The sequence below is a fragment of the Miniopterus schreibersii genome (assembly GCF_964146895.1).
Source record: "Miniopterus schreibersii genome assembly, chromosome: 9".
NCBI lineage: Eukaryota > Metazoa > Chordata > Mammalia > Chiroptera > Miniopteridae > Miniopterus > Miniopterus schreibersii.
In genome coordinates, this window is record NC_138118.1 from 74,682,145 (window position 1) to 74,935,054 (window position 252,910).

General features: G+C 40.5%; 1 protein-coding gene across 1 annotated transcript; it reads right to left on the reverse strand.

Annotated features, from left to right (window-relative positions):
* Nucleotides 1-7,950: 7,950 nt before the first annotated feature.
* Nucleotides 7,951-150,772, reverse strand: SKAP2 (src kinase associated phosphoprotein 2). Its single transcript, XM_081146660.1, has 13 exons — nt 150,491-150,772; nt 141,347-141,452; nt 140,716-140,741; nt 132,818-132,925; nt 73,779-73,856; nt 72,698-72,781; nt 62,445-62,569; nt 61,512-61,575; nt 60,971-61,108; nt 31,319-31,396; nt 25,770-25,882; nt 10,708-10,809; nt 7,951-10,276 (listed from the first exon to the last, which is right to left on the reverse strand). Exons 1-12 carry the CDS (start codon nt 150,555-150,557, stop codon nt 10,717-10,719), a joined length of 1,080 nt encoding a protein of 359 aa, XP_081002786.1. The 5' UTR covers nt 150,558-150,772; the 3' UTR covers nt 7,951-10,276; nt 10,708-10,716.
* Between the last annotated feature and the right edge of the window lie 102,138 nt (nt 150,773-252,910).

Consider the following 252,910-nt stretch of genomic DNA (forward strand, 5'->3'; position numbering starts at 1 on the left):
GATGCCGTTCGGAGCCGCGACCCCCCTTCCTGACCCCCCTCCCCCAGGAGGAACAGATGATCAGCCCGCGCCGGAGCCGCGGGGATGCGCGTGGATTTCTGAGCGCTTTGCAGAATACAAATGAATGATCCTTTCTCCTGGAGGAGCTGATAGGCCAGACCTCATTAGAATTCAATATCACTCTGCTTTTCTAATGTTAATGTACCAGTTATATAAGAAATACGGGGTGTGGGGGGCTAGTCCACAATTATGTTCAACATGATATCATAATTCTGAAAACTGGATGGAATCTTTGGTAAAGGAAACGGTTGCCTTTTGCCATTTTCTCTTTTGCTTGGAATATAACTTAAATTCCCATTCTAATGGTGGATTCCAAGAGGCCTCAATTCTTTGTGTCTGTCTTAAAGCCACAGTGACTACAATCCCTGCTTTAAGGCCTTTTTTTTTTTTTTTAATGCCGTGACTAAAGATCAGATTGTGAAGGCTCCAAGGCCATCTCCCTGTGAAAGGAAACACAGCACATGACACTCATAAACAACTGTAGGAGTTTTCTTCGTCCGGGAATAACTCAGGGCATTTGGGCTTGAGCTCTTTTGTCTAGAGTGCAGCAAGAAGCGTAATGAAAACGAAAACATCAACACATAAAAATACAATTTATGCTCTTTTATCAAGCCAGGAAAAAGTTGGTTAACGTTTGAAAAGGGAGCAGTAATGTAAATTTATTGACAATTTTATTGTAATAATTAGATGTTTACACAGTCTGGACATTGTGGCTAAATCACTTCTAGCATGTTTATTTGCAGGGAGCTGTTTTCTGGGCACTGCGGCAGGTTCATTAAGAAGACATAGTGTATTAGGACTCCAAGAAGCAACCAGCTCCCTTCCCTCCTCCTCCTCTGTTTTATATTTTAAAAACACACACAAAAAAACCCAAAACAAAAACCTACAAATAATGAAGTCAAATATAGAATTCCCTTCATAAGGAAAACACCTTCCCTCGTGGCCCCCGAATAGCTTGAAAATAAATCTTACATTGAGCACCTTGATACACAGCCTTAGAGAGACCACCTTTGATGACTATAACTAGCTTCTAATACCCAGTGTGTAAATGGCAATCTGTTTTTGACTAAGAATAAATTATAGCACAGTATTAGGAAAGCTCTTGCTTCACCCTTTTCTTAAAAACAAACAGTATTTATTTTAGATGCGAGGTTTCTCATTTCAGTATTTCTTGAAAGAGAAAAACCTCGTTTAGAGAGAAGTATTTCTCTTAAGCAGCCTCAAACCAGATTAATGGATCTAAATTGCACACTTGAATAATTTGACCAAATTTAAACACTCTATGTGGCTCTCTCCCATTAATTTTTTGTGCTTCTAAACTAATCTTTAATGTGTTGCTCCGACATGGTTTGCACATCTCCAAACTGAGCTCAAATGGAAATGACAGACTTTCAGTTATGCAAAAATAGCAATGAAGTGCCAGGGAAAATATGTGAACAAAATAATCTTCAGAAAAGATATGAAATGAGAATAATTTTATAGCATGATATGGATCCAATCGCAGGAGCATATTTGGGGCAATTACATCAATTTTTAAAATTTAAAAACTGTTTAAAAATTAAGGCACTGAATGCTGAGCTATAATGAGTTCTCAGCCTTAGTATACTTCCATTAGAATTAAGTAGTAATCAATATAGAGTATATATTGCTATAAGCCACAGCAGCAGAGGAAGTCTAAATTCTCTACTGGAATCGTTAGGAAGAGGGGAAAAGTTTAAGGAATGGGCTGATTTTACTTTAATCACAGATACTGTTGTTTATTGTATTCCCAACTACGTTCCTTTACCAAAAGAGTATAATAATGAAAATACATTCCGTAATAATTTCCCCATAGAGTTTAGGATGGTAAGAGAAGCTTTTATATTAGTTTAGAAAGCAAATAACAGGTACACAATATGACTAATTTTAAAAGTTAATAGAATTGATTAATGTCTCAAAATAGTCCAGGAATCACATTACAGAGCACTAGTTTAAAGAGAAGTGCTAAAAGTTAATTCTATATTGTAATAATATTATCAAATATGTTACCAGAATTATATGCTGCATCACATTATAGATTATACTTGGTAGGCTCAAAAAATGGAATCTTCAATGATGCTATATGATACAAATATATTTAATAATCTTAAATAAACTCAAACTTACTTTGATACCTACACTTCTAAGTTATTCAAGATATGAGAAATGAATTCTAAAAAATCAGATCATGAAAGCCATTATTATTTGAAGGAATATGCTCAATTTTTTAGATAATTTCAATTATTTAAGAGTCCTTTGCATTTTTTATTAGCTTTGCCTAAAGTTATAACATTAAAGCGTTAAGGTTACATGTAATGATGTTCTGGTTTGCCCTTATTTCTGGTCCCACATTTTTACAAACTACACGCCGAGCTTAGTGCTATATTACAAGGCTAATTCGATCAAATAAAATTGTCTTAGTGCTAGACGTGATTCTGAAGAAAATGTTTAACTACAAAGTCTCTACTCACATGCAAACAATCACAGAAACCCATTCGGAAGAAATAGGTCGTAAAGGGAGTAGATACTGGCCAAGGGGAATCTGTACAACATTTGTCCTTAGGATGTTCGTTCCAAAAAGAAATTCTCTGCCGAGTCCAACCAACTACAGACAGCATATACCTAAAGCCTATTATTCAGACGGATGCATTTCAATATCAAAGGAAAAGTTTATTTTGAAATTTTACAGATCGAAGTAACATCTGTTACTGAACTTTCCGTTGACAGAAATGACCATAGCTTGGAAACCAATGGCTTGATTTAAAAATGTAATCAAGATCATAGGAGAATTTAAACCCAGCTCCTCCAGGATAACTCGCATCCATTCTCGTTATAAAATAACCAGAGCAACAGCTCGCTAACATTATTCTAAGCAGTATTATAGCTGGGCCTGAGTGTTAATTTTTTTTCCCTTGCTTGCTTCTGGTGGGAAGGAGAACTGTTCGTTTTGACGCACTGTTTCACTTCAGTCCTGTCCTTCCCATGCGGGAAAGCCACATTCAACATTGTCACTGCTTTTACAAGTCACCTCCACATGTGCTCTCACCTGAGCCTCACGACACCCTGTGAGGGAGAGAGCACGTCTGGTATTTTGCAGGCAAGGGAACCTTCTCCCGGGCAGGCACGATGCCATGGAGAGCCAACACTAGAATTTTGAGCCGACACTAGAATTTTGAGCCAAAACTAGAATTTTGAGCTGAGACTAGAGTTTTGATTGACTGCAGGTCCAGTGATCTTTCTCCTGCCCACTCTGGGCTGAGTATCCCCGGTACGACTCTGTCCCCAACTAAAGGACAAGAGCTCCAAAGGGGGAGGGCTCCGTCTCCGCTTCCAGAATTGTGCTTTACCATGACTGGCAGCAACTTTGAAAAAGATGTTCCCGTTGCTCACACACGCAGCAATCTGGTCCCCCTCGAACTCGATTCAGGAGCTACAGGCGTTGCACAAATTTTCCCCAGATCAATCCTTTCATCTGAACCGACACTGAAACCCTCTCTCTCTACATTGGAACATATATAGGAAAGGATCCTCCGTTTGTTCCAAGCTGGCCTGCTGGGCTCAGATGGAACGAAGTTCGAGAACCTTCCTGTTGTGCCTCAGGACGTTGCCGGTGCCGACACCTGCTGAGACCTGCTCTGAGGGGGCTCCCTGGGGCGTTCTCCTGGCCCCGACCGTCCTGTCTGTTTTATTTAGGCTATGAGTCGGCTTAGGAAAGACTGTGTCCAATTCCGTGTTTGAAATGCCCCTAGCACACGGTTGGCACTCAAATGTAATTATTCAAAATGCAATCATTTCATTAGAGAGGAAGAAAAATAGCAAGCCCGAGACCACAATAAAAACTAAAGCGGATACGCCGACCGCCGGGGCCAAGCAGCAGCCGGAGGCCGGCTCTCGATCGGGGTGCGCAGAACGGGGTGAACCGTGACCGCTCGCTTTCGCGGGCCCGCAGAGCGCGGACGGCAGGCCTGGTGCTGGGAACCCTGTAGAGCGACGCGTTTTCTGTCTCCTGCCTCCTTCGGCTGAGGTCCTAGGGAAACAGGGAAAGCGGGAGGAGGGGGGGGAGTGGAGGGAGGAGATGAAAGCAGGGAGCGGGACTCCAGGGCCCACAAGGGCTTGACCAGGAATTAGGGGTGGGTCGTCTCCCCCTCTGGATGCGACAGGTCGCTGTGCACCACCGAGGTCTACTTGGTGGGCAGCTGGAGGTCAGGACAAGGCAAGCCGCCCGCTCCCTGTCCTCTGGAAGCAGGAGGCTCTGAGAGCCAGGCCTGAGGCGCTTCAGAGGACGGCAGGGCCCAGAACACGCCCTGCAGACTCACCTTCAGTGCACCCTCTTCTTGGGGCTGTCAGACAGGGGTGCACTTTAACCCCCGGAGGGTTCAATCTCCCCCTCGTCTGGCTAATTCCAGAGCCTCAGAGTGAACGCTGATCCTCGATCATCTCCTACCCGCCCACCCCACCAGCCTCCAGTCGCTGAGGGGAAAAAAGTTTTTTTAAAAAGATCTGTTCAAAAAACGCAAGGGAAGACTTTTGCTGTGGAGCCCTGTAGGCAGCACGCAGGCGCCCAAGGAATGAGACCTGGTGTTTAAATGCTGGATATTCCCACAAAAGGCTCCTTAAGTGACTTCCGATCTCAGCAAGTAAAAGCCCAACGCCTGGCTTGCCATCACTCGGTTACAAAATTACACAAATTTTCTAATGAAGTTTGCTCACTGATTGTAAGGCGTGAACAGTTCAATAATAATCTTTTAAACTGGTAAAAAAACACAACACCACCCAACCGCCCTCGAGCCCTGATCAATTTAAACCCTACTCCCCCCACCCCACCCCGAAACAACTGCGTGATCAAAAACTGAGACAGAGGCCGCCGGCTTTAACATCCGCTCCGAGCCTTCCCTGGCTGGTCCTCGGACTTGACTCGGGAGGCGGCGGGGAGCATGGAAAGGCCACTGGGAAAGGGCCCTTTGGCCCGGTGTCCCCCCCCCCCCCCCCCCGCCCGCTGCCTTGCCCGGCTTCCTGGAAGCCCGCGGGCAGATGCCGTCCAGCGGCGAGTTTCTTTTCCGTGTGGACTGTTCGCCGCTTTGGATTTGACAGTCACCAGGGTGAGTTTAACGACCAGGTGGCAGATGCGGCTGCCCGGCGGTTCATGCTTTTCACGAGCCCCGGGGCGTTGTTGGACGGCAGTAAGCTTTCATTGAGCGCCTACTGTATGGACGGGATGGGGGGTGCAGCATCTGGGGTGAATTCATCACAGTACTGGGAGCAGAGTGGTGCTGCCGTCGAGGGAGGCCGGCTGGGTACCTCATCGCTCCTGGACCTTGGGACAAAGTCCCCCCCAACCTCCTAATCAGGACAATGGGAAGAAACAAGAGGACTTGCCTCATAGGGTAGTCAGGAGGCCGAAAGCGCCCAGCATGGCAAGTGTCAGCCGTCGGCGCTGGCCACGCCCTGCCCAGTCCCAGTTACACGGTTACGGTTCTGACACGACGGGTGAAGAGCGCAGGTCTTAGGAACGGGCCCCCACGGCCCGGGAGGGGAGGCTGGGTCTGGGAACCTGCTCATTTGCTCCCCCCCAAGCAGTCGCTTTGAACTGGCGCGCGTGGGTGTCCTTACTTGCCTCTGAGAGCACCTGCGCGACCCTGTCCTCAAACAGGAGGCAAACTGCTGCTCAGGCTGCCGGTGGGCACCTGCTTTTACTCCAGCAGGAGAGAGATTTTTCTCTTACAAAGCTGAGGCCAAGAAATCGAGATCAGACGCGTGCTGCTCTGCATCCCCTCTCCGAGTCACGGTGGGTAACAAAGGACACCACGGCAACGGCGGGAGAGAAACTGAGGCAGGCTTTCCGCGGCTCCAGCAACAAGGAGAGCACTTGAGATGGGCCTGTGGGTGATTTCGTAGTTGCACGTTTTTGGTGTCCCCAGCCTCCAGCCCCTTTTCCCACACGACAGGCCCAAGCTGAGGCCGGTGTGACTAAGGTTACTTCTCGCACTTACGGTTCCTGCCACCTTGGGGACTCAAAGCTCTCAAGGTCACATAATCATACAACTTTAAAGCAATAGGGAGTACAAGTTAAAAAAAAAAAGAAAAAAAGACAAAAGTTGGATTACGGTTGCATTTGGCCACAACTGTGAAATTTCCCACTTTCAGAAATTCCTTTTTGATCCGTCCGAGGTGACAGCTAGAGTGCTTCCAAGGTGGCCCGCACCTGCTGGCCCAGGTGACATGTGGGACAGCAGCGACTGGGGATGTGCCGGGAGGTGGAACTAGATCGCTCGCCGGGAGCTGCCCGCTTCTTTGAAAGGGACAACCCTGAACACAGGAAAGGGAGGGAGGAGACATCCAAAGACAAGCTGCCACTTTGTTATTCAGTCTCACTCAGTTCAGTTGCCCCCATCCAGTCCAGCCCACTTGTTGATGGCATTATGGGGACAATGAAACTGCTTTTAAAGTCTCAGTAAAAGAATGATTTTTTGGCAAAGAGAACGTTGTCAGTCCGAAAGCCAATGTGACAACGGAGAGAGGCGTCTTCCCTACCAGGCACAGAGGCCAAGCTCTTCTTAAATCTCAGGTCTTGGGATAGTGGCGGGGAGGGGGGCAAACCAGTTGATTAGAACATGGTCACTGGCTAGGCAGATACTCCGAAGGACCATGGTGACAATAAGTCATGTATTTGTGACCAAGTAATGACGGAGCAGATTCTACCAGGGAAAATCAGAAATGCCCCTTCAACATGGTATTTATTAGTGAAATGTCCTTCCATGTTCCTGTGATCATATGTTTATAGGTATTTACCTCATCACAGAAAAACGTGACACTCCCAGGGGCTCTAACAGCTACTCTAGGACTCAGCCGCAGGGCTGGGGGTGGTAATACTGGCTGAAGCTGAGGTCAAGTTTGTAGAAAGACACTTTAATAATACGCTACTTATTTATTTCTCTGCATTTGGAATACTCAGGGTTTTACTAACAAGCTCGGCCACTCTAGCAATGGTTTTGTGTCTGTGTATGAATTCTGCCCCTTCCCTCTGAGTGAAGCTGGATTTCTATGGTTGAACCCTGTTTCAATCCCCATCACACCTCCTCCTTTGCCACACGGATTGCTGTTCAACATCCCTGAGTCATGGGGCTGAAGAGAAGTAAAAGTGATGTCTGTACAGTTGGTGTCTATATTTCCATTCAGCCACTGAGAAATAACTGACTTCCCTGAAGTTGTAAGTACTTTACTTGATTTTAAAACTCACACAGTGCTCACTCAGTCTCACTGACGAAGTTCAAGCTTTTAAACAACACATACATTAAGGTCCGTGTTCCCATAGTAGCTGAACTGCGAATCTGGATCCCTAATAAATAACTAGGTTCTCGGCTCTGTTTCTAACCATGACTGGAAGGTGCCAGACTCTATGAAGTGAGCAGGAATAGATTAGATTGGAGGAAGTATAGAAAAATACAGAAAAAGGTTGAATCATCAAAACTACGAGTTTTGAATAGAAACATTAAATTAGTGCAAGGTAAAAATAATCGACTTAAAATAATATAAAGCAATGAAAACAATCGATGGGCTAAACAGCATTCTTTTTCATAAAAGAAAGTGTCATGTGCAACAAAGTGGCGCAAACAGAATGGCACGAGCCGTGGTTAAGTGTAAGCCCTCGCGGTGATGCAAGGCGTTCCTGTTACCCTTACTTCTTTGAATAAATTCAGATGACAGCCCTATTTCATTTCTTCATTCACTTTGGAGGCCAGATGGCATTAGAATCATTTCCTTCACCTTGTTGTGCTTAATTACTACAATCAACACACTATTTTCCAAATTAATCATAACAAAGTAATTTCATTAGTAACACAGCAGGCTGTTGAATTATTAGCATCATAACAGTTTGCAAACAATTAAACTTTATTTGAACCTTAAAAATTTGCAGAGTGGAACATTATTGTAAGATCTAATGGCAATAGAGTACAAATCCAGTACAGAGCAAATAATCAAGCAAAATGCTATATAAAATATGACTTACAATCACCTTTGAAAAAAATTAGCTCTCTAACTGTTCATAGAAAAACAAATAAAAGCTAAGCAAACATAATGAGAACATAGCAATTAGCATGTTTCCTAACAAGCCATGTTGTTTAAATTCACATTAATTATATTATTATGATTTGAAGAGTGTGTGATATATTGTCAAGGGTGTAAAGAAAACTTTCTCCCTGGTAGTATACAGATGAGTCACCAAATGCATGCAAAGTTGTCATGAGTTGAAAGTAATGATTATTTTTCCTGTCACTCCAATTCTAAATCTTTTTTTTTCTTTCCTGTCTCCCACCTAGATTCAAGTTAACGAAGAACAAAGGCCAGAGGAGCTCTGGACAGAAGTAGCACTTGGTTTCTGTATGGCCACCGTTCAGGGAGACTGTCTGGCTTGGGATTGCTGGTCATCAGTTGGCAAAGGACTCCCTCTCCTGGATTAACTGTAAAAGGAGGCGCCACTGTTCCTCCGCTTGACATTCTGGGGGGCGGGCCGAGCGGGGGAGGGGCCTCCAGGCGCCTTGGTGCCATGACAAGCTGCTGCCACCTACTGGCCCAGGGCTCAAATCTTCACTTAAGCCGGGAGCGCGAAACCTGTGTCCACGCCACAAGCAAGTCCGAATTTTCGGTGGAAACCCACCGCTGCTTTCGCTTTTCAACCTCTCAGGTTTTGAAAAACAGTCCCTTGGTTTCATCTCTGCTCGTCTTACTTTTCCCGAGATGATTTCACTCTATTCCAGTGACTCTCGATTAGACAAGATTAACGAGAGCTCAGTTAATTTCTGGAAGCTTTAGCTCAACAGTGTCTAATTTAACCCACAATCCCGAAAGTTAGTATTTTTTAACATCTGAAATAACATGATCATGGTGTTGGGTAAGTATACACTCCTGACACAGAGCTTGTAAAGAGTTTTATGTAAATATGGAGTTTTAAACAGTATCAGCTTGTTTGCATGGCCAAAATCTCTATCTCCATAAAGCAGAAACCTTAGAAGTTCAACAGAGGTAGTAGGTGTTAATCAGTGACTCAACGGGGGAGGTTATATCTGCTCCAAACAATGATGTGTTCAGCAGGGCCTCTGACACAGACCAAGACCACACTGTACCTGGCAGGCATTTAGAATACCTCTGATTTCAAACATCCGCGGAAGGCTAATGATACATGTCTGCACATCCTGCTCGGGAGCAGAGCCTGCGACCCGAGTCGGGCTGGCGCTTCCTTCCACGCTCCTGTTGGCCCTGTGCCGCTGGGTCTTACCCTCTCCTCGATGACCCTCCTGTCCTGCCCAGGCTCTGCGGTGTGCGGAGGACACCCGCACCTGCGGCTGCACTGTGCTGTGTTTTGTGTTTTATGGTGGGACTTCAGTGTCACAGCCACGATCAGGCAGGATCGGAGGTGCCGGCTTACACCTTCTTCCTAGGGCACATTGAGGCTCTTCGCCCCCTTATATTAGTGGAGAGGGGGGTTTCCTATGAATCTTCTATTTTATTAAATGTAAACAAAACTATGGTAGAAAGTGTCGCAGGCCCGCCGTCTAACCGGGGGTCTGTTGCTGATACAGGGCTTGGCACAGAACACGGGTCCAGTCTGCCTGTTGTTGCAGAAGGTGACAGCGCACTGCCCGCTGCAATCCTTTTGCTTCCTTGGGGCTATATTTAACATAAAGTCAATTTGCCAATCAGTGAAAATTCTTCATGAAAACGTGTTACTATTGTGTGGAATATAAATAGTAACATAAATCATCTACGGAGTTTTAATAAAGACTCATTCTTTAAATAGCATCTACCAAAAACTTGCATGATATATTCAATTTCAATTTCTATGAAGTCATATGTTACAGTCTAAAAAATAACTGATGTCCAGCGTTGAGAGAGGTTGCAACTCAGACCGGAAGCAGCAGTGGACACACAAAATAGTGCTGATTTCTTCACACAGATCAAATGAGTAAGTAAAAACTACAATTATTCTTTGCCAAACAGCAACAGGTCTAAGTTTACGGCTTGTATCTAATTTACATTAATATCCTTCATTTGGTTTCACATCAGAGGGATGTTATGAATGTGTAAAATAACCAAGACACACGATGCTCAACAAAACAAAGAAAGGTTAGGAGCCTTCACTCATGCTTCCCCGGTGGGTCTAAATCCGGAGCATTTGCAGAGTAGCAGGAGAAGCTTCCTTCTGCGGGCAGAGAGGGAAAGTTGCATTATAATGTTTTTCTTCAATCAAAATGTTGATCTTTCCTGCTTTAAAAAAATTACATTTTTTTAGCCAAGGAAAAAGGAATGTTTACTCAACCTTTCATCAATTCGGTTCCTCAGAAAGGCCATAAAAAGTGGTATTTTACTAAACAGGAGGAGGTTTGGAAAAAGAGCTGGCAATTATCAAAGGGACTTTTTCTTAATAATGTTTTTCCAAAGTAAATTCTATGAAGTTATTTTTAAAATTGAACCAGGGTTTGTTTGTTTTTAAAAAAAGAAGAAGATGATTTGGGAGCATAATCTCTGTGTTATCAGAAAACTGCCAAGACTTTAAAAAAGGCAAAGACTCATAATGCAGAGACCAAGAGAACATATGAGCTATTACAGAATATTGGATTAAAATGTACTTACCCAGGACTCTCAAATATCATACATCTCCATTATGTAGGCTTTCGGCACCAAGCCAATGGCTCCCTTCATTTCTCCTACCCACCAGCCATATCTATTGTATTCCTAATTGAAAACAATATGCAATATTAACCTTTAGACTGGTGGAAGTACAATGTCGTTTGTGTGCAACTTCTCAGAAATGTTATTTCTTTTTATAAATTTACAAGAGCTTGAGCTGCAAATTGAAACATTTTAATCTTTTTCTGTTTCTGGACACTTTAAAAATGCTGTTAGGCAAAGATTTAAATTAACATATAAGACAAAGCCTGTTTATTACTGTGTGTAGAACACAGACAGTCACTTGTAAAGCCATGTCCCTCTCTCTCCCTCCCTCTCTCTCTCTGCTGGAGGCTGCAGGGTTATAGCTTGGGTCCTTAGGACACTGTCTTTGCCTTCAAGAAGCTTCCCATCTAGCAAGGATAGAATTTTTTTTTCACAATATACTTAATTCCTACTTAAACTCATATGACTGAAAATGACTTAGAATATAGAGGTATGCCCCTTCGTAAGAAAATCTAGTATGTGAATATAGACATTTTAAATAAATTAGAGAAAATAAGGAAACACTAATAATACATAAAAATTCTGTATAAAACCATTCGTAAAAGGGCTCTTTTAAAAAAGCTTCCCCGAGGCACTTGCTGTTTTTTATTGATCATCAAGTACAACAGCTAAAGGATGGGTAGGAGGAATTTAAAGGTGGCATTAGATCCACCCCTACAGAGGAAGGTCAATGGGAAATAAAAGTATCCCAAGTGATAAAGGCGACACAGTAAGGCAGCTGTAAGGAAGCGAGCGATGGGGCAAGCCTGCGCCTCCACTGCGGGCACACCGCTGCTTCGGGCGTTGTGAACATCGCAACCCGCCCCATAGGTCTGCCACATTGACTAATGTCTTTTTATCTCAAACTTATTTATGTTTAGGGAGAGACAAACAAAGTAAAATGAATTACAAGTTTCAAGAATAATATCTTTCAAAAGCAATACTCTACAAACAGCACTGGAGGACCCAAATTTAATTTTTCATATAGATAAATTTTTAAAATCAATCCCCAAAGTAATTCAATAGGCTATGATTTCCCAACATCTGAGTCACAGATAAATGTGCATATGCACATCGAGTTATATGTGGGAGGGAATGTTAATACAGGCTCAGACTTAATATCTGTATTGATTAGTGTGCTACTGACCATCAGGAGGGAAAATCACAATTCTTCAATATAAATGTAGCAGCATTAACGTGTGTACTGATATGTGTTCTATCAATAGAGATTATTGGGCTAAATCTACATGTGCTTTTTAACTGTGACATGTCAGGATGAGATTTACTGAAAGAATAGGGTGGAAGGAAAGAGGGGGAAAAGGCTAACCCTGCACTTGTGATGCTAACGAGGGCACATCTGGCTTATAAGGCAGTGGACTCAAGATCTTAAGTTTAGAAGTTCTCTGATAGTGTGAACTTTGTGGACAAAACTGTTATGAAATGAAAATAGTCTGATGCCCAGAACTCAATGGTGATGACTATAACATATGTAGGATATATTTATCAGAAGAAAATACCAACTTACTGAAAGCTAAGATTAGCAACCATTATATCCTAATAGGTACCTAATAAAACTGCCCTTTTCAATTTTTAAGGCAATGAATACAATTAGAACCTAATGCTTAACAAAACAAATGTATTTAACCTTTCAGGGGCCAAAGGCTTACCTTATAAAATTTCAAAATGGATGGTCACTAGGGTAAGCGTAAGTGTGAGAGCTCTTACCCAACGCCAATCTAAGATTTTTCAATTGATTATTTGGAAGGAGTAAAGAATCTAAGCCCCACAAAGGGCAGGCACAGAACACATTCAGTGAGAGGCATATTATGATCCAAGCCTGCTTTCAGAGAATAGTCCACAATTTGGGTTTCAATGTTTAGATTCCAATTACAAACCAGAAGTTCGTATTACTTTATAATATTCTGCTGCGGTTGTAACCTGTGCTCTCAATTAAGGATATATTATTGTTCTCAAAAAGCTGACTCACATCCAAATTTAAGAAATTGATTTCCAACAAATCACTTCAACAAAGGACCAATGACATACTCCACACGTGAGAGAACCCTGCCTGACAGTAACTAAGATTCATTAAGTTGAAAAGACAGCAGTAAACAGCAGGGAGGAGCTTATCCAGCTGGAAACAAATCCCCTACAAGTCACATTCGAGGAAAAGATATTAAAGTTTTAGACTGAAATCATCTTAAATGCTTCACTTAATTAATTTAAAATAATTGAAAAGCACATGAAATGCACACCTCATAAAAGTACTCTATGATATCACAGCTTTAAATCAGAGAAGGGTACAAATAAAAAACTCACAATGTTTATTACTTTACATTCATAAAGGCTTCTGTATAATACTCCTGTGTGGAATTAAGAGGTAAGGTAAAATATAGCGAGGTAAAAATCCAGTAGGCAAATTTATGGATTTACTCCGCGGCCGTGAGCGCGCGTCAAGCCTGCAAACCCAGAAGCTGTTCCTTTTATCATTGTCACCCTCTATGAGCCTCCTGAGCAACATGAATCCCAATTAAACCATTTGCAGCCTATAAATTGGAGTGAGGATGCTTCTTGGAGCACGGTATTCTGAACTTCAGCCTGCAGATCCCACATCATACAAGGCTGCCTTTGAAGAAGAAAATCTGCCTTCCTTTGCCTTCCCCCAAGCAAGTGTGGTTCTGGACAACGGATTACTTACGGCAGGAAATAATACAATCCATACCCTGTTGTCTCGCGGTCCACATGCCGGGTACAGCATTGTTCTAAAAGTCACAGGTGGGTCCTTAAAAAACACCAACTCTCAAACTTGATCTTGTTAATAAACAAAAAATAAAGAGACAGAACCATAGCAGGCTGCCATCTGAATCTTTGAAAGGTTGGGAAGCACCATGTCATCTTTATGGCGCACGAGAGCTCAGGTACAAGAAGCTCTGCCATCTGGTATCCCTCACCCTGCTCGGCTCTTAACATCAACTGAAATGCTAACACAGGCAAGTGACTGCACTTCAGCAGGACTGATAAAATAATGAAGAGTCCTTTAATCTACAGGAAACCATTCTAGTCAATTTATAAGAAATATTGCATCCCTTTGTAGGACGTGTAATTATTTTCTATTAATCATGTGCTATAAAGCTACATTATGCGGTTATTCTGTTATCACTAGAAAGAGGCCTGCAGTCAGCTTCTGACAATGTTAGGTAATTACTGACACAAGGCTGCTTTCTCTTCCTGTAGTAATGCTATCAAGATCCAGAGGTGTAGGGATGCTTATTGTATAAAAATAGTACTCAAACGGAATTCAATATCTGCAAAATGGATGGCTTCCAGGCAAGATGCGACGTGGCAGTCAAAGAAGAAAAGAGTCAAACTTGCCCAATAATCCGAGAAAACAATCGTAAAGCAGAACTGAAGTGTTGTGAGCTAACTCCTGTTTTCAATTTTCATACCATTAAAATCGCTTTTTATAGTTTTATTGCGTAGTTAAAATTTTAGGCCTCAATTAATAGGTATTAAGCAATAAATTAAAGTGATTGAGTAATAAGGCAGGAAAAAAGGGCTAGTTTTGATAAACTGAAATAGGGGCTTTATCCAGCACCACAGTAAACGTATGTCCATGTTTACTCACTAACTAAATCTCTGTCTGTGCCGGAGTATTATTTTACACTTACTACTTAAACCCTTTTCAGCACCGTGGTTCTCGTTTTTCAAGTATGTTAATCCACTTTCTGCTAACCATATGGTGGAAGAATGCTGCCTTAACAGAAACCTGAAACACTAATAAGGTTTTGTGATGAGCTACCCCTTTCAGAAATTAGTTACCAATCTGTTTGAAAGCGACAGGTGTGAGAAAGGTCTTTTCTTCAAACATATATCTATTTTCCAACTATTCACTGTGATACTTTCAATTTTTCAAATTATTCATAAACATTGTAATAGTATGAAAACTAGATAATTATTTAAAATACGGAAATGCTTTCTTCAAAGCTACCTCTTCCATCTCTCACTTTTAAATATCTCCAGTTAGAAACTTTATAAGAATCCTCTCATTTCTCGTACATCTATCATTTCAAAGAGTCTCTTAAAATGCACAACAGGCGCTTGACAACCTCAGTGTTTTACTATTTTTATTTACACATTAACTGCTCAAATCAGTCTCCTAACCTGTTAAATGAGAAAACTGACACCAACAGTCTCTAAGGTCCTCCATGATGTTTGAACACCACTATTCATGAACCTGCTTGAAGAGAGTCTCCCAGAGGCTTATGAAAATCAACCTTATTACTTTATAATTTACTATGAAGGCGTGACTTTGAGTTACTTTAACTCAAAGAATTACTATTTTTTCTCCTGTGCAAGGACAAGTAAGCAATCTGATAGTAAGAATTTAATTTTTATAACAAATTTTAATTTATACTCCAGAGTCAAGGCACTTAATTCAAATGTCTACCCAGTCAACATTTTACAGTATAGTAAAAACTGATATTCAGATCGATGATTCATAGATATTGCTAGGCAAAGGAAAATCAAATTAAGCTTAGTAGAAGGTGGCCAGTGTATTTCACCAACCAGTACATGACTATGATAACTGCTCTCAGGTTTGCCCACTCCACCCTATTCCAACTGTCACCACTCTTGTGGTGAGGCCTCATCACCTCACCCTGGATGACTGCACCATCCATTCTGCCTCTGTGTTCCCCAGAAACTGCCTTTGTCAGTTTACTCTGCTGCACAAGAACTTATACTAGCTCCTCAATGCACTGACTGTGAATTCCTCAGTGTGGCTTTTCCCTACCCTACTAGCAACATTCTTTTCTCACTGCTCTGGTCCCCACAGTCCAACCTTCCACATTACACTCATTCCTACTTCTGTACATGGGGCTCCCTCCTCAGGGAATGTCTCCCCTCCCCCACCCAAATCTTGACCAGAGACTAAAACCAGATTCAAGTTACCCATCTGTCATAAATTTTTCTATGAGTTATCTCATCCATATTCACATCTCTCATTTCAAGCTGAGCATTTATTCCTCAGTGGGTTTTTATGTACTTTAGTTTTGTCTCTTCAACTAAAAGTACAAACTCAAAGGATCCAATATGGTGGCAGAGTAGGCGGAAGTTACACTCACCTCCTCCCAGCCAAACTGGAATTACAACTAAAATATAGATAAACCAACCTGAATAACCAATTGAAGACTAGCTGAAGAGAAGTCTTATAACCAAGGATTAACAGAAGAAGCGACATCAGGACTGGTAGGAAAGTTGGAAACGTGAAAAGGGCTGGCTCTATTACCATGTATGGCAGCTGAGATTCCAAAGGGATATCTCAGCTACAAAGGATACCCCTGAGAAGCATGGTCTGTTCGGGCATGATAAACTGCTGGCCCCACCCTGACAACTCCCTGAGATTCTATCCCACCACAAAGGCGTGCAAGCACCCAGTGGGTGGCAACTAGACCTGGTACACTTTGGGACACTTGCTGACTCAGACCCAGCACTGGCACCGAGTTTGAACCTGTATCAGTCTGGTGAGCACCACTTATCACTATGTGCTGATTCACTGAGAACCTACCTCATGCAACTCGAGTAGTGCCAGAGGCTCTTCCAGTGACTGAGCTTAACAGGCAGCTGGCAGACAGAAGCAGTGAGTAGTGGATCTTGGGATGCCTTGGGACTTTAGGTGACATGCTCCTGAGCCTGGTGCTGGTAAAAGCCAGCCTTATTGTGCAGCTTAGTCCTTTCTGCACATAGCCAGGCCCAACAGAGGCAGCCACAAACTGTGGATCACTTTGTAGCTCCAAATAGGCTGCCCAGGGGCAGTCACAGGCAACGTCTGACACTGGCCTGCACCAGAGTCCTTCCCAAGAGGCCCTGAACCAACACACCCAGTGGCCAGCTTCAGACAACATCAGAGCAGAATCCAATTAGCTTCACAAGTGGCATATGCAAAGGGAGAACTTGGGAGGCACCAGACCCTGCTGAGGCGAATTCTGCTTCATGTAGTCACCACATGCACAGCATCTTGTACACTGTGGTCAGGGTCGATCTTCACAGTCACCCAGCCTGAGGGTCGATCTTCACAGTCACCCAGCCTGAGAGTCAGTCCCATGCATGAATGAGCCAACAGCAATCAGGACTCAATTACAACAGTAGGGCACACGTAACCTATACAAGGGACATTCCTGGAGTACCCAGCTCAGGTGATTACATAGACTGCACTATTGGGTCCCACAAGACACCTACTACATAAGGCCACCCTACCAAGTAAGACTTGGAGTCATAGCAGATCTACCTAATACAAAGAAACAAACACAAAGAGGCAGCCAAAACCATGGGGAGACAAAAAAACAACTACACATGCCCCAAACGAATGGGCGAAATCTCCAGAAAAAGAGCTAAATGAAATGCAGGCAAGCAATTTATCAGATACAGAGTTCAACAAAATGATCAGAAGGCTGCTCAAGAGACTTAGTGAGAATTACAACAGCATGAAAAAGGACATAGAAACCATAAAAAAGAACCAATCTGAAATGAAGAATACATCTGAAATGAAGAATACACTAAAAGAATAAACAGTAGGTTGGATGAGCAGAGGAGCGAATCAGTGATTTGGAAGACAAGATAGCAGAAAACACCTAATCAGAGCAGCAAAAAGAAAAAAGAATTTTTAAAAATGAGGATAGTTTAAGGGCCCTTTAGGACAACATGAAGTGTAACAACATTCATATCATAGGGATACCAGAAGAAGAAAAGAGCAAGGAATCAAGAACCTATTTGAAGAAATAATGACTGAAAACTTCCCTAACCTGGTGAAGGAAAAAGACACACAAGTCCAGGAAATGCAGAGAGTCCTAAACAAGATGAACCCAAAGAGGCCCACACCAAGACACATCATAACTAAAATGGCAAAGGTTAAAGACAAAGAGAGAATCTTCAATGCAGCAAGAGAAAGACAGTTACGTACAAGGGAGCTCCTGTAAGACCGTCAGCCGATTTCTCAACAGAAACATGCCAGGCCAGCAGGGACTGGCATGAAATATTCAAAGTGATGAAAAGCAAGGACTTACAAGCAAGACTACTTTACCCAGCAGGCTATCATTTAAAACTGAGGCAAAATACAGAGCTTCCAAGACAAAAAAAAGCCGAAAGTTCATTACCACCAAATCAGTGTTACAAGAAATGTTAAAGGGTCTTCTTTGAGAAGAAGAAAAAAACGAAATAAAACAGACAAATACCATATAATTTCACCGATGTGTGGAATCTAATGAACAAAAGAAGCTAAGAAACAACACAGAAACAGACTCATAGTTGCAGAGAGCAGACTGACAGCTGTCAGAGGGGAGGAGGGTTCGGGGGGCTGGGTGAAAAAGGTGAGGGGATTAAGCAAAAAACCCCAAAACCCCAAAACCTTCATAGACACAGGCAAGAGTATGATTACCAAAGGGAAAAGGGGTAGGACACAACAGGAGACGGTCACGGGGGATAAATGGTGATGGAAGGAGACTTGACTTGGGGTGGTGAACACACAATACAATATTCAGATGAGGTATTATAGAATTGTACACCTGAAACCTATATAATTTTATTAAACAATGTCACCCCAATAAATTCAATTAAAAACATTAAAAATAAATTTTTAAAAAGCTGAAAGTACAAACTCACTGAGATCCGGGCCACATCGTACACTAAAACTGTACGCCCCACCCTGCAGTGTGTGTAAAGGATGCTCAATAAATACACATAGAATGATAAAACATACTCTGTCTTCATTCTGGATGATGCACCAGTTGACTATCCTAAATATTTTTCTAAAGAAATGTAATTTCCAATAGCAATATGAAGTGTGTCACTCCTCCTGGTGGCTGACTGAGGCCCACCATGTTTTCCCATGTACTATATACAATCTCTTGTCTAAAGAGCTCAAGTTCCATCACAGCAGAAATAAAGATATCTGTCTCCTGCAGAACTGGGACTATATCACACCAGTTCTTTGATGAAATGAGTTCGGTTGAATTTATGTACTAAGGAGGTTAAAACAGAACCCTGCAATGGAAGAAACAGTGTGGCAGGCAAAGGGACAATCTGCTGGGTTTTCAGCTCTTTATTATTTTTGTGATTATTTTCTTGGAAGACCTAGTCTCATCCCAGCTCTGTCACTAACTAGGTATATGACCTTGGGCAGTCCCCAAGTTCTTTAGGGACGATTTTGGTTACCTCACTTCTTTAGACTCCACAGTAATCCAGTTACATACTTAACACAAATCAATAAGTCTAACTATTATATGTTTGGACCCTCATAGAATTACCTTTATGAAATTTGTTGTTATATTTAGTACAAAAAAAATTTTTATTGAGGGTATCACCTACCACTGTTTTACTTATAAAGTAGTTAGGTCAGATAATCAGTGAGCATTCTAGAAATTCATGAGAATTTTTTTTAAGTAGCCAGTACTGAGAAAGGCCTAGATCTGTCCTTTATGATTAAGAGAGTTATTAGTTCCCCGTCTCTCCCTTTTTTAGTTTGGTTGCCAAGGAGCTCCGGGCCGAGTCGAAAGCTCAAGTGCAGAAACTCCATTGTGTTTTAAGGTCTCCCAGGGGTAGTTCTTTTATCTTTAGCCTTTTGTGTGTCCCCCCCCCCATTATCTTAAGCCTCAAGATTTCCTCACCTCTTCAGTGAAGGGCTAGTACTAAGGTTCTGCTAACTCTATGATTCTATGATTCTAATTCTTTTAATAAGTTCAGGATTATTTCCTACTTTTAACTGTATTTTCATAACACATATTATTAAACATCTATCTGCCATAATGTTAGGTATTGGGGATACAAAAAAACTTAAGAACTGTTGTCTGCTTCAGCGAGTTCAGGGCTGAGAGAGAAATGGATGATCCGAGTTATGGCCCATTTAGGTAGCAGAGCAGAAAGAGAAAAGGCTATGGGGTCAGATCTGTGTTGGTTCCAGGAGAAGGTACCTGCTAGCTGGTATCCTCAGGCAATTTCCATAATAACCTGACTGAGCGTCAGTTTCCTCATCTGCAAAATTACAACGCCACATACTTAACAGGGTTAGCTTATGAATCAGGTGAGTGAAAGCACACTGGGTGCCTAGAACAGGACACTGCAGGTGTGCAACAAATACTTCTTTTTCAAGACTGTTGACAGCATTGTGAATATCCCAGCTTTGGCCCCTTCCACCCAACCCCTGCTCCACCCCAGGCCTTCCCGACACTATTGTCTGTGCCCATGGTCTATGCATCTAAGTTCTTTGGTTAATCTCGTCTCACCCCCCACCCCCCTTCCCTCTGAGATCTGTCAGCCTGTTCAGTGCATCAGTGTCTCTGAACCTATTTTGATGGTCAGTTTATTTTGTTGACTAGATTCCACATACGAGCGAGATCGTGTGATATTTGTCTTTCTCTGACTGGCTCACTCTGCTGAGCGTCATCTCTCATTTCTTCCCTCTCCGCTCCTATTAATCGGTGTAGCAAAACACAAGGGCAACCAAAAAGAGAGAGCGTCCGGGAGTACAATCTAAGGAGTCTGATTCTTATGAGCAGCTCTCCACCCTGCTCCGCCCAAGGGAATGTGACCTCTACAGGGAGGGGGAGGGGGCATCTCAAAGGAGGAAACCTGTGCCCTGGTGAGGGGGCTCCTAATTTGGGGGGCTGGGGTAGAGGGCCTAAGCGATCATGGATTTTTCAATTTAGGGTTTTTTTAAAAAGTGATCAGCAGAGTGTTTTTCTTCAAGGTGTGCTTGTTGTTGCATTTTTGCTTTTTGCTCCTGGCAAACGCTTGCTAATCCCACAGGCCCTGCAGCCAGCAGCTCACCGGCCCGACACCACCTTCTGGTTTCTCCTCGGCCTCTCAGGCCGCCGCGGGGCTCAGCCCGCCAGCCTGCGCCACGAGCACCTGCTCCTTCATCTGTCAGCATTTTCCTGGGCCGCTCCCTCGTGTCATGTAAGAGAAGACAGGGAGGTCCTCGAGTAGGTAAGAGGAGGGGTCCCGCGAGTGGGAGCAGGACATCTGACACGGCAGCGCTGTCTCCACCAGCAGGGACAGGTGGGTGCTAAACAACAGGTCTGCCTGGGCCCTGTCACTGGACCCCAGACCACAACCTCCACAATGACCGAATAGAAGCTAAGTGCCACCAGGCCCAACAACCGCAGTTACGAGCACAATTACTCCCCAACACTCCGTCTCCTTCCCCGAAGGCTAGGAGATGTGACAACCTTTTGGGAACCAGCCTCGAGCCAACAATGTGTCCTACATCGAGATGTCCCAGTTACTCCTCAGCAGTTGGTTATGCTATTTGTGGCACAATGGGTCAGATGGTCACAAAGGAACAACTGAGAGCTAAAAAGTAGCCCTGTGTTTCCCTCTGCCAGGAGAGAGCAGCAAGACTTTCATTTCGTTTCATTTTTCTGGTAGCTTTGGAGCCCAAAAAAGCTCTAGTAATGGAATCTTTACGTTCTGACAATGAGAAGCAAATAATCACAATTCACCAATCCCTGGAAAATGTCACAAACAAATAGAAAAAAGGGGGGAAAAAGCCCTTTTATTGTATATTAGTGAACCATCAACCTATATTTCCTGTTTTTGACTTAATAAAAAAAAATTTCAAAAGCTGTAAAGCTCAAGTCACATGTGGCCTCGACTAGATAAAGTATTCCAGGATTCCTAGCTCTCCTACTTTTCTGTTAATACCAGACGAAGTCACATGCCTCTTTCCTGCTGAAGCATAGCTCTCTGTCATTAGGTCTCTAAAAATAATTTACTGCTCTAAAAGTAAGAATAGGAATGTGGTTAGCAATTTACCGATGGGTGCAGATGGAAAGATAAACCAAGAGGATGTAAATCCAGAACAGCAAGTCAAGTAACATACCACAGGGGTGTGCGTGCCGCGGGATATGCCTACAGCTCTCTGCCCTGGGTCCTGCTATTAAAATCTTAAAATTCCACACAGTTCTAGGAAAATACTGTTAATGATAAGATGTCCATGTCTAAGGTGGTAATAAAACTGAAGTGCAAACTAGGAAAAAATTTAGCATGGTTTTAAACAACCTGAATCCTAAAAAAATAAATAAAAGATTTTCTAACTCAAAAATGATTTTTTTCCCTGTCAAATTAATCTGAAACCAGGCCCTCGTTTCGGAGTTAATTCACTAACACTGCAGTTGTCATTAAAATTACAAATCCCAGTTTTATTCATCTCAGAAAATGGGCTCCATTTGTGCAGGGGGAGGTTTCTAAATCTCCACTGAACTATTGAAGTATATAAAGTGTTTTATTTTAACACATAAAAAACAGCCAAAGCCCTATATGAAAAGAACTGTAAGCAAGTGTTACTACTGGCTCGTCTTTTTTAGGCAAGCAGTATTTAGATTTATTACTAGTGGGGTTCACAGGTTAAATCTAAGAAAATGTGGGACACTTTGAAGGAGAGGCTGGCTCAGTCCAGGGGTCACATGACGGCTACTAATTGGAAAATGTTAAAAAGGCAAAGGGGGGAGGGCAGGGTATCTGCCTTCTCTTCTTTACTGCATTTGATTTTCACTAAAAATTTACAAAGAAAGGCTAAGATTTGTATAACTCTCAAAAGAGGCCTAAAGTAAATAAATCACCCCCAGGCTGACTGAGCGCAGCTGACACCCCATCAAGGCTTCCTCGCAAAAACAGGAGACAGAATTTAAAAATGAAGCTGCATTTCTACAGTGAATTTTAATGAGGACAGCCTAATTGGCAAACCAGTGAGATCATTTTCTGCCGTTACATTTACAAAACTAAAACACTCTGTATTATAATGTATGCCATTTTATTTCATGATTTGTTTAAATGTTTATTTATACTGAAAGGATGCATCTTTTCTTAAACTGTCTTGTGTTGCCTTTTTTAAAAGAGTATTTTCAGAACTGACAACCTGCTAGGCGGTAAGGCAAACAGTGATAGTTAAATATTGCAAATTATAGATCAGTTATTAAAAGGTTATATTTCTTTAAAATCTTTTAAATGGTGTGGTTAGAAAAGTTGTGGCATTAATTTTTTTACAAAGTACACATTTTCTATGTCTTCATAAATATTGTATTAGACTCCTGAAAATGTGTTCTTCCTTATGTATACAATTTTTATTTAATTCAGAATGATGAAAAAAAATTTCATGATTGATGCTAATATTTTATTGACATGAGATAGGAAAGTAATAGCCCACAACTGGATTTAAAGTTGGGTTTATGACATCATTTTGATTGTGCACATTAGCTGCAATTACCTGCACCACTCGTTCTGAGCCACTAGATGGTGTAACAAATAAATTAAAACAGCAAAATTTCATTCCATCACCATGAAGTCTAAATATAACTCTGAGAAAGACTAAACAAATTTCTAGGCATATAACAATGCTAGTGATTTCTATACTAATTGTACTTCTTTAAAAAATCTATCAGTATATAAGATCAGCTCTACTTTGATCTAGAAACAAGTCCTTTTGAGCATTTTTTCACTCTCTTCTACTAGGAGCCTTAGATTCTGAATTTACAGTAATGCCAAGTATTCAAACTGCTGTCATCATTCATATATTAAGTGAACTTATGATATTAACTTAGGGTCTATGTTTGCCAAGTTTTTGATAAAAACTGGAAGGCCAAGCCAAATAAAAATTTAGTCTCCAGAGATCCCAATCTGAACTTACCCAAAGCGAAGTGGAGAAATCATGTACTAATATATACTAATCCCCAAAGCAACCTGATAACCAGCAGCCAAAACACCTATCAATGGCCCAGAACTAGTCCAGATTCCATCGAGGGAGAGCCGTGGCCTTTATTTTCATGCTCACTAAGATTTGCCTGGTTGATTCCACTAGGCCCACAGCTGGGTAAATAGAGCCAATGTGATAATGCATTTAACAGCATTTAGAAATCTCAGATGGCACTATGTTCCTCCTACATGCTGGGCCGCCACTAACCTTGGCTCTATGGTCAGGCTTCACATGTAAAATTACAATCCCCACAAAACAGTTTTGGGAGTCCTGGAATTACCTCCCCTGGAATCCTAGAAGTATAATACGCATATGTGATTATATCTTTAATTTCTTATTAACAGAAAATGATTTCTAAGGTGATGGCAGGAATGAGACATGCCTGCAGGCTGCTTGCTGTGCAGCCTCTCCTGGAGGCAGGAGCTCCGAGGCTTTCAGCAACAGACAACCTGGTTCAGAAGACTTTCAGAACAGACCCACTGGGCTTCATGCATTTCACATTTTACCAGGGAATGTAACGGCTATCTGCCATTTATCCCTATAATCTGAAATTCCAAGTGGAAGCTAATCAGCTTTTTACTTTTATACACAATTGCAGCCTCGCTGGTGAAAGAAACTGTGAGCTAAGTAACGTCGAGGAATGATGCCAAGGAAGTTTGTCAAGAACTGAAACTAATTCGTTTGGTTCCTATATTAAGTAATTATCTAAAAAAACTTGTCTTAACTCAGGCAATTAAATGCTCAATAATGGGCTTAATGCAAGAGTTGTGATATGGCTACTGATAGCTTCCAAGGACCAAAAGTGTCTTCTAAAAAGGAAAAATTAAAATTAAAATCCCACACTAATGAGCAGAGGATTGAGAAAGAAATGACAGGTCTTAGCTTTGGGGACTTCAACTAGCAATTACCACAGTTGGCTATATGTACTTACTCACTAAATATTTTCCCCAGTAACCTACAAGTGGCCCTATCTTACTTCTCTTGCATTCCTGGTGCTTAGAATGGGACCTGGCACAGTATAGGGACTTTATGACGGTTTCAAATTAAACACAAGGGAGGTAGAGAGGGAGGGGAGAGGAAAAGGCAGAGGGGTGGGGGAAGGGAGGGAGAACAGTATAAGACAAAAACAGCAGGAAGCCCTGGTTTGGAAGTCCCCACGCCTTAAGCACAGGTTCTGGCACTTTCTTGATCCAAGTTTCCTTACCTGTAAAAACCATGCACAGACAGACAGATGAGCGCTAAGGTCCCTCAATCGCTCAGTCACTGAGTCACTCTATGACTCTCTGCTATGATTTGATGCATCAGCGAACCAGTGTAAAAATTCAGTAAGTGATCTTACTTCCAAATTCTCTTCTGTAGCTAACAATCACATTATCTTTCTGAAAAGTCCAAATTATTTCTCTAATCAAGAAACCACATTAAATGCCTAAGCTTATGAATTATATAGCATTTCCATACTTACAGTTTCCATATATCATTTGTTTCTAAAAGAGCCTCCTATAGGAGACTGAAGGAGATATTTTTTAACATCCATATTACAGTAGCGGAAGTTAAGATGTGAAGATTAAGGGAGCTCACACACATCATCAGAAGTGTAACCACACAAAGAAACTTTTGGATTGAAGGACAGAAAGATTTTGAATAATCCAGTATCTTAAAGAGGCAGAGACCTGATTTTGTATATATAAAGATGAGTTCATAGCAATATACTTGGCAATTATGTTTACAAATACAATTATGCTGAACTTTAAAAAATTACCTAAACCTGTCTGAATAGAAAGCGTTGCTCTTAAATTGTCGGAACACACGATGTATTTACACAAAGATGAAAAGCGTGTTCTATAAACACGGCGTTTCCAGTAGTGAGTGGCAGACGGAATCAGAGTAAGCACACAGAAGAACAGAAAGGAAGGGGAAGGAAACCTAACAAATAAGCTAATACCTTACAATGCTAACTTTCACATAAGTACATTGTTTCTGGAGAAGGCGGGTGTGGAGGGGAGCCAAAGGCTAAAGTGATAGGTAAACACACTGCTAAGTTGAATCCTGTTATCTGATTGTGTTTAAATTTTGATTATATTGCACTTGACAAAATAATTAATTACTGTGAACTCCCGATTGTTAACAAGGACCTAGAAGAATTCCAATTGGCATTTTTCCTCAGTGTTGTAATCCAAATGCATAAAAATCTAGTTTTGTATTCACCCTTGACAGTTGTCTTTTTCGGGTGTCTTCTTACCTTGCTAAGAATGTAAATCACATCACCACGTTTAAATGACAGCTCATCGGAGAGAGCACCTGTGCAGTCCCACAAACCCTGGTAAAAGTTAGCGTAATCAGTGCTTTTATCTCCTAGAAAGAAGCGAGAAAACGCAAGTTAGAGCTTTCCTGCAATGGGCCCTCATTTAAAAATGAAGCAAGAGAAATTGAGGGGCCAGCCCAAACCACCAAAACAGTCTAAAAAAATTCACTCCCGGCTCAAAGAAAAAATTTTATTACATCTGCGCAAGCATCCCCCTTCTTACTATCCTCTAACTACGGACCGTTTTCAAAAAGGTCTCATTTTGAATATCTTTTCTCTTTCTCTCCCTTTGTTGTTCACCTAAAACCTGCAATTGCAATGTTTCCTCCTCACACCAGCCCCTGAGAGTTACTTCCCACTTATTTTATATCCGAACCTAAGCCCACTGGCAACATGCTTTGAAGATGAGCCCCACGCTGCACAACCAGCAATACCAAGAGGTGTGACAAGCACACTGCGCAACGGCCGCCTCGCAGAATCGGGACGCTTCGGAAAAGCGACCACGACAAAGGAGCGGAGGCACAAATCTAACCCAAACTAGGGAACGTTTCTGTTTTGCTTTTAATTCTAAAACCTAAAGCTAGTTCAAGAAAGAGGATCATGTGGAAATAATACAAAGGGTAATTCCAGCTCTTATCTTCGGGGACTTTCGTACCCAAAGCCTCTCAAAGTTATTTGACAAACATTTCAACAACTTAGAAATTGGCAGTGCTGAAGCTGCATCTTGCAGGATCTGTCGGCCCCAGTTCAGGACATTAGGCTCTGAGTAAACATGCGACATACACTGGAGTTATCAGCTCATCCTTCTAACAGCATAAGCACAATGGATGTGACGTGTTCCAACTGCCATACAGACCATTAACTGATTGATTATTTAGTGCTCTCCGCTCTGTAATACCACAATAACCCGGGAAATAAATGCTTTGTCACTTACACAATGTGGCTCTCCTGAAGCGCTGCATGGAGTTAAAGACACTGGGTGCTTTTGTTACACTGAGAACTGTTTCCTGCTTTTAATTTCATGATAATTGAGTTTTGATGAGTTAATGCAAAAAGAATGCAAGTGGTATCAATAAGATGTCCGCGCGTTCGCTAACCAGGCAGAACATACGCACGCTGACAGCCTCCGTCGCTGAAGGTCATCTTTGAATTCTGAGGGGATCACTGTGGAGGCTCACGCTGGATCGGGGTTGTCATCTTGGTTTTGTTATATGGCTCTCCAACAGCAGGCTCGCTGGCACTTCCAACACAGCCAGTCACATTGGCATGGCATTAGGGCGCTCGCCTTATTACACGTGGTTTGTGATATGTACAAAGTGCCATGTTCACTAGAAATTTTTAAATTTCCCTTTAATACTGGAAATAGTTTTTAAAGCCAAAAAGAAAATCTGAGTAATGGGGAGTCCGAATATTAGGAAGTAAGATGCTAGTTTTCCATTATATTTTTAAGAAAATAAAAAAGGACCGGAACACACAACCTAGCAAAATCTTCCTATTAATTTTTTTCCCCTCTTGTTTTCTAAAGATTAAAACAGAGGGAGGGAGGGAAGTGGGAGGCAGGAGGAGAGAGGGAAGGAGGAGGCGGGCAGAGAGGGCGAACACCTTCTTGACCTCTCCACTCTAGCCTCTGAACACCCATCACCGATACCAGCAGGGGTGTGCAAAAGCCTGGGAATCCGACCAAGAACTAACAATGCTTGTGGCCACCCTTCATTAGGGTTGTTTCCCCCACAAAGCAGATCTTAAGTAAATTCTATAAATGGACACTAGAGGGCACTCTGGCTGGACAGATTACTCCAAACATTGTCAAATTTTTTTTTTTTTTTAGAAAAAAATTACTTAATAATAAAGTGACTGATTTCCTTTAAAAACCACTTATTTAGACAAATAGAGATTTAGAAGTTGAAACATCCTAGTCAGATTAAATCAACTGCTAAATGGGTCAAATGTTGCGCCCCATGCAGTCTGTCAGTGTCAGTTTAAAAGTCCAGGAATTAGAGCAGAGAGAGGATGACATCATTTCGCATGCACAGCCCTCCCCCACCGCCACGGGCCAGGAGGTGAAAGGAGCGAAACAGTTGAGGCTCCTGTGTGGTGTTCCCCACGCTGCTCAGCCTTAGGCTTCATCCAAAAAGGTTGAAGAGATGGAACTTGGGCTGAAACCGAGAGGAGAAGTTGTGGCTTGGCTAGGGCCTTCCAGTAGCTTCCCCGGCTGTCCAGCCCCCTGCCTGCTCTCCCCTTTTTCAGATTCTCTCACAACAGTTTCCCGTTCAATTGATTTTCAAGAGGTGGGGGGGGGGGAAGGAAGGAAAGAAAAGAAAAGTATATGATGATTTCTAATGCACAATAATCCTTGTCACTTTGGGGTCTCTCCTCCCCTCGATGCGCTTGGTGAAACTCCCATTAACACTAATGGGAGCTACAGGAGCACATGAGGGGCACGGAGACCCCCACCGTGTGCAAGATGCATCTCTCCCTAGACGTGCATCGTGAGCATTTCATTAAGTCTCGCTGCCGCAGAGGCGACAGAGCAGCGGCGGTGCAGTGCTGGGGAGAAGGTGCCTTTTCCACCGCGCTTTCTATAACCTTGCTGATGATGTTGCCCAAAGACCAGCCTCGTCTCTGCGTTGAGGGATAACCCGCTGTCCGGGACGCGGCTGCGCGCCCACGGTCTACCGGCCCGCCTGCTCCGGCTGTGCCCACCGTGCGGCAGACTCGCAGCCGGGAGGGCCGGGCCGGGCCTAGCCTTGGCGGCCTCGGGAAAGGGGTGTTCAGGTTCTTGGTATAAATTCTAGACATAAGGTTAGGAATTGCCTTGTTCCTTAGAGAGCAGCGAGCTCCTCTGGTTCACTTTTAAAAATTTTAATTGTGGCTAAACAGACGCCAAAAAAATTGTGCCTCGATGCAGCCTCGGAAACACTGGGGGTTCACAGAAGTTGACACTGCTCACCTACACACTAAAAAAGTAACCCATGGGAAGCCTGTTTCTTAAAAAACAACAAAACATGGGCTGAAGCACGATGTCATAAAGCACAGGTAGGCATCCGTTCTGAATACAAACGGAGCCCGCCTCGTTGTCGTCACCACACGGAGCACTTTTTCTGTTCTATCCGCACCAAGATCTATGTTTTCAAGATTCCAAATAAAAAAGCACCTCATTATTTATGTTTCTTCTCCTGAGAGGCATGAATGGTTAAAAAAAAATTTTTTTAAGGGGAAAAAATTTTTAAATTAGCCAGCCCGGGACAGATTTAAACAATATACTTGCTCCTGCTTTTCCAAAAGTACAAAAACGGATCACTAGGCAATAATAACAAAATTATGATGAAAGTATAAACTAAACATTGGAGATGCTTTTGCAAAAATGGAAAGGTTTTAAAAATGATGACAATAGATGAAATATATAGTAATAAAACAATGGAGAATCTCTCCTTGAGTAGTGTTGTAGGTTTAAACACTATTTTAGAAAGGTGAGCATATTGTACAATGTTAAAAAAAAAATCAAATGGAATCTTTACGATACATATAAGACACATAAGCTTGAACGTGAAGGAACGTGTAAGGAATCCAAGATTAATTTTGTTTTTGCCTCCGTATTTTACATTTGTCTGATTTTTTTATTTTTTTTTTAGTAAAATCAGTCAATGTGAAAAATATATAACATTCTTGAGTAAGGTTAGAAGTTCACATCATGTGATGCTCAGCAAGATAGTAATACCCTTGTCAACTTGCTGCCCCGCACAGCAAACAAACTTCTAGTGTTACAGCTCAGACAGCCTCGGGAGAGCAAAGGTCACCGCTACGCAAAGGCATTAAAACTGTTGCTTGAAAAGAATTTCATGTCACTAAAGATAAGAATTATTGCAGTGCTAATTTATAGCTATTGCATGAGAAGCTAGGTCTATTTAATGCATTCCTCTGAGGACAACCTGATTTTTTTTCCCCTTCCCTCAGAGGCAAAAATTTGGGAGATAGCTACTATAAAAGGGTTTTTGAAAAATACAAGTGCTTTAAGCCAAAATACTTATATTTGTGGAAGGAATATCTATGTGTGTCTTCCTTCTGCACCTGCGTTGAGATTTTTAAAAAGGAGGCGACATGCTTTTGGCAGGAGCTTTACGACACCTAATAAAACATATATACTTAAATTACTATTGAACGCTGGCCTCGAGGTTTCACTGCGCTGCGGTGTTTTATGGCTGCATCTTACAGGGCCTGAGTGCTAACAGCTAATGACTCCGTCCTCGCTTCCTTTCTGAAAAAAGCAAACCCCAACCCTCTGCAGCAACCTGCTCCTGCTTTCCTGCCCGGGGCCGGAAACCAGGCCTCTGCTTCCTTTCCACATGTCACAGGAGGAAGGACTCTGGAAAGCAACTTCCTGAACACACACTTCTTCTCCACCCTGCGCCTGACAGCTTGAAAGAGTGATGTATGGACATATCAGAGAGGGGAAGGTGACCCCAACTACAGCTCTCTGCAGGACATGGGATGATGGGGCAGACCTTGCCCCGGCTGACCTGTGGCTATGGAGACGGTAAAGTCCTGATAAGGCGACAGTCCTCCTCTTCTTTCCATGTAAAATAAGTGCTGGTTTATCAAAACCCACCTTGTGCTCGCACTACAGATACGGTTTATCTCCTGCTACTGGGAAATAACAAACAGCAGGGAAAGCTGCCCATATCATGTGATTTTGTACACAGCACGTGCACTTATTTTTCCCCTCTCAGTCATAATTAGTACTTGGGGCCATGTGGCAAGTGGAAATGGATAAGGGGACCGTCCTTCCTGGACTTCCAGGCCACCGGTGTCCTTTTCTTGTTTTTAAGCTGCTGTCACCGGACCCTGGCATTTCCGAGCCAATTCATTTGCTTTCGGTGCTAATCATATGCAATGAAGATATGCATGGCCAACATTTAAACAGGCTGCAGATCAATTAGCGGTCTTAAGTTTATCTGATTTTTATCAAAGAAGACAGAGCTGTGGGTCGATTGTCAGAGCCTGTGTCAAGTTGACCTTTTCAGAGATGTCTACATTGCCAGTCCCCTGGGCAACTTGTTGTCCCCTGTTAGTCTCTGAGTGGCAGAAGTCTGTTCTGCTCAGGCACAAAGTATACACAGATGTCTATATTACATCCTCATAGGTTTGACAGCGACTGCATGTTGTATCTATAAGCTGTCCTTTAGCAGTGACACTTCCTCAATGATGATAAGCTAATTTATGCAACCAAATCTCCTTTGTGCAGAAATGAAAGCTAATTGAGTCATTACAAAGTAATTCAGGAAGGAATACCTTGTATAAATGGGCTTACTTTATAAACCCTTCTCGAGCGGTTTCCACGCATCCTAAAGGGGGCTAAGCAGCTTACCGGCCCAAAGCTACCCGGGGCCCAAGGAGCCGGCTTTGGGGGGCCGTGCAAACGTCTCCAGGGCCGCGAGAAAGGGAACAAAACCAACAGAAGCTTCCCGGGGAGCCGCGCAGTCCGTTACCTGTGGCGTGATGGCCGCTGTCCTGGGTCATCTTCCTCGGCTCCTCCGCTTTCCCGGGGCCACTGTCCTCTTCTTCTTCTGTAAACAAACAGCACAAATGACCCCTGAGGAGCTTCCTCGGATAACAATACAGGACGCACCCCAGCTTAAGAGCAAAGCTACAGGTTTATGAGGGTTCCTTTTTAAAGAAGGGAGCCGCTCAATGTGCACATTCCTTTTGAAGCTGAACAAATAAACCTCAGCTGCTTCCAAAGAGCAACCTCACCAGTCGGCTTAAAAGAATTTAAGATACATACTAGTGCTTCCCCTATGCTGTTTAAAATACTTAGAGGAACTCATCTGGGGCGATCTTAGATCCAGAAAAGCCCTGACATCCAGTAAAATGACACCCAACACTACACAGATCGGCCACGTTAAGCTGTGGCAGGAGCACCGCAGGTAAAATCACGGTCCCTACAACATCAGCGTAGCCAAGAGGAAACGTGTGATGTCAAACGTGTGACCGTATGTATGCCATTTATTGAGTTTCAGAGACTCCACAGCTTTTCTCACTTGATCTTCACAGGAGAACACTATAGCAGACGTAAAGATTTCATAGACAAGTAACTTTTAAATCCTCATTTTACAGGTGAGAAAATTGAAACTCGACCAGGCAAAGCAATTTCTCATTTTTGTCATTCCAACTTGGGTTTGCGATGATGAAGTCCATGTTCTTCATCCGGCATATGTGAAGTGCCGTCCCTATTTCCACCCTCTCCCGTCACACTCCTCCGAGTTAGAGGAAGGGATACGGTAAAAGTAAATGAGAACGGCTTTTAGCAGAGTCCACGGACTACTTAATTCTCTTACATTAAAGAAACATTTATTACATTACCACTTTCCTCACCTTAGGGTTTACATACAATTTAGATATGCTTAAGGCAGGGCACCTGAATGAACTCCAAAGAAAGAAATACAATTTTACCCCAAATCCAAAACTGTAAAGAAAAATATGCAAACTACGTAACTATAAAGGCTATTAAATAATTCAACCAATAACTCTCCACTGAGTATCAACTACGTGAGAGAGAGAGATCCTACCGGGGAGACGAGGACAGTAGGGAGCTTCTGCCCTCAGGAAGCTGACACCCTAGAGGGACAGGAGACAGAACCTAAGGGAAAACCTGACATGTGGGGCCCAGGCACACAGTGCAGAGAAGAACCATCCATCGGGGGAGCGGCATGAAGGCTCAGAGATGGAGAGAATCTGAAAAAGGAGAGACGGGAAGCAGAACTTTCCAGACAGAGGGAGAGGCGTAAACGAAAGAACAAGGCACCACCATATCCTTTAGCTACAGAACGTGGACCTCAGGGGGAAAGAGCAGGGTGGGGCGATGCTGCTGGCTCGGGCCAGTTGTTGAAGGGCCATGAACACCCTGCTGTGGGCCTCAGGCTGTGCTTCGTGGGCAACGCGAGCCCCAGAAGATTCTGGAGCAGAGAAAGGGCAGGGCTGAGACTATGCCTGAGGAATGGTCAGCGGGCCCCTCGGGGTCGGATTCTGGAGCAGGGCGTGGGGACAGAGACACTGGGAGTCTGGCTGAGGGGCAGGAAGCCCTGACTGAGGGGCGGAGGAAATGCGAGGGAGATGCTCGTGAGGCACAGGGACAGGGGCCGATAAACTCTGGGCCCGCTGCATGCGGAGCGCTAAGCGGGGAGAGAAGCGCGACCAAGGATGGGGGGCTTTGGGCTCAGTTAACTGAGGAATGGGAACATCACCGCCTAAAAGAGAACAGCCGAGAGCAGCTATTTTGCTGAGGAAACACGAGGAGTTGTGTTTCTGACGTGAGAGACTGAATGTACCGGTGGGCAACCCGGAGGAAGTGTCCAGGGGCAACTGGAGGGGCGGGCAGGGAGGTCAGGACGGCGCATGTGGACTTAGAAGACGCAGGCAAATTTTCAAGTGGTGATTAATAAAAATCGGCATTTAAGTCAAGCTTGGGAGTTACTGGACTTGTAAGACAAATACAACTGTTCCGAATTTTTGTAATTCAATTCAAGCGAAATAATGAAAGCTCCAATATAAGGAACAGATAGAAATATTTGGTACTTTATACATACCGAGTTGAACCCAACACAGGCAATTTAATACAGTTCAAATAGTAATTAATACATAAAAGACCTAATAAAATGTCTGATCCTAAATCCTGTCTTTTTCTCTTCAACAATAGTTATCTCACCTGTGCCAGACCTCAAGGACTAGTTAGCACACACGGGCTAAGAGGGTGTTCCCATCAGATTTTAAGGGTATTAGGGACATTTACAGTCATTTAGTCTAACCTACTCACTTACAGACAGTTAATATTTTTAAAGCTGAAAGAGAAAACTTACTTTTCACACTTGCTCTTTCCCCAGCACTCCCTCTCTTACAATTTGGTCACAAATGCAATAGTAAGAAGTAAATTCAAAATAATTAAGGGCACTTATCCTCAATCAAAAGCCATAACCCGATCAATATAGGAAGCAGTATTCTTGGCTCTTAAGAAGAGACTGTGGGTTTTAGAGTCAGCACCCAAAGTCAGTGTCAAGACACGAAAAAACTAATTATAATAATTAAAGGAAAAAACTTAACAAGTTAGTTTATTACTAGGAATTTATCCTTATTTTATTAACATTTAAGTGCCTATAATGTGCACGGTGTATTCTTAAATTACCAGAATAATATTGAAAATATTTACTTAAGTACCAATATTTACTGCAAGTATTCAAATTGAAATCCATGTGAGATGCGTAATACGGTATTTTAGAGGATGAGACGCTCATTAAAAACATGGCGTTTCTCCATTTCAAACCTAGGGCTGATATTTTAGGTCAAAGCCTTCTGCATTTCATACATCAATTTTTTTTTCTTAACAATGTTCAAACAACTCATATAATCTTGAGCTAACAATACAAAATATAAAAGACAGCTTCCATATAAAAGACAAAAAAATCAAGTCTGGGGTGTGTGTGTGTTAATCTTAGGGATAAAAATCTCAGACTGAATCTTGAAGAGAATACAGTACAAGGCAGATGTTTAATAAATACCGAGTGAACAAATGGATTAAAAAATCATGAAAATAAATTCTACTATAGTCATTTATTAACAGAGCAAACCTCTCCACACCACTCAAAAATATATATAAGGACAAGTGACTAAAACTCTGGGTAATAATCACCTTCACAATATATTAGAAATTGAAACACATGTTGTTTTATTTAGGTTTATTATTAAACATATTTTATTTTGGTGTTGAGGCACGATGTCATTATACAATACTAATTAATACCTCAAAGAGTCAACGTTTGTGGGTTAATATATTCCATTCAACATTTTAATAACAGTAAACAAAAACAGCTCAGCTATGCAGTAAAATCCATCAACCACACAGATGGTTATAAGGTTTTCATTATGTGGTTTCCATAGCAATCATATTGCAAATCTGGAAGCTTCTTGCAAATAAGCAGCTTGTATTTACATGCCTCTCAGCTGCAGCACAAACTCTTCAACATGTGAAGTTATTATTCCAATCACACATTGTTAGAGGGATCATCGGGAGGTTTTTGATCAGACAAGATAAAAACAATAAAGTGAAATTGCAGAATATAATTCAAATATAGTTCTACATTACTAGACTAATCAACGAGCATCAGAAATGTTCTGGTGGTCACGGAAAGGTTTCAACATTAAACACTGTCAAAAATACGACGCTTTCAGGAGCAATCAGACCCAACAGAATCTGAAAGCTTGAACTCCACTCTCACTCGTCTATTTAGTACCTACTGAGCCCTCCTTCCGAGCTGAGTGAGGAGAGGGAGAATGGCAGAGAACCGAGTCTTCCCAAACCGTTTTAGGATGATGACTATTTGAGGAAATGCTTACTGTGGGAAAAGTCAAGACCTTTTTTTGTCTCCTGCTAGATTAATCAATTTAATTTACAAATTGATCCAGTTCCATAACAGATGGATTATTACCCTAATAAGAATCACAAATCTGTCTAGCTATGCAGGTTTTTAAAACTGGCTATTTCTGGTTTAATACTGTTCTTTTTTTTTTTTAAGGATAAATAACCAAAAAAAACAACCCCGAAGCGAACACCCCTTCTCCTATTCTCCTGGCTCTCCCTCCCCACCTCTAACGTTCCGCAGGCTCCGATGCCCCGAAAGCCAGCACACGGTATTTGATGCTTTGTAAATGTCTCTATGCAAACTCATAATTGAAAACAGATTTATTTCTAGGCCAGACAGCTTTTCTTTCTCACTTAGTTTCAACATGGAAAACATGGTTAAATGTAGATGGCAAAGTTGAGTCTTTCTACAAACAAAGATCTGAAAGAAGTTCACCTACATTTCAGAGCAACAGGCTACTCTGCCTAATTGTTTCATCAGGGGTCCAGGTCCAGGGTGTGGCAAGCAAGGCGTCCCTGAGCGGGAGAAGGTGGAGCAGGCGGGTGGGGGACCAAAGACACCCCTGGCCAGTCCCAGCAGCAGGACGTGAAGGAGGGAGAAAGGCTGGAAGGGCTGACGCAAATGGAACCCCCCCTCCTCTGTCCAGGCCGGGGCAGGCCTGAAGCTGGGGGAAGGGTTAGAAGAGCAGAGGAGAGTCAAAGGGGTAGGACAGGGGAATTCAAAGTTAAGGCGATGAGGAAAAGTGAGTTCCTGAGGGCCTATAAGCCCTGTCCTACTGGTCATTTCAAATATGACATGTCTAAGGACTTTTTCTATCTATTTAATAGGCTGGCACTTAATTTACAGCAATAATAAAAATACTTTTATAGACAAAAGCATGTGCCTTTTAGTATTCTCAAAACTGCAAGAGGAACAGAAAGACAGATGACCGAAATGCTTATTTAGAGCCATGCCTGCTCTCCTGGGAACTAGGCAAACTGGGGCCTATTGAAGTCCTAGTTACTCGTGTAACCTTGACACCGTTCCCGATTCCCAGTGTCACCCTGTAGTGGGAAGAGTGTCTATCCCACAGCACTCTGAACAGAATTTGGGGAGGACAATGGGATAATCAGATCTCTCAGGAGGAAAGAATGCACGATGAGCAGGCAATGCCAAGTAAAGTACCTGAGGAGCCAGGTGTTTGCAACCATTTATCAATTTAGCAACGAAGAGAGTTAATGTGACATAAAAGGCAACAAAATAAGCAGTAGCTGTGCAATCATAGGATCTGATTTTCAACTCTGACATTCATTCCTGGAGGGCTTAATGCTGCATTTCAGAAGCAAAAAAGAATGCCATTAGATTACAGTAAATTTCTGTACTATATTGAAATTAACAATTTGTACATGACTCTGAAAATACAAAAAGGATTTTTTTTTTTTTTTTTTACAGATATTAAACTTATTAACACCGGGCTGGAATGTTGGGGAAAAAAACTCAAATTCAAGCCAGGATCTCATTTGACAGAATCAGGGGGAAAACTTGGAGGGAACCTTAGATATAATCCCCTTCTTTCATTGAAGGGGAACAGCACTGGAGTGTTGAGTGACGGGACCAAGGGCACGCCATGCACCCTACTCTCCTCTCCCTCAACTGCCTTATATGCAGGATGCGCTGCAGACACTTCTGTACAAACCCTGCTGCTCCAGGGGGACCTGTATACCCAGGAGCATTCTTATATAGACTTGACCCCCTACAAGCGACTACGACAGGCAAAGAAAGCACATGGGCTAAAAGTAAGGCTTTAATTGGCCAGATTCTGTCAGAAGCAACTGAGAGTCAGAAAGTGACCCTCCTGAAGAGTTCTGGACAAGGGGCAATTGAGACATGTGGCTCCTTCCTGTCCCAGTGTATGATGTTAACTGTCTGCTATAAAGAAAGACTTTTCTAGCTATTCTTTAAAGCTCGAATTCTTAGCCTTTTAATTAAAATTTATAATAAATTCTGCAATATTAAAATTCTTTTAACCCAAGAAATTCCAAATTCAATTACTTCTCAGTTATAGTAACTGCTACCTGGCTCAGGACTTCTGGTCCGATTATAGTTTGCCACATGTAAGTTCTTCTTTAAATATTTAAATTAACTTTTTCATACCGTTCTTGTTATAAAAACAGCATCTGTTCATTACTGGGAGTCAGAAAATAGAGATAAGCAAAAATAAAAACGTTTAAAAATCATTCAAGACCTATCTATCCATGACCACAATCTCTATCTCAAACCTTTATTCAGTTTCCGGGTTTTCGTTACCATTTTAATTAAGAATACCCCAAATGTATATGTATTTCATTATAAACTGTTTTGGCTCCTTTTTTAGAAAGTAAAATATTTCATCTTAACTTCAATTTTGGTTTGTTTTAAAATCTAATCAGTAAAAAAATGCCACCTGATGATAAATAGGTTGGTGTTAAGATGGATTCATTGTGACCTGGCTGTTTTATAGGATCTACAACTGTCTACTGTAACCTTAGGGGAAAAGCGGACCTACAGATGCAGAGCCCAGTGTTTCAGGCTCTGGCTCCTGTCTCCTCCGTTTGCTTATGCACATACACTTGTCCCCTTCACAGGCAGCACACCTCAACATCACTGTCAAGGCCCCAGGAAAGCAAACGCACAGGCCCACAGAGGAACCATCACCCATCACTGGTTCCATATCCCTGGCACCAGCACTGGTTCCTTTTGGGGGGCTGGAGGGTCTAGGAGGTCAAAACTATTCCAGAATAAAATTAAGATATCTGCCTTTTTCTTTATGTTAACATTTGCACTGACGCTGCAATGCAATGATGGGGAAACTGCTGACACCTCAGCATAAATCAACGCAGCGGCACCAAACTGTCACTGTGTTCTTCACCGCCTTGCACTAGCACAGAAAACAAACAACAAGCCAGTTTCACCTAAGGGTGTCCTTGATAAGTAGGAAAAATTATTTTCACTTAGTAGCAACCTTGAGCACATGTCTTTTTAACATTCTGTGTGACAAAACGGGAAGGACACATGAAGCATTTCTGCGGCATCGCCAGATGTGCAGGAGAATGAACGGGGAGCCAAAGCCTCAGCTTTTCCATGGAACACGACTCCTACCCGATAGGACAACTGACAACGGTGCTCAACGGACTTGGGGATTTGGCAGATATTTCTCAAAAGTGAACTAAGCGAGCTTCTTATTTCAAAGGCAACAACAGATAGTTATTTATTGCCAGTGATCAAATTTGAGCTTTCAAGTAAAAATTGGAATTTTAGAAACTGCATCTGTCACTGTGAGCCTGACAGCTTCCCAGTATTTAAAGACTTTGCTGATGAGAGTGGTGAATCTCATTAATGAATGTGGTTTTTTAACTGTATCACAATTGTGTCAATATTTGGGAGTTCTGCACAATGCGGTGAATCAATATTTTCCAACTGACCAGTGATTTACAAAAACACAGATGGTTACCCAAGTATAAGACAGATCCATGAATATCGATGTAACAGAGTATGGAAAGTTCACTGATATGGTTTTGGATTTCACATGGCAACTAACCTTTAAATACCCCTTGTCAAGTCTGAGTACAGTATCAACGAAGATTATGCACAATTACCTGCAAGAACTATTAAAATACTTCCCTTTCCTACTACATATCTGAATGAGGCTGGATTTTCTTCATATGCTGACTATACTTACACTAAAACAACATATCCCAACAGAGTGAGTGCAGAAGCAAATATGAGAATCTCAATATCTATTAAGATAGACGTTCAAGAGATGTGCAAAAATGGAAACCATGCTACTCTTCTTACTGATATTTTGGGAAAATATAGCTATTTTTCCTAAAGATGCATTATTTGTGTTCACATGTAATAGGTTTATCATTGTAATTTTAATTCATTAATAAACATTTTAAATATTTGTTTTAATTTCTAGTAAATACTGAGAGTTATAACCCATATAAACAAGAGCCTTTTGGGGTTCGCAGTAATTTTTTAGATTGTGAAGGGCTCCTGAGAACAAAAAGTTTGAGAATCATTGCCCTGTACTTTCTAGGGTAGTGTTGTTAAATCTAAACATTGTTGATCCACAACAACTGATATCCTGCTCACCCATAACACTGATAGCTATTTTATATTCCCAAAGCACACAATCTCAGGAATGAATTACATTACACTGTTGGCTCATACTGAGCTGTTGACCAAAATCCTTATGTGTTTTCCCCACTTGTGGAGCCAAATCTTTCCTTTCCCATACTTGTGCAATCAGATTCTTGGAGCAAGCACTGATATCCTATCATATTTCATCTTGTTAGATTTGATCCATGCTTTAGGTCTACTGAGAGCATTGCCTGTGTATCTTCATCTAGGGCACTGATTAATACGATGATATGACAATATTGAGAATTAAGCCCTAAGGCATTCACAAAATCAATTAGTCAACACCCTCAGAGCACAGTTGTATGATCAGTTATCCAATGGTCTTTATAAAGCTTTCATGAGAATCCTGGCCAAATGACTTACTGAAGTCCAGTTATAGGTCTGTAATTCCTTTGAACCCAAGTTGGTTTCTAGTAATCATTACTTTTAGATAGCATGAAGGATTGTCGTCTGATGCCTTTTAGTAGCTTCTCTGGAGCCCACTTCAAAGTCCCCAAACTGTCTAGAAGTTGCAGAATCCACTTGTGGTGGATAATGCAGTGCTGCTCCCAGATGTCCTCTTCAAGGCCAGCAGAGCCATCCTCCAACTGCAGGGACTCGGCTGCTGCTGGCTCACAGCTGTGTCCCTCACTAGAAACTGCCCTTGGCTGCAGGAAATTGCCTCACTCAAGGTCACACCCCTCCCAGAGGACAGCCTGGAGCCAGTGATTAGCTGGTGTGGGGACAAGAAGACAGGCCCCTTTGCCTCAATTTGGCACAACCCTGAAGAGTCATCCCAGTGCCATGGCTCCCTGAAAGAAAGGTCAGCTGAGGCCTCAGTCGCTGCTGCATTGTGGGTCAGCTTCTCCAGTTCAATTCTGTCTTCCTCACTGTCACACAAGGGTATCTCCCAAGAGCACTCACCAATAAATCGTCTACACGCAACTGTCTCAGAGGCTGCTTCAGGGAACCCAACTTAAGATACTACAACTTCCCACCCTTTTTGAAAAGTTCACCGTTGGCAGACTCCACACCTCTAACGTCCCCTCGACCTTCACGTTCCCCTTAAGTCAGTGACAGCAGCTCAAGGACGTCACTCACGAGCTATCTTGTGATATGGCCTCATCTGGGCCAGATGACAAACTTAATTCCTACTCATCTTTAAGACATGGCTCCAATGTCCCCCAATTTAGGATGCTTTCCACCGGCCCCTCCAGACAGCTGGTGGCTCCTGCCTTCGGGCTCCGTTACCAGGCCTCCCATAGAGGACTCTGGACACGTGTCTGCTGGTCAGCCTGTCCTTCCTCCAGGTGTGAACTCCCCAACGGCATATTTATGTTACACAGCCTAACACATTTGGGGACAAAAAAGTGTTTTCCATGAGTGTTGGCTGAGTGAAAACTAAGTGGGTTTTGGCTAGCCAGGTACTCCAGCAGGATCTCTCTGCCCGCCCTGGGCTTGTTACCTCTCACCAATCTTACCACTAGAGCACAATTCTTGACAGGAAAGGAGCAAATAAAATAGAAATTGAATTGTTTTATTGGAATTATTGCCCCTAGTAAACTTCAGAAACAGAACCACAAAGCAACTGTATACTTTTTGTTGTATTTAGCATAATTTACAAACTTCAGCTATTTTCATACGTTCTTTGGTTATCTGGCCATTGCAATGGTTAATACATGTCTCTTTTAACGTTGCGGTCATTGGCCAGATTCTAGCACAAAGACACTGATATCCTTTAGTTTATCTCATTGGGATCTTTTGAGATTAAATGGTATTTTTAAATACTTGCCTTTAATACCATACATTTGTGCCCATTCTTTCTCCGAATCTTCTGAAATGTGCCTTTAGCCTAAAGTCCAGCAAATACGTCTGGCTGGTGGCCAGCTTTTTCCTCACTGGCTTTGATGGAGTCCAAGATGACAATGGCTTTTGTCTAATTTTTTCCACAATTAAATCTGGATATAGCAGCAATTTCCCTATTTACTTCCTATATCCTTCGGCCTCACTCACTTTTTAATATGCTGCTTTCACAGTTGAACTATATCTGAAGAAAGAAAAAGATGCGGTGGTGGTGACTGTTACTGCTCTTCTTTCTCTCCACATTCTTAGCACCAGTTCCTCTTTGTTGGAGATTCTTAGTTGCTAAATACTAGAAAAGCTAACCATCCTGATCCCCGGCTGTGTCCCAGCCACAGGACGCTGAGGGTCGGGATCCTCTCGGTGACTCAGTATCTGTGCTAAGAGCCAGACCCTACCACCTGCTTAGAGGCCTAAATCCAAGCAATGGAAGGGATCGAGCACACAGTATTGAGTATTTAATATTTATAGGGCAATTATCAAGTAACAGCCCCACTTGTATTTTTCTATTACCACTACATGCTCCCTCTGCGATATATAACTTCCAGTTTGGGACTAGATATTATGAGCTCCATCAATATCCCTGGCACAACCCCGTGACGTGCTGTTTGCCTAGAGCAGGGTGTTCAAACACTGGCAGGCGGCACAGCCACCTGGAGGGCCGGTTCCGCCCAGCCTGCGGGGCCGCACCCACAGTTTCTGAGTCGGTGGGTTCGGGGTGGGTGCGGGAATGAGCATTTCTCACAAGTTCCCACCCATGCTGCTGGTCCTGGGACCACACCTGCGGAACGACTGACCTAAAGCCATATCTTCTGAAGATTTCTTTTACACAGGTGTCAGATGGCTTGTGTTCTATCATTATTTGAATGTATATATGTGTGTACCTTCCTAAATAATACTAATGTAAAATTATAATGAAATTAGTAAAGCAGAAATTAATCTCCTATTAATCCCAAAAGATACAAGGAGCTCTAGAAGTGCAAATAAAATTCATACTCTAGGAGTTCCTACTGCCTTCTTTTATTACCTGTACAAACAAACACAGACAAGCTCATTGAACTCTCCCAACCTCAATTTTCAATCTGGAAAACAGAAATATAAAACCTACCTTAGAGAACTATTGTGAGGGTAAAATGAGGTGAAGTAGCCGACACAATGCCCGGTGCAGTGAAGATTTGTAACAATAGTGATTGCAATTAATATTCTGAAGCTTTACTCAGAATTTACTAAGCACCATGCTAGTCACTATGCACATAAGTCTCATTCAACCCTCAAAACCCTGTGAGGAAGGTATTCCTGCTAGTCCCATTTTACAGATGGGGAGATGGAGGCACAGAAACACCTGAGTACTTGCTCAGCATTACACAGCTCTGCGGAGCAGTGTCAGGCTTTGAACCCGGGCAGCCTGCCTCCGGAGCTGGAGCTCTGAAACACGGCACTTTCTTCAATAGAAGCCCTTGCGCAGATCACTCCTTCCTGTACTTGCTAATTAATTAAACAGCACTTCAACCTCCTGCCATAACATGCAACTTATGAAAAAGTTAATATTCATGATGTCACACTGACATATATTCTTACTTTTAACAATCTTCAATGACAAAATAACTTGGCTCACTGTGACAGCCTAAAAAAAATAGCTCCCTTGAAAAATAGTGTACACTGCAGAAAAGCCGGAGAAGGGCCACCTGCGTAATGGCCACAGAAGTGAAAAGCTTGGCATTTGCCCCTCCATTTTTCTTTCAGTAGGAAGGCAGCTTGCGAATGGAAAAATCATCTCCCATCACCTCCCTCTCGGAGGCTGAATCTGATGAGAAAACAGAGGAAGGCCAAGCCCTGGAGCAGGCAGAGCCGAGCAGCTCCCGACCTAGCCAGGAGCCCAGAAGATTGATTAATCCTGAAGAAGACAGCTAGAGTTCCTCACCAGATCTGACTGCAGGGAGACATGAAAGATGCGGCGAATTAAAGCACTTTATATGATACCGAAGGATGGCACTCTCAAAATACAAATTTCCACGTAGCTGTGAGGGGCTGTGCAGAGACTCAGAATTATGATTTTAAGGCATTTTCAATTCTAAGGTAAGAGATATTTTTTGACATGCAGACAAATTTATGATAAAATACATTCTAGTTATAGAAAATGAGAGATGAAAATATAGTATAGAAAATGAAAGGTCTTGTAGAACTAGGGTGTTTCTGCAGAAAGGAGTTGCCAAAGAGAAGCAAGGTAGGGCCTGCAGGGGGAGGAAGGGGGGGCTAGACATCCAAAGCAAGCTTGATGGAGGTCTTGGTGTTCGGTCCTGCAAAATAGTATTTGGTGTTCTTCAAAGTATGTAAGAATAAAAATCTGAGCTTAAAAAACAGCACACTTTGCTCAGTTTTTGGCCCCTAAAGGGAGAGGCTGAACTCTCATTTGCAAAGTTTCTCTTACTTGAGTTCTAGAAAGAAAGCCAACATAAACACAATGTCTGCTCTTACGTGCAAGAGCCAGGGAGGTTTCAATGTGCGCGGCGGGTAAGCCAGATCTCACCCTTTCCGGTCTAACCCACAGCGTCCCAGGGGAGCAGAGGGAGTGATCGTATTTGTTCTGGAAAGACAGATCCCTGCCACCCTAGGGTCCTAGAGTCTAGGCTGAGCCAGTGCCCCAAGGCCGACCCGCAGCCTGTTTTCCAGTATGACAGAGTACCCTTGTCGCCTCATCCCCAAACCACAGCCATTCAGAGTTTTTTTAAGTTAAATATGGCATTTTACAAACTTTTCCTAGCATTTTTCATGAACATAAATGTTATGCTATAATTGCATATATTAAAATGCAATTTAGGGTTTATTTCCACCTAATTAAATAAGGCAATCACACATGTAAATTTAATGGCACGCCCAGCTATAGTGCTTAATTAAAGGGTCATCAGTGTTTATTGTCCTTCCTTGGAGTAAATCATCGATTTAAAGAGAATACATGAAGTGACATAAGAACTTTCCTGAACAGTCTAATTAGGAAAATAATGTTAATTATCTGAATGCAGCTTAACTGCATGACTTACTTACACCTACTCTAGCTAAATAAAAGTAATTCTCAACCAGCTATTACAGAATTCAGGTAGTTATAAACAATTTCATCATATGATCCTCTCTTAACTTTGGAAAATAATTTCTGGATTAAAATAACTCAAGAAGAAAAATTATCTCAATATAGTTCGCTTTGGTGAGGAAATATAATACACTACTTGGCATGTGTCCACAGGAAAAGTCTGGCTCCCAGATGCTTCTTGTCGGCCCACAGTGGATTCAACAATGTTTAAACAACTGACAATGTGCACTCACAGCACTGATGACACAGTGACCAAAAATTCAGCAGGAGCCCGTCTCATGGGTATTTTCATATATTGAAAAGTAATATCAAAACAAAACAAATCATAGACATACTTCACCAACCCAAAGATTCAACACAATTCAGTTAGGCTTTTTAAAAGTAGATGTCACCAAAATTATGCAAAAAATTTACAAATTAGACTTGTTCTACCACTACAAGAAACACAAATAAAACAATGTTCTTGAAAATGAAAAACATAAACTCTAATTTGGTTTCTATATCAAAAGCCCAACAATAGATTAACTGTTTCCATAACTTATTCATTATAATCATATAATTCATATTAACATCCATGATTTCCTAAAAGCCATACTTGTTGCTAACAACTTTCTATTAGTTTGTACCAAATGAGATTCCCAACACACTGTTGCTTTTGACCTCCAAAAGCAGTAACTTTATAAGATTCCAGGGTAATGTGAAACTTCACCACTTTGACACCGAGGTGGTAGCCTAATTTTCTTAGCTGTATAACGCTGTCCTTAGCAACTAGCCCACAGTGTGTCATTTAACTGGGATCCTACACTTGCTAACCAGGAAGGTTCTGAGTAAAATCTACATCCTACTATAGCACATTCGAGCATAAACAAAATTCTGTTAATATTTAATATGAAATCAGCTGTCACAAATGTAGCCAACAGTGAAAGAGCCATGATACAAATAAAATTACTTGGTGTGATTTTTCCTGTTTCCAGATGACAAGTTTCTTGGAGATGATCTTCTCTCTTAATAACAAACAACTTCTGTCACATACTGTTTATGTCATGTAAGTTTCGTAAATCAATAGTGCAAAAACTGGTTTGACTTTCTGGGAGAGAAAATGACTGATTGGCATAGAGACTAAAACACATTATGTAAATTAGAAGGACTTCATTTGATTGGAATGTCGACACTATTTTTAAGATATATTCTCACGTAACCACATTAACCTCATTTGACATGACCTCAAATGCAAATATGTTTTATTCTTAGCTCATAAAACCAAGATACTCATTTGGATCTGCATGGATCTCTACCTTGATATAACTTTTGAGTAATTCTTTGTATATACAAATGTCATTTTTCCCTAAATAGTAATAAGCAGCCATGTAGGACCATTTACTTACTAAATTCAGCACCCATTTAAGGTCTCTTCCTTTATAAGTTCAACAAAAATCTCTTCTCATCAAGAAGTAGTTAATATTAAAAGTATAAAGCCCATTAGTACTCAGGAGATAGGAGATGTTAGACACCTAGCACACAGCCTTGCCTATAGTATATACACAAATTTTTGTTTGACTTGAATTAAAGTTGTAAATCAAGCACTTACAATTATGCTAAGTATTGTAGAGTTTTTGCAGTGACTGATTACTTATGACTACAAATTCAGCCTCCAGCAGCATGGTCAACCAAGCTGAGACAGAAATGACTCTCCCCGCTTGCTTAAGGGGGAACGCCGACCCGCGCAGGGTGCGGTTGAGGCTGGAGTTTTAACATCTCATGGATACAGGAGGTGTGCCCTGGGGCCGGTGAGAAGGGGAGAGCTGGAGTAAGACCCCCACCAGCCCACGGAGGCCACAAGAAAGCTTTCTCTCTTCCCAGGGCTCTGGATCGTGGCCGTCCAAGGGGGAGGGACAGGGTTTCCTGTGAGAAATCGAAACCCCAAGCCTGAACAATGTGAGATCCAAATTTACACTGTCCTCAAGTGTGGTACGCCCAAGCCAAGAAATATAACATGAAAACTGTGAAACTCCCGGGGCTCTGGCAGAAGCCAATGCGAAGCCACCGTGCAGGAGCCTTCCAGAGCCGGCGCGGCGCTCCCAGGGGCGGGGGACAGGAGCGGGCAGGAGAGACGCCCAAGCAAACAGGCGATTCCTGCGAGGCCAGGCCTAGGAGCCCGCAGGCTGCTGGGAGAGCAGAGGGCGGCCAAGGAATTCAGGAAAAGTCCAAGGAAATGCACGCCTTTCTCTCTACAGCGGTGCTAAGCTCGAGACTCGGGTCACAGACTGCACCGGCCTGGTCCCTTCGCTCTCCCCCAGTGAAGGGCTGGTCCCGCGTGAATACTTTCTGGGGCTTCTGACCACCTGGTTTTTGATGGGTCAGGCAATGGGGTCTTTTCTGCCACTTCCTCTGGAAGGTCTTTGTTGTTGGGCAAAATTTTAAATGTTGAGGGAACTTTGCAGTTGTTTTTTTAAAAGCTTTTTTCTTTCCTGTTAACTCTTAAATCTTTTCAGGAATATAAGTTTCCCTATGACGTGAATATGCTATAATGTAGCCTCTTCCAAGTATACCCTTCGTTTGGTGCATCTAAACATTTTTTAGAGGGTCTTCGCTTAGTGAACTCCCCGACCTTGACCATTTCACTTTCATCGGATATGAGGAGCAGTGAAGGGACAGGTCCGTTCAGGTGCTTCATCTACTGGCACAGACTTGGCTCTGATTTTTGTTTCTTATCAGTCTCTCTTCAGTCCCTGATAACTTTTTCAAAACAATTCCTTATTAAGTGTTTGTTACATTTCTATGTCTATTTAACAAACTCCGAGTTACATTGGTCCACACTGCATCCCTCAGTGCCCAGCACAGAGCCTGACACGAATAACTGACAATAATTTGTTGCATGAATAACAAATAATTGAATTACTTATATAAATGCAGGGCTTTTCTTCTTTTCTCATTTCGTTTGTTTCCTTCACCCTCCCTTTTCAGTTCGTTTAGCAGAGCATTAAGTGATCTCTTCAGGACACCGCTCAGTTAATGCTGGACTCCTTGGGATATTAATAAACAACCAGCTCAACACTCACATATTTTAAAGCGTCTAGACATGCAGATTTACATACTTGGAGATTACTGTCTCCTACAGTTACGTCTTAAGCAATGTAGGGAGAGATTATATTTTATTATGGGTGTAAGTGACCTTTACTTTGGCCCACATAATCAAGCCAGGTTTCCAGGAAGAACTGAGATGTAGCACAGGCTGGCTGGGGAAGGGAGGTGGGGTGTGTGATGGCAGGAGGGGGTGTAAACAGTGTGCTGAGGAAAGGGGCTCGCCTAATTGAAGGAAAGGGTGTGGCGTGGAGGAGGGAAGTGAAGGGCCTGACGTAAGCCTGGCGGGTACCGGGGGCAAGCGAACTGAACAGTGGCCACAGCCTCCCTGCTCTCTAGACCCTCCAATGCCTCCTCCAAGCCCATGACTCAAAGCAGTGGCTTGAAAGACAATGTTTAAACCCTTTCCCCCAGCGCCTATCTAATCGTTGGTTCTGCTTTTTTAAAATATGTCTTTATTGATTTCAGAGAGAGGAAGGAAGAGGGAGAGAGAGAGAGAAACATCAATGATGAGTCATTGATCGGCTGCCTCCTGCACGCCCCCCACTGGGGATCAAGCCCGCAACCCGGGTATGTGCCCTGACCGGGAATCGAACCGCCATCTCCTAGATCCTAGGCCGTTGCTCAACCCTGAGCTGCACCTGGCCGGGCTCTAATCGCCGATTCTTAACCTCTGCTTCACCACCCTTAAAGCTGCTTACGAAACCTTCCATCATCTGAGTTTATTTTTAAACACAAAGCTCATTAATTTTCTTACTAGTTACACTAAGTGCTCCAGTTTTTGTCCCTGCAGATGTCAGCTTTTAAAAATCACAGTTACGATCCTGTGCTCTTGGACCTGCATCACCCTTGGTCTTCCACAGTGAGCGGAAGCACAGGACAGCGCTGGTGCCGGGAACGTGTGCTGCTCGAGACGACGGACCTGCGCAGGGAGCTGGTGCCTGAGTCCTGCGGCCGCTCACGGACCATGGAGCCTGACGGACAAGAGAGGGACGCGCTGGGGCGTCTCGTCGCTCAGTGAGTTCCACTTCACATGCCCACTTATCAGAGATGACAACGACTAGAACACTAATGCTAGGCTTGAACAAGGTTTGGGGAGGCCAGCCTTGCTTCAAAGTGCCACTGTTTAGTGTCTCTTTCTTTTAGGATTCTGCAGTAATGGGTACTTTTAGGAAAAAATCACCACAGAGAAAGAATTTCTCCTAATTTAGCTAACAGGCCCCTTTAACTAAAGGCTGCCTTATTCGGGTATTACTTATTAACTTCTTAAGAGAAAGGCACTCGTCTAAGTACTCCAGGGGATGCCAAGACATACAAGGTTTGGTCTCTGTAAATGAAGATAAGTTATAAAGGTCCATCCACTTGCTTCTTTGCCGAATAATCACAAGAAAAGTAAAATATTAATATAAGATTTACAGAACAGTAGCTAACAACTAAAAATGCCCCATAGTTGTGTGTGATTACTTTTCAAATGAATGAAGCTACAGAAGCTCAGAGAGGCAGGGGTCCCTTCCTGCTGGCGGAGGGGGGAAAGAGGCTTCTCTGGGGAGACAGGGTTTGGCCTAGAAAGTGGAGAGGATCTGGTGAGACATGGAACTAAGAAGACAGCCTTCTACACAGATGGGAGTGAGGCCGGGAAAGTGTGGGACGTCTGGGGACAACGAAGAGTCATGAGTTTGTTGAAATTGGAGAGCTGGTGCAGTGCACTAGGGACTGGGCATGAACGTGAGGCTTCGACCAGCCTGTGGAAGGCGCCCCGAAGGCCACAGCAAGGAGCACGGCTTTCTCCCAGGCCAGGGGACAGCCGGCCAACACTGCGGAGCAGAACAAAGTGTGCCTTAAGCAACTCCTGACTTCTGTTTTTCTTGAAAATATTTTCTCCTTTAAATGAAAAAGTATTAATCTGTTTATAAAGGTTTTGAATTATTTTATATATGTTGCCTCCTAGCATCAGATGAGACTTCTTAATAAAAGGGTTATTGCCCAGAATGGTAGAGGAGATGATATTATAATACTGTATTTAGTATTATACCATAATACTGTACCATTTAGTAAAACACTATTTTATACTTATGAAAATACTGTACTGTGCCCAATATACAGAATATATGAATATACATTTTAATTTTTCTAATCAAATGGCCATAAAGGTTCCACCTAAGTGGGCTTAGATAAAGTGCTATATTTATACCAATAGTACACAATGGCTTAATAAATATACAGAAAGCCATTTTCATTGTTTCTTATGGGTGACGATAAAGGTTCTTCATATATAAAGGGCGGCTAGAATAGGTGTGGATAGGGAAAATATGGCAAGGTACAGAAACACTATTGGACTTTGGAATTGGTGAGGGTGTGATTTAGATAGAGAAACAGATTGATAGACAGACAATATTGATAGACCTACCTATGTATCTTTAATTTTATTGTTTTTTCTAGAGTTAGATATTCATATGCCGTTTCCCTGATTAAATTATAGCATATTTGAGGATCTGAGGACAGGGCTATTAATTCATCATTTTTTTAAAAATTTTTAAAAATATGTATCTTTATTACTTCAGAGAGAGGAAGAGAGAGGGAGAGAGAGAGAGAAACATCAATGATGAGACAGTCATTGATCGGCTGCCTCCTGCATGCCCCCCACTGGGGATCGCAACCCGGGCATGTGCCCTGACCGGGAATTGAACTGCGATGTCCTGGACCCTAGGATGCTCAACTTCTAAGCCACACCCAGCCAGGCTATTCCTCCTCTTAACATCCATTCTTTATCTTGTAGACAGTGAGATATATTAGAAAATATGGCAGAGTTGACTGTGGACTGTAAAGGTAGAAAATGAAAAAATCAACCGAAACTATTACCTATAATCTATTTGAATGAATTTTGCCCTTTAACTATTTCATTAACTCAATATGTTAATTTAACACAAGGTACCTGGTGCTCTGTAGGTGATGAAGGTACCAAAATGAAGCACAAGGCAGGACTGCGCAGAGGTGACAAGCTCAGCCTGTCTGAAGCGTAAGAGGTCTGAGCAGCAGGAATGGGACTAGAAAGGCAGATGTTGAGTCAGGTTGTGGAAGGGGTTCCGGCCTGGCCAGAGACTTCAAACTAGATTCAATAGGAAGCTGAGACCCATAAAGGTTACTGAGCAAGGGATTATTTGCCCGTGTTATGTTTTAGAGAGATCAATCGTTGGCAGTGTGCAGAACAGATGATCAGGTTGGTTGGTGAAGGAGACACACACAGTGGGGAGAGCACTTAAAAGGTCTTACAGTGATCCAGGTGAGACATCACTAAAGCCTGAGTGATCGGAGTGCTGGGAATGGGTGGTACTTTATAGAGGCAGAATCGGCAGTAACAGGCAACTGACAGGACTGGGGGTAGGAATTGAGGAAGGAGTCAAGGATAGTTTTGAGTTTTACTTTTTTAAACATGCGTGACGATTGATGCTGTTAATGGAAAAGAAAGTGGGAAGAGCAGCATTAGTAAGCAGGATGATAAATGTGATCTTAGGTACAAGTTTGACATGACAGCCACAGTCACCTGGAATGTTAGGGCAAAGCTCGGAGGAGGCCGACGGGAAGGTGCTGATGTACTGTTCTTCCCGGTGTTTCAGCACATGTGTGCCCGTGAACACCTCCTTGATAGCTAAGGCAGAGGCAGCTACTGGCTAAGAGTCTGACCTCCAGAGTCAGAAGGCCTAGGTTCAAATCCAGACTCCACCACTTCCCAGCTTGTGACTAAACAAGTCACCGAATCTTTCTGTGCCTTAGCTTCCTTACCTCTAAGGTAGGGAAAGTAACAGTACCTAAGCCATAAAATATGTATGCTTGTTAAATGAGATAATACTTAGGAAAGTGCCTACCTGACACATCCTAAGTGTTAACCATTGTTGTTATAATTACCATCATATCTTTTAAATTCTTTTGATGAGCTAGCTACTCAGTGAGGATGGTTTATTTTGTTACGTTGCTCTAACCATATGTACGTACATGTGGCCATACTTGCAGGTATAAAGCTGCCCAGGGAGAGAGAGAAAGAGAGCTAAATAGGATAAATAGGAAAAACATTGAAGTAATCACCCAGCAGGAAACGAGGAACTCCGAATAAAAAGAGAAAGAGCTCTTCAAATCCAATTTTTTCATCACATAGGACCATTAAACAGCATTTGATGTACATGGGCAACTTCACGTAATTAGACATGTCAGTCTCACTTTAGTAATTCAGCACACATTTTTCAAGTGCCATTTATGCACACAAGACTGCGCTGGAGATCAATTCTGTCCGACAAGGGTCCTGCGTGACCTGGCTCTCCACCCTCCAGTCTAACCTCTCCCTGCGTGGCCACCTGGGCTTCTCCTTCTGACTCTAGGCCTTTGCAGCACTTGGTGTCCCCTGTGCCTAGAAGGTGCTTCAGTTGGGTTGTTGCATTTGTCAGCTTTAGCCAAGAGGTTCCAGTTTAAATGCCTCCCCATCCTTGACCATAGACTATGAAACAGTCACTCCGTTCACATCATCTTCTCATCTTTGTAGCACTTGCTACAATCTGTCATTATCTTAACAGAGGCCACCAGGTCTGCCTGCTTTATGCCTAAACCCCCAACAGGTGTGCAATGGGCTTCCAATAAACATTTGTTGAATCAATTAATTAAATGCATAATAATACAGGCCGATGATGAGAAGATAAGAAAAGACAAAGTAGAAACGAAAAGCTTCACTATTAAAAAAATAAAGGATAAATAGGAAAAACATTTGAAATAATCAGCAAGCGGGAAATGAGGAACTCTGAGACAGCGCCCAGGGCCCGGACAGTGTTGCTCAGTGGCTGGAGCATCGGCTGGTACACTGAAAGGTTGTGAGTTCGAGTTCCAGGTCAGAGCACATACCCAGGCAGCAGGTTCCATCCCCGGTTCAGGCAAGTCTGGGAGGCCACCGATGTTTCTCTCACATCAATGTCTCTCTCCCTCTGTTCCTCCCTCCCTCTCTCTCTCCATTCCTCTCTCTGAAATCAATGAAAATAAATAAATAAAAATAAATAATAAGCAGTGCCAAGGTCTTTATTATAAACATCATCTGTAACAGAAAATGAAATGGGAAAGGCCAAAGGAGGAGACAGTTTCACAAAGAAAGGGGTGTCCAGAGATGAATCTGAGGACAGGGACGGCTGCCTGGGAGAGCACCGCTGCCTCTGAGGGGCTTCTCTAAGCGATGAAGGCGGAGAACCGACGTGACGGGGGTGAAGGAGCGAGCAGGTGAAGAGACACAGTGGAGACTGGGACTGAACTGAGCTCTCCCAAGAGTTTAGTGGGAAAGAGAAACAGTTAAGTTGCAGGATTATAGAAAGAGGCCCAGACAAAGAGGCAGGAGAGCTGGGGTCTGGTTCCAAAGAGCTGGAAAATGCAGCTCTGCATGCGAATCTCCTTGCTCACCTGCGAGAACAATGTTCTGCCCCATCTCACCTGTAATAAGGAACCAGGGGCTAACCGAGAAGTAGGTATAGGAGTCGTTAATTCTCTGTAAGGTCCCAATGCAGATCTAATAAGGAGGAACACATCTATGGAAGAATGCCTTATTGGAGACAAGATCAAGGTAAAACTCCACTGAAGCTTACGCTAGCCTGGTGCCCCGGCCCCTTCATTGAAGGCTTTGTACTTACTCAACTGTAGCGCTTGCGAGGTCACATATGAAGAGCGCTTGTATTTATCACTGACATTTTGTTGAACTTGTCCATTCTTATTAATCGTGGCTTTACAGTAAGCAGCTGAGTACTCTTAGGAAGCTGATATTCCCAGCTGACCTATCTGCAAAAACAGTGGAGCCCAGTGCTCCCCTGCAGCAGTCTGTCTCTGTAGATGTGTGTTCACAGAGGGAGGGTGTGTGTGAGGGTGTGTGTGTGTGTGTGTGTGTGTGTTCTGGAAGCTAAAGCAGCAAATACATTTTGTGAAGCTACTACAAACTGTATCATATTATGTCTTTGGGAAGCATGGGGGAATTAAAAACAAAAGCAGGCTCTTATCTGTTTATATTCTACATGGGAGGCAAATCATATCTGTGGAATGAAGACTCCCACTAAAAAGTCTGATACAAAGGTGATTAAAAGCAAGGCCTTGAAAGGAACTGTTGAGATTTCTGGTGCTAAAAGATAAAGTACTCAGTTACGTGCAGATGCAAAACCCACAGTGTGAATAACTGACCTCTGGCAGAATTCTTCACCTATGGGTCACAGAGAAATCTTAATAGCCTAGCCCCATCAGTGCAATTTTTCTTTCTTGCTTTATAAATGTGAGCGTTTCAGTCTGATTAGAGTGGCTGACATTTGCTTACCTTTTGGTTCAGGATTTTTAATATGTATTCTAATGGGACCTAGGCAATGTAAACATAAATATGTGAGTCCAAAAATTTAGAATTTGGTGGCTAAATAATCCAAACAATCAATAATTTCTAGTGATTCTATTTGGCTCTTTAAAAAAAAACTCATCTTTTTTCATAGAGTTCTTTTCTCTTGTTAAAGTTTCTACTCCTTCTTTAGTCTCTTTAATCATTTTAAACACACTTATTTCATAGCCTTTTTTCCTTTCTTTCTTCCAGATTGCTCCTTCATCTCCAGTTCTTTAGGGGTTAACTCCCTCCTTCGTCTCATTCCTCACCATATCCCTCCAACTATGGGTACAGCACCACGCCACGAGTTTTTATCTATACTGTTTTCATTGTCTTTCAGAATTACATATATTGTCATTTCCACGGTGATTTCCCCTTTAAATTCAAGAGCTTTTAAGAAGATTACTTTTCAGCCTCTAAATATAGAAGCTTGGTCATTTTTAACTATCTTTTCAGTGTTGGTTTCTAATTAAATTTCATTGAAGTTAAAGAACATAGTCTGTATGACACAGATTCATTAAAATTTGTTGAGATTTCAATTGTGAACTTATATATCATCCATTTCCATGAATATTCTATATGTACTAAACAGAAACACATCTTTTTATCTTTCTGGGTAAATTAGATGAAGTTTGTTAATTTTTTGTTTTTTGGTTCCATATCCTTACTAATTTTTTGCCTCCTTAGTCTACAAGTTGCTAAAAGCAGTATGTTAAGATCATCCACTATGCCTGAGATTTGTCAAATTTGTCTTATAAGTTTTTGCTTTATAAATTTTGAGGTTACGTAATTAGATGCATTTACTATTATAATGTAGTATTCTGTAGTCCTATTATTGCTTTATTTCTTAACTCTATATTGTCTAATAACAATATAGTTGCTATACTCACTTTCTTTGGAGAGGACTGCCTAGTGTATTTATTTCCATTCCCTTACTTCGAAAATTTCTATGTGATTTTGTTTCAAGTGCATCACCTCTAAGAAAAATGTTGCTAAATTTAAAAAAATATATTCAATGTGATGATTTCTGTCTTTTTACAGGTTAATTTGAGTTACATTTATTGTAATTACTTCTGTATTGAGACTTACTTTTACTATATTTCTTCTTTGCTCCTTCCCCCCTTTCCCTGCCTTCTTTTGGATTTAAATTTATTTTATGTGTTCCCCTTTTATGTCCCCTCTGCTGCTTTGGAAACCCCCATTTATTGAGTATTTAACTTAAAAATTTTAACATGTACTTCCTAACAAAGACTAGTTACTCAGTATTTCTCTCCTCGCTCCTCCTGAACAAGACAACACTTAGCGTGCTTTCACTACCCCACATCTCCATCTTGTTGTCCCATAAACCAAAAGGTCATGGGTTCGATTCCTGGCCAGGGCACACACCTAGGTTATGAGGTTCAGAACCCAACTGGGGCGTGTGCAAGAGGCAACAGGTGGATTTTTCTCCCTCACATTGATGTTTCTCTCTCACTCAAAAAAAAACAAAACACAACAACAAAAAAAACAAACCTTAGCAAGAGCAAAATTAGGAAATGAACAGAGAATGATAAAGAACCACCGATGTGGCTTGCTGTGACGTATACTCGGGTGAGCCCATCTTCACTGAGCCCCTCTAGGGCTGCCCAGTGCCTCCCTGTTGACCTCGAGGGGCAGGTCATTTCCCCTGCCATCTGCCTGTTAATCTCTTCAAAATCCAGTCCCAGGAAGGGAGAGAAATCTCACAAGAGGGCTTCCTCCCCGCTGAAAGGCACTTGTCAAATTGCAGGTGGCCCTAGAATTGCTGAGGCCACATTCTTCCAGATACCTGACCCTTTATAGAAGATCCAGTCCCCCAGCACAGGCCTTTCAGTTCAGCCTCAGAATATTATAAACCAAGTATCTATATAAGAAAGGCACATATTTACAGTATCAAAAAGGACTCTTCCTTCACATATTGTAGCTGGAGAAAATAGAGAAAAGACTTCTCGTTTTTGGGGTTTTTTTTTGTCTTTCGTGGTTTTCTCATTTCTCTAAGATTAATATAACTTCAATCTCCTGAAGGAAACAGTGGCAGACAGGTCCACTTGGTCCCTTATGACCTAGAACCATTCTATGTAACCCTATTTGTATATATATATAAGAAAACCTATGTGTGTCCATAAAAGTAAAGCCTTATACAGACTGTGGGTTATGGGTTTTTATAACTCAGTAGATACAGATAAAAAGGTGATAAAGCAAAAGCTGTCTACTACATCCCTGTGCCAGGGTTTCTCAATCTCAGCACTATGGACATTCTGGGCCATATCAGTCTTCGTTGCGGGGGCCTGTCCTGTGTATTATAGAATGTTTAGCAGCAGCATCCCGGCCCTTACCCACTAGAAGCCTGTAATACACACACACACACACACACACACACACACACACACACACACACACCAGTTGTGGCAACAAAATGTCTCCAGGCATCAAACCGTTAAATGTACCCTGGGGGCCAAAATCTCCCCTGGTTGAAAACCACTGACGTAGCTCCAAGTTGCAAAAATGGGTTCGTTTTCTCTTTCTACTAATGGAAATATGTTTTGCATGCACACAGGTATTTGGGGTTTTAATGTATGTTAAACCATCTCTTGTAATGAAAATAATTCACTTGCAATGCCAACAGCAAAGCAGAGAAAAGCTACGTGACAGGCACAACTGCATTCCAAAGCCTCGTGCCATATTATGAAATAGGCAACTCTATAAATAACACTAAAACCACATTATACTCAACAAAGATAAAGATATAAAAAATGAGATGTGTGCCGTGACCCTAATTTATGAATGTTTTCTTTATATTCTATAACTTCAGATAATCCTCCCAGCAGAATTCAGAGCTAAAACCATCTAAAAACTTGACTCTAATCTAGTCATCTACTTGGGGAAAAAATTTACCACATCTTATATTAGGACACAATACCACCATGCTTAATAACTTTATCACTCAGTACCACAGTTTAAGAAAAAAGAATGTCAGCAGGCTGCCTGGACCAGCAATACTAAAATGATGACTATATGTGGTTCTATGAAAGTCAACTGGTATCTTTCCATTGCGTTCTGGTGAAGGAAGGAGAAAAATTCCTTGGAGGAACCAGAACTTACCATCACTTTTAATGATGTTAATACCAGAGGCTCCAGGATCCCCTATAACCTTCATATGAACTTGGTAATATGACTGATGGTCATTCAGCAAGAAAATAAAGCCAAAATGTATTTACGGGGGTTTTAACCACTTATTTATGAAGTTAGCACTTGTGTCCACTTGCTGGAGAGTACTCCAAATTTAAATACCCAAACACTGTTCTTTTTTATGTATACATAACGGTTTCACTGCAAAAAAAATTAACAGCTGCATTTTGCTTCATATTTCATTTTCAGTACCGATAGTTGGACTAAATGAAATTGAACGACCAAAGGATAAAAACATCCTTTTCTTGCTTAGAATTGTTCAATCTGTCTTTACATTTTTTAAAAAGGAATGAATGAACACTTTTAAAAAACAGGTTAATGGAATTGGAAATTTGTCTTCCTGTTTTATGTTGGCCCCTCTCCTCTAGTCTACTTGTCAGAAGGATTTCAAATGCAATTCCCCTGAAAGCTGCAGGGGAATTAATAGGCTAATGGCTAGTTACCATTCTTGTTACTGTGCTAATTCTATTCAGTCTATATCTAGAAAAATCTTTTTGTTTCTGTCGCTCCCAACATAAAAAAAAATTAAAAATTAAAAAGCAAGTGACATGGTAACTAGAGGAGATGAGCAAGCTGAGTTGATTTCTGCAGCACTTTCCCAAGTACTGTTTTCTCTTTTTAAGATTCAAAATCAAATAAATATGCTCCTCTGCATTTCTAATGGAGAAATGAGCAATAACTTCTGAAATCTGTGCTAAGCCAAATGAACTCATTACTGTGCTATGGAACAGTTTAACTTTGAGCACTCTGATCAATACATTAGCTCCACAAACACAAACATGCTGTAGTAACATCACAATGTAAGCAAACCTGACTTGGCCTATGCTAATAGGTCCTAAGTCATAAACGGTGTCAAAGCGTTAGGGCACTTGAAGAAAAGGCACATACTTTTGATACTCCCCAGAAGTAGCCCTCCCTCGACTCTTCTGCACATATGTATAAATCCCCTAAACACAAAGAAATCTTACAAATTTATTCTTTCTTTTATGAAGTTAGTTAAAAATTAATGAACAAGAAATTAAAGAGAAGCTGCTGTAATAAAGTTAGAATATTCTAACTGAAAAACAATTACAATGAAACTACTTATACTCCCATAGATTATAAACATTTTTCAAGGGATCTTTTGCAATACAATTTTTTAAACAGTGTTTTCTTCTTCTTACTCTTGAGACTTAAACACTGCAGGTTTGTTTTATATTAAAAATGCATTTGTTAGAATAAGAGCTTTCCTTTCTCAGAAGAAATCTGTGATTTAAAGTAACATGTTGAACCCTTGATTTTTCTTCAAACACATTACACACTTCATCTCCCAACTGAGAGAGTTAGTTCTCAGCTCTGTGTGACGGACAGAAAGCTGGGTTGCAGTGGTCCTACTTATTAATTCGGGGAATTTAGCCAGTCAGATTTCGGAGAAACGCAGTTCTTTGTACAGAACTGGAAAAGCACCAACAGTTTGTAAATATGTCCAGTGCCTTTCCACTCTCTGCACTTCCTCTCAACATTATATCCCTCTTTCACCCAATGAAAGCAATTAGCTTAATTTTTATCCTGGAAGATGGATTTTTTTTTTTTTTTTAAAGGAAAAAAGTTACCTTTCTAGGTTTAGATACTTAATCAAACAAAAGCTCTAGCTCTAAGAGACAACTTCAGGGCTTTTCGTAAGAAAAATCCCCTCTGTGGCACTGGCTGAAACCCGACAAACGTGAACTGTGCAGATGTTGGTTCCACTGGGGCAGAGCCAGTCCCACAGCTGCGCGCCCGCCTCCTTCCCGGGGCCCAGTTGCAGGCTCTGGGGAGCGCAGTCGCTTTGTCCGGGCCCAGGGACCCCGGAGCAGCTTAGGCTTCCTCCAGACCACAGCGAGAAATAAGGCTGCTTAAAGAGTGACCAGTCTGCCCAACAACCGTGTGGCCACAGGCCCAAGACAGGGAGAAGGGCATCTGTAGCGAGAGAAAGCCAGGCTGGTTCCTGTTTTTAAGATTTCAAGCTGCGGCCAGGAGATTTTCTTGGGGCCTGTATCATGAAAATGACGATGAATATGTGATCTTTATTTTTCACCAATATTTCACCTGGGAGGGCGGGGAGAGAGTGGTCAAGCTGAAGGAACGCAGAGCTTAATTAACAGCGAGTTCAGCAACTGTAAGGCAGCCCACTCACCGCAGGGCTGCAAGGAATGAGATGCGTGTGACAGCGCTGTGTTTAAATGGACACTGACGTCAACTCTTCCACGTGACATCAGTGTACATTCCCACAAGCTCTTAAGAACATTTTGAAACTAAAAGGATTGTATTAATGACATGGTGTGAAGAAAAGCAAGAGAGTATTCTTCCCACCCAAGGATAACTGACGCCGTGGCAGATGCCATTTCCTTAGGATAAATCGGAAAGGGAGGAGCTATAAACATAGAGCTTGTTAAAATAACAAAAACATACTGTTCCCCACAAAGTTACGCTTTTATACTAATCATCTCCTTTTAGGGCAGTAAAAGACAGTATGTAGACGCATATTTTGAGTAGTTTTTGTAATATCTTGAATGTATAACACCATTAAATCATTAATTCTTACTTGTTCAGAAAATTATTATTATACCTCACATAAGCACTGGTGAGAATTTACCAGATACAGTAATGAAAACAATATGCCCTGGCCGGTTTGGCTCGGTGGTTAGAGCATTGGCCCGCCGGCTGAAGGGTTGCAGGTTCGATCCCTGGCCCCGGTCAGGGCGCGTGCAGGAGGCAACCAGTTGGCGTGTCTCTCACATCAGTGTTTCCCTCTCTTTGTCTCCCCCCTCCCTTCCACTCCCTCTAAAAAATCAATGGGAAAGATATCCTCAGTTGAGGATTAACAAAAAAGAAAACAACAGTGGTGTACAATTCATTGCGAACTTTCTATGACTCAGGCATGGTCTTCAGAGATTTAGATACATTAGCTCACCCCCCCCCATGATATTAGTCCCATTTGATAGATGAAGAAATTGACTTTTAAAGTTCCTGAGCTAGATGGTACAGCCAGAATTTACACTTTTTTATTCTAAAGTCCATGTGCTAGTTGTTACGCTTTACTGACTTCACTGAAAGTGACATTTTACATTAATTTGGAACATTTTAAGTAGTTTTAAAATCAGTTTTAAGGTTTATACTGTATCATTAAATTGTTCTATTCAGAGAAAGAAATAGCCTCTTTCGATGGTATTAGTTAAATCTCACTTATGCTGCTTACGATCACTTCTATTCTCTGCAGATATCTTAACAGCCGGAAAAAGGCTCATTTAGAGTAATGCAAAAATTCCCTGAATGTTTTCATATTCTAAGCGTACTAAGTTCCACATGCCAATCTCTTAATTTTAGGTTGACTTAAAACTGCAAGTGAAATAAGCTAATAGACAATTAATGTTATGTTACATGACAGATACTGAGGCACACGACCACTGACGCATGCTTAAAAATGTAGAATAAAAGAAAATCTTCATATCGATCAAATATCAAATCAGAACAATCCAAGCCTTAAAAGGCCTTTGTTTACAGTCCAACAATATTCCTCCAAGAAAATGCCACACACTACAGCGAGGAGGAATGGACGAGGCAGAAGTTGTTGACATATGGGGTGTGCATAGAACTTCTGGCTAATGGAAGTTCCAAGACGTATAAATAAAAAATGATGGGTGAGTCGGTGGAAAAAACTGTAAGGCAAGTCAATTTTTTAATTAAAAAATTATGTAGCATAAACAATGCTAATGAGCCAAAAGTCCCGTGAGATTAGGGCCGCCTCAGCTTCATTTTAACATTCCGTTCACTTTCGCAAGTGAACCTCCACGCGCTTGAAACCCCTCAAGCACAACCCTTTTCGTAAAATAGGATTTTGAAGATGTTCTTTGTCCTGGTCCTTAATAGCTCACCATTTTCCACTTAAGTTGTCAACTTGATGACACTAACAATTTAAAAAGTCCCCAAATCCTTAAATGAACCCCCAGATAATACATACCGGGAAGTTCTTCATAGATTTCGTCATCGATGGGCTGGCTGCTGGCTGGTGACCCGCTGGGGGGCAGGGGGTGGTCGACATCGTCATAGAGCTCTCCTCCTTCTGCATCTTCCTCAGGGATTATGTCCGATCCCATGTCTACAAAGCACGTCAGGGATAAACATCACGGGTGTGTAACAAATACCCTGAAAACCAGCCATTCTTACTCGCTCATGAACTTGAAAGGATGCAAAAGAGATCTGCAAAACCCTGTGTTTTAAATGAATGCAGCCCCACAAAGTCACAATCATTATATGCTACATCCTGAACTTAAAACATTTAAAAAACTTGATTGCTGCATAAATATGTGAATTTCCAATTTGCCAGTTGGAATGAACAGAATCCTTTTCTAAATCTGAAGTCAATGGTCTGTATTAACAACAGTCAAGTTCCCTTGGTCTTCTCACAGGAATTCGATATGCTTTTGATATATGAAAATCCAGATCGTTCGGTTATTTGGTATTTAAAGACTGCAATAACTTGTTCAATTGATCGCTCTTACCTTGTAATACAAATTTCAGCTGCTGTACCCATTCTTCGGCATCTTTGGGAGAAGCTGCTGTGAACTAATAAAAAACAAACAACAACAAGAAAAATCACCCCAGTGGAAGTGAAAGGTGTGCCGCATTCTTATCATTTCTTTAAGACCATTAGTAATTCTTTTCATGTCTAGTACTACTTTTCTTGCAAGGATGCTTCTTATAATGTACAGTTAATTTTGACAAATTTACGTAATTGAAGCAGAGGATGATGGATTTGAAACTCTGATCAGCAGCTGGCAGCTGTGCAGGAAAAAAAGCTGCTTCTCTTCATCAATGTCAAAGGCAGAGCTGATGAGCGAAATTTGCCCTTGACAATTAGAAGACACCCATGAATTTCTTTAGACTGCTGGGTGCAGTTTTCTTAAAAATGTTCTTGTCAGATTCCAACACACTATCTGACAACTTAATTAACTGGCTTTCAACTGCAATCTCAGATATTTAAAACTTATTAAACATACATTCTGTATTGATGCTCGCTGATAGCTCTTGAATTGCGGAGCTGATATGTGCCCTTACCTTCATTTTCTCCCACAACCCTGAGCAACGCAATATGCATGAACACTCTTGATATTTTCCCTTTGATAATTTTGCTCTTTCTGCTATGTAGTTCTTTTAAGAAACCACACAGTTCTATTAAAATAGACATAAAATGCCACATGTGAAGTAACTGATAAATCACATATTCGCTTGTTCTTTTTCAAGAAGATATCATTTGAACTAATCTGAATTTTTAAAAACGTATTACCTCTTACATGAATGTTCAATGCATAAAAACCAGTATTTTTTATTATTAAAATGCCAGGGAGAGTTGTTTTAACAAAATGTTAATGTCTTTATAAATGAAATCAAAACATTTTATCAACTTCATTTCAAAACAACACAAAAACTCCAACCTGATAGACACGTTTATCAGGAGCACAGATTTCAAAACAGCACTCTTTCTTTGCGTCCTTCCTGAGGGTGGTATTCATCCTGACGTCGTAGCCTTCTATTGCAAATTCGCCTTTCTGCTGTTTGTCTGCAGAAGACACAGTGAAAGCCAGAATTTCACTTATTACGGTTGAGTGCAAACACCCAGTCAATGGGCTTTTATTTAGATTTTCTTTGTCAATTCTTGGGAAGAGTCATTTTTTGGCATATCGCTTATATGACAAAAAAATATTGCATTATTTAACATTATAAACATTATACTTAATATAATGTTTAAATAATGTTTCTAGGTATCACTTTTAATTCTAAAAGTACAGAAATACCTGGGATGGTTGGATTTTAAAAGGATGTGTTAGGGAACTGGAGGAAGAGGTCTGAAGATGGTGGTCTTATCCGGAAGGATGCATGGAAATAAGACACTTTCAGGTAGCAAAAAATTCAAGAACTCGAAACTTGCTAGCCAAACTCTCTACAGATCTGCGGTGCTTTCAGGTTTAGTAAGCCCGTGGGAAAAGCCGACTAGACGAAAAATTGCTGGGTTTTGTTTATCGCCCTCTCTTCTCAACACCACCCTACCCCACCCCCACTCAAAAGCCTCTAAAAAGCAACTTTTCTTTGAAAAAAAATCCCTAAATTCACATGAATTAAACTCTAAGTTTAAAAGGCAAAGCAGAACAAAACAAAATTGATTATTAAAAGATGTGAGGGGGAAAGATTATTAAAAGATGGAGAGGAGTAGGGAAGCAAGGAGAGAAGCATTAGTTACCAAAACCAAACCAAAGGAAGTAGGTTTCATGGCCAGCCAGTGAACAATTAAACTAGGAAAGCACATTTCCATCCCATATGATGAAGTGTCGAAAGAAAAGACGAGTTGGGCTTTAGTCAGATATTAAAGAAAAGAAAGCAGGAATACAACAACAGATTTGATATTATGAAACTGAAAATAAATTTAGCTTTTCTATTTCACCCAGTTATGCCAGTCTGGTAGAAAAGCTGTACAGCTACAGGTTCATTTCCTAGATTAACACATAATATTAAAATAATAGGGACAACCGTCTTTTTTACTGAGCTCAGGGGAAATACAGAAATGCTTCCATACTGTGGGGTGATGGGCTCTCTCAGCTCAACGCACCAAATAATATTTATCTCCTTTTCTTAAATATACTAATTTAATACCTGAAGTAACACTCATTTTTAAAAGGTTATTGGGATCACATCTTGTTCAAAATAGCAAATGGAAAAAAAAAAATCTGAGTTAGCAATTCCTGACTGAAATGTGGACATTCTAATCATATTTAGTGATAATTTCCATCCTTTGGATGATTGAATAAGCAATTGACATCCAAAACCTGAAGTGTGCTTTGTGGAAACAGCCTACAGTGAACTGTGAGGTACAGAAAAATCATAAAAGTTAGCGCAGCATTTCCCAAAGTGCGCTTTATGGGATACAAATAGGCTTCTACGATCAAATAAGTTTGGGAAATTCTGAGTTAAATAAAGCTAACAGGTTTTGTTAGTGCAGGCCTTCTTGAGGCCCTTAATATATTTACATATTAACTGACTTTCTATGAGAAAGATTTAGTATACAGCTTTTCCCAGAATTAATTGTCCAGGGAAGCCTTTTTCACGGCACATTTTAGGGAACGGTACTCCCAGGAAATATTTAGCAAAATACCTAACTGGGACAACAATATTGGGGAACAGCTATAATAATAATAATAAATGGTTAAGCACAGTTGAAAATTCTCAAAGAAGACTAAGTCATTCATTCACTCACTCAACAAATTTATACTGAGCACTTAAAACAAGTGAAGGGCATTATAGGTACAGTGAGACAAAAGCTGGTAACACCTTACCAGACTTTCCTACCTTCTCATTCACATACACACACACACACTACAAAAATAAGTGCTCCTGAAACATTAGTCAGTGATCCACTAGTCTGCAAAAGGATTTAATTTTCACTATAAGCTATGGAAGTAGCTGGAAGCAACTACTACCTAAACCTACTCAGCGGACTATTGAGTATTAGAGGGTAAATAATCGTATAAACATCCAAGCTGGGGTAGCAAATAGTACCAGAAAGGCTGAAGAAAACGGAGGGGCATTCATTACTCTTCCTCAATGGCGTTTGCAAACCCATAACCATAAAGCAGCCATATTTCCAAGCAGCTGGTGTGAGATGGGAAACTCAAGACATGAAACGGGCAAAATCCGACTATGACCACACCCTGCTCGCCTCCCCTCACATCAGCCTCTCTCCTAGACAGAGGGGAAGGAGAAACCCTAGCATGCAATGGCCATCCATAGTAGTTTACATATAGGTTCGCTCCGCAGTGACTTCAGGGACAGTTTCAAGGTCACCTGTTGACTTGAGGCAGACTGTTAAAAACAGTAACATGCCAATCACATGAGAAATAAGGTCATGGAAGTTCATCTACCCAGAACTGTAAAAGACAGTTCATTTCATTTAAGTGAACTACCCAAGTAGCAGAAGCTTACTCCTTTAAGTGCCCAAATTCTAGTGATTATAATGGAAATCTGTCTGAAATACATACTTCCCTAACTTCTCAAACAATTCAATTCTTTTCAACAGAATTTAATGTTTCCTTGGTGACCTGGTAGTATTAGGGTATTTGTTTTTATATTGTTATGACACACTGATGCCCTCAAGGTTTTTGAGGAGTTGGTCCCTCGTTCAGTTTCCCTGGGCTCCTGTGCCGCACTTTAACCTTGTCTGTACCATGCTGTTCGAATGTAAGGTCTAGAGAACTGAAGGCTGCAGGAGAAACCTAGATAACGAAATCTATTAAATCAGTAACTTAATTTTACACAATTCTAATTCAGTAGACTCAAGGTAAAAAGCAGTTGGCTCTGATCTCTTACAAAACAAAATGCATGAGGTTAATGAAAGCTATTTCCTTCCCCTTTTTCACTGGCTTTTAGGTTTACAGATGTGTTCTGGGCTTTTCAAGTGCCAAAAAGACAACTGACATTTACTGAGCTCCTTCTATATTCCAGTAATTTAATGTAGCATATCTCATACACGCCTTGTAATAATTCTAAGAGAGAGAAGGCACTGATCATACTCCAGCACTGATGGGAAATCAAACCTGAAAATAACCAACTTGTTCATGGCCACACAACGAGTAAGCGGTAAAAGCCAGGACCGTAACGTAAATCTGATTCCAAAGCCTTGCTGCCCATTTCACACTGTCTCCTAGAAAGGTGTTTCTCAAGGAAATTCAGGTATCGCCTATGTTAGAATCATCCTGGATGCCTGTTCAAAATGCAGAAATGCCTACCACTCTGCACTTGCTACAGAGGACTCTCTGGAGATGGGTCCAGGAAACCAAATTTTTGGCAAGCACCCAGGTGATTCTGACACACAGTCAATGTCTGAAAAGCCACTGGTCTAGAACATGTAATTGATGAAGTCTCAGTAGAGAAGATAAACGTTATCTTGCTTTTCCTCCCGCAACCTGGGTCCCACTTTCTCAGCCTGCTCTGTGAGCTCCGCTCCATGGCCTGCCTCTTACACGGCCACGAAGGGTTATGCTCTAAATCCGGTCTCTCCCCCTTTCCAGTTTTCACTGGGCAACCGCACCCAATTCCAAGGATTAAATTCCCATCAATATGCTCGTGACTCATAATTCCCACTTTAGTCCAGCTTCAGAATTGTACATTCAAATCTTCATCTGCTCACTACGCATGTTTCATCTCGTAAAATGTCCTACAGGCACAACGGATATAATGTGCCCTCAGTGGAGATCACCTTAAGAAAGAACACTTGTGATCTTTCTTTTCCATCCTTCTCAGTAAGTGGCACCTCCACTCACTGAGCCCCCAAAACAGTAAACTGCCCCCATGTTTTCTCCCTCCACCCCACTGCCACCTACCAAAATCCAGTCGGCCCCATTTTTCCTGCAAACATGCTTCCTTTTTCTCTTTACTGGCTCTCAGAAAACATGCTTAAAACACCAATCACTTTCCTATCATTTTAAATACAGTATAAACGTAACAACTAAACAGTTCCCAATCATTTAGCATTCCTGTAAGTAGTGGGCGTTCGTCATTTGAGGATCCCAGGATCCAAGTGTCTTTCCTACATTAGCCCGGGGACTGTCAGGAGCACAGCCCACTTCCCACCACAGATGCTGGAGGGAGGGAGATTTTCCCTGATTCCGATCAGCCAAGCTGATGCTCCAGCCTGGGACCTACAACTGAACTGAGTAACCGGAGAATCAGGGGAGAGCTCAGAGTCCATTCTGAGGCTGGCAGCGTTCGCTGATTGCAGTCAGTGCACGATGGCAGTGTCACAGGGCCAGCAGTGTGTCCCAGAGCGTGTCCACCTCCCTGGGGCCGTGCATGGGGCTGAAGTTCTAGGCACCTTCCCTCCCTCGGTCCTGGCCTGCTTTCTGAGCCTGGCTGTTTCGCCCTCCCATCAGTTCTGCCTGAGAGCCAATGGTCTCCCAGTAATCTCCTTTTCTACATAGTTAAACAAAGTTGGTTTCTGTTGTTTATACAAAGAATGCTAACTTGGTACAAATGGCTGGCAAACAGAAGATATGCAATGTGTTCAGAAATTTCTGATGTTTGCTTCTTATATTTAAAGGCCTTTCTCCCTACTGAATAACTCATGTTATTTCTACAAGTATTAACCCTCATTTAATTAGCAGGTCAGAGGAAAATACACACCTTAACACTAAGCCCTTCCAATAAACTTTGTCAAACTGATTAACAAGTTGTTCTAGGCCCTCAGTTAAAGATAATAAGAACATTTTCCTTGTTTATACAGCTCACAGAAACACAGCCGCTAACGCTAATTCAGAAATATACTTCTGGTGTTTTGAGTTATACTGTGAGGAAATATCGAATTATATGTGTTTTTATTTAAGGGCCCCAAATGGCTCTGAATAATAAACATAGGCAATATTTATGGGCCCAAAGGGAAGCATGTTCGTTAGAATTAAAAGTTTGGCTCATATGATCTGGTAGAGGAAATTTTAGGAATTTCCAAAACTTTTTCTTCTCTTTAAAATAAAAATCAAGTGGTTTTTGATACAGCCACATATTTTCAACCACAGGTATAAACATGATTAATAACAAGGTAGCGTGCAGTAGCCATGAATGGAGACCAAATAAATGGCAGGCATTTTTGTGGAGCGGGAATTTGGCCCCGTTTCTACTTCTCTGACTATATGTATTGTCTTTCTCGACAACTGAAATTCAGGTAATAATTATGCTATGGTCCATCAGGCGATCGTAGCATATAGCGATTGTTAAGGTAAACATTACGCAGAGAGTCTTCAGAAAATAAGGGACACCGCTGCTGCTCGTGTGACCTGAGAGCACCTCAAACGCCTCAGGTGACCTGCAGCTCCAGGGACAACACCTCTCTGAACTCTCCGCCACTCGGCTTCAGGCACATCTTGCCTTCGGTCTCACCTCCTGGCAGCTGGCAGTGTGATCTTTCCAACACACAACCAGACTTTCTCATGCCATCTGTAAGACCTTCAGTGCTTACAAACTTCAACTGTCCCTTAGACAGGAAAGGCCAGACTCCTGACATGTGCCAACCTGACCCCGTGCCCTCCTGGCTCACAGCCCTCACTTGCCTGCTGCCCCAGCGAGCCCGCTTCTACGCGTCATACTGTTTTATGGGCTCTGTGCCCACTCCTCTGAGCCAATGGATTACAGCACTTCGTATTAATAACACCTGACACATACGTGTTCAAAAAGTCTATTGGTACATGCTATTGTATCTATCAATCATCTATCTATCTACATACACAGACACATCAACATCCATATATCTATATCTATATAATAGTTATAGCAGTGCACAGTTTGATTTAAAATATATCTACATCCATATATAGATTGAAGATATATAGAGATTGAAGGTAGATATATTTTAAATCAAACTGTGTCCTGTTTTATTGCAAACCAACATGATTTGTCATCATCAGAGCCTTCATAAGACTTAGTTTGTACCTGAATATTTCTACATGCTAAGAAAATCCTACTAAATATCAGATGTACATTTTAACATCGCTGTCCTGTTACAAGGTCTCTTAACTATGTATAAAGGCAGAAATAAAGGCCTTTTATTTCACACTTATTGTGATAAACTATAAAGTTAATATCTGCACATCAAAGGCCCCAAAGTCTATAAAACTGCAATAACTCTGATAAAAAGTAGAATCAACTATTCCTCTTTCTTAAGGAATAACAAAGGTATTCCCCTTCTTTACACAAAATTATAATGTAAATTTTTTAAATGGGTTCATTTATGCATTTTATACATAGTCATCACACAATTATTAAATGCTGATGCTGTGACCAAGGAATTTGCCTCTAATAAATCAGGGAAAAGGGCAAGCTTTTATGCAATTACTAAAGTTGTTGCTATAAAACAACAGAACTTCCAATTGTACAAACACTGTCCTTTAACAAAATTTTTTAAATATTCAAAAAGAACTTTGATGCTATTTTGACATCAAAAGATGCTTTATAATTTTCATCCAAACTGAGCAGACACATCCTAGTTTTCCTATCAGTGGTGAGGTTGTGGCGGAAGTGAGAGAGCAGAGGAGTCAATTTCAATTAAAATGTTTATTTCCTTGCCAACCTAAAAATTTTATTTTAAATTATCTGTATTACGCCCAATTTCCTAATGACTTTTATTATATATTGAAAAGATACAACACTGAAAAAATTACAACCCCCAGATGTAATAAATAACTCCTGATATACACTTAGGATGATCTGGCAGGACCAAGGCTACTGCAGCTGCCACATACTGGACAGTGCTAAGATTTTCTTTAACTACAGAGTGGGGGTGAGGTGGCAAAATCTCTTAAGTGGGAAGAAAAGAGAATATTACACACTAACCGCTCCCCTTTCAAAAGTGAAGAGAGGTAAATGAGGTTCATTAGGCCGCTTCAAGATCATACGCAGGTTAAAACGAAAAAGGGGAAACAGTAAAACAGGAGTTGGCAGCAGGTTCCTCACTTGCAGGCCTGCTGAAGGGGCTGATAACAGCCAGGCTGGGGGGCGAGCATGACTCTGGGGCAGGGAGGTCTGCCCTGAGCCTTGGCTGCCTCTCCGAAGCCCTGTGATAACCTCTCTTGCCTACACTAGTTCAGAGTCCTCCTACATGCTCCTGTTGACCAGTCTCTATCTATTCCAATCCACCCTCCACAATACTATTACAATTACTTCTAAAAACTAGATCTGGCCATAAAGCCCTAGTCTTAATCACACCCTAACCCACTCTTTACCTTTATGTGCCCCCTCCCTCCACTCACTCTATGCTCAGCCTTGATCCCAGCTTTTATCTCATCCAAGGCTTTTTGCAACTCAGAATCTCTGCTGTTCCCCTGCCTGGACTGTCCATTTTACCCTTCAAGTCACCTGACAAACTCCTACTCATTATTTAAGGCCAAATGTCCTCTCCACTAGAAGGACTAACTCCCCTGGGCAGTTAGCCACCCCTCCTTTGTGGTCCAAAGGTGTTTTATTTAAATCACTTATTATACTTGGTAGAAATGATCAGTTTATCTATCCAGCCCCCCTTCCGATCCCACAACTTCCTCTCTTCCTCTCACTTCAACTGTGAGTACCTCTAAGCAGGGTTATCTTTGGATTCCCAGTGCCTAGTAACCACCAAGTATCCAACAGATGCTGATCAAATAAAAAAAAAACAAAAAAACGAATGAGTAGATGACTGACTGACCACCTTGATGGCAGTCTCAGTATCTAGACCAAATGAGTTTGATAAATGAGATTTGAACAATCAAAGGAAGAGGAAGGAGATGAAAGGATGGATGCAATTTTATCAAGTGATGAAATATGTACTCTCTCTCTATATATATACATTTATTACTTAAGGGCCGCAAATGGCCATGAATAATAAATGTGGATAATATTTATGGATACAAAGGTAAGTGCATTATTTACCCTGGAGACTAGAACTACTTTTTCTATGCCAATACTATCTTGATGGGTCAAAATGGCTTTTGGCGCACACATTCTGTTAGAAAATATGAACTATGTATCTGTCAAACAGTAACAAAGTGCAGTTTAACCTAGTAAGTGGTATCAACTCCTTCTGTGCCTCTATAATCCATTTATCTAAATCCTACTTAGTTGGAGGATTATAGTTCTCATATATCTAAATACTTCTTTCCAAAGTTTAGGTAAATGGTTCACACATGGTAAACAAGATTGTACAAATCAGTTATCTGACTGATTTCACAAAAGAAAAGAAAAATTTCATGTGACACATAAACTTTCCTGGAAAGAAAAAGATACAAAGGAAGGAAATTAGGATCATAACAAACAAGCAATTAAAGTAGTCTAAAGAGAGGTTTTTTCCCCCAAGTCCCTAAAAGGAGAAGAGCTGGCCAAGAATTCCAAAGGAAGCAGCCACAGAAAAAAACACTAAACACAGATCTGAAATCTCCATGGAAACGGGAGGCTTCCTAGTTAACAGAAAGGGAAGAATTTAAGGAAATATAAACCAGATCTTCAAATAGCCACATAAAAAAGGAATGCTGGAATAGTAATTTTTATAAAGCAGTGGTGGTGGTAGAGCTGGCCAAAGGGACCACAAAGTAGTTAAAACACAAATTACAAAGAATGTTGTTACCAAAAGGTCTAATTAAATAAGACTAGACATGGGAATTTAACTGCTATTCCCTCCCAAAAAACCCTAGAGTTTATTTATTGAATATTAGCCTTTGAAATAAATATAAACACTCCTTAGGTTTTTGGAAAACTCTTGTGAATCTCTGACCTAACAGTTAGTATACACCAGTCAGGACTGGGAATGGAGGAAACAGACCTTAGTACTCATTGATTGTTAAAGAAATTAGAAACGAGAGGCCTGACCGAACCAAAGTCATAAGGTTTTGAAACCTCTCTCCTCTGGTCTTATAAAATTGAGGATATGTCTTCACAGAAAAGAAAGATCTTGATCTCAATTCACAACACTGTACAAAATTATATTTCTAAAATAGTAACGCACGTTAATGATGAGGGTTAATCATAACTGAACCTGGATTCTAGATTTTCAGACACATTCACCCACTTACTCTTAGCAGGAGAAAGAAGGCTGCCTGTTAATAGTTACTTATAGTTTATACTTCATTGACGCCATCATTACATTTGAACATATTGTAAATTAGTGACACAATGCAAACTACAAACTAAATTAATCATTTGTTAATTCCATTAGCCCAAAGGTGAGATCAACTAGCATCATGCACGTATTTCAAATTTATCTGAAACACACTCATCATATCTGCCCAATTTTTTAATAAGAAAAAAACACCCTAAAATCTGAAAATAATGTCAAATAAAACATAAATTTCCACACAACACAAGTAACGACACTGATAAGACTTCCATGGGAAAGCTTCTATACAGTGATATTAAACTTTTATGTCTTTTTTCTTCTTAAGTGTCCTTTATGGAAATGAATGTTAGCTATTTCTCCATGACCCTCACTTTATAATATTCAACTTCTGACCTTCTTTTCCTAGGAAAAAAACAAAACTAATAAAGCTTATACTCTTTAAATTTCAATATTTTATGACTATTTGTTCAAATAGTGACTATTGTTAATTAGCAAATGAAGTTACAAGGTGTATTTTGTTTCTAAATTAATAGAGTGACAATAGTGGTAAACAGTATGGACTCTAACCACTATGCCTAGGTTCAGAGCCCAGACCTGCCGTTTACCAGCTCTGTGACCATGAACAAGTTACTTAACCTCTCCGTTCTCAGTTTTCCAAACAGTAAAATAAATGGGGCTAATAACAGTACCTTACCGCACAGAGTTGTAGTTAGACAAGTTAATACAGCTGAAGTGCTCAGACAGCTAAACTCTCACAATCCTAACGGTCTCAACTTCTCCAGAGATTCTACAACTACAGCCTGGATGATAAATATTTCCTACGGTGAAAGGCCACATAGGCGAAAGTTACTTTCCTCTCTTTGCTAATTTAATAAAGCATAATTGTATTAACTTTTAGAGCATTCTGGAATTGGGAGAATTTGTCAGATAATGAAATAGAATTATAAATCAGTCTTAGACTATAATTATTGAAGTTTTCAGTTTTTCTTCCTCCATCTGTTTTCAGTTTACTCTGTACCAAAAAGGGGGAGGGGATGTGAAACATGGCTCCCAAACCCTCAAGACCAATACCTTTGTCACTTCCATAATAATAGAACACTCCTTTACTGAGAGCACACCACCGCTTCTGCCATTCAAATCCCAGAAAGCTGTGATCTGCAATAAAGGGGGAAAGGGCACAGTTTAGATAATATACGTAACATATGTAAACATCACGCCATTTCTTTACTGTAAAAGGATAAGTTGTTAATATAATTTCTAAGGTTCCTTCTTAGCTCTAAAATTCTAGGACTAATTCATCTGTGTCTTCTTTTCAGGAGACAAAGCTAAAAGGAATAAAGTGCAGCAGAGATGGAGCCACTACATTTATGGGACCAACAGCACGGCTGACAAACTTGCCTGACGGACTCAAAACAGCGTTTGACTCCACAGCCTGGAGATAACGGATTCGTGTGGGTCTCATTTTCTCATCTGTTATAAAAAGGAGGGGGAGGAGCTGACCTAGATTATTTCTATTATCTCTTTCAGCTTTAAAAGTCAGCTAAGAAAGCTAAGAAAAGCAAATGGAATATAAATAGAAAGGCCCAAAGGGGCTCGGAGAGATAAGCCCAATGGTAATGAAGAGACCTCTGCTCTTCATTTCCCAGATCATCACAGCACCTCCACATTTCACTTCCCTTATAGATTGGTGCTGAAAGAGTGAGGCCATGTGGTCAGCTGCCAACGATCACAGCGATGGAGAGGAGCGCCGACTGAAGCATGGGAATGGTGGCACAGGCCCGGTGCAGCCAGGCCAGGCGCGGGGGAACCCGCCGCGGCGGGGTGGGGGCGGCCGCGGTGAGAAATCCATCCCTGAGGCTGCGGGCAAGGCCCGCGCCTTCCTCCAGGAGGCAGGGGCAGGGGGCAGCTCCTGCGTCACTTACACATGACTGAGGTTGATGACTAAAAACCTAGCACATGTTTTGTTATAAAAATTATTTAGCGCTCAAAGCTGTATTTTTTTCGGTTTGGATTAACGTTATCCAGATTTTCTGAGGGTCTTAAAACTCTTCAATCACCTAAAGAGAATATTGGCTCCACATGTATATTGCAAGCATCTTTTATCCAAGGATAAAACCATTTTTAAATTTTTGATTAGACTCTTACAGTTTACCTTTTCTGCGTTTTTCAAGGTAGCCAGCCTTAAAAACACAAGGAAGGTCCTGTGCTGCAACTGGAGGAAACTGGTTTCCTGTGGGAAATAGGGGGGGAAGTAGTGAGTAATCCATTTTAGAAAAACCAAGTACCAGGTCTCATTAGATTCAGTGACTTTTAATTATCCAAATTAATTAATCCAAGTTTATTAGCTTTGTTTCAGATCCATTTCATAGGTAGTTCCTTTCTTCCTCCTGTAAATCTCAAGAGCAAAAAAAAAAAAAAGTCCTGTAGTCCTACATCTTAATATATTATGCTCCCCCAAACACAGCAATATTATGTAATTAAATGATTTCTAAAGGGCGATACTTTTTGATCTACATGAAAAGGACTAGGAAACCATTATAAGTAAATGAAATAAATCCCTGAAAGAGAAGTTGGAGATTTCAATAAATCATGTAAGCTTCTTTATATTTGTTGGATTAGCTCTTTAAGAATCTTGACACATGTTGACTGTTATTTGCATGTCCCTCTTCTTTTTTAAAAACACACACATTTTTATTGATTTTTAGAGAGAGGTAAGGAGAGAGAGAGGGGAACATTTATGTGAGAGTGAAACATTGATGGGGTGCCTCCTGCGTGCCCCCTACTGGAGACTGGGGATCAAGCCTGCAACTGGGGCCTGTGCCCTGACCGGGAATCGAACCCCGATCACCTGGATCCTAGGTCGATGCTCAACCGCTGAGCCATGCCCAGCCCGGCTACAGATGCAGGTTTAATGGCACATGAACGCTAACGTAAACCTATCTGCCGAACATTTGCCGAACACAACAATTACATGATCTCACCATGGAAAACTACACAGCACATTCAATTACACAACATTCCAACAAATTCACAATTACATGATAAACTGTTTCACAATCAAAATTCACAGCCTTGTCCCCAAAATAAGTTTAGCTCTGAACCTTAATCCTTTGGCACACAGCAGGCATTCAATAAATGCTAGCTTTTATTAATTGTTATAATAAATATATGTTAGTGTAACTTAACTATGAATTCGAATGAATACATGCCAATGGAAATGTAAGACTAATGTTGCTTAGAGAATTTTAAGGAGAAAGAGGGGGGAAAAAATCATGATTTGGTAACTGTGCAAGTTAAGCATAGTAGTTATTTTAAAAGATTTCCTTTTGATTAGGTGAAAGTGGTTGTCGGAGAACTTATAACTAAGGGAAGAAAAAGAATTAACCTACACTGCAGAGCAGCCTGTTTCTGTTGCAGACGATTACTACATGGGCTTGCTTTTGTGGCCAGACGTTTTCGGTACCCTAAGGAAATAAGCATATACCGGCAAAGACGAGTTTCCTTTTTATGACATGAACATATACTGGTTATATAACAGGCCTACTTTTCTAAAGCGGCTCGACACATTAAACACTGAAAGCAACAGCCTACAAGAGCAGGCAAGGAATGGTCTTCCTCCCACTTGCAGTCAGGGAATCTGAAACACGCACGATGGTAACGGGTCTCGGGGAATCCAAATAAGCGCGTCCAAGCGCCCACTGCATTCCCAGCGACTCGGACGGGGAGAGGCAGCAGGGGGACCCAAACGTCCTTGGAGGGAGGCTGGTATTTCACGCACAAGGCCACTGCTTTTAAAAGCTAACTCAGGAGTTCCAGAATCTCCTGAAACCTGTGCCTGAAACAAAACAGAACTGTGTCTACAGTGGATATAGTCCACCAGCAAGTTAGAGAATCAAATGTAGAATCTGAAAACTGGACAAGGGCTCCATGATTATTTCCAGTAGTTCATGTGCTGTAATCCTGTCTAAAGGTAGGAAAATGCTTTCTGCTGTCCCCTGTGGATTTCTAGGTGATGTCCAGGATTCACAGGCGTTTTTGGCTGACGGGCACACTGGGTGCTTAGCTTTAGAAAACAGCCTACGAGTTCCCAGAGCTCCTCCTGGCTCAGCACTCGTTATTCCACATGCAACGTAATTACACTTTACCTCACATTTGCACACACAAACTTAGACGCCACTTCCCCTGCTTCGAGAGACTCTGTAATAGATACAGAGACAGAGAGTTGCTGACGCTTTTCTTATTATTATTCTAAAGGGTTTTAAGTGCGAAGATTCACTCGTATGCCTGAAAAACAAAACAGAAAAACTATGCCCTAACAAGGGAGAGACACCTAAACCGAGTGAATATAAATATTAAGCAAAATGGTTTCGTGACCCAGCAGATACCCAGAATCTAAGCTTTGCATCAACGCTGACTCCGAGACGCACGGCGTGGCTTAGGGCGGGTCTGTAACAAAACCGCGGCTCTACAAACGTGTGACCTTCCGCAGGTCACCAAGCCTCTCCGGGATCAGCTTCCTCAACCAAATCATGAAAAAATTAAGTGAGATCATCTCCGAGGCCCTCCTAATTCCAGAATCCCACGAAATACACCCACACTAATACTTCTTCTTGTCCCTTCATTAACAAATGGCCCATATCCAAGACGGATTCAACTTTCAAAGATACCAAATACGGAAACTGTTCACAACAGATTTTTCACAAAGAAACTGATAACTTTCTTTAGATCTAGCATAGAATCAATTGTTTTATGTCATTTTAAAGGTTTAGTTTTTCAAACAGAATCTTGGTCTAGGATATCTGTAAAGAAAACAAATTCATAAATTAAATATTTTTCATAGTCTACGAATTCTCCCCTCCATATGGAAAATTTAGAATTTCACATCTTTTTATCAGGTTTTTTTTTAGTGGCAAAAGGAAAATTATTATTTTCTTTTTTTTAAATCCTCACCCAAGGATATTTTCCCACTGCTTTTCAGAGAGAGAGAGAGAAACATGGATGTGAGAGCGACACATTGATGGGTTGCCTCCCACACGTGCCCTGAGACCAGGGCCAGGGATTGACTTGCAACCGAGGTGCATGCCCTTGCACAGAATTGAACCCGGGACCCTTCAGTCCACAGACCGACACTCTAACCACTGAGCCAGACCAGCCAGGGCAAGAAAAGTATTATTTTCAATGATCATATGAAGCGATCACCTATAAGAAAACAGCCATGACAGTCAGTAAAAGATCACTAATTATGTTACTTTAGCACAGTCCCTTCACAGGGCTTATTTTCTCACTTATCACTGTTACTCTCTTCAGAAAAGATTAACCAATGAATATACTAGATAGTACTGGTGATGTCTGAGGCTATCATAACATGTCCTTTAAAAAAGAGGCTCATAGCATCCTTAGACACAAAGACAGTCAACTTCTAATTAGTAGGACCATAGAATTCCCAGGGGTTAAGCCTTGGGGACCAGGCTTTGAACACTCATGCAATGACCCATGTAATGACACTGGGGGCAAAAGGAGAGGTTGGAACTCACAGGTTTGCCATCTGTTCGTCTCTCCCCACTCTGCAAAGTCACTTTGAAAGCTACCGAGCAAAACCTGAGTAACGATCAGGCTAATTCAAGTTTGCCTTTATTAGCTCTCCTTCTTGAAATGGAAATTCCTATAGCCCCATGGGAGTCCCAATAGGTCTTCAAATAGGACTATCTGAAACCAAAGGAGACACTGGTTATTAAAATTATAGCTATATGCATGTAGGAAATGCTTCATGGATAGGATCCTAGGTATATTAAAGGCCTACTCACTGCCTAATCAAAAGCTTCTAATTTATTTAAAAAATATATACATATATAGTTGTGGCTGCTACCAACTTTCATGGAAGTCTACCAAAATACGTAAAATTCAAATGGCAATAATAGAATGATTAAGAAAATAATTAAGAGTCAGAATTAAGACAAATCTGAAATCAAGAGTGTTCATCCATATCCATGAAAACAACAGTCAAAAAGCCACAGATCAAAAGTATTACCCACAGAGTTACATTAGCCTTCTCATGCACGTAAAACTGCTCCTTTTACTGGAGAGTGTGCTTAAGTGTATGGCCAGGTCTGAACTACCTAATTATGTACCTGAAGATTGCTTTTTTAGACAAATTTTTAATATAAGACTGCTGTCGTTAGCTCATTAAGTTAGATATACAAAAAAAAAAAAATCTCTACGATTTCTGATTCTTTGGTCTAATGATAGACCACAAGGTATCACATTTTTATAATACATAAAAATTATTCCTTATAGAATTAAAGTACACTTTTTTTATCTAAAAATTCCAGAGTTATTCATTTGTAGAAACCCCTGTAGTACTCCCTCAATTATTTACAGGGATGCAAGCATATGAATATACTGAATCAGGCATTTAAAAATATGGTTCACTATGAGAAATTTCACTCTAAAGACAAGACTTCTATTTCATATATTATAATACAGGGTATTCTTTACACTTTTATGTTTTGGTAAAGGCTACTTTTAAATAATGGATCACTAGATTTTACAGAAAGAATTTAAATCAAGTTGTATCTCCTATATAGAGTAACTTCTTAGCTACTTTGTATCTGCCTACATCTTTTTTTTTTTTTTTAATTTATCATCTTATAGTTTTTGGAGGTCAGAAGTCCAAAAAATGTGTCACTGGGCTAAAACCAAGCTGCCAACAGGGCTGTATTCCTTCCGGGGGCTTTAAGGGAGAATCTGTTTTTTGTGTGCCCAGAGGCTAACCTGTTTCACTGGCTATTGGCCCCCTTCCATCTCCAAAGCCAGCAACAGCCAGCTGAGTCTTTCTCCCAGTGGTCTCTCTCTGGTTCCGATTCTTCTGCCTCCTTCCCCCCACTTTAAGGAGTTTTGCATGTATATCCCACCAGAATCATCTCCTTATTTTAAGGCCAGCTGATTAGCAACCTTTTTTCACTTACAAACTTCGTATCCCCTTGCCATGCACCAGCACATTTACAGGTTCCAAGGACTAGGACGTGGGCTACTTTGGGGGACTATTATTGTGCCTACTGCGCCCCTTTATTATACATAACAATTGGCTGCTAATTTTTCCACATATATGTATGTATGTATCTGCCTGTCTTCATCACCTTCTCTAAAGCAAGAAAAAATTCATTTAATTCAGAAAAACAATAGCCTTATTTTTTAAAAAGTCTATGAGAAACACTTTGAGAAAATGAGACATAAGCTTAAAATGGAATATGATTTTCTCTTAAAGTTAAAATAAAATTCTAAATATATCAAAATTTTCACAGATGCTCTAAATAACATACAGTTAAATATATACAATTATGAACTGGGTTTTAATTTAATATTTTTCTTTAACACAATAAAAGTGCCCCAATCTGATTTTTCACCTTCAAATTATGGTTAAAACCCTGGGTCTTGGATTCAAATTGCAGCTTGAACATTAGCTGTGACTTAGGCAAGTTACTTGATTTCATTAACTTTAGTTTTCAAATATATATTTTTAAATTTTTATTTATTTATTTTTATTGATTTTAGAGAGAAGGAGAGAGAAACATTGAAGTGAGAGAGAAACATCGATTGGCTGCCTCCCATACTCGGCCTAACTGTGGACTGAACCTGCAACTTGGGTATGTGCCCCGATCTGGAATCGATCCCATGACCCTTATGACGCTTCAACCAACACAGTCACACCAGCCAGGGCATTCCATTCTTACCTATTCTTATTATTAATTTAGTAATATACTGCTTCATTCCTCCCAAATGGCATTTCACAGGCAATTGTACAGATACATTTGGTAATGAAATGAAAAGCAAACAGGAGAAAAGTGTGTGTGTGTGTGTGTGTGTGTGTGTGTGTGTGTGTCTGTGTGTGTGTGTGTATAGAGAGAGAGAGAGCAAATACCTGTGTAGAAAAGTATTCATTAATGTTAAGGGAATCTGAGTGAAGGGTATAATGGGAATTCTTTATATTATTGCTGCAACTTTTCTCTAAGTGACATATCTTCAAATGTAAAATATATATATATATATGTAAAAAAATTCAAGGCAAGACTAGAAGTCAGGGTAGAACAAAAAACAAGTTGAAACTACAAAGTCATTTACACGTAGCAGGGGTGGGCCGAGAATTCAGTTATAAGCTTTATAACAACCAACATGAAGCAAAAAATAATAAATTGTGTGATTCATTGCCCATAAGATAAATACAGATCATTGCTCAGGGAGGAACATACAACTATTCCTGGTTCCTGGTACTGAAATGAGAAAGAAATTTCCCCCATGTGTTCTCAATGTCCGCAATAACATTTTTACAGTAAGTAAAATCAAAGTTTATAGGGCTGCTTTGTATAACATCCCTCATATCGAGCCAACAGCATAATGCCAAAGCAAAGTTCCGTAAAAGCAATTCCACAGAGTACAAACCCAGGCAGTCGAGTGCTGTCCACAGCTCCCACATGCACTGTGAAACTCAAGGATGAGGTCACAGGCTACCTATAGGAATAGACACCCTACGTAGTTTTCAGGCAATCCTTCCAAAATACTATTTGTCTTGACCAAGCTTTGGGTAATTATTAAATCCCAAACCGAAGGGGAATCCCTGCAAGAAACTAACGCAGCTCTTTTGTGTTACTGTGTAAGAGCCACATCCCTTAAAAAGCAGCCAAGCTGTGTTAATGTTGATATGCTCTTATTTATAAATTTACATAAACATTTATAAAGTTTAATAGCTTTGCAGGGACATATGGCTAGATGAAAATCACCTTAACAGGAAAACAAATCAGCAATTGCCCATTAAGTTCAAACTGAGTGCAACAATGATTCTTGCTTGCAATAGGTTTACGCATATGCCTACTTCACATAAACAAAACATCCACAGAATTTGATATTTTTAAAATATTAAATTAGAGAAAAGAAATAACTCATAAATTCCTCAAAGGATAGAAAATCATGGAAAGTTAACACTTGGTCCAGTGATCTCTTACCAACCAAAGAAATCAGATATGCTATTACAATTCCATACATAGATAAAAAATTAGTATAATCATTAATCTACCAAATGATGACTCTGTCAAGGGGTACATGGGAAAAAATACTTACGTAGATGTCACAAGAGACAATGAACTCCTGCAAATCAGTAAAAAAAAGATAAACAGCTTAACAGAGAAACAGGTAAAGAATATGAACCAGGCAATTCATAGAGTAAGTACAAAGGCTAATAACTATGAGGAAAGATGCGTGTTTACTACTTAACTGTCTTTCCTCCAACTCTCACCTTTACTCGGAAAGGAGATGTAAGTTCCAAGAGCTTGGAGATCACCTTGTCTTATCCACTATATAGCCCTAGTGCCTAGATTAGTGCCTGGGGCACAGCAAGTACTCACTAAATTTTGTTGAATAAACAAACTTCACAAAAACTAAAGAAACAAGCTAAAACAGGATACACTTTTTAACTTATGAGACTGGCGAAAACTAAAAAAAATTAATTAACATCAGATAGCAGGGAGAACAGAAAGATATAGTTCTCTGATGTGCTGCTTCTGGGAGCCCAACTTCCTACAGCTCTGCGCGCGAGAATGTGGCCCTAAGAATTCATCTCCCGAGAACCTGTCCCACAAGCAAAGTGCAGGTTCACATGGTGTATGCGCCAGGACAGCCACTTCAATACTGTCTGTGACAGCAGAAAATGGAAAATGTCCAGCAAGAGGGACGTTATGAAACCACTTTAAATAGTGTGTATTATTTAAGTACGCATATGTAGAGCTATGTGGATTAATGTGGGAGGGCATGTACTAATGTAGAAAGATGTTCATGATACTTAGGTGAAAAACATAAGTTGCAGAATAGCATGTACAGTCATATTCCATTAAAAAAAAATCTGATTCCATAGTTATTCTGGCACAAATGCACGTGTACAATTCAGGGGAAAAGTCTGGAAGGACACAATCAGAACTATTAACTTCTAGGGGGTTATTTTTGGTAAAGAAAACAAAACTTTTTCTTTGTGAAAAGGATGTATTACATTTAAAATTTTACATAATAGAATTTTTAAATGAAAAAGAAAAACAGAATGTATATAAGTGTTTAAGTAATTTAAATTAAATCTTTTATATTATTTATATCATATCCAGAAAAGGTTCAACACCAATCCAGAAGACTTAACTTAATCAGTGTAAGCATAGTTGCATGGTAAAATAATACAACTTGAAAACAGTCCTCTCAGCTCCTCTGAAGGTCTGAGAATGCTCACACACCTGGCTATTCTTCAAGCAGACCAACTCGCATGTATCCACACAGCTTTCACTGTCTGCAACGGGCTACCCTTCGCCTTTCTCACTTTGGCATCCCTCCCACTCTCACTGTCCAGAAGCTTCCAGCTCACCCTTCAAGACACAACTCAGCTCTCAAAAAAGCCTCCTCACTGTGACATAATGAAAGCACATGCAAGAAAACTACTTTCTTTAAAAGATTAAAGGCAAATATTTTCTCGAATATAGATAATTCTTACTACTAATTTTTAAAAATATATTTTTATTGACTTTACAGAGAGTGGAAGGGAGAGGGAGAGAGAGAGAGAAACATCAGTGAGAAACATCGACTGGCTGCCTCCTGCACACCCCTTACTGGGGATGGAGCCTGAAACCCTGGCATGTGCCCTGACCAGGAATTGAACCAGTGACCTCTTGGTGCATGGGATGACACTCAACCAACTGAGCCACACCAGCTGGGCTTACTACTGGTTTTCAGTGTTCTAAAAAGTCACTAAAATGAAATAAAATAGCCACTGATTTTTAATTATCCAGATATTTCTATATTTTCTAAAACTTTCCACCTTATAGAAACAACCAAAGACTTCAACACAAACTCCGTTCTGCAAAAAAATACTGATGGATTTTTGGAAGTCCACATGGACTAGACATGTTCTTGGTTGGAAAACAAGCACTGATGATGACTGTAAAATTTTTTTTAAATAAATTAAATCTAATTTTTTTGATATCACAAAAATAACACAATATTGTATTTTTTTGTTCTACTTCAACTTAAGTGCTTCAGACTGATTCATGTAAAAATATGCATAAAAATAATTGTGCCAGGCTATAACTGGTATTCCAAAATCCACTTGGGAAATGAATTTTATGGCTCGACTATAAACTCCTAAAATCCTGAAGTTTTAATAGATATGCTGACACAACCTCAACCATAACAGTTCTAGCAACTGCTGCTATAATAAATCTGTCAGTTTCTATAATGCCTATGACAAATCCATTAATATGAATGATGTACACTTCCCATAGCACACTACACAGCAACTGCACAAGCTGTGTCATCTCCATTCGCAGCAGCAAATCAGTAATCAATATTTGTAAAAGCAGGAGCTAATCCTTTGTAAAATCACTGTTTCAGTGATTGAAGAGTTTGCTCAATCCACACAGTTAATCCCTCTTCATCTGCTTGAGCCCTCTATTTATCCCGGCCTCTTACAGTGCTAGCTGGGGCAGATTAATACATCTCCACACATTAAACATGACCTGACAATTGACACAGGATATTGCTGACAGGATAAGCTCTACAAAGATTGGCCTTTTAAAAAGGAAACTTGAAATTAACATTCAGAATCCCAAAGTTTACAAACAGGCTCACCGCTGTCCCTGCCCCACTCCAGCACCTGATTTACTGAGCTCGCACTCCTGGGAAATGTAGCCCTATTTGTGCTTTGAAAAGTCTCTGGCTGATTTTAGAGTGCTTATTCACAAAGCTTGTTTTGCTATTAATTTTTTAAGTCAAGGTAAATAGCAGTTTTCTGGTCAAGAAAAGAGGCCCATAAGTACAGAACCATTTAGAGATTTTTTATGTATGAAGTAAAGGTCCCTGTTCTCAGCTAACAGTACTTCAAAGTTCCACTGAAAGGGGAGAAGGGGGAATCGGGGAAAGATCACTGATCTTTTAAAACCTCGGCAGTGAATGGGGTGGGGGAGAGACGCAACAAGAGCCAGGGAGAAAAGCAGTTCTAGGTTACTTTCCAATTCAATATTTGTAGCAATATTCCCTTTTCCATATCAAATTCCACTTTAAAGCAAAGCCTAGTCTTCAAAATGACTAAAAGCCAATACTGCAGTTTTAAAAATCTGATAATTTTAGTCTTGTTTAGTAGTAATACATTCCTGTGTGATGTTAAAAAATGAATAATAGGTTAAAAATAATAACCAGCATTAAAAATTCAGAGTGACATCTGTAATGTAATGCAAAAATGTCTTATATGATATGTTGCGTATTTTAAGACTGTGATCTTAAAACCTAATCGCTTTTCAGATGTTAAGCAAAATAATTTGCTAGTCAGTCGAATTTGCTGTAAGAAGAATTACTCACATCACCATCACCAAATCGTACACGACAACTGGCTCTGATTAGCCTTCCTGAAAGAAGCTAACACAGAGTGAAGACAAAGACAGCAATGCTAATTTGATATTCTAGGCGATTTGTCCATGTCAAGAATACAGCACATTAGATAAGTAGGAAAGTTTGCCAACAACTAAGAAAAATAAATTTCTAATCTCTTTCAAACCACAAAAATTACTTTAGAGGTCATAGTCCCCAATGCTATTCACACCATCTTGAAAAAGTGGTATTTCTCTGGTATATTTAAATTATGATATTGCAAAGTTCAACTTATACATAACTTTAAAAACATCTATTGTGCAAACTATATATTTACTCATATTGAAACCTTTTAGGTCCAGTGAAATTCCTTAAGACTCTGGACATATGCTTATTTTAATGTTCTCTCTCATGCAAACACATGTAATGCTGCCCAGTAAATCCTAGAGAAGCTAACGTCTGACATATTTTTCAAATCATAGTGATGCTCATAAATCGCTTATATTTTTAAATACAATTAAAACAATTTTCTAAGAAATTATTTTTTTTTAAGGCGATGTAATTGAACATTTGAAAAGATGGCAATTCATGACTTCTTTCAAAAACCTTTCACACACTTATTTCAGACACTCAACTCACCAAAAGCATAAACTTGCAAGCCAATTTGCCAAAGAACAAAATAATACCCATATAAGATCCAACATATCAAACATGTAACACTGGCCTCCTTCACAATACATTTTAACCGAACCAACCTGGGAGTCAAGCATTAGTTCCTTCTGTAGGACAGGCCAAGGAAGCAGCCCTGTGTATCATTGGCCAACTGGAGCTACAAGCTCTGAAGAAGATGTTGTCTTCAAGGCTGAGACTTCAGATTTCTAGAAACATTTTCACTTAAATTTTAACAATACCAAATATTTATTTGCTGGAGTATCAATTTATTGCATTGTATCAATAAATCCAATTATCAAAATTTTCCATATAAGAAAATGTCAAAGAAGGAAAATTAGTAATCACACTGAAAGTGATCTGGTAACACCATACATTTCATTGTAGATTCAGACACCCCCCCCTTTTTTTTTTTTTTACAAAATTCGTACCATGTTATGGCGCAACACATCAGGAGGCACATGCTGTCAACTTGCCCATCACAAACGATGTTCATTTTCATACTGATTTAAGGTGTTATCTGCCAATTTCTATACTGTCCCAGTACTATTTTACACTTTAAAGTTAATAAGGATCTTATGGGGGAGATTCTTTGACATGATGTAAATATCTTGGTTCTTTCTTGAACTTTCTCCACTAAGTTTTAGCGTTCATTGATGACTCTTGCCTGAATTAATTATTTCTACCATGATTGCAAATACCAATGGTTCCAACTTTAAAGAAGAGATCAGATATTCTTTATATGGAAAAGCTAAAAGCTAGATGAATAACAACAATTTGGGAACTGAATATTTAGGAAAGAAAAAAAGCTGATGCGTGCCCTGGTAAACTGCCAACGCGACTTTGTGTATGTGTTTGGGTTAATATTTTATAACTACATAGCAACCAGGTATAGCACCTCATAATGTATATATCAAGAAAAAATGTGCAATAAAAAAATAGCAATAGCATAGTCATCCTTGATAGAAGACAAAGGAAAAAAAATTAGGAATCAGAAGACTACTCCTGTCAGCCCCTAAACTTCACTGTGGGTACCTAGATGATTCAATCTTTCTAGACTTCATGTGTAAAATAACAGACCTAGAATAGACAATTTGTAAGCTTCTTTCCAACTCTAGACTTCTTCATTCTAATAACACTAAAATGTGTTGATGTTTGCAAAGATGTTTTTTAAAATCTAATCTTTACTGCACAACATTTATACCCATCCAAAAAAAAAACACAACACTAGAACTGGAGGAAAGTACAGTAAGTGTTTAGGTAAGGCGTACCCAATGATATTGCAAAGGAAATAAAATCATAATTCCCTTCAGGAACCTCTGGTTATGATTTACAGCACAGTGGTGATTATTCTATTGTTCACAGTAGATGGTATAAATTTCCTCCAACAAAGAGAAAGAAAGCATTGCTTCTGCAAGATAAGTGTTATAATTTGTTAATATGCCAACTTGCCCCTTGGTATAGCTAATGATAACAAGGCTTTTAAATAATGCTCAGTCTGGAACCTGAGGACTCACACCAAAAATTACACCAGCCCACTCCAATCAAATAGCCTGGTTTCTCACTCAAGCTCTTCTCCCAGACTCGACAGAGGAAACAAATCTGAACTCTTGCCCAAACTTGCCTTGCTGGTTTAAAGGAAAGAAAGTCAACAGGTAGAGTTCAAGGATACACCCGACGACTACTAGTAGTACATCTAATGATAAGGTGATAACGTAACTGATATTCATGACCTGTAATAAAGGGGATAGGTACAAAACCAAGGCTGGAGTTGGCTGTGCCTATGTACATTTTATATAAAATATACAGGAATATGCATGCTTGTGTGTGTAATTAGTAGAAAATGTACAAATATTTATAGGATATTCATATAATTACTAAAATGGAATAATTACTTATGCAGCCAGCTTTCTTTATATTTGTGACTTAACATTTACTTTCTTCACCTATAAAATGGGAATTCACAAGCTAGTTGTCAATAAATGTACAAACCTGACCAAAGCAGACTTAACAGATTCTGAAAATATGAATAAGTACTGTGCATAGAGCAAATATTGATATTTTAATAACATAATTTAAATTATCAAAGTTATTCAGGTCATTCTTTCAATAAGATGACACTAGAAAAGCAGCAAATAGAAAGTTCTATTTGACAACAAAGTGGTCTGGGGGATGCAGGTTTGGGCATAAGCTACTTGAGGGCTGGACCACTGGAGTTTACGCATCTTCCTTTTCCCATTGCACAGTGCCTGGAACGTAATCATTTAATAAACGCATGTTGAGTAAAGAAGGATTATTAAAGATATATAATACAGGGATCATCCTTTATATCAAAGCATTATTTTTACTTTTTATGTGAAATGAGAGTAACCATGGTGAACCATAAAGTCATATAAGGCCTCCGAAGGAAATAAAACTCTCCCTGAAGTCCATAAGCACTCCGTAAATATCAGAAAAACCAAGGCCTATTGAATTTTTTGTATGCAGCACTTTTACAAAGCACTTGGCACACATTCAGCCAGCCAGAGGAAATTCCAAGTGAAACTCAATCCGTGTGTGTGTTTGTTTTGTGGGAGCCAATTATTTTTACGGCATGTAACTTTAATTGGTGGCAGATATAAAATATCACTTTAGAGTTACACTACATGTTCATTTAGCTCTGCACAGAGTCTAGAATGTTTAATTAATAAACTTGGAACACTAATGGGAAATTCTGCATTCTTAGGATAATGCTGGGCCCGGTGATAACACGTAGCCTGTTCTGCGCAGCCTCCATGCAGCTTTACTCGCTCAATCCACGGATGGCCTTGACAACTCGGTCTGTCATCTATAACACACATCCCCATGTGGGATGAGAAGGATATTCTCCAGAAATATACTTTGTATGATGTGAAGTTCAGGCTCATTTTAATCTCCCCAAACAAAGGGGGCAGCTCAGGGATGTGATTCCGCAGGCCCCCAACCAGCCCCCACACTCGGCCCGTCCTGCCCCTCGCTGCGGAGGTTACTGGCCGACTGGCCGAGGGCGCCAGAATGGAAGGAGATGGCATCTCACATGTTCTCTCCCTGCCTCCTGACTAAGGACAGAAAGGTGAAAAGCCTCTTTTTTCCTCCATTTCAGGTTGTAGGAATTGAAATGTATTGCCCCCTTGGGATGCAAGCAAGATCACTTGTATTAAGTTAGCACTCTCCTTAGGTGTGTCTTGGCCGCTACAGGCTTTCCTCCGTCTCACTTACTCTGCACCTTCCAGCTGATACGTTTCCAAAGGAGCATAAACGAGCGCCAGGTTAATACAGTGATTCTGCAATTGGAGAGCAGGACAGAGTCCTGGTACCTCCCCACAACGTCTCCCTTCTCCTGCTCCTTCTAAACCTCATAACCTCAATTATGAACTTTATTTCAGAATAAAATACAATCTTTCTCACACAGTCTCTATCCCATGTCAACAAGGCGTGAGAGTCACTATTCAAGAAGTAATAGGCATTCGTTATGAACCTGGCATATGTCAAGGACCACGCCAGACCCTGGGGAGACAGTGACAAAGACAACACAGGTTCTGCCTTTAAGGGGCTCATATCTTACACCTGAAAAGCAACAGCAGGCTGAACAATAACTAAGTGTTACACAAGCTTAATACATAAGCGGAATCCAATGTAACTGAAGCTGCACTCCCCCGGGGAAGGCTGCTGGAGGGGCGACCTGTGAAGCCAGTGCGGTCGGGCAAGCAGGGCTGGGAAGTTATCGCTCAGCACACTGCTCTTTCTCCCACGTCAATCTTTTTACAGGTAACAACTGATTCTAAAAGCACATCAAGGACAACTTGGAAGAGAGGTGGGCTTCAGCAGAGCAATATGCACCCTGCAAGGCACAGGGGAGGAGAGAGAATTCCGGCGTCTCTGCCTCGCTAACCTTTGCGTTGCCGGAGGAAAGGACAAGGCCCAGCTGTACACGTGCATACAGATGCCTGTCTGCGCCCAGTCAAAAGGGGCTCCCCCAGGAGCAGCCAATCCCTTCGCAGCTCAAAGCCCCCCAGTTCGGGGCGACCATCCGGAAGCGCTCTTTCCCTGAATGAATGTGAACTTGGATGCCCAGTCACTAGATGGTATGTGGATTTTTCAGAGATATTGTGGGATCTTTTGCTATCCAAAGAAACTAAATAACTATTAACCAATGTCAGCCCAATAAATTTAATAATTAAAAAAAACTGAGGGGGGGGGAATAAAAGTTGCTTCTGATAAAATTTTCTAAATATTAAGTAACACGCATCAGCAGTTCTTTGAATATGTGACATTTCCTCAGATGTGCAGGACTCCCAATGACTTAGCTTCAGTCTTCTTCCATTATTCTTGCTGTGTCTTTAAGCACTAATAGGCTGATCAATCCACACCCCCAGGCAATGTATTCTTCTGCTTATCCACAGGGTAGCAGTGTGTTTCAAAAGAACATCCCCAATCACCATGGTGGGAATATAAATGAGTGCCCAAACTGTCTGCAGAAAGCAGCTGGTCCTTTCTGGTACACATGCAAACATAGGAATTCTAGGGTAACAGGCTGCAACAATGTCCAGAGAGTGGCGTCAAGACTAACAAACAATGAAATACTTGTAATAAGAAAATATGTCAAAGCGAAGCAGGAATGGTATTTTGAGGTGGAAACAGAAAAATAGACTAAGCTCCTGGTAAAATATTACATACCCGTTGTTTTACAATTCTACATCTCTAAAGGAACTGATCTGCATGCATTTAAACTAATAAAATACTGGGAATATATAATTCTATGAGCTGTACATTTTGACACTGCAATATCATTAACTACATTTTACGTAAGTTCTATCACAAGGAAACGTGGTACAGATTCCTTTTGATGACCCTGAATTTATTTCTGATCATAGAGACAGAGGTCAGAACACTGCCATGCGATAAGAATTGTAGAGACAAGGCTAAAAGTTGTCTGTTACAGGAAAATCATTACTGGTGAATATGAAAGCCCTTACTTTTAAGAGCTGGAAAAAACATTTCAAGGAGGCAGAATTTAGAATACTTAAAAGTATAGGGCTGGGCTTAGCATGGGCTCTTTTGGGAACATAAGTTATTTAACCTCTATTTGGCCTGGGTTTCCCCAGCTGCAGAAGTAAATAATAAGAGCACAAATCTCATAGGGTTGTTTTGAAGATTAAATTAAATAATTTATGTAAAGCACTTAGAACAATATTTGACTGTTTTCCAGGCCCTTCTGGTTCCATATTTTGTGATTCTACACACATACTCAGGCCTCTAAGTTCATAAAAAGGACATTAAGAATAGCAGATAACGTTGAGTCGATGAGCATATTTCTACCAATGCATTAATTATTTTGCATGTGCTCAACTGTATGTCTGTGAAGAGCAGAGCACACAGGCTCAGGAGTCAGACAGGCCTGGGTTTCCCAGTTCAAGCTCTTCCACTCAATGGATGACTTCAAGCAAGTTACTTTTCTGGGAAAGACGGTAACACCTTGTATTAAACACATATATTTCTTAATAGGTCTAAAAGGAATACATTTTGTAATGGAGTAAGCGTAATTCAAGTATTATATATACTACAGTATATATGAAATAAATTTAAAGCAAAAGTAAATTTATGTCCTTTCCTTCAAATATTTGATACAATACCAAAAAAACAAATAAATTAATTAGAATGATCTGCCTTGTCAACATCAAAAGCATCTAAAAAGATTTTTTTCCCAGACTACATGATGTCTCCCTTAATAGCTGAGACATTCTAAACTTAAGTTTAGAATTTCAAAGGACTCAGGAAGTTAAAGTCACTAATTGAAATGAACTAGGAGGCAATAAATTTGAATTACAACTTTTATAAACACAATGATATTAAGTGTTCGTAATTTTATTGTGAATAGAAATTTGAATCTATCAGTAATTCCAAATAAAGTTCTGGTGGGGGAGAGCCTCTTGCTTTTAAAATCTTATTAAGGATTACCTATAACACTGTCATTGAAACCTGTTTATAAAGTAAAAGAATAATTCTAAGAAGTTATTTTCTCTACAACCTTTTTTCACAGCGAATAAATCCACTTTTTCTAATAGAGAAAATACAACCTCCTGCCCTATTACCACAAATTCTGAATTAATGGAATAGAATTCCATTAATTTTATGAGCAGTTCTCTATATGCCATAGATCAGAAAAATCTGAAGCCTAGCTATACTCATTGAAATTTAATAAAGATAAAATGCAACTTTGTTCATTGACATCAAATATCCCAATTAATATCCAAGACAGAAATGGTATCATTTTAATCTTTCTCTAATCCCCAAATTGACAACCATATGACAAAGCACCTCTAGTCATATCATTCTACAAAACATATTGTGCTGAAGTTAGGATTAGCTTCTCATTAGATTCTGAGGCAAAACTTTCACGATGGATGTTCAATACCATTGTACAAACAAGATTTATATTGGAGAATCTATTCAAGCACATGATGAAGATCTAAGTGTGGGTCAGGCACTCGTTACAATGGATGAAGGGTGGAATTTATGGAGAAGGCCTGGAAGCTGTAGGGAGCTGCAGGGCTTCCAAGGAGTGTTGGAAGATAGTAAGCACAGAGGACAAGGGCTGATGGCCTGTGAAAGAGGCCCGCCTAATGAAAGCAAAGGGGATGTGAAAGAGCAGTAGAAGATTCTAATTGTGGGGAGCCTTAAAACACAAGTAAAGGAATTTGGACTTGACTCGGCAGGCGATCTTGAACTGTTGTAGGATCTTGAGAAAGGGATGGTTCTATCAATGCAGTATTTTAGAAAATCAGTCAGGCAGGTTAGAATTGAGAGCATAAAAGAAATTTAAGAGATCTTTTAGTTTAGGAGGCAGCCACAATAATTCTTTGTGATGAGATCTCAGACTAAGTGGTAGTATTGCAAGTAGATCTCCTTCATTTATTTCTTTCACAGAAGAGCCTGTTCTATGTTGGGTCCTGTGCTAAGCGTGGAAAGTACAATGGTAAATAAGACTCATGGTCCTTTCTTTTACAGGGGAGGTAGACAGAAAATCAAGTAACAAATAAACACAGACATTACAAATTGTGATAAATGCTATCAGGAACAAATGGGGATGGAGATGTTACACCAGGGGCAGAGAGGGAGATGCATCTTAGAGAGGATGCTCAAGGTGGCCTCTCTGAGGAGAAGACTTATAAGTGGACACCTCAGCCTTGTGAAGAAATTGGAACTTGGTTTTAAGTGCAGTGGGAAACCGCTGGAGGATTGTGATAAGGGAAGTGACATAAAATCATAAAATGTAAAAAACAATTGGATTGGTCACAGGTTACACATGAACAACGAGGAAAACACTTGAAGTCCATTAAAAAGTCACACAAGTAATTTGTGTTTTAAGAGTGGAGAGCTTGTTGCATAATAATGCAATCTAATGGAGCCGTCGCTAAAAACAGGTTGAAACGGAAGTTAGATGAATTGCACGGATTAAGCTCTTACTAGTACAAACACACTGCGATGACACAGGAGTACTCTGGGAACAAGCAACTGCCATCAAACAGAGGAAAATACCCTTACCTCCTACTTAAGAAATTTAACACCAATAGAAAGCACCTATAAGATCCATACTTGTGAGAAACCACTGGGACAAATTAGAAAGTCAGCTCAACTAGCCCGTTTCCAGCACTGACTTTGGACAATGTACTTAACCTCTCTGTGCTGCTTCCTGTAAAATGAGACAAACCAATAGTTTGGAGTTGTGTGTATTAAATGAGTCGATGTGGATAAAGTACTTAAAAGAGTATTTGGCACAAAACAAATGCCCAGTCAACATTAGCTGCTGCTATTATTATTGTGGTAGAGATGTTTTTTCTCTGCTTAGTTCAATTCATAGTTGTGTCATCCCTCTTTCAAAATCATGCAACTGGTTTTGAATGACCTAAATAATTTCCATTCTTGCAGAGGGGCTATCTAGACTAGTGGTGGGTAGTAAATATTTTGGTTTTTTAGTTCAGGCAGACTCTGTCACAACCACTCAATCTAGCGCTGTAGCTCAGAGTGGTCACAGAAGGTACATAAATTAATGAGCATGGCTGTGCCCCACAAACTGGGCACTGACATTTAAATTTCATATTATTTCCCCGAGTCACCAAATATTATTTGTTTGATTTTTGTTCAACCATTTTAAAAAATACAAAAATCACTGCAGGCCATCGTTTGCCAATCTAAACATTTCTAAATGTGTGATGCTTTCAGTCATAATTTCTCTCTATACAAAGCCAAAGTGAAAGTAATCAGCTTTCCTAACTTCCACATGTTCAAATAGGAAAATTTATTTTCACATAAGAAATAGTATCTAGCTCGTGGTCTCAATTTTTCCCTCCAATTTGCTCTAGTGAAACATGCCACATAAAAAATCATGGCTAAAATAGTGCAAAAAGCTATTACACTAAGTTCCTTTGGAGTCTGAAGTTGCACTGTTTTAAGTAGACAGTTACACAACTGAAAGCTTAGAGACCACTGTGACAAAAATTTCCATTACACTGCTAACTTTATTTACCAACACTCATTTTACAAGATAACTAGAGCTGTTGCCAGTTTTCATTAACATAACAAAAGAAGATATTTATCCGGACTCACTAAATCCCTGCCAACAGACATACTTTTAATAAGAGAGGAAGATGGAAGCTTATCCCTCAGCAATATACAATCAATACAAATTCGATCCTTTCGCAGCCTGTAAAACAGGGTGTCATATATAACATTAGCTCTGAACAGAGCAGGGTGCATCTACAACCCAATGGAAAAGTAATGTCTTATGGGGATTTTTCTCTAGTAAAAAAAGATAAAGTCTTTCTGGGGGGAAAAGAAAGGTATATTTGCTCACTTTGCATATAATTACAATTTATATCAATAAAAATTCTATATACCTGTCAAAAGAAGATGGAACTGCAAATGCCAACCTGAGTTTTATTGCTCCTGGCAGAGATATTTGCATATTTACCTGCTACTAAAATCGTCAATGAATGAATTTTGCAACAAACTCTTAGTTGAAAAGGAGACTTATTAATGGAGACCTTTTAAAAGGAAGCGAGGGATTATGCCTAGGCCTTGGGTAGCTGCCTTTTTTTTTTTTTTTTTTAATTTCAATAGTGAATCGGTGACAACTCCTAAATAAAGCAAAGACTTTAAATCAAAAGCTAAGACTCAGCTTTTGACCACCCCCCCCCCCGCTCATCCAGCACCGAGTCCCATGACCTGGATGTCCACCAGCTGTCTTGGTGATCACCTCCATCCCTTCTCTAGACCGAGCTGCTCTCACCTCCTCCCGAGCGCTCAAACAGCCCCGCGGCGGCGTCCGCTCCACACGCTCTCCTGCGCACCGTTCCGCAGCCACGGTTCTTTCCCAGGGAAGCTTCCTGAGCTCCCTGGCTAGGTCAGAGCCCGCTGCCAGCATCATGTACCTCTTCTTTATGGCATGTGAACTTGTAGGTACTACTGCTTTTATATGTGTCTATCCTTGTGCGATTAATGTCAGTTTTCTCCACTGGGGCAGCATCAATGGAATCCCAATACCTGGCACATAACAGGAATTTGATGATTTTACTGATTGCTATATATTGCCATATATGCTATAAGACATTAAATCACTTGTCTACATGTTGAGGGATTTTCTTGTTGGCACTTTCACCCTAACTGGTAGTCATGTAACTGATAGTTAATAAAAAGTAGTGGCAAGTCTCAATCACTCATGAAGTCTGATTTGCCAGAACCAAGTCAGAGGTATATATCACCATATGCTACCTCAAATTATAATAAATGAATATTATCTTCAGCATTTTCTGAAAAGGTTGGCTAAAGGCTTTGTTTTTACCAAAAAAAAAAAAGTTAACCAAAAAAGATTATATTAAATAATACATTTTAGAAACATGCACAAAAAGAACATCAGAATGTACCAAATTATTTCTGCCTTCCCTAAAATATATATATATTTTTTTATTTTTGATTGCTCTCCTGGGCTCCAGACCTGTATCTAACTGCCAACATTATCACTTTCGTATCCCCAAAGCAGTTCCAACTTAATATTTTTAAAATCTCCCCAAATCCTCCCTCCTCCTGAATTACTTTAGTGAAATGTACCGTTCCCAACTCATCTGCCCAAGTCAGACACCTAGGACTTATCATTCACTGACTCTCCACTCTCCAAGTCAGTCACCAAGTCCTAGCTACTCACGGTTGGGCCTAAAAATCTTTCATCTGTCCTCTCTCCTCCATCCTTCCAGCCTTCATTCTGGCATTCTGCTAATCAATACTGCTACTAGGTTGATGTTTGGGGGAGTTGGGTTGAAGCGAGGTGTATACATGAATTGGGCACCTGCCCTTGACCCAGTGACTGGACCTGTGGAGATGAACTAGAGAAGGGCCCAATTCGGGCCTGCTAAAGCATGGCATCCAAAGCAGGGTCCCCTGCCTGCCTGGGCCTAAAGGCTGTCCTGCCAATACCACACAAACTGGTTAGTAATCGTGACAGGAGAAATTAGGACCCAGGGGGGAAAATTTCTTCTTAAATAAGATTAGAATTCAATCCCCTCCAAGAGAGAAACATAGCATAAAAACTACTACCTTAATTCATGTAGTTCCCAGAACAAGTAAAAAGACATAAAATGTGAAAAAGTTAAATTCATTCATTCAACCAATTTTTATTCAAGACCTACCACCCTAGGACTGGGACCACAGTGTTGAACAGGACAAACAAGATCTCTGCTCTCACAGAAATTACGTTCTAGTGAGAACAAACAAACAAGTACAGAAACATATAAATAAGACAATTTCAGAGGATGGGGCGCTGTGGGGAAAGTGAAACAGGCCGGCGGGTAGAGATGACGGCAGAGGCTGGGGCTCGTTTAGAAAGGGGGCCAGGAAGGCCTCTCTGCAAAGGTGGCCACTGGTCAGAGGGATGTAAAAGACCGGGCAGGTCAAGGTGGAGGAAAGGGGGGCATGGGGGAGGTGCCCCAGGAGAGTACTAGGCTGGGCATCGACCCAAGGCAGGGTGAGCCGGCGCCTCGGAAGGGGGCGTGTGTGCATGTGCATGTGCCTGGCACGGGTGAAGGAGAAAAGTCCTTCATTATGACAGACAAGGTCCCAGCTAGAGTAGGGTTGTGGCCTCTTTAGTATGTAAATTATTTGTCTCTAAACAGATGCTTTCTCCCCAGAGGGACAGTTCTAGAATACACTGGCTCTGTGAGCATATAATTCTTTGACTTTGTTCTGCCTCTGGAGTTTTCCATTGCTTAGATTAAGAAAATCTTTTCTCCTCTTCTAGATCATTCTTTTGCGAGCCACTGTCTAGTATGTAATTGACACTTTGCATCTTTTCCCCATAACGAATCACTTTTTAATTATGTGAACACTTATATATCCACATGGGTCAGAAAATGAAGCAAAAGTAGAATTCCACGGCCTTCAATTTAAGCTCACTTTCAGTTGTCATGTACTCAACGTCCAGCTATCTCAGATGAGCACGTAGATAAGACTAAAGCCGACTTCCTGGGTTTGGGCTCAGAATTTTACTCTAATCCATAGCCATAAATAACTTTCGACCACCTCTTTCCAAACTCCCACCAACTCAGAAATTTATACTGGTCAAGAGACATTATGTGTGGAGGGATAAGAACAGAATCACCACAGGCTCAAGGAACAACGGAAAAAAATTAGGTCTGAATATTTATAAAATACTATTCAAGATGTTTCATCAGTTTTCATGAAAGCTGACTGTGACTATTTTATACTGTTACGAAGTCACAGTAAGAAAAGAGTAGGTAGATAATTAGAGACAAGCTCTGCTTTCTTATAACAGCAGTCACTGGCGGCGATCTTGAATAAGCCACAGAGACTTCATATCCCTGGTCTTCCCAGTGCTTCAGAGAAAGAAGGAAAAGACCTTACAGCAGAAACCAGAAAGCACTCAGAATTCTTAGGGGGAAAGGGCGAGTATATAAATCCAGGTAATAATTAGCATATCTTTCTTACACTACAAATTAAGAAATGTAGACATGTCATAAATAAAGTGATTAACCCCAAACTGCCAGAATTTAAATTGGCCCCTCCTGTTTCTAACTATAAATAAAGGGGCATATAAATGCCAAACAGCACATTAGTCCCATATCCCTTTATAATGATTTAGAAGAAAAATCATGTAAGAAAACTGACTTTTTATTGCCATGAGTATAAAAGGCAGCTCTAATCAATTCAGTTTTGAAAAACTAAAATTCTACTCATATCAATGTCTTGGAATTTCTTCCAATAAATTCTCATACCCCTGAAAGTATATACTTAAAAACCATATCTATCTATCTATCTATCTATCTATCTATCTTACACACACACACATATATATATACACATAAACACACATATATATATAAAATGTATGCACATTTTAACAGCTGATAACTCATTTAATTTTGAAAATAAACTGTATGTTAACAAACACTGACTTTATAATCATTCAAAGTGTGTATACATTTTTGGGGGGACACTCAGTATATATATATGTGTGAGTATACATACATACACACACACACACACACATATATGCAGATATTTTAGAAATAATTATAAAGTTAATATGGTATACACTACAGACACAACTTTCTGAATGTAGCCTCTGGAGTACTTATGGCTCAGAACATCTAGCACTGATTTAGAAATAGTAAAATACACCCTAGACTAAATGCCAACACTTCAAATGCTATATATAAACCACGATTAATTAAGGACCACAGCATCTATGTCCTACTCTATTAGAGTATGTAGACTTTAATTTACGAGAGAGCTGGAAGGTTGAGAAATAAACTTTTTTTCTACTATGCTGACATAATTAACATAGGGAGCTTAATTTACATATCCAAAGATTTTAAGATAAAGGTCTCAACTTAAAAAATTTTTTTAAATGCAAACAATTTTACTATACATATGGTTAAGTTCTTAACAGTATTTGATGTCCGACAAACCTTCTATTCTAACAGGGTTTATGAGTGGCACTAAAAGTAAGCGGAGGCCCAACATACATCATGAAATAAGACCACATATTAAGGTAATGCTTGTGTAACCCAATTTTATTTTAACCAGGATCTGCTTTAAGTGGCCATACATGGTATTAATAATAAGCATCATTCACACAGATATTCAATTGTTTGTGTTACAGACATTTATGGAGTTGTCACACTGAATAGTCTAACATTGTGGTGTATTTTCAATGTGCAGTTTGCATCGTATCACCTAATTTTTTTTTCAAGTAGCCACTGTTCCCTTTCAAGCTTTTTCATTTTCTCAGCAAAATAATAACTCTTGGTCATCACAGGCAGCCAAATATCAGGTCTTAACCATCTGTCAACTGGCTTGAATTCAGCAAGCATGCTCCTGTAGCTCTAGTTCTAATTGTGTTTAATGCTGCACTAATTATTTCAATGGGGAATAATTTTGTACAGTCAAAGTTGACTCATTTTATAAACTGGAAGCTCCTCAGCTATAAATTGGCAGGTCTCATCCTTCATTCCCCCTAAGCGTTGTGCCAAAGGGGAATAAGTATATGGTTGCTCTGTGACCAAATGTCATGTGCTGGGCAGAAACATTGATCCTGGCTATTAATCACTCTGCAAGCCCTCCCAGTAATCAAAGGGCACAGCTGCAGTGATATATGACCAGTGTCAGCGCAGAAGCCCCTTACACGACGGCATGCTTACCAGCTGATGGCCGGCGTGGACTACCGCATGCACACCGGCCAGCCCAGCGCGCCCGGCTAATTAATCATCACCTCGACCGCTTCCTTCTATCATTAAACACCTCTACTGGCTGAATTATCGGAGGATGCTTCCCCCCCTAATTACTCAGGTCTGGAAGCAAAGGCCCTTCTCACCTGGATACAAAAAGCTGCCTATTACCTGCCTCAGACCGCTTTGCCCTCTCATTTCCTTCTCCATAAAAGTTTGCTGACCTAGCAGTGAACTAGCCACTACGAGAAAATTGGATGTTGCTGCACCTCGTTTTGGTGAGGTTCGTATCAAATGACTGATAGAAGGGCCACGTAACATGAAATCATCTAAAGTTAATAAGATGGACTTTCAGAAATCTCACGTGTGAATTGTGCAACACAAGCTATGAAATATTTTGATACAGCGAACTATATGAGGTACAGTTAAGAGCAAACCAGTTTCCAGAAGAAATACTAAGAAAAGGCTCTACCAGTTACAATTCAATTACTGATGTGATTTAATATATTGCTCTATTTGGTACTATCTTCTACCTCAATAAGAGCCTTCATATATTAATTTCAATAAAACATTTTATATTTCGTATTTGCTTCGATAGTAATATCCTAGCACTTCTAAGTTATTTGTAAAGTATCCAGTATAAAATAATTAATGTTGATTGTAAAAATATCTTAGGACAGCATTCACTCACCCTTAATTTTTATGTTAATAATTATTTCCCTTACAAAACAGTGCTATTCCATACTCTGGTTTCTCTTCAGATCGTATAAATCTTTCGCCTTTTACAAAACAGTGCTATTCCAAAAAGAAAAGCAGGAAACACATATCAGCAGGATTTTAAAAGTATTACTAAATAGTTAAATTATCTTAATAGTAAAATTATTACTATATAAAAAGCCTTGAGCATAGTAACACTTTCTGTTATGCTAAGACACCAGAGGACTTCAAAGTAGAAAACTATCAAGATTTTAATAACCAAATATGGTGAAATGTCTTCCTTAAAGAAATACATTTGAAAAGAATAGTATAACTCTTTACTATCAACTTGAGACTTTAAAAATTATTGTGTCAACCTTTTAAAAATTTTAGCATATGTACAGTTGCCAAGGAAATTCAATAAAATATTTCTTAACAGGGAAAACACTGAGAGATGAAGTCATGTGTTGCTTCAACCAGCATTATCAGGTCATATATTTAGGAACAGGACCAATATACTTGAAGATAATGGCTTTATCCCTATAATAACAAAAGTGATTAGAATGTCCTAATGTTGATGCAATTTGTTTTTAACTGGAATGATTATAATTGATTTTAGAATCCTGAACCAAATCAATCTAGCATCTTTAAAACAGATTCAACTAATAAGCAAGGAGATGTTGTGTTTTGGTTGTTTTACAACTTTAAGTTCTTAGGATTCGAGGATTAAAATAAAGATAAGTAGGTAGTAGAGTTAAGAGGCAGTACAATCACTAGCACACCTACTTGAAGGACTAAAATGAAAAGACAGACAATACCGAATGCTGGTGAGGATTCAAAGCAACTGCTACTCTCACTGCTAGTGGGAATGCAAAATGGGATGGCAACTCTGGAAAACAGTTTGGGCGTTTTTATAAACTTATCATATGACTGAGCAATCCCACTCCTAAGGGAAATGAAAACATACACCCTTACAAAGACATGACACAAGCACTTACAGTTTTATTAATATGAGTAAAAACCAAAAAGAACCAAAATATCTACCATTAATGAATGAATAAACAAGTTGTGGTACATCCATATAATGGGATCCTACTCAGCAATAAAAAGCAATAAACTACAGATACATGCAACGATACTGATAAACTGTAAAAGCATCACGCTAAGCGTAAGAAGCCAAACTTCCCTGGCTACCTACTGTATCATTCTACATATATGACCCTCTGGATGAGCCAAAACTGGGGCAGGGATTAGATCATTGGTTGCCAGGAACTGGGAATGAAGGTACAGAATTGGCTTCAAAGGGGCATGAGGGAACTCTTTGCAACAACAAAGATATTCTGTATCTTGCTCTGGCCAGTGTGGCTCAGTTGGTTGAGCGTCACCCCAGGCACCGAGAGGTCTCTGGTTGGATTCCCGGTCAGGGCACATGCCCAGGTTGTGGGCTTGATCCCTAGTAGGGGGTGTGCAGAAGGTGGCTGGATAGATAGTTCTCTCTCCCTCTCCCTTCCTCTCTCTTTCTAAAATAAATAAAAACATTTTAAAAAATATTCTGTATCTTATCTCAATTGTGATGGTGGTAGTGGTTACCCAGCTCCACACATCTGTCAAAATTCATCAAACTATAACTTAAAAAGAATGAATTTTATTGTATGCAAATTATACCTCAATAAACCTGACTTAAAACAAAACAACAAAACAAAACAAAAAACAGTAAAAGTAGGGAAAGATCTCAAGAGCAAATTGGTTGACTCACTTCTATAGAAGTCACAAATATTTTGCAACCACTGACTTGCATAACCCCAATGCATTGATAATTTAGTCTAACAAACTATAACACTTTTTATCTGAAAATAAGACTTTATTCCACATTTTAAGAACCATCAATTCTAACTGTGATATAAATGGAAAACTATGAAACACCAAAATACCTTAAAAGGGAGATTACTTTTCTTAACATTTTATCATTCATAGAGTTGAAAAAATTATCTGATATAAATTATCTAATCTGAAGATAAGAGTGAGTGAGCTGCTCCAAGATCCACAGAAATAAGGCACTTTAGTTCAATTAAATGATTTCCCTGCAGGCAATGTCTTTTCAATCTGAGCTAATGACATCATTTAAGGAGGATGGTCCATTTAACTAAAAGGATCTTTTACAAGGCAGACAGACAGAAGGCAATCTCAGAATATTTGCAAGAACTTTCCATATTTCAAAATCATAATGGTGAAATGCCTACATAAAATTCTTAAAGTTAGATATTAATCAATTTGTTGCAGAAATAATTTCAGGAAAAAGAATGTAATAAAGCTCTTAAGAAGTTTTCCCCATTATTTCCCTTTTAAGAAACCAATTCTTTCCTGATGGCAATTAGGCTACTCCAGACTAGCAGCTACACAGGGTTTGCTAGAAATTAGGACCTTATTTCTGAAACGCTAAACTTCTTTAGCCACCTGCTGTTTCCAGGATGACCCTCCCCAGGTCCTCCAGGCTTACTTTTACCTGACTTCAAACTTCTGCATGCAAAAGAGGCAAAAGCACAATTGCCAACTATCCTTAAAGAAACTGGGTTGGCCAGAAATTAAACTGTTCATTCTCCAAGGAGGGAAAAAGTTTCAGGAATCCTCCAGAGGGCTCTTTGCTTAACCCTGTGCCCTAGAATCAGAGGTGGAAAGTTTAAGTGGACCATCCTCACATCAAGTCCCTCATAGCTCAGTATCCAAGCAGGAAGAGCCACTTCACCTCTACAGTCTTCCCTGAGCTCTTAAATCACACAGTAGATGAAACCACACCAAACTCTCAAGGAAAGGCTTCCTTTCCTAATTCTGAGCATTAAAATTACTCTTTATTTAGCAGTATAAACAGTGACTGCTATTGTGTATGACCTGACAAGGAAGCTAGACCAGTAAGGGCAAGAGGTAGAAGGTCTTAACCCAAAATGGGAGATTTACAATCTAAATTATAGATTTCTGCCACTATCAGTCTGTGCAACCTTGGATGAGTCATGAACACAATGGTACTTCAGTTTCCTCATCTGTAAAATGATCTCTGGGGCCACTTGCAAGTCTCATGGGTGATGTTTCTCTCACATATCAGAATAAAAATGACTCATTTTAAAAGCAGATGAATGAAATATAGAGCTCTTATTAAATGGTCAAGTTTTACACTTGCTAATACTGACAGACTTTTTAAAGCAGCAAGATCCAGGCTTTTAAAAAAAAACAAACAGTTAATTTGCCTAGCTGTCAGGAAATGAGCCTGTCCTAGGACGTTAGAGCACAAAAAGAAACCAAGACCCGAGTCAGAGATTGGTTAAGTATCCATGAAGTATTTGACACATCAGTTGAAAGTGCTTTATCAAATCCTTCTATTTGGAAGTGGTCACAGTAAGTTAAAAGCAAAGAAGAAAATTCCCTATTGTCATCTGGTTCTATAAGCAATTGAGCTGCTATCTCCAGCAGGAGACCAATTTTTAAAACTGACCCATATTTTGAAGTAATATAATTTATGTCCTCTTATACATATTTTTAAATGCAGAGATTAGTAAAATTTGAATTTGCAAAGCCAATATGTATCATCGATAATAATGTGCTTCATCTAATCCTAGGGGCAGGGAGAAGTGGATAAAGGAGCGGACAAAACAAGCTATTTTACCACATAAACAGAAAAAGTCCTAAAGGTATCTAAGAGTCACAGAAAGCCAATATTCCACTTCTAGACAATATTTGCTTCATTTATACAAAGTCCTCAACCTCTGGATTTTCTTATCACTTGTGACAGATACACTTCAGTAATTATACGCAGCCAAAGAGAAAGAATGGAAAAGATTCTGATGTTGGTCCTTCCCAATAAATAATTTATTCCTTTTTGATGAATATCCTAGTATTAAGTCATACCACTTTTTCCCACCAGAAAGCTCTACGCTTTTTAATAAGATAAAATTACCTAGTATTAAATATTTTAACCTTATCTTAGATCATAGGATGAATAAACTCATAAGTAGATTTTTTAATTTTTCTTCTTACTTTAGTGTGAATTTATTCAATCAACATTTCTTAACAAGGTACAATTCTCAGCACTATAAGTGAAGTAACAAAACTTTAGTCACCTCAAATCCATTTGGAAAGAGATGACAAAAAGTGGTGTCATGTAGGCCCCCATGTTCTGTCTGGATTTACTGGGCAACAAACAACTGCACGACCAAGACAGTCTTATAAAAAGGTAAAGGAAGCAGTCACCAGCAGGGTACCACTGGCAAAACCGAGGAAGTTCTTAACTTAAAACAAACACACAAAGTCTCTCCTACTGGCTTGTGGCTCTTGCTTAATACGTCATCAGTGGTCAATTGTTTTGGGGTTATTAAGAAACCCTTAATTGTTAAATACAAATAGCAACTAATGAATCATATTCTTTACTCCCTTTACCATGAGCAGAGCACAGAACACCTGGACAAGTGAGCGTAACGGTTAAGATTTGCAAGGAGAAGGGCAGAAAGAGATCTGGAGAGAGGGAGAGAAAGTAAGGAACATCTATAAGCAACACGTGTTGGACTAGATTTCCTTTGCTATCTTTCTAACTAAAAATTCTACCATTTATTTTTCTTAAATCAATGCAAATTATAAGTAAGGAAGAAATATTTACAACCTGCATGATGTTTTAGACTCCTTAACATATAATGGATGTTTAACAAAGCAAAAGAACATGCCAATTTTTAAAATGAACAAATATATAAAAAGGCAATTCACAAAAAGTACAAATAATTAGTGACAGTGTGAAAAGAATTCATCACTAGTAATAAAAGAGATGCAACCATGTATATGTCAATTATATCTCAATAAAACTGGGGAAAATGCAAAATAAAACAATGATATACCATTTGGGGCAAATACTTCAAAAATTTACAAGCAGTGTACAGAAAAACACAATTTATCATGAAAAGATGTTTCCAGTACATAATATGAAAAAATCAGATTATTAAACAGAATCTAGAACATGAGGTCAGCTCTGCATAGAAAATGTCCCTCGACTGATTTATACCACAGCTTTAGCAGGGATTTTTCTATTACTTCTGATTATTTTCTTCTGCATGCTTGCCAGTTGTGATTTTAAAATATGTTCACAAATTCCTTGACACTCCTTCCTTCGAAAGATAGACTAATCCCTTTCCCTCTGAATGGGAGTCAGTGTCAGTGATTTATTTCTAGTGAACAGAATGAAGCTGAAGTGATGCTGTGTGACTCCTGAGAATAGGTCATAAAGGAATAGAGCTTCCAGGTGGCTCTTTCTTGGATCGCTCACTCTGGGGGAAGCAGGCCACCATATCATAAGGACACTGTGGCAGCCAGTGGAAGGCCCATGTGAAGAGGAACTAGGGTCCCCTAATAATAGTCAGCACCAACTTGAAGGCATGCGAGTTAAGTCAACTTGAAAGCAGGTTCACCACCTCCAGCAAACATTCAGAGGACTGGCCCCAGCTAACGCTCTGACTGCGATCTCAGCAGATACCCCAGGTCAGAACCACACTCCTAAATTGTTCCCAAATTCCTGACCCACAGAAAATGTAAGAATAACAGAATGCTTATTATTTAATAATAAATAAATAATAAAGTAGTATACAGGCTTTAGGTTAATTGCTATGCAGCAATAAATAAGTACACATCTGTATAGGATTATAGTAAAAAGTACAGGATATGCAGTATTCATAAATAGCCAAAAGGTGGAAAAACCCAAGTGTCCATCAACAAATGAATGAACAGCCTGGCCAGTGCAGCTCAGTGGTTGAGCATCAACCTAGGATCCAGGAGATCGAGGTTCGATTCCCGGTCAGGACACATGCCCGGGTTGCGGGCTGGATCCCCAGTCAGGGGTGTGCAGGAGGCAGCCGGTCAATGACTCTCTCATCATTGATGTTTCTATCTCTCTCCCTCTCCCTTCCTCTCTCTGAAATCAATACAGATATATTTTTAAAAATTTTTTTAAATGAATAAACTGCAGCATGTGCGTGTGTGTGTGTGTAGTCCCCAAAAATGTATACACACACTTTGAATAATTATAAAGACAGTGTTTATTAAAAATATATTTCATTTTCAAAATTGAGCTATCAGTTGTTAGTGTGTATACATTTTGGGGGGGGACACCTGTATATAGCAAGATAGATGATAGATGATAGATATAGATGGTATAGATAGATATAGATACAGATATAGATGATAGACAGATGATGACATAAATAGAGATAGAGATAGAGATAGAGATAGAGATAGAGATAGAGATAGAGATAGATAGAGATAGAGATAGAGATAGAGATAGAGATAGAGATAGAGATAGAGATAGAGATAGAGATAGAGATAGATAGAGAGAGAGAGAAAGAGAGAGATAGAGATAGAGATAGAGATAGAGATAGAGATAGAGATAGAGATAGAGATATATACATACACACTGGGATATTATTCAGCCTTAAAAAGGAATGAAATTCTGATACATGCTTCAACATGAATAAATAAATAATTGGCCTGTACTCTGTCAAGGTCAAGAAAAACAAAGAAAAGCTGAGGAACTGTCTCAGAGTAAAAGAGACCAAAGAGACATGATAATTAAATGCAATCTGTGATCCTGGACTGGATCCCGGACTCAGAATTTAAAACAGCATGTTCCTATATTATACTTTTTGTTGTTATTTTACAGCGTACTCTGTCTACTTTACATAAAACAAAGTTTGCCGTGTTAAGGATGGCAGCAGCCTCGCGCATCTCGCGTTCACGGCGGGCTTTTTCATTGCACCGTTTTCTCCTGCGCTTGGTTTAACCTTGCGTCGTTGTGTTCAGCAGCACGCAGTGCAGGCTGGCGGCCTAGGACAGTGGGCCGTGCCATACAGCCTGGCTGTGTGGTGGGCTGTGCCGTCTGGGCTTGTGCAAGTGCACTCTATGATGCTCGCACAATGACAAAATCGCCTAACGTCACATTTCTCAGAACATATCCCGTCATTAAGCGGGGCATGACTGTACGGGGTATACAGGAATCCCTTGTACTATTATTACAACTTTTCTATAAATGTAAATCATGTCAAAAGTTAAAAGTTAAAAAATAACTTAAATGGGGGAGAAGAGAGTACTTGACAGTGCAGAAACCTGACTCACCACCTGAGCCAGGAGCTCAAGGTTAACATCAACGGTGAGCGGCTGTAACGACAGCATGTACTTTGACACAGCGATGAGAACAGCACTGTACTTCTGTGGGCTTCCTCCCACACACCCAAACCCTAGTCTAAGCCTGAGGAAAATACCAGACAAACCCCAACTGAGGGGCATTCTACAAAATAGCTGACTTGTACTGTCTAGGCCATTCGAAACCTCTGGTAACCATAACTCTGATCTTTTTCAATGAGCTTGGTTTTTTGGTTTTTTTAGATTCCACATATAAGTGAGATCATACAGTATCTATGCCTGGCTTATTTCACTTAGCATAATGCCCCCAAGGTCCATCCATGTTGTTGCAAATGGTAGGATTTTCTTCTTTCCACTGTGTATATATGACACATTTTCCTTACGCATTCATCTGTCTATAGACGCTTAGATTGTTTCCATGTCTCAGCTATTGTAAATAATGCTGCATTGAACATGGCGATGTAGATATCTCTTAGATGTAGCAACTTCATTTCCTTTGAATATATACCCAGAAGTGGAATTGCTGGATCATATCATGGTTCTATTTCTAATATTTTGAGGAATCTCTATACTGTTTTCCATGGTGGCTGTACAAATTTACATTCCCACCAACAGTGCACAAGGATTCCCTTTGCTCCACATGCTCACCAGGATGTGATCTCTTGTCTTTTTGACGCTAGCCATTCTAACAGGCACAAAGTGACATCTCATTGTGGTTTTGACGTGCATTTCCCTAATGATTAGTGATGCTGAGCACCTTTTCATGGGCCTGTTGGCCATTTGAGTATCCTTCAGAAAATGTTATTTAGGTCCTTTGCCCATTTTTATGTTGGATTTTTGCTTTTATTTTTATTTTGCTATTGAGTTGTATGAGTTTTTGTATATTTTGGATATTAACCCCTTTTCAGATACATGATTTGCAAGTATTTTCTTCCATTCAAGGGGTTGCCTTTTCATTTTGCTGGTTTCCTTTGCTGTGCAGAAGCTTTTTAGTTTAATGTGGTCTCACTTGGTTTTTTATTTTATTTTGTTGCTTGTGAACAGTCCACTTTTCATAAAAATACTAGATCATCTTCCCACATCCCCTCTTCTGCATGATATTTAACCAGGGTCTAGAATTTGAAGTTATCCATTGACGGCTGGCTAATCCACATTTGTAGCACCTTCTATCTCAAGCTCTACTGAACCCCTTAATTGCAGCCCCACCATACTCATGAATAACTCCAAGCTTTTGCTCATGCTGTTGTATCTCCCTGCAAAGTTTACCAGTACAGTGAATGTTTATATTTCTAGATCTTAGAGTGCCTCCAATCCTGATTATAAATATAAATATTATATTAAATTATGCTTTCAAGGTGAAGGGTCTTAGCTATTGAGCTGAGTATACCCAAATTCCAGGTTAGACCCAACAGAGATCTTCTTTAAAAATGTACTTATATGGATTTGTCTTTTCACCTAAAAGTGATATTGAAAAGAGACTGGTTAATTGACTTCTGGTTAAACAAAGTCTCCTCATATATGTTATAGTATATGTTATATCATCATTGGCTTTCGTTCTACAGTTTTTAATGTATATGGTCACAGGCAAAGACCTTGTCTTACTTTATGTTTCCCTAACAAAATAATCATTAATTCTTATTAGTATCCTTATCTATTCTGACAACATTTTCCTCAAAACATTTACATATTCTAGGTTTCTTATATTTCTTTAATTTTATCTCAAAAATTTTGTTACTTAAAAATTGTACTACAAAATAATAAAATAAAATATCTATTATAAAATCATGATTTAATATACCAATTATATAGTAGTCTATCCTTATTGAAACATTATTAGGTATAAAATAAAACTCATTCATTAGAGGGTAGGTAATGTTAGACATCAGAGAAAGAAATTTAGTTACTGCAGTAACAAAAGAACATCCTTGAAAAGTGATCTTACTATAAGGCAGTCCCACTGTATAGGCCCCTAAAGATGCATTACCACAAGTTACCACACGATTATTTCTGAAGGAGAAATTAGAATGTCATTTTGGAAAAAATAAATCAACCCACAATTAAGTGGTTCTTGCTTTACCCATTTTTTTAATATTTTATACTGACCAGTTTTTCCCCGTGCACCGAATATCATGAAGTTGCCACCACCTATTCCCCAGGCATTTTGCAATTTTACAGTACAAGCTAATTTCACTATTAATCCAGCAGAAATATATTAAGAAGATAAATCTTCCACAGAGGAAATAAAAATCATCTACTTCAAAAGCACATACTACTATTTTGGAATAGTCTACTATATAGATTGCCACTACTTCCCTTCTTTAAGAAAAATAATCATTAGATGATTAAAGCTTTAAAAATAAATTTATTTCGCTAATATCTATGTCAATTCATATGTTTTCATACCTATCCTTGCAAAAGAATTCCATCTAAAAAACCAACATAGGATTCCTATCATCTTAGAATTCTCTCATATAACTGAAAAAAAGAAAAGATTCTTTTTTTTTTTAAAGCAGATGAATAAAAGGCTACTTACATGATTCAATTTTTACACTTGCTATTACTAATAGATTCTTTAACGAAAATATAGATGTAGTGTGTGAGATCCTGTTTCACTAACAAGAGGCAGGAGGCTGAAGTTTGGGGCCTGGTGTTCAAGGGAAGCGGATCACATTACACTAGAAACACTGTAGTTAAACAGATTCTGGTTTGAAAACTGGCTTCCCCCATCCTGGCAGTGTGATCATCCTAAATTTCAGTTTCTTTTTCAACAAAATGAGGATAATACTTCCTACATAAGGATGTTAGGAGGATTTGAAGTAATACATTAGAAATATCCAGCACAGTGCCTGGTACATACAAGTCCAATACCTTATGCTAGTAGCGGTAGTGATGCCATTACTTAGATATGTGACCTTGAGAAGCCAGCTAACTATTGCAAGTCCTACGTGTTTGCCTGTAAGATGAGGAAGTAACATACTAAATGACTTTCTAAGTTCCTTCCAGAACTAAAAAGACTACATAATTCCCATGGTTAGAAATCAAGAAACATGAGTCAACTTCTTCAAACCATCTGGACTTCAGCTGTACTGTTAAGTTAGGAAAACAATAATCCCTTACTATAAAAAATACTATAATATCCACAAAGAAAATTTGCATAGATTATCTCATTTGGGCCTCAAATAACTTCATGCAATAGATATTATTACCCTAATGCTAATCTAACTAGAAAATGAACTTTACAGAAGCCAGACAGTTTGGCCAGGTCCAAAGCTAGTATCAGAGATTTCATCTGTTTGACAGCATCCAAAGCACATATTCCCAAACACTACACGCCAACAGGCCAGGTATTGGCGCTCTACAAGAGAAATAAGCATAGGCTTTGAGGGGGAAAAAGACCTAAATTTCCACCTCAGCTCCACCATTACTTGCTGTGTGGCTTTGGAAAAATCACCTAATCTCTCTGGGCCATAGCTTCTTCAATAACAAAGCGATAATTCATGATGAATGCCACTGAAATTTATTTATTTCTCTAGAGACTTTACCTTAAAGACCTAAGGAAGTTGCCTGAGCGCTGAAATTTCCATCATCTCCCTCAACCTCACCACCTCGCTCCTTCCCTACTCCTACATCCCCCACCTGGAGGAAGAGCTCCAGAAAGCTCCATTTGTGCCTTTTATCTTCTCCTCTGACAAAAAGCCTACATGCAAAAACTGAAGTTCAAAAGAACATTACTTGGTACATTACTTTGTACTTCTAGTCGCAATGGGGAACGGAGGGAAAAACCTAGTTAATAATAAAAGAGATCCCCCTATCTACAGGTGGCAATTGTTATAACATCCCACTAAGCAAACTGCCTTTTACTATGTACCCCAAAATAAGAAATCATTAATAGGGGGTAGGACACTTAGCAATAAATGCCACCTAATGATATCATCTAATAAATACAAGTAATTTTAATGTAGTAGGTTAGAGCTTTCAAAATGCCAGTTTTGCAAGTATTTGCAAGAAAGTTTAGTAATTTAAAGAACATATTCCTTACTAAATCAAACCCATAATTTACCTTACAAATAAGATATTTGCAAAAGCTATAATCTTAATTTATATAACATAAAACTCACATCCTAACTTTGGCAATTTACTGGCAGGCGTGTTAATTTTTCAAAAATTTAAATCTATTCTTAAAGGTATTTTCTATTTCCTCCTAGAGCTCCAATTTGTTTTTAAAGGGATCATTTCAAAGATGTTAACTGAAATTGCAAAGGGACAGCTGCTTGATACGATTCGGCATATTACCACCTTGCAATATCAAATCACTCAACCTCACTCCTTTTCCTGTTTGGGGGCTCTAGGTTGCCACTAAAGTGGCTATTTATTAGTAAGTAAATACAGTGATGGTCATATTATGCACATTGATATGCCCTAAGGTCCTTTTACTGGGAAATGCAAGAATTCGCCCATATACACTTTATGTCTATGTTAATGTCTGCACTTGCTTTAACTTTCCCTAAATCCCAAAACACGTTTCAACATTTGTTAACTGGAAATTTTCACACCAATGCACTTTTTTTGTTTTTCATTTTTAATTATGGAAACTCTTATATCATCATGAACCTTTGGAGACAAAAATAGAAGAAAAAAAAAATCCCTTAAGTTGGGGGAAAAAAGTGATATGTTCTAAATATAACATCACAGAAGAACACAAAAAGTTTAACCTAATATTACTCTTACATATGGAGTTTCATTTTACCATGGATTGTGTCAACAATTTATACAAAATAATGAATTTAAAATGCGTACACCAAAATATATAGGCTCAAACAGTTTCTGCTTTATTCCTTTAGGTATAGTAGGTATGTTTTTTCAGTACCAAAAATAACGCAAGAGTAAAATGAACACCATCTACGGTCATACCACTTTTTATACCATCTTCCTTAAAATCTTGAAACACAAGTCCTAACCATATCATCTGAGCGAGAAAAGCCATAAAACCATGTTTAAAAAACAACAAAAAACCTGTTTTTTCCGGTCCTGGCTTCCCAGGATCATAAAACTCAGACTGTCCTTCCCAAATTTATCTTTTCTCACTCGTTTCTTAACTGCTGGGTTATAAATACCTTTGTCTGCTATTGAAGACACATGTTTTCTCCTGCAGACTGACTCCTATGAGAAATATGCTCCAAACTCGGCATCCACATTGTATAAAAATGTAAAATTTGACTGCTCATCCTATGTAAAGACCAGTTCTTAAATCTGACAAAACCATATAAAAACTCCACTCGCATTAATTTTTCTTTCAACATTATTAGTTACATTTCCTCCAGCATGAATTCTAGTTGGAGGATACACCCAGGCTATGAATATATGCACGTACACTCACTAGGGTCAGAAATGATTTCCTATCATTGAACCTGCTGGGCAAAAATGTTAACAGTACACAACCGCATGCATGCTGTACAAAGCTCCCTGCTAATGCGCATATTAAAATGCTAACACACTGGCATTCTCCATGCCTATTTACACTACATACGTATTTATTCTAGGCTTCCTCAAAAAATGTTACGTGTAGGTAAAAATTTTTAAAGCCAAACAACAACAAAAATGGTTATAAGCCTGCAAGTATTAGAACTTCCTTTGTCCGTCAATCAACAATAAAGTATTATTCTGCCATCACAAAAGGAAAACCTTTGGAGGCAGTCGAGGTCTAGGGTTGTGCAAATGCGCAGTTGCTAAGAAGCAAATATGCCTCTCTTCTAATCAAATAGCCCAGCTCAGCAATGCTGCTGGCTTGGGGCAAGAAGCGAATTCCACCAGCCACAAACTTAGAAACAGTCCTGAATTATTTGTTGCTGACCGCTGGCTGAACCCTTCCTGATGAGCACCATCACCATTAGCCACTACTCAGTGTATTCCATCAACCAATGGCAAGCGCCGCACGCTGCAGCTCAGGCTACAAGAAATTGATCAAACAGGGTAATGAGACTATTTCTTCACGGAGGTTATTTTAAATGAATATAAATATTTTCTTTCTACATAATTTGCCACAAAAAGGTCACTGAACTCTCCGTGATTCCAAAGAAAAATGCTCTACTGTCCCCTTTATATATTTGAGTTAAGATAAAGCCAACAAACAATTCAGGGCATTTTTTTTGATATTAGGGGCAAATTCTAATGAGCTATAGCATTTGAGACAGCAGATGAACTGCAATATTTTAGCTTCACATTAAGTTATAGCTAAAAACTGATCAAATGATGCTACTCTATAAAGATAAAACTAATCATGATTTACCAATTAAAAACATTTATAAGAGTACATTTTTGTTTAAGGAAAGCACAATTAATCTCTAATATAGGTGATTGTGAGAACATGAATCATATGTATGCCTTCTTAGCTGAAGTTATTAAAATTTGATATAATTGTTATAAATTATTTAGTGAAGAATTCATTTTTCTATAACCCACCTCCTCCTGCTAGACAGTAGAGTAAAATGCATGTTAACTATTCCAGTTGGCACATGAATCATTTCACTGACATCTGAGTTAGCTCTTCTTACAGAGTGACATTTATTACTCCTTTTCTCTATATACTTTAAACCAAAACAATTATAAACAACTGGATTGAACATCACACATGACCAATTACAGCAGTTTAGCTGTATATTTGATCTGACATAAAATTAACATGTTCTGCAAAGTCCAGTTTTCAGTTAGTAGGCATCTAATATGGTGGCATTAAAATAATCCCAGCTACATCACCGTGTAAGAACTTCAAACACCCACGTACCAGCAACAATGAGCATTTGAGGTAAATCTTTCTACCATATCAGTATCCTGTGGCATTATTATAACTAACATTGATTACATTACATCCAGTTAGTTTAAACTCAGGAAAAACACTTGTATATGAATAAACAGCTCTAAAAACTTTCTAAAAGCTATATCTTGTTCCATTAAAAATAAATGAGATCTAATATGATAAAGTAAACACATGTCAAAATGAACTGCATTATATGTAGATTCTGGAAGAGTTTAAGAAATTATTTATTTTTGTTTATGATCTTTATTTTAGAAACAAACAGGTCAAGTAATTCTTTGCCTTCATTGAAAATGTGTAGTTTACTATGTAATATGAAAAAAACTGCTTAAGTGTGTAGAAATGTATGCTTAGAAAAAATTTTTTAATTACTGAAACTCAGATGTGCTTTTAACAACTATCCTTTTAAACTGTTTATGGATGTTATCAGGCATGACAGCAAAACCATCTCATCTACGAAATAAAACACAAGATCTACACAAATGGCCATTTTTTTAAGGGGATAAAGTCTGGCTGGACGTTAGAAGGTTCTCTGTGCCACTGACAGGATCTCTAAATATTCATTATTGGGAAATGACAGCAGTCATAACAGGATTTTAAATACACGTTCAAATAAATTTTAAATAGAAATACAAGTTTTGGAATGAAACAGAAAGCCTCCACAATTAACTTTAAATTAGTCTCTCATGGAAGGGAGGGCTACTAAACACTGGACAGAACACAACACAGAGACGAGAACCTCAAGGCTGACACACAGTATTTGTTTAGGTGCATTCTACTCTATTCTTTTCACAGTAAAATTCTGCCATGTTCTCAGAAATGGCTAAAGAAGGTTCGCTAAATAAAAATCAATAATTAGTTAACAGAAAATTAGGATCAAATAGCAAGAAGCATCCCATCAGCTGTCTAACAATATGACAAATTCAGCAGCAACCACAAAGAACCAATGTAACTTCTGGTGCCAAGGAGCCAGATGGTACTGCTGGAAAAAATTAAGTCTACAGATTGGCAGCTCGACCCTGTGGTTACTGCCCAAGGGAGGGCAAAGTGGAAGAAGAGCGGGAGGTTCAGTGCGACGGCGATGCAGCAAGTACACCGCACTGCACCCTTCCCATCAGGCTGCCCCGGGTTCCAAACGCCACCCAGGAGCTGCCCAGGGTTTGAAGGGCCCCACTATTAGATGGGGTACAGAAAAGGGAAAAGACAGCCTCACCTCTGCATCATAGGCCCTAGCAGAGTACACTGGTAGCCTGGCCCAACTGCACAAGGTCCACGTGTGGCGAAAACGAAAGTACTTTAGTTACAGCTTTGCTGTGAAAAAGAAAGCTACGTATTCTGTATATTTCTTTTTATTTATAGTCATTGAGGGCATTTGTTAAAATTCTGTATATTTTCCAAAGAGAGAATTATGGGCAGATAATAGTTATATATGATAGTCTCATGACTAAATTACTGACTTCCATATTTTATTTAAAATATTTCATTTATTTTTTAATTTACACAAAAAAGCATTTCCCGCTTTGTAATATCTAAAGAATGCTAAAGAAACAGTAACGTTGCAAGGTATGCTCAAAGTCAAATCATGGTAGGGAAAGATAATGTACATTGAGAATTTATGCAATTATGAGAAATTTAATATCAGGTTTAGCCACATTTTTTAAATGTAAGGTAGTTATACATTCAGAAGTGACTGACAAAGCTTATGCTGAAGGAGACTTTTTATTTTGTTTTTTATTCCCACCTTTCCTTAGTCTACCATCATCTATGAATGGTTACAACTGTTTTGTATTAGTCTAGTTTAAGGAGGCTGGATAATAATATAAGCAAATTAAGAATATTAAGATATTAGAAAAAAAATCGGGCTGTTGATTTTTTAAATCCTAAGAATATATAATCACACAATATAAATACGTGTTGATTCACTTAATATATTAGCAATTTTCGAACAGATGGCCTTTGAATTGAGTCTCAAAAACCGATCAATGACAGATCAATTAGATTTTATTAATAAATAAATTTGATAAGGCAAAAAAGTTTTTTGGTGGATTAGTTTGTAAGTATAAAAGCAAGGCCTGAATTTACAAATCTCCTAGAAAAGGGTTAACCAGGTCGCAGGGGCACACTAATTCCACTGATGTTTGTTGAGGCCTTTTCTAGTGCATTTTCTAGGAGGTTGCAGGACAGGATAGGAAGTGCTCACATGAACTGCTCAGTGCTCTATCTGAATCCATGTTGTGGGCACTGACAACCACAGGGATAGAAAATTCATCTCAGATGATACACTTTATCAAAACCAGCAGTTTTCAACTGGTGTGCCATGGCACACTGGTGAGCCACAAGAATTTTTAAAACGTGCAGCACCTGACTATTTACTCAGGGACATTGGCCTCTTTTCCCTTAGACTGTCAAATAAAAGAATGATACCAGCCAAGACAATAATAGCTGCCCGGTGAGAATGAAGCAAAATTATACCTCTTTCTTTGTCAGATGGGCAAAAAATATGTTGTTTGGTGTTCCGCAGATTTTTAGTAATTAGTGTACCGGTGCCATGAAATGAGAAAGGTTGAAAATCACTGATCTAAACATACCTAACTCACCTTTCCTTATCCAACTAAAGCTGTGCATGTATACTTCAAACAGCCTGTTTGAAACACTTTTATAAAATTTAAAATGGACATCAACATTTCGACTTCTTAGGACATATTCCCTCACCATAATTTTGGGATAAACAGCTGTTGAATCATCATATTTCTGGGCTAAATAAGAGAGTAGCAATGTTTTTATAGTCTCGAAGGAATACAGCTAGTTCACAGAAGTGTCTGTACTCACACAGGTCAATAGGCTCCTATATCCATAAAGATCCATAAAAGGCATTAAATGTATTTGAATGTTAGGTGGAAATCAGAACAGAAAGAGTGAAGGGGTTAAAATAATGTCAACAGAGAAGAAATAACTCGTGATAACAGATGCCCTTTTAAAGCTCAATGGGTAGAAAACAGGGTAAGAAAAAATATATTGGGGAACAATTTTAAACTAAAGAAGCTACTACTATGTAAAATCCAGATATTGTACATATAAAGAACAGAACTAACTTATATTTCATTTATTTTATCCAAAAATAACTTTGCAAAATTCCAGTTGATAAAGTTCAAGACAACAATATTAAGACTTTAATTTTTATTTAACTATGAAACATATAGTTGCATGATACAGGAATACTTCTGTTTAAAAAAATCAAATGTTTAAAAATGTGATTTTAAAAATAGTGAATAACTGTCACAAAAAATAGCCCTTCCTTTTATACAACAGGATCCACTAACAAGTTCTCTTAAAAATTACCTCCTAGTACATTTAAAGTGTAACTTGGTTTACAAAATTTTGTCTTAGTATAATTCTATATTATCTATGTATCTTGGGTTTTTGCTCATCAAGTATAAAATTACCCAACCAAAGAATATAGCCATTAGAATTTCAAAATGATCCACATTTTTATTATATTGCATATTTCTGATTTTAAAAAAAACAGTCAATGGTTCATTTTGATCAAATTCTTATGTTATTGTTTCACTGCTTTCCTATTTTCTAACAGAGACAGGGAGCCAAATACAATTCACCCCCCAAAAAAGAAACGGATCACTGAAATTTAACATAGGTTTTGATGTGTGAACCACCACATTAAACTGCTTGCCACATTTATAGCAAAAAGTTGAATATTAAATCATACTAGAGTTACTAAGTCATCCTTAGTTACTCACAATATGAAATGATTAAATGAAATACAATATCACCTAACACAACTTAAACTACCTAGATTCAAACATGGATTAAACTTCCAGAGAAAATATATACTAAAACTAGGTTAATCACCCAATCCCTTAGTCACCTTGTGACATTACAAGAGCCAAGAGGTGACAATGGACAAGTCCTATGGGTCAGGCACTTTTCCTTACAACCATCCTATTAGCGCTACTTTTATTATTCCTATTTTTATAAATTAAGAAACTAAGGTCTAAAGGGAAGATAATTTTTCCAAAGTCATAGTGTCAAACTAGGACTGAACGTAGGAGTATGTGATACCATCATCTGTGCATTAAACCACAGCCACAAAATATGATCCTTGATAGGATGAAGTACAAAATTTAGCCTCTTTAAAGCCCTTAAGAATGTAGGTTTCAGCTACCAGAAGTAGACACAGTCTCCTTTGAAGGCTGCTTAAATTGTTTGAGCTGCCAGGGCAAACATAGTTAATAAACACGATGCCTGAATTACAAGCAGGAAACTATTAGACACTAAGACAAAGAGAAAAGAAAAGCCTAAGATCATACCAGGTTTCAAATGACTGCCAGAGAAGACCATCAAGATAAAATGTACCTCCATATCTATAGAATCGCACTAAGGACTGAAGGTAATTAATGGCCTCTGAAGTTGTATCAATTAGGATCGTGTGTGCGGGACCAAGGGCGGCAATTCTGGTTTCCCTGCGAGGCAGCCGGGGCAGGTGTCTCTATTCTGAACCCCCTCAGCTGTCTCCTGCTCAACCCCTGGCAAGTCTTATCTTCCTCACGACGTCCAACGTGTTCAGGCGAATAAATCAATGATCCTCCGTCTCTGCCCCGTATCGCGGACCTCCTCTTAAGTATCTTTCCCTGAATTTCTCAATACTCTCTCGAGTTCAACAGGCCTGGTCCTTATCCACCTTCCCATTTTCTTTACAGATGGTATCACTTCCCGGAGAAAGGACTCAGCCGTCAGGGTTTACCTTCAGCATAACCATCAAGTCAAGCTGGTGCTTCCTCACGCTCCCCATAGGGACTTAGTCTCCCGCGTCCCAACCCATCAAAGTGACCAAGGAGCCTCTGGTGAGATCTTCTCGGACCCGTACCAATCTCTCTCTCTCCACTTTCTGCTCCTCTCCCACAACAAACTAAGTATTTACTCATCTTATGATGCATTCCTTACAACCCGATCTCTTCTTGTTTAATCTGGTAAATTAATATTTATCAGGTAATTAACAGTAATTAATAATTAATCTGATATTTTCTTTGCCGTATCTGATCTTTATTTCTATGGTGATAGCTGATCCATTATCACCTTAGCTAAACATGGCAACCGATGAGCCGAAGTAATAAATACAAGAGATACGTCATTTGGCTCTCAACTACCCAGCTGTCTTTATATTGAGAGAGAACTAGAATTATTTTCTGAGGAAAATTTGGCCTGCCTCTGGGCTAAATCCCTTAGCCCGCTTGCACAAACAGGGTTGTTGGTCTTCTATGTAGGCACATATCCTTGATAAGCTCATCTTCTTAAGATAATATCAACCCTACCTCCAATTATGCCAGCTAAAAAGATATTACTGTAAGTAGCAACACAGAATTATTATACTACAAGTAATAATCAAAGAATATATCCTAAATTTCTCTGCTGCCCAATACCACTTCAAATATATATATGAACATAGCTGAAGAATATATAGCTTGGCTATTCTTCTAATCCATGGGCTAAAATCTAAATCCCTCCAGTCACCAAAGTATGTGAAGGAGACCAGGACAGGGAGGTACCATAGTATGGAATGCAAACTGGAAAGAGATGGTGCCTCTAAAAGGGGGTGACAAATACCATGCTAGCCCAGTGTTGCCAGATCATCCCATTTTTCCAGAGAAAGTAGAAATCTGAATTTTTCTGAGTTGGTGTAAATTTTCAAAAAATAAATACTGATTTAGCCAAAATGTACCTATAGGCCAAATTTGTAACTTGTGACCTCTGCTCTCTACGCTTCACATGCTATCTTAATTTTAAACCAATCCATCAGCCTGGCCAGTGTGGCTCAGTGGTTGAGCATCAAACTATGATCCAGGAAATCTCGGTTCAGTTTCCCGGTCAGGGCACATGCCCGGGTTGTGGGTTCATCAGTCAATCAATGACTCTCATCGTTGATGTTTCTATCTCTCTCTCACTCTCCCTTCGTCTCTCTGAAATCAATAAAAATATACTAAAAAAATAATAAAATAAACCAATCCATCAGAAAGTTATGTATCCAAACCAGGGGTTGACAAACTTTTTCAGTAAAGGGTCAGATAGGAAATATTCCAGGCTTTCTGGGTAGGACATTCAGTCTCTGTCACAACCACTTCCTGCTGCTGTTGTAGCAAAAAACACCCATAGACGATACGTAAACAAATGGGTGTGGCTGTCTCCAACTGTTTTCATAAAAACAGCAGCAGTGGTCTACGGGCTGATCACAGGCTGCCCACTCGGCTCTGGGCTCTTACCCTGGCCCCACACTGAACGACTTGCCCTAACCTGTGCCTGGCACCATGCTGCATGCCTGTGTTGACGATCTCTCAAGGAAGAACTCCAAAGGGTTACTGAGTATACTCTGGAGGGTTTTAGTTATCACATCACATGATACCCTTTTCCTCCTTGAAAGAAATTTCCCAGGTTCCACTACCACCAAGAGCTATACTTCTCTTGAGTACCTCATTTATTTGATATCAAAGGCACTATAAATCATGCACCTGATCAGTTTTCCCCCTTCACACTGGCTGATAGAAAGCTCAGGGCCAAATAAGTGGTTGGTCTCCAGCAAAAGTCTAGAATACTTATGGTACACGTTTGAGATACAAATATTAATACACTGCTAAAAAGGAGATAAAAAATAGGATAGCCAAACAGCAAACAGGTTTAAATAAAACAAAACATCACTAACTGCAAAACCAGCCTTTAAGAAAGGTTTGGAGATTTAAAAAAAAAGTTAACAGTCTAGACAGAGCCTTCTTAACAATGTGTTTTGGTTATTTTGGCCTCCAGGTCTTCTTTCTATAAATCAATTAAAATTTAGCAAGCTAAGTAATGGATTTAACCTACAGCTTCAATGGCACTGCTCTCCTCTAATCAGTGTGAAATAACCACTGCCGACTATGGGTCTGAAAATCCTGCTCCCCCAGTCCTTTATTTTCCTGCCTCCTTACACATGCTTTTATAATGCCCAAGCTCAGTCAGACTTTTATAACATCCTACCTTGTAGTATGTATCTGTTTTTGCCTGGTAGGAGTGCCTCAATTTCCCCTTGGAGAAAGACCTCACCCCCCACCCTCGCCCAATCCTTTCTGGGCATATGACCCAGTCCCGGCCAACTGGAACACCACCATCCCAGCCCCCTACACCCCCTTCCCTGCCCAGACCACAGTAAGTGATTCAGAATAAACACATGACCAAGTCAAGGACTTTTGCTACAACTATCAAGAGATTATCTTTCCATTGGGGTTGCTCAGCTGGTAGAAAAATACCTAAGAAGCTGCTGGTAGCTGGTGGCTGGAGGCCACCTTAAAGGAAGCAGGATGTGAGCCCAACTCCTCATTACAGTTTGAACAGCCCCCTGCACCCAGGTGGGCGTGAAGCAAGAGTCCAACTCTCATAGGTAAACCAATAAATTCCCCTTTCTGCTTTTTGCTTAAAGCAGTTTGAGCTGTGTTTGTTTCCTGTCCCATGTGCTGGCAGAGTCCTAAGCCAAACATCCCTTTACTAGGCTGTTCCACAAATCTGAAATGCTATTACCTGCCTGTGTTACATACCAGAAGCCTTCTCTTCTCCCAGGCCTGGCTCAGATGCCACCTCCACTATCAGGACCGTCTATATCAGTCATAATTACCACCTTCTTTCTCCCTTCCTATGTCTCATAGTAGTGATTATACCAACCTGCTTTGAATTAGCTGATATTTACATCTCTTTCCTCTACTAAGCTGTAAGATCCTTAAAGGCAGCGATAGTTCTTTTTATTCCCCCCAGTCTAAATAAAATCTGTTGAAATAAACTTTTATTTCATCTAGCACTTTGCCTAAAACATCAAAATCGTTACCCTTTCTCACTATGCATATTTTAAAAAATCAATTCTTCACCTCCTATAAGACACATTCTCTTTCAGCAAAGAAATCCTATTGTGAGCATATTAGAGGTTTATAGCATATCGACATCCCAGGACACAGATCCCAGGAGAGCAATACCAAAACAAGTCCTAGTCAATGAAGGAAATAAGTGTGTATTTCTTCTTCCCCATGATAAGACATTTTACTATTTTTATATTAAAGTATTATTTTCATTAACCTCCTTTTGTATTAAAGAAAGTGATGGGCATGTTCAAAATAGTAAAGCTTACAGGTGGGAAGGAGTTTCTGGAGACACTTAAACAAAATCACAGAAAAGCACATCTCTGAGATGAAATAACTTTCCTGATAGACTTTTTAAGTATAACACTTTCTGTTTCTGCTTTTAGACATGGAAAGGAACTAGATGGTATTCAAATTACATTAACCTTTTCTCTAGATCAGCGATTTTCAACCTTTTTCGTCTCATGGCACACATAAACTAATTGCTAAAATTCTGCAGCACAACAAACAATATATTTTTTGCCAATCTGACAAAAGATAGGTCTAATTTGAATTGATTTATAAAAAAGTAATTATAGCAATTATCTACCCTTTTTGCTCCAGAGTAACTTTTTAAAAAATCAGGTGCCAGTACTTTTATATAAGGATTTCTGATACCAAGAATTAACCAATCAGATGCAACCTTATTATGAGATGTGACCAATAAGATGCAGCTCTGTTATATGATCTATATATTTATGGTTCAAGACAAGGCATTCACACCAGATGGCTATTGTTATGTTGGCTGTTGTCATTTTTTTATTTGACAATCTAAGTAAAGAGAAGCCAGTGCCCCTGAGTAAATAGTCAGGCATTGCATGTTTTAAAAATTCTTGCAGCACTCTGGCTGAAAATCATTGCTCTAGATATTCTGAATGTAAAGCTTTGAGGCTGCACCATTGCTTCATAGCACCCAAGCTCGACGCTGCTCTCAGGACTGTCATGTAAAAATATAATTAAACAGCTGATAATGACATTGGAACCTGAATGTATATTTGACAAGAAATAAGGATTAGAATCGCTAAAATTTCTCCATAGTGAAAGTGAACTTAATATTTAAATTAAAACATGACTATCATCACTATGACTGATATATAAAAATAACAAGCCCCCCTCCCAAAAAATAACCAAAAATCAGAAGTTAAGAGTTCTAAGATTACTGTAATTAATTCTTTCCCTAACCCTAGGTTAATGTTTCTCGCTGTGGTAAAAGACCAATTTTCGCCCACTGGATATTTGGATAGTGCAATAATAACAAAGCGCTATAAACATTTCTAAGTGCTTACTCTCAATTTCTGCACTTAGTTGTTTCAGACCAGTAACAAACAACACAGATCTGGGCCAGTCTGCAGGCTGCACATTGAGCAGCGATGCTTAGCTATTTCACATGGTTTCCTGTGTCTCCCTTCCCCTATCTGGCAAGACTGCTCAGTTTAGTGACATAGAAAAAAAGAAAACAAACACATGCCCTTACAAAGAAGAGACAAATCAAAGAAACCAACTTGTTTTTTTAAAGCTAAAAATAGTAACCATTTTTCTAAGGTGATCACCCAGCCCCCTTTAAATTCCACCACCATAACTATGCATAGAAAAAGCTCAGCCCAAAAAGCCAGAAAATCAACAAGATAATCTACTTAGACTATATGCTCTCTGAAGTAATTTGTTAAAGTAAAACTGACACAAAGAAGAGCTATGTAATTATACACTTATATTTGTAATGCAACAAACCTTATTGAATTTACATTTCAAAAGGCATGGATGCTGCTGCTAGAAATGAGAGGAGGGATATCATATGCAACAACACAAAGCAAAAATTGTATTTTTCAGTGATGTTAAAGGCTACAGAATTTGAGAGTTCACTGAGCTGAGAAGCATGGCAAGAAAATTACTTTTTGCCATTTGCACTTTTTTTTTAAATGAAGTAAGCAACAATAACATTAAAGGTAGGCTAGGGCAAGAATATGTCCCTGTTTTAATTAGTATATTAATCTCAATTCTTTAGTGTAAAAAAAACTCAGTACTTTGAGAAATAGCTTAAGGTGTTCTCAAGTTAAGAACACCTTAACACGGTCCTCCTGCACATCTGGCTTGTCTCACCAGCTAAAGGATTCCACCCACTTCAATCCATCTATATCATACAACTAGCTAAATATTTCTAAAATACTTTTCATCATAACATTGTCTTGCTCAAAAGCCTAAAATGAAATACTCTTGCTTACTAAGTCAATTCCTTATGACACCATTTAAAGTTTTCACTATTTAAATTCTACTTTGTCTAAGATAATGGAATTCTTTTTAAAAATAGAAACCGATTCATAAAGGTAGTGCCTTGGCCAGAGCAACTCATTGTCAGAATCAGGACCTGAAGCCGGAGCCAGCGCTTTTTACCTGCTACTCTTGTCAGCCTTCATCTCCCAGTCTCCTTCCCTCTCCTGCAGTCGTCTTAGTCTTTTCACGGCTCCTCAAACGATGTCCAGTTCCAGTTCCAGTTTCTCTTGTTCCTATTCCCTCAGTTTACCTGAAAACCATTCCCCCCTCCACTCTTACTAATTAAAATTCTACCCATCCTTGTTAAGTTCTAGTTCAAACTCCAATTTCTTCCATAAAACATTCACTAACACCAGTTTGCAACAGGTTCTTCCTTTTCTGACCTCCTGGAATATTTGGTGCCAATGGTACACACATTTTGTATTTGAAAGTTTATACGGCTTCCTATGGGGTATGCATACCTTGTCCCCACAATAAGCCTGTAACACTTTTAGAGGGAGGGATAGTTGTTTTCTATGGCTTATAGCATCTGGGCTCCTCTAGGAAGCCAGCGGCCACTCTAAGTGACTATATCTAAGGCTTGATTAACATACTTATTTGGACTACCTTTGACCTGTAGCTGGGAGCATAGTTATTGCCCAAGGATGATTCCAACAGATCACTGGAACAGTTGTGAAAGAGCTGTGAAAGTGCCTTAGGATAAAGCAGTCCCTCCATGCCATTAAAAAAGGAACTCAGACTGAGTGCCAACCTTTCCTCCTAAAAGTACCCTTGAAATTCTTTTTGTTTGTTTTTAAAGAATAAAACCCTAATAACACTGGCAATCGAAAAAGAGTATCTTCAATGGGTCAAAAGTTTTGAGTAATTCCAAGCAACCGGATGGCAGGTAAGACAGGAGGGATGAAGACACAGGAGGGAACAGCAGAGCCCAGGGGAACACCGAGCAGGGTAGGTGTCAGTTTCCCAAAGGAGCCTGAGAAACGCTGCAGGCAGAGTTTCGGGGCGCTGAGGAGGGGCGCTCCCTAAAGAAGTCTAATCAAAGCAGCTAGGGGTTGGGCCCATACTCCAGAGCAGCGGGCAGGGGAGGCATTTGCGCTTGAACTGAACCTCAAACTCCACTCTGGGAACAAAGCGCACTCGTCGCTCTGAGGAGGGCTCCTAGGTTAAGGCGTTAAGCAGAGCTTCAGACAGCTCCAGATGCCCCACCCCATGCCTATGAAGATGGAAGGGGTGAAACCTGTATGTAGGAATGAAACCCCTGAGTAATGTCCTACTCATTTTGACTGGGGGGTTCCAGTCCGCCTCTTGGCTCCTCAGTAAGATGCTTGGAGGCAGCTGCCTGGAAGCAAGCCTTGCCCGCGTCACCCACAACCCTGATCAGAGCTCCCATTCAAAGGGAAAACCTTTCAGGATAACAGACATTCAAAAGCAAAGGAACCCCGCACAAGCTACCTGCATACACTATCCAACTGGGTCCTTCACTCAGAAACATGAATCAATAGCCAAGGTTCTCCAGACATCTGAGGAAAGCCAAACAAACATGAATGAAAAGGACCGACGGCTAAAATTAAACTTGTAGACAAAGCATAGTCAGTTTAGAGTTAGGGAATCAAATGTAAGTATTATAGACCTTAACGATGCAACACAATCTGACAAAATTGGAATTGAGGAGAGGGAAGAGAGATGGGAGGAAGGCTTGGTGCACTAATTTGCACATATTTTATAACAAAGAGTCATGGGCACTGTTTGAGGTTGGCACACTAATAAATAAGAAGGGTATTACTTAAGTCCAAAGCAAACACAAAGGAACTAAAGATAAAATAACAAAAAATTGGGAGGCAGAAGTGGGAGAGGAGGTATGAGGAACCATCCACCCATCATAGAGGAAGTCAACAGGTACCATTCAAGGCTGGTCAAACGTGAACTAAAAGTAAAGTGTCTCAAGTTATTATGGTAACTGTGACAGCGGCTGCCTCTGGGAAGTAGGCCTTGGGGTTGAGGCGGGGGGGAAAAGAGGCTTTACTTTTTATTGAATGTTTTATGTTCTTTCTAATTTTTTAACCATATACATGTCTCTTGTAATTAGAAAGAAAAACAAGCCTCAGTTTTAGTAGCATGGCAGAAAAGGGCCACAGGAGCTAAAGTTTGCTGCTTATGAGCTGGATATCCTGGTCAAGATGCCACAATGTTTCTGAAGCTGTTTCCATGTCAGCAAAATAGGGAAAATGCTCCCTCACAAAGTAGTTTTGAGCCAATTAAAGGAAACAATATGATTCTGAAAGCACCTGGTTAAGTGCCAGGCATATTTCTCAATGAACATTAATGAAAGACTGTTCACTCCCTGAAGGAGGCTACCGCAGCCACCCGTTAGGTATCCGTCTCGGAGGAAGGAAGCTCTCTGGGATCCCGTGCCAGGCTAGCATGCCTCCCTCTAAAATCAGATGGGCCAGTCCAGTGTCTTAAAGAACCTTTGCTTTTCAATTTTCAAACTCTAAATTCACACTTTGGCTCAAACGGGATTGAGGTTGCAATGAGGAGACGCAACTGACAACAGGAAGTTACGCACTGCAATTTTTCCAGACTGCAGGCCAAATCCATCCATATACAGCAAGAAAGATAAGCCTGTTGTGTGTCTAAATCTTATGAAATACGGTCTCTGCGACAGCCGAAAACATTTTACCACTGGCCTGGTGTTGATACCTAAAGACCTGTGAGGGGGGCTTGAACTCCCTCGGGTTACGGAGTAATTTATCAGAGCTTCCCAATGTACTTGAGCCAGAATTTTATTTGAGAGGGAAAAGGCTCTGAAAACAGGTTTCAAAATGGGACAACTACCCACAGAGAACAGTCTCGGGAAGGAGCCCTGTGCAGCCAAGGAAGTCACAGCGTTAGGGTGCTGAGAGACCACAGAAGAGCGCTGGAAGTGAAGGTAGGTGGACATCTAGAAGGATACGTTTTACCTGCCTCAAGGCATTGCCTAGTGCCCTGCCTGGTCACACATTTGCATGTGCAGCCCAAGTGCGACATCATGGTCTGGCTCACCCTTATTTTTAGCTGCAAGAGCCAATATGATGAATGCCTCTAGAATAGAGCTCCTCAAACTTTAATGTGTATCCAGGGATCTTGTTAAAATGCTAATTCAGATTCAGTAGGTCTTGGGTGGGGACAGAGATTCAGCATTTCTAACAAGCTCTCGAGCAACACTGAAGCTGTGGGTCTGCCAATGGTACTTGGGGTAGAAAGGGGCAAACAAATCCCTTCTTTTTCAATGCAGTGTCCTCTCCTCTAACCCCTGGCTCTCCTCATCACCCCCTGAACAAAAAGCAACAACAGTATCCTAGCTGAGAAGGGGGCAACATAAATGGTTTTGAAAGCAGAGCATGATCCTTGGAGTCAGACAGACGTGATTTCAAATTTCAGTTCTGCCCCTTAGTAGCCACGTGACCTTAGGCAAACCGTTTAAACCTCTCTATCCCTGAGATTTCCTAATGGTCAAATAGTGATAATATCTACCACACAGAAACGCTGTCAAGATTAAAAATAAATAATGTAGCAAAGCATTTAGCTTGCTGCCTCCACTAGATGATCTCCTTGCCTTAATTTATCCTACATTTAATCTATCGGGACAATCTCCCTCAAACTTGCTTCAGAAGTATTTTAATGACTACGAAATCCAAGGTCAAGTCCCTAACTTCACTAGGCGGTCAGCTCCTCCTGCCCAGCACGCAGGTGCCTCTAAGACGCCCCTGCCCCTTCCCATTTAGCTACCTCCCGATTATTGCCTCCTCCAGGCACATCACTTCTGTGCCACCATCAAACTCACTAATTATGAAATGTGGACATGAGCATTTAGAGATCTAGTGAACTTCTAAGCAGTGACCTGGTCCAAACTCTTCATTTCACAAACCAGAAAATAAAAATCCAGAGAGGTTAAGCGTCTCAGCTTTGACAACAAAAATATTATCAATCAGTATGAAAACCTGGTTTTCAGGACTTGCCCTCCAAATGCATTTTTTCTGCCTCTTTTCCCACTTTCTCTCCAGCAAAACTCAGGAACCTCAATTAAGTAAAAGGCCCTCCCTCCACAATCTACTCCACAACTTCTCAGAAGGTAGCAAAAGGTTGATGCTTTGGTTTATTCAACATGATGCCAGAACAAACAATGGACGCAGTTGACAAATTAAGGAAGAAAATGAATGAAACCAATTACTTACCTTGGTATAGAGCAAATCAATTAAGTATTGGAATACATACTAGCTACTGTTTTGGGATCTGCCTTACTAGAACTTAGACTGCTGACGCCCTTATTGGAGGTGGTTGCCTTCTCTTCTATCTAGATTACCCTTCCCTTGAAAATAAGACCTTGGTGGTGGTCATCTCTGAATTCCCCGCTGCCCCATGCTGCTTTCTCCATGCTCTGTGTAAACAGCTGCTAATTCGCTGTACTAAAGGTGCATTATGTCTCATAATGCTGAGTTCTATTACCTTTGCAATAACTTTCATCGAACCCACTTTGTTGTAGTCTTATTTGCCCACACTGTTTCATTCTGATGCATTTTCCCATTCAATGGCATAAAACTTAGAAAGATGATCCTCAGTGGCTATGTGTTTTTATTTTTTCATATATACCTTTGCATCATAAAAACATTTCACATCTGTGTACTTTATATCCCCAATCACACAACACATATCTTGAGTGTAAACACGTCTCTACTTTTTATCATTTCCTTAAACTATAACCTCTCACTTTTACCAAAGTACTTGAAGCCATGCTATACCCATTACAGAAGGACTAAAATAACCATTGTTTCTGTACTGCTATAATACACACAAACCAGCAGCTGGTATATTGAAATAACAAAAAAGAGTTAAAACAACAAGTGCAACAATATGAGCCATATACACACAGATATGTGCAGGTCGCAAATTAATCTAAATTATCAGAATAAAATACAAATATATGATTTTAATGACCAATAACCATGATCCTATAGTAGAAAAACACCTTAAATTGTAAGTTATTGAAAGAACCTTTTTTCTTGGTTTAAACACTGTTTCACATTCTGCTGGAACCCAGAGAAAAGTAAAGCATTTCTGTTGCTTAGCTTTTACAAGAAGTGATTAGTGCTACGCTTAATTTTACGCCAAAAAAAAAATCTTCCTCAAAAGTTTGATGTGTAGTGTGTAAAAACTTACACATTAAATTTATGTGCAGATGGGTTTATAGCTAAACTTGTCTTAGATGCATTAAGTGAGTTCATTATTTATAGGCATCCCGGAGATAATTCTTTTTAAAGCACTCCTTTGAAATAAGTGATTTATATGTTTTATAAATCAAAATTTTTATACACTAGATTTTCTTAAAGTATACCAAAAAAGAAGAAAATCATTATTTACCCTTATAAATTATGATCAAAACACTTTTTTCCCTTAAACTCCAAGCTTTAAAAAATAGTTCCATTTCTAAACTAATATTTTTTTCATATAAACCTATGTCCTTGCAATGCCCAGTTTTCAGTAACCTATGTTACTTGGGAATTTTTATGTGGAAGATACCAGGACTGCTCTTCACCCCAATAAATTCAATACAAATAAAAAAAATTTAAAATAAATGACTGTTTTATCTCTTTAGCTTCATTTCAGCCTTCCTATATTCACACCCTAGAGGTTCCAGATTCTTATCCACAAAGTGATTATGGTCTAGGGCTGAATCAGATTTGTAACAAATGTCCACTGGGATCCTTCGACCTATCATCGACGGGCAGGGCCGATACGTCTTCCCGCTCGCTAAACCCTTTCACCTCACCTCAGGGACTTTCCACCGTGCTATATGGTTAGAAGCTTTCTTTCTCAAATGATGAAAATGAATGAAAAATCATCCCAGAATAGAAAAATGGATACCCAAGTCATTCTCTAGTGTCTAAAGGCTGCCCTGCATCTACCACCTTAGTGCCCAAACATTCTAACACATATACACTGAGGGATATGCTTCTTTAAGGCCTTGAGTTTCATTATCTCTAATTTTATCTGATTACTGACATGCTCCATTTATATTAACACTTTGATATATCCAGACACACAATAGCACAAAACTTTTAACAGTGGTCTGTGATAGCCTAGAACCCATTGTGATTTGTTTTAAATTTTCCAGAACAAATAAAGCACAAAGCTAATAAAATGACATTTCTAATAAGCATGATTTTTTTAAATAAATATTACCATATCAAAATGAAACACAGCAGTCATCTCATCATTTATAAATACAATACAGACTCTTGTTCCTTTTCTTAAAAGGTAATTTAGCGTGTCGTTATCTCATTTTTTGCTACTGGTCTTAAAATGTATTCTCAAAAAAAAAAAAAAACAAAACAAATAAAAAGCATGTCCAAAGAGAGAGGAGAAAAAATGGCAAAGTACGATATTTTTTAAGCTACAAGCTATACAAAAATCTGTCACCATCTATGTTACAATTCTAGTCATCAATAAGGTACTTTTTTTCAATGCACCACTCAAAAATCAATTATATCAACTCTTTTGTATAGAGAAGCAGCACACCTTTCAGGCAACTAGTATTAATGAGTAGACATGACTATAGAATCTCCATCTGTTTCTCTGACAAAGCTGTGGCTACTCTAGTCTCTCATTGAAATTCCATTAATCTGGTGCACCAAGGTCCAATGCGAAAATCAAAACTCCATCTAACCCTTTATCAGCTCACAATAACCTACACGTGAACTCTGCCTGTTAGCATGCAGCAAGTTATGATTTCGCTATCAATCAGGCAGTTGGCCAATAAATTAAAAAAAAAAAAAAAAAGGCAGGCTGGAAACAGCGTGTCTGGCAGGGTGGGGAGACTTTGTTTCTGTTTTCTGTTTTCATTCCCCTTCCATTTCCATAGGGTGTCTGGACCTTGTGAGATTATGCCTTGCTCTCCTTGGCTGTGATTTAATTGCTACCAGCAATCAAGCCGAAGCATCACTGAAGTGTGCTTGAATTTCATTAGAAGATATAACTTATGCTACTTTCCTACAGTACCTAATAAACCATAAAGAAACCAAAACACATATGGCTTGAGGGAATAACTGGAAAATTAGGTAGCCATTTGGGAACTGAGTGAACTTTTGAACCAGGGAAACAGAGAAAAAGAAACATTAAAGGAAAAGACAGACTTAGAATGCACACGGAGATGTGCAGGTTTGACCTTTCCAGGGCCTTGAAAATTGCATTAGCATTATGAAAAATACATATCATGCTTAGGGTTTATCATCCATCAAAGTTCAGATATTTTGTTAGTGCCTACCATAAGGTAAAAGTCAAAAGGACAAAACAACAATCTGATTTGACAAAAGGCCTTTGGGTGACCTGTGCTAATTTAGTTATACTTATTGTTAAATGCATTATCTTTTCATAATTAATATATCATTAGGCTGAGATCACATAATGAAGGAAAATTTATTCAGCAAAGGAAAGAGAACACATAGAAATCTAAGTTGCAGAGAGAAAAACTGATACGAATGGATGATATTTTAGAGTGGAAATTGAAAGTCCAAGTGGTAGTTTTTAAATTAACTTATAATATTTTCAGAAGAAAATATAAAACTATCAAAAATGGTATTATTTATGTACCAAAAATGAGTAATACTAAAAGTTAAATTTGCAATCTGCTTAAGAATTTCTTACATAAACACTAATGAAAATGCACCAATATTTAACAAGAAACTTAATGTTATACATATATGTTATTAAATAATATTCAAATATTTATAACGTAACATTTTAACAAATTTTTTCATGCTATTAATGTATTTCCTGTATATTTGGGTATGAAATAAACATAATAATTTATTTATTCATAAAAAAGAAAAACAATAATCATGTAAACGCTCTATAATTTAATAACAATTCACTTTTTCTAACAAAGCACTGGCTCTCAGAAATATTTAATTGTTAGATTTCTTAGGTTGCAATATTTTTAAGAATGCAGATAAGTTCCCTTGAACATCAAAATATTTATACTATTTTGAAAAACCCTGAGTATATATAATCTATGAATATATTCCATGTGTGTGAATATATTCTCCTGAGTATAAATAGTCTCTCTCTGTATACGTATACATAAACACATCACATACTCATTTCTATCTACCAAGATTTTACAGAGAAGCAAAACAAATCATTGTCATGTGCCTGAAAGATAGTTCAACTCAAACAATAATTCACTGTTTTGCCTAAAAGTATTACTTAACAATTATAAAAATTTTCTAGTAGAAATGCTTTCAAAGATCAGGCTAGAAGGGAAATGCTCTCTTTTGGATAGCAAGTGTGATGGAAAAGAAGAGGGTGTCCTATTAAAAAATAGAAAATATAAGAGAAAAAAATCCCTCCCTTTAAAAATAGAAATTAAATGTTTACCAAAATGTAAAATTCAACATAAATGGGTATGATTATTATTGCTACACACTGTACAAAGTTCTGAATATAAAGAAAAGATTGTGTTGCTCTGAGTCAGTGGTTAGAATGTTTATCACTTATGCATGTACTTGACTTATCCCTGTTCTGCAATAGACATAATTTTATACCTCATAAAAGCAATTTATGTTTCCAAAGGGAATAATCTGGATAACATAAAATGTGGAGTGCTCTGTTGCAGGAAGCATATTTTCATTCAGCAATTGTATTTAGAGACGGAACTGCACAGTTTGATCATCATAGAGTGGCAGAAGGCATTACTCATTTCTATGTCTCTGCGAAACTCTGAGTGCCACAAATTAATATGCATGGCTAATTTATCGATACACAGTCTTAATTTATAACTACACATCACCCTGACAAGGTCTCTATGACACAGATGCACTCAACTGGCTATACCAGGGAAAGCACACACTACACGAAAAACAAGTTTCATAACTTTGGCAAGTTTTTAAGAATTACAAAGAGATAAGCAATCAACTATATCACTAATTCAATTAATACAAAGCACTCTAATATTATTGCATAATGTGGGGCATTTTTAGGCGACATTCAGAAAAATGAAAATGTATATTAAAAGAAGCATTTGATGAAACCTGTCTCCATGTGAGAAGGCAATGTCGGAATAATTAATTTAATATTTTATGAACTAATTATGTATGAAGTTTTCAGGGGGAAAAAAGAGATCAAAAACCTTTTTCATTATTTATAAAATAAATAATACAGCAAGCCATTAGCAGCATAATAACATTAAGCAAGAATCTTATAATATTAAATTAACCAACAAACTTACTAATAATAGGCATACGATGACGCAAGCACTCTTCTAAAAATTCTAGTCAAAAAAATTTCCTAGGAAATGAAGGAACTACATACTTAGGAAAACCACTAGAGAGAGCTCTTCTGTTCCTTAAAAGCTTCCGGGAGAGATGAGTTAACTGAAGCCTCCGCATTGACCTGCTTTCTGGCAAGACCACCACCTCCACCCACTGCGCTGTTTGGTGTGAGTGTCAATGGGTACATTCCATGGGAAAGTATCACATACCATCAGAGGGGGCCTCATCGTCTTTATCGTATCTTTCTGAGGCTAACGAAATAGTGTCTGGAGGCCCAGAGAAAGGGTCATCATACTCGTCCCCATCATCTGCGTCGCCTGTAAAAGAATCAGAGAGAAGCCTTTTATAATTTAGCCATCTTAAAAATGTGACTTTGTCAGGAGAGGTAAGTTTTCCTATTAAACTCAGTCACTGTCATAAGAAAATAACAGCAAAGAAAACTTTTTGAACTGTGAAAGCAGGTCCTATTTCAGTGTATAGCCACTGTAATTTAGATAAAGTAAGTTTCTGAAGGTCAGGATACAACTGTTTATTTCTGGTACAAAAGGATTCAAGTTCCAAAATTATGATGGTCTCTACAAAGATGAATACAAAAAAGTAGAAGCAGGTAAAACAGAGTATGTATCCAAAATAAACAAATGAAACCAAAATAACAATGACCAAAACAAAAAACAAACAAAAAAACATGCAAGGCACAACAGAGAAATTATTCAATTTACCTACCACTTACCTACTCAATATTTAAAAATTATGATAAGAAATTGATCATTTAAAGCCATAGGAACATTTTATGCTTTCATTAAAAATCACTGGATAACATTAGAATAGATTTAAAAATCATGAGGTATCACTGAATGAAAATTGGATGTATCTAGTTTGTAAATAACCTTGTTCAAATTTAAAAGATCTAAATGAGTTTTAAAGCATCTTTTCCCATACAGGATTCCTGCTCTTGAAAATGCAACTATTTTTAATCCACTGTAAAATGTCCTAGCCAGTTTTGATGTCCTAGCCAGTTTTCTACATGATCCCCAAATCCCAGGTTGGTTGGTTGGTCTGAAGTCATTTAATCCCCACAATTAAATCTTGTGGTTTGGACTTTTCCCATATCTCAATCCTTTAGAATGATTTTATACATGATTAGATATTTGCTAGCCCAGTTATATATAAGCACTCATTTTTCACCCATATTCAACAACAAATAGAAATATACACTTAGTACTTATCAATTATCTTACTGTTAACAATTCTAGTTATCTGTTAATGGTTCAAGGGAAAACCAGCCACCTCAGGGGTTAGCCAAAAAGCATGGTGAAAATCTCCATAGGAACCCGAGAGTGCCTACTTACTTTTAGACCAGGGTTGCTGGGAAGGTCGAGATTAAAGCCACTAGTCACTTTAATCACAGGATATCTGTGCCCTCTGGCACCCATTTGATGGGTAGCACCCTACTCTTCACCATATGTTTGGTACAGAAAAGGGCCTCTTTCAAGACAAAACTGTCAAAGTAACTTAAAAAATCAATATTCATTTCTATTTCCTTATACCACTGATATTTCATCAGCATCTGTCATCCTGATCCAGAAATAAAGACAGGAATATCTCCCATCAAGACAGGAAGAGCAGAATATCGAGATGAGGCTTCCTGTCCTCAGCGGTTCTGCCACTAGGTGCACCACACCTCGTGCTGTTTCTTCCCCAGGTAAAGTTGCAAGGGACATGTACAAACACCACTCGTTCTCCAGATCTTAATTTCTCTTCCCTGCAAGATGCTCAAGTATTTTTCAGAACATTCAGTGATCCCTCACAATACTTCTCTGATGCAAAGAACAGCGCTCTGATTTTAAACGTGAGGTAAGAGAGCCTCGTAAAGCGCTGGTAAAACTATGTTTGAGCATGGACCCGCAGCTCAAGGAACACGTGGAAGTAAAGATCCCCAAATTCTCAACTGCTCTTCGCTGCCAGAGCACCCTAATATTCTTCATAAAGAATTTTTATAATGTGGCTTTTCTAAGGATATTTCATATAGTTAAGTATAAAATAAATCTTGCTGCAAAAAACAAAGTATTAGGATACTTCAAATACATCACCAGAACTTAGCACTTAGCATATTACACTATTATGAGTGTAAAAATACAACCCTGAAACTAATGAATGTATGGAAAGGATTTTGAAAAACATTCATATGCCTGGGTTTAAGCCTATTAAACTATGTGGAAATAATATGAAAAAATAAAACTTAAAAAGTTTTGAAAATCAGGGGGTTTGGGGGAGGTAGAAGAGTGTAAAGAGGGGATGAATGGTGATGGAAGGAGACTTCACTTGGGGTGGTGATCACACAATGCAATATACAGATGATGAATTATAGAATTGTATATGTGAAACCTATGTAATTTTATTAACCTATGTCACCCCAATAAAGTCAATTTTTAAAAAAGAAAATCAGAATTAATTGTTTATCCTTCAGTGATATCCATCATATATTTTATATGTATATCCATATATACATACATACACACAACATAAAGACCATTATTAAAGCTATAAATTCAGTAATATATAACATGACTTATGACTATTCTACACAAATTGGTCAATGGCATTTTAAAGACCTTTATGGTTTTTGTTTTATTAAAAAAAGTTTTGGATTATATATTAATATATATGTGTGTGTGTGAAATTGTCTTAAACTTACCCATTCTAAGAACTGCAGCTCATCTCAGGTGTTGTTCTTTTAAAAATCATTGTGATATGTGTATTTATCTAAGACAATATGAATTAAGTGCTGCTACTGGGCTCATGCCTCCCCTCCCCCCCAGCCTTTTTTTAAGCTCTCCTTGAATTAACTCAAAGTAAAGAATAGGATTCTCTGTGGTCTCTGCACAGGGTTAGTCCCGTTTGAACCTGCATTAAGTTGAAAGGACACATCACTTTGCAGACTGGTTTGTCCCCGTGCGGATCCATCCCTCCCCCCGCCCCCCCCATTACTTTTTTCAATCCAGTGAAGGCCTGCTGTACCATAAGGAGCTTCCATTGAACACAGGGGGCGCTGTTGAGTAGTGCATGGTATTTTGTTCTACCCAGGGGCTGAGTATTTGCAGCTATACCTGCAAAGACTCCTATAAATTAAACGGAAAATGTTCAACTTGTGTTTATGTAATAGAAAACTGAACTCCAAAGCAACGATGGGCATCAGGTAAACGTATCCAATACAATTTACAGACATAATTGAAAGCATTACAGCCTAATCAGACATCTAAAAGAAAAGCATGCTCAAATGAAATGTCTACAGAATCATTAGTTGGCAGCCATTCTATTACAATCACACATAATGTCAGTGGTGCCTTGAGCCTGTGCCAGTGACAACAGCATAAATTTTGCATCTCATTTCAGCGGTCATAAAATTAATGATCAGTTTAAAAATACTTCTTTGTAAAAGTTATTGCACAAAGAAAAGACATGAATGTGTCCCTGTTATGTACTCACAAGGATAATTATGGGGTTGTTGCTCATTAATACTGTTTCTTGTTTCCCCAGAAAAGCATTTGATTTATCCCACAACTTTCAAAAGTTTAATTAACGATACAAAGTTAACAGTCTAAAAAGACAATGATCCGAGACTTCCCTTCTCATATTCAGTGGCAACTAAAATATTGCAAAACCAAGGCTTACTCGTACCACAGCAGCGTATTTCTCCAAAAAACATTTTAATTTTATAATAGTTGGGTTCAAATCGCTATTGAACCTTCTGTTTTATATGACTCATCATCAATTAACATTTCCCTGAATGCCTAGAGATGAAGCCCAACAGCAACTGAACAGCCGCGATCTCTACCGCCACTGAAGCTGATTTAACCAATTTACTGCTTGTTTTATCAAATACAGCCTTATTTTCAACACAGTCAGGTAAACCTTAAACTAAATAATATACCTAAAACTTAGATATAACCACTTCCTCTTACAGAGGATGAAAGACAAACTTGGGGGCGGGGAGAATTACTTGAGTAAAAACAAATTAATTTCTAATTCTCTACTCAAGTTCATTTGTCGAAACTAATTTCAGAAGTAATAAAATACAGCTAAATAGACAGAACTGCGCATTTAACTTGTCATTTCTTAAAGGAATCTGCAGTTTAATTCTTAAAGCTTGGAAAGATTTAGGTCAGCACAAATAAGAAGCTTCTCTTCACAGCTCCTCTACCACAGGGGTGCTAATTTATAGCGAGCAAACACGAGGCAGACTTTTCAAGGAAGAAGAGCACTGCTCAAGGGCTGCCTCTGCCACATACTTCTACCACCGGTCCCCAGCCCCAGTCGCACTTAGCACATGTGTGCAAAGCCAGGCGTGGGGGAGGGCTGCAAGTTATCTGCTCAGATTTCATTGAGGAGCTAACTTTCAACAGAACATAGCCTGTGTCAGGAAAGGGGAAAGAAAAGAAATTAAATGTCGTCCAAACTTCTGACTTTTCTGCTGTTCTTAAGGATTCCATCAGAACAAACTAAAATGGGTTCTTTCTTTCCTCCCGATCTTGCTATTTTAAAAAGTAGTTTTGTTCATTAATAAACTTAATAATATAAGTGAAGTCAATGAAAACTGCTTTCTAAGTAAATCTATACATATTTAGCAGTATCACTGGAGTCTTAAGGACAAAAATCTATTCCCTTTTTTTTTTTGATTCGAGGAAAATTTTTTAAAGGAGCCAGCTCTGCCAACCGAAAGGGAATTGAAAGCAACAGATGTGTGTTTCCTGGAGCACTAACAGTTTACAAATTTGAAAAGTCTCCTCTTGAAGTATTTGTCACATGTGCATATGTATGCCCTTCTTTTAATAATTTATACTTTCCTCTAAACTATTTGGAAACTGAATTATAAATCAAGATTGACTTAAATCCTCTTGATAAATGAAGTTGGATCTGAGAATATAATGTTTACTGAACACCTGCTATACCTTCACATTATCTAAATCATTCTGTACAGAAAATAATCCGAAGTCATCACTGGAGCAGAACAAGACTAACATGAGCACAAGATACAACTACAAGTAAAGCTTTTTTATCATGTACCTAATAATTAGAAAATTCTATTTTGTACTCGGTCAATAACAGTCTTTACTCAATTATTTCAGGCCTTATTTAAGAAACCTATGACCTTGTTACGTGACACAGAACAAATTCTAAAATAACCATAATTCTAGACTAAAATAATTCTAAAATGAACATAATCCTAGTGCAAAAGCTTATAATCAGATATACATTATATTACTAGGCTTTATGGCAACTGAGACTAGGAAACCAGGGTTAGCTCATAATTCTGTACGTGTGCGGCATTTGAAGGACACGAGCAGGAACTCTCTATTCCAGATGGAACAGGCAATGTTTCCAATGAGTAACAGGGACTAGGCTAAGCAAGATGGGTCCTACCCGCTTAGATTCAAATATTTCTGATGTACAGACAAAATTAAGGAATTTAGAAAACCAACTGATCATTTATTCTAAAGTGACAATCTGTCGGGCCTCCTCAATGGCAATCTAGGCTTCAGGACAGAGGAGGGGAAAATGAGGACCTTAAGAACTTAAAGGAATGAAACGGGAAGTGTGAAGACCACAGCTTGCCATGCAAATGAATATAAACAGCAAGTGAAAAATTAAAAATTAATTTAATGGACAAGCTTCAATAGCTAGGAGCCACTGCAATGAGTTTCTTACAACACAAACTATTCTCATCCAAAAAAAAAATGGAATTAAAAAAACTCTTTTAAATCTACTGAGACCTCTGCAGCTTTAGTGTATCAATTCAACTAGTTCTAAGACCTGAAATACTGCAAACTGTAAATTCTGTACTGTTCAGTCTCACGGTGGGAGGTAGTTCCTGTAGTATACAGGAGGAGATGCGAGACGAGGTAAGGAAGGGTATTAAACAGCTGAGAACCTTAGAGAAGCTAACAGCTCACTTAATAGAAGTGGGTAAATGTGAATTAATTCATTCTATTTAAGAACTCACTCCCTGGTCCTTTTACCTCCAAATATGATATTAAGATGGTAATTAACTGTCACTTGAAAAAAATAAAATATGTGAAAGCAACAGAAGTGTAAAGGTAGACGGAGGGAAACAGCCTCTGTTCACTTCATTGTGACCCCACACTGACCTGGGGGGGGGCAGGAAAATAGCCAGAAGGAATCCATCCGGGTCTCCTGGGCTGAGGACAATCCAAAGCCCCAAAGCGCACATGGATGCACTGAATTTACTCAGTGTAGAATCTGATCATTAATAAATTCCTATTTTTGGAAAAAAGTATCTTGAATAATTACTTTGTAACTATTAAGTGTGCACTACTATTTACTATTCCTAACAAACTACAGGAATGGTCCTTTTAGAACAAAGCTGAATATACTTTGAGGGGAAAATGGCATAAAAGTGCTCAGCTTCTCCTGTTTCTCCAAGGTACACATCGAATTCATCCACAGGCTCCCTCTGAACAGGCACTGTTGGTGATCAGTTAGCTCAGTAGAGCAGTATTGACTACAAATGACTCATTCGGAGAACAATGATTATGGGGAATCTCTGAATTCTGTGGACCTGACCTCTTATTCCAGGCTTATCTTTCAGTTTCCACCAAAAACTTCTGTTCTCAGTAATGTATCTCAATAATGTAATTTTAATAACCACACACCTGAACAAGTCCTAAGCCAGGACACCAAATGGAAAGTTCTACCCTATTACTGAATCATATGCAATCATACAATGACTTCATATTATCATCCTTTCTGAGCTTAAATTTTTTAATGTATAAATAAGTCACAATGTGTGTGATAAGTAATCCCCAGTACAAACTATGCCTTTTAAGAAGAGGCAGAATCTAATATTCCCCTATAATCAATACACTGTATAAAAATTATCATAATTAAAATGTATATATTATTTCCATATTTGACTAAGCAAAATGCAACATGATTAAACCCATAGTTTAGGGTTTGCTGTAGACTATAAAAAAGTGGGTATTTGTGGGAAGGAGGAGTTTCCCTGCTCTTCTCTTTAACAGTGTTAAAAAATTAATATGGAAAAAAAAAATCTCATTCCCTCCAATCACAATGATCTTAATGATTTAATGTGAAAAGTAGTGTGGTTTCCTTTTAACTGTTTGATTTTAGGCTTGTCTGGCTAAGTACTTGGTTTATTGAAACTGTCACTACTCTCTCACTTATCAGTTGGCAGAGATATGAATTACTCTGCGGTATCTGCTAACCCCAGTTAGAAGATGTCATACTGTTTTCCCCCAAATGCAGATCCTAGCTCCGCATAGGTTAACTGACCTCATGTTGTGACCCTGAGACCAGCATTCACGGGATTCAGGTCATGACCTATGAATTAGCATCATGCAAGTAAGGGGCGTACCCAGTTTCCCTTAAAGAACTGAAGACATAAGAAGTAGGAACTTCCTATCCTTTCCTGATTTGCTGTTCAGTGTGCTAAGCAGCTGTCTCTCAAATCTCAAGGAACGCAAGCAGGTTACCAGCACTCTCACAGATTTCCAAAAAATGACACTGAATTCCCTCCTTTGAAAATTTCCATGGCATACATTTATTCATAACAAAGGGTAATAAAAACCAGGATGTGAAAAATATTTTACTCATGTTCTCAACCAAAATTGACCCTGTTTTTAAAACAATTATCTTTAACAAACATTATCGATGAGTACCCAGCCACAGGGCCTCCTGTTCCCATCACCACTATGAAGTCATCTCTACAGTGTCAAATGGTGTTGGGCTGGTATCACCTCTGCTTCACCAAATTATTCCATGGATAACTGCAAGTATGTGCCTTTCTTATCCAATTTCTGCCACAATGTACTCTAAGACACAGAAAACCTAAGAATGTTAACTACAGGAGATTTCTTCATCAGAAGGCTGTGCAGAGTAGATTCCGGATATGCTTTTTAATTTTTTTCTCAGCAGGGGGAGCTAGCACTCTCATCTTGAAAGTCTAAGTGTACAAGTCGGATATTTAAATTTTGATTCCAACTATAATGTTTCAGTATGTATTAGATTATCTTATTGAAAATTTCCACAAGGAAAAATAATTTCAAGTTTGACAAACTTGGAAATTTACCTTTGTCTTGAAATTCCGGAAGATAGCTGCAAAATAAAACAAAGAGCACTGTATTTTAAAATGAGGACTGACAAATCAAAACAAGGTCTAATAAGTGACAGCAATTCAAAACTATTTTAAAATGTATATTATAAACACATATTTGAAGACAAAAACTACTTCCTATATTGAAATGACAATTCCAAAAGGTTTGTGGATTTATAATAAAAGGATTTTTAAAGACCTAAGTTACAGTAGTAAAATCAGAACATATATTTAATACCTACAACTTATATTTATTCATTTCAGTATCTGGTGGTTATTTTCCATAATTATATTAAAATTCTCAACCTAACTATGTCTTATCATTTAAAACAAATATATCCTCACCTAATGAAAATAAACCGTTAAATTTTGCTAGAATGCTTACAAAAATACATATTCAAGAACCTTCACAAAAAAGGGTATTGTGATAACCAAGTCTGTTTTTAAAAGCTATTATAGTGAAAATATATATTGTGCTTTAAAAATACTTCACAGCAATTAAATAACATTAAAATTTTAATTCAATAATAAATTCTTTATTAAAACACTAATTACAAAGTTGCTTCTAAGTAAAAAATTAGTAATAAAAGGCAAGTAAGTGACTTACATAGACTTTACATCTTTTATCTTCTTAATAAGAGATTCTCTCTTTTCCTTTGCTTTCTTGGACAAATTTTCCCCTTTCAGTGTGTCTGCTACAAATGTTTCAACATCTAAACCATAAAATATAAGAAACAGGATACAAATTGTAAGAAAGAATCATTTTTTGTGAAGACAAATAGGACAGTGATTGTTTCTACCCATAAGTGTTAATATCTGTACAATCTGTTACAGTTATTTATCAATCCAAAGCATAACAGTTGAAGTATGTTTCAAATAGTAAGTTGGACAAATTTGTTCACCACTTAGCTAATAAAATCTGTATGCTCTACTTATGCTTAGCACAGCAAATGCTATTTGGATGTTTGGCCTCATTAAACTAGGAAGAGCCACACAAGTTTTAATAAACTATGGTGCGCCATAAAACAAATTCTCTCATATAAAAGCAAGCACAGAGCTTTTACACGTGTTACTACCATTTTATAGTATTTTGCGAGTTCCTGTATGACTAGGTCATTCACAGTATTATATCAGTATAAGCTAATGTCTTTGGCAAGGGCCTGTTTTTCCCATTGTAATCTATTTTCAGGTGTTTAATGCTTTAAAGGGAAAAAGTAAATCCCCTTTTCTGGCCAGGATTCCCCAAATCAAACCCTCCTCCTTCCTACCTGCCTCACCCACTCTGGCCAGCCACCCTCAAATAAAAAGATAAACAACTGTGTGGTTTTGTGTGTTCTAGCTTCTTGCCTTGGTATTACCACCCGAAAATATTTCTTTAAATAAAGGAATAAGTAGCAACAATAGATTCATCCACTATTTTAAAATACGGTAACAGAGAGATACGATTTCTATGGCCTCATACATTTCCACATAGCCTCTTGTTTTAAAAAAATTGGTAAACTTCTAAATTATTCTGCTACCTAGTTCTCTGTAGTATAAAATTCCAACAAACCCTTAGTGGTGTGACTTTATAATAGCTCCATTCTTATCGTTCATGAAATACTGACAACTTCAAATTAATTTTATATACAGAATTTCACATCTCACTTTGAGATCTCTAATACAGAGGAGATACCATTAAAATTTTTCAATTAGGCATGACTATAAACCATCTATATTTCATAATGAAGAAATGTGTGTATGTTTTACTTTCTTTTTACTTAGCTACTTTGTCTCCTAACTCACGCTGATGAAAATATAATATCAAAACATACACTTATATGACAAGTATTAATTTAAGGCAGTACAATGCTCTTTCAACTGTACTTATAATTAACTATTTAAAACCTAGTATTTGAGATAGAATGTAATCGATTTTAAATTCTTGATTACAAAGGTATCTTGAGCCAATGAGCAAAGCTGATTAAACCGCTAGTCTACACATTCACAATAAATGTATAAAGGTAATTTTTCCCTAAATCAATATGACAAGTGAAAGAATTAAAACTTAATCTTGACATATTTTTTTAGACAGCTTTCTGGTTTTAATGTTAAAAGTAAGTATCCAAACAAACTGAAAGCAAAGTGGCACAACTTCACTTTCTTGGCGTTGCCCCTATTTTTGAAGTGGACACGGGGACATAATCCAGTACCAGTGCAATCAGACCCAGACTTCTCAAGCGAGTTCAAAATAATAAAACAGTAAAAAAAAAAAAAAAAGTGCTCTCCTCGAAAAGCTTTAAATTTTGTTCCCAAAGGAGCAAACCACCTTTGGACATCCCGATGCCAGCTGACCTGGAAGAGGTCATCGCGCCCCTGCACGGTTTACAATAAACCTGCTGAGAAAGCGCGGGCGGGAAGGCGCAGCGGCCGATTCTTTCTCCCGCCGGCTCAGCACCCGCAGAACCGCGGCGCGAGGATCGGGGACGAGTCTGCTTCCTGTTACTTTCGCTCGGTGTTTGTCTCTAATTCCCTCGCCCGCCGAGTATTTAATTGCCTATTTTACATTTTCATTACAGGATCCAAGTTTACACAAACGGGATCTATTTTCTATCTCCGGAAGCAATAACAGAACGAATTACAGCCCAGGACTTATTCCTTGAAAAGGTCATTTCGGTTTCTATCAAAACAGAAAACATAAAAAGCGGCGGGGCTCTAGTCGTGTTTCCTAACACTTCCCCAAAACGCTGTGAGCCCCGCTCTGCAGGGGAAGCGCTTGCTGGGACAGTGAGGCCGCAGGAAAAACCGACCTTGTTGTTTTCGGGGTGGGGTGGGGGCGGGGAGACTCAGAGCCTGGGCGAGGGAGAAGATCTTTATTTTTGAAGAGCCCTAATGCATTTATTCCTAAACTTATCCCAGAAAGGGGGGGTTAAGGCAAGTAAAAAGATTTAATTAACATTAACTTTTAAAAACAATGAAACGCGGCTCTGGGCGGAGACGAGGGAAGGGGCCTGCCCCGCGCGCTTTCCGCCCCCAGGAGTTAGCGCTTCCAAGCGCAGCGGTCGCCGCCGTCTTCTGTTTGCGGTACCCACGGGCTCCGTCAGGTTTTCAAGTTTTTGAAACCGGGTTGTTTTTTTCCTTAAGAGCCCACACTGTGCCCACAACGAAACCAGCCTCGGGGGCGCAGGAGAGCCCCTGGAAAGCCACCGGGGCGTCACTGCGAGGAGCCGGGCCCCGGGGTCCGCGACCTGTGACGCGCGGGCGGTAAACCCCACGGTCCCGCCGTGGGAGCCGCGAGCAGGGAGCCGGGTCCGGGGGGCTCTGCGGCCCGGAGCGGGCGTGTTTCAGACGCGGGGGGGGGGGGTCAAGTCCCGGGAGAGCCCAGCGCCCCGTGGCCCGAGGGAGGCCGGAGCCTCTCCCTGCGCGCTGAGCCCGGGAGCGCGGCAGCCTCTCCACGCCTCCAGGGCCCGTCCCCGGTTACGCGCGGGTGTCACCGCCCCCGGCTGCCCCGAGGTGGGAACGGCCGTAGTGCGGTGGCAGGGAGGGTCAGCCTCCTCCTGCTGCCCGAGGCCCGCGGGTCAGCGCCCTGCTCCTCGGACGGAGGGGCCCCACTGGCGCGCTGGCCGCGGGGAGGGAGACGCGCGGCCTCCGAGGCCCCGCGCACCGGGTCTGGCCCCGCCGCGGGTCAGCGGCCCGCAGGTCAGCGCGGGGGCAGCCCCAGGACCGCCGGGCTGGTCAGCCTGCGCCCCAGAGTCACCGCGGAGGGAAAGTCAGCCCCGCGAGGGGAATGTGGCCACGTCTGCTCCTGAAGAGTAAACCTCTCTCCCGGGAGGGCTGCACAGGCCTGGGGGCGAGGGTCCCCCAAAAGGTCAGATTCACCGTCGCTCTGCAGAGGAACGTTAAGGTCTGAAAAGAGTCAGGAGGCGGCCTCACATGTTGGCTCAGCAGCCCCCACGCGGTGTAAGGCAGAGGCCTCCCCCAGCCACGTCGACCCCTAAGAGGCAAACACTTGGCACGCAGCAGATCCCCAGACGGCTCCCAGGTGGGCTCTCTCTTCTTCCGGACACAGGTACCCCTTAGAAAAACTGCCGCCTGAGGGGCCAGGGCAGGTACTTAACACACACACACACCAGGGGTAAGTGCTTTCTGCCAGCTTCCAACCAGCGAGGGGTGAAACCACACGAGGTTAGGACAATCTCTAAGTTCTCGCAAACAAAGTAAACTGGGGGCTTCTTGGAGCTGAGCGCGCAGCGCAGGTCGGGCTCTGGGGGAAAGCGGGTGTTTGACCACTTGCCCGAACCATCCCGCACCAGCACACAGCCTGGAATCCCACTTCCAGGCGGGGGGCGGTAAACAAAAGTCACCAAGGTAACACCTGGGGTCTCTGGCCTGACCCCCAACCTCCAAGGACCTCCCGACTGGCTGGGCATGCACGTGCGCGCGCACACACGCACACACACACACACAGCCCCTGTGATGGTCTGCACTGTACAGGAGAGGGAGGCAAGAACTGAACTGAATCTACCATTTGCTCAGCCCCAGGTCAATAAAATAAGTGTAAAACCAGTCGCACTATGCCCCAAATGGTTTCAGGGCTCAATCCCACATCTTTCTCTACCTCATGAATTGGGCCAGGTTTCAGTTTGTACTCACTGAGGTGTTATCACCAAGCTTAAGGGGGGAAGGGTCCCAGCTAAACTTTTAAGCTGGCAACAGGACAAAAAGACATGCTTGTCTTCTCTGTTACAGGGGACCTGGGTGGCCGAAGGCACGTCAGGGTGAGAGCATAAAAATCAAACTGGGCACATGTGGATCAATGGAGCCAAACGCCCAAAGTTGGGAAGTGCTTAATTGAAAAGTCATTGATTGCTCTGATCAATGTCTTTCTCTTGATTACCTCGCACTTGCGCAGGTTATAGGGGAACTGCGGGCTTCTCTACAGAAGAGGCCTGAAAGGAACGGGAGCTCTCACAGTGTACCTGAGTCTTAACAATCCTACCACCTGACAAAACTTTTAAAATTGGTTTTGGAGGCTAAATGATTTATTTTGATAGAAAACTGGGCTGCTGAAGGACAGAGATGAGCATCTCTCCCTTCTAAAAAAAATGGCTCTTGATAAATAGGGCCTTATGATCATCAAAATCTTCTGACCAGGCATTTTCAAAGGCGCCACAGTGAATGGCACATTAGTCTGAGATTTACACTATATTCCCCGTCAGGCAGCCTCCGTCACAGTGTGCTCAGTGTGTGACTGAAAAAGAAATGTAAACTCAGTGGAATGAAAAACGCAGGCTTGGCTTTAATTGAAAAAGACAAACTACGTGAATAATGAGAATATAAAAACTAGCCTATGCCACTTTGATCGCCCATATATGACACTTAATCTTAAATTTACGAGAGACAACTGAGCTGTGTTTCAAATCACCAGAGGCTTTTCCTACTCTGTTGTTTCTGTCTTCTTTCTAGTAATGCTTTAGTGCTGATAACGTAGAGATAAACTCATTTGGAAATATTGTGCATACCTCTCATATTTAGATCCCCTTTTTTAACAAGAAAAACAGCAATCATTTGCATTGAGTAACTATAAAAACGGTGTGCACTCTCAAGAGCCTTACTTAGTAATCTGAAATGAAAAAACTTCCAATGGAAAGCCATGTGGAAAACAAGCCAGTCCCAAAGACCCCCTCCCAAGAAAAAGCGGGACATGGTATGCTTAAGATAGGTAAACAAGTTTCCTAACGTCACATCTGGATTCATCTGTTATTTGACTCATACAAGAAACTATGAATTTCTGGTCCCTTGATTTACAACCACATTTTCTTACTTCTGGAAGAGAATATCTCAGAGGTGTCACAGACTTGATTTCATTTTGAGATACAATGTTCTCATATCAACTTTATGCTCATTAGTTATTACTGCCAAGATGGGGCCGGCTTGTTCTCGCTCTGTAGAAAACACCAGGTGCTAAAGAACTAGGTGACTATTGGTGACTCAGTAGGTGGCACTCTTCCCTTTACATACTCAGCCAATGCCCCGGAAGAAAGTTATGGGACACTAGATATACCATAAATTAATTCTCATAGGAAAAACAAAGCCAAAATGTTGACCAAATTATAAACGGAATTTTGGAAAAGTGCAACTCAAACCATACTAGTCTCAGCATTGAAAAAAAATTCCGCCTCTATTTCAACTGAATTCCATTCTTTACCTAATGCCCTTAAAGGGATAATTGATTATGATTTGTGAAGGTTTAAAAAAAAAAATGCTCTAGAGATCCCCTGTAGGGGAAGCGGCAGTATTTCAATTCAAGACTGCCAGGTGAACAAAATCTCAAGGTCACTTTGCAGGAGCCACATGGCCACTTGGTTTATAATTTGTTTGGTCTGGTTTTGCTTTTTCCGAGCACTGATATCCACTATTTTCTCCTTTTAATGTTGGTTTCATTTTCTAATTTAATAAAGACGCTAACATCTTCTTGCAGCTTTCCTTTTTAAATGAGTTGTCCTAAAACAATGAATGAGAATATCTGATTGCAAACCACTAACGCTGCAGGATTCAGAGGGTGATTAAACACATGGAGGAGGCTGGGGGCCAGTGGTTCCAGTTCCTCTCACTTTCTTGGCTGCCTGGAGGAAAAACTCACATAAATCAAGATTATTCTTGCTGTTAGTCCTAGTCAAAATATTTGGATGTAGAAGAAGATTAAATGGACAAGATTTGGGGTTATCCTTTGATTCTAATTATCCAGGCTAAACCTGTTCTTCCATTGTTGTGGGGGGGAAAATTACACACGATGCAATATACAGATCATGTGTCATAGAAGGGTACACTTGAAACTTATATAGTCTTATTAACCAATGGCACCCCAATAAATTTAATTTTTAAAAATTTAATTTAAAAAAGAGAAACATTAAAGATTGCCTGCTTATGGCAGTTCAAAATTTGCTTTTACCGACAAACATCTGTAAATATTTTTCCATTCATGAAACAAAAGAATAATTTGATACTTTTATAAAAAGTATAGGCTTCCAAGATTTAAATACTGTTTCCATAGGAATATAACTAACTAACAAACTACATAGCCACTTTTTCAAGAGTATCATTACCTGTGAGTTAAGAATTATAGCCTCTATGGGTTTTTGCATTTCTGGAGAATGTTGTTGTTTTTTATGTGGGAAGGAATTGGGGGGGGGGGCCTAAAACTGTTATAATCGGAAAGAAAAAGAATGAAAAAGAAAATAATAAATTGGTAAGACTACACTTGAGCACCTACCTCTGCCAAGCAGTTGAAATGTCAAACATTTAACACACATGACGTATAGTGATTTGAATAAAAGGCACATGGGATACAAAGGAAAATGTCCAAACAATCTTATCTTGAAAGGCACTATCTTTCGACTTCACTTTTTTTTTTCTGAAGGCAAGGGATTTTAAACGCCTGGAAAGCTTAGGTGCTTATCTTCCCTACCTTGGATTCTAGCACAGGGCCATGCATTCCAAGAGCTCTCAGCTGTTAACTGCAGCCTCCAAGATCTCTGTTCTTAGTTCCAAAGGAAGAACTAGGTAAGCCAGTAATAGCTCTACATTTCAAACCAATGCCAGCTCTTCTTCTATGCTTTTAGAAACTGTATATCTAACCGTGTGCTATTACCCAGCAGATTTCTTTTGGGGGGGAGGGGAAATGAAAAATGCAAAAAAACTGCTGAAAGCATTTATTCTTGAAAACTTCTCTACCTCAGAAAAGATTTTCAATTACAGTCAAATGTAAAATGTTAACTTTCTTCAAATAAGTTAAAAAGGAAAACTAAAAAAGCATGGGTTCACTTATTTCATTTCTTTAAAATATTTTTTTCTCAGAGCCATACACCTTGAAAATATCTTCTGAAAATAAAGTGTAAGCCAAATTTATAATCTCCAAAATTTTAATGTTTTAATATTTCATGTGTTTTAACGTGTGATTTGTTTCAATAATATGAAATATTGGGAATGGCAATAACTTTTAAAATGCTGATTTCAGACATTATGCAAGTATATTATCTGAATAAAGGAAGAGATGGCTAAAGTATACAGAAAGTTAGGATTGGTGCATAATTTAAATATTATGTTAATTCTAAACTTTCAGTTGAGTTACTCAAATAAGGGCCACATGAAACACTTGTAACGTATGAGGATCAGAGAATCAAGGGTCTCATAAACTAGATATCATACTGTCTGCAAGTGTATGATTATAGATCAAAATAGCAGAGTGTCTACTATGGGAACTGTCAAGCTTTAGAAGTGTGCATCCAAAGGTCTGTACTTTAGTTCTTAAATTCAGAAATTCATCCCTTAAAAAGGGGAAGAGGGAATTCCGTTCTGGACCTAGAACATCCTGAAAATGATAACACTATTTTTGGAGTAATGACAAACACTACTATGATCTGGTTATTAAAAGAATACTCTAAGCAACTCCAGCACTGTACCCACAAAAATGTTAACTGTAGCAAAACAAAACAGTGCTCATGTGGAATTCTAACATAATGGAATAAAAGCTGTCTTTTCAGTTCTTTCACTCTTTCCCTTAACGGTGCCCATAACAACAACAAGCACTTCTTAGGGTAAAACACTATCCCACGCAGAGGCACTCACCACTCTGCAGTCATGTTCACACAAACTAAGCCTGCATCCATACACTACGGATTTTACTGTCTCTGTCCCATTCATGATGCTAACCACCAAAACAGTGTCACAGTGTATTAGGTTCGCTCTCACACTGTAACTGTAACTTACTATTTAAAACGTCACATTTTAGATACTGCTTTTTAAGAGTTAAAATAACCCACTTGTAACATAGGCATCTAAGGGAAACTCCTTTAATCCAGGGCACTCATGACCAGTATTGAAAGATAAATACTTCAAGAGACAGCTAAAGTCAAACTATCAAAACTCAGGTTCCAGAATTCTGATGCCCGCGTGACCAAGCGAGTAAAGGTGAGAATGCCCAGGGCACCAGGGCAGGTGAGGTTCGCGCCGCCCTAATACATCTTCCACCTTCTGCAGAGGGAGCACTTCTTCGCCGGCCCCTAGTGACACTGCACATCTCCACGCCCAGCGCAGAGCCCTGAGGACCCGCACCCCCGACGGCTAGAGCCGGTTCCTATAAATGGTAAGGCTGCGAAGAGGAAGGTGAGGGTGCAGAGCTGAAGGGCTCTCACCACCACGCAGGAAGTCGGACTTCAGCTCTCACTTCCTTTTTAACGTTGCTCAAGCGGCAGACAAGTGGCCATTTCGGAACCAGGCCGTCTTTGAAAAGTCTTAAATATAAGTGGACTGCATGTTCCAGAAAAATGGGCGTTGTAGCAGTGACAAACCCTGCCACCCCGTCGCCCCAGCATCTGCCGCGCGGGCCCCTCTCTGCAGCCTCTCGCGCTCCCGCTCCGCCCGCCCGGCCGCCGGAGCCCGCGGGCTGCAGCTCCCCGCCCAGGTCCCCCCCGCGCTCCGATGCTCCCCCCTCCCTCCCGGCCCCCTCCCCCCGCACACGCGGCCTCTTTACGACGCGCACGGGAGAGTGTAAATCACCCGCCAGGGCTTCCCCAGCACCCGAGCACCGCCGCTCTACACACGCCCACTCCCTCCCGCAGCCCGGCGCCCGCGCCCAGCCCCAGTCCCGCGCGCCGGGCGTCGCGGGGCAGGCGGGCGGGGAGGGTGCGGAGGGAGAGCTTCTGTCCCCAGCGGCTCGCCGTCCCCTCAACCCCCGCCCCGCAGCGTTATCCGCCCCCTTCCCGCTCTTTACCTGCCAACAGGTTCCTAATTTCCTCGGGGAGGGGAGAGGGAGAGGAGGTGCTGCTAGGGGTGGGCATGTCGGGGAGCGCGGGGCGTGCGGGGGAAGGACCTGTGCTGAAAGGGTAACCGACGGGCTGGGGCTGCGGCTGCCACCTAGACTCTGGCTAGCGGTCCCGGGAAGCACCGCGGGGCCGCGATTCCGGACACTGCCGGGCCGGGGCTCCCAACGAGGAAGTCACTGAAGCCCCAGCCGGCGGCCGCCGGACTCTCGGCCCAGCCCCGCCCGGCCGGCAGGGGCGGGGCCCTGGGCGGGGCGGTGACCCGCGGGCCTGAGGCGCCCGACTGCGCATGTGTGTCCTCGGGTTTTCCGAGCCTCGGAGCGGCGCCTCTGGGCAGGCCACGCCCACCTCTACGTCAGGGAGCGGGAGGCGGGGCCGCTGGTGGGAAGGGTGCGGGCTGGGGCTGCGTCACCTGACCCGGCGCCTGAAGCCGCTGGCCGCCATTTTTGTTCCTGGTACGGCCAAAACGGCTGACCGTTTCCCTGGGATCTCCCAAAATGTGGTATCCGTAGTGTCTCCTGGTTTCCCAATTAAGAGACCTTCTGGCCAACGGTCTGCGCGGCCGAAGTTTAACACCCGGCCCAGTAACCCATAAGGACTTTTCGGCCGTCCTGAACCGTGATGGCCTTCTTTGTCCGATTGAATGAAGGGAACACTGTTCCATCTTCCGCCAGTCCTCCCTGAGCAGCCAGTCCGGAGAGCGATCTGATTGGCCCTTACGTTACTTTTCTGCCTAATTCAGGGTCTCGGGGTGACTGATTTCGCCCAGTATGAACGAAGAGTGGGGAGTTCTAGTCACTATCCTTTAGAGTTAAAAGGGGAGGGGAGGGGAGAAGGGAAAGGAAGGACACGGGGGGAGAGGAGGGGAGGGGAGGAGGGTGGGGGAAGAGGGTGGGGGAGGGTGGGGAGGGGTGGGGGAGGGGAGGGGGGAGGGCCAAATAGACATAGAGACCACTGGCCATCTATAAGCATCAAATTGCTGGTGATTCATAGAATTCATGGAATTATAAAATCTGTTCACTCCAACCTGATCGTTTAGTCCACAAATACTTATCGAGTGTCTTCTATCTGTAAATCTCTCAGGTTTTCTCTAAAACCCCAAAAGACCCGCTCTGGTGCTGTGTGTAAAATAGGAAGTGCCAGGGCAAAGCTCGCGCTAGAAGCTACTGTTGTCTTTTGCAGATTGTGTTGTGGAACCAAGCCCAGTGTAAATTGCTTATTCCTCTGCCCCCAGCCCCAGCTAGATCCCTGGCCCGTACACTTTAGTCTGCATTAGAACCACAGAGAGAACCGAGAACTGATTGCATACCATGCAGATTTTGAAATCTCTCTCCCAGGGATTCTGATTCAGTCGGTTTAGGGTAGGACCTGATTATCTGCATTTTTAAACAAGCCTTCTGGGTGGTTCTGATGCTAGACATCCTGAGATTTGATTTTGAGAATCATAGGGCACTAAATCATAACTTGCATGCCCACCTGGAACCCTAAACCCGACAGAAAATAAATAGCTCTATTAATGATTCATACCAAAAAACCTCAGATAGCAACAGTAAAAAAAAAAAAAAAAAAGTCAAATGCAATGACATTTTTGTATAATTATCTAAGAGGTATACCACACATTAATTGTAAAGGGATAAATTAGAACTTTTGGAGTCTTCTCAAAATAAAATAAGAAGACCAAAAATTTTAAATTGAAGTAAAACATGCAAAATAACAACAAAAAAGACACCCCCCCAACACATACCCATCTCCTAAAATGGAAACTGAAATTCATACTCAGATTTAGAAATATGATGAATTATAGAAAGAGTGCTGAAAATTCAAATTCTTTTTGGTGAAGGTAAAGGCAAGTAAAGAATCATTTTGCAACTTAGGTCCTCCAACTTCAAAGAATTATTCTTAAACTACAAAATCGTCTTCCTTCCTAAAGAGAGAGGAAGAAGCTATTTTATGGACATTTTATATTAATGAGGGTTCTTCCTCCATTTACAGTTATCACATATAATTCTTTGTCTTGTCACTTTTTTTTTTTTTTACTGAACTAGGCCTCCAAGTGTTCCTGTCCTTTGTTTCCTTCTGATAGACCTGACCAGATTTTTTTTTTTATTCTTGTGTCTCATTCATTTATTTATACTCAACTCATTCCACAAAGGAATTGAGGTGATTTACTCTTGTACCAAATAGACAGCTTTCGGGAGTGTGTCAAATGGACAGTGTCTACACTGCTCATTATGACAAGTCATTCTTGTTACTGAGAGACAGGAAACTATTAAGATTGCCTTAAAATATATAGCATCTAGAAGTCCAAATAAAAAAGGCAATAACAGAAAATGGACTTTTTGTATGAAACACATTTCCCCTATTTAGGAAACCATTCTCAGGCACAGCTTCGTGATGGATTCACTTGGGCAGTGCTTTGTATACTCTATCATTTTTACTGTTTATTGTTAAAGTTACTGAAATTGATTATAAGACAGAAAGAGAAATAAACAGAGGCTAGGAGAAATATATTCTTATTTCTCTTGTTTCTATAACAAAATCTAGGAAGGAAATCAAATCAAACTTTACATTTCTTAAACTAGTTGTATTAGGTAAAAATGAATAATAAATGAAACTTTAAATCTCAACCTAAGAGAAGCAGCAGCTGCCCTACCATTCTGCAAAGAAGAGACTAGACTTTGGGAAAAATCTCATGATCTGTCTTCTCAAAAGTAAATCATCCAGTTCAAAGAAGATTTTATATATATATATATACATATATATATATACACACACACACACACACATATACATATATATACACACATATATATACACACACATACATATATATGTGTGTGTATATGTGTGTGTGTGTATATATATATGGTCATGCACCACTTAACAGTGCGGATACGGTCTGAGAAATGTGTTGTTAGGGGATTTCATCCTTGTGCAAACATCGTAGAGTGTACTCACACAAACCTAGATTTTATAGCCTACTACACGCTAGGATATATGGCATACCACTGTCTATATGGCCCATTATTGACCAAAACATTGTTATGTAGCATGACTGTATATCTCCCATAACTAAAGCTAACCGCCTTCCTTACATCTTTCAAATTTAGTTTACCTGAATAAGTATTTGCCCACAGGCCCAGGTTTAAAAGAATCTTAATGAGCATTGAAGAAAAACTGAGTTAAAACACGCTTTACTTTTCTCCGCCTCTCTTATCTTCCTTTGGTTTGGCTTTCGTAGGCATGTGGGAGAAATACTTAGGTATTGTGTTAGTTATCTGTTGCTGCATAACAAGACTTAGCTTAAAGCAAACACTTAGCATCTCACAGTTTCTGACGGTTAGGAATCCATGAGTAGTTTCGCTGGATGGCTCTGGTTCAGTCTCCCATGAGGTCACAGTCAAGCTGTAGGCTGGGTTGCAGTCATCTGAAGATTTGACCATAGCTAGAGGATCACCTTTAAAAAAAGCTCGCCCACAAGACTGTTGGTTGAAGTCGTTCATTCCTCTGGCTGCTGGCAATAGGCCATAGTTCCTTACTACTCCACAGGACTGCCTGAGTGTCCTCTTAACATGACAACTGGCTTCTCCCAGTGCAGGCGATTGAAGAGACAGCACAACCAAGACAGAAGCAACAATGTCTTCATGACTTAATATCAGAAGTAGCAGAATTTTATTGCTCCCATAATCGATTGGTCGCACAGACCTGGTTATATAGAAGGAAGGGACTACACAGGCTATAAGTACCAGGAGGTAAGAATCGCTGGGACCATCCTGAAAGCTGGCTACCGTAATCAGCCCTCTGGCCCCAGGGATTCACATCTCTCCCAGGGAAAAATAAACCCATCCCCTCCCAAAGCTACCTACAAAGTCTCATCCTATTACAAAGTCTCATCAGCTCAAAGTCCAGACTCTCATTTAAATCAGCTCTTTTTTTTTTTTTTTTTAAATATATCTTTATTGATTTCAGAGAGAGGAAGGGAGAGGGAGAGAAAGAGAGAAACATCAATGATGAGAGAGTCATTGATCAGCTGCCTCCTGCACACCCCCGACTGGGCATCGAGCCCGAAACCCCGGCATGTGCCCTGACCGGGAATCGAACCCTGATCACCTGGATCCTAGGTTGATGCTCAACGGCTGAGCCACACCCAGCCGGGCGAGTACAGCTCTCCTGATCTAAAGACCTATGAAGTAAAAAGGTAAATTATCTGTTCCCTCATATAACATACAATGTGGGACAGGCATGGGGTAACCACTATCGACATTCCTTTTCAAAGGGGCGGGGGCAGCAAGGAGTATACAGAGATCACTGGTTCGTAGCAATTATAAAATTCAACCAGGAAAGTGTGGCAAGTTCTTTGGTGAGAACAGTTTCACTCCCACCTGGAATAACTTCATGGGCCTTGGTTCTGCCCTCTGATCCATCCTTCCTTTTCCAATAAAGGTAGCTTGTGTTTTCAGCTGTGTCATTTTCTGAACCTGCTTTTCATTTAATACTGTCACTGTCCCAATCTGAGGGTTGAGTCAGAGAATCAAAAGCCCTAGAATAGAGATAGAAATAGAGAGAGATAATAATATAAAGGAATTTGTTAGAGATTTGACCCTACACAACTGTGGAAGGTGGTTAAACTGATGCTGGAGCGTGAAGTCCACAAAACAGAGTCAGGAATGGACGATGGGAGATTTGTGACAAGCTGGACACAAGCACAGGCCATAGTTCATGAGGACACCTGGAAACCCAAGTTCGCTCTCGCTGCCTCTAACTTTGATGGGGTGGATGTCCTGCAGAAGCCAAGGTCCTTCATCACGGAGTTAAACACACTTGCCTCAGGAGTCAGAGAGCTGAAAGGTGGGTCCAGCAGAAGACGGAGCAGCTGCAGGCCCAGCGGCTGCCCCGTGCCGGGAGGTGAGCTAGCAGACAGGCAACAATGTGAGTCATGTGTGAGCGACAAAATATGACGTGAATTAAATGTGAGCTACAAAAATGACTGCTGCTTCACTTCTGCAAATCTCACATGACCAGAAACTGAAAAGGGAAATCCAGGAAATATAAGCTGACAAATTGCAAAGCCATTGAGCACACACACCTGTATTATCGTAACTAAAGAGTGGCTTGGGTAGAAGCAGCAATTGAAATTTTGCTTTTAAAACTTTTTAAACCTATTATTGTATGTTTCGAGCCATCTCGTTAGGGCTCTTTCGGAAGTTTTTAGAAATGATTTGTTTCTGTTATCTAAATTCTTATTTCTTCACTTGAATGTTCTTGGGCTGGTAGGTGTTAAGTTTATCTTTGAGTGGCAATCAGCAGGAAAAATATATATATTCTCACTGGAATTCATATAAAGTCATTTACCTTTAAAAGATGTGATACAGAACCAATAGGTCCTGTTACATGTGGCTCACTAACTTATCGTTTGAGTTTTGGGGTCATAATTATTATTAATCTTATTAGTATATTTTATTAATTTAGCAAAAGATCAAGTAAAAATTCTTTCTCTTTTGTTCTCTATCTCACTTGCATACATGCAAAACGTATACTCAGACATTTTGCCGCTCCGCCGATCATTTGTAGGTAAGAATAATACACCATGTAAAATAGACTGGATTCGAGTTCTCACGATGTTGCCTGTCTGTAGGGCGCTACAAGGTAGGAAGAAGGGAGGGGACTGTGCGCCCCATTTCCGACTTGTCTGCTCCCTGGCTCTCTTTCCAAGTAACAGGCCTCTTCTGCCTGTAGCTGAAATCAATTTTCCCATCCACCCTGGAAATGGTCCTCTTCTTAAAATACCAAGCTGTCTGTGGCTACGGCAACTCAGTGGCTTTGTGCCTAATGTATTCATGAAGGGCTTTGATGGATTTGATAACCATAAGCAGCTGTTAACATTAAATTGCCATTTAATTTTTTTCAGTGACTTTCAAAGTTGTCAATATTAAACAGGAGTGTTTTACAAATGACTACTTTAAGACCAATGAGAGTAAAATTAAATAAAATTTAAAAGGCTCAACCAAATTCTTCCTATTTTCTATAGCGTCCACTACTAAGCCAAGAAAACGAGAACATTTTTCCAGAACTTGAACCATTGCCTTGAATATTTGCCTATAATTTGCATTGTATGTTACTATCCTCAGAAATTCTCCCATCCCTTCCCCTTCCCACCCCCACCCCCATTTAATGTTTGCCCTTTTTTATAGATCTCAGCTCTAGTTGGGGGGAGGGGGGAGAATCTGGGAAACTACTGGGTAGGTCTACTGAAGTATAAACAACCTTAACTAGTGATAAGAAAATTAAGTACATTTGTCCTCAGTCTCCTACAAGCAGCTCAGGCAAGTGGGTTTTTTTATTTTTATTTTTTATTTACTGATTTTTTTTCCAGCTTTAATGAGATATAATTGACATATAACTTTGTATAGGTTTAAAGTATACAATGTTATGATTTGATTACATGTTTTATGCAAAATATTTACCACACTAATGTTAGTTTGCACAGGGAGGCATGTGCTGCTTAATGATCCAGGCAGACCAGAAAAAGAGCAGTGGACCAAAATAAAGTCCGATTCTGTGCTGATGCCTTACTCTTCAAGAATTACATAAGAACTCTAGCTCTTAAAGTTGTTTAATTTTATTTGCTCAGCTAAGGAAAGAAGCTTGATATATTATATCTTACATTTTAAAAAATATCAATACAGCACTAAACCAATGGCATTTGCTTTTATAAAGTGAAAGTAAACATTTTCAAAACCTATATAACAATAAAATATTTTCAATATTGTAAATATGCTACTTATATGCTATATGTTAATCATTGCTTACAGGATAGATGCAATTCAGCCAGGACCAAAGCAGGAGCCTGGACATGCAATAATTCAACGCATGATTAAGAAAAGGCACATATTGCCCTGGCCAGTTTATCTCAGTGGTTAGAGGCTGGGCCTGCGGACTGAAGGGTCCCGGGCTCATTCTGGCCAAGGGCACGTACCTCGGCTTCAGGCTCGATCCCGGCCCCGGGTCGGACTCATGCAGGAGGCAACCAATCGATGTTTCTCTCTCTCTCCTCCCCTTCCACTCTCTCTGAAAAGCAATGAGAAAATTATCCTCAGGTGCAGATTTTTTTAAAAATTAAAAAAAGAAAATTAATTCAAACAGTTAAAGAAAAAATTGAAGAGATAAGATTATTATATGTAGAGAGAATATTACTTATACTTACATACATAAAAACATGGAGTATTAAATATAAATATCTATCAAATCCATGATCAATCCCATTTCATAATACAACTTTCACCTTCATCCCAACAGCATAGCTTTATGACATTTGTCCTTGATCGTCTGGATCTCAGTCCTTCCCCTCCTACTTTTCACTCGTTGAACGACGACTTTGATGTGACCCCATGGATTAAATGTTGGTAAGCAAAGGAGGCCAGGGCTGTTGCCAGGCTGGGACCCAGTCCCCAGGCTGTGGGCTGCCACAGACGCCTGCGGCCCAGGGAGGGACAGGGGGAAGGTGCAGCTCCGGTGCGTGGGCTCTGCGGCCCCGCAGCCCGGTGGCTCAGCGTCCTGAACACACGGCAGGGCCCGTGGGAACCTCGCCCCTCGCTTCAGCCCCGCGCCGATCCCCATGCGCAGTGCCCGCCCCAGAGCCCCGCACAAGGAGGCGAAGGCCACGCGCCGGTCCCTCCCCAGCCAGCCTGCCCGCTTTCTATTCTATGAGTATTCGGTTTTCTTTTTTAATAGCCATCTTAATTTTTTATTTAAATATAAAAAATTATTATATTTGTATGCAGTGCTGTCAAAATGCAAACTTTTGAAAAATCTAGAAAAAGCACTTTAACTTGGTGGAGCACAAAAAAGGAAATCCTGAAGCATCCATCCCCAAATCACATGCTTTTATTGTACTTAGTGCTATACGTTAGAAGAGGATATTCCCCATTTTTATATTTTCAAGTAAAATATAGCCCTGTGCTTCCCGGGGAACAGTGTTCATATGGAACATCTTAAGGGAAATGCTGTGCGTGTTTCAGAAGTGAGCAGCACGCTGGCCACATTAGCTAACCAAGGCAAATACTTTTGGTTGTGTTTTTCTATGTAAAAAATACATGACGTATCTGTAATACCTATACTATCATGCCATTATCTAAATAAATTAAGGACTACTTATACCATACATCCATATGGCAAGGTTAAACATTCTTAAAGTCATTCGAGTAACATTAAAAATTTTTCTTGTCTAAAACAAAATGTATTCCTGTTAACAGCAAAACTACTTTTATTACAAATACAACACATGTAAAAAATACCGTGGGGCACCGTGATTGCAGAAGAGAAGCACTTACATAGAACCAATATTAGAGAAACTTGACAAAATAAATTCAGCTTAGATAGCATCTGAAATGATTTCCTCTGGCAGATAACAGAGCAGTGTCTTCTGCTTTTCTAGATGTCTCTGTGGTTCACCTTTTTTGTGGTGGCTGTGGTTTTTTTTGGTTTGGGTTTTTTCCTCAGTTGAAAATATTTGAAAACCATTTTTCACAATTTAAAGTTTCAGTCACTGAAAGTTTTAGTCATTTCAGTCATTCAGTCATTTCCGTTTCAGTCATCAGACATGACATGTATTATAAGATGCACCTGAAGGAATTAATGGAAAACATATCCCATCTTCATTTTCATCTACCGTTTCTTTTTCTAAAAAATAAAAGCTAATATAAGAAAACAGTAAGTTTGACACATGACTTATTAGTAAAAGTCCTCACATTTTGTGCGTTCAAATATATTCACATTCTTGATCATAAGCAACAGTATCAGTGTTACTCAGCGTATAGTCTACAGACAAGTGCCAGTCCACAAACTGTTACCAGTGAACGAAAACATGAGCATCGAAAGTGAGAGTATTTAGAGACTTTTAGAGAAATTTGACACTGCCTTAGTATCTCCAACTGCATTTCATTAATGTACCTGCCGGTATGGGTTAGAAATTTAACCATAAAAAAATACATAGCTTGAGAAGCCCTGGTATAAATAAATAAACTCAGCAGGCATTACCCAGTCTTAAACTAATAGTTTTAAACTTTTTTCCTATTATGTTTTTAATTATTTCTCATTATAAATCACAGTATCACCAGGGGCAGGATCAGAATGTGAGCCCAGAGCAACAGATTAATTTTTTTAATTGTTTGTTTCTTTAAATCAGAGCTGCAATATCTGTTATTACACAACCAAACTGAGTAGAACAGAAAGATGTCACTATCCCAGTGTCAGTCATGTAATTTCTACGGTCATTATACCTGTAAGTCAATACCACTTAAACTTGCCTGTTCCTGTTCTTGTGTGTATCCCTAACACCCGCCTCACTCACAAGCCGGCTACTGAAAACTGTGTCCAGCGAGTGGCACATCGGTGCGGGTTGGCCGGGATGTGTCCGGTCGGGCACACCTGCTTTCCAGCTCAGCCACAGAGCGACCTGGGGCTCTGTCTTCCCCGCGGCCGTCCCCTCCTTTGGGAATGTCTGGGGGCTCCGTGTGAGCGCAGCCCGGAGGTTTCGCCCCCAGCTGTCTGCCCAGAACTTTGCACAGCACCTGGTACCTAGCAGTGAAACAGTTGTTGAGTATATGATACAGAAACGCCATCTAGCAGTAAAGTAACTAGGAGTGGGGAGTAAAATCAGGAAAGGGGGAAATTGCCGCAAAAATGAAGCACAACAAGCTATCTCAAAACTCACTGACTTAAAACAATTTATTCCCAGATATCTGTGGAGAGACCAGGGGTCCCCTGAAGGTTCACTAATCCAGTCTGGTCTCAGCTGGGGCCAGTCAGCTCTGCCCCACATGACTCTTGTCTGGGGCATGTTCTTCTCATGGCGGTGACAAGGGTGCAAGAGAGCATCTAATGGCCCAGAGCTTTGATAGCATCACAACTGCTAAAGTCACACTGGCCAGAACTTAGTTATATGACCACCGTGGCTCAAAGGGGCCTGGCAAGTATTTATTTGGGGCAGGCTCATGCCAACTGAACACAGCATTAGTCTAGAAGAAGAGAACATATTCGGGTCTGACTGACCGGCTCTCATAGCTGCTGGGTATGTTTCTTCTTGCCGAATCATGCAGAACGAAATCTGTGACAGCAATAGCCTGGTGAATCGTTTTATTTGGAAAGTTTTTTTAGGGAATAGCTCTACTTTCCATCTGTCACGTTCTGCTGGCACCTTTGCCCATCTCTCCTGGCTGAATGTTCTTGTGTGAAGCGAAGTCCTTTGCTTCTCTGTTTTGTTTTGGTAAAGCCTTTCTTTACAAATTTCACTGTGGTATTATCTGAACTTGGAAGATCAGCGATCGGTTTCAAGCTCTAGATAATGAGAAAGTTAATCTACAGCTTGTTTTGTTTGTTTTTTCTAATATGCCAAGAGGCTCAGAAAAGGGTTTGCAATATTTATGAAACCCAACAATAATTGGCATTATTACATTTTCTTAGCGGGGCTTGGCGGTAGAACCCGCTGTCTGTTAGCTAAAAGCAGAGCATTATCAGATCAACTGATTAACCAAAGGAAGTGTATTAATCATAAATTTAACTGAAATTGACTTGAACTTCACATATTCTCAATAAATTCTAACTGCATTTTGAATACATTATGCAAAATAACTGGATGAGAGTGTTTTTAAAAATACCTTATTTTAAAATAGGAAAAAATTATAAAGTTTTTTATATGAAAAATTAACTCAGTGCTCCGTGATAAAAGACGATTCAGGCCTTCAGTATACTCGAAGCAGAATTTTCCAGCATAAAGTATTTTCAGAGAACCAAACTGAAGCAGAGATTTAAAACATTTTATTATTTCCATACTGCTAAGGCTGGTCCTTTTTTTAGGTTGGTTTTAATTTTTTCTCTCTTTCCTCTTGTCTCCGACAATTCCTGTAATGGTGATGGTAGAAGCTTTGGGACAGTTACTTATCACCGCATTAACGAAGATTTGGGAAAGATCTGGAAGCCTTTCGCTCCGGGTCTTGTTGTTCTCCCTGGCATTAGCAGTTCGAGTGCAATTTGAAGAAATCTGACAGACAGACAGCCGTTCGAAGGTTTCTTGAAAGTGCTCTAAGGCCGCCAGAAGCAGTTTCATTCCAGCTAGTCTGGCCTCTGCTCAGAATACAGGATATAACAGTCTGTGTTGAAACTGTTGTTGTGGCACTCCGAACCGTTAAGATGTGACCATTCTAAAGTAAAAACTATGTCCGAATTAGATAACCGATTGGTCTTCAACTGCTCTAAGGAAGACGAGCAGTAATGATTCACTTGCCTTTAGAGCATTCCTACTTTAAAATGACACAGTGTTCTTTAAATTATTTAATTAAAATGACCATTCTCATGCAAAAAAAAAAAAAAAAAGCAAACATATAAAGTGAAAAGTGAAAGTACCTTTACCCTTTCCCAATATTATTACTCTGAATTTTAATAGGTAGCTCCAGAATGCCTTCTAAGAGGCCTGTACTAATTGACACTCCAGCATTCTTTAAACATAGCTATAAACAAATGTACTTAATAACCTGCTATTCATTTGCTCAGAGCCTTCCCATCTTTGTTAGCTTTTCATCTAATTTAGTTTCACAGCCTTCCTCTGAGATCAAGGTGTTAATCTCCCAATTTTATAAATCAAAAAATAAAAATAAAGAGACTTTAAGTTGCTCAACAGTAACTCCATCGTGTGCTAGGAATTGAACTTAAACTTCCTACCTGTGGCAACATTATCTAGCCTCTAACCTGCAGTCTCAGGCTAGTTGGAAAAGAAAAAAGTAAAGCTTACAGAAAATTATTAGACGATATTTAAATATTGAGAACCTGGTAAGCATCAAATACCAGCCAACTATTCTGGTCACCTAATTTTTTCTCTGAGTTAAAGTCACGTTTATGACCAAGTTGGTATCCTTTCTATGTATGTGTCAGTTGGGACTCATTAGCCACCAGTATGGAGACTAACAAAAGGCAGAGCTCACTGGAAACGATGCAGTCCCTGTGTTTCAGGGATCCCGGGAACTGATTTCTCTTTAGTGTCACGTCTCATCACAGAATCTCTGCGGTACCTGGGTAGCCACTGCGCCTGGTTTTGTATTATTACTTCAGAGACGATAGAGTCCCTCTGGTGTGGAGCAGTCTGACTGTGGGAGGCTCAGTCCTGACCTCAACTGTGACAGTCATTCTATAGACGATCCAGAAACCAGATAAAGCTTACATGAGCATTAAAGTTACAGCTCTGCGCCCCCACAAACATCCGATGGCCACGCTCCCTCCTAATTCCTTAGGCTATCAAACCAAACCGTGCCCGTGGTTCTCAGATGTTTTAAAAGGGGCTCTTTCCCTGCTGCTCTTGCCTCTTGTATTCACACTTACCCTTCACAAGAGTGACTTGGGATGGGAATTACACACAAGGACACCTTTGAGTAAGAAAAATGGACATCCCCCTCTCTGTTAAACCGAATAATAACCCTGTTCTAGCAGCAGCTGTGAGCTACGTTGGCAGGTTCCCATTCCCTTTCGTTCTCTAGGCCTAAACCTACTGGGCTGGAATTGTAGTTTCCTGCAAGGCCGGCTCTGGATAAGCAAACATGTTAGGTAAACACCTCGAAGGCTAAAAACAAATCTGGTTATTTGGGGAGTATCCAGGTAACCAACTCAAATTCAAATTCGCGTTGAAACTGAACGTTTGGGGTCATATAGGCACAATGTCTGTGTCCTCACATGAATATGTAAGAAGCAAGAGCTTTCACACCAATTCTGTTTACCCCGTGAAATTTCACCTCTCATTAACAGCTCTGAGCTCTCTCATTTTGAAGCTTCTCAGTCTCTATTATTATGTCCTAATGGTTTCCGATGGCTTCTGCAGGATTGGATTGGGCTAGAATCAAGGTATCTAATGCAGATTTGGCTTTTCTTTGTTTAGCTGTGCATTTGGATGAGAAGTAGCTTTCCTGGTAGAACTGGGAATACAGTCAGAATAGATGGATGTGTGAACGAGCAGATGGGAGCCTGACCTTGTCTGGATGAGCTGGGGGAAAAATCAGTAGCCTGATATCTAGCCTCCATCTCTATTTCCAGCCTTAACCCTGTCCTGTGTGGCTTTGGAGAGAGACAGGGCAAGTCTGGAACTCCAGTTCTGTTCATTTATGAAGGAACTTGGGCACGTTACTTACCCTGAGCACCAGTTTATTTATCTGAAAGATGAAGACAAGACAATTATTGTGGGGATTACAGAATACATTTGTATGCCTGGCACACAACAGGCATTCAGTAAACAGTAACTGTAGAACCAGTCGGAAAATAGCCAACATTACCAAGCTGCCAGCTGACACATAGAAATTGTATCACCAGTCCCTCCTACTAAACTCTTTCAAGTGGTCTGGAACCATAGGAACATGCAGAAATAAAGTTCATGAAGAAAAGAAACCGGAAAGTCCATTTCTCCATTCAAAAATATAAGCAAAGAGTACACAGAGATGCCAGGCCATAGGTAAGTCATGTACACACATCACCGTATTGCACAGCAGAACAAGGTACACGCCACAAGATATACTGAGTTAAAGTATTATGGAACTCTGAGAAAGAAAATATTTCAGCTGAATTATCAGAAAATGTTACATGGAAAAGGTAAGATTAAACAGGGGTTAATTGGCAAAGCGTATTTATGAGCGTGACTAATTCAATTTGACTAGAGCAGGGAGTGACGGAAAGGGTAAAGTGCGAGATAAGACAAGAAAATAGGGGGTGGGGGTCAATTTGGACCATGCTGTGGAGGCGGCAGGAGGCCAGGATCAGGAACGTCAGGTTTTCAGCAAAGGGTTAATGGGACTGATAGGATAATAGCTTTACTAAGAGAGAGTGGGCTGGAAGGCTCGTGGAGGGGAGCGTGGAGGGGAGGACTGGCAGATCCAGTTAGGACACTGCACCGGCGAGGGACTAATGTGCTGATTTAAGGTACAAGCAGCGGAATTAGAGGGGAAGGGGCAGACCCAAGGGCTGGGGGTGAAGAATGGACAGAGATTAGCAACGTGCTGTTAATCAGCAAAGAAGGGAGGGCAGTGCTGTCTAGTTTCTCTAGCTTCTTTTGTTATCACAGTAGACGTGTATGTTCTGTCTGATTCTGCCTTGGTTTTCATTAGAATAATGGACTATTTGTAGCTTTATGTTAATTAACTGCTTAATAAATGGAGGATGTTTATTATCATCATTTCACTAGGAATTAAAATAAAATTTAATCCTGTGTATGACTTCCCTGTTTTATTCTCCTACGAGTACTGGACTTTTTTTCATTCCTAGAAGATGCTTCTCAGTCCTGGCTGCTCATTAGAATTCCCTGGAGAACATTTTAAAAATTCTACTATCTGGGCTGCAGCCCTGGACAAAGGGATCCGAATCTCCGGGAACTGGACTTGAGCGTCAGTCTTTTCCATTAAACTCTCCCCAGTGATTCAGTTGAGAACTACTGCCCTTGAACTAGATGGGCCGTGGCCTCTAAATAGGCACGCTGTTCGCATTGCCCTCTGTCCACTCACTGCAGAGCTCCCCAAGCACATCGGTGGAGGTGCATTCGAGAGGCAGTTCCCCCAAATTCGAGAGTCAGTTCCCCCAAATTCCTTGATGTGCGGTATCCCTCCCTGGTCTGTCCCTGCTCCTTACCACTCCACCCTGGGAAGGCGAGTCAGCTCCCAAATCCTACTAGAAGGACAGATCTGAGGAAAAGCGACCTGGAGAAAAAGTAGACACCACCGATAGCAGAGAAGAAAGACAGAACATGGGACCTTGGTGAACTGAACTATTGCATCAATCATCCAGAAACCTAATCTACCACAGGACTCCAGGTTATATGAACCAAGAAATTTTATTATTCAAACCACGTTGAGTTGGGGTTTCTGTTACAGCCAAAAGAATGTCTTATTATATTATCACTCCTTAAAACTCTTGAAATAAATGGGTTTAGATCTTATCTGTTGATATCGGGCTTCAGAAATGACAAACTGCAAACCTGAAATGTGACATCATTTATAGGGTGCCCAGCAACAATCATCTTGTCTTAGTGTCATAAACACTTGGGCCGTAAGTGCTGCACAGCTATGAAACCATAGGCTTTGAAATCCGATGCATTTTCCAGCTGTATCCTGACCATTTGTGTTCTTTTGTTTTGAGCAGCATAAACTACATTACATGAAATTTCCTTATAGTGTTATTTCAATGAATTTCAAAAAAGAAAATTCCAGTCTCTGAATATGCCCTTGAAATTTAATCACACCTATAACATTACCAGAAACTACTATTATCTATTAAACACTATGTGTTGAAAATATACTATAAATCCATTTCTTCAAAAGATGCTTCTTAGGATACAAAAGTGTATTAGAAAAGTGGAATTTCAGGTAGGTTTTCCCCCTTTTCTTAAAATTTCGATCTTATTTTTACCCCATGCATTATTTTATATCAGTTCAGCATATAGATTCGGCTGCATAACAAGATCCAACACATTGGCAAATTAAACAAGATTGCAGTTTATTTCTCTGTCACTTTATGGTACAAATATAAGCCACGCAGAGCTGTATGGCGGTTCTAAACTATGTGCTTCCTAGAAATTCTGTTACTAAGAACGAGAGGCGGGATGTTGGGAGTCAACTAGGATATTTTTGCCTCACTAGTCCTTACTTTTTCTAGGGGCATGGAAACCAGATTACAGTTGTTTTCAAACCCATGTTAAACTGCAAGCTCTCCACCTATCTTGTTTGTAACTAGTTCCTTAAATCGATGATGGTCTACCTGTTAACCAGGCACGTACTACTACTGCTCTTGTTACTGGATTGAGTTTTATGTTTCCCCAGATCCTCGTATGAGGGGCCCCTTCTTATCATGTAGGTCTCCGCTCAGATGTTGCCTCCTCGGATATGCCATTCCTGAGCTCCCTGTTTAGAGCAGCCTCTCATACAGGCACTGTCTCTTACCTTGTTTTGTTTGTTTGTTTGTTTGTTTGTTTTTGCGTAGTCTATCATTATTTGAAGTTAGTTATTTGTCTTTATGACTTGCTTTCCCCCAATTTAAGTTGCATGAGGCAGAGACCTTGTCTGCCTCTGTATCCTCAGCAGCTGGTATATAGCACCAAGCACACTGTCTGACACTCAGGAAGGAAACAAAACATGGTGAATGAATAAATGAATGACCAACCCTGCGGTAACTCTAGTGTTGAAAGGGCCCAGCGGGGAAATAATGTGAGATACTTGACAATGACCAGATATAGGCCTCTGATGTTTTCTCATTGACCTTAGAAATAAGGGGGGGCAAGGGGGCAGTAAGTTGTTTTGCAAACTAGTGGGAAAATAACTGATTATTATCAAAACTCATTTAACCCTGGAGGACTGATTCAAGATGCAGGCATACAGGTCTCAATAGAAATGGTGTGTCACTCAGTTCCATTAAACCCCTTCATCCAGACTCCTGGGCAGCTCATCTTCCTATAACCTCAGAGTTCAAGGTCACAGTTGGTGGGAGTAACAGAAATCACCCTAACTACAACTGTAATAATATCAAAAAGTATTGTCAGTGAATTATTATTTCTCTTCCTTCCAGTCTGAGACAGGTACCCACTGAATTCAAGGGTCCATCCCAGGGTGAATCAAGCTGTGGGCAACGAGAGTAAAAGTGCTGCCATCTAAAAGGGAGATTTTGTTCTAAGTTCAATTTGCTGACTTTTCAACCAAATTTGCCATTCTGTGGATGTTTAATAACAGCTCTTGATGCACACCTTTGTTACTTGATGCCAGTAACAAATTAAATATGCATAGGAGGTAATTCTAAAAAATGCAAAGCTAAATAAACACAAATGTGAAGAGATAATCTTCCTCTAAATTACCAGTAATCTGTAGTACCTTAGATACTACACTTCCTGCTAAGGTGTGAGGGGATGTTGAGGGCTATAGGGAGTGTCTGGCATGTTAATATTGCTAATGGATTCCTGTGCTGGAGCATATAACATAATTCATTACATATTATATCACTTCCTGGCATGGCCCATAGGAGGCCACTTGAAAGTCATATTATTCGTGTTATTGCCTCTGGAGCGACACAAAACTTTAGCTTTCCTATAATCATTGATTTAAGGGATCTGTTCTTGAGAAAACAACTTTTTCATAAGCTTGAGAACTAAAACAATCACCAGTTTCCCAAACGGAAGTCATTACTTTCCTTGAAATCAGGCCTTTCTCTTGGGTTCCATGTTGGTTAATGGTGACACAGTCCTCCCAGGCACCAGGGGGATCTATTGTTTTCCCATTTCCAGTGTCCACAGGAAAGCTCACAAGTACACTCCTCATCTACTTGTAATCATGTAACGACTAATAGCATCTTAACTTCTCTCCTTCCCAACAGCATAACCCCGAGTTCCTTCCTATGGCACTGCAGGCGCTTTCCGACTTGCATTCGTTTCACTTTGCAGCGTTGCCTCTTACGACAGGCCCCCCAAGCAGAGTAAAAAGGCTCATCTGTGTCATGGCTCAGACCGCTCCCTGAGCGGGAACTGCCGAAGTGCTACCCCTTTCCTTCTCTTCCTTCTTTCTGGTCACCTCCTGGTGCTCAGCTCAATTGGCCCCTTAGCTCCCTTTCTCCCAGTACCGTCAGTAGGAACTTCTACCTTGCTCCCCTGACATTCTGCTCATTTATAATACAATTTAAAGTATTTTATTATTACTGTTATTATCATTAAGGCCTTGCCACGTGCCACACACTTTGCTAAGCAAGCATTAACTGCCATAATCATCACCATTATGATTCCATTTTATACAGGCCTCTACAAGATTAACCCATTTAAGGCCAGGCAGTGGGAAGTGGGGAATTGAAATCCAGGTCCTCCGACTCCTGAGAGCGTTCCGCCTGATACTACAATTAACATTCAAAACTCCATCTCTCCATCAAAACTGCTAGTTCTTGCGATGTTGGGTTGTGCCTTCACAGCTCTGTGTCTCCACAGCCTCTAGCACTGTTTTGCGCATCATAGCTGCTCGGATTCTTTAATGTATAAACAGAAAAGAGGGTGTGGAAGTTTGAAAATTCTAATGTAGTTTCCTTACGCCACTCTCTTTCCTACCACCCACCTCCCCAGCTCATCTGTACAGACTACAAGCCTGCATGTAATCCATAAAGCAGAAGCTGCGGCCCTCACCGAGCTCTGAGACCTGCATTAGCTGAACTATCCTGAGAAGCGAGGCAGTAGAAGTGCCACATGTTAACCAGCCTAACGCAGGCTCAACACTTGAGAGTCAGCGAGAAATATGACCACAGTTGGAGCTAATTTCCACACAACTGGCAACAGTTTTGCCAAAGCTGCAAGCATCCCAGCCCTCCAAGCATTACTGCCATAATATTTATTGAGCAATAACAATTGCTTGATGCAATTCAGAATGTTGAATGGGACATCATCTTTACCCGGGAGACTGGTAATTTAAATTCTACAGACCAACAGAAATGTAAGGAGTACCCCCAGACACTGAATCAGGCACTCAGCAAAGACGCATTAACTGACTCAGGCTGAGATGAGAGCGTTTGGTGTGCTGGAGCAGTGACTTGCCATGTAGACCTCAGTGTCCCATCCAAGTTAGCACAGCTTCTAACTGTGATTAATGCTCTAACATAGCTTAGGATGTGAGATCAAAGATGTAGCCAAGGTTGGCCCTAGAAAAAGATTGCAACGGAGCTAGAAATATAAATCTCACCTCTCCTAATAGCGTCACCTTCTGCTCTCTGGTATGTGCCCCCTTTATTCCACCAGGCTCCATCCCATTTCTAATTTCAACTAATCTCTGCTGAACATTTCACTGGCAATGGGCCAATTACTGCATTACATTTTAAAGTTAATTTTAATTTTGATCAAAGTAATACATGCACATCGTTTAAAAAGTAAAGCATGACAAAAAGCAGTCCTCTAGCTCACCCTTTGCCAACCCCTGGTCCTGCTTCCTTGAGTTGTCCACTTTCATTCTTTTAGCTGTTTCTTTTGATGTTTATATCCATTTTATCAAGAGCGTACTTATACTGTTATTTCTTGACTTTGAATTTTAAACATTATTTATTTACTTCCTTCTATGGATCAGAGGAACTACCTCTCTTAACACATTCCCCTGCCCCCCCAAAACATGCACACATTTCCCCTTCCCCATCTTTCCAACCTGTCACGATACTTTTAGGTTAAATCCATAATTGAAGTTTGCATAATTATGAATCTATTCATATACAGCTCTCTCGTGCACTATAATTATATCCCTTGTACAACTTTTTATTTCCTAAGAGTTTTTACTTTCTTTTTTTTTTTTTGGTTGTTTGATTTTCTACACACCTATTGTCAACTCATTCTCAAACTTCTCAGACTCCCTATTAGAACTGAAAACTCCTCTCAGTGTAGTCCAACACCTCATGTAATTTGTCAGTGTAATTTGGTTCTTGGAGATGTCCCTGTGGACTCCTCTGTCTTTCCATTACAATCTGGACTAATTGTCTTCTAGGCTGCCAGACGCCTACCATTGTAGGCCTGCCCTTTGCTGAGGCTCAGGGAACTGGTACAAATGCTTCTACTACCAGTACTGGGAATAATAAACTGCCCTTGGTTTCTGACCCGGGGGTATCATGTCTTCTGCCAGCCCTGATGAAACTGTGGGAGGCGAGTTTCTTGGCTTGCAAGTAGGATAAAATTTCAGACCCTTTTAAGTATTTGAAAGATATATCCAAAAATATTTAGAAGGAATATTTTGGGGGATATATAAATTTAAAAGTTTCCTATTAATTTTTTTTTTTTTAGCTGGGGAATACAGAATTCAGACCCAACCACAGTCTTGGAGTCTGGAAATTAAATACACTTGAAATTTGGCTTCAACAACTTAAATAATTTTGCATTGTATCTGAAGTGCCTGTGTGTTTCTTATTAGCATTCAATATTTCTATCATCAAGCATTCTCTATTTTTCTGGAGCTCTTCACAGAATATTTATCTCTAAAATATGACCATTTGGGAGGCAGCAGGAGGAAGGATCCCTTACAATTAATGAAAAATTTCAAGGACGATTTCAATTATTTCTGTAGGCCCAAAACACAATAAAACCTCTCAAATGCCTTAGAAACTCCAGCTAAGCTAAACCATAATGCCCGGAATGTCTTTTGAATACATTCATTCCTGCTGGCGTCACTGGCAGTGCCACTGAAGACACCGAAGGCTCCAAGCTCTCACTTTGTAAACTGTTTTATGTTCAGTTTCCTGCAAGTTAATCTTCATCATCACATCACGCTTCAAATATCCAGAGTAAGACATGGTGTCAAGAAGAAAACACCCATTTGCCATCACGCAGCCCAATGGGAAAAATCAGTTCAGAGCCCAGCATATGTGACAGTAAGTCCCTGGGACACCGTGATTCTAAAAAGTTCATCCATTGTGCCGTCACCTCCCAAAGTCATCCTGGTGTAAAGGTCACCTAAGAAGGTTCCGTGATGGACCAGAACGGCACTGTGATGAAATCCTGCTCGAGCTGTGGTACCAGGGAAGAAAGCAGGCAGACCGCGGATGCAGGAGACCTCTATTCAATTCTGGCTCCCCTCTGGCCAGTCACGAGGATTTGGGCACATTGTTTCACTTCTGAGCCCACCTTCCTTGTCTGAAAACTGGCTGCGGTAACACCCAACAAGAGTGTTTTGAGGATCACGAGATAAAGTTATGTGAAAATGTCTGGGACAGAAAGAACTCCTAGTAAGTACTATTTGTTGAATCTAAATTACAGAGTAGGCCCAGAGCAGTGATAGGCCTTCCAGATTAAAATAACACAGGCTCTTCCGACCCACTCAAAACCTGATGTCTCTACTTAAAATAACAGACAATGTTTTCCTTATGTAAAGTGCTTTTTCTTAAAGTTAAGAAAAGTTCACTTCTTTTCTGAGATTATTGTATTAAGATGAAGGTGGAAAATAGATGTGATACCTGCTCAGAGAGAGCCTTAAATGCTAAGTAGGGGACTGGGACTTATTTCCATAGGCTATGAGAAAATGCTTAATGTTGCTAAACTAAGGGATGACAGTTTAAGGAAAAATGCTCTGAGAGCAATGAATAAAATGATTGGGTGGCCATTAAAGAGTACAGGAGGAAAAATCGGTTAGGAGACAATTTAAATTTTCCAGAGCAGAAGCATCATTCAAGTAATGGTGGTAGTGCTAAGGAAACTGATATGAAGTAAAAATAAATCTCTTACTGGCTAGAAACTGCTCCTGGAAAACGAGAGAGTTTACCCTTCAAATGATAGTCTGTTTATCACACATTAGTCCCAGTACCCATTCTCAAAATAATTCTTTCAGGTAGTTAAATTGATTTTTTTTAACTTTATTTTTATTGTTGGCACTATTATAGATGTCCCCATTTCCCCACCTTAGCCCTCTCCCTGCCCTCCCCGGCCCTCAGCACACTGGTGTCTGTGTCCCTGGGTCATGCATATATGTCCTTAGGCTAATCCCTTAACTTCCTGCAGCTAGTCCCCCTTCCTCCTCCCCTCTACTTTATATATTGTTCTTAATAACATGTATATAAAATGCATCTTGATTGAAAACAGACACTTTTAAGTAAATTTTATTTATTTTAACACAAACTCTTCAGTTTTAACACAAACTCTTCAGGGAGCAGGATAGAAAAATCATCTTAAAAGGACAAGATATAAATTTGAGAGTTCAGTGAGACAAAGTCAGAATTTTGGCTTAAACATTTCTGTTTTTAAACATGTTAATAAGTTTTTTTGCAACTAAAATAAGAAATAAGCTAAGAATAAGAATACACTGAGCCTGGCTAGAGTGGCTCAGTGGTTGAGCATCGACCTAGGGTCCAGGAGATCGCGGTTCGATTCCCGGTCAGGGCACATGCCCAAGTTGCGGCTTGATCCCCGATTGGGGGCCTGCAGGAGGCAGCCGATCAATGACTCTCTCATCATTGATGTTTCTCTCTCTCTCTCTCCCTTCCTCTCTCTGAAATCAATAAAAACATGTTAAAAAGAATACACTGAGTTTTCTACAGGTGTGCCTGAGAGCAGAAGGCTCACCAGGGGCAGAGGCGTGGCTAACATTTCAGGTTACGCAGAGCAGGGGAGATCGTCTCCTTATTTGTGTTTCATTTATAATGGAAACTCACCCTCTCAAATGTTGCCACGGTTTTCAGCAAGCAAGGTCACCGAGGCTTGCCATCTCCGGGGCTGTTAAATATTGCGTGGCCATTCCTGGGTTCACGTGCTTGTTTACGTAGCCCTTTCATTTTTCTCTCTGCTGACCAAAGGACATTGCAAACCTATATGTGTCACTGTGCCACTTACAGATTTATGAGAGAAATAAACGACCCCTTAGATGGATTTAAGAATGCAGAAGCTTTAAGGAGATGTTTTCCTCAAAACATAATTCCATCTCCCACTCCCTAACCTGATCTCTCTCAAACTCCCTTGTCCTTTGAAACCACTAATCCTGAGACAGAGAAAACATATTTTTTTTAAAGTTTCATATAACCGACCACTACAACAGTCATTCTTCAAACAAATTCATAATTGTCTTCACTATGCACCTTCAGGGCAAGGTAAGCTTCCTGGAAAACGTCAGTCCCCTAATGATACCACTAAAAGCTCAGGCGTGGTAAACCATGCCCCCAGTATGCCAGCTTTCATCAACTCATGTCAAATAGTGAGGAGTACCTGTGTGTTTTTAGCATGGAATTCTCAAACAGAAACTGGGAAGAGGTCAACTTGCCAAAAAGACCCAAAGAAACACAGTTTAATTAGTTACTGAATTGTGCCAAACGCATGGTTTTCGCAAATCTTCGCACAGCCTGGATCAGGCAGCGTAAGAATGCCAATGACCGGCAAGGCAACCAATCGAGCTGCCAACCAAGCCAGGTCCTCTCAGCACCTGAATGAAGAAGATGAGAGAAGCCAAAGTGAAAAGAGAAGGAATTGGTAGATTGCAAAAGGTGGCCCGCAAATTCCTCCCCTTCCTGTACTTGCGGCCCTGGGCACTATAATTTTATATCACATGGACGAGCCTGGGCCAGTCTACGGATGGTGGCAAACACGTGGCGATCGCTCCGGCAGACACAGAGCAACCACCAGACGCGTATAGCACCATCTTAGGCCTTCTAGCCCCAGCCAACCATTTCTTTGCTTTTTTTTTTCTTTTCTGAGAAATTTGAAATGTAACATTTTGTAATTTTAAGGTGTACAAAGTGTTACTTTGGTGCATTTATATACTGTATTATGATTGCTGTTGAAGCAATATTCATCACATTACATCATTATGGTACAATATTGCCGATATTCAGTACGTTGCACATTAGATCTCTAAGGCTTATTTCCTACTCATTACAAGTTTGTACTCTTAAACACCATCAATCCTAACCCCCTACTCCCACCAGCTGGCCAGTTTTGATGAGAAAAACACCCAGCCAACCCACAAAACTGTGAGAAATACAGATATTATTGGTTACATCCATAGCTTTGGGCAGTTTGTTATGGGGCAAAAGCTAACTGATACAGAAAGTGGGACTCGGACTGGAGTTCTGCTGTAACTGCAGCTTTGGGAGCAGGTGGTAGACAGAGCCTGGGAAAGTGGCAAAAGAATGGCAGCCAAAACTGGGGAAATGGTGAGTAAAGTGCTAGCAGAGGCTAGAAAGTTAGCAAAGGAACTGCTCCAGCAGCCTGGGAAAATGGGAATCTGTGTTATACAGCAGTGCAACAACCGCAAAACTGTTGTCTATGATAACTTGGAAGACAGAAAATTTTCCTAATAAATTTGTAGATTTAGTTAAGGAGAAGGCCAGGCAAAAGGTTGAAGGAGTAGTTTTGTTTTAATTTGCACAAGATAAGGTGAAAAAATAAAAAGAAAAAAGAAAAAAGAAAAAAGAAAGGTGAGCTAAGAGAGAACTGTGCCATTTTCCAGCAGAATTCATAAGCGATATAAAGGAGCCAACATTTGAGAGTTTAGAAAAATAAAACTATTTCATATCGCTGGTCTCTCTAGCCACTAAGAGATTCTCAAGGTGAGAACTGACATCAGGGTAAAGATCCAAATCAAGGGTGTGGCTGAAAGACCCTTAATTAAACCACTGACGGGTAAGTAGAGCCGGGAGTCAAGGGTGTTGATTCACAGCAACCTGACTTGCAACCCAAAGCTGACAGTGGCCTCTAAAGAGCTGGTGATGTGGCCTTTAGAGCATAGTGTAGGCCCAAATCAGCTTCCAGGGGGTCCGCAAGTTTTTAAAAGAGTAGTACTTATAAAATCCTGGCCAGCTTGGACTAAAACAGAATTCAGAATGAAGATTCCTCTGGACCCCAATTTTCTACCTGCAAGAATCAGGCTGAGAAAGCAACCCAGGCAGAAACATGAGCTATTTTTTGTTGAAAAAGAAGGTGTCTCAGAGGGAAAGGAAAGAGCCCAGAGGGTAATAAACCCCCTTCCTCTGAGAAGAACCCCAAAGCACAATAAACCAGGGAGTCAATTCTAGGAAGAACTGGGCCCTGATTAAGAAACTCGGCCCTGAGCTGCTGCTTGATTAGAGGAAACCTAGCAACACATGCCAGGCTATACTTTAGAATTACTATGGACAGTTTTGTTTAGGTGTTAGCCAAAGTTTACTATTCTCATTGTTACTGCCTTAAGAGCTTTAGGATATAAAGTGTTCACGGGTGAGGGCTTGGGTCCCTCCTGATTGAGCCTCCACTTTAAATAACAAAAAAATTAATCAGATTACCTTATTTCCCTGAGTCTTCCAATTAATCAAGAATACATTTTAATTAACAGATCACGTTCAACAGGCCCCAGGACTTTTCTACTTGCTCTTCTGTCTCCCTGGAACACTTCCCAAGCCTCAGATGTCACCTTTTGATGATGTTCTCTTCCCAGCCACACTTTTAAAATTGTAAACTGCTCCCTGTTTCCCTGCCCTGCTTTACTTTCCTCCGCGCTTAAAACCTTCTAATGTCCTACGTAACTTACTTGTTTGGCTTATTAACTCTCTCCCCCATCCCCACTAGAAGGTAAGTTGCACAAAAGCAGAGAGTTTTCTCTGTTTTTCTCATTGTTATTCCCCAAATACCCCAAAGAGTGACAGGCCCTGTGGTAGGGCCTCAGTAAACATCCACTAAAAGAATAAATCCTTTGGTCATTTCATTTTCCTTTGGTGCCGCATTAGCAGAACTGTGGTTTTCACTGCCAAAGCAACAACGGGACCCCAATGGGGTATCCTGTTCTCAGCAGAAGTCAACGTTTCCACCCAAAAGAGGAAAGACTTCAATATGAATGGAGCCTCGCGGTGGAGAACTCCTGCGAAGCTGCAGCGGCCCGCGTGTGCGGGAGGCGTCAGACCCCACTACCCCTTAGTGTCCATGCCTACGGCACTGTGACTGGTCAGGAAACGACACAGCCCTTGCTAATTTGCTCATTGGCTAAATCTATAACCTCTCAGGGTAGTAAATGCCACAGGTTGGCCATACCTTAGGTGAAGAAATAGTTTCCTTATGCTCTTTTCTTCCAAATTTATACCAGCCATTAATTTTACAGAAGGAGCAACCCCTGTCTTAATAGTTGGAAGACACAAAATTAAGTAAATGGAGCCGGCAATAAGGGTGTCCTCTTAGTCATTTTATGTGGCCACGTTCCGTTTATCGTGTGAACACGTGGCCGTGTTAGAAGAGACTCAATAGCTAGTGTTTTCCTTTTAGGTTGTCACCTTCACACAGGGCTAGAAAGGAAATGTGAGGGTCAGGATACAGGGAAAGGAAGGAAAGGAAAACAAACAAATGGGACGTAGGAGACTGTCCAGGTCGGGGACTGCTGTCCTTCTGCTTGGGTGGGGTTTTTAATTGCTGTGCTCTCCGGTTCAATCCGTGACCGTGACAAGCATTTGACAACCTCTATCCCTTAGGTAGAAGCAAATGGGAGAAAGATTTGCTCTTGACAGGATCTTGCTCTTCAGGCTAAGGTTGTCTTTAAAACCTGTTAACAAAGTATTTTCCAATAGAATTACTGCACGGGATTTGGGGGGGGGTCATTTTCACACGCTGCAGTACATGTCATTGAAATGGGCAAGGCCAGCGAATAACAGGCAGCTTGCTGCCTGCTGCCTGATCCATCAGGCTGGGCCTGGTAGGGTTCAGCCTTGGCGTGAACAGGGATTGTTGGGTTGTTTGTTTGTTGAGCTTTGGTAATTCAGAAGGCCTTTCCTCACTGTACTAATTACAAATTTTGTAAGAACTCGAGAGTCTCCGTTATTTAAGGTTAGACTTCCGATGAAGTCTTTAAGGGGTAACGTACAGTTTAATACAAAGCAAGAAATGGTGGGCATGAATTCAAAAGAGCGAAGCATCTTGCTGCCTGAAGTTTTTAGGGAATGAAATATGTGCACGCTGATGAACAATTAACATTGCAAATTACAATATATTGTTTATCGGTATCTACATATGTTGGCACACGTGCATTGGGAAAAATCATCATAGCTGGGAAGGATTCTGTAGTCCTGTGGTACATCCTGAACATTTTACAGAAGAAGAAATGAAAGCCTGAGAAGTGAAGGAATGTGCTCAGCATATAGAGCTGCTTAGCGGAAGGAAGGAAGGAAGGAAGGAAGGAAGGAAGGAAGGAAGGAAGGAAGGAAGGAAGGAAGGAAGGAAGGAAGGAAGGAAGGAAGGAAGGAAGGAAGGAAGGAAGGAAGGAAGGAAGGAAGGAAGGAAGGAAGGAAGGAAGGAAGGAAGGAAGGAAGGAAGGAAGGAAGGAAGGGCACATACCCAGGTTGAGGGTTCAATCCCCAGCTGGGGCACATGTGGGAGGCAACCAATCGATTCACGTCGATTTCTCTCTCTCTCTCTCTCCCCCCCTTTCCCTCTCTCTAAAATCAATTTTTAAAAAAAGATTGCTCAAGCCCAGAATAATCTGCTCCTCTTTCTAGAAAAATGATTTCACCCTGGACACGATCAGTGGAAAAGCAACTTACAAATTTACAAGGAAAGCGTCGCATTGCTGTCCTTCCCGGTGATGCCCCTGCTAAAGGTGAGCAGAGGAGCTGAAGTCTTTTCAGTAGCGAGCCCTTCAGCGCCTATGACAACACTGATCAGTAGGGGGATCTAATATGAACAAAATATTATTTCCCAAGACATAGGATTCTAGTTTTCTTTATATCATGGCACATAATTTTAAGTTTAGTTCACAAATTATGGGTCTGGCCAGAGGCACGGAATTGTACCACTATTGCTTCTACTATTACTAATTCTCTATTCTTTAGAGATATTTTTATGCTCTGTGTGTCACTCTGTCGCACGGAGTATGTTGTAATGAGTATATTTATGAGTCCAGCCACTGGGAGTGGGAGCTGATGTATAATGTAGCCTTGCACCTCATGTGCAGCTGAATTATAACGCAGACCTCAACAGCCGAGAAGTCTGTGTTCAGAGAAAAAAAGAATTTCAAAACATAAACCATGTTCTCGGCACTAGCCTGCATACTGGACATTCATAACCCACAAATGCCCAGACTATAAATTCGCGAGTTGCATTAATATGGCAGTAAAAGTCACTCTTCTGAAAGCTGCACTTGTAAAATATTTATAAATTCACTTGGTTGTTCCTGGCAAATAACTACATCTGTCAGCTCTGTCTTTTGCTCCCAACACAGCGGGGCTGGTGTCCTGTTTAATTCACAATATGTTCATAAAATATTATTTTGGAAAAATCGAGATGGAAGATATTTTGTTCTAGGGGGAAATATATATGCTTCTCTGGTGGTTCGGTGTTACTACTATTTGATCTCCTGAGATTTTTTTTTTCCCATCAAGGCTTTATCTCTGAACAAGTTTTCATTTTATGGGACTTATCTAGTTTCCAAATTAGCAAGCTAACCCCTGTGGGCTTTTCTTTAAAATCCCACATTAATATGTACAACACAGTGTACTTTTTCAGTCCCAAGGTCAATATGTATCAATGTCACAGGGTGATGGAATTTTCTATGTATTATCTCCCTGTAGTATTTAGGAGACCCTTTCCATATAGGGGGCCCTGTAGATAGACCTGTCTAGATAGTTGTTTATTTGTTTATTTTTAAGATAGGAGAAAAATAAGAAGAGAAGGGAGACCAGATTGCATTTTCATACAGATGTGTGCCATCTAGGGCTATTCTTTTCAGTCCACTGTTTCTGAAAAACACAAATAGATAAAAAATTGCCCTCCAAAATCATACCTACTAACAGGCTGAGTACTTGATAATAAAATGTGCTGTTATATTGATGTTTATATAATTTTTATCTAGCTTTTCCTTTCCTCCCCTCCCAAAAGGATTTATTTATAATTGAAATATATTTGTTTTACAGACAAAGCAGTTAAAGGTGACGTCAAAGATATAAAACACCATAGAGTGCTTGATCCTTAATTTTTTCTGGGTAATGTATTCCTTTGAGAATCTTATGAAAACTTAGGGCTTTTTCTCCAGGAGAAAAAAAAATATGAGTATACATATACACACAACACACACTTTTGCATAAAAATACCAGTGTTTAGAGACCACCAATACCATTTCACAGCCCACCACAGAGAAAGGGGAAAGAAAGTATGTATCAGGAAACTAGAGTAAAATTATTATTGCAAGTAAGCTTGGAATTGAACTCTACTTGTTGTAGCCAAAGCAAAAGAGAGAATTCAATGGGTTGTATAGATCTCGATGTTTAATAGAGGAACACACATTGGGTTTTCAGGAAACACATTTTAAGAGGAAATTTCAGGTGGATGGATCTCTGATTAATTATTAAATATTCAATGAACAGTGTCTTTAACAGCAGTTTTGCAAAAGTGCAAAATTATTTTTCACATGGCCATTTTTACATGGTCGCCTTAATAAATCCCAAGGACAGCCTTATTAAATAGTAATTTTTATGAGCAGTTACACCAACTGAGCCTGGGTAATCCGGCTTCTGTATCTGACCCCACCAAGCAGTAAATGATTTCCCTCCAGAGGAGGCTCCAGTGTGCAGAAGCTCAATGTGCCTGCAGCGGCCCTCCCCGGACAGCGAAGCTGCAGCAGCGGGGGGGCCTCGTGGGAAAATGCGCCCACTCCCCGACCTCACACCTGGTGGGCAGAGCCTCATGTGCAATGAAGGGGGCGCTAAGTAAGGCACAAGTAAGGCACCTAGAAATACATGAGTTTAAGAGACACAACTAACAACTATAGACAGGTGAGAGGGGGCCTGCAGTCTGGCCTGACTTGATTTCTGCACACCGTGGGGGAGCCTACAGCGCATGAGTTGAAGCCTGTTCACCATAAAGTTCATTGGTGAGGTGTATCGCCTGCAAATAAGAGGGACCGAGTTCCATAGCAACTGGCCCATCCTGAGAGCAAGAAGAACTGGCCAGGGAAACCCAAAGCTAAGGAAGTGTATTATTAGGTCCCTCGACTGAGGTGGATTCCCTGTTGGCCCCACCAAGTGCTCTTCTGGGGATTAGCAGCCCAAATCATATACGTATACATTTTTAAAAAGCAAAAAGCTATAAGGTAAGCTTCTTTAAAGCATTGTGGAATGATGTGTTAGAAAGCCAGAAGAGCAGAATTTCTTGTTAAGGTGCTTAAGATAGCCCGGCTGGGGGGTGGCTCCACGGTTGAGCGTTGACCTAGGACCCAGGAGATCGAGGTTCGATTCCCCATCAGGGCACATGCCCAGCTTGAGGGCTCGATCTCCAATGACTCTCTTATCATTGGTGTTTCTCTCTCTCTCCCTCTCCTTTCCTCTCTCTGAAATCAATAAAGATATATATATTAAAAAAAAAAAAAGATGCTTAAGATAGTCCTAGCTCGTTTGGCTCAGTGGTTAGAGCATCGGCCCATGAGCTGAAGGATCCTGGGTTCAACTCCAACCAAGGGCACGTACCTCAGTTGCAGGCTGGATCTCTGGCCCTGGTCGGGGCAAGTGCAGGAGGCCACTGATTAATGTGTCTCTCTCACATCGATGTTTCTCTCTCTCTCTCCCTTCCACTCTCTCTGAAAAGCAATGGAAAAAATATTTTGGGGAAGGATTAAAAAAAAATTTTAAAAGATGCTTAAGACAGAAAGCCCTGAAGTCATTTGTCTAAATAATGCGCAGAGAGCATTGCTTCCCTCCAGAGGCGGAGGGGGATTGGGGATTTACTCTGGGGCTCGGCTAGTTTCGCACTTGGCCCAGCCTGTGAAAGGAGCTCCCGACATGGGCTGGAAGAGCTGGGCTGCACACTCACACCGTTGCCTGGGCCACACTCAGCGGCTGGAACACTCTAAGAACGGCACCTTTTCTCCAGAACTTTCTTCTGAGGGACATCTGGGGTGAATTAAGTTTCTGTTCGGTCCCGGCTTTAGCTACAGACGTGGAGGTGTAAATGTGCTTTCCAGGAACTGTAGATTATATGGTTGCGATGCGGACCGCTTTTATTAGGAGCTCAAGTACCACATTTCCAGAAATATGAAGAATGACAGCGAGGAAAAAAGCCTTTAGAGCTTAAATTACAACCACATCTAATGAACTCGGAGGTGTTTTTCACTTACGAGGGTATTGCTTTTCAACTCCTGCCGCTTAAATGAATCCAGTGATCATAACAGTAAATATGGGTTCCCAGGGTGTCCCAAGAGGTATCATTAGTCACATATTACACTCTTTTCTAATTTGTACACTTTCCGGTTTCGGGGTTTCGAAGGACTGCTGAAACCCTCAGAATTTCATGTTTCCCTCAGCAGCCTACAATAACCCTTCGTCTGAACGACATGTCTTATTTCCTCAGCAAACATGTGATGTGGGAAGCTTAGGCAAAGATTTATGATAAGAAGCGGCTCGATGTTTTATTTCCTCCCCTAATTGAATACATTATTGCCCCGTGTTTAGAAAGGCCGCGCGGCTGTGCTGGGCCCGAGCGCCCCGCGTGTGCCGCCTGCAGGGGCGGGCTGGAGGCTGCCACCGCCGAGGGAAGCCACCGTCGCTAAGTGGGAACACATCGCGGCGCATTTTAGATCTGGAAGCCATGGTGGTCCGGCAGGCTTCGACTTGGAAAAAATTAGATATTGGTACTTAGGAAAATGAAGAAACTACAAGCCCTCTTCCATCATTCTCATGAGAGGTAAAGTGATGAGCCCCCGAGGTGGCCGCTGTGTCCCTGCGGACGGGGAAAGGGCTAAGTAGCTTCAGAAGAAAAATCTCGGCCGCCTTCCTATTCCTGAACACTAGTGTAAAAGATCCATATTTAAACTAACACTCAAAGTGAACAAGCCGATAAACCTCCCGTGAGCGCAGATGATGGCATCTTTACCGATCTGTTTCACAGATTTCAATTGTCATCCATTTATTCGAAGAGCGTTTATTGAGTACCTGTTACTTGCCAGGTGATACTGTGCTCTAGGGTTTTATTAAAAGGAGATTCACTTGTATTATTTTGTTGAAAATAATAACTTGTTGAAAAGTTCAGCAGCTGTTGAACTTTCCTTTCTTTCCCCGGCTAGGTGGGGTTCGGGCCTAGTAAGGAACAGGCTGCCTCCAGAAAGTTTACGAGGCTACACCAACTGCCGCGTTGGTCAAAGAATTAACAGATGAAGCTTGACCATTGCAGCGAGGGGATTGCTTTCCTGAGAGATGATGTGTTCCTCTTCCATTAGAGTCTCAAAACTATAACTCAATTGTATCAATCTTAAATAAATAAAATCTAGGATGCTCACACTTTCAAGAGGGATTAGTGTTCTGTAGATTTATTGATCTTCTGCACTCTTCTTAAAGCATCTGGGGGAATCATTAACAACGCTTTACTCTGATCTACTTGCCTGTCATCGAGGCTCCTCCAGCTCTCTACAAATACATCTGTGCTTTATTCACCATGCTTGTTCTATAGATAAAGGCATAACGTTACTGGCATTTACAATTGGGAGACTTAAGATTTTTTAAATTAGATTAGATATACTTTTTAAATAGGGTGTAGATTTTCAAGACACAGCAATCTCCTCCTTCCCTGGAAATATTCAGAAAAGAGTCTGCCTCTTTTCCGGGCAAGAGCAATGATTCAAGAAACCACTATAAAAACGCACATATCACCAGGAAGGGGAGAACATCTTCCTTCCTGTTAAGCACAAACAGATGATGACTATTAACCGTATATCACATAAGTATAACAATTAAGCCGCAAGGCACTGTCATATACATTGTACTGTCTTATTTGCCAAATGAAGGAGGGCATAGTATGTATTCATTCACTCCTCAAATGCTTCGTGAATGCCTACTGGGTGCCAGGCATCATGCTAAGGCGAAGAAGGCACATTCTCAGCAAGCTTACTTTCTCCTGGAAGAGTAAATTGTAAGTCATTTAGATCATACTAACATGTTATAATGCAGACACAAGTAAGTACTGAGGCAACGTGGGGTTACTGGCATTATAGCATCATTTTTCAGAAAAGGAAACTGATCGGTAGCATTAATATTAATAGTACAGGGCAGTTTTAACAATTAAATGAGAAACTGTATCAAAGTACTTAGTACAAAGCCGGCCCACAGTAAGAACTCCACCAATGCTATTACCGAAGAGGTAGCATAGGCTAATAGGAGCAGGAACTCTATGAAACTTTTTGCTTTGGATCTTAGCTCTTATATTTCTTAGCTGTGTGGCCTGGGGAGAGTCGTATGATCGGGCTCGATCTGTTTCCCAAGGGCTGAGATGGGAATAACAATTGCAACGATTTCCTAGGGTTATTATTGTGAAATGGTGGTTGTTGTAAGAATTAATTTGACATACACAATCAAAAAAAGGTTATCCATGGTAAAAATCAGAGCTAGAAGGGGGCTAAAAAATTTAAATCACACCAAACTTCTAGTTGACCTCTCATAAAACAGTGATATGTGGCTCTGAAGTGTACAATGCCCTTAAATTTCACTATGGGGAGGACAGCCCCCTGCAAAAAGTTCAAGGCAGGAGAAGGCAGCAAAGAATATTTGGCATCTGGAGAATTAGGGGGAAACTGGCCCAAATGCAGAGGGTCCAAAAGAGAGGGAGAGCACGGAAACTGGTGGGGGTGGGGTAAATGGGGCTTGGGCAGGGCTCAGAGTGGACCAAGCAGAGGGAAATGCCTTGGAGAAGACAGGAGGAGTATGTCACCCACACACCTGTACTTTTTCTGGCACTAGGTAAGAGATAATCTTTCCAATACGTCTGATCCATATTTTGCTAAGTGGGGGCATTCTTTTTTTGTTAAATAATTCCTAAAATGTTATGAATAGAGCTTAACTAAGCAAGAGTATTCAAAGTAGTCCAATAATGACTTTTGAAGATGTTTGGTAGAAACATGTGCCCTTTTCTCTCATTTGGGTTCCCACAGGAAACTCCTGGACATGAAATAGAGGCTGATGTTGCTCTATAACATGTCTCATGAGACTGAGAGGTTTTCCTATTTGCTACTTTTGATTTATTTTATTTTTTTTGAATGAGTGATTCCAATGTTCTTTCTGTACATGATGGGTTAGGAAGCAGTTAAAAACAGTCCATATATGATCCTGAAAGTGACCACGACCTAAAAACATGAATAGTGAGAGTAGTAGCACTAAGAGAATTCCATTGTCTCCTAAGCAGTAGCCACTATGATAGCCCCCTCAAAACACCTTTTATGTTATTTTTGAAGGATGTCTTCTCTTGGTAACTGAGCAATAAAGAATCATGGAGTTTTGGAGCTAAAAGGGAAGATCAAATAATTTAATCCAATCCCCGTATTTTAGACTTCACAAAACTAAAGCCTTTAAACAATTACTGACTGGACAGTATTTAAGGGACAGATACATAAGGGCATTTCTGTCTTAATTCAGAAACAAGATAACAAGAACTATAAACTTTTATCGAACATTTATGATGGGTCAAGCACTAATCGTTTTACAGGTATTATTTCTTTCTTCTCTCACAACAACCTTGTCCAAAAAGTCTTATTATAAGAAAAATCTTCATTTCATCAGGAAGGAAATATGAACCTTGGAGAGATTATTTAACTCACCTTAGGTGGCACAGCTAGAAGAGCCAGAAATTAATAAAAACCTAGGTCTGCGTGAAATCCAAGCACAAGCCCTTAGTTGCTAATGTTGCCTATGAGGACTCAGTGGAAAGTGCCAAACTTTCTCGATAACTTGAACGACGGTTGTGGAAAGTCACCACCTCTCTGGCTCTCAGTGTCCTAATGCTACTAGAAGGGAGAATGATTTCCATCCCATTTGTCCCACAGGGTAAGTGTGTGGGTGAGATGAGATAACAGATATTAAAGTTATTTTTAAAGTATTTTACAAATGTAAGGAGATGCCCAAAACTGGAAAATAAAACAGTGGGGTACAAAGAGGCATCTCTACAAGCAAGAAGGTATGTGGCTGGTTTAATAGCAGAAAGACAATCCACTCACTTGTTAACATTTTTATTCACCAGTGAGCATGGAAAAGTCAGCTGTGACCCAATATAAAAGCTGTTGTCAAATGAGGACAAGAAGCTTCGTTTTCTGGGTAACTAAGCTACTCCAGCACTGAGTTCAAGGCTTCTCTCTCATCTCTCTCTCTCTCTCTCAAATCAATTTAATAAAATTAAAAAGTGAGCACATTTTACTCTTTGAGTGACTATGTTGTAGGCTAATTTATTACATTTGGGAACATTTGGAGGGGAAAGTTCTTTGTATAATTACGGATTTCTGCTTCCATCATTATCACTAAGATGACTCATAACTAGTGTAGCCTGTCTAGGCCGGTTCAGATCCTTGGCAGCAATAACAGAAATCTTTTACTAGCCAAGCTCCAATAGGTAACCCTTTGACAAAGGCATTTATTGTTTGCTCTGGTAGCTGTAACCAGCCTTTGCATACTTGGATACATAAGCTTGCAAAATGGAAATTTTTATTCTAAGTTCTGTGCTATATTTTGCATACGAAACAAAAGTTGTATAAGTACATGCGGGAAATTCAAATGTATTTCCTCCATAGAGAAACTGCTCTGTGACCAAGGGTCTAATTTGAGAGTGCATAGGAAAGGGGAACACAGACCCCCGATACGCGGCTCTGTCCTGTCCCCACCGCACCCCAGCCCAAACCCCGAGAACAGAAAGTTGTCACAATACTTGAACCTGATAGAATAACAATGTATTTCAACCAAAGATGAAATGCTAAGAAACTCTCTCAAAAAAACCAAGTGATTCATTCATTCCTAAGTCAATAAGCCAGCGAAACACTATATTTGACCTGGCAAAGCCTCCTATGCTCTTAGATTCGACGAAAAAAGAAAAGAGAGAAAGACTCCTTCCATATCTTTTATGCACAACAAGCACACTCATTAGATGATGTTTGTTTATATATGATGGTGACAAAGTGTTTATTTCAGGCTGGTTCATTGCTTGGCATCAGAAGGGCTGTGTTCCAGCGTCTTCCTCTAGTTTAATCTTAAACAACAGTCCTTTTAGTTTTCAAACCGTGCCATGAATTACTTTTGTATGAAGGCTGCCATAAAAAAAAAAATTACTGCAGAATGCTCCACTGGCAGTTAGAGCCAGTACAAGCTAATGCAAGCAAGTCACGCAAGTTAAAATAAACAGCAGAGAATTGGGTGTGAAAAAATATTAATCAGGTATATCCATCTGACTGCTATAACTTTAAAACCTCTGCAGAGGAAAGCCAGTTTTTGTCAAGGTCACTTACTGTTCAGAAAAAGCTTTTCAACTTCAACAAAAATATCCAAGAAACAAGATCAGGACAAAAAATAACATTCAAATAGGTGTGTTTCATTTTATGCCACTTGTAAGAGGCAGGATTTTCAATCTAACACGAGATTCCAAGGTCTTTATTCGTCTCTCGAGGCACTGTTCTGATCAGTTCTAGGGCTTCAGACAAAGGAGATATTTAAAAAATGAATGATCGCCCATATTATCAACATTTCTTTGAGAGCTGATGTGGCTGTCACTGGAGAAGTCTCATGAACCTGCTTGTCCCCAGACAGCTATCCTACGAGCATTCCTTGGAATCTGAAGACTCTCTCTCCTATTAGCATTGAATTGGGGCCTTATGTCTTCAGAAAGCCCTTGTTAAATATGCATATGCTGTCTATAAAGATTAATGCCACATGGGTCCTCCCTCTCCTCTCCATTTTACTCACCTTCCATTTGGAGAGGTTAGATAGCCAAGCACATTTCTTCAGAGCACAGACTCTGGAGTCAAAACTTGGCCTCTTCACTTAACTAGCGGTGTGACCCTCTGGTCAGTTTATACTTACAGGGCAGCCTTTCCCAGGTCTATGAGAAATACGATAAAAGTGACAGACACAGAAACTGAGCTTATTGGAAATGGACTGCTACAACTTTAAACCTCTGCAGAGGAAAGTTCCTAACCAGGGCATTGAGCAGTCCACAGTTTCTGGGTGTTGGTGGCCCTAGTCTAGGAAGGTCAACAGTTTCTCAGCTATAAAACAAAGGTGCTCTAATAGTACCTACTTCAAAGGGCTTCGGGAAGGATTAAATGAGATAAATAATATGAAGAACTGAGCACGTGCCTGGCACACAGTAAGGGCCTGATAAATGTTAGCTACTTTTGTTCTTAGGTCCTTATGTGGCTCTGGCAGCAGGGACAGAGAATGAACAAAGAGGCAGGAACCCACCCAAGGCAGTGGGGTGCGTGCTGGCTGGAAAATCCTTTATCTCTAATTTACAGCAAGAAAGAAGAGAACCACTAGGACTCTGCAAAGGATGCATCAGAGCAAACGATTAGCCAGGGACACCTTTCCCTCGTAAGGTGGCAAAGTTCTGTGGATCTTGTTACACGAAGTTTCCAGGAGCCCCCCGTCCCCAGGCTGGATGTGCAGCTACTTTGGGATCCATTGGCACATGAGCCAGATATTGAGCCTTGTCTAAGCTACAGCTGTTTCTCTCTCCCCTGGTGACAAAACTCCAACATGTGTCCAGGTTGTTGGCAGAGATACCTGCATTTCAGGAGGGTTGGGTCCCTACCTCAGCCACAGGGAATGAGCTGAAATAGATCTAAATCAGTCAAAGTAATCTCCTTCCCCTTCCCCTTCCCCTTCCCCTTCCCCTTCCCCTTCCCCTTCCCCTTCCCCTTCCCCTTCCCCTTCCCCTTCCCCTTCCTCTTCCCCAGGGATTGGCCAAAGAGTGGGCATATGACCCACTTCTGGCTAATGAGACATAGTGTAAGTCCACTAGGGAAGGCTCTTTTCCTAAATAAAATATGAGACTCCACAAGAACGTTTCTACCTGTCCTCCTTTCTGTCCTGAAAGCGGATGTGGCAGCTACCACCACAGCAGCTGTATTCCGGCCAGGAAAATGACAAAGAAGTTGGCCCTGAAATCATTAGATCAACACAGGCAATTGCCTACCTCCAGACTTCACGTAACAAATATGAGACCCATTTGTTTAGGCCTCTACGGGTGAATGTTCCATTTCTTACAGGCAGATGCCTTCCAATACAGTGCTCTGCTTATTTCTGATCACGGCCTGAACCACCCAGGAGATGGGGCCAAGCCATTCTTTCCACTTTATTCGATCGAAGATTTTAATAATCAACCAGGAGGAACCAGTCTGTTGGTCTGCTGTTCTAATATAAAAGGAAACAATCGTGTCCTGCAGTAAGACTTTCGCATCAAACTGGTTTCTAAGTTGAAAACCCAGATTAAGAAGAAAAGTAAAACCAGTCTTTTACCTACTTGCCTTTCATCTCTCCCTCTGCAGCATTTAGCTTCAAAGAGACATAAAGGGATGCCGCTCCATCATTTCTGACAGAACCACACTTGTGATGCAAAAATATGCTGAAATGTTGTAACTCTTTGGGTTCCTTGAGCAAGTGGGATGAGCCCCTTGTGTGTCTATGGCCTTTTCTCCTCTGTGTCACCTGCCACCACCCTCTCGGACATCAGTTGCCACAAGCAATCGTCATCATTGCTCTAATGCCTCACATATGGATGCTGTGTGACAATATTTCAGAGTGCTTCTATAAATACTTTCTCCCAGAGGGCTCACAAGGCTGCCACTTACCAGCTATATCATCCCCATAAAACTACTGCAGAGATTCTGAGGGAAGAAATCCTCATTGTAAAGAGAGTTGCCATTTTCTCTCTCCCCTAAGTCTGGCTCTGCTGCAGGCACTGATGACCTCCTACTAGCTACTGAGCACCACTCCGTCCTGAACCCATTATGACCCAGAAGCAAGAGGCCGGTCCCTGAGCTGCTGCTGGGTTGTGGAGCTAATCTTGCTGCCTATAGCAAATTAAAAATTTACATGTCGCCCTAGTTGGTGTGGCTCAGCGGTTAGAGTGTCAGCCCATGCACCAAAGGGTCTTGGGTTCCATTCCTGGTCAAGGGCACGTACCTGGGTTGCAGGTTAAATCCCAGGCCCTAGTCAGGGGCATGAGCAGGAGGCAACCAATCAATGTGTCTCTCTCAGATCGGTGTTTCTCTTTCTCATATTGATATTTCTCTCTCTTTCTCTCTCCCCCCCCCCCTAAAAATCAATGAAAAATATCTTCAGGTGAGGATTAATAAACAAAACAAAACAAACAAACAAACAAAAAACCATGATCCAACTATATGCTACCTACAAGAGAAAGGGGAGTTCTTGTGCAGTGGGTGTAATTTCAGTTTCAAAGATAAAAGTTCTGTAGGTGGGTGGTGACAGTGGTTGCACAATATTAATGTACTTACTCTTACTGAAATGTACACTTAAAAATAGTTAAGATAGCAAATTTTGTTACGCATATTTTATCACAATAAAAAAATGAAGGGAAAAAGAAATGAGGTACTGATGCATAATACTGCCACATGGATGGACCCTGAAAACACGCTAAGTGAAAAAAGCCAGACACAGCCTCTGTGATTCCATCCATACGAGATGTCCACACAGGGAAACCCCTGAGACGGGAGATGAATTGGTGCCTATGGGGCTGAGGGAGGAGGAATGGGGACTGACTGCTGACGGGCGCTCGTCTCCTCCTGGGGGCGACGAAATGTTCTACAAGTGCACAGGAGTCGTAGTTGCGCAACTCTGTGGATATTATATATACTCACTGCCACTCCCTGCATACCTTAAAAGGACGGATTTTCTGATATGTGAATTATACCTCAACAAAGCCGTTACATTAAAATAAAACAAACAAACAACCCTCTCCCGTCACAATGTATTTAGGGCCAGAAGACTCATGTAAGACGAAGCTGAGATGGAAACTCAGGCCTTCCGCCTCCTCTCCCCGCGGTCTTCCCACCACTCAGTCCCCCTGCCACTGCGACCCACAGGCACTCACCTGCTCCCTCAGCCCCCAGAAACAGTAACAGGGATACAGGCAGCAGAAAATCACTTTACCGAGGTCCCACCGCTGGGGCCCAATAAAGTTAGAGGCAAACTCCAGCCCTGGAACTGCTGCTTCCGTCTTGGCTTTGTCCAGGCCAGCAGTCTCCTCACACATGACAGCAATGCAAATAGGAAATTTAAATGCTCTCACATTGTCTCTGAGCTAAAACAAATGTTTCTTCTGGCCTTTAATGTATTCTTAGAGATCATGGCATCGTGACTTAGGAACTTTTTACTTTCTTATCATTTAAACCATATTGCTTTCATTTTTTTCCTCTTACTGCTGAACAGTGAAAATTCCTTTCTTACAAAATATGGCTGTCATTGCAGTGTCCCTTAGACAGGCTAACTTTCAGAGCCACCATATACCCCATCTTTGCTTTTCAACTACTAATCCTCAGTCAGAAAGGAGAAAACAAGATAATCCCTTATTTAAACGATCAATGCAAGAGAATTAGTACAGAGTAGCAGACAACTCTCAGCTCCATCATTCAGAGCTTGCAGAGTTTTTAAAATTATATTTCAGAAAAATAAGTACTTTAGTATTTTAACAGCAATTCTCTGCCTGGCTGAGGCTCTGGCATCCTACCTGCTGTCGAGTCTCACTGCGCGCCAGGCACTGCGCAGGCCTATGCTCCGCAGTATGTTTTCTCATTACAGTCTCATTACAATTCTCCTGCCAGCTCAGGAGACTTCCAGTCTGGGCAGGGAGCAAGAGTAGAAAAAAGGGTGGTTGCCTAGGGATTGGGTGAGTGGTGCCTTTCTTTTGGTTTGTTATACTGCCTGAAACTCCATCATTAGGTTTTGAAGGCTCTTCTGTCTGGTTTTAGAAAGTGGATCTTCCTCAAAACGTAATCAAACCTGACCTCAGTCTCATAGATCCTGGGAACTCAGCCTAAAAAGAAGAGAACCCAAGGCTGAATCCTGCAGCTTGGCCCCAAAGGCCATCCCCATGTGAGGATCACCGGTCATACTCTTGTTTCCTAGAATACCCAGGCAAGTCTGCATTCTACAAGGTCAGGGTGGCTTTCGGAGTCCCCGTTTTCCTGGCTAGTTCATCTCCTGCCTGCTAGTTCACTGATAAAAGGCCACTGATGAAAGATTTTTAAACATTCTGTCCACCCCTTACTAAGGAACAAAATGTTTCTGTGATTTGCCCGATATCACAGAGTAAGTGGTAGAACCAGGATTGGACTTGAACCCTCACAAAGTTGGTGTTCTTAATTACTAACCACTATTTTTGCCACCATGGTAATCCATTTCCAAACAGAGTTTAGGAAGGTACGCAAGAATGTTTTGGGTACCCCCAATTACTTACTTGACTTTTTGAATACTATCTCCCTAATGCCTTCTCAAACCTGACTTTCAGATGCTTTATCTGTGCCAGGTCTAAAAATGAGTAAGTTGCTGGCTTTCCCTGAATGCCTTCAGTTTAATAGAAACCAACAGTTTAAACTAAACAATGAAGATTTAGCCTTAGACTTTCAGGCACTATGGAGGATGGGGGCAAGTCCTAAATATGACTAAGTGGATTCAGAAGAAACATCTTAAGCGTGGAAAATATCGAAGACACTTCAACAAGCTAAACATGTTTTTAGCATTGCATTACTATAAATAAAAGTGTGGCTCAAAGAGAATTTTTCCAAGATCCCAGTTTAAATCAGCAAGTGAATGGTTTCAAGTCCCCACAACATAGGCCATTGGATGGAATATTTTATCAAAAATTATGAGAAACAGCATTGCTACGATGCTTCAAAAGGGGAGATGAGAAGGATGGTCACTCGCTGAAGGCCTTTATTCTTGATTTAAGGCAAGGAGAGGGGGAAAGCCCTGCTTTTTAAATTCTTCTCAGTCTAGTTTCCTTGACAAACCTGTTTGATGGGCATCAGAGACCTGAAGCGGAGCTTCCAGGGAAAAAGTAGCCATCACTCATGCTTCATTGGATTCCTATGACAGAATGGTCACGTTCCGTGGCACCTGGCATAAGCACATCTTTATTAAGCCTTGCTTTAGCATTTCTTAACTGATCATGGACGCTGTGGTCCTTGGTGGCTCCTCTCTGCTGGCACTGTTTGTAGTTATTTGACCTTTTCTCAGTGGATAATCCACACAAAAAGCCCTAATTACTTCCCCAGCTTTGACCAGCCAGCAGTGTGAATAATCGATGACACTCATTTAGGTATTGCACAATCAGACGCTTATGGTGTTTAAAGAACATTTTTCCATTGACCTGCCACAGCTGTAGGACAATTATAAGCAGTAAAGCTGCTGTTGTAATCACAAGATGACCAAGTGACCTTGTGGGTTTAAAGTTGATGACTCGGGCCTTGACTGGGGCATAGTAATCATACAGAACATATTTTGGGAAAGAAGGGAGGCTTCATTGTACGCTAATGTGACATGCTGAGCCCCAAGAGCAATGTTCTGAAATATTGACAGATCGGAAGACTCATATTGGCAGGTAAAATTCAGTATTTGTATCCATGGCTTCAGCTACTTCTTTCTATGGTACATAGAGTAGATAAACAATAACAGGAAAAAACAATTGAACTCTAGGCACACCTCTTTCTACACTTTTTCTTAAGGGAAACATGAAAGTGAAATTGAAGAAAGAAGGTTTCCTGTATAAATAAATATACAAAGATTCCTACAATGTTAAAATGTTTTAACATATTCAAATTACAATAAATCATTATCTACTCTCACATGACACTTTCCCCACAAAGATCTCTATTAAAAAGATATGAAGTCGCCTGGCTGGTTTGGCTCAGTGGTTAGAGTGTCAGCCCTCAGGCTGAAGGGTCTCGGGTTCGATTCCCAGTCAGGGGCATTACCTCGTAGGCTCGATCCCAGGCCCCAGTCGGGCATGTGTGGGAGGCAGCCAATCCCTGTGTGTCTCTCCCATCCATGTTTCTCTCTCTGTGTCTCTCCCCCTCCCGTCTACTCTCTCTAAAAAAATCAATGGAAAAAATTTCCTCAGGTGAAGATTAACAGCAATGACAAAAAAAGATACAAAGTGGCCCTGGCCAGTGTGGCTCAGTTGGCTGAGCATCATCTTGTGCACCAAAAGGTCCAGTTCCTGGTCAGGGCACATGCCCAGGTCGCAGGTTCGATCCCTGGGCAGGGTGCGTATGGGAGGCAGCCAATCCATGTTTCTCTCTCATGTTGATGTTTCTCTCAAAAATCAATTTTTTAAAAAAATAATAAAAAGAGATGAAGTCTGTGGTTCTTTGAAATTCTGATTAGTTATAAAATTACATATAAAGCTGAATTATAAAATAAGTTATAGGAAAATGGAATATTACAACATTTTCAAGAGTGTGCTCCTGGGAACACTGCTCCACTGAAAATCCTTTGGAAACAAGGATTCATCATTTAATAAGTTCAGGAAATGCAGCATTATAATATCCTCTTGGAGATTTACAGTGCACGTTAGCATATCAAAGGTTCTGGAATGTGTTTCTCAAAACAACTTTGGGTAATATTAGTATATAGGTCTTTTTTCCCCTATTACCATCTTATATGAAAACAGAATTTGTAAATATTGGTTCTTGGCTCAGAGTGTCAATGGATAGACTTTCTACTTCACTTTTGAATTCCCTTAAATTTTTCATAAGGTTGTGTACTTATTTATGAAAAGGAACACAAACTAAAATCAGCAAAAACGAGCAAAAACCCCAACTGGCAGGACAATGAAACATTCATGTTCCTGGCAGAAAAAATGAAGGAAAGGAAGTGTCCTAAATTGAGGATATAACAGGAAAGAGTTTGGGAGAGGAAAATGTCCCAGATAAAAGAAAAGGCAGGGGAGGTCAGAAGAATGGCACAGGCCATCCTCTCCTTTCTGAACTGGAAGGCTGTCCTCATTTAATCTGGCAAAAGGAGGCAGACCAGCTCATCAGCATGCGGGGGGTGACCTACTGGCTAAAGACACAGCGAAGAATGGAGAAAAACAGGCCGAGCCCAGCGGTGAAGCCAAGGCAAGTCCCCGAAAAACACGTAAGGTGGGAAGATTACAGTGGATGGCGCGGCCTTGCTGATCCCAGGATAGCGAAAGCTTTCGTACTTGGGGCTCCTGGGATATGTAACCCAAGTTTTTTACTGATACTGGAAAAATCCAATTCATAATACTTACAGAGAATGGCTGCTTTTTAAACACGCCTTCTCATTTCAGCAGGCATGGCTGTGCTTGCCCTTAGAGTAAGGCTTGGGTGCTAGTGACCCCTCGTTTATCGCCCTGTTGGAAGCTGAGACCCCTACTTTTCTGGGTTCTGCAGAATGCTAGGATTAGGGTAGATCTTGCCCTTATTCTGCAGCACGTTTCTTTCAAGGACCCAGTAAGTCCGTGCAACTGGTTCCAGCCTGTAATACATCTGGACATTTTTCCGGCCTTTGGAATCCACTGATTTCCTCCCCACGCATTAATTCCTACATGTTGTCAAACTGTCAAGGACGCGAGGTTCTTACTAAGGTCAGCAGCGACAGGCAGTCGGACACATCGGGGCAGGTGCGGGGAGGCAGCGTCACTGCACTTACCCCTGCAAACCGCTACTAAGGGATTTCTGCGGCGATTCTGGGAAACTCGGGCTTGTCGCTGGGGGCGTGCCAGTGAGCGTGGCAGGGCTCGGGGGGGCCTGTATGAAGAACTCTTACCCGTAGTCCCACATTTCACCTTCGACCCCATCATGCCTGTATGTGGCCTTTATATAAATGGTAGCATCTAGATCCCATTCCAAACCTAAGCCAGACATTTCTACAAGGATAAACTAAGAAGAAAAAGTTTGAGAAAGCACACACCCAGGAAGTAAAATATATGACTATATGGCTTCATACTGAATCCTTGAATACTAGGAAGTGTGAAATTTTGAGACCTGGGAGATGGGATTTGTCTATATGTAGCCCCTTTTTAATGCTTTGTAGATGAAGAAACTGAGGCACAGAGAAGTTAAATGGCTTGACAAAGATCATAGTATGTAGTAGAGTAGACCATAAAGGGCTCATCTCAATTAAGGGCTTTTGGTTTTCACTATAACACAGTTCTCCTAAAAAAATTCTCTGTTCAGTATAGGGTATACAAACATGTTTCACGCATACCAAGACATCTGCAAATATATCGACTAAGCTTTCATGTCATTCTTTTTAGTATAAGAAAATACCAGGTTTACTATATGTACCAGAGAAACAGAAAAATTCTAAAATAGTTGTAAGTAAGAAACATCATCTGAACCCGATTTGTGGATAATAAAAATTGTTCTTAGCCACAATAATTCAGTTGAGAAAAGATGCTTCATTTATAACATCCAAAGATCCAACCCAGGATCAAAAACAGCAGGACGGTCACCCTGGCTGGGTGGCTCAGTTGGTTGGAGCACCAGCATCTTAAAGATTACCTAGTCCCCTCCTGGACACCAAAAGGTTGTGGGTTTGATCTCTGTTCAGAGCACATACCGAGGTTGCAGGTTCAATCCCCAGTCAGGGAGCATATGGGAGGCAACCAATGGACGCTTCTCTTTCACATCAATGTTTCTCTCTCTCTCTCTCCCAAATCAATAAACATATTCTCAGCTAAGGATAAAAAAATGAAAAAAACCAGCAGGGTGGTCATGTTGAAAGCGTTAAAGCATTTGCCCTGCATTTGTGTCTCCTTAGGGTTGCACCATCCAAATCTGCTGGGTATTATTTGGATAATCTGGAGGACACTTAATTTTCTAGTTTCTTCTTTGATTAAACTGCTATATACAAGAGAGCAGCTTCTACAGTCACAGTGAGTTCCTCCATGATTGAGAAACCAATTCAAAGGAATATTTTTAAAACTTACAGCAACTTAGCAACTCATTATTGTTAATATTTTTATTAAGCCATTCAAAGCATTCTTGACATAAACAAAAATGTCCTTTTCATAATCAGTCAGCATATCTGAACGTTAAAGCTTGTTTGATTTTCCGAGAGTTAGTTTGGTTGTTTGCTCTGGGGTATTTGGCCAATTTTATAAAGTTAATAGAGTTTGGGAAAGGAGCTGTAAGAAAGTTTCTGATAATGGAATGAGTTTGTTTACCAAGAATTTCCAAGGAAAGATTTTGGTCAGTCACTTGGGTGTTTTATCTACAAGATGCCAGAAATCTGAATACCACAAATATATTCTTGTATATTAGATAAATGCTAAAAATTGGGTTAGATAAACTCTATCAAAATATTCATAACATTGTTCCTTGTGAAAATGAATTCCAAGTTCCAGTCTAGCTTGCCAGGAACAAATCCCTCTGCTCAGCCTCCTGGCTGAGAATCTATCTCATGACCCAGTAAGGCAGCTCCCTCAGCAAGCGGTAGACATTCTTGAGAGCTAGCAACCTAACTCTGAACTTGAAAATGGGAAGAAAAATCTTTAGCGCGCATATTACCCTAAGATAATACAAATTGTGACCCAAGAGTACAGTAGTTAGAACCAGGCTGTCCTTGCTCTTTTATTTTTTTTGAATTTTTTAAAATTGATTTTTAGAGAGAGAGAAGAAAGGAGAGAGAAACATTGATTTGTGGCTCCACTTATTTATGCACGTTGGTGAATCAGGATGACGCGCTAACCAACTGAGCTACCTGGCCAGGACCTGATGGCTGGCCTTACTCTTAGGGGTGCATGGCAGCCCTGACTACTCTTCTGAGTCACCCCATAGTTTTCTTGTCCCTATAGCACTCAGGTCTAGGACATCAACCTATTAACTATGCTGGGAACGGTTCTAGGGCTGAAAGTTGTCATAGCAGCAGGCAGTTGGGAGCATCTTAAAGATTACCTAGTCCAGCAGTACTCAAATTCCAGTTCATAGCACTATGAGTGTCGTGGTAATTTTTCTTCATAGTACCTCTAGGCCTAAAGCACTAAATAACATCGTTATTTATTAAGTAGTTAGGCCCAAACATTTAATAAGTATTTATGTCTTAACAACTTAGAGACTGTTTCGTTAAATACACAAATGAAAAGAAAATCATGTTTTTATTTAATTCTTTAATAGCCACAGTTTCTTCCTCATGAGATGTGACTGTTTGGCACACAAAATTACAATGGGAACACTTTCATTTATCTCCACTCCCACCTCCAAGCCCACTAATGATGGCAGAATTTTAAGACAAACCCACAAGGAGAACAGTGAGAGAGGGGGTGAAGTCACAAAATTTGAGGAGCTAGAAAGCAGATGAATGAGCAACAAAACTCCAAAAAGTGCCCAGCCAGTGTGGCTCAGTGGTTGAGCATCCACCTAAGATCCAGGCGATCGGGGTTCGATTCCCAGTCAGGGCACATGCCCGGGTTGTGGGCTCGATTCCCAGCAGGGGGTGTGCAGGAGGCAGCCCATCAATGACTCTCTCATCATTGATGTTTCTATCTCTCTCTCCCTCTTCCTGAAATCAATAAAAACATTAAAAAAAAAAAAGAAAAGAATATTTAATGACTATAGGTGAATTACCAAGAGAAACAGCTACAAATGTTAAAAGTGATTTCCTCCAGAAATTGGGAAATGGAATTCTGGTGGTGGAAAGGGAAGGACAGACCTGCTCTTTTTCAAAGCAAAGCTTGAAGAACTGTTTAATTTTTAAACTATGTACATGTATGACCTTGATTCAAATAAAAACCAAATGTGATTTTTAAGCCCCCAAAAAGACAATTTCTCACATAGATTTACTATTGTTTGGCATGCTTTACCAGGTAAGTTTTTTGAATAATGTTTACGAACACACTTGATTTGAGAATTTTAAGCTGTTTGAGAAAAACACAAGGTTAAACTGATTATTTTTAAAGTACTCAAAATTCCTTTACACTGTTCTACTCCATTTAGATAATCACTACTGAGAAGAACTTATCTAAATACTAAGCACTTCACTTGATCACAAAAACTACTTAAAAGATCTAATGGAGGGGTGTTTACATTAGGAGAGATAATATGATAAGATAGTTAATGTAAAAATAAGTATTTTATTAAATAGGCCTTCCAAGAAGGGCATATACTAAGTACTTTTGGGTTCTAGCTTAAAAATATAAGCAAATGTAACGTGAACACATTAATGTTACAATCATAAAAAATAACACAATGAAAATATTGCTAGTAATTAGACATTCAGTACATCCCAAATATATTTTTCAGGATTCTCTTTCAAAGCCACTCAAACCTGGCACGTATTTTTTAAACGTCCTACCTAGAATTTGTATGAATTGTACACAGGGCTTTTATTTGAGGATTTATTCTGATATTTGACGAGCAACTTAAAGCTGGCTTAATTTACCATTTTGTTCCTTAACACACCTACATCGGGACCCTCTGCTTTTCAGTTTCAACACTCTTCCCCCAAATGATGATCAGTTTGTGGCAACGAGCAGGTTAGCCAGGGAAATAGCTTACAAACTATTCCCTTTTACATCTACTTTCTAAAGAGAGGGGGGGGAAAATGCTATTTTGCTTAATACTAACTCTATTTTAAAACTGTGCCTTGAATTCATTTAGAAAATAATGTTGAAAAATCAGAGTGGCTAGGAGTCTTTACCTGCGTCCCAAATGAGACTAGAATGGCTTTGCTAAGGAGACTGCAGGGCTGGCCTGCTCTAAGTGAAATGCAGCGATTGCTTCCCGAGCCCGTCAGGAGGGCCTTACGCGGTTTTATCTGCCCCTGCTCTACTTCTGCTTTACGCGGCTGTTATACGGGAGCTCTACAGAAGGGCGTTTTCTATCATTGCAAAAGCCAGGTAAAACAGTTTAACTACTACATCAAATTGGGGAATTATGCATGTAAATTGTGCGCTGCTGTCTGTAGATTATGTCTGTAAAAGATAAAAGCATTTTTGTCTTAGAGAGAACACTCCCAATGCCTTCTTTGCCTCACATATAAATTATCTTTCAAGGGACCAGGTGCAATGGGCAAAGAACTGGCTGTCTTCCCAACCCATCTTTGAGTTTTGATTTCTAAATGTACTTGTCAAGAGTTAGGAATCACAGAAATGCAGAATTTAGAGTTTGAAAACACCAAGTCAAGAACTGTTTTCTTGCACCTTTTGCCTTAGGGGAGAGAAAAGGGGAGGGGGTGCCTTTTTTTTTGTTTTTTCATGTCAATTGAAATGAACTTAATTGCTTTTCCTGTGGATCTCTCTGCCTGAACAGGTGGCTGTGAGAGTCTTCTATGTCCCCGCTGATCCATATCAGCGTGAACGTAAGAGGAACCTAGAATTTGGAAATCAGGTTAGATATCATCCGGGCAGCTCTCCAGCTTTGGTCCAAACGCAGGAATCGTTTGCGTGATGTGATTAGATTATTAATATCCAGCAGAACACCAGTGAAATAGTGGCCCATTCCTCTCAAATCAGTTTGGTGCCAAACCTTGCAAGTGTCGGTCCACACTTGAGTGGGGCCTTTGGGTAGAGGTGACACTGTGAGTATTCCTTCACTGATATAATTGTGACCTCTGAGAGGCCTGCTCCAGAGTACTCTTGGTGGAACAGAAATGTCCTAACCAAGCAGGAAAAGGCTGGCAGGGAGACTGGGTGAGGCGCTGCGCAGAAAGAGAAAGTAAAACTGCTCTTCGTCTGGTTTGCACTCTTGCCACCATTACCCCCCATATCCCATACCCAGGGTGCTGCACCCCAAGGAGAAGGCGCTTTCAGGTTCCGCTCTACTCAAGGGAGCGCAGTGCGCGCATTTCTCATGGATGAAACTCAGGTCTATCTCCTGCGGCGACTTACAACACAATCTCTCAGAATACCGTTAGTGTCTTTTAGACACCGGTCAAGCTTGGAAGCTGAAGAAAGACATGGAGCCTTTGCGTTTGTTGTTCCCTGACCTGGAATGTCCCTCATACAGCCAGCTTCTCATTCTTTAGGTCTTTGCTTAAATGTCACCTTCTTTTTATTTTTTTAAATTTTTTATCTTTATTGTTGAAAGTATTACACATGTCCTCCTTTTTCCCCCATTGATCCCCTCCACCCCGCATCTGCCCTACTCACCAGCCTTTCCCATACCAATGCAATGTCACCTTCTTAAAGACATCTGTCATGTCCATCCTTTATAAAGCAGATTCCTTGAGCCTCTGTCTCAAGTTATAGTCCATCAGAGCACTCCGCTTATCTTCCAGCAGTTGTTACAGCCATAATTATTTTAACTGTGTCCTCATTTTCTTACCTCTTGTCTCTCTCCTCCCCGGCAAGCTTCCCCAGGGGAAGCTTCCTGAGCTATACTGTATTTCCAGGACCTAGCAAGTACCTGGAACACAGAAGGTACTCAATAAAATGTATGGATGAACCGGTACTGAGGTCACAAAGGAATTTTACTTAAACATTTAAAATGTTTTCTCTTTGATAAGTACATCCATCAGCTTTTCCCATATTATTCAGCGAGAACAACTCTAAAGAATCTCAGGACTTAAAAGAGAAAAGATTGTTTTTGCTTAGTTTTTCTGTGCGCTGTAGACCGGTTGTGGTCTTGCTCCAATAGCCTTCCTTCCCAGGCCCCGGCTGAGGCCGCGGCCCCACCTGGTGCGTGCCTGGGCCATGTCCTTCTCACGGCAGAGGGACAGGGACAGGAGCTGCTGGAAACGTGCGGTGCGTCTTAAACTAGGGTCTGGCGTGTGGCACCTCTGCTTGCAGAAAGACATTCTCTTCTAAGATACTGGGAAAATAACACAACCCACCACAATAGGATATTGCTCAGAAACCATTACTTACAAAAATAAGCTGTTAGTAACTTTGTTCATATTTCTGTCCTTTGCTCTATGTTCTCTGGGTTTCTTGGATTACAGTCTTATCAGGGGTCTCCTCTACGCCAAAAATGAAGACTCGTAGGGGGCTGGTACTTTCATTCTGTTCCCTTGCCTGGCTATGCCTTTGCAATTCCCCAGTCGGGGCCTGAGTAGTTCCCAGGAACCTATATGACATCTATACGACAGAAAGCGAACGGCCTCAAACTCCTGAGAAGTTCCTTCCCTAGGCCGAGGTTCTCCCCCAGTCACAGCAAGTGAATGGAAAAGATGAAGTAGGGCCGTGTCTGGCCTAAATCCTAAGGGCGACATTAAGTAGTAAATGCGTTAACCCGAGACCCGTTATTTAGTCATAAATGAGTACATGTTCAGTTTCACTGCTAACTTAGGTGTCTGTCTACCTTTATTCTCTAATTGCAATATTTATAATAGGTCGCTCTAAAAGCTTTCAGTATACATAGGTAGAATTGTTGAGAATGCCTATTTAAGATGAAAGTTTTGAACTATGGTCTTAGCCAACGTTAACAAGAAAATTAAACCAAAACCAACTCTGAACTGAGAACTATGTTGAAAGTTTTTCGTCTTATGACCTTTCTCCAATCATGTGAAATTATACCCTGTACAATACTGTGGATAATATTTTTTTTACAATTTACAAGATCTTTTCAAAACTACTTACAATGTAAATCGACGTAGCAAGACCTCATGTACATTTTTGAAAACTGAAGATATCTGTGTAGGTGGGAAATTTTTTAGATATATGAATTCTATCTAGTTTTTTCTGCGAGTGCTATTAATCACATCACCTAGAAGGCTGGCGGTGGAACTTGAGATCAAAGTCTCTCCCTTTCCATAGATAGCTCCTTTAGACCAGAGCCAAAGAGCTCGATTACCATCTCCCGGAGAATTCCCCCGTTTGTGCTTCTGGCCTCTCTCCAAATATCCTCCGTCGCCTTATCGTTTCCTTACAAATCTCATTTTCCGCATTTTTTTGTCACTTTTATTATCTACCACTGAGCCTGGGCAAGTCCTCACTGCAGGTTAGACATCAAAGCGTAGAGAAGGTGACAAAAGTATGCATCCAGCCTATAGACAGATGTGCTCCTTTCCGCAAGGCTTTTACATCGAAATTAAAGACATTTCTCAAGTCTGCACATTCGGATCTGTGTGAATTCCATGGGCAACTCCAAATCGCAACTCTCCCTTCACCGAGGGTCACTTCCTCAGCGCTCAGAACGTGCGGGGAAAGCAACGGCCCCGCGTGTGAAAGACGCAGGGCCAGGCTGGCTTTCCGCCCCTTGCTTCAGAGGCACCTGCCTCCAGTTTCCATGATTTCAGGGCCTGCCCTGGGTCCATCAGCTTCTCCAGCAGCTGTGGAATGTGAAGTCTACCTAGGATCGCGGGAGACCTTGCTTTGCCTCCTGGAGTCACGACCAGATACAGACAAGGTGATATGTCCCTGCTTGCTGCTGTTGCTAAACTGTGAGCAAAATGAAGGAGAAAGACAGACTGATTTAGGTGATACATCTCAGATGCTTGTTGAGTGAAGTGTCAAGTAGATTCCTGTCTTGCCCTGTCCATCAACAGCCAATCAATGACACTTGAACCTGGATGACCAGGTCAACTTGCTACCATTGCTACCAAGTGGGAGAGGGAATGCGCAGGTCGCCCCTCGGAATGACAATCACCACGCGGGGCTTTGGTGATGCCACAAGCCCAGGCCATTGTCCTGCTTAGCAAGAGGCTCCCTGTGCTCCCACAGCTAAATGCCAGCTCACTCAGATCTTGACACAAGGGAAACAAAAAGGCCTTTGGGATATCAACTCCCTGGTGACTCAGGGAGTCAAAATTGAATTTCGCTCTGCTTAGAACAAGTTTGGGGGGGAAAAGAAAGAAGGAAAGAAAAAAGATGAAAGTAAATGAAGCCTCTGGGTGAGCTGTGTTCTTTCTTCTGCATATAAATGAGCGGGAATACTGTCAATAGACAGACTTTTGCCGTCTTCCTCCCACTCCCACCCATCCCAGTGACATTTATTTTTTTAGTGACTCAGACTAGAATGTCATCATAAGAAATAAATCCATCATATTTCTGTTTGGGATCAATACTACATATTTACCGTTAATTTGTCATGCTTTCATATGTGTACTTGTTGTAGCCTGTAATCCTTAAATTTGCTCTGGAGATTTGGAGATTTCATCAAATTCCCAAGATCAAAAGCCTTAAAATTTTTGTTTGCATTTACATGCAAAGCTTACAAAGTTCTCCAGGGAAAATGGTGCTAAGAGCATTCTTCAAACCCTTGTTAATTGTTAACTGTCAAAGCCCCAGGGTGAAATCTCAGAGGTTTGTTTTAACAGGGGGAGAAAAACACGATGTTCATTTTAAGTTTTCTTAAAACTCAATGGTGAACATGAACAATATCTTTCTCTTCAGCTCCCTTAAAATATAAGTGTAGGTGTGAGTCAAAGCTATAAGGGCATATGAAAACATCAGCTTGTTTTTTCTCTTTGAAAGACAGATGTAGAGTCTGCCTGTAGAATCATAACTGAAGCAAAGTGGGAAAGCTGGTATTTTAGGCACATTGTTTTAAATTACTCAAGTCCCTAAAGAAATTTTCAGTAACAGCTGTTACTTTGATCATTCCAAAGCCGTTGAAAAATAATATGTAAAATTAGACTACTGTATATTTATCCCTAAAATAAGCAATAAGCTAAAAGGCACAGATATAAATCAGTTTTTATATTTGCCTGTCTTACTACAGAATGACTCAATTACCAATGATATCGCCTGAAAAGACAATGCTAAGTCAACTCAACAAAGAGAACTCCTCTCTCAGCATTTGAGAGCACAAGTCCAAGTATATTATATAGTGTATGTGTTTGTTAATATATTATTTAATATGTTATTATTGTATTTCTGTACAATAAAATTGAATTAGTCATTTACAAAAAGAAACAAAATCCATTTTAACAGGTGGTTTTCTAAAAAACTATTTTTTTACAACCTCATTAGTATAATAAAAGATAAGAATTATTATGAAGGACTGTTATATTAGCACCTCTCAAAAATGCTCAGACTTTTGTCCTGGCCAGTATAACGCAATTGGCTGTGTCCTATGCACCAAAGGGTCCCTGGAATCTCAGGTCTCGGGTTCGGTCCCCGATTGGGGTGCGTGTGGGAGGCAATCGATTGACTTGTTTTTCTCTCTCTCTCCCTCTCCCCTCCTCTCTCTAAAATCAATAAAAACATATATATATATATATATATATATATATATATATATTTTTTTTTTTAATATGTCTTTATTGATTTCAGAGAGAGGAAAGAGAGAGACAGAAACATCAATGATGAGAGAGTCATTGATGGGCTGCCTCCTGCAAGCTCCCGACTGGGGATGGAGCCCACAGCCCAGGCCTGTGCCCTGACCGGGACTTGAACCCCGATCGCCTGGATCCTAGGTCGATGCTCAACTGCCGAGTCACGCCCAGCAGGGCAAAACATATTTTTTCTAAATATTCAGACTTTTTAATGAGTCTAATGTTAGAGTTCACTTACAGTCAAACCCCCAATAATGATCCCAGTAGATATGACGACATACTCTGTACAGACAAGCTCAGAACTGGCAGGATTTTCACAGAAACTATCTTCTGCCTTAAAATATTCAATGGTAACGATGGCGCTACCATTTTTTAATCTCCAGATCAAGTTATTTTAAAAATTAATACCACCAAAGAAGAAAACCATAAAGATGATCTCTTAAATGCAAGCCTTGTTTTGTTTAGAATAGTATACTCAGAAACCTTTACTTCCATTCAAGGGGTAATAAAAAGTGACAGAGAATTTTTGCCTACACAGCTTCCTTTCTAATATTTCCTGTGTATAACATATACAGCTTATTCTAACATTTCGCATTTTGTTTTTCCTGAAGAGGCTGACTCAGTGCCGATTTCATGCCTACAGATACTCAGTTTCCAACACTCAGTGACTAAATGGCAGGTGACTGAATGATACTAAATTGCACTTTTAGGAGGAATGCGTCCAAAAGGACTTCATTTACTAGCTCACTTCCGGCGTGAACATTTGTCATTCACTTTCCTTACGTTTTCTTGAACTGTTTATTGCAATTAGTAGAAATACTTCGCCGCTTCCGTTTGTTTTCCTCTGATGGGCCAGAGCTGTGCCTTTATTCCTGGGAATGCCAGTCGGGGAAGGAGGGCACTTCCAGGAATGTAACCGCGGCGAGGTGATTTGGCCTAAATGCAGGCGTTTTAATCACGTATGTGCAGGCACAGAGCATTTCTTAAAAGCAGTGTGAATATTAGTCTTCTCAAACTGCGATTTCCAATTAAGATGCTACTGGAAGCTTCCAGGAGCACTTCCTCGCTCAGCTTCACTATTTGAACCCTCTGTGAAGGATGGAGGCCGGGGCAGAAGTCGGGCACAGACCGAAAGGCTGATGATTTTACTCTGACTGCTCTGCTCTTTTGGAATTTGCTGTAACCCCCACATACTCTTGTCTGGGGAGAGGTAACCACATCGATTTAAGCTGGTAACTACAGTGATGATAGGGGGATACTTTTCACCATTTTGGAGTCTTCAGAGCCAATAAGGCCCTTAAATTTGCTACTGGTGGTGGCCATGAGCAGAAATGAAAAGAAAGACCTTTTCTCTGTACCTTTACACTTCAGAGATATTTTAGGTACACAACATGATCCTGTATAAGACGGGACTTACTGGAGTTTGAATAAATTATGTGCAATTTAGCTTCAGCATTAACTGAATTTTAATCTATTATATTCTTTGCAAACCAATTGTTGATGTAGAGCTACTCTCAATTTATGAATATTTTAATAATCAGAACATTGTATTTTCTAACTGCCTACTAGAGGTGATATTTGTAATACAATGCTCCTTAAAATTTGGCAGTTGATGCTCCATTAAAATTCCTCTTTTTCCTCTATCATTTTAATGTATTTCTTGAGATGCTGCTTCTAAATGAGATTACCACTCTCCTTGTACCACAATGCCTAGGATTCTTCTCTGATTAACCACAACCTTTTATTCAGCCCCTTATTGCAAAGATTCCAAATAGCATTTAATATCAGGCACTCTGAAGTTTTACTCATAAAAATGCACCAAAGGGTAAATTAATTATTTTTACTATCCTAAGATAACATAGGGCAAAACAAATAAATCTTCCTTTCTTGTGCTAGCATCCCAGCTCTCCCTGTGCATGAATCCCTCGGCGCAGCCAAGTAAAGACAAAGTTGGCTCGAAGAGCCACTGAGATGAAATCGAAGCTGTTTTTCCCCCTGAGATGTCCCTAGGAAACAATGTAAAATGATTCTTGTTTTGTGAATGAAGATTAACTAGTCACCCAGGACGAAGCTGTTTGTCCCTGTGAGTGTATCTATGGGGACGGGGCAGTGCCAGCAGGGGTAAGGGAGGGCGAGGACAGGAGGTGCTATGGTGGGGGGCTACCAGCAGCAGCGAACCCTGAGAACTCAGAACGAGACGCCCTGTGCTTTGCACTGTGTGCACAACAATTTCTGCAGGTTGCTCCATATCATTGTTGTCTCACAAGACTTAAATTTTACACTAACTAGGTATATTAGCTTCCTATTGTTTGCTGTACCAAACTGCCACAAATTTAGTGGCTTAACCAACATAAACTTATCCTCCTAGAGGTCTGGAGGTCAGAAACTGTAAATCAGTTTCGCTGGGCTAAAGACACGCGTCAGCAGGGCTGGTCTCTTCTGGGGGCTCTGAGGGGAACCCGGATCCTTGATTTTTCAGCTTCTAGTGGCGCCTGCACTCCTTGGCTTTGGGCCCCTTCTTCCATCTTCAAAACACATCACTCCGACTTCTGCTTTTGTCATTGTCACATGGTCCTCTCTCTGTCCCCTTCCTTCTTCCTAAGGACCGCTGCAGTTACATGGGGCCCACACTCATCATCCAGGCAAACCTTCTCATCTCAAAATCCTGAATTTTAATCACTTCTGCAAAGTCTCTTTTGTCCTATAAGGTAAGAGCCACAGGCTTCCGGGGCCAGGCCCTGGGCAGACATGGGGGTGAGTGTTTAGCCTACTGCCCCAGGCGGGGTGTCTGGGCTCAGAGGCAGCTGGGAGTGAGCGGGACTCTCCCGCAGAGGCGGCTGCGGAGCCCTGTCAACCGCACACACGGTTCTGCGAGGGGCAGAGCGGGAATGGGCAGGTTCCGCCTCTGTAACCCCCGGTAAGAAAGCAATGCGGTAAGAGGAGCTGTGCAGGAAAGGCACGCATATTTGAGCCTAAATGAAACTCAGGTCAGAGACGGACTGTATCATAATACAGTGCATTATTATAAAGTTTTAGGTCAGAGCCAGGATGTGATTTTAAATAAGTGGTGCTTCAGTCACAATGTCTACTGAAGGAAGAAGCTGATCTCAGGAGAAAAATGAGGTGTGGCTCTGATTATTTTAAGGATTAAATGAGACAATTTATGGACGACACTAGGCATGGTGTCTAACATTCAGTAAATGCTCAAAACTGTTTCTTATCGTGATTTCTTCCAATTCTCTGAGATAAAAACTATTTTCTTTCCCTCAGCTGGCAATGATGAATCTACATATAGTTCATTCCTCATCAAATAAGCCCTCGCGTTACGACCCCAAAGAGGGTGCTGACAGCGAGCTGAAGGGAACCTCAGAAGACGAGCCTCCCCAGCAGGCCGGGACCCGGCAGACCACCAGCACCATGTCTCACACGCTTTCTTTCCTCTGACCTCCTCTCCCGGTTAAGGGTGAGCCGCCGGGCGTTAGCTGCCGCTTGGAAGAGTGCTGAGCGGCCGACGGTGCTGTCAGCGTGGCCCAAGGCCCGCCGGAGAACGTCGCCGTGGCTCGCTTCCCGTTCGCGTTTGGCAAAGACTCACACGGGGACGCTAGGGAGGTGGGGAGTGATGAAAACGCACAGCCCTTTGCAGCCACATCATGCACCCACTTAAAATGCCATCTTCCCCAGAGTCGGCTGCGCCAGTAGAAACAACGATGGAAATGACCAAGGGAAACCATCATTTGATGGAAAGCTTGGCCACTGCAGGCAGACTCAGAACTCGGTCTCTCTGTTCCCTCTTCTCCCACTGACCTGCAAAAGGTTAATGGCACCTATTCCCCATCTGTAAAAAAAGGGGTAGTCATAATATTTAAATAAAAACTTCAGAAAATATGCATCTATATCAACAAATGGGAACTAATGGGTAATTTGCTGTTGGGAGTCCTATCTTTGTCCTGACCTGAGAATTTAAGCTCATCACTGGGCTTGACCGACTTCAATTTTCCCTTCTCCCCTCCCCATTCTGAACCCCAAAAGGATTTTGGCCTTACTACCCACTTTCATTTTGTCAGACCTTGTGACATTTTCCAGCAAAGGCAAGAAGTCCCCCAAGTCAGAATTCCCCATGGCGCCCATCCTTCCAAAATCCTGTTTTCTTCCCTCAGAAGCACCCTTGGCTTCCCTATAACCCTGGCAGCCAAGCCCCTGGCCCTCACTCTGGTTTGCCTCCAGGGAACTACTTCTCCTCTTAATTTTTATCCAGTTTGTTTTATGTGAGATACAACAGAGGCAAAAGGAGGTGTTGTGTTTTGCTTTTTAAAAACCTCACTGTAAAATGCTCCTAAAATATTTGAAAAGTGACACCAGCCTGGTAAAATGCTTTTGTCCACTAAATGGCATTGAGGAGCCGTCTGAGCACCCATACCTCAACAAGCAAGAGTTAGAGTGGGCCGGAGACCTAAGGCTTGGTCTTCTTAGTGAAAACAGTGAACTCCCTGTTATCTGAACAACCATCACTTGCAGATGATCAATACAAGTGTTCAGATCAAGGTTTCGATGAAAACAGGTAACTACAGAGCTAAGAAAAGGAAGGGGGAGATCAGGTGATGGAATATCTAAAAACTTAAAAAGTGAGAATTAGCTAGCATTCCCCCCCTCAAGGTTATCAATTCAGTGGAGGGTTAGGGCGAGGTAAACTGCCTCCATATGAATTATTACCCTGTCAGAGAGTGATTAGCCTATTAAATAGGTTAACCACCTAATCCAAACTCAGATACAGAAGGATGAATCATAAGGGGAAATACATAAATATATGAAAATGAAAAAATATATATGAAATGCTAAAGTTCAGGGTACAGGGTGATGGGGGAATTTGTAAGTAACAAACTCAGAAGGAAAAAGTAAGCAGGACAATATTTATTACGGCCATTTAAAGACCAAGACCTATTAATATTTCCTGCCCAAGGCTTCAAACTTGTTCTTACTCCCCTGTAATCTTCTAGCCTCAGACAATGAGATTATACGTACGCCTACCAGTGAAATAATTGGGCTACACATACAATATTCCTCTTTTCTCTAGGGTTTCCTCGCAGTGCTTGAACTCCAATAGGAACAAAGTGTTATGAAGGGAAAAGTCTGCACAGTCCACTTCAGACTTAATTCCATATAGTATATTTAAAATGCTCTATTATTTGTTTGAATATCTATGTCCACTAGGTAATAAAGAGAATGATTAATATGTACTAAGGAACAGAAAGGGAATTGGCCCCCCAGCCATGACTCCCAGTGCAGTCAACAACCTGCATGACGAACCATTAATATTTCCCTGCTCCTGCATGGCCAGCCTCACTGAATAATAGTTCTCTTATATATCCTAGAAAACATTGGACATGGAAACCTGGTTTCTCAAATAAAATGGCTACCACAGCTTATAGAATGCACCCTGGCATTCAGACACCCCCTCATAGTCCCAGGCCTCTTTCCCAGCCCCCTCTCTCAGCACTTGCTTCTAAAAACGCTCTACTCCAGCCAGGCTGGCATATGCCCATCCCCCTGCACATGCCCATCTCGCCTGCCTCGGGCTGGCTGGAAAATAAATGGACCTCACCCTACATCAGGCCTTTAGAATAGGTGTCATAGAGCCTTGGCATTGGGCATGATTTGTGAGGTCATTCGGTCCAGTCTCCTAATCTACGATGTTCCCAGAAGTGACCCAACACCTACTTTTAGACCTGAGCACCTATTTTTCTGTTTTTATCCTGTGCTTTACTGCGATGCAAATCATCTTTGGGATTAAACAGCAAAAGGAACCTGGAGCCTTGCATTGGAGAATTAACGGTTAACTAGGCCAAGGGGTAGAACTGAGGGGCGTGGGGACTCAGTGTCTACACTACTCTCCAGTCAAAGGGACCAGGGCTCCCTGGGGAAACGGCCGGTTCTAGGGCTGGGCCAGGAAACGTGCCAGACGGGCCTGGAGCCTCTTGTGCCAGACACTGAGGAGGCGCTCGAGAAAACCCGGGGGGACTGCGTGTCAGGGAGCCACAGGAGCCAACCGAAGGAGGCCCAAGCGCCAGAGCTGGGACAATCTGAGCGATAAAACACAAAATCGTATTGAATTATAACCCCCCCAAAAAGTAAGTATCCATGAGTCCATACTAATACAAATAAATGATTAAACGAATTCAGATGAATAGATAGATCTGATTAGAAGGCTTCCCAATAATTAAATAAATACCCCGCCCTCAAGGAAGGGGAACTCCCCGCTGCCCTGTGGGCTGCGCAGTGACCTGCTGCCGGGGAGCAGGGTGAGGGACGGGGTGAGCTCGGGGGCAGAGAAGCCTGGCGACGCTCAGTCAGCCACGTGGCCAGGCTGGCAACCGTGGTAAGTCATGTCCTTAGTGTATAACCTCGATCTAACGTGATAAAAACGCACTTTATCTCTGTGGTCTTCCTCCTAAAAACACAGGCCCCTGGTCTGATCATGAGAAAAATGTCAGACTAGCCCCAACTGAGAGACATTCTACAAAATACCTCACCAGGACTCCTCAAAACTGTCCAGGTCACCAAAAACAAAATAAAGCAAGGGAAGTGGGAGAAACTGTCACAGCCAAGAGGAATCTAAGGAAGAGATGTGACGAAATGTAATGCGGTGCCCTGGGCAGGATCCTGGAACAGCAGAGGGATAAAATGGGGAAAACTAAGGAAATCCGAATAAAGTGCGAGCCTCCGTTAATAAGAATCTATCAATATCTCTTCATTAATTAGGACAAATGTACCCCTGTAATGCACGAGGCAAGTAATAGGGGAAGCTGGGTGTAGGGAACATGGGACTCAATCTTTGCAATTTTTCTATAAGTTTAAACTATTCTCAAATTAAAACTCTATTCAAACAACATAGCAGGGCCGTGAGGAGTTGGGAGAAGTGGTGGGCAGGGGCCTCCCTCGCCCGTTCGGGAGCCAGGGAGACGGAGCCCGGAGAGCCTGGGCTCCCGCGATGCGGGCCCAGCAGGGGAGGCCGGGGTGAGCCTGGAAGTCAGACCCACACAGTAAGCTGCTTCTGTAGAACTATTTCTACTCTGATGCACAATTAGGTCTGGGTAAAGCCAGCGGGTTGTTGAGGTTTTTTAACTGGGGATTTTTAAAACCTTTTCTATGAGTACCTTCTGCGGTAAACATGGATGATCATTCCCATTTTATAAATGAAAGGTTGAAATGAGCTGCTTGTATGAGATCTCAGAGAAGGGCCGCAGGAAGGACAGAGAACCTGTTTTGTGTGCACTGTTTTCTGTTGTTTCCTCTATTTTATTATGCAGGGGCTCAGTGACCAAGTTGAAATGAAACCTGGGAAGGCCGTGCTTTGTCCAATAAAATTATTCTTGTGCTAAATTTAGCTTTGGAAATAGTGCTTTGATTGTTTCCTTTAAAGCCAGGATTTGCTCTGAGCAAAGCGAAAGGGCCACCCGTTCTAAGAAAACGAACAAAAATTACAGAGGAGTCAGTATTTTATAGATTCTGCTACTGTTCAGTCACCTTGGAGATAGGCAGCCAAGACTCAAACTAAAGCAGGTAGAAAAAAAGAAACATCTAGCAACTTTTGAGAATATATCTTGTCTTAAGCAGGTAGAAAAAAAGAAACATCTAGCAACTTTTGAGACTATGTCTTGTCTTTCTAGAAGTCTTGTAGCATCTTAAACGGTATTTCTATTACAAAAGTCTGCTAGAAATTGAATGGACCCCAGGGAATGTCACAGCCTCTCATTCTATGTCTTGTGTGACTGAGTCAAGTGGATCCTGGTTGTCTTAGCAATACTCTGAGAATCCAAGGAAAGTCTGGAAGCTCCCTTAGTTTGGGTAGGAAAAGCCGGTCTTAGACTATCCTGCTCTTGGCTGAGCCACTCTGAAGGTTTCACACAGGATCCTTCTCTGCTCTCCCTGGGATTGCGGGGAGCTGGACAAAGTGGAACTTGATTTTCCCAAGGATCCTGGGGCACTGTGAATTCACAGTACAAGTTTGAAAGGCTTTTAGATTCCTGGGGTGTTAAACCAGGGGGTAGAGAGTAATGACAATGGGGGTAAGAAATAGCTCTGTTTTACAGCTCCAAAGGTGATAAATATCTGTGTCTGAAAGAATCTAATGTGAAACCAACATCAGTGTTGGATCCCCAAACTGAACACTAAGCTAGTATAACTAGAGGTCTACCACCCCAGATTTAGTCTTCTCGGAACACTGTACTCAGACATAAAGTGTACGGAGAAAATGATGACGCAGGCTTAATAAGGAGGTCTGAATAGGCTTTCTGCCTCTCCGGATAGTTTTCAGTTTAACTTCACAATCACCCAACACCAGTGCAAGTCCTGCAGGACTTGAACTGCACAGATGCAAATAGCAGTCCTGCTGAGTGCTAGCATTCATCCAAATGAAACAGGAGTAAAGCATACAGACTTTCCATCTTATTATGTACAAATGTGGGATGACTTTATTTCATCTAGACAAGGGTAATGTATTATGTTTATTAATGTTATTATTGTTGTTTTTCTAAAACTCATCCAACTGCATACCAGTCACTTTAATAAGAAGTTTATTTTGTGAATTGAACTTAAACCAAAAGTAAAGCTGCCTTTGGACTTAAAATAAAAGCTTTCTTAATAAAAGTCCTTTGAAGTGATATAAAAGTCATCCCCAGCTCCCTTGTCTGTTTTTCTGGGGATCTTCCTAAAGTGAGTAACAGCCTCACTTTGCATTTGCAAACAGGAAACTCTGCAGGCTGTACACCAAGAGCAAAGCTTGGTTATTAGGTCAGTTGCTTACAAATATTTTTAGAACAAGCATTACTTCAGCATTTCAATATTGGCTAAAACAGCTTTAATATTCAAGACAGGATGCAGGATGCTTAGCTGATCCAAATGCCAGTCTATGGATTTGAAAGACTAAAGATCACATCACTAGAAGGTTGACAGAAGTGACACTTTGCAAAGTGCCAATGATTTATGCCAATGTCTTGCCTGATGATACTGTTATAGACAGCGCTGTCATTAAAAAGTCCCTGCTGACTTCCTTCTACATTTATGGTGCACAAATTATAGGTGAACCCAAAGATCGAACCCTCCCTGCCTTTTAGATTTCAATGGCCATGTATTGCTCATTTAGGTTAGTTATTGCATGTACCCCCTTCTACCTGCTTTCTTATTTCATCTATAAACGCAGCAATGAGAAGGCAAGGAATGAAATGTATCCTGCTAGGAAATGTGAAAACTAGAAACACATTCCCTGCAACTCCCACAACCATAAACTGGAAGGAAGATTTTCGAGTAGCAAAAGTCTTTCACAATCTGCTCCTATTATGACAAAAGACACCAAACACAGTTTTTAAAGAGCATATTTGGAAGCAAAACTGTGAAATAAACTGTCAGGGTTACTATGGCTTAACCTTTGGCATGTGTTTGATCTTCTATCACTGTGTGGTGACTTGGGCATTTCCAAAACAACTCTTAAAACAGCAAAGAGCAGATGAGATTATTCTTTTAAGTACTTAATTTATAAATTTTTCTGCTAAACTTCTGCCTCAAATATTTATTGTATAAATAGAATCTAGTTTTTAGAAATACTCCGAAGGCAATTTTAAATGGCACTGTTCTAAAATACCATTTATAGAGACCATTTTATCTTGTACTTGGAAGAAATACTCCAAATATTATTAGCCAATCTCAATTTACTAAAGTAAAATTGAGATTAAAGGAACTAGCCATTGTTACTTTTTTAACAAGGATGACAAGAGATTTGCAGCTTTTATTCTGAGAAATGTCAGAGAGGTTCAGAAACATTTATATGTACTAATTTGTTTAAAATGACTACTTTTAGTTTCTTCATATCTTTACCTTACAGATGTTTCTTTCTCTCCTCCCACCCCCCTCCCTCCCCCACCCTCCCTCTCCCTAAAATCAAAAAAACCTTAATGGATCATCCGCAAACAAATCTTTACAAATAATCCTCAGGTTTCTCTTTTCCCTGCCTTGCACACTATTATTTCATACAGAATATAATCAAACCCTTAAGTTATAATCCACCTCAATCTAATTTCCTGGCTATGCCTCCAGCCATTGCCCCAAACAGCACAGGCTCCTCTCAGGCCTCATTTCTCACTTTCTGGGGCACTTTTCCAGAGAGCGGGTCTTTGCATATGTTATTCCTTCTACCTATGATGCCTTACCTACAGCTTTCTGCAGACTCCCATGGGTGCTTTCAGACCCAGCTTCAATAGTGACGCCTTCCGATCGCCACCAGGCAAGGGACATTGCTACCTGCTTTTCAACCCAATAGGACTTACCTTGTGACACTGTATTTATCTGCTTATTTGCTTCTGCGTTTCTTGATGGCAGGGACTGTGTCTTCTTACAGCACCTATCTCAAATAGGTGTTCACTGAATGTTTATGGAATTAATAAATTTCTTTTCATTTCTTCTCAATGTCGCTGTCCCAGATCACTTAGCGTAAGTCATTTGATGGCTACAGACACAAGGGTGTAGAATGACCCTGCAGGCCAAAGGGGCCGAAATGGACTCTAGTGGGAAGTCTGCCTTGGCCAGTACGCAGAAAGTTCACAAAAATAACTTGTTTCTTTCAAAATGCAACATTTCTCCATGACACAAAGGGTCTCAGTTAACAGCCTTAAAGACAGAAGGTCTTTATTCCATATTACATATATAATTGGCATTGAAAGAACGATGACCTTAGAACCTTAACCTATGAAATGCAAGTTTTCCTTTGCTTGAAAAGAAAATAACAGAGAAAACAAAACTGAGGAAGGGAGCCAAGAAAAAGAATCTCAAGCTATCTGGGAGTGAAACAAGCTGTCTCGGCTTTTAGACTCCCTGAGAGCTAGCAAAACGCGGTAGAAATGGGAGGAACAGCCCCTCGCTTTTGTCTCTCATGTCGTCCACTCTCACTAAGGCTGTAAGTAGGTCGTTTTCTGCACGGGTTCAAACCGAGCCTTGCAGTGGCCCGAGGGCAAGCGGGGCGGGAGCTGAGGCCTGCCCGCCCCGCGCACCTCCCGCACCTCCCGCATCTCCTCCTGCTCAGCCGCTTGGCCTGCAGCGCGGGAAGGTCCCCAGCAACAGCCCTTCCCTCCGGCAGGTGCTGGAGGAGGGCTTCTGGAGAGGGCAGTCATGAGTTCATGGAAAGGGCTTAGCAGCAGCGTCATCCAAGTTAAAGTGCCATAAAACTAATGACGCTTAAGCTTCTGGCAATGTGTTTACAAGGTCATACATTTTTGTAAAATTTGCAAAAAGAAGATACTTACCCTAATAAGGTAAGACCACTGTCCCTCTCCACTCTGACTCCCCTTCCGTCGCACTTCCTCTCCTGTGGAGGTGTCTCAGAGGAGCTACGAACATGCTGAGATCCGAGGGGAAGTGAAGCTGCTGGTAAGCTTAGTTTGGGCTACGTGAGATATTTATGTGCTTTGCAGTCACTTCCCTCTATAAGTAAGTTATTTCCAGCTGTTTCCAAACTAAGAACAACTTGCAGGGATACATCCGCCACCCACTGTGCAAACACTCACTACGTCAGGATGCAAAAGCGCAGGCCCAGATGGTGCTCCCGCGAATGTTTGCGGCGTGGGGAGGGCCCTCCTCACTGTTTCCCATTATGTTCTGTGCCTTCGCGCTGGTTATTTCTTCTACCTCGCTCTGCCCTCCCACTTCCTCCAAAGAAAAGGCTACACCAGATCTGACCAAACGCCACCTCCTCCAAGAAGCCTTCCCAGGTATATAATTCATCTCTCCATCTGCTTTCCATTCTATTGCTTTTGTTTGTGTGTTTATTTAAAAACAAGCAAATGCTAAGTTGCATTTTACTTATTTGTAAATGCAACTACTATCTCTTCTACTAAACTGTAAGCTCTTTAAGACCAGAAAAGGTCTTAGTTAAGTGCGTACTTCCCATGGTGTCAACTCTGATGTCAAAAATGGTGCCTAGAGAGTGTTGACATGAACTTAACTTTCTCAATTGCTCTGCTCTTTTGTTAACACGAAGCTGAACATATTTATTTGCCTCATGCACTATTTCTGCCATTAGAACAGGGCTCCCCCACAAAGACTGAGACGCAGATACACATACATATCACTGTGTAAACAATGAAACGATCAAATGTGTAAGCAAGTAAATGTGTAACCAATTAAAAATCTAGTGATCTAACTCCTAGTGGCTTCATAAAATGAAGTTCTAGGTAGTAAATTAATCTTTGCAAGACTAAGGGCTTAAAAGAAGACAGAAAAGACCATTGAAGGTCACGATTTGCATATTGATCTAACTATGCTTGTTCCCTTACAAACACGTAATTAACTTTGCTTTTATTGAATTTGGGTTCTAAACCAATTTTATTAGTCATAGTTTCCCTGGTAATGTCAGTGAAGTATGAGAGACAGGTGTCAGTTAAGAAGACAGCATGTGTGCTAATCTATCTGCATAACAGATGTAATAGATGCTGAATGCATTCTGCTCTAGGCATTGGATTTGATCAATAGCTGTGGTCTACTCTTATAATATTTCATGGGGCACAGACTATCTTACAGCTAAGACTAAATTTAGTTAGAAAGTTACCACACAGAAGAGGTATACAAGTAAGCCATAATTAGAAGCACCAATTATCTGGCATGAAAACAGGAGACTTAATTGCAGTAAGATGATTTCTCCCTAAGTACTGGAGTTTTTTAAATGTTTTTCCGTAATCAGTGATAGTAGTAGGTAGTGTACTGATTTGAGAACCCAAAGACCTAAGCTGAGTCCAGCTATCCCATTTATTAGTTCTATGACTCTGGGCAAGATGGTTTAACTCAATAGCTCTCTGTTTTTTCATGTGCAGATGGAAATAATGATACTCAATATTAATATTTATTGTGTCTACCTTATAGGTCTGTTCTGAGGAGTTGATGGTGCTCATTTACTGATTCACCAGCATATATTTAGCACCTATGCCAGAAAATTTGATATTAAAGAGATTTGTACATTTTAAAGACCTATAGAAATAAAAGAAATTATTTAATCAAAAAAATATTTGATTTGGGTACTTAATATTACAGTAAGAGACATAGCTGTGGAACTTTTGAGATAGCTTACTGAAGAGGAAAATGACTGTCATTTTAATCAGTACAAAGCCCTACCTCCATGGCCTAGGTAAAAGGCAACTATTTCAGCATTTTCTCCCTAACCTAACACCAATGTGGAACTCATTCTACATATGCAGAAAATTCTAAGTTTATATATATATGTGTTTATATACATACACATGATAATGTATTTATATATAAAATGTATGTGTATATATGTATATATACATGCATATATACATAAACAACATACACACACACACACACAAATATCCAAATGTCATACTCCGAAGCCTCAGGACTTGCACATAGTTGAATTCTCAGAACTTTTTCAATACCATTTCCGGAGGACACCAACAATTTTCTAGTCATTGCAATATTAACAACCCTTTGCTAAATAATCCAATATTTTCCCTACTAATCACTGCCGTGGGATTCAGTCTGGACCAGGATGGCTCCGTGGGAGAGCGAAGGTCAGAAGCATCCCGGGCGCCCTGGGGAGTCCAGGACGCCAGCTCACCAAAAACATGCATGAGGCTCGCTGCCCTGTACACGCAGCCTGACTGCCACACGGAGCAAAACGCAAACGGAAGAAAGACAGTCCCCAACCTTAAACTGCTCACGATTCCGCTGAAAACCAGGACAGACGTAAGAAAACACCTTCGGAGATCACTCACAGAACAGCCCAAGAGCAAATGGATGGCACGTCGAGCAGCTTTCCTCTTTCTTTGGTATCTCATGGGGCTCGCTCAGAATAGTCTAGAAAAGCCACTTTTCAGAAAGAGAGAGAGGGAGAGGGAGATTGAGAGAGAGGGGATATGCTGGTCACTAAATGCTTTACTCGAAAAAACAGACTCGTAGGTTTTAACTAAGTTTCCTAAACAAGGTCGTAAGTCTAGTAAGTAACATAAACAAGCTTCAACCCAAGCCTGCCCGGTTCCAGTCCCCCTGTAGCCACTATAGCAGATGGCAGCTTGTGGGAACACCAGAAACTGTAATCATGGTAGTGGGCCTCTTTTTTTTTAAATCCTCACTTGAGGATATTTTTTCCATTGCTTTTCAGAGAGAGTGGAAGGGGGAGGGAGAGAGAACAAGAGAAACATCGATGTGAGAGAGACATTGACTGGTTGCCTCCCACACACACCCCGACCGGGGCTGGGGATTGAGCCTGCAACCGAGGTACGTGCCCTTGGCCAAAATCGAACCCAGGACCCTTCAGTCCATGGGCCTACGCTCCAACCATTATTAGTAATTGTTAAGAAAATTCTGTTTAGATTACTTCTGTGGCCTGCCCATAATGCATGGAAACCACTGCGGTCCATGGGGTGCGAAGGGATGGGACAGTGAAGGCGGATCTGAAAGAGCCCAGCTGACCCTCAGGCGAAGGGATGCGAAGGGGGACGTCAGTGAGAGTTCCCAAGGCCCCCCTGAATGGAGAACCAAGTGAGGGCGCAGGGAAGAGCGCCGGGCAGGCGATGTGGCGGGGAGGGGGTCAATGAGAGCCAGACCCCCCACCTGGGACTGACTCAGACTCTGAGGGTGCCCAAAGCAGCCGTTCTTAGGGCCGCAGGGTTGCGGCTTTCCCGAGCCCAGGGTGCCCCCGCGCCTTTCCCCACGCTCTTCCCTCTGCCTGCAACACCCTTCCCTCATATCCCTGCAAAAGACGCCTGTCGGGGCCCTGCCCAAATGTCAGCATCAGTGGCACTGCCTTCCCTGACTCTCCAAGAAACACAGACTCGCTGGTCGTTAAAGCCTCTGTGCCAGAGCAGTGCGTGTGTGCACGCCTGTGCACACCCATCTGATGAGCTAAATTCACTTATAAATTGCTTGGTCCACGTAACAGTCAGTTGCTGCACAAGAGTGCAGGTTGTGCAAACCATTCTTACAGTTGAGTAAGGAACCGTTCTTAAGTCAGGCTGTCTCTCTACAAAATTTGAAATTCTGGGCACTTTTATAAAAGAAAAACATCACCTCTGCAATGAACTGCATCTGTCCTTGAAATGATGAAGTGTCGGGCCTCGCTTTAGGCCGGGGGATGTTCCTTCCACTCATTGTGAAGTACTATTCTAGCAAACCCCCACACGCTTGTGGCACCAGAGGGCACCCCATTTACCTTAAGACTGAACTGCCTCTGAATTTGAAACAATATGAAGCTGCTACACGGTGACGTAGAAGAGCCTCGAATTTCACGATCAGGAAAATGGGTATCATCCTAACTCTGCAGGTGCGCGAGCCACTGAAACTTGGGCCTCCGCAGCCTTTCTCTAAAGCAGGAAGGTGGCTGGGCCAGTCGTTTCCTCGGGCCCTTTTCGCCTTGATACCACATCACAAGATTCTGTTATAAAATGAAGGACCAGAGCGCAAGGAGCAAACTCAGAGAGAGGCTTTGCCTGCAGGTGCGACCATGCGGTGAACCCACTGCCGTGTGTTTGTGTCTTAAATTTAATGCTGACTTCTTCACACACATACACAGACACACATATGCCCTCATGAAAACCATAACCTACATTATTTAAATCAATATATTGATAAGTGTTTTGTAATCTGAGTTCTACGAAAATGCTTATTAACATTTCCTCATTTTATATCTTATATAAACATATGCTTTTCAAACTATTCAACTTTGCTACAGAACAAATAGGTTTATTAAGTAAATATTGTTCAATGATAAAGTACTAACTACCGAGTTCAAATCTTTTAAAGTTATTAATCTATCTTTATTCAAAATGTTTTGGAAAGCTAAACTTCATAATCTTCGTAAAATTTCACAGTCTAATTCAGAAAGAAGTATTTATACGTGACTGTTACAATATCTGGGACTTGTTTTAAAATAGTCCCCATAGCAGGAAGAACAGATTAAACAAGATTGGCAAAATATGACAACTTGGCGAAGCTGACTGAGGGGTACACAGGGATCCATTATACTACGCTCTCTAATGTTGTGTATGTTTGAAGTTTTTGATAATAAAAAGATATTTTAATGTACAGTTATGCCTCTACACAGTACCTAGCACATCAGAAACTCTCAACAAGCAGATACTGAATAAAGTGTATTAATACTTGGAAACTATTTCGAATTCCGATATAGGTGAACGTAACCGTTGAACAGGTACGTTGTGCCCCGGGATCCTTCTGTGTGTTTCCCTTGCACGTTACCCAGTTCTGCAGCCCTGCTGCCTCTTCTGCAATCTAGAGATCACACCAAAGGGCAAAAGGAGCCTCGTATATCATCAACAATTAACATTTGCGGAGTGTCCAATATATCAGCACACAGCACTCTGCTAGACTTTTTTTTAACATATAAGACAATAGCATAGAGTGTTATCTACTGAGAGACATCTTTATGAAACCATGAGAAAGCTCAAGGGTAAAAAACAAATGTCACTCCCATATACAGAAAACACATTTTATCACATTTGTGTTTATTACTTGTTCTAATTGTCCTACACTTGCCATCACTTGCTGGCTGTATTAATCCAAGTGAGCCTGCTGCGGCTCTATGCAAACCCAAACCACACGGACTAAACTACTATGTATAACTTTTAGAACTAAATACTACTTCTGGGATGATCTGTCACTCACGACTGTGACTTCACCATATTCATAATGCATTCGTTGCACCAACGTGGCCGTTCAAATTTCCCTGAATACTTAGTAATATGTCAACACCTATATCCCTTATAAAATGAGTAAGTTCTGGTAACCTAATGTACAACATGATAATTACAGTTAATAATAATGTATTATATACTTGAAATTTCCTAAGAGAGTAGATCTCAAGTGTTCTCATCACACACACACACACACACACACACACACACACACACTACCTTGTGGGAGGTAACAGGTACATTAATTAGTTAGATTATGGTAATCATTTCACAGTGTATACATACATCAAACATCATGTTCTATACAATTTTTGTCAAAAATAAAATTTTTAAAAATCTATCTTCGGCAGTCTTTTAAGGGTTTAATTCTTGTCACCATGCACAGATTAAAAAAAAGCTTGTCCCAAAGAGAAAAGTCACTCTCTCTTAAGAGAGGGGTGAAGAGGCCTTACTACATTTAAACTTAGAATTTCATCAGCTAGAATCTAAATTACTTTAGACTTTAGGGGGTAGAGGGTGTGTGAACAAAACACTTTAATTACCTATTTCTACCTATAATAAAACCTGAGATTAGAAGTTCTCTCTTCACTTTTGTCATGCTTTTTGAATATTAAAAAGGAGCTTTTTTGACTTAAGAGACATAACAATCAGATCTAATATATTAGCCATGAATGGACCCAAGTTTGAAAAAAACACCATAAGCATATAGGGGAGAAATGGAGAAATTTGACTCTGGGTAAGTTATTGGATGATATTTGAGAATTATTGCTAACTTTCTTACGCATAATAATGGTCTTGTGGATAGGTAGGAAAATTTCCGTACTCTTAGGAAGAGTTTGCTGAAGTATGTAGGGTTGAACTGTCATGCTCTCTGAAACTTTATTTGGAATGGTTCCATAGATAAAGGCAATAAGCCGACATATTAACAATGAACGAGTCTCAGTGGGGGATTTAAATTCCCGTATGCTTTAAAATTCTTCAAAATGAAAACTTAAAAAGGAGCTTTTTTTGTACTTAAACATGCTAAAGGACGGCCTACGAGAATAATGCATGGGGACTGATGTACCCTTTTGACCCAGAAGTGTACTTTGAAAACCAGGTTACTTACTGCCCTAGGGTTCCATAGATGGGGAAGAGACAAGGAGAAATCCAGCCCAGCACAAAGGGAGCAGTGATGGTTATCATCACCTCAGCAAACTGCCATACGCTCAGCAACACCCGCCTCAGCCACCATCTCCAGGTCAATATGGCCCTCAATGACAGATGGCCCAGGCATCCCTGTCCACTCGGGTCATTCTTAGTTCACATTGTCCGACAGGAGGTAGGAGTCTTGTGTCATTAGACTGTCTTCAGAAAACAACCTAGCCATTAAAGGCGGAAACGGTAATGTTGTATGTCAGACAGCACACTGTTGACAGTTTAAATATACTCAGAGAGCTTAAAATGGGTTGATTTTCTGTGCGCTACAATTACATTTTTACTGGTGGAGAATGTATCATTAAAACGTAAATGCATGTTGAAAGCAAAGCTATAAAAAGACTTTCTGTCACAAGCCATTTCTAGACACACCATACCAAGGAAGGGAAAGTAATAGTGTTCGGCATGGATTTGATCAAAATTGTAATTCCTGTGGAAAGGAGAAGGAACTTTGGTCCAAATATAATTTTTATGTGGTTTATACTTTGCAGAATCAGATTTGGGATCCGTTTAGCTTGGAGACAGGTCACCTACCTGGAAAGACCCTTTGCAGTAACAGTGTATGAGGACACCAATAATTTTCTAGTCATTGCAATATTCCTTTACTAAATAAGCCAATATTTTCACTCTCAGTCACTCAGCCTGTCCCCTGAGTTGCGTAAGGTAAGGTATCACCATCTGCCCCAAAAGGCCTAAGTGCTTAAACAACACACAAATATTGATGAGGCCCTACATTTACTACAAATAAGTCTCTCTTCCCTATTTCAGTCCTTAAATAAAGCTAACTCGCTAGTAAATAGGATCTAAGTAAAACTAGTTCTGAGAACAGGCACTAAATTAGTTATGGATGCACAGGGAAATCCGTTTAACTAATTTCAAGCAAGGCCTTGGAATACATTTAGCCATTTATGTTTATGACATACAAGTAACAAATTTATTACTATCAGGGGGCAAATTCCTTCTTGCACAAGCACCACTGCCTGTGTTTTCTGAGGGTTGGACTAGGCCCAAAGTGTAATGACTCACAGTATTTTCCTTCATGGCAGGATTTCTACGAACAGTTGCTTTAAATTGAAAAACAGACCCAGGCCTGTTGGGGGAGGCCGAAGTCAGAGGACGGCTTAGCATCGGTGAGCAACGCGGTCACTGAACACAATGACCTAGTTCTGCGCTAGGAAAAGTCACAAATGGCCCTTTTAGAAAGAAAACTTAAATATTGTTTAGGAAGAGAGAAGAATCATTTCTTTAGGGAGAAACTTCCTCCAGGCAAACCTCAGAAATAAATTGGGAACATTTCTGTGGTAGTTGCTATCACACTTCCTCACTGACAAGAGAGAATTCAAAAAAAAAATAAGACTCTTGGCCTCTAGGAAGAGCAACGGGAAACCTCTGGCCCTCGGTTTAATTCCTCCCAGCTAGACCATGACAGGTTTTCGAAAACCAAGTGTGCTTTGAGTCTCCCTTGCCTGCCATTGGGAGCAGCAAATGCAGCTGTGCAAACAGCAGGACCGAGTCCCTGCGGCAAGTCACCGGCCCGGCCCGCCGGGGGACTGTCTTTCACACGCGTGCACGGTCCTAGTCGGCCACTCTGCGGGCGAAGGGGAGCCCAGCTGAGCCCTGGGACACCACGCAAGGCGGGCTGGCGGGGCCCCTGGGCGACGAGAAGGGGAATTCTGACCGCTGACAAGAGGAGAGGAGAAGACTGAAAGCCCTCAATCGGAGCTGCCAAAAACACAAGCTCAGCCTGCGAGAGAGACTCTCTTCCCTTCTCATGCATTTTACACCTTTCCCGACTCTTAGGCCTTTGGCCACCTTGCCTTTCTACTGGCGAGAACATGGGCTTTGGAGCCGGCTCAGGGAGGGACCCTAGCCCATCACCTATGCGTGTGGTTTGGGTGACTACCTAGCACCTCTAAATGTCAGCTTCTGCCTCCGTGAGAGGGACGGAGCGATGCCTCCTGGAGCTGGTGCCAGGACGCAATCAGATGACACAAAATCCTCGGCAGGTGCCCGGCTCAGAGGGGGCGCTTAAAAATGTGTTAGCGCCTTCCTCCCCTTTTTAAATTCTTTTCATCTGTAGTCCTTCTTTTTAACTTTAGTTCACATCTGCAAAAACTTTGGACACTCCTTCATTACTCATTTTCTATGGGCCAGTGACCTTGGGCAGAAAAATTTCCCGATCCCTGGAGTAAACGGGATGTCCAGTCAAAAGGGCTGATGGCCTCGTGGTTGTCTGAATCCCCAAAGACTTGGTTTCCTGTTGATCTGCTGAGAACGATTTTCATAACAGGACGTTTCAGAGAGTCTGGGGATTAGAAATGAAGAATGCCTCAGGCAGAGAGCGTTGTCCTCGGGTTCCCTCCCACTGTCCCAGCGGCAGGCAGGGGCTCCCAGGCACGGGACAGGCCACTCTCCTTTGTAGGGGAGAGGCCTGGGCTCTGGGGGACCACTTCAGGAAAAGCAAGTTTCCAGAGCACAGCAGTCTGACCTGCATCCACAGAGCATAAATTCATGTTCAAGTGAAATGAATCAGAGCCCAAACCCAGCGTTGTTTGCACTAGGACTACAGGCATGTGAACTGTGTGTGTGCGCACATGTGTGCATGTGCAGCGAGGGTTGTGGGGAGGTGGCAGGGAAAAAACCCCAAATTCATTTCAGCAAGCAGCCACAGTCTTTTAAGAAAAAGAGTGAAGGGGTGGGAGGGAGCGAGTAAGAGGAAGGAGAGAGGAAGGAGCATCTCTCAGGGGAAGCCACTCCCTCTCCGGCCATGGCCTGGGGCCTCCGAGGTGCTCCCGGGGCAGCTGGGGGGCAGCTGGGGGGCAGCTGGGGGGCAGCTGGCCCACAGTGGACGGCACTGCAGGCGGCTCCCTCCTGCTTGGAGCCCCTCAGCCCTGGCCCCCGGGCTCACCTGCCTTCTGTTCCGCCTCCTCCTGCGCCCTCCCAGATTAGTGCCCACGGTTCATCCTTAGCGCTCCCTCCAGAAGCGCTATCTAAACAATTTTACTTATTTCTATAGCTTCTCCTACCCCTTAAATAATGACGACGCCCAAATACACATCTTTAAATCCATTCTCTCTTCTGCAACCCCAGTCAGCCCTGTTCAGTGTGGCTCAGGTGGTTGGAGCATCGCCCCGTGCAGCAGAAGGGTGCGGGTTCGACTCCTGGTCAGGAACTTACCTAGGTGGTGGATTCAATCCCCGGTCAGGGCACATTCCGGAAGGCAACAGATCAATGTTTCTCTCTCTCTCCCCCCCCCTCCCTCCCTCCCTCTCTGAAATAATTTTTTTTAAAAAAGGCTGTTATCTCCACTCCTCCTAACTTCTTCCCACCATCCACACCCTACCTACCGGTTCCCAGGGTGAAAGCAGCTCTGAAGTCTTTCTTGATTATTTCCTCAGCTCCCAAATCCAACCTATCACCAGGTGCTGCTGACTCCTCTGCGAATCTCCCTCCAATCTAGACTCTTCTTCCAGTGCTACCTCCAGTTTTAGCGAAAGCTCTCGTCATCTCCCACCTGGCCTCCTAAATCACTTCTCTGTTTCTCGTATCTTTTCTGGACAATCTTTGTATCAAAGCGAACTTTCTAAAACACAAATCTAATCTTTCCCCTTTAATAACATTAACCTCTGATAGATCCTCTCTGCTTCCAAAGATAAAAATCCAAAGTTCCTCATAACCTTGCTTCCGTCTCCTTTAATATCTCATCTCTTGCGATTCCCCCCATAACACCCCACAACCTTATTCCAAGCCCTACAGCTCAGCCACCAAGCTGCTTGCCACTCCCCAAACCCATGATCCTTGCTTCTTTGCCTGTACATATTCTGTTCCCTCTACGTGAAAAGCCTTTCCTGCCTGGTGAACTCTTCCACCTTCTCTAAGGTTAAGCTCAAATGCCACTTTTCTGTAAAGCTTTCCCTCACTGCCCAATACATTACTTACATCTACTGTGGCAGCTTTGGTCTTTATCAGGGCACTTTTCAAGATGCGCTGCAAGTACTGGCTTCTGTATTTATCTCCCCGGACAAGTGAGGCGAAGGTGTGAGCTCCTGAAAGACAGGCATCAGCTCTTGGTGCCCCAGCTGTTCACCAAACACTCAATAAAGGCTAATGGATGTCAAGAGAATCAGCTTTCCACACAAAGAAAGAACCTGAGGCCCCAGAAAGTGCTGCCCTTTCCCAGAGAGAGCTCTGCAGGCCCACAGTCAGCCTGGTGGAGCAGCCAGGGCTGGAGCAGGATCAGAGTATCTCCTTCAGCTTAGAAGAGAGATTGCGAAGGGATAGGGGAGGGAGGGAGGCATGGAGGCCATTCCTTTGCTGATCCAGTGCACTTCTCCCACTTAGGAAAAGAGACCTGATTCCTTGGTTACAAGTTGAGACCAACAGAACCTGTCCCCAGTGCTCCGTTTTCCGTAGATACCAAAAAGCCCTTGAGTAAGTTAATATACAGGTAAAGGGCATCTAGTTGGTAGGAAATTTGCATGAAAAATTCAGAACTGAGTTTCTCGCTCTCGTTAGCTTTTCTTTCTCCAGTTTCCCTCTCCCTCCCCTCTCTCTCTACCTGTTTCATTTTCTCCTTTCTTCTTTATTTAGCTGAGATCATTTCCAACAAGCAGAGAAAAGTTAAAGTGGCCACTGGGAAATTTTTCCAGCCTCTGTACTCAAATACCCTCTGGAAAAATATGTTTGATTTACAACCACAACACATCCCACTGGGTATCTTAACTGTAAATCTAATATAATGATTGTTCCTTTAGATATGTCCTTAATTTTACGTGAGTAATAAATACACCCTTTAACGACTATAGGTTCTAATCATTTCCAAATGACTGATTTTCACTGCATTGCTACCGTACATTTCCGTTATATAAATAACTAAATATTTCTAAATCACACCATTAGCATATAGGAAAACATTTGCTATTTGTTTTTAAATGGCTGAGGGGAGGGTTATAAGCATATTGCCAAAAAATGAGCTTTATAACAATTCTCTAAGCATGTTATGTTTGAAAATACACCATTTACCTAGTAGAAACTATCATATAAAAACCCAACAGGCTTCTATAAATTTATCCTTTAAAGATACAAACTATTAAAATAGCTTCAGAAATATGAAAAGAAATCTTTTTAGGCCAATTCCATATCAAAGTTCTCGGGACTTTGCATTTATACAGAGCAGAGTTCATGAACTCCTGCTAACCATGTTAACAATCTACCAGGATTTCTAAAGACTCAGCAGGGGTTAGAATTAGAAGGCCCTGCCATCAACATCAATAACAGGAGCAGTGACACTCAGGAGTTTCCACTGTGCTCTTCAAGGAGGGCTCAGCACATTCAGGGACTAAAGCCCATAAAGGAAAGAGGTCTATAGTTGATAATTCCAAATAAAATCTAGAGGGACACATTATTTCAGATTTTGTTTTGGAACAATGAGAGTCTTTTAGAAATTACATACATGTGTTTATGTATTTTCTGTGCTAGTAGAGTCTATACAATGTCATGACAGCCATACTCATTTTAAAGAGCCTTACCACTTAAAAGGAATTCTGAGTCCCAATTTTTGTTTTGATTCATAGGAAAAAAAGATATGAACAAAACCACAAATATTTCCCTTAGAGGCAAGAAAATGGCCAACTCAAGATGGAAGCCTGTTGGACTTACAATGACCCAAGCAATTTGGTGTGTCCTGTGCCCGAAGCAGGTGGCAGATCAATTCGGAGACACATAAAAACAAAGGGGATACATTTAAATTTACATACACATTAGAAGCTAATTTCAAAATATATTTCAAAAAAAATAAAATAAAACTCTGTACAATAAGAATAGGTTATGTATGGATTTTCACACGCAAGAAAACATTTTATGCATTTTTTAAACAATTCTTACCCAGTTACCTTTCTTCACTCCCTTTTCCATAAAAGCCTGATTTTTTTGGAAATGGGTTATTGGGGCTTGGTAAAAATAAAAGTGGCTCAGGAAAGGACAATATTCAGATGTTAAGGCCAAGTTAACCATTAACGCTCCGGTATTCTCCCTTCTCTCTTTTTGGAGGCCTAAATAGTATAAAATGTTTGTATTTTCTGTTGCCGCCCGTGGCAGGAAGACAGACGTCGCCATCTGTCAGTTTGCTCTGGAGCCGAAGGGAGCAGGGCCGCGGTCTAAAGGCGGTTCACTCTGCGGTGGTCAGTGCCCGACTGTGCCAGGTACGCGGTGTGCGTGCCAGTCTTCCCGGGCTTCACCCTTAGGAAGCTCCAACATCTCAGGCCCATGCCCGAATGCCCCAGTCTGCTGTCCTTTCAGCTCACCACCATCGCACGGTTATTCCACACGAAACAAAGACTTCTGTGAGATTTTTACAAGCTTCTTATTAACTGTTCTCCAATTATGCTAAATGATAAACTCAATTTTGGATCCTCTCAGATAAACATAACTCAGTAAGGCCAAAACTAGTGATTTCATAATAATCTCAATCTTCTCTGTCCTTGATTCCAAGAAGCAGATCCATGGTAGTCATGGTGATTTATACTAGAGCTAAATTGTCTCTTCTCTAAATTACCAGATGCACAAACTCTGCCTTTAGGGAAAGGGCTGTGTTATTTGCACCCGTGGACAAGCTATTCACATTTAAGACATTCAAAACGACAAAAAGTTAAGAGAGAGAGAAAGTTGATGGGAATATATGGGAAAATTTACCAGAGTCAGCAATTTTCCTTATTACTCTTTCTATCGTCACTTTACCAGAGCAAATGGTCACAGATGAAACCAAACTGTTCCCTGACTCGGCTGTTTGACAGTTCCCTTTCTGTTGCAACGTGTTCCTTAAAAGGAATATGTTTTCCCTTTTAATTGACTTTAAAAGTTGAGGTTTCCTCCTTTTAGCATTTTAGCAGACAAGTTTGCTTTACTCAATTATGATACTTACTCAGCATCTCTAAAACAGCACCTCTATTGTGGTAAAAATAATTAACATAGAATTTACCATTTGAACCATTTTTAAGTGTACAGTCCAGTAGCATTTGAGCACATTTACACTGCTATGCAACCAGCACCACCGTCCATCTATCTTTAGACCCTTCATCTTCTCAGACTTAAATTCTGTATCCATTAAATGATAATTCTTCAGTCCTGCCTCTCCCTGGGCCCCTGACAACCATCATTTTACTTTCTGTCTCTATGAATTGACAACTCTGGGTATGTCACAGGAGTGCAAACATAGGGTATTTGTCCTTTTGTGATGGGACTGGCTCATTTCAGGAGGCATGAGCTCTTCAAAGTCATCCTTGTTGTGCAGCATGCGTCGGGCTGTCCTGCTCTTTAAGGCGGAATGCTATTCCGTTGTATGCATAAGCCACACTCTGTTTATCCATCCCTCTGCCGACGGACACTTGGGTCACTTCCACCTTCTCAGTATTGTGAGTAACTGCTGTGGACATGGGTGGACAAATGGATGTTGGAATCCCGGCTTTCACTTCTTCTGGGTATATACCCAGCATTGGAATTGGTGGATCACATAACCTTTTGGAAAAGCCACACTGTTTTCCATAGTGGCTCTGCCATTTCACATTTCTGTGAGCAATGCGCAAGGGTTCCAATTTCCCCACAACCTCACCCACACTTATTTTTTGTTTTTGTTTTTATAATGGCCATCCTAGTAGGTGTGAAGTTGTACCTCATTGTGGGTTTGATTTTTATTTCCCTAATAAGTAATGATGTTAAGCATCTCTTCATATGCCTCTCATTCATTTGTATATCTTCTGTGCGGAAATATCTATTCAAGTCCTTTGTCTATCTTTTTAATCAGGTTGTGGGTTTTAAGTATTGTTGAGTTGTAGAAGTTCTTCATATATTCTGGTCAGATACGTGGTTTGCAGATATTTTCTCCTATTCCATGTGTTGCATTTTCACTCTGTTAACAGTGTCCCTAACTGCAGTTTTAAGCTTTTATAATTTAATGTTACACATTTTTTAAAAATCATTTGAAAGTTTAATGTACTCCAATTTTTGGACTTATTTTTATAAAGTTTGACAATAAACTTTTAATTTTTCCTTTGAGTCCCTCCAAAGATGCATAACAAAACACCAAAATTCAAATATTAAAATTTACAAAATTGAATAAATATAAAATCAAATAAGTGTTTAAGTAATATTCGTATAAGTTTGTAGTATTTATACTTCTGAAATTATTTAAGCTGAAAACTGCACTAACACTTTTGGAACACCTTGTTTTAATTGTAGAATCCGGTGCTGGATATATGGACATGCTATACAATTCTTTCGCCTCTTTTGTATTTTATTTTCACAATAAAATGTTAGAAAAATTGGGGTCAAAAGGTATAATTTAAGTGTGGTAACTTAATACATATGTCTGAAGAAAGCAAGCAGAAGCAAAGCAATTATCAGTATCATTGTACCCAAAACAGAAATTCTTGGTGCAGTCTTGGTCTCCTTTTGGGGAACTTCTTCCAAGATTTTTTTAATGGCCAAGGAGTGCTTCCTACATCCAGAAAGGTTGTTTGTTTGTTTCCTTAAAGAATGACTGAGACACTTCCTAAGACTCTCTGGCGTGTTAGGAAACAGCACCAAGGGGTTTCCTGAGCTCATTCAGTTGTCCACCAAACATGTATGCAGCATCTCCTGCATGCCAGGTGCAGTGCTCGGCAGTGGGGATGTAGCCATAGGCCAAGCACAATCCTTAACCAACAGCGAACAGACTAGGGAAGGACAGAGAAGAGGGCAGGTAACTAGAGCCTACGACACACTGTAAAGTGCTGTCACAGCATGTTTAGCATCACAGCACTATGGCATCACAGCGACCAGGGAACCGCAAAGGAATTGCACCTCGCCATCCTTGCAGATGCAACAAAGGCTTTCCCGCGTAGGAGAAAGCGAGGCGATGGGGCGGGTTAAAGCCTAGAAATTAACCAGGTAAAATGTTTCGATCAGAGGGAACCCCATATATGAAGTCTTGGAGGTGCCAAATAGCATGGTGCATTTGAGAAAATGCAAGGAACTCCTGCTGAGAGCAGGTAAGTGGCCGGAAGCGGATGTTACTGCCCTGGTCATAGAGGGAATTTAAGACATTCACAAAAATAATCCATTCTCAGCTGAAAGTGAAAGAAAGCTAAATACAGCCCAAATACTTCAGTGAGAGCAGATGCATTTGGGGTTTTATTTTGCTTCACTTTATGAATCCCGTGAAACTAAATGTTATAGTTTGAATTATCCAAAGTGCTTTAACTTGCCATTGCTTTCTGTGAGCTGAGACAGGCTGATGTGTGCAAAACGCAAAATACACTGAACCGGGTGCCCAAGGCAACCTTTTGCCAGCAGTCCTCACACCTCAGCAGGCACAGTGAGGACACAAAGTCCCATTTTCTATGTCTCACTCTTAAGACTCTGACCCAGGAAATCTGGGGGTGGAACCCGGACATCTGAATTTTTAACAAGACCACAAGAGATTCTTGTTTTAACTATTGAAATGGAAATTTTAAACCACATAGAATTAGAGAGAGTAATATCAGGTTACCCACATGCCGATCACCCCCCTTCAATAAATAATCGACACAGAACCGGTCTTGCTTTCTCACATCTCACCCACTTACCTTTCATCGCTATTTTATTTTGAAGATAATCCCAGATAGTTTAACATTTCCTCCGTTATCGCTTCAATTTGTATCTCTAAAAGAACATTATTTTCTTTTTTAACATGACTACAATACAGTAGTCAGACCTAAAGACCCGAAGCCATCCTGATGTAACTGGTTCACACTTTCAGAAAAACTGGCCTTTCAGCCTGTGGGAGGGGGTGATGGTCAGTGTCCAAGCGGGCTGCTTAGGATAGCACGACCCGGTTCATTTGAGCATGGGTTCAAGGTCTTTTGGTTCAAGAGTAAGCAAGATATTCATTTATGTTTCTGAAACTGTCACTTTCAATTCTTAAAAAGATATTTTTCAACAGCACAAAATTATTAAACTGAATTATATTTTAAAATTTTTTCTAGTTATTGATCAATTTTTTAAAATGAAAAAGTTGCTTTGATTAAATAATATTTTTACATATTGATCTTCATAGAGGAGAAAACAAGTTACTCAATTTGCTTTTCCTCCGGGAAGGGAAGGGAAGGCAGAAAATCTCTGAACATCAGTAATAGTATTAAGTTTTCTTCCTTAACCATGCGAACCAGGAAGTTCTTTTCAACAATAACAAGTTAAAAAGTAGATTCCATTTCACTATCAACCCAAAAACCAACGTTCATGTAACACATAAATTAGACATTTGTACATTTGATATAGTTCATTTTTAAGTAGAGTGATAATCTTTTCCTGTTTAATAACAGATGAAAACAATGAATCCATTTCAAAACTATGACATAAAATCACACATATGTGGTTATTAACTTTAGAAAACAGAAGATTAAGCTGCTTCTTGATCTTGTCATCTAAACAAGCATTTAGTAAACTGCTAAATATTATACATTTAAGATCTGTCCTTTCTATTTTAAACACTTTACCCTTTACTGGGGTTTTGTATTTGACATGTGTCCAAGGTACAAAGATAAATCTTCTCTCCTACTCTTTGATAAGGTGTCAGAGCTTACTTAAAGGTTTAAGAATAGAGCTGTTGAACTATTTTTTTCTATTGCAAGTTATATATGAGAGTTGGTAGCAGCTTGTTGAAAGAACTTTACCAGGGATAACAGTCCTTATCTCACCTCTATCTATCATGCTATCAATTTCTTTATTACAGGAGTTTACCTTTGGGCAGCTCATACACCAGCCGTCAATCTTTCCTCACCCGGGGAATGTGCAGCAGACCAAGCTCAGGTGTACTGAAGCTTCACAAGACTAAATTGTTTTCCTTTCTCCGACTAGGACAGGTGTAGTCAAAACTCGCGCCTCCGGCATTCCAGATGTGCTCTGTCACAGGGCCGCCAGAGGTTTTCCACCCCTGCCTCCCAGGTCACCTCTGCTTATCTGTTCCTGTTTATATTTTTCTAGATTGTGCTTCTAGTCCTAGTCTTACCTTTGCCCCCCAACCCCCTACTAAGGTGGCCTTGGAGAGGCTGACACAACTCAAATGTCCATCAATAGTGGACTGGTCAATAAATTATGGTGCTCCATAAATGAGTTACTATGCAAAAGGAAGGGGGAGAGAGAGAGAGAGAGAGGGGGAGGGAGGGAGGGAGGGAGGGAAAAGACACTGAGGTTGTTCTCTATTAGTGTGGAAAGATTTCAAAGATATATTAAGTAAAAAAAGAAAATACAGAATAGCATTACCTTTTGCATTAAAGAAGAAAAAAACATTTATGATTGCTTCTATATTCATAAAGAAACTCTGAAAAAATGCATTAGAAACCAAACACAGCCCTGGCCGGTCTTGCTCAGTGGCTAGAGCGTTGGCCTGCGGACTGAAGGGTCCCGGGTTCAATTCTGGCCAAGGGTAGGTACCTCGGTTGCGGGCTCAATCCCCCGCCTTGTCCGGGGCACCTGCGGGAGGCAGCCAATTGATGTGTCTCTCACATGGATGTTCCTCTCTCTCTCTCCCTCTCTCCCCCCTTCCACTCTCTCTGAGAAGCAATGGAAAAATATCCCCGGGTGCAGATTAGATAGATGATAGATGATAGATAGATAGATAGATAGATAGATAGATAGATAGATAGATAGATAGATAGATAGATGATAGATATGATAGATGATAGATAGATGATGATAGATAGATAGATAGATAGATAGATAGATAGATAGATAGATAGATAGATGATAGATAGATAGATAGATGATAGATAGATAGATAGATAGATAGATAGATAGATAGATGATAGATATGATAGATGATAGATAGATGATGATAGATAGATAGATAGATAGATAGATAGATAGATAGATAGATAGATAGATGATAGATAGATAGATAGATGATAGATAGATAGATAGATAGATAGATAGATAATAGATAGATAGATAGATGATAGATATGATAGATGATAGATAGATGATAGATAGATAGATAGATAGATAGATAGATAGATAGATAGATAGATAGATAGATAGATAGATAGATGATAGATAGATAGATAATAAAAACTTCCACCTCTCCTAAAAGACAACAAACAAAAGCAGCACTGGTGCGGCGTTGGGGCGCGGGGGAGCTGGGCGTGATGAGAGACAGGTGAGTGAGACAACAGCTTTCATGATACAGCTGCTTAAACTGTAAAACTTTTTAAAAAACTATACAACATATTCAAACATTTAAATTAAAAAGAAAGAAACAGTGGCTTTCTTTAGGGCAAAGGGGTGAAAAGAAAGAAACCACTGAGCAAGGCCCATCCCTGGTCAGGCCGCCGGCCCTACGCCGCGGTCCCTGGCGTCCCGTGGCTCAGCCTGGCCACTGCAGCCCACGGGGCGGCCCAGCTGAACACCGTGACCTTCCCCGCGGCCGGGACGCGGGCACACGCTCTCCCGCGACGCTGGACAGGGTGGCCCGCCATCCGTGCTCCACAGCAGCGGTTTTCTATTTTTTCCACCCCAGGGCACACATAAACTAATCGCTAAAATTCTGCGGCACACCAAAAACTGTTATATTTTTTGCCGATCTGACCAAAAAAAATTGGTATAATGTTTATTCATTCACACCGGACAGCTTTGTTGCGTTGGCTGTTGTCATTTTTTTTAAATCCTCGTCTGAGGATATATTTATTTTAGAGAGAGGAAGAGAGAGAGACATTAGCCGGTTGCCTCCTGTATGCTCCCTGACCTGGAGTCGAACCCTCAATCTTTCCGTCTACAGGACAACGCTCCAACCAGCTGAGCCACACCAGCCAGGGCTGTTGTCATTCTTTTCATTTGACAATCTAAGGAAAAAGAGGTCAGTGCCGCCGACTAAATAATCAGAAATTGCATGTTTTAAAAATTCTTGTGGCTCACCAGTTGAAAATTGCTGCCCTACAATGTACTGTGTGGCTGGCGTTTTTTTATATATTGTGTTCTGAGCACATTTAAGGCAGGCTAAGCTAAGCTACAATGTTCAGGAGGTTAGGTGTATTACATGCGTTTTTGACTTACGATATTTTCAATGTAGGATGGATTCATTGGGGTGTAATCCCATCATAAATCGAGAAACATCTGTAGTCTGATGTAGAGAATAAATTATCAGGAAATTTAAAAATAAAATTTAGAAAAGCATCCATGAAAGAAGCTAGGATGGTTTCTGGTTGAAGAACAGGCTGAAAGACCTCCAATATAGTATCTACTAATCCTATGACTTTTTATGGATTTGCATCCATGTTTTAAGAGTGAGCACAAAGTATTCTAAAGAGGAATTACATGGTATTAGGATTGAATACTCTCTCCTTGGGAATTGTCTTCAAGTTTTTAAAAGACACCCCAGATGCTGCCTCTTTCACACTTCAGATTCCAAAGGCAGAAGGTGACCTGCAAAGGCCTGAGCCCCGGAGCAAAGCCCACCAGCCCCAGTGCCAGCTCTGCCGCTTAGTGGCTGTGGCCTGTGCACATTCTTTAACTGCACAGTGCCCTGTTTTCCATCTGCACAGTGAGGATAAGAACAGTACCTGCCTCCTAAGGTCACTGTAAGGGTTGACACACACAACACGCAGAACGCGCCTGACCGCAGAGAGAGCTGTGTGTCTGCATTTCCGCTGCTTGATGTTTACCTCTCTTTAAAACAGCCGCCCCCCGGCCTACCACCCACCCTCACCCTTAACACTCATTCTTTTTCACTCCTTTTTCCTTCCTCCTTTCTTTTCAATAAAAAGATGTAATCAGTCACTAAAACACTCCCACAGCGTTTCTGAGATAAGATCATCCCCAAGAAAGATATTCAAAAAGGAAACAAAGTGTGGGGCAATTCAGATTAAGAACAATGACTTAAAGTTAATTCCTTACATTTCTATACCACTCTGTGAAAACTGTATGTTATCTCATTTGGTCCCCATAGCAACCCTTGAGACCATCAGGGCTGATTAGATAGATAGATGATGATAGATGATAGATAGATAGATAGATGATAGATAGATAGATAGATAGATAGATAGATAGATAGATAGATAATAGATAGATAGATAGATAGATAGATAGATAGATGATTAGATAGATAGATGATTAGATAGATAGATAGATAGATAGATAGATAGATAGATAGATACATCCATACCATATAGATGATAGATACATGATAGATATAGATAGATAGATAGATAGATAGATAGATAGATACATCCATACCATATAGATGATAGATACATGATAGATAGATAGATAGATAGATAGATAGATAGATAGATAGATAGATAGATACATACATACATACATACATACATACACAGATACATAGATAGATGCAAAGGGGGTTAGAAGAGGTGCCTGAGGCTAAACTGCGTATTACAAGTTAGTGACAATCTCTGACTAGCTCAGTTTCAACAATTTATTGAACACCTGCTAGAGCCTGGGCACTGTGCTGACCCCCACATTCCAAAATGCTCTTTGCTACAGTTTCCATGGTGTAAAGCATCTCTTTCTCTCTGACTTTCACTCAACTTGATGATCATGTCACTTGAAAGCTACTGCAACATCATGTAGTAGAAAGGACAGGGATTCCCTGGCAACAGGTCTTGGGCTTCCTGAGCGTGGGTAACTGACTCAAACTCTCTCAGCCACTTTTCTCGTCCCTAAATGTATGAATAATACCACCAGGGGTTGTAAGGGTTAAACAAAAGGATGAATATCAAAGAAGTTTGTAAACTACCAAGTTCCACAGCAGATACTAGGTACTGCTATCTGACTTAGCAGTGGAACGCAAGATCACACCTAGGCGGAAAAAGAAGACCTGACAGAAAAACATCCCTAGGTCCTCAACCCTTAAAGGACCTCCCAGGGAGAGCAGCAAGAGTACAAAAACTCACACTGTCTCCCCTGCGGAGGGTACCCACTGAGCCAACAGGGGTAGGCAGCTTGGGTCGATCCCATTTTAGCAAATGTATTTCTTTCCATTTGCTCCAACTGGTGGTAGGAGGTGAAAGGAGGCAAACTAGACAGCTGGTGCTACATGAAACAGAAAGATGTTTTACCTTAAAAAAAAAAAAAAAAAAAAGCTGTGGGAAATCGTGGGAGAAGGGAAAAACAGGCAAGTGCTTGGGGCAGTTCAGCTGGTAAGTGAGAGAGAAACTGCCCCAAGACAGATGCAATCCACACCCTCCATCTGCAATCAGAAAGAGGCTCACATGTCAGAAAAAAAGTTTGTCTTCCCTCAGGGGAACTGTGAAGGCTGTCAATGTTCTAGCCATGAGAAAACAAAACAAAAAAAATCTATATAGAACATTCCAACATGTGGAGGCCTGATAGAGCTCAGAGCAATGTTCTATGGGAGTTTGACTCTTGCAGGCTTCTCACTTGGACTGGGAATGTCAGCAGGAGGCACGCTTCCCAGGGAGGGGAGGCGGTGTCTGAACCTGCTCGGAGACAGGCCCACTGCTTATGATTTAGGGAGTCAGTAGAGCGAGGCACTTAGGTAAGCCGATTGTCAGTCACACCGCCTGGGTTCACATCCCAACTCCTCTGTTCAGTGCTTAACCTATGTGGTTTTGAATTGCTTTCCTTTGTAAGTTGCTTAACACTGCTAAGCTTCAGTTTCCTGGCGTATAAGATGGGGGCTAATAATAGTACCTTCCTCAGGACGCTGCAATGACTAAAGAAATAATGTTTATAAAGCAATTAGAAAGTACCTGGCGTATAGTAAGTGGTTAAATGTTGGCTAGTGGTATTTCAAAAGGCAGGGCTGCTAGCTCAGCTTACCTCAGCTCCTAAGGCTGAGCGAGGAGGGAGTCAGAGTGGAAGAAAGTGAAAGCTTGCCTATGGCATCAAACCTAAGAACAGATCTTGCACACTTCCTGGCAACTGGAAAAGTTTCAAATGTTTGTGTTGTGAGCTATTTTAGAAAACAAGTTGAACATCTGTATAAGAGACAGCAAGTCCCGGGGACTACCTGGAATGGGAGCTCGGTTTGGATTCCAGCTCCTCCTCTCACCAGCTCGGTGACCTTGGACAGGTCGTATAAGATTTATGTCTCTGTTCCACATTTGGAAAAGAGAATGGTGATAATAGTACCTACCTCACGACGTTGGAGTGAAGATAAAATGAGACAACGCATGTCTTCGGACAGCCCTTGGTGCATACAGCCTGGCACAGGAAAAGTGCTTAATCATTGATAGCTATTATTGCTTCCCTCGCTGCAAAAAAAAAAAAAAAAAAAAGAATCAGAGGGCTGTTTGCTAATTAAATTTAAAGCCCACCTCTCAGAGCAGAGAAGCAAAATATATTCTCTGTTGGGAATCAGTTCTTGCTCTCCTCAGAAGTAACTTTCTCTTTTAAGAAAATTTACCAGTCTTTCCTAGAGAGAGTCATTTACCCAGGGTACCAGAACACTTTGAGATTGGTCCACCATGCAGTCTGGCTCTCACTATTACGCTTTCACTAAACTGAGCAGAAAATTTATCTGAGGTAATTGAAAAATTTGAATTGTCTCTGGGAGCTATGATTAATATCCTTCCCATATTTATGTGTTGTGCTTTATAATTAAGTCATAGTCATAAAAGCAATGAGGCAAATGTCTCAAGAATTCTAGCAACAATAAAACAAAACTCATTTGCTTAAAGGTTTATCAGCCTTATAATAATTCATTCTGCATATTTTAAAATTTTGCCAGTTCAGTAAAATTCAGTAGTAGCACAATTTTTAAGAGTATATTATGCACTTCAGAGGATATAAAGACACCCATTCATTTATTCAGTCAATAAATATTTCTGAATGCCTACTATGTACCAGACACTGCCCTCTGTTTTAAATTAAATATTCTGTATTTATTCACTCTTGCAAAGTTCTTACATTTATCATTATCATATCACTATATCATTCAAATTTTCACGATCCAATAATATTGCACCCTGATTAGATCAGCCAAATGTTCAAAACTCTGCCACTTTAAGAATTTATCACATTTTCCATTAGCATTCCTCTCTGGTCTTGTGTACTTGGCTTGCTGTGGGATGCAGCATAAATTATCTGCCTTCAGCAAATGAACAGCTGACAGCGCCTTTGGGCCGGAGCCGCTGTGGGCGCCCCGGGGGCTGGGACGGGCTGCCCTCCGCAGCCTCAGGAGGGCCTAAGCGGGCACAGCCCGGAGCTCGGCCTCCGGTGCCCAGCATCACGCCAGGGGTAGTTAAGAAACGGCAGGCCAGGATGAGACAGTATTTTTAGCAAAAGCTTTCTCATAGAGCCCAAGAGGAGGAGAAGTATATTTTTAAAACCCAAAGTCACTGTTTATTTAGCTAAAACTTATTCTTAAAGCACCGCCTCTTGCGGTCCCCCATCCACTTTCTAGGCCTGGCTGGGACAGCGGCCCCCTCCGTCTCCTCTGTCCGCGCCCTGGTGGCAGTAAATCCGAGCATTCTCTGGGCCACCCTTCATTGCCCTTCTGATTTCTTCTGCAGCTTCTCCCAGGTCGCTTTTTCTTAGTTATCGGTGCCTCTAACTGTCTCTTCAACCCAACTTGGAGTTTGTTCGTTCTGTGTTTCCCACGGTGCCCAGTTCAGATCTGTGCGATCAGGTGAGTGAGCCTGGGGTGACACATTCACACATGATGTGCCTCAGTTTCCTCACCCAGCAAGTGAGCATGATGATGCCTGTCCTGCCTAGCTGGAGTCTGTCATGCCATCACATTAAGTAATAAATGTGAAAGTAACTTTTTAAAAGCACTACACATTCTTTGGAAAGGGATTTGGCAATATTTATCAAGAGCTCTAAATTTTGTCATTTTTTTCTTGTTCAATAATTATACTTCTAGTTCTCAATCCTAAGGAAAAAACTGTAAACATGGAATGATTTTTAAACACTATTCACATATTATTTATAAGAACAAAAAATATGAAATAATTTAAATATCCAACAAAGCAGAAGGCTAAGTAAATTACTACACACTGATTCAATAAAACATGATGCACCATTTTTCAATCATAAAAGTTATTCTTTAAAATAGTATAACAAATAACTTGAGAAATATATAAGACGTAGTATTAAAAGAAAAGAATGAAGTGCCAAAACTGCACATCTAATTTGACAAGTATGTAAAAAAAGAAACATCTGCTCACAAAAATACTGACTCGGAGTAAGTACACCAAAATGCTAAAAATGTATATTTGGGAGTAAGAATTATGAGCATTTCTTCCTCTTCATGTTACTTTGCATTTTCCAAATACTGTATAATAAGTGTGTATTATATTGAAAAAGAAAAAGGAACTTTGAACAGTTGTATGTCCTTAGATTACATTACTTCATTATTTATATAGGCTCTGGGCTCGATCATTTCCTTAAATAAAAATAAACTAATTAAATTAGGGTATGTTGTATTTAAAGCAGCTTATTAAACAACTAAGAAAAAACTTTCATCAGATTTACTCTGCCAGTACTCAAAGTAACCTCAGCAATTTTAACCAGTGACTACAAAAAGCCACTCCTCTCCTTTTCGTAACCCAGATGGATGTGCTGCCAGGCGCTGCGAGGCCTGTCTTCTAACCACAGGTGAGCCATGCGTGCTAGTGTTGTCTCTGGGGTAGTTCACAATCCGAAGCTGCTTTTTTACTTTCGCTCCTGAACCTTATCTTTCTTAAATAAAGTTGTTCTGTTTCAAAGAATCATCTTTGCCCAGGTGTTCAACAAGTTTAAGTGCTTTTCTAGGTTATCATCAAATGCCAAGGTTAACAAGCTTTTCAAATGTAGTTCAGACTCATAACTGTTTCCATACGGGGGGGAATTGTTTTCAAAAAGGAGACGGAGAAGGGAGGCAAAAAAGAAAGTGTTTTTCATCAGAAATTTCATTCCATAAAGTCACATTTTGAATGTAAGTGGTTTTATGTTACCTTCAATATAAAATTCTAATGACTGGCTCCTCATTTTCAGGAACATTTCATGTACTTTTGAAAGCGCATCTCTTACTGAAGGTTTTAATCCCCATTCTCTTTCTAGTAATACCTATACTGGCTTAACTTACATAAAAAAATAGTTTTTACTAAGAAGGAAAGAAATCTAACCCTTCTATTTATTCCAAACACATGAATAAAAAATGCTTCACTTGACTATACCACCCCTCTTTCCCAAGTGAACTTTATTAATATGCTTTTTCATTGAATTTGCCCACTCGCATCTCACCGACCCAAATGCCTTATCAAGTGCCCAAATCAGGTCAAGGATATGAGCTGCTAGTGATGCTATTTTAAGAGAAAACAAAATGCACTGAAGCTAGACCAGCTCCTATTCTGTCAAAATGCACCATTTCTTTGGCATACACGCTACAGTTCTCCAGTAGGAGAAACAGTGATAAGCTGACAAGGCAACTCACTCCTAGAGAATGGTTTGGCTATTTTGTCAATGGATATGCACTGATACCTTTTAAAATAAAAATACAGTTAATAATAAAATCATGTTTTTGATTCACAACTAGGGGATTTAGAAATTACCTGCTAGCTATAGATAATCATCTAGATCTTTTCATGGATGAGAAGTGTCTCTTTTACCTCTTATAGCCAGTATCTAGCACACTACCTGCATGTAATAGGTGCTCAGTAAATGTTTGTTAAACCAGTGATACAATAACATAATTGACTTATTGAAAAGCAATTGCCAAGTTGTACCATACTGCAGTAAGCACTGTGGCTAATTAGCTCAGTTTATTAGTGTAAGGAGGTCAGGCCAAGGGCTCAAGCCCTAAAAAGGCCTTTTGACCTTCTTCTAGTCACAATTTCATATTTTGTTCCAATGAGACATCTCTCCCATGGTTACAAGGAGAATCAGACAAGCAGAGAGACAGAAATAGTTTAAGATAATTCAGCACCAGTCAAATAGATAATTTAGAAATTATTTATTTAGAAATTGATAATAAAGGAGCTATGCATCATTTTGACATGGAAAGTTCCAATATTTCAGTATGTGAGACTTAGTTATAAAAGTGAAATAGTAACATCAACTCCTCCTTAAACTAATACAAACTAATATTTGACCCCTGTCTCATTTTATTATAACTGAAGTATTTTGTCACACAATTCCACTTCTGAGGACAACAATCTCTTTGTGATTGGTATGAAAGATCATTTAATTCAAAATATTTGGCTAATGAAAGGACTTCTGTTATTTTTTAAAAGGAATTTTAATAATATGCTTTGCAAAGTAAGTAATATGAACATATGCAAGACAGGTAGCCTAAAAATACACCTTTTTCAAGGATCTCCAAATGAACTACTATCACGAATGGACCCTGTTTCAGATGTTTAAATACAGGGGAGTTTTAACTTCTATTAAGATCTCAGCAGCTTTAATATCTCAGGAAAGTCAACTAGCTCCTGCCTGTACATTGTCTTACTGTGGAAGTGGAGATAATGCTACTTACTGCTTCACAGGGGTGCTGTGCAAATTAATTGGTTAATGTCCTTAAAGCACTGCCTGGGTGCTAACTGTTACCATTAGTGTGCACTGTATATCTCTTTGCAATTATCTGCCACCTTAAAATTCTACAACTTGTAAGGGTGCCTCACTCCTGGAATACTTACAAAAGGTTAAGGAAAGTTCAAGAAGTTAAAAAAAAAAAAAAAAAAAAAAGTACATGGACTAAGTTCGAGTAGAAGAAAGGGGAATTTGGAATTTGGCACATTTTATTATATCCTTCTTGTTACATCAAGTTCTGTGCTTCTTAGCCTAAAAATCATTGAACTGTACACTTTTAAAAGGATAAATTGCATGGTATGTGAATTCGACTTCAATAAAGCTGTTATAAAAATAATAATAAGTCCAACCTCATCATCACACCAAAAACAAAAAAAAGTTATATACTTCTTGAAAGTGGGGATCATGGTTCTAGAAGAAAATTTCTATCCACACACATTTTGAGTTTAAAATATGCTTATACAGTTTTAAGAAATCAATTTCCAATAGAACTAAGCAATTAAGTTATGCATTGGGATTGTTATAATTTACTTTTAATAATTTCATTATTAATTATAATAGTTGTATATTTGATCTGATTGAAACAATCTATCTTGAAATCAATAGACTAGATCCAATAATGCTTATCTTTGTTTTTGCTGCTGTTAATGTCTTAGAATATTTGGGGGGAGAGAAATTCTTAAATATACAGAATGAAATTTCAACTGAATTAATAATAACAATAATAATAGTAGTAGTTATATCTTACATTCATATAGTGATTTATATTGTACTAGGTGTCAAGAAATGTGAAGGGTTTGAGACTTTACTCTATTTGCAAACTAAAAAGTCAGCCTGCCACAATTTCATGGATGCTAACAGAAGACACAAGACCCTTAGATCAGAGACAAAGGATAGTGTTCTACTGACAACAGCAGTAGCCGCAGCATCATTTTCTTGTTCCTGTTCTCCAAGCCCCAGTTCCCAAGGTCCAGGAGACACCTGCACACAGTGAGTTGTGTTAAAGGAGAGGAACCCTAAGCTTAGACAATTTCAATCTTTTCCTTCTGCTCCAGAGAGAGGCACTCTCTCTTCCAAGGCTTTTTGCTCCCCCAACAGTCTTTGGGAAACAACAGCACTGAACAAAAGGTTGGCAGTGGCTATGCTCACAGGCCAAGCAGAAATGTTAGGGAACCGACAAGAATTATGTCCTAACACTAGGATGACCATATATCTTGGTTTGCTTGTGACAGCCCTGACTAACACCTATTGTCCCAGCGTAGTTATTAATAACACCATTCCCGTCTCACAAGTGTCCCAGTTTGGACCAGAAATTATATGGTCACCACACTTAAAATTCTTAAGAAATTACTCTGATCTAAACAGTTAAGATTTAGGTCAATCAAACAAGAATGAAGGCCCACACCACACACAAAAAGTAACTCAAAATGGATTAAAGATCCCTGGCCAGGTGGCTCAATTGGCCGAAATGCCATCCCATACACCAAAATGTTGTGGGTTCGATTCCCAGTCACCGCACATACCCAGGTTGTAGGTTCGATCTCCAGTTGAGGCACGTTTGGGGGGCAACCGATCGATGTCTCTCTCACATCAATGTTTCTCTCTCTGCCTCCCACTTCCTCTCTCTCTAAAATCAATAAAAACATATCCTCGGTGAGGATTAAAAAAATAGATTAAAGACTTGAAGATAAGGCCTGAAACCACAGATCTCCTAAAAGAAAACATAGATGGCCTTGGAGATGATTTTTTTGGATTTGACACCAAAAGCAAAGGCAACAAAAGCAAAAATAAACAAGTAGGACTACATAAAACTAAAAAGCTTCTGCATAGCAAAGGACACTGGCAACCTACCTACCAAATAGAAGAAAATATTTTCAAACCATATATCCAATAAGGGACTGATAACCAAAACCTACAACTCAATGGCAAAAAAAAAAAAAATCTAATTAACAAAACGGGTAGAGGAGCTAAATAGATATTTTTCCAAAAAGGACATACACATGGCCAACAGGTTAATGAAAATGTGTCCAGCATCACTAACCATCAGGAAAAGGCAAATCAAAACCATAATGAGATATCACCTCCTGCTGTTTAGACATCTAGAAGGAAAAGGTTACTTGGGAAAAATTAAAAGCTGGGTTGATCATTAAGACAAGCCACTAAAAGTGGCAACTGAAGCTTTCCTATAGCTGGTATAACAATTATGTTATTTTGCTCAAATACTTGTTCATCTTTAGTGAAAAACTTCAAGTAATTTTTAGTCCAAGTATGCCTAAAACTAAAAATTATTTTCTGACTTTCCATTTTGAACTGTAAAACATGTTAAAAACAGCGAGTGTTTCTTAGCTACGGCTACGCAATCCACACCGGCCAGGTTCTCCATTCTCTCCACCCTTCCAGACAGGTCAAGCTGTTTGACTTCGGCTGCCTTCCACTCGTCTCCTCCCCTTCCCCTCCCCTCCCACCTTGGGGTCAGCTCCGACCCGTCTCTACAATCAATCCCGACCTTAGACAATAATCATTTAATGAGTTTTAACTCAATGCTGTGGAGCCGAGCTCAACTGATCCCTTCTGACTGGCCCAACTAGTCCAATTTGATCAAGTGCACTTTGGTCTTTCAGAGGTTAAATCTCTGGTTATGATAAGTGAATCCTTGGTGGTCTCTTTCCCTGAATTTGAGTTGGTGCTTCAGTCCCTGGGATTATGATCCTGCAGAGCTTTCGCCAGGCCCATCTCAGGAAAGAGAACCCTGGGGCAGATCCTGAGTCCTAAGCAAGGGTTTTCAAATACCAACCTGATCTCGACAACTTTCAACCACCGCAAGCGCCTGGATTCTCTGTACCTGTGCTTTGCACGCCTGTTGAAGAATATTCTCCCACATGAGACGTTCAAGACGCACACCATTTTACTGACCCGTCTCTCACGTCATCTGCAATGGGGAGCCCCCTCTAGCCCCACCCAGAGTCTCCTGATAATGGTCACTTCAAAAGCCTAGCTGAACGACAGTCATTCCTCCCCACCTGCCATCTCCGCCCAGGTGGCCGGATCCTGCCGGGCTCTGTCCTGGCACAGCTTTTAGAATTTCGGTGTCGCTGTCCCCCTTTCACAACTACACCTAAAGAATTAATTACACGATTCCACAGGTTCTCAGTATGAAGTCAAAAAGTTTAACAAAATAGTCTGTGTTGCAAAATAATCTCAGTATACAACAGATTATGAGAATGCCTGGGTTTTGTTAATGAGTTTAAGAATTTTCGATTCATATGGGTCCTTAGGGAACTACTTAAATCTCACTGTAAAATAAAATGAAAACAATCTGAGTAAAACTTGTATATATATATGATTGCAATTATGTTTTTAAAAATTATGGATGTGAGCAAAGCCTTTAAAGCGATCTACAAACAGCAATGCACTTTATGCACAGGTGACTAGTTAAGTCAGAGTAACATAATTATGGAGTTTTCTTTTTCCAAAAGATTCACTTTTGCATTTTGATAAGGAAAAGGAAAGGTAATATTTATCATGAATAATACTTGCAAGTATCTGAGGTAATTCAATGAAAAATACTGTAGTTGTCAATGCTCCCTTTCTAATGAGTTCTTCTTTAATCAAATCTTGGTTTCGCTGTGTATTGATTTAGAACATGCCCCCTTTCATGTGCACATGTGTATTTTCCAGAGGCCCCAAAAGGTCAACAACTGTTATATGTCATTATATAGTAACAGTTTGGTCTAATGGTTAAGGACTGATTCAGCAATCTTAATATCTTCCTCTTAGCGCTATGACCCTGGTGAGCTACTTAACATCCATCACCTCAGTTCCTCTCAAACAAATAATAATTGTGAATTAAGAAAGAACCTACAAAGTATATGGATAGCCATTAGTGATAAATGAGAAATGAATGTAAACTAATATATTATAAACACCCAGTTCAGCCAGCTTACTTTTCTAATATAATACCTACAATTTTAATTTGATAAAAATGTGTTCTTAGATTATAAATATGACTATTGGCTACGGAATGCAAATTAGGTTATTAGTATATTAAAACACTGTTAAATATCAGAACATTTTGACATAAATTTTCAATGAAAAATATAGAATGACATGTAATGACATATAATTGTTTACATAGCCCAAAGTTAGGATTTACAATTGTGGAAAGAAGATTTGTCAATTGGTAAAGATGACTGTAAGTTTGTAAATGGTATCTCTAATTAAAACATGTAAAGTTCCTTTAAAATGGATAGTGGTAATTCCATAGACTCACCGATTGTAATGATACTCCTACAAAAATCTAGCTTTTTCACAAGTCATTGCAGAAATATTGCAGCAAAGATTAATTACCATTCTACTATCTAAAAAGTATACATTCAAGCTGTTAAATGAGTGAACAGAGATCTATTATGACTTTAACAAGAACGTACTCTCCATGGGGATTACTGCTATTAACAGTAGGAAATGTGTCATTTAAAGCATTAAAATTGAATGGAAATGTTTTCACCCATTTAAATAAAAGTCCTTGTTTTTACTTCACAATAAAACTTGCTTTTGCTAGCTTCTTTACTGTAGGAATTCATGCAAAATTTTTCTGGCTGTGCCATGTCAGACGACTTTTATACTTTTAAATCTTTATATTGCAATTTCTTTTCTATAGAAACTGGTAAAGATGTATTAAATTAAATATAACAGTGTTTTCAATCAGATACATGAAGACTCTATTCCAGCTACAAACATTAATAGCACTATTAGTCAGCTACTTATTTCAAGTTTAGACAAATTATTTACATTCAAGGACCTCAGATCCTAAATTTATTAGCTTTCTTCCCATATTTGCTAGATTCTATGTAAGGAATTTGATAAACATAAAATGTATTTGTCAATATAAAAACATCAAGTGGGGAAGAAGAGAACAATCTCTAAATTTTAAAATATTCGAAAATTATGAAATACCACATCAAAAAATCAAATAGCCCATGCACACAGACAATAGTGTGGTGAAGGCCTTGAGAGGGGCAGGGACTGGGTAGAGAGGAGCAAAGAGGTGATGGAGAACATCTGTAATACTGTCAATAACAAAAAAAAATTTTTAATCGAATTGGAAAATATTTAAATTTTTTTCATTCCCAATGCTGGCCAGAATGCAATAAAATGGATATTTATATTCATTTAATTTTGGAAAATAAATTAGAACACAATTATATGTATCAAGGGCCTTATAAATAATCTCACCCTTTGAGACCTAGTATTACTACATATGACAGTCCATCCTTAGGAAGTAATGGAAAATGTTGAATATTTATCCCCAAAGCTGTTCCAGGGTTGTTTATGATAGCAAAATGCTGTAAACAACCTAAAAGCCCAACAAAGTGAATGTTTAAAGCTAATTATGATAATAGGGAAAAAATGGAATATTTTACAGCTATTAAAAATTATGAATACAAATATTTTAAATGAATAGTCAAAATGATAGAATGTTAAGTAAAAAGGGCAGGATACAGCACATGACATGATACTATATATAGACAACTCTAAAGATTCCACCAAAAAACTACTAGAACTAATAAATTAATTCAGTAAAGTAGCAAGATACAAAATAAATATCCAGAAATCAATTGCTTTTTTTTATACACTGATAATGAACTATCAAAAAGGGAAACTAAGAAAACAATTCCATTTACAACTGCATTAAAAAAAAAATACTTAATCACGAATGTAAAAGACCAGTACTGAGAAAATAATGAGACACTGAAGAAAGAAACTAGAGAAGATACAAGTAAGTGGAAGCATATACCATGCTCATGGATAGGAAGAATTAACATCACTAAACTGTCCATACTTCTCAAAGCAATTTATAGATTCAATGCAATTCCTATCAAGATACCAATGGCATATTTCACAGAACCAGAACAAATATTGCAAAAATTCATATGGAACCACAAAAGAATCAAAATAGCCACAGAAATCTTGAGAAAGAAGAACAAAGTAGGAGAAATCATGCTGCCTGATATCAAACTATTCTACAAGGCCATAGTAATCAAAACAGCATGGTACTGGCATAAAAACAGACATATAGGTCAATAGAACAGAATAGAGAGCCCTGAAATAAACCCATGCCTATATGGTCAATTAATATTTGACAAAGGAGGCAAGACTGGAGTAAAGACAGTCTATTCAATAAGTGGGGTTGGGAAACTCGGACAGATACGTGCAAAAAAATGAAAGTAGACCACCTTCTTACACCATACACAAGAATAAACTCAAAATGGATTAAAGACTTAAATGTAAGACTTGAAACCATAAAACCACTGAAAGAAAACATAGGCAGTAAAATCTCTGACTTTCTCTTAGTAATATTTTTTCTCATGTATCTCCTTGGTCAAGGGAAACAAAAGGAAAAACAAACAAATGTGACAACAGCAAACTAAAAGGTTTTGGCTCCAGAAAAGGAAACCATGAACAAAATGAAAACACAACCCACTGAATAGGAGAACATATTCTCCAAACATCTGATCAGGGGTTAATATTCAAAATTTATAAACAACTTATCAAACTCAACACCAAAAATGCAAACAATTCAATTAAAAAATGGGCAAAGGACCTGAATAGACACTTCTCCAAAGAGGACATACAGATGGCCAATAGAGACCTATGAAAAGATACTCAGCATCACAAATCATCAGAAAAATGGAAATTAAAACCACAGTGAGATATCACCTCACACCTGTCAGAACGGCTACCATCAATAAATCAACAAACAATAAGTGCTGGGGAGGATGTGGAGAGAAGGGGAACCCTCGTGCTCTGTTGGTGGGAATGCAGTTGGTGCAGTGACTGTGGAAAGCAGTATGGAGTTATCTCAAAAAATTAAAAATGGAACTGCCTTATGATCCAGTGATTCCACATCTGGGAATATATCTGAAGAAACCGAAACACTGATTTGAAAAGATATATGGACCCTTATGTTCATTGTAGCGTTATTACAACAGCCAAGATCTGGAAGCAGCCCCAGTGCCCATGAGTAGAGGATGGATTAAAAAGCAGGGGGGCATTTGCACAATGGAATACTAGTCAGCCATAAAAAAGAAGGATCTCTTACCCTTTGCAACAGCATGGATGGACCTGGAGAGTATTATGCTAAGTGAAATAAGCCAGGCAGAGAAAGAGAAGGACCATATGATTTCACTCATATGTGGAATCTAATGAACAAAATAAAGTAACAAACAAAATAGAAAGAGACTCATAGATAGAGACCAGGCTGACAGCTGTCAGAGGGGAGGGGCTTTGAGGGGCTGGGTGGAAAAGGTGAAGGGTTAAGCAAAAAAAGACAAAAAACAACTTATAGACACAGACAACTTTATGGTGATTACCAGAGGGAAAGGAGGGGGGAGGTAGAAGAAGATAAAGGGGGGACAAATGGTGATGGAAGGGGAATTGACTCGGCCTGGTGAACACAATACAATATACAGATGATGTATTACGGAATTGTATGCCTGAAACCTACAGAATTTTATTAACCAATGTCATCCCAATAAATTCAATTTAAAAATATTGAAAAGGGGTAGGATACAAAATTGTATGCATTCTATAATCTAAATGGGACTGGAGAGAGGAAAGGGGATTTTTAAAAAGGTCAAAAGGAAATGCATCAAAATAACGATAGTAGCCTCTAGGTTGAGGAGTGTGTAGGTGATTTTTTTGTTGTTGTTCTTAATCATTTTCAGTACTAAGTATTTTTAATGAGAATGTAGTATTTCTATAAAAAATTAATGGGTTAGGAAATAAAAGCAAATAAATTTTACTTTTTAAAAAACAGGAACATGGAAGAAAGTTCTTAATATATTTTTTTTAAGCAAATTTTTTTAAAAAGCAAATTATGTAACAGTAGATGTAGATTGATGCTGTTGTGTTGTTTTTTTAATGTACAGTCAAGTTCATAGAAACAGAAAGTAGAATGGTAGCTACTAGGGGTCGAGGGGAAGGAGAAATGGGAGTTGTTCATGGGCATAGAGTTTCAGTTTTGATGAAAAGTTCTGGAGCTCTGCTGTACAACAATGTTACTATAACTATTACTACTGAACTGTTACACTTAAAATAGTTAAAATGGTAAATTTTATGTTATGCAGTTTTTACAATTTTTAAAAGGTATAATTTTATGAAATTTGATGTGTGTGTGTGTATTAAGATAAATACCAAATTGTTAACAAGAGTTTTCCCTTAGAGGTAGGGAAAGAGGGTGGTCAGGTGGGGACTTTTTACACTTTAAATAATTCTGTATAATTGCAATATTTTCAGTGAACTGATACTACTTTTACTTTATTTTTTTTTAATTGGGATGGAACCTAGATCCATTTGTGGTTTCTTGATCCCAGCTGCTGTAACTTTCAATGAAAGAGTAATGAGCTAACTCACTCGTATCCAATTTAGTGGTCGATAGAAGCACGCAGCGTACAGATCAAAGCAGAACTGAGAAACATTTAAACACATGTATCATCTCCCTAAGAAGTTACCTGACCTTCTTCATCAACCTTTCAAGGTCCAGGCGTTGGGCAGTTAAAGAAAAGATTATGGAACTTAGGGAACAGAATGGAATAGATAGAAGATATCAAACTGCCGGCAAAGTTATTGATCAGTTCACATTCAAGATAAGAATAAAAATTAAATTGGAACATGTTAAGTGCCTATTAAAAATTACTTACATAAGATGAACTAATTCATCAACAGCAGAAACACACCCTTTCGTAATCAAATTTATATCTTCATTGACTATGGCTATTTCATCTACGGCAGCACAATGACAGGTACAGAGAAGAATCCGTGATCAGGCTTGGTGGTCATATCTACCCGCTCAAAGTGCTGGAAGTCGGTGTCTGAACTCTCTGGATATACTAGCAAGGAACAAGCATTCACTTATTCACTGACTCACTCAATAACTCTTTATTGAGCAGCTACTGCTGTGTCAGATACCATGTGAGCCTAAAACAACCAGAATGTTGGCCTTAAAATATTTCCTGGGAACCACCTATGTTTTCAGTACTCTGCTAAATATGGTGGTTATCACAGAGGAATGTGGAGAGGCAACTGTCACCAGCTATCACCTTATACAATCAGCACTAAAAATAGAGCTTAAGATTAGGAGGAATGCTAAAGGAGTCATTTCTTACTTTTTTGGACTTAATTTTTTTTAATAAAATTATTATTCTATTAGACAGTATTTATTTTGTTTAATGGCCTTACTTGAGCCACTTTGCAATCGTATATAACTTTCCTTTTTTTATCTTAAAATTTTACAAGTACATGAAATTCAAAAGTTTAGAAATCATTGTCTTAGAGGTCATCTAGGAAAAAAGTATATATTTCATTCCATAGGCAACTGAATGGTCTCTAGTAAAATAGTAAGATTGGAGCAGTATAATGGTAACAGTTTAGAGGCTCATTATTTGTCAACATCTTAATAGACTTTACCAAAGGTAATTTAGTAAAATGTAAAATTATAATAATAATAATAATAATAACAAATAAATAAACTATATAAAAATGAGAAACTACCACATAGAATAATTTAATACAGAAAACATGAAATACAAATAGGATGAGCAGGATATAATGTTAAGTGATCCAAACTATTTCCAAATACACACACACACACACACACACACACACACACACCCATTACAATTCAGCAACAGTAAGGTTACTGTGTGCGCGCGGAGTTGAGATATCAGAATCAACTCAATACATTGTGCATACCCTGTTCAGCGCTATTACTCACAAACCCTAAGGAAAAAAGTAAGTCTTGAAGTGTTGCCTATAATTTTTTCAAGTCACTAAGGTATATTATTATTTATTTAGTATTTTTGTAAATGCTGTTAGTAGCACCCCAATTTTAATTTTGGATCGTGACACTGACTCAAATGTGATTTGTCACTACATCGGCTTTCTCAGAGAATACAATAAGAGAAAAAGTAAAGACTGATCAACCCTGTTATTTACTTTGTGGGAATGTACCAAGAACAGTCCTACAAATCACGGGGTGAATCACTGGATTGCAGAAGACAGCAGCTGCCAAGGTTCCCTTTCAAAAAGCTAGCATTTCTATAGCTCCCTTTGTTCCTCCCTTGCTGTAGGGCAGATGCCTCACACTATTTAGAACATCAAATAGTGGCAAGACTCAATAATTTCACTGTCAAATTGACAGCTTCATTTTTATTTCTCTTCTGAAATATGTACGTTACCTCTGAGGTTCTTGTATCATTTCTCTCTTGAAAAGCTGCTTTTTAAATATTTTTTATTTACACGACTCTTCAAGCTACCTGGTCTGGGCTTTGTGATTATCCCTTGAACACATCTCTTTATGAACATGAGCTTCTGGACATTATATAACCTATTTGATTCCAGCCTTGATCTTCAAGGGAACTTTGTAGGGTGCTGTACTTGTGGTTTCTTGAGTGAACCTGCTTGGAAGCCAACATCTGGCCGCTGGAACCAAGCCTTTGTCCTCGGCAGTACTTCACACCTTGATGGCCTGAGAATCATCTTTGTGGCTTTTTAAACACTTAGAGGCCCCGCCTCAGCTCAGCTCAATTA

Coding starts and splice junctions, on each gene's coding strand:
- SKAP2 (XM_081146660.1), bottom strand. CDS start 150,557: ATGCCCACCCCTAGCAGCACCTCCTCTCCCTCTCCCCTCCCCGAGGAA. Junction 61,109..61,511: donor GCTGAAATTTGTATTACAAG/GTAAGAGCGATC, acceptor CGTGCTTTGTAG/ACATGGGATCGGACATAATC. Junction 25,883..31,318: donor CAGCGGCCATCACGCCACAG/GTAACGGACTGC, acceptor GCTTCTTTCTAG/GAGATAAAAGCACTGATTAC.